This window comes from Diplotaxodon limnothrissa, linkage group LG10, assembly GCF_057381915.1.
Source record: "Diplotaxodon limnothrissa isolate DT_005_m linkage group LG10, D_limnothrissa_male_GT1.1, whole genome shotgun sequence".
Lineage (NCBI taxonomy): Eukaryota > Metazoa > Chordata > Actinopteri > Cichliformes > Cichlidae > Diplotaxodon > Diplotaxodon limnothrissa.
Genome location: NC_140605.1, coordinates 4,301,486 through 4,589,843, shown reverse-complemented (window position 1 = coordinate 4,589,843; position 288,358 = coordinate 4,301,486). Strand labels below are relative to the sequence as shown.

The 288,358-nt window shown below is 40.7% G+C and overlaps 5 protein-coding genes across 6 annotated transcripts in view; all 5 read left to right on the top strand.

The window, feature by feature from the left end:
• The window catches only part of jam3b (junctional adhesion molecule 3b), a 51,781-nt gene extending 28,367 nt beyond the window's left edge, over nucleotides 1–23,414 (top strand). The window contains exons 2-9 of the mRNA XM_085364284.1: nucleotides 14,606–14,674; nucleotides 14,770–14,883; nucleotides 14,968–15,120; nucleotides 15,663–15,865; nucleotides 17,174–17,273; nucleotides 17,398–17,527; nucleotides 17,613–17,667; nucleotides 18,547–23,414. Of these exons, the coding sequence (XP_085220410.1) occupies nucleotides 14,606–14,674; nucleotides 14,770–14,883; nucleotides 14,968–15,120; nucleotides 15,663–15,865; nucleotides 17,174–17,273; nucleotides 17,398–17,527; nucleotides 17,613–17,667; nucleotides 18,547–18,582 (860 nt within the window). The 3' untranslated portion in view covers nucleotides 18,583–23,414. The remainder of the gene's footprint in view (nucleotides 1–14,605; nucleotides 14,675–14,769; nucleotides 14,884–14,967; nucleotides 15,121–15,662; nucleotides 15,866–17,173; nucleotides 17,274–17,397; nucleotides 17,528–17,612; nucleotides 17,668–18,546) is intronic.
• Nucleotides 23,415–28,810: 5,396 nt separating this feature from the next.
• Nucleotides 28,811–39,425, top strand: LOC146623768 (vacuolar protein sorting-associated protein 26B-like). The gene is made up of 6 exons (XM_085363354.1): nucleotides 28,811–29,165; nucleotides 32,404–32,560; nucleotides 33,828–33,992; nucleotides 34,079–34,254; nucleotides 34,351–34,493; nucleotides 37,058–39,425. Exons 1-6 carry the CDS (start codon nucleotides 28,943–28,945, stop codon nucleotides 37,193–37,195), a joined length of 1,002 nt encoding a protein of 333 aa, XP_085219480.1. The 5' UTR covers nucleotides 28,811–28,942; the 3' UTR covers nucleotides 37,196–39,425.
• A 6,386-nt stretch (nucleotides 39,426–45,811) lies between these two features.
• arhgap32b (Rho GTPase activating protein 32b) lies at nucleotides 45,812–173,765 on the top strand. Of its 2 annotated transcripts, XM_085364282.1 has the most exons (25): nucleotides 45,812–46,265; nucleotides 90,046–90,353; nucleotides 111,746–111,851; nucleotides 116,389–116,483; nucleotides 116,714–116,798; nucleotides 136,818–136,904; nucleotides 139,280–139,417; nucleotides 140,363–140,455; nucleotides 140,757–140,879; nucleotides 142,468–142,545; nucleotides 146,547–146,628; nucleotides 149,378–149,428; nucleotides 151,906–151,980; nucleotides 162,568–162,717; nucleotides 164,935–165,037; nucleotides 165,447–165,591; nucleotides 166,070–166,152; nucleotides 166,455–166,562; nucleotides 166,937–167,082; nucleotides 167,164–167,365; nucleotides 167,488–167,633; nucleotides 167,755–167,829; nucleotides 167,922–168,752; nucleotides 169,023–169,681; nucleotides 170,040–173,765. In XM_085364282.1, exons 2-25 carry the CDS (start codon nucleotides 90,259–90,261, stop codon nucleotides 172,206–172,208), a joined length of 5,925 nt encoding a protein of 1,974 aa, XP_085220408.1. In that variant the 5' UTR covers nucleotides 45,812–46,265; nucleotides 90,046–90,258; the 3' UTR covers nucleotides 172,209–173,765. The 2 variants fall into 2 exon arrangements, with proteins under 2 accessions (XP_085220408.1, XP_085220409.1); XM_085364283.1 differs by lacking the exons at nucleotides 45,812–46,265; nucleotides 90,046–90,353; nucleotides 111,746–111,851; ... (8 more) ...; nucleotides 149,378–149,428; nucleotides 151,906–151,980 and adding an exon at nucleotides 155,832–156,090.
• Nucleotides 173,766–175,744: 1,979 nt separating this feature from the next.
• On the top strand, nucleotides 175,745–179,128 carry h3f3c (H3 histone, family 3C). Its single transcript, XM_085363353.1, has 4 exons — nucleotides 175,745–175,868; nucleotides 176,829–176,972; nucleotides 177,167–177,320; nucleotides 177,774–179,128. Exons 2-4 carry the CDS (start codon nucleotides 176,845–176,847, stop codon nucleotides 177,900–177,902), a joined length of 411 nt encoding a protein of 136 aa, XP_085219479.1. The 5' UTR covers nucleotides 175,745–175,868; nucleotides 176,829–176,844; the 3' UTR covers nucleotides 177,903–179,128.
• Nucleotides 179,129–261,481: 82,353 nt separating this feature from the next.
• On the top strand, nucleotides 261,482–266,277 carry LOC146623765 (uncharacterized). The gene is made up of 2 exons (XM_085363352.1): nucleotides 261,482–262,404; nucleotides 266,247–266,277. Exons 1-2 carry the CDS (start codon nucleotides 261,482–261,484, stop codon nucleotides 266,275–266,277), a joined length of 954 nt encoding a protein of 317 aa, XP_085219478.1.
• The last annotated feature ends 22,081 nt before the right edge of the window (nucleotides 266,278–288,358 follow it).

The window sequence follows — 288,358 nt, the reverse complement described above, 5'->3', positions numbered from 1 at the left end:
CATCCTCTGCTGGGCTTTCTTGATGACGGAGGTGATGGTGGGCTCCCACTTCAGGTCCTGGGTGATGGTGGTACCCAGGAAGCGGAATGAGTCCACAGAGGTGATGGGGGTGTCAGTCAGGATGATGGGGGGGAGTGGGGCTGTGTGCTTCCTGAAGTCCACAATAATCTCCACTGTCTTCTGGGCATTCAGCACCAGGTTGTTGTGGCTGCACCAGGACACCAGACGTTCAACCTCCCTCCTGTAGGCAGACTCGTCCCCGTCCGAGATGAGTCCAATAACGGTGGTGTCATCTGCAAACTTGATTAGCTTGACAGACTGGTGGGTGGAGGTGCAGCAGTTGGTGTACAGGGAGAAGAGCAGAGGAGAAAGAACACAGCCCTGAGGGGAGCCGGTGCTGATGGTCCGGGAGTCCGAGACATTCTTTCCCAGCCTCACATGCTGCTTCCTGTCCGTCAGGAAGTCAGTGATCCACCGGCAGATGGGATCAGGCACATTCATCTGGGAAAGCTTGTCTCGGAGATGGTCTGGAAGGATGGTGTTGAAGGCAGAGCTGAAGTCCACAAACAGGATCCTGGCGTAGGTTCCTGGGGAGTCCAGATGCTGCAGGATGAAGTGTAGGGCCATGTTGATGGCGTCGTCTACAGACCTGTTGGCTCTATATGCAAACTGCAGGGGGTCCAGGAGGGGGGCCGTGAGGGTCCTGAGATGGGAGAGAACTAGGCGCTCAAAAGACTTCATGACCACAGATGTCAGAGCCACGGGTCTGTAGTCATTTAGTCCAGTGATCCTAGGTTTCTTGGGGACAGGGATTATGGTGGAGGACTTGAAGCAGGCAGGCACATGACATGCCTGCAGTGAGGAGTTGAAAATGCCAGAAAACACTGGGGCCAGCTCGTTTGCACAGTGTCTGAGGGTGGCAGGAGACACACCGTCTGGGCCGGGAGCTTTCCGAGCATTCAGGTTCTTAAACTGCTTCCTCACATCTGCTTCATGAATATGAAGAGTTGTGGTGGGAGGAGGTGGTGTGAAATCCTCTTTTGTGTGGGGTGAGGAGGGGGGTGTTGTAGGTGAACGGTTTGAAGGTGGTGATGGCTCTATGGAGGGGGGAGAGGTGGGGGAATTAGTGTCCAAAGTGTCTCTATTGTTGGGGCCGTTGGAGGTGTGAAGGCTGCCTGATGGCTCGTCAAAACGGCAGTAGAAGTCGTTAAGGGTGTTGGCTAAGAGCAAGTCATCAGTGGAGTGGGGGGTTTTAGGCTTGTAGTTTGTGATATTCCTAAAACCTTTCCACACAGAGGCCGAGTCATTCTCTGAGATCTGCTGCTGCATCTTCTCAGAGTGCTGATGTTTAGCAAAGATGTTTACATTTTTCATTTATCTCTTATATTGCAAACATTTGCACTGTTATCAGTATTTGCACACTATTTTATATTATTTTTTAAAGTCATTATTCAATACATTGTTATTGTTAACCCTTTAAAGGCGGTCAGAGCGGCACGCTCCAGTTTGTGTAACTATTTTTAAATCCCTGTAGAACCTGAACCATGTAAGCTAGCGCAATATTTTTTTTTGCATATGAAACCAGAGGAGTTGTACTTACATCTTATGCCATCAGCTTGTCCTAGGTCACGGTTTCCTTCCACATATAGCTTTGCAAAAATTGCATAAAAAGCGCTTGCAGGAACAAAAACATAATATTCCAGAAACAGGCTTTGCCGATCCGATCAGCTGTTTGTAACACTTCCCACATTGAAACAGATGTCAGCGCGAACTATCGCATGTCCGCCATTTTCGCGGAAAATGTAGTTTTTTACTTGTAGGCCTTAAAAGCCTATACTAGTGTTTTTATAAGTCATGTTTACTTTTCTGAATAGTTTCTGGGATGCTTAGAACTCAAATTGCACTGCTGGAAATAGTTTATTTTTTTATGCACATGCTGTTTTCTTTGCAAATTTGCATCATAGGATTGTTTTTTTGTTTTTCCTGCAGTATATAAAAATTGCTGTATCTCCAAAATAAAACTATGAAGACACTCAAAATAAATTTCCTGCTGTTGTAAACTATTTTTTGCAACTTTTTTGTATTTAAAGTTTTGAGGGATAAACCTCTTAAATTTCTCCAAGTAGAAATATATGTAAAAAAAACAAAAACGATTTTCAATTTTTTTGTAGTTTATTGCACTTTTTTTGCAATTAATGTAGTTACTATGGACTTAATGCATACATATCATTAAAATATGGGCTATAACAGTTGTATTGATGTATAGCAACTTGAAATGCTCCCACAAATGGCACTACAACATGTAAAAAAATAATATAAGCTCTGGCGGACTTGGTTCTATGGTAGGTCTTAAAGGGTTAAATAAATATCGTCAAATAATCGAGATCTCAATTTCAGTGAAAATAATCGTGATTATCATTTTTGCCATAATCGAGCAGCCCTACAGTGCAGCCTAGGCGGAGTAGTCGAACGCAGATCCACTGAGCGCTCAACACAGACAGCATCGTCAGAAGAAAAGTTGATCAAATAAATAAAACATTTTGTATTGTTCGATACATATGCGTACCGTATATATGAGGTGCAACGCTACACAAAATTCACGGTTCGGTTCGATGCACACACACACACACACACACACACACACACACACACACACACACACACACACACACACACACACACACACACACAAAAACACAATATTATGAGTCATTAGACAGGTTATTCTACAGAATCATGAGTCTGTTATATATCTTGACATTTTCTATACGACTGATTTATATCTTTAAAGGAGAGAAATAAGTACAGTGCTGTTGTCAGTACCTTTGTGTCAGCTTATATTTTCCTGCAATTTATCAGGAAGGTTAAATCATAGACACACTGGCTAAAAATCCTGTTTTTAATGGGAACAAAAGGGCTGCATAGGAAATGGATAAAGTTAAGTTCCCCCAAGCACCAGACGTCCATGGATGTTGTTTTCTCGGCTTAATGTGGTCAGTCAGTCGTGGCCTTTATTTAGTCCAAAAATAGTCACTGAAAATTGGGCCGTGCTTAATCCATGAGATTTGATCCAATGTAGATGGGTCCAGCAAAAAGTTGCTGAGAAGACAATTTGGTAGACTTCTCAGTAGCCTTGAAAAGTGAAAAGGCGTGTTATCAGATTGTTTAGAGGACATGATGTACGAGGCTTCTTTCTAATCCAGCGAACCATTTTGCACTGATTTGACGTCTTTCGCAGTTCTGCTGGAACATAACTGTCTAAGAAGACCATTTCTGAGACGTCCTATTACACCTAGGTGTTTTTTTAAAAGTTGAAAGTTTTAGATTCGGCATTCGCAAGTTCAATCGAAAACTGTTGAGCTCACAAAGAGCTCTAAAATCTGGAGTGCACATCTCATATTTTGGTGGTATAGTCCCACATAAATGTACGTACCGTGTAACATGTGATGAAAAAGGACTAAGTATTAATATTTTACAGTTCTTAAACAAAGAAGAAGTGCAAAAACAGAAAGACATCCATGTACAGTTCAGCAAGATGCAGGAGACTGTCAGCATATTTAAGAGAATAAAAAACAGGCAGCACAAAACGGTGTGTTTTAATCTGATCTAACGTGTCTTAAATAGAGGAAGGGGTCTGGGAGGGGTCTCTGCTTGCTTTTGTGTAAAAGTCACTACATGCCTCTGCTCTTAGGGACTTAGAAATGATGAAAAGAGAATGTAAAATGCTGATTTTACAAGGATGATTTTATAAGACTGGAAAAAAGATGTTTTTTTTACCCTTCACTCAAATGTAAGCATTGCTTGGAAGTTTTAAATACTAATTTTGCCAGGTGGGATTCTCTTATGAGAGACTGAAAGGTGAGACCCGAGTCTTCTAAAAGCTATTAAAAGTTGAAAGAGACTTAAAGGATGGTAATGTGAGGATAATGTGAGTCGTCTTAAATGTGTCCATGTTTCCTAAACTGTTCTTGAATCCCTTAATGCGGCGCATTCATTGCAGTGACTGCCATAGTGGCAAGTGAAAGGCACTGTAAGGTGGAGGAGAAAAAGTTGCTTTTCCTCCACTCTGGCCCAGTCCTGTGAGCCAGTCATACTTAGCTTGAGGTTAAAGTGAGAGCAGGCCAGATGTAGACATTAACACTGACACAAAGTGACAGGTTCCCAGGCATTCAGTGACACCATCGGTTCCTCCCCGTTCCTCACCCCCTCCGTCCTCTCATTGGCTCAGGCCGAGTCTTTGACCCTCCTAGATCAGAGGGCTCACCAACACGAGACCTAGTCGGACTTGTAGACCATGGCTCGCAGCAGCCTCGTATGTAAATGCGGAACAAATTAGTATACAAGTCCTTGTAGGGAAAAGTAAACCATGTTTGTGTGCACCTGGAAAAGATATAATCTCTTTGAACTTTTAGTCAGACAGAATGAGTTTATTCACCAGGGGTCGAATAGTTGGTGGAAATAAAAAGCTTGTCTGAAACATTGCTCTTAGTCCAGGATGAGCAGGCTAGAGGGTGACTTAGTGTAACCGTCAGGATTCCTGGCTTTATTTGATTTAAACGCATCGTTTTAGGAAATAAGGACGACCCTTTTAAGTTAACTTTTTTTTTTTTTTTTAATCTATACCCACAAACGTAGATGGATAAGCATGCATCTCCCTCACCTCCGCTTCCTGCTCTTTGCTTTCATCTGTTTGCTCCTGTGCTTATTAAAACTGATTGTGTCCAGACCGCTTAGCATTCTGTACACACTCTTGGCCTGGACACTTTCATCTCTGAACATTATGATTCTGCAGGCTCAGTGCCACTTGGCCACAGTACAAGCCACTGTAACTGGGCTGATTCAAAATACTGGAAAGTCCTTACCTTAAAGGAACAGTTCAGCCTATTTATGTGCTGTCCTGTAAAGGAACTTAGTTTCTTACTGTTCGGATGTCTATATGATAAACGTGAAAATACATTCTAGCTTAGCACAAATAATGAAGAAGAATGATGAGTTCATATGAATGCAATATTGTATTCAGTGTTATTTACTGAGCAGATTCTATTTTATTGTTTAACAGAGCTAAGTTAGTTGTTGGCTGTAGCTTTCACATTTAAATGTGAAATTAAAACTACTTTGAGCAGCTCTCTTGGGATGAAAACATATTTGATTTGTCAGATTTTTCCTTCCTGTCACATTTGTGTCTCTTTCTGGGATCAAACTAAGGAGCTCCTGTTATTGGGCGGTTGTGTAAACCACTATGCTGTGGCGCATCTTAGCTTACCTGCTAGCAGTCTGTTAAATTGGCTTGTGTTTTTTTCACAGAACCCTACCAGAAGCACATAAAATCACCCAAACAACTAGAGCTGGGCGATATGAGATTTTTTCATATCACGATATGTTTTTTTCATTTCAGGCGATAACGATATATATCACGATATAAGCCAAATAACTATATTTGTAAGATTTAAATGTGCCGTTGCTCACAAGTAAAATGTGAAATAATCAGCAGCTTGTTTTTATTTAAATATTTATTTCCCATAATAAGTTCAACAGGGTAGATGTACTTAAGGAACATGAGACTTTTTCAGATAAATAAAGGCAAATATTGCAAACTACACAAAAGGCAGCCACTAAAGCGTTTAAGTTTCAAAATAGAACAAAGGAAACAGACTAAATCTGAGCTTTTCAAACAGTTTTAACAGTTACTTTAGTCTGACAAAAGCCGAATGACGAATTAGCGCTTCCAGTCAGAGACTGAGGCTACGTCCACGCGTACACGGGTATTTTTGAAAACGGAGATTTTCCGTTTTCGTTTTAAAAAATAATCCCGTCCACACAATAAAGGCAGAAATGAAGGAAAACGCTGCTATGAACATGCCAAAGCAGCAGGTGGCGCTAGATTCCTAACCGTGCAGAAATACTGGCCAATCAGAAGTCTAGAAGCCTCGGTGGGCAAAAGTAAACAAAGCTGGGGCATAGAAGCAGAACCGAGTCGTATGTGTGGACGGACAGTAACTGTGTATATGTAAGCATTTAAACACTGCAGAGAGTAGAATTAACAGTAACAGTATTGTAGAAATTCATTTCACCGAAACAATAACGTGGCGCAGTGTGACGCATGCACCAGTTTATTGTATTTCCAGACTTGCTTTCGGCACAATTTACAGTGCACGCTACTCTGTTTTTTGTCAGACTTGAAATAGCCGAAATACCTTCACACTACGGAACTTCTATGGCTCTTCCGTTCGACAATCTCTCCGGCGTTGGAACCATCATCTGTTTTCTCTTCGGTCACGCTCGGTTGATTTTTCTAGTCGGCACACTCATTTCCTCCATTACGCGCTGGCTCCATTACCCGCTGGCTGCTTCCCAAACAAACACACGTGCGGCTTGGCACTTGTGCTGTACGTAACAAGTCACGCGACGTGACGCTGCGGCCGTGATTGGTTCGGCTCTGCGCTACTTAATTTGGATTGGCTGACCTTTTTTTTTTTTTTTAAGAGGACAAGAGCGGCGAGGTCTATCGCGATAGCTTAATTTCTCTATCGAGTAAAAGTTATATCGCGATACATATCGTTATCGTTCTATCGCCCAGCTCTACAAACAACATTACATAACGTAAAGTTAGTGATCCAGTCTGTCACAGAGTGGATCCACAGAGTGGTCTGAGCTCTGGGGAGGCCAGTCCATGACTGATCACGTTCCACTGTGTGTTCTTCTGTCCATGTATGATTTTACTGGTGGTGTGTTTAGGATCATTTTCAATCAGACACTTCCACATGGTATTATAGATCAAAATCCGATGGTATTTTTTTGTATTCGTAAATCCATTAATTCTCACGAGATCCTCAACACACAGGAGGGAGAGGCTGATGATGGGACATGGGTGCCTCCCAGTCACCATGAACTCGTCTGTATAGCAAAGTATTCTAGAGTGAAACATGAGGCCATCTGTCCAACAGCTAAAGCCTGGCTGAAATTAGGTCACGCAACAGAACAATGGTCCGAACCAAACCAGCTAATCTACAGCAGAATTGCTGTAAATCAGAAGAATCAACATGTTGCAGTGGTCGAATCACAGTCCGAACCGGAACCTGACTGAAATTCTGAGACCATGAGATATAAACATAAACAAATGGTGACAAACCTCAAACAACTGAAGAATGGCGGACCAAAATTCCCACTGAGAGGCTGATAAAGTCATACTGAAAATCCATCCATCCATCCATTCTCTTTCCCTTATGCTTTTCAGGGTCGTGGGGGGGACTGCAGCCTATCCCAGCTGTGCTAGTGCGAGAGGCAGGGTACACCATGGACACGTCATCATAATGAAAATGATTACTTCAAATTATTGCTCCCAAAGGTGTTCAACAAGCTATTGAATTATTGGGTGTACTTAGTTTTACACAGGACTGTATAGCACACATAGACAACTCTGACAGTAATACAGTAGATTAAGTGAATATTGATGTAAATTACAAGCTCGGCAGGAGAAAAACAGGCCGCGTGTCGTATCACATTGTTGTATGTCCTGCTCAGAGGAACAGACATCAGTCAGTGAAAGATTGTTGAAAGAAATAGGTTCTCTCCAGTCGATAGAAACTGGTTTTCCCAAATGATCGAACAATGAGATTACACAGCGATGCAACATTTTAGGAGTTATTCCTCTATAATGTCCACATGTTTTTTCAGAGCTCCCAGCACACATAGACACTGGTGGCTGGGGATAAGGTTCCAGTCGATAGAAACTGGTTTTCCCAAATGATCGAACAATGAGATTACACAGCGATGCAACATTTTAGGAGTTATTCCTCTATAATGTCCACATGTTTTTTCAGAGCTCCCAGCACACATAGACACTGGTGGCTGGGGATAAGGTTTATGTGGCACACCAGCCCCGTTGGATGGCCACAGCTGTGACAATACAACCTGGGGTCATGGTTCGTGCCAGCAGCCCTAAAACCTTTCCCTTGTAAGAAAGTTTCTGAGATCTGTTTAGTCACTTTCACCCACAGCTACCAAAACAGGTGGGATCCTGTCAAGCACTGGTCATCAGTCGGTGGTGGGAGGGAGACGGCGACTAAGAAAGAAACAGAATCCAGTTACTATGGAAATATCAGCAATATTGCTATGGGAACTGGAGCACCAGAGCATGCTTTGTCTAGGATCGAGCTGTAATCGTCTCTGAGAAAGAAGCTTATGGTAATATGCGATGCTCTTATGAATTAATTTGTCAGGCTTTGTGTCCCAGCTGAAATCATAGACTTTTATCAAATGGAAATTAGCATCTCCTCAGGACAGAGTATGCACAACATGAGAGAGATTCAGCAATACACTGTTCAGCTTGGTGCTTACTTCCTGTCAGGGCACCAGTGTCTCAGTCCATAGCTTAAAGAGCTATGGACTGAGAAATATTACTGTTTACAGTTTTATAACTCTCATAGAACTACTGGGTACTATATAGAAGTTGTATAACAAATAACAATGTAAAGGTGCAAAATAACACAAATCTGTGACTACAGACTATAGTATGTATTGTGTTTGTTTTACTTTTAGTAGTAAGTTGTCCCTTATGGTGACATCGGTATAACCCAGTCCTCTAAATGTCATGGTGTGGTTTTATGTTTTATTCCTTTCAACACTTTAAAAATGTCACTCTTCCCTGGTTTGACCTGATCCTGCTCGGAGCTTACGTTGAACTTTTATGCACACTGACCACAAATGTGCCGGTCATGTGCCAAAACCAGTAACCCAGTTTGTATGAGAATATAAACTGGGTTACTGGGCGCTTTCTGCAAAGAAATTCCAACAGAAACTCCTTAAAGCGATGCTTCAGTAAAGCCAGAATCAGAACTGTCTTTGCACGGTGTTGATTGTGAAGGGCATGTCTTTATTTGGCTCTCTAATGCTACAGTCACATTAGGCAAAACTAGACCATGTGCAATAACTTGTTGCCAAGGGAGGAGGTCTGTCACGCTCAGTCAGTTAAAGCAACATTAATGTGTCATAAAACAGAAATAAAACAAGTTGGCAAACATGTACAGCCTGTCTAGAAATAGGAAATCTGCAAAATTCTTCATGTTACAAGTCTGTTGCTCTTTATGCTCACACACAAATTCACATTATACAGAAATTTATGTTAACTACTAAAGTTCAGTCTTCAGCCAGAGCCTCAAAGATGTGAAGCCTCAAAGATGTGAAGCTCTGACTGAGAGAAAAAAAATTGACTAGTTGCAGGACGGCCTTGCTTTTATATTGGAATATAAGTCCTTTACTGCAAAGAGATGCATTGCAGACAACTTAAGCTCATCAGCATAGCCTGACTCAGATTGATTGCAATGTACTGGCAGTCTGTCTTCTTTTAAAAATTAGGAGACTGCAGCTGTTTGCAAAATTTCACCAATCTTCAAGCGTGATCGTTAGGAGGCTTGATACCTCCCACCAGGCGACCTGTGCAGTCACCCTGCAATCAAAGGTGGTCGCCCAGTGGTTGAGTTAATCATTTCAACTACTTGAAATCAGCCACCAAATATGAATAAAAATCAAAACCAGACAACGATCAGTTTTTCTTAGTCAACAGGAGGTTGCGGTCATCTTTTTAATCTAGCGTGACCGAGCCATAAGGAGCATCACTTGGTGCGTGACTTTATTATGATAAAGTAATTTCTGTAATTTTAGAAATTATTTTTAAAAAGTTTATTTGTGCTGATCCAATTCAAGAAAAAAAGTTTCATGACAAAAAAGGGGAAAAAAGGCAAACATGTCTTTGCCGAACATGTAAACAGTGATTTTTAACCAAGATTTGGTTAAAACGTCAAAAGGCCTGCAAATTAAAAGGCAGCGTCGCTGTGAGGGGACACTGTGGGAACAGGAGTTTGGTTCTCGTGTCACTTACATGCTTCATTTCTCCACCACCGCACACTCGTACTCTTCAGTAGTGATGTTGTTGTTTACTTCATTGGTTAGCTTGTTTACCTATGTTTAAATTGGAATCAAGATGCTGAACACCTATTAGCGGTATGTAGGTCATGTTGTTCATGTAACAGTAGCTATGCGACATTTGATGTATGTTCTTTTAACCATTCTGTGCTTCTACACGTGTTTGAATGCACGTGCTCATCCTGCGTCTGTGTGGAAAGGCTGTAAAGCTAGTCTTTGGTGTCTTTAAAGCAGAACAGAAAATGTGTGACACTATAGTAATGTTAGTAATGCTTATCATACAGTCTTGGAGAAGTCAGTGGTTGGTGACAGGCTGTGAAAGGAGGAGGAGGGTCCTTCTTTTCTGTTAAAGATTCCATATAACATATAATATTAAAAGCTTCTTGGGTGTCCCATTTGCTTGTAGACAGTCAGAGTTGGCTGAGAGGATCAGTGCAACTCAAGCAGGTGAAGACTTTCCAAACAGCAACTGTTGATAGTATGCAAAACTGGGTGTGCGTACTTTGATGTTTGAGCTTCCAAAGGGTGTGGGAATATTCTCCAAGGGCACGAGGTAGAGATGTTCCACGGGGAATATCACCGGTTGCCTAATTGAATCTTTCTATTTATGATACCGGCCTCATCTCGCCGGATTTACAGAGCAGCGGTACAGGAAACAAGCGCGGCGTCCCAGGGGAAACCACTGAAAGAATGGAGGGTTTTTTTTTTTTTATCAAGGAATAACCAACTCCTCTGTGCCTATTGTATTATTCAGTGATGTAAAACCTGGGGTGGGGTTTATGAGGGCTTTACACCAAGATTATAGAGAAAACCCTGCACCCATCATGGAGGCAGCAAGGAAGATTAAAAGAAAAAAACTTTGATGCAGATTTGCAGATTCCCTGATCTCTCACAGCTGTGTCCAACCAAGAAGCAAAAAAGAAAATAATTGCATATGTAGGTCACTGAGCACCTGCATGGTTTAAAAGCTAAGAATTGACATTACACCCAGCTTACGCCCGGACCCGGTCACGCACTGCTTAGCTATAACACATAGAGTAAGAGTTGCGTCCCATTTTCATGATGATGACCTGAACCTCTAACTAACTAATTATCACTGGCTTTATTGATGCAGGAGAGCAGAAGAAGACCTGAGAGGCTATTCAGGGATGGCAGAAGACAGACAGGATGAGTTTGGCATGATCAGGGAAGGATGTGTCAGACAGGCTGGAGCAGAGATGGGAAACACCGCTCTCATAACATCCAGTCAGCAGTTCCTGATACTTTGCTAGCCAGTCCAGCTGTGGCTCGCTGTTACAGAGCCGGGAAAGATGCAGTCTTTGCTGAAAGGATAGAAAGCAGTTGTTGGACTGTTCGGCTTTTATTTTATTCTGGGGTCAAAACATGTGACGTTCTTGCTGATAGGAAGCAGTTTGGTTGCTCATAGGGGGTCTATCTGTATTATTGGAGGGTCTCTACCCTACGTTATATTAGAGGCCAGCCTGTTTGAGTGGGGGTTTAATATGCATTCTTGGACAGCTGTTTCCACAGAAGACCTCTCAAGCTTTTTATCTCTACGTCAAGCTCACTTAGGAACCTAATCTGCACTAATACTGTCTGAAATAAGGAGGAGGTCAGGGAATGGAGGGGACTTCATTGCCTCTCTCTAACTGTAGATGAAACTGAATGCTGTGTTTAATGGAAAGTCGTAGAACTAAATAACTTAATTTTAATCATTCACAAAGAACTTCTGGTTTTATTACAACACACCATCGTCAGAGATTTTGGACTCTTGCCATTCTCGCATGCTTGGATTCAGTATTAGGTTATGCAGTTTGCAGTGCCGTTGAAATTTAAAACCAGAATTAAGCAGTGGCATTCCATCACGTGTACAAACTTTTGTCAGTAAATATAGTGCATGCATGAATGAAGAAGCTCTGGATTCAGTCATCGTTGCACTGCACATGTAAAGCAAAGATTACCCTTCAGTGATTCTTCATCAAATGAAATAACAAGAGCCGAGCTCAGGTACGAGGAGCTCTCAGTAACTGTGGAGGCTGGGAAGCATTTCTGCTCTGCGCACAGCCTTTTTATGCGCGCAGCGCGGTGGAGTACAAGTTAAAGAGGCGACATGCTTTCACTGGATTACCACATTTCTGTGAAAAAGTGCATACTCTAATTCTGCTCTTGTGCTGCTCTTTGTTGAAGTTCTCAGTCATACTTTCTGGAGCTGTAGGAAACTTTTTTTTCATTTGGTGTTGTGAAGACAACTCTGTCCCACTTGGGACCAAACTTTGCCTTCTGTGTTGCTGTGTAACACAAGCAAAAAATCAAATATGTCTCTGTATTTATTTAATATTTATTACAGTCCAGAGCGCCGTTGTACTGCTGAACATTTTCCTTCAAATAGCTTTGAATGTGAGTCTGCATGCATTTGACATCTTTTCTGCTTTATTTTTCCCTTCCTTTGCCACCAAGAGTTCAGGGTAAGTTGTAAAGCAGCGCCCTGAAGCTGAATTTAAAGTCTTGCTGTTGACCTTCTTAGCAGTTCAAATATGTGAGTGAAGGAGTATTTGAAACAGTGTTTTCTAATTAAAGAACCGTCTGTTATCATCCTGGTTTTTGTGTAAAATTTCATATGATGAGCGTAGCCTGGCTATGCAAAATTAGTAGCCTATAACGGTACTCGATGCTAAAATAGCCATATTTAGTCTCAGTGTGAGCCTGGTGCACAAAACGTGACTCCTAGAATTAAGCTTATTGTCACACATGGGTGCAACCGTTTCTTTGACAAGGTTTTATAACAGTCAGCAGCTAAAAACAAGCTGTCGTCTTGTTATGATCTCCGGGAAGACTGTGGGCTAATCAGCTTATCCTGTCTGCTTTAGCAGGTGACCCTACACACTGCTGTGCATCCAGATGATAGCTGGTGGAGGTCACGTTATCCCTGTTTGAGCAGGTTTCTTTGATTGAGAGGCCCAACACCCTTTCCACCACTAATTAGTAACTGACTGCACCAACTGTAAATATTTTCTGCAACTTTTAGGTGTGGGTTTAAAAATACTTTAAACAGGGGATTGGGTGGCGAGAATGGGGAAAGGTTTTAAAGAATAGCAGGAGCTGCATTTGGCTTCCTCGCCGTGCTGTAATAGACAAGCAGTAAGTCTAAATATTGTTATCTTGATTTCAAGATAACAGAAGTCGTGCGTGACGGCTCAAATTTGTGTAGAAAAACATGTTAGTGCAGTCATTTTTAGTTTTCCACAAGTTTTTAACAGATTTGTAAAATATTTGTTTTTTGTGAAAAGTGGTCTAATAAAGTTGTAACGTTGCACCTTTCAATGTACGTTTGCACACACTTTCTACTACTACTTAGCCAATCACACACACATTTTTACAGTACTTTGATCTATACCCAAGCACTTTTATATAACGATCAATCCACCGCCCGTCCGACTAGTAGATGACCCACTCTATGAGCTGAGCCACATCCTCCATAAAGATGAGGATTTCAAACCTAGCAACACTGTGCATCATACCTTGGAACTGTTTTGTGCCGGTGAAACTTGGTGACAGCTGGGACTTCCAGCTGTACAGTAATCCCAAAACTGCTTTTGGAATGGATACCATTAAGTTCCCAGAATGCCTGGACTACACTTAAAAGCCAGGTCCGTACCAGAAAACCAACCAATTTAAATGAGTGCTACCAATTCTGCCGAAGAAGAGTGACCAAATATCCAGCTAGAATTAGGCCAGAAAAAAGCTACAACATACTGAGGGACATTTAACAAAATATTACCGGTAGTAGGGATGTAGGCCTATATTTGAGCCTCTGTTTAAGTATACTTTGGCCATTCTGTATATTTGAGAAAATCCAAAATAAATTCAAACCTGTGCAACCAAATCTTATTTTTTAAAGCCATTAAAGCTGTATAATCATTCCATCCTGGAAGAAAACAGAACAATTCAAAGAAATCATTAAAAGCCCAAATTACCAGGATATTCATGCCTATGAGAGTATATAACCACAACTGTATGTCTGGACTCTATGTAGCCTGTTTACTGTGAGCCAGAGTACTAGATATGATTGCAGCATCTCGATAGTGTTTGTTCAATAAACAAATTTAGTAAAAATAGATTATTGGTGACTCTGCATCCATGAGCCAGGCCATCATTTTATCTCCCTGCAAGTGTTGATGAGCAGGCTGGTAAGTTAACTTTGACATGGAAATGACTTTGTGTGAATTAATTTGCTGACCAAAGGCTGTCGAGATGATTCATCCATGGCCCATTGTTTGCACTTTTAGTCCAACACTGGCAGCATCGGGCTCAGAGAGAGAGGAAGGGGAAGGTAGAAGCAAGGATAGAGGGAGAGAGTAGGGCTCAGCAAGCTGTTGACCTACTGGTTTGGTGAGGTTTCCCTGAAAAGGGCACATGCCTCCCCGCACTGTGCATAGAAACAGCACACACACACCCACACACAGTGGTTTAACCAATACAGCTAAAAAGGGAAGATATTAACAGAACGAGGGCAAATAGTGCCTCTATGTTTAGATCATCACAGTTTTGTAGGAATTGACATTTAAGTTCCCTTTTATTGTGTCAGTGAAATTTAAGATGAGTGTTAAAAACAAGCCCAGCATCAGCTGGTATTGTATCATGACAGTCTGGAGAGTTATGTTGCCTTCTTCATCTTGCTTTGCAGGCTACCTGAGCGTGTTGGCAGTCGTGCTGAAGACAAATAATGCCTCACCGTGGACAAATGAGTTTGACAGTAAGAGCTCGAGACTGACGACCCTCAAAAAAAATACAAACCAGTCATTGATCTTGAATTAATGTCCTCGTATCACTTCCCGTTTCTGCTTACAGAAGTTGAGCTATCATGTGTGATTGAGTCTATTTCCACAATCAATCCCAGAATTGAATGGAAGAAGATAACAAGCGGGGGGCCAAGCTATGTCTACTTTGACAAGAAGATCTATGGTAATACATGAAGTAGTCTGTAAATAGTTTCTATATGTTACATATTTTTAAATATTCACCTTTGCTGTGTTTTTATTCTGGCAGGTGACCTTGAGAACAGAGCAGTGATCAGAGAACCTGCCACGTTACTGATAACCAACGCCACGAGATCAGACACAGCCAAGTATCGATGTGAGGTCACTGCTGCAGAAGACCAAAAGGCCTTTGATGAGATTCTGATTGACCTGGTTGTAAGAGGTACTTTAACCTGCCTGCGCCACTGATCACTCTCTCTCTTACTGATAACTGCCAGAAAATGCTTCTAAACACAGAAAGCAAGTCATTATTGCGCCCTCAAAAGGACAGACCTCGCTCAACGATTCGCACGTCGGATGCTGTAAGATGAAACCGTGTTGTAGGTTGCACCAACCCTTTGGCATACATGTGAGGATGCGTTGTGACCAGACCTGCCCAGCTGCAAAGGCGTGTTCTAGGTTATAAAAGGAAACCTCTGAAACTGCATCTCCTCGGAATTGCAGTGCTAAAGAAAGCAAGCGCCGCGTGTTTTGGTGGCGTTTTCTGGCATGGAGCGAAAATCACGTTCCCGTCCACTCCCTGTCAATCCTGGCAGTCCAGTCAAACATCAGGGTCAGGGTGACATTAACCTTCAGAGTCATAAAGCCAGCAGCGTCGTGTCGATTGTGTTGGTTTATTTCTCCCCGTTGTTTACAGAGCAGAAAAGCCCATCTGTGCAAACACTCGCTACAGCGACAGTCATCGTATGTTCTGTTTCCCCACAGTGAAGCCAGTTGTGCCAAAGTGCAGCGTCCCGAAATCGGTGCCTTTGGGGAAGTCGGCTGAGCTGAGCTGTGTGGAGGAGGAGGGCTTCCCAAAGTCTCGGTACCAGTGGTTCAAGAACATGGAGGAGATCCCCGATGACCCAAAGACCAGTGTCAAGTTCTTCAACTCCTCATACACGCTCAGTACAGAAACAGGAACTCTGGTTAGTACTCGTGTGTGCGTGTGCTCGGACAAGGGCAGATATGAGCGCCAAGGGCGGGGCAGCAGGGACGGTGGCCTGACGCCGAGGGGTGGAGGCAGATATTTTGGGGAGACAGTTGATGGCGTGAGAGGGCTTGAGCCATGAGGGGAATCTGCTGTCCTCGTTTGCACATTCCTCTATTCTCTCTTGCTTTACAGCACAGCGAAGATGTGACACACGCTCACCGTTTGTCTTTAAGTGAACGTACTGGACGACAGTGCTGTAAACTAAGGAGGTTTAAGGAATGTTTTTTTCTACTGTTCTTATCTCGTTATTTTTAGAGTGCTCCCTGTAAACACAGTAATCACTCCTTTGCTATTTCCACATGGGAGAGGAATGGCAGCCAACTGATGCAGAGATTGGAACTGGTGAAATAGTTCAGAAGGGGAGTGTCAGCTTTATTCTCTTTAAAAAGCTGGAACTGAAACTCTTTGTAATGCTCTACTAATATTTACAGGTTAAAATACCTTAATCTCTTAAACAGTTGTATTTAAATTCAGTCCAAGTTTGATTTTTAATGTTTGGATCACGTCATCGTGATCATTTCCTGCACTCTCGATGTATTTAGACACCTAATCCACCTGCAATGTTAACACCTGTACTTTGACGTTCAGGCTTTTTTAACACTTGGAAAATGGGTGACGGTAACTGTTTGAAGATGACAATTTGTCTGAGAATTATTCTTAGCGTTATAAGTGTGTGTGAGAGGTGGGCACAAACTCAACAGATGCTTTTATTTTACTTTACGCTTCACTTTGAAATCACTGATATCAGTGTGTTTACATTTATTTGATCATTTTAATGTGTAATGTTTAGAATAACTTGAGGGGCATGAATGTCCGTGCAGTTACCACACACTGATGATCCAAAAGACGCCCAGTCATTTTTAAATGTAAAGTTTCACTTGTATGACCAGGGTGAATATTATATATATATATATGTGTAAGATGTAGCTTTAACTCCGTCCTTCGCTGAATCCAAAGTGCGCAGCAGACAGCAGTCTGTTTAATTTTCCTATCTTGCATCTCTTCACATGCTCATGGCACTGTCTCTGTATTTGCACAATGCAAATCTCTACCTGTCTGTCCCCTCTGCTCACAGTAACGGTCACTACAGTTGTTTCCCTCTGTAACAGCTGCCTGTGCGTAGTTCCACTCACCTATATTTATCTATTATATTAATTAGAATAAAACATCTGCATAAAAAAAGACTATGAGCTTCACTTAGGGAGTTTGCATTAAGCAGAGGTTTGTCTTTTGTCTCACACAGAAGTTCATTTCAGTCAGGAAAGAAGACGCAGGCGAGTACTATTGTCGAGCGAAGAATGATGCAGGGCACACTCAGTGTGCACCCCAGAAGATGGAAGTGTGTAAGTATGCATGTTTCCTTTGGAAATAAATCTGTTGTGTTTATTGAATGCAGATAGTACTAGATTTGTTGAAAGGAATCCAAACGTCAGTGTTTAAGTTTTTACTCTCATTTGAACTCCACAGATGATATTGACATAGTGGGGATCATCCTGGGAGTGCTGGTGGTGGTCGTTGTGCTCTTATGTATAACGGTGGGCATCTGCTGTGCTTACAAACAAGGCTACTTCTCCAGCCAACAGCAGACGGGGAACAAGTAAGATTCCAGACTACTAATGTAACTGTAACCAGCACCACTTCCACATGTCGCCCAAAAACCGGATGTGCTTTGTGTGTTTTAGTTACAAAGTTCCAGCTAAAGGAGATGGCGTGGACTACGTCAGGACGGAGGATGAGGTTAGTAGATAGTCTGGCTGTGTGGCCATTTGTACTTTTAGGCATTTTGTTGCTAAACGTCAATTGCAAATAAAGTGAAAATGCAGTCTGCTATACTGCTCCAGTTAGGTGCTAATATTTATGATTGAATGATTCATGTATCAATAAAAGTGATCAGGTACAAAGACTGGACAGAAAGTGAGTAAAAAAGTGTCCAAAGACAAACTTTGTTTCTGTCACTAATTCATTATGAAAACAGAATTCAATTAAATTCAAAGATTGGAGAAAAGAAATGAAAGTATTACTACTTGGTTGCTTTCTCAAAGCTTTCATTTGAAGGACTCGCCTGTAACTGTAACTACAGTGTGCTGCATGCTGACAGCGGTGATTACGCTGCTGTATTTAGTCTCCAGGTCTGCACAGGTCTGAAAGCAACAGCTACCCAAATACTTAGCATCGTGTTGCTGCCTGTAACAGAGAAAACAGGGCCTCTCTGCCCCTCATCATATTACTTTTTGAAGAACCTTTGAAAAGTTAAATTCAGATTCTGTGTGAGGTATCGGCTCAGCAACACTGAACACGGGAGTCTGCTGGGAACAATGAGAGCCATCATTTCACGGCAGGCAGTGCTGATGTCGTAGTCGACTAAAAGAGTTTGTTTTCCGACACCTGTCTCACTTAAATTCCCCTCAGCTGGCAGAATGTTGTTTTTCTATTATGCAGCACTAGAAAGGTCCAAAAAATCTCAACTGTTAAGCGAACTTGCAGAAAGCCTGGACATTACGATTTGTGCCAAATAGACAAGCAAACACACTGAGAGGAGAAGCGTGGAAAGAATGGCGCTCTGGCGCCGTGTGATAATGTAATAACGATGAGTTGTTTCCTGCGTGTTGTCTGCAGGGGGATTTCCGACACAAGTCATCGTTTGTGATCTGAAAAAGACGACGGGGGCTGTTGTGCTGAGTGAAAGCTGTGACACATGGGTCTGCCCTCCACACTGTCCGACCACGGAGCTGCCGCAGTTCGTGCACCGAGCTCTCAGCATGCCTGAAATCCAATTACACAAGCTTGCCAAATGTGGTGGGATTTCATATGACAATAATGTGTAAAAAAAAAAAAAAAATAGTATGCGCATAGGGACTGAGATTCATTTAACTTTATTATCTTCAACCGAGTTCTTTTGCTAAATTCTGGCGTTCTTCAGTTACAGTGATTGCATGGTTTTAAACTCTAAAGCAGGCGGCGAGCAGGAGTCACGTGTTTGTTGTGTCCAGTAGAACAGTCAGTCTATCATGACAGCTCTGTCTGCTGGCAGCATTCAGTTTCAAACCTTTTGTCATTTCTATAACATTTCTTTTCTACTGTTAAAATTTGTCAGACTATTTTTGATGGAATATATTTTAAAATGCCTATATATAAAGGTTTACTTTTTTAAGTATTTGTAAATGACTAACATGTTTTGGGGTTTTTTTGTTTTTGGGGGTGGGATTAAAAGAGATGATGTAACACAAACCCCTTTGCATAAAGTTGTAAGCATTTACACCTTTGCAGATGAAAGAAACAAGTGAAAATTGGCTCGTAGTAGCATATCGGCGGTCTTACATATTGAATTTGTCGGCTGGGATTGTCCAGCTTGTGTCATGACAGACTTCCATGTTGATGTTTGTAGATAGTCTTAGTAAGATGCTTTGAAGAGTGCCAGTCAAATGCTGTGAAACACTGTACACGATCAGTGCTGCGTTTTCTTGATTTTAAGTGTCCTTCTCTGCTCGCTGTTAATCTTGTATATATTGAAGTTGCTGTCGAGTTTAGCTGTCATACATGTGTAGATTTCTTCACTATATTAATCATAGTAATATTAATACAGGGTTTGTATGTTAACCTTCCAGACCCCGAAAGAAGATAGACAAGAATGATTGTGGACTGTTGACAAAGTAAATGGTATTTAAAATAGTTTCTGCTGATAATCAAGACAAAGCTGTTAGCGGGTTATTTAAACTACTAAATCTTCAGCTGGTACTGAAAGTCCCAACAACATGAGGTAGACCACATGCTGGAACAGCGTTTTTTACAGAGTTAACTTCTACACATGGCACAGCTGCTTTGTGTTCCAGCTGTGTGACACAGCCACCGGAGCCAGTGGCTTACTCACAACTGTGTGTTTGATTTCACCAGATGTGCAAAAGCACATTTTAGAAGAGTCCCAGGAGCAACTCTGCGCTTATCAGTCACTCAGCATGGTGATTTAGTATTCAGAATAAAAGACCCTGTTCAGGCTCAAAGCTCTGCGTCTCAGACCTTTCAGCAAGATTTGAAGCCGGGTGGAGAACAGAGCGAAACACATGACACGACGACAGACCTGCATCTGGTTTATTCCTGGGTTTAGCGACTGGATGTTTTAATTGGAGAGAAAAATAAATCTTTCAGGTTTCAGTTGAAGCCTTTTGGTTTTCTGAGCAAAGCTGATGGTGAACAGAACTGAGCTGACAGCAGTGTTACAGTGAGATTCGGCTGTCGGGGGTCTGGAGGGTTAACGCTTGTACTAATTGTAAATAGCTATTTGGTGTTTTTTGTTTGTTTTGTTTTTTCTCTTTCGCAAGATCATGTAAAGTGAAAAAATGTTTTCAAAACTCCCGTTTGAGGCGATATGAAACTCTTTCCATTTGTAGGACTGAAAGAAGGGTAGCATTTTATCAGATCATTCAGAACACGTGAGCAAGAGCTTCTTGAGGCAGTTTTTTAAAAGCATTGAGAACAAACAGTTCTCTCCCTCAGTGTTCGCTCTCTAACCAGACTTTTAAAGGCTGTAACCTTCATGCAGATAAGAAGAATCTCTTGTTCAGCTGTGCTCGAGGTTTTCAACAGAGGAAATGCGGTCAAATGTTAACCAATTATCAGTCGTGGTAGAGACGATCTGCCGGTCATTTGCACATCAACACTGAATCTAACGTGTTCCACTGTGGAAGTGTACTATTAGCCCAAATAAGGTCACAAATGAGTCCTGCTGCAGTTGCACAGTGTGGTGAGAATCAGACATTTCACCTCGTCATTTGTGCATAGTTCATTCCTCTTAAGTGCCTTCAGGCTTCAGACTAGTGCGGTTTCACGTGCACGGTCCCACCTCTAGCTTCTGCCGTGCAGTCACGGCTTCGTGTTTTTCCTTTTCTTTAACCACAAGCGCGGCGTTTGAGAGGAATGATGACACCAAAAGTCTCCACTCCCCTACATATCTGCAAATTTGTAAATGGCTTTTTACATAGATTTGGAGCTGTAGATGCGTTGAAGTGAAAAATAATAGTGCCTCTATATTGTGGGAATTATTTTTAGTAAAGACATGTAGCACTATTAGAAAAAAACAGATTGAAACCCACAGCAGGGCGGTTTCTGTGAGCTCTGGTTTATAATTAGGGGTGGGTTTTTATAATCGATTCATCGATTAAAATCGATTCTGGCTTGGATAACGTAAAATCGATTCATTAAAATCCTGAATCGATTTTTTAATATAAATTTATTTTGTCCGAAATGCCAGAATCTCTGGTGACATCTCACAAAATTTCAAGAACCACCAAACAGTAAATGAGAGCAGGTACAGGGATTCTGCACATAGACTTAAACACACAGCGCGACCCGCGGATCAGAATCAGTTAGATGTCGCCTTTCTCACAGTCGGGGCTGAAAGCCGACAGCTCGCTGATTCTGATCTGTCGGCGGGTCCGCGCTTTGTGTTCACGCCCTTTATGCGCTGATTCTAAAGCTGTTAGTTTGATCTCTCTCCAAACAATATTGACCGAACCAGCAGCAAAAGAAGATCCAAACGCTTCACATAAACATCGTCATGAATTCACTCTTTTACTGTTTTGCTTCCATTGCGATGCGCAGCTCTCTCCCTCTCTCCCTCCCCCCCCCCCCCCCCTCTCTCAAACAGTTTCGCTTTCTTCATTATTCGCTTGCTTGTTACACAAGTCTACTGTTGTTTACAGCGCTGTCGGCCGCTGTTTTTTTCCCTTTTACATTCTTCCGAAAAGAAAACCTCATTTCTGCTGTTCAATACTGAACAAATTTAAACTTTTTAATATTATTCAAAATGCAAAATGCTTAGCCGTGTGTCTAATAAAACCGCTGTAACGTCAGAGGTAATGTTCATTAATTAATGGTTTTCTTTCGTTTTTGATGTACTGCAGAATATTTTTATAAAATCCCAGGCCAGGAAAACCTTCATGTTTTTCTGTGTTTTATCCTCAGCTACTTTGACACAAAGGCATCTGCTGTGATGCTCACACCTTGGATAAAGTCTTGCGAGTGTCAGCTTCCTTTTTATAGATACAAAAATATGTAAATGTTCTGATCTGAATTATAATATTTCTGACTGTCAAAATTTCCCAGATTTAAATCGAATCGAATCGAATTAAATCGAATCGTGGATCGAATCGATTTGGGACCTTGTGAATCGGAATTGAATCGATTCTAGAAATCAGTGACGATACCCAGCCCTATTTATAATGTCTTTATCCAGGTTTTCTAACACTGATTGGTATTTCAAAATAAAATCCCTAAAGAAAATTTGAAAGACCAATTTAGTCAGTACTGACTTTTTTCTTTTTGTTTTGTGTATGTTATTTATTCTTCTCTGTGCTGGCGGGGAAATGTTTCAGGTCTTCACAACACTGTTTAAACCAGGGGTGTCATACTCAGGGTCATAACACCGGCCCGCTGGACATCTTTCACACGTTTCGGACTTTTAAATGTATTTTCATAAATTTTGCAGCTTGTCCTAAGGGTGAAGACCTCTCCCACAGTCTTTCATACTGCATCAAAGTAATAAATAAATAATGAAATGACAGAAAAGTTACTGCTTTTTTCCCACTATCTAAAGTACAAAAGCCTGTATCCATGGTAAAGTAAGTAAAACTGGACATTTTTTTTGTGAATTAACAAAAACTTGCTCTTCTCCAGGACAGTCTGGTCAATGAGCAACCAGAACTTTTTCTGTCATTTTACACATTTGCTTTTTTACAATTTAAGCCCAAAGAGTCATGCTAGCATGTGTTTTTATTATACAGAGCAGCATTTCTTTATCATGTAGTAAAACTGAGACGTGCTGGTGAAATTGCACTTCTTTTTTGTATACTGAGATATTGCAGGGATTAAATGTGCAGCTACACTTATTTACATTTACAGAAAGGGAATTTTTACTAGTCTGGTCCACTTAAGACCAAAGTGTGACCCCTGATGCAAAATGAGTCCGACATCCCGGGTTTAAACATTTACCCTGTACAAAAACGAGGGGGCACAGTTGGTGTCAGGAAACACCAACCTTGTGTAGCGTTAAGAACGGCACCAATCTACAAGAAAGGAAGATGAAATTAAGAGCTGACCCATTCAATGATAAAGGAGCTGGGACTCTGCAAAATGTAAGTGAAGTTTATAATCCAGAGTTCATGGACAGTTAAGCTCACAAACAGCAAAGAAGTCTTGTATCGCATCTTTACACAGGTCTGCACTGACTCGACAGGGAGTCCTGAGCGAGTGTGTCTGCAGGCTGTTTCCAGGCAGTGATGGTGGAGGTTATACTGGCAGGTTCACTCTGTGCTGTCTTTCAGTTTAAGGATGGCTGCGTTCCAGTGATCCAGCTCTGCTGGAAGACTGATATACAGCGTACCTGATCCTCTGATCCAAATGTACACGCAGCAGAATGTCTTTTTGGGGCCTGCTTGGGTTATTTTTTGTTCATTTTAGAACCACTCTATTTGTGATTAATAAAACTCACTTCTAATATCACAAAGGTGTTTTGTGTCTTTTCTATTTATGGTGTGAGTGTAGTGAGGATTCTAGATCTGCACTGCCAGTCTTGTCATTTCACTGCTTGTTCCAATCCTCCTGGCCTATTCCACAGTCCCCCCACTGTTCACAGAAATCCTATTGGTCCATCCAATATCCCACCGACTGCTCTTTGTTGATCTAAAGCCATAATCTATTAGTGGGAGTTAAGCCATTTCCACTTTCCACACTGCAAAAAGCCTTCTTGTTCCTTTCTGGTGACTGTGCCAACTGGCAGCAGGTTCCTGGATAAAGAGCACTAAAATCAATGAGCCCAGAGAGGATAATATATCGTCCTTTGCATCACAGCTACTGAACACTTTTATTTATTTCACAGTAAAATCAATCAGTGCTGGCTTTATCGTCAGGCAGAAGGATGAAAAAATACCTACTTTTAAGAAGGCAGCAAGCCCTGTGTTCAAATTGTGATTAAATGTAGCACACTCAGTTCATTCACTGAACAAAGCACACAACGCTGCTCTGAAAGTCATGCAGCATGTGAGTCAGTGTTACTCCTCTAACAGTTAATAGGATGAAACACATCTGTGGTTAGTTGTACTGGTAACTCTACTGTAATAGTCAACATCCAGCAAATTATGGTGTTAAGTTAGTCTTTCAAAATTCTTAGCAAACACGCAGAGATCTTACTTGGGTCAAATGATGAACGAGGACCACTGAAGCAAATTACAATTGAAGTATGACAAGAAGTACCATGAACCCACAGTGGAAGAAGTGCACGAGGCCGAGGAAATAATTATGAAGGAAAAATCTTTAGTTTTGTTGTGTGTGTGTGTGTGTGTGTGTGTGTGTGAGTGAGTGAGTGAGTGAGTGAGTGATACATTTTAAATATTTAGATAAACCTGAACTCACTAAAACTTGTGAACCTTAAAGTTTGTTCTTAATGTTCTTTGTTAAGACTAAGAAGAACAGCTATAGGTGGCATTTGCTGTGTGCAGCATCAAACTGATGTAAGTGTGTTACTATTAACTGAGAATGGGTTAAGATATTAAAACACTGTTTGTGTGTCCCACATGGTTCTTCCATTAAAAATACAGCTCACAGATAAATGTAGCCATTCTGGTCAGCACGGTGAAACAAAGACAGGTAACTACTAATCATTTCTGACACTTTCACACTAAAACTAATTTAAAAAAAAAAACAAAAAACCCTGAAGTGTCTGGTTTCCTCTGTTTGCCGTCTGTGTGCAGGACACAGTCCACAAAACTCTACTCAACACGTTCCACAAACATGGCTGCTTACAGTTTTATTGTCAGTGGAACAGCAGTTTGATTACATTTCGGGGGTTCATTTATACCAGCAGGAAGATCTGTTCTCAGAACCAGCAGGCTGACCTTTACAGTGTTAAAGGAAAACAGCAACATTTGCCACGGTGTGATTACAACCCAAACAAGTGAGGAGTTCAGAAACACACACACACAGGTTTATGCCTGTTTCGCTTTCTTGTATAATTTGTTCACTTGCATCTTAAATATTTTACAATATTATTCGAGGCGGGCCTCGCTCTCACAGTTGGACTCGATCGCTGGGCTCGGAATAGAAGTTTACCAGCTTTTTTCAACACAGCGAGGTCACAGGTATTCAGACAATGAGACAAACAAAAGGGAAGTCCGCTGAATCTCTCTCATGGGAATCTTGCCACACTGGTCTCTCGGCCACTCTTCGACACAGGCCTTCTGCACAGAGAAGAGGTTGAGTTGCAGAACAGCAGAAGGCAAACTTGAACACTGGGCCAGTACGAGGAGCTGAACCACACTACCAGAGCTAGTGCAATCTGGTGTCAACTGGAGGATTTCTTCAGCCTTAAATAGCAGAGGTGATGAATGACTGCCAGCAGATGTGAAGACTCAACCACCTCCAGGTGCACAAGCCCAGAGGGCGGGGACCCAGTAGGAGTCTTTGGATTCCTGGGCAACAATGGTGATGCCGTTTAGCGTTCACACATTCACATTCATATGTTACCGCCGTTTCCACGCCACATCTTTCTCACACCTTGACCACATATTCAGTTTGCAATGACCACTTTTATTAGGAAAGAGGACTTCTGGCAACCATTCCACAGTTTGAATACGCTGACAGTCAGAGAGTTCATCATAGATTTGAATGCAAATTTAATGCAAGAGCAAATGATTGAAAGAATTACTGACCACAAAAATCTAACAATTTCCAATGCAAGGGGAAAAATGAATAAATAATGAGAGATCCCTTCCTGTGGCCCTATAGTGTGTGGATCCATAACTGCTGTGGAGGAGCCAACATCAACTTAATTTTTACACCTTTATTTGTTATATGATGTTTTATTAAAATAAATGTCAGCTACAGCACAGGTGTTCCTCTGCCCACAGCAGATGCTTTGCCCCTAAACTGGTTAATCTGCCCAGTCTTCACCTCATTTCTCTCTAATATCTTCAAACATTCTGCATTTTCAGGGACTTTTCAGAGGACAGGGCTGCATTCAGTGTATGCAGAGCAGACACCACAGTGAGGGGAAAAAATGATACTTGACAGAGGGAAGTTGGCCATTTAGAAAATATCACAGTAGGATGTGACAGAAGGACACACTGGCAAGATGTGTCCATGTCCAAGCAGGGTCTACAGCTGCACCTCACACTCCCATCGTCACAGAAATAATTGGTTTGAGTCGCACCATGACAGCTAGGAGGCATCAGCTTGTTAAAAGTTTTTAGTCATTTGTCCAAAAAGGAGTTGCACAATTCATGTGATGCTGTTGCAGGACAATTTTAGAAGAAAAATGCTGTCAAAAATGAGTCATTGTTTTAAAAGAACATTTCTATCTCTCAGCCTTAAGGGGGCTGTTTGACTATTTTCATGTTGGATTCTAAAGCTATTCACAAAAAGAGGATCATTTTAATCTGTCTTTGTAAGCCACCAGAACTAATTAGGCAGTTAGCCTCATAATGAGATAAAGCAACACACACACACACACACACACACACACAAAATTTAATAACTGTTCCCACTCACTTCATATCTGAAACACTGCTGTGACTGATGTGTGTGAAGCATGTGGTTCATGTTACCAAAACTACAGGTTGCATAAAACAGCAACACTATGCTGGCTTTTAAAGGTTTTAGAGGATTTCCCACCAAGAGTTCAAATCTGAGAGTGAAAAAGACATGACGTGCCTGCAATGAGGGTGAGGATTTATTTTTCACATGAATATTTTTTTTAAAATGCTAAATAATAGCACAAAACATCAGGAGCTCAATTGCAAAAACCTGAGAATTTAGGAGGGCTCTCAGGTTTATCTGTCCTGCTGTGGTTAAACCTTGCCCTCTAGCAGTGCCATTAGAGAACCGGGTCCAGGGAAATCCTGGAGCCAGTTTTCCCTTTTCCCCCACTCATTGGAGAGACCGAGTGAACGACAAAATTTAAACAGACTGCAAAAGATTTGTGTTTGTGGATTTATTGTTACTGCAGTCATTCCAGACACCACAATGAGCTTAGTTTGCATAAGGATGTTACAAATTGTGCACTCCTGACCTCTAGTGCTTAAAACTGGTACAACATGCAGTCAATATGAGTCAAAAGCAGAGGGGATTAAAAACGAATGGAAATGCATCATCATTATACTTACACAAGTCGATTTAGTACATTTCTAAACGTAGTTTCTATACAGTAAGTTTTTTCTAAGCTCCAATACTGTTTCATTCAGGCCAGGGCTGTACCAGTCCAACCTCTTCCTATTCTGATATGAGACAGATACCTTGGCAACAGTGAATCTACCAAAATTGAGAAGTGATGCAATTCATTGTTAAATTAATCTTGCTCTTTGGATAAAAATACAAACCATTCTTTTATTTGTAAGAATTAGGCGAGACACATTTCCTCACACTGGAAATAAAATTTAGCAAACAAATCCAAGGAAAAAATATAGACCTACTGAATCGTGGTGCAGTTACATTAGATTCTCCTTCGTCTGCTTTGGTGGTTAGATCCCTGACTCTTCCTTTCAAAGTATCTTTGTGTACTCCCGAGTTGCTCACAATGCAATTTTGTCTCCCAATTTCTCCCAACAGAGTGCTTGGCATAGATAAACTCTGTATGAGAGTGTGTTAATGGGTGAATGTGACTTGCAGTACAAATTTCTCTCAGTGCTAAACTGAGTAGAAAGGTGTTATATGAGTACCAGTATACCCAGTATACCAGTAATACCCCTCCAAACTGTAACCCTTCTATAGCTAACACAGCTACTGCATTGTAGTTGAGGCATGGAGTCATAAACACAGACCATCAGAACTGAACCAAACACTCTCTACCAATTGACTTGGCTGTTTGAGTCATGATCCCTTTCACAGATTGCATCACTAACACAAAAAGTGAGGGACTCAAATGATTCCATATGAAACCAGATCTTAAAAGCAGAGAAAGTTGAGGCTTGCAGGAACACAAACAGGCGTGGGAAATAATTAAAAAAGCAGCGAGAAACTTTAAGACTAACATATTAAAAACACATTTAAAAGATGCATCTCATATTTAGAATGTTTAATGTTAAAGTTCATGACAGTACAATTAGAAAAAGAAAATTTTTTTTGGAAAACAAAGTAAACTTCTGATCAAACTCTTTTCTCACTTTCTCACACTTACTAAAAATGTAAACAAATTTTGTTAAAAAATGTAGATGAATAGTACAAATGTACTATATCCACATAAACAAAAACATAATTATACTCAGAATAATACCAAGTATATTAAGAAGCGGGCAGCACACACAGCCTCACAGCACGAAGTACCCCAGTATCATCATCAAGTACCCCATCATCCAGCCATGGCGTTTCTGTGAGTTGTTTGCTTGTTCTCCTCGTGTCTTCGTGAGTTTCTCCCACAGTCCGGTTAATCTGAATGACATAGGTGTGGCAATGTTAGCCAGCAGATTGGTGACCTGTCCAGAGTGTACCCTGCCTCTTGCCCTACGGTCGCTGGGACAGCCTCAGCCTCCAAAAGAACATCTTGGTCAATCATAATTTGAAGGCCATTAAATTGTGTTTAAATTGGACATTCCAACACCTGTAAGACTTTACTCGGGGCAGTAGCAACTCAAGGAGGCCAGGAGTTGTGGCTTCTTCCGCCTGTTGATACTGCGCCTGAAAGGTGCAGAGGTGGGGTGAAGGGGAGGGTTACCATTGTTTGAAAAGTTGGCATTCAGCGAAATATTGCTCGTTATAATTTTTCATTTTAGCACCGAGAGTACAATTTGTCAAAAAAATTCATGAACAGAGAAACGAAACAAACTACAAAGAATACAATTTCCTTCACGTGACTGTAGACGCATGCGTAGTCAGGCGGTTGTAACTCAAAATATGCAATAATCTGGGAAGCAGCTCGCGCTGGACTCCTCGCGGCAAACCGAGAACAAACTACAGTGTGTTCTTTCATTAGGAAGACAGCGCATTTCCAGCGGGATCCGGCCACAGGGCTTCGCTTGACTAACGAGCAGCAATGAGCTTTTTTGGTTTTGGTCAGAGTGCGGACATAGATATAGTTCTGAATGACGCCGAAACGAGAAAGAAAGCTGAGCACAGAAGCGAAGACGGCAGGAAAGACAAATATTTCCTTTTCTACGACGGGGAAACTGTTTCCGGAAAAGTCAACGTTACACTCAAATACCCGGGAAAGAGGCTGGAGCATAATGGCATCAAAATCGAGTTTATCGGCCAGATAGGTGAGCAGCTGCTAGGCCTGAATTCCACATTCAGCCCCAGACAGAAGTAGCCAAAGTGTGACAGGAAATACTGGGTAGCTAGCTACATGTACTGACGACTATCAGCATGGTGTATTTTACAGCTTTAATGTGTAAAAAGTGACAAGAAACGCATTTAAAGTTCGGCCGTACTGCAGTAACAAGTGTCTATTTGAAGTGTCGGGTCTCGTGACAGATGTGGGCGCGAGCGACGTCAGCTGACTCGTCAGCCATTGGAGAGCCGTTACGTCTCAGTGACCTTTGGCCCTTCTTTTAAACATCTTCTGTAACGTACACTTTTTGTTAAGTCGCACTTTCGGTGCCTAGATTATCACATGTAAGTAAGAACTGAAGTATTAGGTGATTGTCACTTTTACTTTTGTTCAATCAAAGATGGCAGCCTGAGAGCTGAGAGTTTCAAGGAAACTGCTTAAAGGCGTTTCTGACGGTGCGGCGAACTGTGTATTGTTGTGTCTGTGTGTTTAAAACAGTGTTTATCAGATGATACCGTTTAAGTGACCTGGAAGTGTCTCTGTGGCGGCCATGATAAACGCTGTGATCAGTGCCATCCCATAATTCATAGTCGGAGGCCGTCAGACAGGATGGTCTACTAACTAGGCTATATTTATATACAAAAGCCCAGCCAGTTCACTAAAGCAATCACCACATTAATGCTAAGTACCACAAATTAGCAGCTAAAAAACCAGCAGACCCAGCAAAGGAGAGTATGATGTAGGGCTCACCTCTAACCATTCAGCATGTGAAATCAGTGAAGAGTTTAGGACAGCCAAAGTTTGGCTTTGCAGTCACCGCTTTAAGCCCTTCACCCAATGTGCCAATTATGCATTTATTCTTCCTCTCTCTTATTCCAAATAAAACTCATCTAAGAATGCATCACAACCGGAAGAGGCATAATTCTTCAGTGTTAGATTTAATGTTTAAATTACAGGCTGCAAATGTAATATTCGCCTCCTGAAATTATATATGCCATAGGACCAGCTGCAAAAATACCGCTGTCCACAACTTTCAGTTACAAAACTGACACCATGCCTCTTTAGCAAATCCCAGCAGTTGCATTTTAATGTTAAATAAGGGTTTATGCTGCCACAGACTGTTATTAGAATTGGCCCTATATGTACCTTCTTTAAAACATCAGCTTTTGTAATGGTTATTTTACTCAGGTGGTTCCCTTTTACAACCGGTATAAAATAACCGGGTAACGCACAGCAGGGTGAAGTAAGTGTTGTATTCCATGGTTCTGCACATTGTAGTTTCAACCCTGCAGATATCCAGTCTTACACTGGATATTTTTTTTACTCTCTCTCAGACAAACTCAAACAGATTTCTCTGACATTTCTTATATATAGTTACATATTTGTTTGTTTACACTCTATCCAAGCTGGTTGTTGTTTGTTGCACTCTAGAAACATGCAGTGTATATATAGAGGTTTAGGACCAGAATACACTGCTGTATTTTTTCGTTTCTGTAGGTAATGTCTACGTTATTTAAGCAAAACAGAGCCAAATCATATTCCACAGATCACAACTCCTAATTGTGCATTGAAAGAATCTGGGTGCTAAACTGGCCTGCCCACAGTACAAACCTGTCACCTGTTGGAAACTTCAAACACATTCTGAAACATGAACATGACAAACAGTGTCCTGCACTTTTAAGCAGCTGCAATGCTTTAACAAGCAAGAATGAGAAATAGGGCTGCCACGATTTGTCGACTATCAAAATCGTCGACGACTGATTTAATAGTCGACGCGTCGTTTGAAGCTTTGTAAGATCACAAAAGACGCAGGAATAAGTGGCAGGATTTAAGAGTGTAATAACGGACTGAAACAGAAGATGGCAGCACTGCATGTACAAGGATGTCAGCTACCGTTAAACCCCGAAGAAGAAGAAGAAGAAGAAGCAGCTGTGTCCCAGAATTCATAGCGCGGCCCAGCGCAGTTTCCAACAATGGCGGCAGCTAGTTAGTTTTAATGTTACTCTTATTATTCTTTCTGGGTCACAAAATAAACATTTAACATATTTTCAGGCGAGAATGTAGCTGTGTAAACCTCAAATATCTGCTCAGTTTATCAGGACACCACATATTTTCAAAAGCGCTCCAACGTTTTCGGAGACGTCTGTTACCCACTAGCTCGTTAGCGAGCCGGGGGCTAGGCTCACTAGCGCCGTGAGAACACCGGACTCCCCGCAAATCGTTTTCAAACCCACCGCCGTCTTTCGCTACTCAGGTTAAATATATATGAGTCACTTAGATAACTTAAAATGTTATTGTTTGGCTTTTTTTTTTAGTATTTTATTTGTTCCTGAGTAAATCAGTTTGTCTGAGATTAAAGTTCTAGTTTTTACACAGCTGAATAAACGTCAAGCAGACAACTGATTATCAGAAGTGTGAGATGCTCCAGAATATACTCCAGTGTCCTGTTATATTTTAGATAGCAAGGAGTTTATTAAACTTCACCGAAACAATCTGCAAATTTCATTAAAATTTAATAAACTATCTTGTCTTTATTTTTAGTTAGCACAGACCTTAAACACTTAAAGCTGTAAGCTAATGATAGTTATATAAGAGCAGATGCTGCTGGTGCAATAAGCTGTAGTTTTACGTCCAATGGATGATGATCTGATTAGTCGACTAATCGCAAAAATAATCGGTGACTAGTCGACTATCAAAATAATCGTTTGTGGCAGCCCTAATGAGAAAGCATTTTGGCCTACAGCATTCACGCTCCTTAGTTCCCAAACCTCTACAGTTGTTAAAAGAGGAAGTGATGCAACAAACACAGGCCTGCACAAACTGTTTCAAATGTGCTACTCACGCTAAAAACAAACTTAGAATAAATTTTTTCAAATAACAGTGTTGCTTAGTTTAAACATCATACTGTCAGTCTTTTTTTCAGTTGGTTAAAATGATTAGCATTTTTCATTTGCATGTTAAAGTATCTCAGTTGATTTTGAAATAGTTGTGAGCAGATAGGAAATGGAAAGCAAACAGTAATAATTATAAAGTATGTAAATTCATTTCTGACCAGTCATTTCACTGAAATTCAGCTTGCACCATGTAGTCAGTGTGTCAGCACAGTGGGAGAAGTGGTCACTGTGAGGACTGTCAGTACACAATTGTCTTTGCAGTTCCTCAGATAAAAGAGTTTAAAATGACTTCAGCGATGGGCAATGTGTGACACTGTTAATTTGTGTTTCCAGAAATGTACTATGACAGGGGGAATCATCACGAGTTTGTGTCTCTGGTGAAAGACTTGGCTCGACCAGGGGAGCTCACACAGTCACAGACGTTTGACTTTGAGTTCACACATGTGGAGAAACCCTATGAATCATACACTGGTCAGAACGTCAAGTTACGGTAAGTTCTGCTCTGTCCTCTGCAAGTGGAATCGTTAATGGCTTGTTCCATGTTTTTGATGGCGTGCTATAACGCTGGACATTCCTTAACCTTTGTGCAGTTGAGGTGTTACCCTGTATTTCATTCGTATATGCTAAGCTATACATCTTCAATTTCCTGCTTCATATTTAGGAGTGAGAATGCTATAAATTTTCTCATCTTTGTTTTTTGTTTTTTAAAAAATGCTCTCTGTCAAGAGAGCCTAATGTCTTCTGTTCACTACCGAAGAAAATTTAAGCTTTTTGAAATTATGCCAAATTACAAAACGCTTAGATTTATCTCTAATAAAAACCTCTGTAACTTTGCTTTGCTTTACTTCAGCAGCATCAGATATATGTTGATTCATGGTTTTCTTATCTGCTATAAAAAGCCAGGCCAGGAAAATTGCCTTCATGTTTTTCTGTTTTATCTTCAGTTACTTTGACACAAAGGCATCTGCTGTGATGCTCACACCTCTGATGAAGTCTGACAAGTGTCAGTACTGATAAATGATTACAATAATAATATTTCTGACTATCTGAGTCAAAATTGAATTAAATTAAATCAAATCGAGACCTTGTGAATCAGAATTGAATCCGTTATAGAAATCAGTGACTATACCCAGCCCTACTTTCAAGCACCGGGAAGGTCCACTTTTAAGTCTTTAGTTGAGCTTTTTCGTCATCACTATCTTGCTGTTTTGAAACTAGATGTTTTGAGTAAGTGGTGCTCCTGACTAAGAAATTGAGAGACAGTGTGTACTCATGAAGATCTTCAAGTGGCTTCTTTTTCCCATTAAATTTGCATGTGAGGTTTTCAAACTAGTTCAAAGATATCTTTGAAGTTTCTTTGTAAGATTACTTCATGACATGCAAAACCATAACAATACTTGCTGTTACCTCTTCAACAACGTTGGTGGTAAAGAAAAGCATCTTCAGGTGCTCTGGTCCAACCCCAGCTTGCTTTACTAAACGTCAGTTACAAAGAACTACTTAAAATATGATCTGAAATGCAGATAAACTGCTACATTAGTTTGCCTTCACTTGTAAAAGTTGTGTGTTTCTTGTACACTTTGGTGTTCTCTGTTGTAGCAATACCTGCAGCATGCAACAGTGCATCTAAAGAGGGGCATGCTGTGCACACAGAGATGAAAATCTGTGTACTGGTCAGTGCAACCTCACATGCTGCTTACTGGCTGTTAGTGACATGCTCCTCTCTTGTATCCAAATGTTTTTGCATTTGCTTCCAGCTACTTTCTCAGGGCGACAGTAGGCCGGAGACTCAACGACATCAGCAAAGAGTTGGATCTTGTGGTTCACACACTCAGCACCTACCCCGAGCTGAACTCCTCCATCAAGATGGAAGTTGGCATTGAGGACTGTCTACACATAGAGTTTGAGTACAATAAGTCCAAGTATGATTTTCTTTTTTCTTTGCAATCAGAAATTGAAATGATCAAAGCAAGAGAGAATATTAACAGATTCCATCATCTGCTTGCAGGTATCACCTAAAAGATGTTATTGTAGGGAAGATTTACTTCCTCCTAGTGAGGATTAAGATCAGACATATGGAGATTGACATCATCAAGCGGGAGACAACTGGCACAGGCCCTAACGTCTACCATGAGAACGACACCATAGCAAAGTATGAAATAATGGATGGTGCCCCCGTCAGAGGTGAGGTCAGAGGCCTTTTATGGTCTGTGGTTCTGCTGCTTGTTGCAGCAGATCTCATTTGTTGCAAACTAAACCTGATTTTGTCTTGTGCTACAGGAGAGTCCATCCCCATCAGGCTGTTTCTGGCAGGCTATGAGTTGACCCCCACAATGAGGGACATTAACAAGAAGTTTTCTGTGCGGTACTACCTTAATCTGGTCCTCATAGATGAAGAGGAAAGACGCTATTTCAAACAGCAGGTACACAGACAGTGAGATCACACAAGATCTGTAGTTCTTCTGCTCACTCACACAGGTGACTGTTAATGACGTTCCAGCTGCTGTGGTTCAAGCAGTTTCGAGTACTGTGTCGTTCTTGGAGCTCTACTTTGTGTTTAGTCATAGTATCTAGGAATATGACCACTTTAGACATAGTAAAGAAAATGTGTACTCTAGAAATATCGTACTATAGATCTATAATGACTTTGTGTCTCTGGACGAGCTTTCTGCGGTTTGGGAAAAAGAACCCTTGGCGGGTGAGGGTTACAGGCAGGCAGCAAGTTCATGGGCTGAAAACTGAAGCCAGTCCAGAAATGCAGTTTCTGTACAGGGAGTGCAGAATTATTAGGCAAGTTGTATTTTTGAGGAATAATTTTATTATTGAACAACAACCATGTTCTCAATGAACCCAAAAACTCATTAATATCAAAGCTGAATGTTTTTGGAAGTAGTTTTTAGTTTGTTTTTAGTTTTAGCTATTTTAGGGGGATATCTGTGTGTGCAGGTGACTATTACTGTGCATAATTATTAGGAAACTTAACAAAAAACAAATATATACCCATTTCAATTATTTATTTTTACCAGTGAAACCAATATAACATCTCCACATTCACAAATATACATTTCTGACATTCAAAAACAAATCAGCGACCAATATAGCCACCTTTCTTTGCAAGGACACTCAAAAGCCTGCCATCCATGGATTCTGTCAGTGTTTTGATCTGTTCACCATCAACATTGCGTGCAGCAGCAACCACAGCCTCCCAGACACTGTTCAGAGAGGTGTACTGTTTTCCCTCCTTGTAAATCTCACATTTGATGATGGACCACAGGTTCTCAATGGGGTTCAGATCAGGTGAACAAGGAGGCCATGTCATTAGTTTTTCTTCTTTTATACCCTTTCTTGCCAGCCACGCTGTGGAGTACTTGGATGCGTGTGATGGAGCATTGTCCTGCATGAAAATCATGTTTTTCTTGAAGGATGCAGACTTCTTCCTGTACCACTGCTTGAAGAAGGTGTCTTCCAGAAACTGGCAGTAGGACTGGGAGTTGAGCTTGACTCCATCCTCAACCCGAAAAGGCCCTACAAGCTCATCTTTGACGATACCAGCCCAAACCAGTACTCCACCTCCACCTTGCTGGCGTCTGAGTCGGACTGGAGCTCTCTGCCCTTTACCAATCCAGCCACGGGCCCATCCATCTGGCCCATCAAGACTCACTCTCATTTCATCAGTCCATAAAACCTTAGAAAAACCAGTCTTGAGATATTTCTTGGCCCAGTCTTGACGTTTCAGCTTGTGTGTCTTGTTCAGTGGTGGTCGTCTTTCAGCCTTTCTTACCTTGGCCATGTCTCTGAGTATTGCACACCTTGTGCTTTTGGGCACTCCAGTGATGTTGCAGCTCTGAAATATGGCCAAACTGGTGGCAAGTGGCATCTTGGCAGCTGCACGCTTGACTTTTCTCAGTTCATGGGCAGTTATTTTGCGCCTTGGTTTTTCCACACGCTTCTTGCGACCCTGTTGACCATTTTGAATGAAACGCTTGATTGTTCGATGATCACGCTTCAGAAGCTTTGCAATTTTGAGACTGCTGCATCCCTCTGCAAGATATCTCACTATTTTTGACTTTTCTGAGCCTGTCAAGTCCTTCTTTTGACCCATTTTGCCAAAGGAAAGGACGTTGCCTAATAATTATGCACACCTGATATAGGGTGTTGATGTTATTAGACCACACCCCTTCTCATTACACATCACCTAATATGCTTAATTGGTAGTAGGCTTTCGAGCCTATACAGCTTGGAGTAAGACAACATGCATGAAGAGGATGATGTGGACAAAATACTCATTTGCCTAATAATTCTGCACTCCCTGTATTGCCCAGTTGAAGCAGTTCACAGCTGATCCTCTGATTTTCTTAGTTATTTTTCCTTTTTTTGAGACCAGCAAAACTAAGTGAGCTTTTCTGCACTTTTCCAGGGAGACGTGTACTGTTTCTTTGTTGTTGTCTAATAAGTTAAGAAGAAAACAGAGGAAATGTTTGCATCCATTCATGGCTAAAAAAAAAAGTATAATAGCGGCTTGTGCATAAAAGTTCATAATGACCAAGATGAATAAAAGAAGGAAGCATTTGCACAATGAAAAATGTATGTGCGCTGTTCTGCACTTCTGAAAACACAGTCTCAGTTATCAATCAGTACAAGGACTGGGCTTCTGTCCAATCATGGTCCTGGGACTCTAGCTGGAAAACAAAGCTGATTGGGTGTCAGAGTCTTGGCATCAAGGCCACACGCCCCAATCTGTGTACACAGAGGCACTGAGGAGGGTTAAACATGTGAGAGGAAGAAATGTTTATAACTGAGAATGATTCAATTACTGGTAAATATGAGAGCACATGGGGCAAATAAAAAAAGACTATAATTCTTCTGGCAATCTGAGGATATTTTGCAGTTAGTTAATTGTTAATATTTTGAACTTTTATAGATCTGAGAGTTTACCAACAGTACATCCCCCTCACACCACCATGTATGTTGTTTTAATTTTTTCCAGGAGATCACACTGTGGAGGAAAGGCGACATTGTGAGGAAGAGTATGTCTCATCAAGCCGCCATTGCCTCGCAGCGCTTTGAAGGTACCTCCAATCCAGAGAAGTTCCTCGGCCATAACGCCGAGGAAGACACCGGCTAAAACCCAGCATGTGCTGCAGCGAGCGTCCGAACAGAGACAGCGCACGGACGTCAGTCTGAACTCTTAATGTGAAAATCACTCGTTTGCATCGAGACAAAATGCACTGCAGTGTTTGTCACAGCTGGAGTAGTGTGCTGAGCGTGTGTGCGTGTGTGTGCGTGTGTGTGTGTGCGTGTGTGTGTGTGTGTGTGTGTGTGAGGGTGGGGATGGATAAACCAGAGTCGGACTGTATTTGTTAGCAATTTTCAGCGTTTTCATTTGAACAAACAACCTTGGCGTACCAGCTGGTTCGAGTTTACTACGCTAAGACTGATGGTGTCAGCTAACTTCTCTGTCTCTCAAAACTGCACAAAATTGGCTTGTAAGTACTTAATTGATGCCTTGGCATTTATTGTACACCTCAGTGGGGTGAACTTCACCCATTAGATGCACTTAAATGTCATTTGCAGGTGTGTGTGAATGTAGAATACATGGCACAGAGCCATCTGGAGGTGTATTTCTGACACCGCCTTTCCTTTAAACTACTTACTTTGTGGGAAGATTGATACAGCAGCCATTCGACAAGTTAATGATGACTGGCTAAACAATACATGTGACGGCACGTGTGTGTGTGCTCACAAGAATGTGAAATTTGAACATGAACTCATGTAATGTTTTTCTGCCATGCCCTCTGCTGGAAAGAAACGCTTTTATTTCCATTTTGCATCTTAATTTTACATAAGTCAAGGAAACCAAACAGCAGTCTGAAAAAAACTATAATGGAAGAGACTTATTTTCATACATTCCAGAAACAGGCGTGACTACAGAGTATTCATTTGAACCCAAATCAGTTTGTTTCAGCCAGCACTGAAAACGTTTGATGCTTCAGTAGGTTACAGTATAGTGTCCCTTCCATCTTTTGTTACAGCTGCCAGTCACTGATAGTTTGAAACATCTCTGCCATTTGCACTGTGTGCTTTTCTTTTCTGCTCTCAGCACTGTTTATGAACTTGAGTCAAGAGGAGAAAGTTGGCATCACTTCAGATCTAATAAAGATAGTATTACACCTGCGCTTATTTACAAAGATGCCTGTTAACACAGTATAGACTCCTGAGGATGCTTCTTTGTGCCTATAAGGGTTTGGTGCCAAAATGTCTGCAATACTAGAGAACAGTTGCCACGGTGAGTTGCTGCGCCCTGCGCTCCCACGTTTATCTACCAGTAAATAAATGGGTTTAGTACAAAGGCAGGTTTAGATGATGTGGTGAATGTATACTGAAGGCCTCTCTTTTATATTAAGCACTTAATGACATTTTGAAAATTAACAATCCCAGAACATTTTCTAAATAGAATGAGTTCTTTTGCTTTTACTTTTTAACTGCAGGTCAGGCAGAGTTTATTGGAGTTCTTGTGCCATTATTTGCTTTGCTTTTCTAAACTATGAGAGGACACTAATGAGTACAAAATGAGAAGCACTCGAAGCAAGCCCCTGGATCTTCTTGTCCTTCTGTCTTCTGCTTAACATGTATGTTTCATACTCTCCTAGGCAGTAGGGTCGGGTTTTCGCCATGCTGCTGTTTTGCTCTGGTGATTTGATTGCTGTCACCAGATGGCTTTTTAGATACTGTTGAAATATTAAGACTCGCAGCCTGAATTGTGTTGCTTTAAGCCAGCAAGACATGTTCTAATTCACATGTATAGAAGTTGAGCAAGGGGGGAAAAAAACAGTTAATAAAGCTCTGGTAATATCTGATAAATACGACTGTAGGGACGGTGGTTTGTCACCTTCAAAGTGCAGGAGAGAGTTGAGAGGTGGGGAGATTTCAAAGACATTTAAATTGACAGAAACATGCTGGCAAGTTTCTAATGTTTTCAAAAACACACATTTTGTGCTGAAGGAAATGAATAAATAAAAATATCGGAATTGTTCTTAGCTTAAATGAGCACCTCCATGTATCAAGACAAGCAGGAGACCAGCACCTCCTGGTCTCCTGATAGATAAAAGAAAGCAAGCTTTCCCTTCTCTGGCCTCACTCTTCACCCTGATCAGTCTCAAAGAGCTCCTGCAGTATTTCTCGGCCTCACAGGGCACGCAGTTCATGCTCTGCTCTTTTCATGAATGGCCTGTGATTCTACTTTTTATCAGTACTGGTGAACTCTGACAACAGCGAGAATGTAAAACCAGAATAAACGATGAAATGTACAATATAAATGCACAATGTAAATGCAGCCCCCACCTTCTGTTTATATTCCTGTCATATTTTATCTTGTTTATAAATGTTGATTTTAATCATTTTATATTCCAATTATTCTTTGAAATCAAAGGGATTAAATAACTGAGAAACACGCCTAATGTTTTCGATGCACTTTTTTCTTACGTGAGTAGATTATCTCCGCTCTGAGTGAGACACGTCCTGGTGAACACATCTCTTAGTTACTGTGACTCAGTTTTGTTTTTAAACGGTTCTCTTCCTGGGAGTTTAAAAATGATCAACATTGGGCTCTGTGATATTCTGTATTTCAGTGTTGTCACAAGGGGGCAGGATTGAATCAGGTTTGGTTCTGATTTTATGGTACGCACAGGTGGTGATGATGATGATATCAGGAATAGTTGTGCCATGCTTGGTGGGAAATACGAACGACAAGTTAAAGATTCTGTTCTTAATAAACAACACGGGCTTCATGCTGGTTTTGTTTGCAGGTTCACAGATTCTAAACAGGGGCATGAAAGGGGGTTCAACTCCATCTTATATTAAAAAGATCTTATATTCAGCTTGGTGAACAGTATCATTAAAATTACAATTTCTTATCCTCGAGTACTAAAATACAGCAAGTGTTATACTTATCTTCAAAGACATTACCTCTGTAATGTCTTTGAAGATTTGACTGTAGAAAGATTGGAATGCAGTTTTTGCTTTAAAAATAAAGCAGAAACTTTCATGTCTTGAGATTTTCTGCAGTCTTCAGAAAACTCAAAACTTTCAAATGAGTCATTCATTCAAAGTGAAAGTTTAACAGCAGCTGAAGAGCTTCCGAGGAGAATGATCTGTTGGCATGGTATTATATGATGAATGCACCTTCTTCATGTGCAGAAGAACTGAGTCCTATGTAAAAGAAAACCTTGCTGCTAAAAAAATAAATTTTACTAAATGAATGCAGAGCAATGGTCCTGTGACCTGACGGTTCCTGGGTCACAGAAAACTTCATGCAGGATTATTACACTTTTTGAATAATGGAATATTCAATAAGTGTGAACATTATGAGAATTTGAAGCCATGTTCACGAGACAGATGACTGCCAGTTCTGGATATAAGTAGCCTGAGGCTGTGGCTCAGGAGGTAGAGCAGGTTGCTGGTTCAATCCCTGGCTCCCCCTAGTCTGCATGCCAAATGTCCTTGGGCAAGATTCTAACCCCAAGTTGCTCTTAGATGCATCCATCAGAGTATGAATGTGTGTGGATGTTAGTTAGAAAGCACTTAAAGTATAGAAGAAAGTACTGGTGAGAAAATAGTGTCAAAGTTTTTCTCTGGAAAAGGAATATCAGCCGGAAAAACAGTCCAGATCTCACTCTGACTGAAAACTAATTCTGGAAATGAAAAACAAAGCTCTATGACAAGGTTCCTTTTGGCAAAGCTGGAACCAGCTTGATGAAGAATACAATCATTCAATAGTGAATCCATGGCTCACATAACTCAGGCCATTATAAAAACTTGAGGAGGTTACTTTTTTTGTTTCACAAAACCAGAATCTTCAGCTATAAAATAAAACAGTTTTGCATCATATCTGTGATTCGCTACAAAGTGAACGTCCTCCAAGAATCAACATTCCAAACTTGTGTCTATAAACAGCTTTTTGCCAGATAGTTGTAAAAATTGGTGATGTAAAAACTATAACTATAATGATAATAATAATAAAATTATTACTAATAATACAGATAGTTCTGTAGTTTCAGTCACAGTTCTTTTTCAACGTAGTGATTTAAATCATACTATAAACTTTTTTTACATTTCAAATACTCAGCTACATCATTTATACACAGATTCAGATACCTTTACATTGGTAATGGCATTTTTATTTATATAACACATTTTATTATATATAAAGGGCCACTGAGTGTGGGTAGTTTTGGCCTTGAATTCTGAAGCTGTGCAAGTCATTCTTCAGTTTCGCTCTCAGATGTACGGTACACATGTCATGTGCTGAAATGAAAGGTATGACTTCTGTCATTATAACATATGAGTGGCTTAATTTATACGTGTGCATAACCTTCACATGTGTATTGTAACGGTGTCACTGTGCTCCTCGGGAGAGTGGATAGGTTTGCTGTGCACCTAATGGCTGAGTCATTAAAAGCCACAAAATGTGTGAGTCATCTGTGTAATGTATGCAAAGTCAGTACATCTTGTGCTACAGAGACTGGAGTCACGAATGTGGATGCGCTGGAGTCCTTGTCCAGACTGCTGTTTGACTGGTGGCTTCAGGTCATTTGCTTCACTGCTGGACGTTTCTTCGGGCTGACAGAACTGACAGGAAGGTGTTTGGCTTTTATCCTCAGGCTGAGACAGTCTGTCATCGAAGCCTGCCAGGTGAAAAGCGAACTAAAACTGGCCTGGGATCATCTGTCGAGAGCAAGCAGGTGAGACTGGGTGTCCAGGTTTAGGTTCCTTCTTCCTTACTTTGATCCTCTTTTAGTAGCTCTCTGCAGTGACAAGGTTTTTATAATCACCCTCCATCTTTCCATAGGAAATAGGCCTGATTTGTCAGCCTGTCTAACTGTTCTTCACAAGTACAGCTGAAGTTTATTCTTTAAACTATATATCCCATCCCTGTAAATTCAATTCAATTCCGTTTTATTTATACAGCATCAAATCACAACAACAGTTACTTCAAGATGCTTTATATTGTAAGGTAGACCCTACAATAATACATACAGAGAAAAACCCAACAATCATATGACCCCCGATTAGCAAGCACTTTGGCGACAGTGGGAAGGAAAAACTCCCTTTTAACAGGAAGAAACATCCGGCAGAACCATGCTCAGGGAGGGGCGGGGCCATCTGCGACTGGTTGGGGTGGGAGAAGAAAGACAGGATAAAAGACATGCTGTGGAAGAGAGACAGAGATTAATAAAAAGTATGTAAATCTTTCCTACTAGACCCACACATCTGTCGAACCACTGACACCAAATATGACTAATTTGCTTTATGTCAGTGGACGTTCCAAGACAGGCATTTTGATGTGTGAGTGACTGGATGCTTTGGTGAAACACTGGTCAAAAGCAACTTTTGGTGTAGCCTGTTCTGCTCGAGTTTCTGAATTCTCTTCTGCTGGGAAGCAAAGTACTCTCAGAAGATCACACTTCCTTTTCACAATCTATACTGTGTGTGTGTGTGTGTGTGTGTGTGTGTGTGTGTGTGTGTGTGTGTGTGTGTCTGAAATGGCCCATATCCATCTTACTTTGTACATCTATTACACAAGACCTTTCTCTTTCTTTGAGCTCTCTTGAAATAAACTGTTCAATCTGATCATCTGGACTTCCTGCTTTTGCATCATGGCTGAAAAAAAACCACACACTGAGCAACTGTGGAAGAAATCCTGAGCAAAGTTAAAAGCTGCCCACCCATGTGAGTACTCAGTCAAAGTGCTGAATAACCGTTCAAAAAGTGTGATCATTGCATTTCCATTTATTTGTAGTATCAGGCACCTCGCTGTATTCTCTTTATTTTTTTATTCACCAGTCTGGGCCTTTTCTGCAGGTGGCTATGGTAGCAAAGTCTTTATTTGTGTAGAGTAAAATCAGGGCGGTAGCAACCCAACGTATTATGAATATAATGCAGTGAGCTTTTCTGGCGTTGTGTTGTTTTCACACTTCACATTCCTCACAGTCACAGTCCTCTTTGAGAACGAGCTGCTTTTGTGTTTTTAGGTTGGGATAACCTAAGAAAATATGTATGCATCACTTGCTCACATAAACGATCAGTTATTTTAATTGTAATTTATAAATCCTTGGACTTGAATAGAATATGTGTTTCAGGAAGATTCACGAAGGACTCCAAATGTAACACTTTGTGCATTTTACAAAGCGTGCCACTTTTTTCTTTCTAATGCATTCAATTTTATTTCTATAGTGCTGAATCATAACAACAGTCGCCTAAAAGTGCTTCACAGAAAAACCCCACCAATCAGACGACGACCCCCCCCCCCCAGCAAGTACTCAGTAACAGCTGGAAGGAAAACCTCCCCTTCAACAGGAAGAAACCTCCAGCAGGACCTCTGGAAGAAAGGCTCATATTAATAATTTTCAGGACTATTGATCATCCTCTGAAAGTGTTAACTAAGAGCTTCGTAACCGGAGGCAGTGTTTCATCAGCTGAAACGTTTTCAGATGTATGCAGCTCATCTTTAAAACGTAGAATTTTCTCCACCCATATTTCCTCGAGAGGTTTTGTCTTTTCCCCTGCCACCACTGTAATTAAGAACACGTTCTCGAGGATTTGCCTGGTTAAATGGCAGTTACATTGACTCAGTGCATGCAGTCCACCTTGTGGTACAAATTTGCATGTTATGAAATACTTTTATATTCTCTCTCCTATGCGTTTGTGTGTGCCGGAGAAAATTAAATATATCACAGAAGATTCAATAGTAATGTGAAATATAGTTCTCTGTCATGATTTTGGAGTAACAGAAGACAAGAGTAGGGGAGACCGGGGATAGTTGTAACGTGGGTCAGTTGTAACACTTCCAATTTCTCCAATCAGGGCTAAGTTTCAAATGATGTGATTAATCCTGTGCATGCCCAACTCAGTTGTGCTATCACATGTGAAAAATCAACACATTTTGTCAAACACAAACAATTTAACACGAAAAAAAGTAATTTGTATGCCAAAAAGTAAGTTTTTCTACTTTATTTCAATTTCTAATAGCATTATCTGCTTTGCAGTTAAACTCATCAAACTTAAATTATGTTATTTGTATGTCTATGGGGATATATTCTGTGTAAGTCTTTAGTGCTAATGTTTTAGCCGTTGGCTGTAATGTTAGCTAGTTCATGGCTATAGGAGTCTGGGTCAGTTGTAACAGCAACAGTCTGGGTTAGTTGTAACAATAATGCAGATGTTACAACTTACCACACTATTACTTTAACTTATATTAAACAAGTTGGGGCAACGACATCAGCAGAGAGAGGTTCACTGGTCGCATTTGTATATGCGGTTAATGCCATTGGCAACACAATTCCTCCACTGTTTGTTCCCACACATACATTATGCAGACCACTGTGTCAGAGATGGACCAGTAGGAAGTACTGGTAGTGGAAATAAATCAGGATGGGTGCAAGAAACAGATTTCCTCATCTTTCTGAAGCACTTTGCAAACCACACCAAGGTAAGCCAGGATAAAAAGTAATGGAATTGCGATGCTGGTGAACAACTACATTTTTTCAGCTTCATTGTTATGTTCAAAATTGGTGCAAGAGTTGTAGGTTATAATGCCCACTGGACCAATGAGGCCAAACGCAAGGAAGACCAACCAAAATTAATGAAATATTCAGTTGCAGAAAATTCCATAATTTGTCTTTTTTGGGGGGTTGGTATATGTTCAAAAGTTAGATTTCTGCATTCTGTCACACACACACAAAACTACATAAATGGCTCTAAGTGCATTCATGTGTTGAATAAACAAAGATTACATGTTAATGTTTTGTTAGTACCCTTATTTCATTGTGTTACATTTTACCCCAGGATATGTTACAACTAACCCAGACTATGGGGTTAATTGTAACATTTCACTCTTTGTGTTTGAGACCATACCATGCAATGGGTAATTGTGCTGCAGAGAAAATAGCTGCACTATTTAATAGCAGAGACATGTAAATACTTTGCATTACATTTTGAATCCACTACCTTAAAAGAGCTCCAATTTACAGACAGAAATGTCAAAAATGTTACAACTATCCCCGGTCTCCCCTACTGAGGCATTGTTGTATTTGAGAACAACTTTTTTTTTACTGGCAAATATAAAAGACAGACATGTAGATGCTGAATCGGCTTCCTGTAGCTAATAAAAGTCTCCTCTTATGGGCATGTTTCCACATCTATGTGGCCGTCCTCTGTTACTTGGGTATGACTCCTTTTTTAGAGCCTTCTAGGTGCCATAATATGGAATCAGACTGGCACATGGGAACCAAAGGATGTTGACCATTACAGTTGGGAACAATACTATTTATGTGACATGACCCCTGTCTGACTTGTTAGGATGCTTATTCGAGCACAAAGATAATATTCATCTCACTGACAGGCTTTTGTTCAGTTAATTCAGACACAGACACGGAGCATTCTGGATATATTGAATAGACGTATTGGTGTCTGCCTGGTTATGTGGCATTTTAAAAGTCTGAACGAGGTTTATATTGGAATATCGATTCTTTTAATATGGTGCTGCAGGTTTATTCAACCACCGAAACACTTATCAGCTAAGCTATAGTGTCATCCTTACACCATCACGGAGTATGACGGCGAATCCTGTGTCCTATTTTCTCATGCTTTGGGGTTGGACATTTCCGACAGCCGGTGAAGGCAGCACAGAGAAAGCGCCGCTCCTCCGCTCCAGCCAGTATCGCTCCACTCCGAGGTGTGCACGCGGAGGAGAGGGTTTCTTTTTGTACAAGTTTTCTTCTGGAAATACCGTCCTGTGACTGGAGGGAATGGGGAATTGACCATACTCGGGCTTCCAGCGGGAATGAAAACTGTGAGGAAGATAGCGGTGATCGTTTTTTCCCTCCAGAGGAGAAACAGTAAGTGACAGACTGAAAGGGCTCGTGCGCCTTGCTGTCCCGGGGGAGTCTTTTTTTGTTTAGTGTTAACCCAACTAACTGTGATCACGACCACTGGCGCGCTCTCCTCGAGGCCGGGGACTCGCTCAATGATATCCTCCAAATACTTAGTGTCTGACGTGTATGAGTGTGTCCGGTTAAGCTGCGATGAGGAGGGAATTTAACAGCGGTGAAGCTCCAGACGTAGACGGCGAGAGCTAAGCTCCCCTCGCCAGCCAGTCAGCGGTGGTCAGGGACCGCAGACCACAACCACAAAACCAGGTACTTTTAGTACATTCATGCTACATGCTCGCACTACGTGCTTTGCTCGCCTTTTTACCCCTCTAGATAACGTTATTTAGAGCCGCAGTGCTGATGAGACGGTGGCGATGGTGGTGTCTGAAGGGGGGATTCGGGCACAGCGCGAATAATGTCTCGCCAGCTAAGCGAGGCTTGCGTGGAGTTGCTAAGTCCCCCTAGTTGTGCAAATTATATTGAAAATCTAGTTGGAAAAAGGGGCAGATTAACAGCGCTTTGCTTTAATTGTGTGCTCCACGCTCAGGATGTTAAGAACAAGAGAATTTCGGGTGTATTTGTGATATTTTGTTCGGCTCTACAATTTCCGAACTTAAAAAGAGTTAATCACTTTCACCGGTATGAGAGTTGGATTAAACACAGACTGTGTGGCGTTTTCTGAACCAGGTGATGCCACATTCACCTGGACCTGTGTCTGTTTGTGTATGCTAACATTAAACTGCTCTTTTTTTTGTATAGAGATATATCTGATATTTCACGTTTACTACCGTACAGTACTGCAGTTCATTGCAATCTCTTTTTGGATGTTTATTATATATCAGTAAGAAGGAGTTGGCCCTGTTTCTTTGCATTTGGTATTCTCTTTTAAAATGATTTCGTTTCAAATGTTGAATCTTAAATTAGATGTCATCCATATGGGAGTGTCTGAAAGCTTCCTATTCCCTCACATGTTATTTGATCCACAGTTCCCATGGTCTTCTGATGCTTCATGCCTTGTATTAGATTACAGTTTAATCAGACATGTATTGAAGCCTTCGCTCCCTTTTTTTTTTTAAATCAGGCAAACCAACTTAAAACACAGAGGACTGTACACATAACATCATCTCATTCATCACAGCTGTACATCGCTGCCACATTCAGGAACTAAATGCCTTGCTGAAGGGCACTTGGAGTTAAGTTTCTGGGGAAGATTTTGTTTTGTAATTGTCTCCCTTGTGCAACATTTCTCAGTTTGCATGGATGATTATTCTTGTATTTTGCTCGTTTGTGTTGTTGTGTTTGCACATCTCTGTTGCTTGTGGGGCTCGCACACAAGAATTTCACTCGCATGTGCTGTGCCAGTGTGCCTGCACATGTGATGTGACAATAAAAGTGATTTGATTTGATTTGATTTGATTAGTGGGAGCAGCATGCCTGTGAAACCTATCACGTTTGAGCCTGCACCGTGATTGGGCTGAAACAGTTTACAAGCTATGGTTTGTTAAGTATTTTGCTGTCAGGGTCACGGTTCAGTGCAGCGAAAACATGACTGCAGCAGTTCCATTTCCCCCCCCCTCGGTGTGTATTTATGAGAACAAACACTGAGTTCTTAAATACATTTCGGTGACAACTGGCATTTCCAGCATGTCGGTGCTTGATGTCTTTTCTGGTCTAACCCTTTGCTCTAGTTCAGTATCTTTTATATCAAGAAATAACCCCACTTGTCTCACGGTGGCTCCTTACATTTTTGCAACTTTACCCTCAGCTGCAGTCAATTTCCTTTTACTGCAGGAGCAGCTGACCAAATAAACCCATTGTAAGGTTGACTAACCTTTTTCTTTATTATATACATGTTCTGTTCAATTCATTTTTAAAAAATCTAGTAATGTAAAGACCCTGCAATAATACAAAGAAAATGACAACAACCAGGTGACCCTCTATAAGCAAACACTTGGCGACAGTGTTGGGACATGTAGCTGTGATAAAATAATGTAAATTGTTGGGAACAAACTTGTGTTTAACAGAAATATGAGACATAGAATTAGTTCCATCTATGTTATGAAAGAATAGAAAAGGTTCGTGATGATGAGTAGTGCTGCATCTCGACAGTCATTTGGTTAGAACAGAATTAGACATGTTAGTTAGGTTGATGCAGAGTGTAGGAGGAGTAGCTGTAGTTTTTGTTTTTTAAATATAGAATATCATTGGTTATTGATACTTGGGATGTAGCGAACAGGATTTATGAAGGACTTGTATTTTTACATTAAAGAATTGCCCTGTTGTGCAGCTATCCTTATGACTCTGCGTTATTGCACCTGCTCTGTGTTCTACATTGTAATCAGTCCAGTTCTGGCCTCCTAAAATATCCTGTCCTCCTAAAACACATTTGAATTTCAGTGGCCAGTTTTTACCTGGACAATTGAAGGATATATAAAAGTCACTTGGCTGAAAAATGTATGCCGATTCTAACAGAAATATTCTTGCTAGCTCAAAATGAGTTATGCGTGACAGATTATAGGCTAACAAGTAATTTACAACAGTTTAAATGCAAACAATCATTTATTTTTGGTTTGTTTGGCAAATACTGGAAATCAGTTTTTGGCACATCACCTGACAGCAGTACACATCAGAATATTAGGAGTAGGAAATGTTAATGGAAACTTAAGCAACAGTGTTACCAAACACGAACTGGACACAGTTGAAGGCTCAAAAAACACGAGCGCATTGGTGAAACGACGGGTCTGAGAAATTTGTCAGGGTGGAGATATTTTTGGCTATTTAAAGTCCAACAAAGAAGCAGGGAAGCATTCACTGCAAACACTATGAAAAGGATGTTTCCACGACGGCAGTAATACTAAAAATCATTTTTTAAAATCATTTGAAGTGTTGCCATCATCAACAGTGTATATTTAACCGTTCATCTGCAAAACGCAAGACTTTAATGTCCCAGACTCTTTCTCTGTACGACAAAAAAATGAACAGACAGTGACGTCACAAATTGCGTTATTGTAAAAGACACCAGGCCAGAAAGATAAGTTGCCTGATTAAAGTAACCAACTTGTTACGAACTCCCTGGTCATGAACCTTTCCCTCAGCCAACTCTTTTCCAGCAGTACAAAGTGTAGAGAGATGGCTGAATAGCTGTGTCGTACTTCGGTTTTGTGGTCAAGTCGCACATCTGATCCAAATATGACTCTCGCTGCCCTTTCATTGAGACAGCACTGCTCTTCTTGTGGCTTTAAAAAAAAAAAAAGCCAGATCTATTCCTTTATCTTGTGGCATAAGTGGACCATAACTAAAGAAGTTTAGTATAGATTTTTTTTGTACTTCTATTTTATTTATTTACAACTAGGGCTGGGCCATATTATACCGTTCACGGTAATACCGGTATAATGTTAGGCAACGATAGGAAAATGAAATATAGCGATAGAATGGGAGTAAAACGCGCATGCGCAGTGCCTTTGTTTTCATACGCACATGGCCGATTGTTGAGTGAAACAGATGAACCAGAATTGGTTTGTAAAAATGGTGCAACTTCCGTGATGTGGAACTGGTTTGGTGTTTGTCCGTCAGATACACAACAAAGCACATTTTTTGCAGAACATGCAAGCGGCCGTTGTTATTGTCATATTTGTCGGACTAAGATGCTCTTAAATCTGGGAGTAATCTGGGTCCTAAACTCCGTATGCTTCAGGTCAAACAATACTGCAGCATCACTTAGAGTTAAAAACTGTCTAAATTCTTTCATCTTTAATAAAACGATCAGCATTGCTGCTTTACCAGGTGTAACTATAAAGTTTAACTTCCAGGCATCCATGAAAACAAAAGTTATTACATTTAACGGAGTTAGAAGTTAGCTCGCTAGTTTCGCTAGTTACCTAAGCATGATATAGCATGTTCTGACTGAGAGATTTCTGAAAAAAATCAAACGTACAGCTCTGCTATCACTTCCAACATAAATGAAGACAGGAAACTAAACAGCAGTGACGTTTGTAGGGTTACTGAAGTTGGGCTAGCTGGTATATAATGATGTGCTACGTGATCGCTAGCGACACAGCTATGTTAGCATAACATAAACAGTGAAGCTGGAGGACGAACACTAACACTTTTCCACTTATAAAAGTTAACGTGAAGGTTCTTCATGGTTAGAGACAAATGCAATCGCATGGCAGGATGCTGTAAACGGACCAAACTTCAGTCAGGAGAACAACTGAGATAATCCATCCACAATACGAGGTTAGTCATTAATATACTGCAACAACATGGGAATAGAGCAGCTGCCAGAGAATTCAACATTAATGAATCAATGGTACAGAAGTGGAGGAAGCAAGAAGAATGAGTTTAATAAAGTTTGATTTATCTGACTGCTTTGTTTCGCTTAATGTGCCTTATAATCCTGTGCACCTTATGGTCCGAAAAATACGTACTGCACACTGCAGTTTAATGTTGCAAAGCACCTCTTTTTAACTTCAGTGGATATTATACATGGTTATGCTCAGGATATGTCAGCCCATTTCTACTGGAAATGCCTTTTGGTTAAACTTTCAGCAAGGAATTTGCATTTGCACTGTTACATTTTTATAAAGCTTTAATGTACATAAAAACCAGCTTCTTAAGTGAAAATAAATGGAAGGTTGTCTTTTTGCGCTAGTAATGTTGTGGAGTTGTATTTTGTCTCGCATCAATTATATCGTCGGTTATATCGTTATTGCAAATTTTCAAATATATATCGTGATAAATATTTTTGGCCATATCGCCCTGCTCTATTTACAACTGACAACAAAAAAGACAACCCTGCATCACTTTCTTCTTTCATCACGTCACAGGACTGTTGTTAACTGAACCCAGTAGGAAGCGGTGTTGCTTTTGTTTGCTGCACCCTTTAAAAGATAAATGTTATAATTATTGAGCTGTGACTGTGCAAAAACTACTCTAGAAGAGTTAAAGAATAACAATATGGAGCTGGAAATTAACATATTAAGTCTGGTTTTATAGAATAGTTCTGGATCAGTTTAGTGAGCCTGCACAGGTATTCAGCGTTAAGACAACAGTTTTAATATCCAATAGCGATTGGCTGAAATGTACACACAGTGTGGAAACAGAGTGGACAGAGGCTTGCTTGTAACTTAGGCATGCAAATCTCACCATGCAATGAGTCTGGTGTCATTCTTTTGCAATAAAGTGCAGCTGTCAAAAAGCATGGGTGGATGCATAGTTTTCATGTCATAGGGTCTTTATGACACGGCAGAAGTGGGATAGTCATAGTAAATCATGTCATCATTTATGAGTAATTTAGGGTTAAAGATTTGGGTTTTGCTCTATTCAATGAATTGTTTTACTTCACTTTTGGAATGATAGCTGTGATATTGAGATTTGGAACAGGATTCCTGTACAGCAATGTTATCATTGTAGCTTGAATAAGTGTTGTGTTCACAGCTGACAGAATTAAAGCCAGATTCAAGCTCATGAGAAAATCTACAGCCATACCCCCAAAAAAGGAAGAGCTCATATGTTACTCATCAAATGACTCTTAGGTTTTATTCAGACAAAGCTATCTATAGACTCCATGAATATACCACAGTTATTTCTGTGTAACCCTCTTCAAGTGAAGCTCTTCCACTCTGGGATGCGTTTTTCTTGGTTATTACTGCAAACGGTCTCATTTCAGTTTGGTGTCACAGGGAGTTGTTTGTTGATGAATTCCTAAGCTTTTTATCAGGCCGTATTAGGATGAGGAGGGGTTGGATTAGTCCTTTGTGAAATGGTGAAATGTCAGGCTTCAGAACTGTTTCGGCTTTGTGTCATTTTTTTATAACAAGACTGTTCACATGACCAAGATGAAATACTAGATAAGTAATTGCTCTCCAAACCAAACATGACTTGGAACTGTGGTGTTTCAGTTAGTTTCTGTTTTAAATAAGATCTTAATGAAACTGTGTCGTCAGCTTTTTTTATTTACTGCGTGTTTGTTGGTGAAGCACTCTGTTATGTCACACCAGGTATCATGGTGGGTGAGATGGCTGTACCAGCCATTTTACAGGTGGATTGTCAGACTATCCCAAATATCTTCAATCACATTCTTATAGCGCTGTGCAGTATGACGTAGCACTTGTATCATGATTTTTTTAAGGTTCTATTAGGAGTAAATAAAAATAAATTCAGTGTCTTTTATGTACCGTATTTTCTGCACTATAAGGCGCACTTAAAATCCTTTAATTTTCTCAAAAATCGACGGTGCACCTTATAATCTTCCTTATAAGCCTTATGTTTGTATTCTGGTTGTGCTAACTGACCTTGAACCGATTTTATGTGCTACACGGCGCTCAAGAATCTGTCAAAAATGTTTTAGTACGACTTTGGTGAGCTACGAAGCCGCACCGCTTGATGGATTGTTGGAGCATTACGACTACCATAGTCAGGAGCCTCACGGACTCGGAGTAATTTGGGTCCTACACTCCGCCCACTTCAGGTCCCAAAAACAAACAAACACTGCAGCATCACTGAGAGTTAAAAACTGTCTAAATTCTTTCATCTTTAATAAAATGATCAGCTTTGCTGCTTTACCAGGTGTAACAATTAAATTTAACATCCAGGCATCCATGAAAACAGAATTTATGAAATTCAATTGAGTTAGAAGTTAGCAGGAAGTTAGCTCGCTAGCTTCTATCTAAATACAATATAGCATGTCCTGACTGCGGGGTTTTGGAAACAAATTAAAACGTACAGCTCTGCTGTCACTTCCAGCATAAATGAAGACAGAAAACTAAACAGCAGTGACGTTTGTAGGGTTACTGAAGTTGGGCTAGCTGGTATATAATGATGTGCTACGTGACCGCTAGCGACACAGCTATGTTAGCATAATATAAGCAAGCTAACTTTTTTCCCACTCGATAAAAGTTAACGTGAGTGTTCTCGGTGGTCAGGAACAAATGTAATCGCATGGCAGGATGCTGTAAAAGGACCAAATTTCAGCCAGGAGAACAACTGAGATAATCCATCCACAATATGAGGTTAGTCATTCATATACTGCTGCATGGGCTGGGCTGTAGTTACATCGTAAGGTTTTAAAAACTGAGCTTAAATAAATGATTAGCGGTAATAAAAGCCGAGGGAGGTCAACAGTGATCACTGACTGTTTTAGGAGCTTTTTGAGATCAAATAGAAGAAAATACATAACATTAAACATGTTAACAACACAAAAGCCATATTAAACGCAGACTACTTTAGGCCTGGAAGTAGGATTCCTCACGTCATCACTTAATGACCGGATATAATGATGTGCTACATGATCGCTAGCGACACAGCTATGTTAGCATAACATAAACACAGCGAAGCTGGAGGATGAACGCTAACTTCCCGATGGTTAGAGACAAATGCAATCGCATGGCAGGATGCTGTAAATGGACCAAACTTCAGCCAGGAGAACAACTGAGATAATCCATCCACAATATGAGGTTAGTCATTAATATACTGCAACAACATGGGAATAGAGCAGCTGCGAGAGAATTGAACATTAATGAATCAATGGTACGGAAGTGGAGGAAGGAAGAAGAATGAGTTGAGTAGAAGTTTGACTTATCTGACTGCTTGTTTCGCCTAATAATCCAGTGCACCTTATGGTCTGAAAAATACCTTGGCTAAATCTTATTTTGAAAGGTTTTCATCACGTATTGTATACAGAAAGGAAATGGTAAAGCAATGTGAAGTTTATCCAAACAGTAAATGCATGTTAAAACGATCAAGTCTTAAACAAAGTCGACCTGTATGCAGTGCCGTCTGGTTTGAGACACAATAGTTAAAGAAACGAACCAAAACTCAAAGGACACTGACTGTCCTCGTCCTCCTGTTATGCAACCAGCTGCTTTCTTTTGTTGTCTTCCCGAGTACGTGAAACCTCCTTCACCCTGAAAGGTCTCCTTGTTTGTCTCAGTCCTCGACAGCCACGCACAAACACAAAGCCAGACGTGGCCTCTGACCCCAGGCACAGATACTGACGCACTGTGCGGGGCTGTGTCCATTATTATTCCTTTCTGTATGTTCATTAATGATGCAATATGCATACACTGCTGTCCTTGGGCCCTGTCCCACAAATACATGGGGCCGCAGGCTCTCTTGTTCTTAGTGTGGATAAAGCATCTTGCTCCAAGCTCGCTGCACACTCTCAGTCCTCTGAGGATGCTGTGACATTCCCAGAGGAGATTCCATTCCCCCGTAAACAATCCTGGCATTGACACAGGCGCTGATTAGCAAGTTGCCAGGGTGTTTCCACAATGGCCCAGCAGAGGATAATGAGATCGGATCTGGAAACTAAAGTTCTCATTCAGGAGTTTGTTGGCAACCAGTTGTGTGAAGCAACCGTCTTAGGAAAAGTGTAGAAACTCAGCAGATCGTTCTGGGAAGCACTGGAAGCTGTCAGCGATTTGACTCGGATATTTTTCTGTCAGCAGTTGGTGTCAGTTGCTGGGGAAAGGTGTTGGTGAAAGTAGAGTGCCACTGTTCTGTGAGCAGGATAAAAACCTGTACCTTCTATTTCTGAATTACTCTTGAAGGAAAGATTGCAGCAAAAAACTGAGCCCGGAGAACAATGTTTTACAATTTGTATATATAATGATCGTAGTGTATGTATACACGTCTTCTCTGTACCCTGAGTGCCACCCATTGTGTCAGATACATTGTAACTAATAAATGTTATTCTTGACTAGCAGCCCAGAATAACATCCTCTTGAATACTTTCTGTAAGCTTGTGTTTTCGCATATTCAAGGTGAGGAAGATTGTTCCTGCATTAAACTATTTTTTTCTATGTTTTAATCACATTTTATTTAGAGGAATGAACTTTAAATCTAACTGCAGTTTTTCGTGTCACAAAGTTATTCCAGTTTCTTTGTCATAACGTAGCCTCGTGTCTATACGTGCTTGGCTCTTCTTGTTTTGTTCATACTGAAGTGTGGATAATAACCAGAGTTCAGCAGAGTTAACCTCGGCCCTTAAAATCAACCTCCCCCAAACTTTTAAGGTCATGTATCACAGCACTTAGGGTCAGTACTTCATTTGTATAAACAAGGAGCCCTCATAAACACTTAAACTACCAACTTTTGATTGGATGAAAGAAACCAGTTCTCCGTTTTTAGATTTGACATTTGATGAGCTCTATAATAATGATGCAGTATGGTAAAAGCACAAAAACAGCCAGGCAACGATGCAATGGAAACAAACAGCAAGACTTAGTGATATTCAGAGTGTTTGTTTTAATTCCAGGTTGCAAATATCTCTCAAAACTATGAAATGTTGTTGATTGAACATTTTCTGATGCATAAACGGTAAGAAGTTTAATAATAATTTACCAATGTGTTACAAGTGAGTAAAAACTTCTTACTCAACCACAATAAAATTCACTGAAAATATTGTTGGATAAATGAAAAATATCATTTTGCATGTTAATATAAAAGTTTTTAGGAAAAATGAAAATTTGTTTCACGGTCCCTTTCATACGTCACCACAGTAATTTTAGGTCTTCATACTGTCTGTGTGCAGCTGCTGTGCACGGCTCTGCTTTCTATTTTGTCTACTTTACTGGCAGATTGTGCAAAAAGCATGGTGGTGTGAATGTAAAACCTTTGTCACTGTCTGACATCTCATTAACGGGAGCAGAACAAGACTTTTCACAGAAAGTTTCTGACATATCTGGAGTTGTATAACTTCAAATCCACCCTTTGAGTTTTCACAGTACATTATAACTACAAGAACATGTTAAGCCCTAGCTCTATAACTGCTGACAGCTAACAAAAATTAGCTGTCAGTAGTTTGGTGATTTCATTCAGCGTGGAGGGCACGTTTGTTACTTGCCATTCTAACTCTGCCGTGCCGTCAGAGGCGAAGCATTTCAATGAGAGCTCAGCTGTACGCTAACTTTGTAAAACAATTCAACAACCCCGCTCTCTATGCAGCGACTGGTCAGGTGTGCAGTGCTGTGAAACCAGACAGGGTGTGAATTTCATCAGGGCGACGATTCTTTGATGAGACGGTGTCAAGTGTGCACCGTTGTCACTCAGTTCAGTTCGGTCTTATTTACACAGCACCAAATTACAACAGTTTCCTCGAGGTGCTTTGTGTTGTAAAGTGAAGAAACTGTAATAATATAGTAATTGAGATCCCTAAAGTTTATAAGACTGTTGAGCCAATCCCCTAAGATCTTTCAGTGCCATTAGACGTGCTGGAGGAAGTTAAAGGCAGAAAAATAACTTTATATTAGCTGTAAGGTAAGAACTCTAAAAACTGATGAGTATTGCAGGTTGTTCAACTGTGCTGTTTAAAAAGGTTTAGTCTGTTATGATTGTTGGAGTAGAAGAGAAGAAATTAAAGAGACACATTCCTTCCTTGTTGCACTTGTAGGCAACAAGTTGCTAAGCACTTACAGTGACTGCACTCTGAGATCCTGGAATTAAAAATGTCAGTGTTTGTTTTTAATGGAACACTTGTGTCTAGGGCTGGGCGATATGGCCTAAAATTCATATCGCGATATAATTTGAAGCATGTGCGGTAACTATATATATCGCGATATATTCTTTTCTTCTGTATGACGTATTTTCCACACTATAAGGACTTAAAATCCTTTAATTTTCTCAAAAATCGAGAGTGTGCCTTATGTATGAATTCTGGTTGTGCTTACTGACCTCGAACCGATTTTGGCGAGCAGAAATCTGTTAAAAAATGTTTTAGTACAACGTTGGTAAGCCGCACTGCTGGATGGATTGTCAGAGCATTACGGCTGCCGTAGTGAGGGAGCTTCGCGGAGTAATCTGGGTCCAAAACTCCGTCCACTTCAGGTCCCAAAGTCAAACAAACACTAAGAGTTAAAAACGGTCTAAATTCTTTCATCTTTAATTAAATCATCAATGTTGCTGCTTTATCAGGTGTAACAATTAAGTTTTACATCCATGCATCCATGAAAACAGAATTTATTAAATTTAACAGGAAGTTAGCTCGCTAGTTTACACCTAAACATTTCATACCATGTTCTGACTGAGAGATTTTTGAAACTAATTCAAACGTACAGCTCTGCTACCACTTCCAACATAAATGAAGACAGAAAACTAAACAGCAGTGGCGTTTGCAGGGTTACTGAAGTTGGACTACCTGGTATATAATGTTGTGCTACGTGATTGCTAGCGACACAGCTATGTTAGCATAACATTAGCACAGTGAAGCTGGAGGATGAACGCCAACTTTTTTTCCACTCATTAAAAGTTAACGTGAGGGATTCTGGTGGTCAGGGACAAATGCAATCGCATAGCAGGATGCTATACACGGGGCAAACGTCAGTCAGGAGAACAACTGAGATTATTCATCCACAATACGAGGTTAGTTATTAATATACTGCAACAACATGGGAATAGAGCAGCTGCAAGAGAATTCAACATTAATGAATCAATGGTACGGATTTGGAGGAAGCGCAGTTTTTGGCTTTCCTCATATTTCAAAAGTGCTTCATGTCTTTGCTATGACTGTCGCCCGCCATAATTTGCAGATGATAATGGTTTTAGCCGCTGCGATGCTTTCGACCAAAACAGGCGCAGCTTGATGACATCATCAACATGCGCTATCGCGATAGAGCCATATAGTCAAAATCTCTATCGTTGGCCAAATTTATATCATTTCTATCGTATATCGTTTATTTCGCCCACCCCTACTTGTGTCTTGATGGTTGAAATAACAATCACGTGGTTAGGCTAATGGAGGAAAAGAAATAATGATTAACATTGGACTTACTCAGGCTGGAGGTGAAGGTGGCATGTTAATTATCATAATGACTTTTATAATTATTAGTAACATTTGTAGAGGTGGGAATCACCATACATCCCACGATACGATATTATCACAATACTTAACACACGATACGATATTATTGCAATTTTTTAAAAATATTTTGCGATATTCAGATTCTGTACATAAAGGTAAACTTTATCAATATTCATTTTATCTAATATCAAAGTCTCACACTCAGTCTTTCTCTCATTTCAGCCAGTTTTATTGTTGACAAACTGAACGGTTTGTATTACAGTCTAGTCCAACTTAAATGAATGCAACCATCTGGTACAATTATAGCTATTCTGAACTATGCAATTTATGAAAACTATGCAGCCCATTCAGCAACTGAAGAATTTGAAAGTAAATTAAAAATAGATATAATTTTACATTAAATAAAAAAGTTTTAAACTTAATTAAAATAAAACATGTCTTAAATTAAAATAAGTAAACTGTCACGTTTATTCCTGCCAAAAAAAAAAGTTAAACACATTTGGACAGTGAAGGAATGTCAGGATTCTTGCTCAGAAAAAGGAGCTGATCAACATGCTCTGAAGTCAGAGCATGTTCCAGTCCACAAAAACTTATTTTGTAACAAAATATCGATTTGTGCTGTCCCTGTATCGATACATTATTAGCAAACAAAATATCACGATACTACACAGTATCGATTTTTTTTTCCCTCACCCCTAAACATTTGTCAAAATAAGGACTTATGATTAGATTTTAAGGTGTTTTATTAGTGTTACAAAGAATTTGGATTCTTTTCTTACTTCATTATAAAAAGGTAAAATATACTGTATAATCTACCAACAAATCAAGGGTTACACAAATGTTAAGCAAAACTGCCAAATGTAACTCTTGTAATTACAGTTGAAGATCTTTATGCATAAAAATGATTTAGTTACTGTAGCAGTCGTGGTTAACATAAAAGTGACCAGATGATGGGGAAAAAAACAACCACAACAGGCTTTAGTTGTTTTCCAGTCTCTGAATACATTTCCCCTAAAGATACCAAGGTTCAACATCTCAACATGAACATCCCAGCCCCCAAAAACCCTCCTTAAATAGCTACCGATCATACCACCAATAAAATTTAAGAGATCCTCCCTGATGCACTACCAAGAAACGCATACAGTGAAATACTGGACTCATTTTAACACGCCCCACATACATCTGACTACAAAACAAACCCCATTTAAATAATATACAAACAAACGGAATCAAATCAAACTGTAGATTCAGCCCACTCTCATCTAATGGTTAACCCCACTGACGGTGGATAATTAGGGAATTCCTTTCAGATGAAGGAAGCTGACCTCAAAAGGAAACGTGGTTAGTGGACTTCAAAATAAAAGCATAACAAAACCAAAACTTCCTGTCAGACATTGCGTGTGCTTCACTTTAGTGAGGGAGGAGCTTCCCCCGCACCCACACAGTTACTAAAATAAAAACACAGCACTCGGTGTGAAACACATTGAACATTTAGACCTCACAGTTAAGGAGGAATAACAGAATAAGAAACACATTTTTAATAAATTCTTGTAAAAGTAGAACGGTGAAGGTTTTTCACGTTGTCCACCGCTCTCCTTCATCAACTGTCCACACCGCTCCACCTCACCTTGTCACCTCTTTTCTTCAGGCCTGAAACCTTTCCAGTTCAGATTCTCTCCTCAGGATTTCATCCTTGCCTAGCTTAGCTCTCCACACAAGCCCCACGTTGCTCTGCTTTGCCCAGGCTCACTGTCCCATCGGCGACTCATTCAGCACTGCAATAATTATTCATCTTTATCTAACTGCAGTCCCAGTTGCACTGGATCGTGATGTAGCAACCTTCATATTAAATGTGTGTAAACAACATGTGTTAAGTAACAAAGCCTGCAACAATTGTTGTTCTACACTGATTTCTACGGGGTTAAAAAGGACACTCTTGGGGGTTGTTGGCCTGTTTTTTGCTTTTTAGCCCACACACCCCAAAATTCACTATATGATGAATAAATCATTTTCAGGAAAAGTCATAAAATAAGAGAGAATGAGGTTTTATTTGAAGAGTTGCATGACTTCAGAATAAACACTGGCAGATCTCTTTGCCTTTTGTTCACTTAAGCCTGCACAATATTGCCACCTGATAAAATTGAAAAATATATATAGCTGGGATTTTGTGCCTTGGATTGAGGATTTTAACCAGTGTCTTACGGCCCTGCTTTTCCATCATGTGAACACATGAGTAATTTCCATCCATCGTTTTTTCCCCCTTTCGTATGAAGTACATGTAGTGCGTGCTTTAGGGGCACTCGGTGAAGTCGTAGGTTTACTTTGGGTTGCTCGTCACCAACTGCTAGTATCTGCTCCTTCGTAGCCTTGCTGTACTCTGCTGTGTTTGGGGTGAAGTACCGTGCTTCGTTGAAGATTGTTAGTTTTTAGTTACTGAATCGTCATCGCAGGCAGACACCTCTCTTCCTCTCAGAGATGCCCAGGCTTATCTAATTGTTGTGCACAGTAAGGAACGTAAACACCCGCTGCTGCTATAGCAGTAATGTGACAAGGTAGTGGCACATTGTTCCTATTGTAGAATCTCCATCCTAAATTGTATGTGTGTAATGTTCAGAGATTGTGCAGCTGGGACTGAAAGCACTTATTTTCTTTGTGACAGCAGTATCTGGTAGAAGTCAGAGCTATTTACTTGCTTATCATGAGGCAGACGACATTTAATGTCTGGTGAGTGAAGCACATTGTTTCCATCCCCTTGTTTTTTTGCACCCAGTTATCCTATTGAATGAGACGCCTGTTATCTGTTGTGTTACAGGCCCTGAACTTTTTATTTTAAGCTCATTCAAGATGATGTGCAATAAATAGATTGAGTTCATTTCTCAGTGTGCAGATTAGTGACCCCTAGTTTTGCATCTGTGTACGTTTCCTTTTGAATATCACAGTCCCTATATTTTCTTTCATAATGCGTAAGGTTTTACGCGCTATCACACAGTCAGGATGTTTTCTTAAAAAAGTCAAATCATTGTTATATTATGGTTGAATGACTTGGAATAGGTAACAAACATGTTTAAATTGTAAGCTGTTCTGTTGTTGTCTTTTAAATCCATTTGATATTTTTATTTTATGTGTCTCTTCATAACTAAATGCTTTCTTGTTGTTTTCTGTAAAACGAGGTTTGGTTACAGGTTTGGTTGGACTTGATGCTGTTATATTCTAAGCTGCCAAACACACCTTGAAAGACTTGGTGACTCTTTAATCATGTTTGATGTCAGTGGGGAAAGCACACAGCACCAAAAAACAACGTCACCTCACAGAAAACTTGTTCGTGTGATTTTTGCATTTTAACCGTTCTGTTCTTTATGTATATACGACTTTTTGTACCACTTGGCAGCTCAAAATGCTTTATGGAAAACGACATACGCCAAAAAGCCCAAGCATAGTCTCTTGCTCTCAGATACACACAGACTTGCACAGAAGCCTCTGTGTAGATGACTGGACAAAGAGCAGTAGCTTTACTTTAAATAAAGTTGATTCATGGTATAACTCCAGGGAATCATTAAATACATTTGCCTACATCATGCCCAGAGTAGCATTTGGCAATTTGCTAGTTTACAAATCAGTCAAAGAAACTTCAGCTACAAGATAAATGTCTCCACACATTCATACAACACTTTATTCTATGCTCTTTAGCCATGGATGTGAGGTGGACAATCTGGAATCACCAGTATACCAGATATAGATGTTCTTAGACTGTGGGAGGAAACCCCACAGTACCCCTGTGGACACAGGAATTGCACATTTAAAACTAAATGTGGAACATTTAAAAACTACACATAGCTGCATAACATGTTGTGTTATTTTGTGTTTGTAATAACAATACCATAATGCTTTTCAGACCAAAAGAGCAAACTATTTAAATTAAGTGCAGCATTTACAAAACTATTATTGAGATCTGTTCAAAGAGTTAATGCTAACAACATCCAAAGTTTTATTCTCATGTTATCCTGAAATGCACGTTACCATTTTGTTTCAGTCAGCTGCATTGTGGTTGTAGAGTCTGTTATGGTCCAAAATGTTTGTAATGGCTAATGTTGGACGAATGCTTACCTAATGTTACTAATGTTATACCTCACAGTAAAGTTAGCAGGCTATTTAGCAACCATCCTAACATTTTGTTTTTGAGATTCACTGTACAGTTTAGTGCAACTACAAGTGCAGTATTAAATACTGAGTGAACGTGTGTAAATGGATATTTAAATATAATTTTAGCACTTAATCAGTCTAATGTGTGTATTTCCTCTAGATCTCTAGGTTTCCAGTTACATCCTTCATTCTCACTCCTTCAGGTGAATCTGTTGATAATCATTTAGCTAACAGTTACATCCTTGTGTGTTTGACATTCGATTAGGGGTGGCTTTCAGTATGGATGTGATGAATAGCTGTACAAGTTGCCAGCTTGGATATCAGCACATTGTGTTGGAAAAAGTTAACTGCTCCTAGCAACTACAGGGTGGACTGAACATGCTCTCTGTGCTGTCTGCTCATTGGCCAAGGTAACAGTGTCAGGTTGAATGAATCAGCTGAAATGATGTGGCAATTCTGTTAAAATATCAGGTGATTGCAATGGCTCGGGAAAATATATGGGCTCATTTCGACAGTCATGGTGTTTTTGTGCAATATAGTAGACACAACATTTCTGTGTATCCAGTGTGAGCTAATGACCCAGAGTGGCTGAAACTGGTTGGGTGCTGCAAAGAGTTAGAGATCAGTTATATTATAAGCTCTAACATTTTCTTGGTGAAATCAGTGATTCAAGTTTAATTTAAAATGTTTTGAGGAGGACTTCCGGTTTGGCGGGTCGTGTGATGGCTGTGTAGGATAGTTGCTCCCGACATTTTTTCTACCCCAATTTACCTAACTCGAAACATAAAAAGTTTGGATTTATCTTTGTGGGGTACTATACCAAGGAATAGAAATGCCCAGAAAATCCAAGAAAAAGGATGTAGGAGAACGTACTGAAGCGGAAGAAGATGCTTCGTCGCAAGCTAGCAGCAATATGGAAGAAGACCAGCAACCCGATGCTAACGCCACAGCGAAGGACCACCCAGCTACGATGGACATGATATTAAAAGAATTACGTGCTTTTAGAAAAGACACAAATGATCAGTTTAATGCTATAAGGGAGAAGGTCGTCGGCATTGGTATAAGACTCGACGAAGCAGAGGGACGCATAGACGTAATGGAGACTCGAATCCAGGCCTCGGAGGAGCTGCTAATTGAAATGGCAAATTTTCAGTTGCGATGCGAATCTAAGCTACTGGAATTAGAGGGACGGTCACGTCGCAAGAATCTTAGAATATATGGCGTGAGGGAAGGGGAAGAGGACAAATTTCCATCCGTTGTCAATTTTGTAGAGGTTCTATTTGAAAAGACAATGAGTCTCTCCCGCCCCACGGTGTTGGGAATTGAAAGAGCACATCGAGCCGGTGGCAAAAAAACCCCGGAAGGAGCCCCTCCACGCTCAATTGTAGTTAAACTCGCAAGTTATCGTAACAAAGAAGACATTATTAAGAAGGCCTGGCAGGCTAAGGGCTTCAACTTTATGGATTCTAGGATATATGTGGACAATGACTATGCCCCGGAGATACAAAGAAGAAGAAAGGAATATGCGACAGCGAAGAAGGTGCTTAAAGAGAACAATATTCGCTTCCAGACGCCTTTCCCGGCCAAGCTAAGGGTGTTCTACAGAGAGGGAATTGTGACATACAACACGGCGCACGAAGCGACTACCGATATGGTGAAGAGGGGATTATCGGTAGAAGTTGTGAAAGACAGAGACTCATTCTTGGATCAAATAAAACAGCACACTTGGCAAACAAGTACGAAGAAGAAAGGTGGAAACTCGACTCCAAAGCTGGGTTTCAAGGAACGCCTTCAGATATTTAGGCACCAAGATGACAGTGGATAAACAGCAAGTGTGTGACGGAGCACTATACTAGAGGTAAACTCAAGAATATTGAGACCTAAGATGAACTGAGAATATGAATTTTATTTCGATTTACTTGTTTTGTTATATAATTAGTTAATCTTATAAAGAGGGCATATAAAATTACATTAAAGTCGGGTCATTTATTTGCACAATAAGTTGGACCCTACAGACCACTGGGCTTTCGGCCTGTGTGCCGGAGAGGGCACTCTTCCACAAGTGGACAGAAGAGTTTTTCCCTCACCAAATATAGCTAATATAGCGATTATGTTTTTGGAAGTCAACATGATTATATGTTTTCGTTGTATAATGTTTTTTTTTTTTTTGGGGGGGGGGTTTTTTTTTTTCTTCTTTTCTTTTTTCTCTTTTTTTTTCTGTTTTGGGGGAGTACCTTTCGATCTTTGGCTATGTACAGAGATTGGAATTATATAAGGTCGTACATCAATGCCCTGTAAGGTAACTAAAATAGTGTCATTTAATGTAAATGGTCTGGGGAGCCATATTAAAAGAAGTAAAATTATGTCAAAAATAAAAAGAGAACAAATAGAAGTTGCCTTTATACAGGAATCTCACTTATCGAAGCTCGAACATGATAAATTAAAGAAATGGAAATTTAATCAGTATTCCTCTTCCTGCCCTCAGAGTCCTAAAAGGGGTGTGGTAATTCTAATCTCTAGTAGGTTAAATTTTGAATGCATCCAAGAAATCAGTGATAAGGAGGGGAGGTTTGTGTTAGTCAAAGGGTACCTGGAGGGTATACTGATTACTCTTATAAATGTATATGCTCCCCCAGGATCAGAGATAAAATTTTTCAAAAAGGTTTTTGAATTGATTGTTGGAGAGGCACAAGGTACTCTGATTTTGGGAGGAGATTGGAATGTTCGCCTCAACCCGTCCTTGGACTCATCAAACCCACACGCTCCGGGATTGAATAAAACAACCAAAAACATCAAATTAATCTTAAAGGACGTAGGGCTCATAGATGTATGGAGAGAACTAAACCCCAACAAGAAGGATTATACCTTTTTTTTCTCACCCTCATTCATTTTATTCTAGATTGGATTATTTTTTTATGTACCAAAAAGATTTTAGCAGGGTGATCAATTGCAGGATAGGAGTGATGGATTTATCAGACCATGCCCCATTGTACCTGGAAGTAGTGCTTGGATACGAAAGAAGAGTTACATCCTGGAGATTAAATACAAGTATTCTAAGCACGATGAAAGAACAAATTAGTCAAGATATAATAGATTATATAGCGGAAAATAATAATGAAGAAGTTTCCCCAAGTATTCTATGGGACGCCCTAAAAGCAGTGATAAGAGGAAAACTCATAGGTTACAGCGCTAATTTAAAAAAGAAGAGAAATGAGCATTTAAGAAAACTCCAGACACAACTACAATATCTTGAAGATGCCCATAAAATAAGCGCAGTTACAAACTTACAATTAGAAATACAAAAGAAGAAAAACGAAATCGATGAAATTTTTTCAAGTGAAATACAAAAAAATATGGTTTTTTTAAAACAAAGATACTATGAGGTAGGAGGCAAATCTGCTAAATTACTGGCTTATAAATTAAAAAAACAACAATTAGAAAATACAATATATAAAATAAACCCTCAAACAAATAACATTGTGTATAAACTTGAAGATATACAGTCAGCCTTCCTAAAATTCTACAAAGAACTATATACACAACCTAGAGTGGATATTAAAGGTATGATATCTTTTTTAGATTCATTCGACTTACCAAAGTTGAATGAAAAACAGAATATAACCCTAATCAAGGACATATCTGAATTTGAAATTAAAAAAGCTATTACAAAATTGAAACCGAATAAATGCCCAGGCCCAGATGGATTCCCATCAGACTGGTATAAAGAAATGAAAGAGGTACTGATTCCTTTGATGAGAACATCATTCAACTATATTTTAAAGACGGGAGTAATTCCCCCATCTTGGAATGAGGCTTCTATCTCTATAATAGCTAAAGAAGGAAAGGACAGGCTTGACTGTGGAAATTACCGCCCCATTAGTGTTCTTAACCAGGACTTTAAGATATTTACATACATTCTTGCCAAAAGAATTGAAAATATTCTTGTTCAGATAATTAGTTTGGATCAGACTGGTTTTATTAAGCAGAGACAAACGCAAGATAATGTTCGCCGAACACTACAGGTTATTGATTATGTTAGGAAAAATAAAATTCAGATGGTCCTTATGAGCTTAGATGCAGAAAAGGCCTTCGATCGGGTTAATTGGGAATTTTTATACAAAGTCATGGATAAATTCGGATTTCATCAATCGTTTATCAGGATTATACAAGCATTATATAAATCACCAAAGGCAAGAATCAAAGTTAACGGGGCGCTTTCAAATGTTTTTAACCTACAGAGAGGGACACGTCAGGGTTGTCCTCTAAGCCCCTCACTCTTTGCTCTCTTCATAGAGGCCCTGAGTCAAAGTGTAATACAAAGCAATACTATTACTGGAGTCAAGATTAGGGGTCGAGAGCATAAGATTTCCTTGTTTGCTGACGATATTTTGATTTATTTGACAAATCCAAACACTACTTTCCCCAAGCTATTGTCACTTCTGGAGATCTTTAGTTCAATATCAGGTTATAAACTAAATATATCGAAGACTCAGATATTAACTTTTAACTATGAGCCCAATTATGAAATTAAGGCTAAAGCCAATTTGAAATGGGAAACGGAGCAGATGAAGTATCTTGGAGTAAATATTACTAAAGATCTGTCTAAGATATACAATGCAAACTTTAATCCTTTAAGTTATAAAATAAATGAGGATATTAAAAGATGGAATTTATTACCATTTTTAAATTTTGAATCACGTATAGATACAGTTAAAATGAATATCTTGCCCAGGATGCTCTACCTATTCCAAACACTCCCTGTAGAAATAACTGACAAACAATTTCGGGAATGGGACAAAATAATCTCTAGGTTTATATGGCAGGGGAAAAAACCACGGATTAAGTACCAAACTATTCAGTTGGCTAAAGACAAAGGAGGGTTGGGGTTCCCATGTTTGAAAGACTATTATATTTCTGCTCAATTGAGGACATTAGTGTGTTGGTGTAATGTAGATTATCAAGCGAGATGGAAAGAACTAGAAACAGTGACCTTAAAAGATTCTCCAATTCAGGCAATTCTAGGGGATGTGACACTTATTAAAAAACAAATTCATCAAGGAAACCAATGGATTAACCTACCTTTAAAACTCTGGTTACAATTTCTTAATAAGAATGATTGGATTGAAGAGGTTAGGATTTTAAGATGGTGCGCTTTTGACAGTGATTTTTTACCTAATGAATTAGACGTAAGATATAAAAAATGGTCTGGACAAGGTTTAACGGCATATTGTATGTTTTACGATAAGGGAATTCTTAGGGACTTCCAATCAATAAAAGATCAATACCAGTTAAGTAAAACGGACTTTTTTAGGTTCTTACAAATTAGGCATCATCTATATAATTTTATACCTAAGAGAACAGATCTTTTTTCTTTACCTGTTCTGAGTATATTTGTCAAGGCTTATCAGGCTGACACAGGCCTTAAGGTGATTTCAAGATTGTACAAGGGTATACAAGAGGTTAAGAAGTGGAATACTACCTACATAAAAAAAAAATGGGAAAATGAAACAAATATAGCAATATCAGATAACATTTGGTATGAGCAGTGCGCTTTTCAGTGGAGAATTTCTAGTTCTAATACATGGAGATGTTACGGTTGGAAGAGTATCTGTAGGTTTTTTATTACCCCTGCACAAAGTAAACATTATTTTAATCACTCTAATTGCTGGAGAAATTGTGGGGCCCAAGGAGTAAAACATTTTCATCTGTTCTGGTCTTGCCCAAGGATCAACATTTTTTGGGTATTGATCCACTCTGAGTTGCAGATTATTTTTGGTATGCAGCTTCCCTTTAATTGGGACGAACTTTTGTTTGGATATTTATACTCAGTAAATGTAGATAAAATGTCTAAGCAGTTGTATGGTATCCTGAGTTTGGCTGCCCGTAAAATTATTACCAAGAAATGGCTTAGTGTGAAAATTCCATCACTGGGTGATTGGCATGAGACTGTACATGGGATGTTTAAAATGGAAAGAATTACCTTCATTAAAAGACTCCAGTTTGATATATTTAGTGAAATTTGGGGTAAATGGAAACACTACATCCGGTTAAGGAGACCCGATCTTGTTTGAATCTCTGTAACTATATATGCCACATTTCTGAATCGTTATGTGTTTATATGTATATGTTAGTATGTATGAGACTACAAGTGAACACATATGTAAGTAGGTATGTGTATGTATGCTTAAGAATATGGGTGTGTGAGTGAATATGTGTGTGCGAGTACATACACACTAGAGGGTACACCCGTCTGTTTTTCTTATTTTTATTTATTTATTTATTTTATTATTTACGTCTGTTCTTGATTATATGTTTATTTTGGATTATTTGTGTTTATATAGGTTGTTTAATAAAAAGAGAATAACAAAAAAAAAAAAAAAAAAAATGTTTTGAGGAGCTTTAATGACTGAATAAGTTGCAGTGGGGGGGAAAAACCTGCTCATGTTTCACACTCCATCAAAGATGTGTAGAGCAGAAGCGCTCTCTGTAAAGTGCCTGCTTGTGATATTTAACACCGTCCCTTGGCAGACAGACTTTGTATTCATCGTCTAAAGGTGAATTGAATTAACAAGGTCATTCTCTTGACATCCAGTCTCCAGAGGCTGAAGACAGTAGACTTTAAACAAGGCATCAAATATCAAGCATAAGAGGGCAGATAAAAACACATAGTTGCATCACACATCAGATTTCATCTGGAGTTTATTCTGGAATGGCAAACTGTCGGCTAGCGGGCATACGGGCATCATTGTGAGACTGAATTGTAAAGACCACATTTGAAGTCCCATTTTTACAACTTTGGCAGAGGAGTTGACAGAGAAATCCTCTAATAGTGAACAGTGACGTTACCTTTGTCTTTTAAATTCTGCACCTTTTCCGAGAGTGATGTCTTGCAAGGATGTTGAGCAAACCTGCCTTGTCATGCCCTAATTCCTGCAAAGCTTCAAATAACCTCATGAATATGCACTACTGAAGGTCAATGTCATACTGAAATGTGCAAAATAGCAGCAGGAAATGAACCGCGCTGCAGGGTTTCTCTCCATTTTAGGCATGAAGCTTATATTCTCTTGAGATATTTACCATCTTACTTTAAGTTCAGTAAACCTTCATTCATTTTCTACATTACACAAGTTAAAGCATCCAGTAATAAGAGTTGCAATCTTGATTAAGATCCACATTTATGTGTAAAAATCAGATGAATGCACAGAGCGATGTGCTGCGTTTTAGCGTCTTCCAGTTTGTTTTGATTTTGCATCTCACAGCAAGTTCAAGTCCATCCTCAATCCTTTCATGAGCCTCGTTTTCAAAAGTAACAGGCAGCCGGTTTCAGCAGTTTCAGTGCCCCAAAAATCAAATCTCTTAAACAAATGAAACTGCACGCTTGTTTCCATTGCAACATCCCGAAGCTCCTACGTGTTGTTTCCATAAGAACGGTAAATTTCACCGTTCCTTGAATTGTTTAGCCTAATGTGATGGCCTGTTTGTTTTGCCTGTTTCACAGTGCGCTCTAATTTGAAATTGCTGCTCCTCTTGAATGGAAAGTCACAACTCCTGCAGCTTCATGCTTTAGTGTGCTGGCATTTTGTGTGTCTGTAGGGGAAACACTGTTTTGATCAGTGGCTTTTCATACTAATTTCTCAAAGAAGAACTGTATATCTTTATGAAGAGACTTTTTTCATTTTCATAGGTCTGAACTGTAGGTGGTCACATTCAGCAGCACTTTGATAAATAGAGCGTGTCCTTCAACAGGACATGTTTCAGATACGATTATAGAGATATGTGCCTTAATGTTGTAATTGTACTGGGGAAAACGACTTCAGAACATTTATTATTAGGAGTTTTAGAGTCTTAGTGTGGCCTTTTGAAGGACACCATCAGAAACCTGCTATGGTTGAATGCAATTAGACCTGTTTCACGTTTTAGTTTATAACAGAATCTTAAAATGGTAAAACAGCACTTTATCTTTGGAGTGCTGCATCAACCAGCTCTCCACTGGCTGGAGGTTCTGAGTCAGAGTAACCCTGCAGCTCACGGAGTCCATTAGGGGGAAAAACTGCAGAGAATTGAGAATTCCTCTCAAAGTGTTGCATAATTAAGTAGGCGGCTCTTGTGAGTGACAGTTGTTTTCTCTTGTTAATCGTTAGCTTACAATTACAGAATAAGTCAATGTAAAGAGCAGATTACTCAGTGTCTCTAAGTCATTTTTTGATAAACCTGTTCGTGCTCGATAAACAATAAAAACAAAAATCTGCTTTGTTTTTAAATGACTGGCTGGCTAAAAACATCTGTTTCAAACTGGCAGATAAACAATAAAAACAATCTTTTCTGTTCAGTGTCAAAAAAAACGTTCATGTCTAAATTATGGGTACACTATCCTTCTAAAGAGCCCCAACACCTAAGTTTTCAGCGTCGTGCATCTGCCCCACACAATCGGCAAAACCAGCGATGAATGGAAACTGTCCAAAGCTGTTGTGGAGAACTTGTTTCAAAGGAGACGAATGATTAAACGGGTGCGGTACAGAAACAAACAAAGAAAAGCCTCTACGCGCTAGCGTCACAGACTAAGATGGAGCACAAGATGGCTTTCAGTAAACAGAAAGGTTGTCATTTTCACCGGAGACGAGGCTTTACTAAACAGCTGTGCAAGTGCAAGTGAAAGCAGCACCAACCACCAACCAGAGTTCAGACCTCAGAGAAGGATGACCTCTCTGACCTGGCAGATAAGAGGGGAACTGTTAGATTTGTATTGTTGATTGTCATTTATGCTTAGAAATATTTAACCATATATGCTTAGGGAGTGTGATCCATGCCAGGACACTCTGAGTAGAGGAATGTATGCACCCCCCTCTACACAGAGTTAATAGGATGAGACATCCTTTCTATCTACAAATGATTATACACCTCTAAGCATATATGGTTAAATATTTCTAAGCATAAATGACAATCAACAATACAAATCTAACAGCAACCTTTTCAGTCCAAATATCCCCATGCAGACGTGTGCATCTTTTAAAGTATTTCCGTTTTTACTCTAGTTCACTCCAGTTTTGTTTGTTTTTTACAATTGAATTTTCTGGCAATTATTTCAAAGCTTTAAATTATTTAGCCTACTTTGTTTCTCTTCATGAAAAATAAATTCATGATTTTTTTTTTTTTGTGCAGGTCACACTGTGTGAAATATTGATGATGGTTTACTTGATAGCTGGACAATGGAGAGCACTGAGTGCACATATGAGCACTGTCATGCTAGCTGGGTAGAAACCAGCATTTGCCTAATTTTATATTCTGAACTTGTATTCTGTGTATTTGTTTACATTACCACATTCATCTGCAAGCCAAACGTGGGTCTCAGTCCACAAATGTCTGCTTAAATTTCTTTGTGGATTTAAAAACTTTGATTTGGAAAGCCTGTAGGTCTCACACAGTTTCTTAGGATGCACATAAATGTATATATTGTTGTTCGGGTGCTTTTGTTGGCTATTCATTATTTGGTTGAAATACTGTCTGAAGTCATTCACTCGCTTGCTCTGAATTTTCTGGATTATTGGCTGCACTGTTCTCACTTTGATGTAAATTGGTCAAACTGGACATTACACAGACATCATACAGACTTGATATTACAGAGGGGATGGTGTGAAGATGTTTTATTTTATTTCACATTGTTTCTCACCATTAGCCTTAGCTCGTTTGTCAAAGTTAGCAACACAGTCCAAATTTATTTCACCATCTAACACGCTCCTCATAGTTGACCTTTTAAAATCAGTCACACCTTGCTCGCTTGGTCCTTAGTTCTATCACATCTTCCCCTTTGGGGAGGATATTTTCTACAGAATCCAGTCCTGTACTGTTGCAGAAAAGACAGCGCCTGCCTTTTCCAAATTGTTGGGAAGGTTTAGTTTTGTAAACAGGAGGTTTTTGTGTAATTTGTGGGGACTGTGCAACTTGTGTTGTGAGGTTATATGACCGTCCAGCTCTGGAAAGAATCTCTCTTTGATTTTATTTGGTTAATTTCTCTACAAAAAGTCTTGCTTTATTCTTGCCTCAAGCCATAGATCGCTGTCTGCTGTTGATTGATTGAGCTCTTGTGTATATTTTTCGTAATGGAGTTGAGCTGTCCTGGCCTCATTAATCAGTGCGGGAGAGATGGTAATGAAGACGAGACATGCAGGCATGCATCTGGTCAGTGAGCCATGGCTAGCATGCTATTCTGTTGCTGTGAATTCTGTCAGAAATAATTGACAGGAGAGATGCTCGGCTTGGACGGGGGATTAGTTTCGGCAGTATTTTCAGCTTAGCTTTCCGGGAGATTTATGTCCTAGGTTTCCTGATAAATCGCTTATTAGTGTTTGTCACCATGACTCAGCATGTCGTGTTTGGGCCGGGATGCCATCCTGCCACATCCTTCTCCTCTCCTGTCTACGCGACGGTGGCGACACGCCTAAAAGACTTCTCGCTGCTGCAGAATTACTCCAAAGCAGGCCATTAAACAGATTCACTGCAGAATCCATGAAAAATAAAATAAAAAATAAAATAAATATGAAGCCCCAGACTCAGTGGAGTTGGCTCTCATTGTGGTTTCTGCCTTGTCTTTGGACTGTGCCGCTGCTGTTGGGTCTCCTGTAAAGCTGTAGGATAATGGGTCTGTCTGAATAATTAAAAACAGACTCCAAACAAACTGGTGCTTTTACTGCTACTACTTGGAAAACCCATTAAGTGGCATTGTAAAGGATTTGTTCACATGCAGGTGCAATTTCTAAGATGCCTGGTGGGCTCTGTTCCTGTGAAGATGGTTTGTTTAGTTAATTCATGGAGCTTCCCCCTGATGAAACTTCGTACACGCTTTTTTAAAAATAGATGTTGTTCTAACTCTAAATTAGCTGTGTGCTGTTTGGATTTCACTTTAGCGCCGTTTCACTGGGTTCACAGGCTGTTAGGTAAGGAAGGTGCGTGGACTGTGCTCGTTCACAGGGCAGGTGATTCTGCCGCACATTTCAAAGTGACCTTGGGTATGACACTGAAACCTTAATCAGTCCCAGTGGTTAAATCAGCACCTTGAATGGTAGCTTACTGTCATCAGTGTGTGTGTGAGTGGGCGCAAGTTGCATTTAGCACTTTCACTCACATTGTTTTGGATAAAACTGCTACATAAATGCATTTAAGTGGAAAATAAGCCCCGTGTCTCTCACTGTGGAGATGTGTAAAAGTTATGTGCCCCAACTGTTTGGCCTGTTTCGCCATATAATGATCAATCAACATTACAGTAGGTGGTTTGCACTATACCTGGCACCATATGCCCACCCTCCTCAGAGTCGCAGCACAGCACAGGTTTAACACTTGTGTCGGTGCAAAGTTCCCGTGTTTAACTATGACTTATGGCTGAGCTGAGGCTAAACACAAGTGACCCAGGGATCACATGTTTCATATATTTACTGACTATGTGTTTGTGGGCTCATACTTTTAAATAATAATAAGACATGGTCAAGGATTGTCCAGCACAATTAAAAAGTTGATTGAAATCAGTCTGTTTAGGTGAGCCGTTTCAGCAATAGTGTATATTTGCAATACCATACAAAAATATAACCGACTTTCAAGGAGATGATCACGTGGTTTCTGTTTCTGTGTGTGGTGAAATAGTGCTTTCTTCAGTGAGAGGGCACAACACGAAAGCAGTTTACAGTAAACACCATCCTGTGACAGCTGATAAACACAGGCTGAAAGCACATTTTGCCTGAAGTGTTGCTCTTTGCTTTGTCACACTTGAGTTAGCCAAAGCATTTTCATATCAAAGAGGCTGTGTGATGTTGGCTCTTCATACCAACAAAAACTTTAAAGGTCACTCTCTGGTCACCTCAGATAGATTTAGATATAGTTTAGAGCCCAGCTGATGATTGTTTTATTGTCGCAACAAATAGTCGATTACTGCATGAGTCTCTGGGTTAGTGGCAAACACTTGCTATGCCGATTGGTGAATAAACATCATATCAAAATAATAACATGGTTGAAGAAATTCTCCTGTCTCCGCTTTACTTTTTAAATCTTCATTCATTGGCCTTTATAAATGTGGATGCATACATATTGGGGAAAAAAGCTCATATGGACCGATATATCTGCCACATTATAGTACGGCTGAAGCTGGCTGTCAGCTGTATGTAAGCTTTCGCCTTGGTTTGATGTCTTTGTGGGTGGTCAGAATCAGAATACCTTATTAATCCCTAAGGAAATTATGTGGGTTACATTTGCTCCAAGACAGTAACAGCAACACACTAAACTATTTAATAGGGGTGCAACGATACTCATATTGATATTGAACCGTTCGATGCAGTGCTTTCGGTTTGGTACGCATATGTATCGAACAATACAACATTTTTTATTTATTTTATCAACTTTTCTTTTGACGATGCTGTCTGTGTTGAGCGCTCGGTGGATCTGCGCTCGACAGTGCACCCCAGGCGGAGTAGTCGAACGCAGATTCACTGAGCGCAGGGCAAGCTAGCGAGACAGAAGTTAAGCTCTCCTTGCAACATGGCAAATTGAACCTCCTCCACCCTCATTCAGATCTGGCGTTTGGAACTATTTTGGTTTTCATGTGACGTATGACCCTGAAGGTAAGAGCGTCATGGACTAAAGTAAAACAGTATGTTGGATGTGCCATGCAATGCTCAATTACATTGGTGGGAACTAGTGTGTTAGCGCAGTTAGCTCGTTAACGTGTTGGCCGTCCAGCCCCACGCACGGGGCGATCCGCGGTAGCTCGTTAACGGAGATTTGCCGTGTTGTGGCGTTAACGTCATTTCAACGAGATTAACGCTGACAGCACTAGTGGGAACACAACGAATATGACTGCACATTTACTCCGACATCATCCTAGTGCAAAGACAAGTGGAAGCAGACAAAAACAACAAGCATGCATGCTACAAACTTTACCCGAGTCATTTAGACAGCCGTTAGCACATGATTCTCCTCATGGGGAACTGATATGTTTAATATGCTGCTGAGAATATAGCCCAGAAGAAGCCTATAGTATAGCTTTTATTTTGGAAAGAGCCATTTCTCTGTAATAAACTCTCTTTTCCAAAGATGAGTAATTTCTTGATCAGATAGATTTTTTTTATTTTTTATTACTTTGTTGTTTCAGCACCATTAAATTTAAAAACTGTACTTTTGAGTTAAAATATATATTTATAATTTTAATAAATGACAAATTAAAAAGGCATGAACATTTTTTTTTTTGTATCGAAAAAATATCGAACCGTGACACCAAAGTATCGAACCAAACTTTGGTGTCATGAAGAAAAACGCCGGAATAGGATAAGGTAATAAGAATAAGATACTGTATACAATAGAATAAAATACAACGTTGTCAGAAAGAGAGAATTGTACTTGGTGTGTACACGTGTGTGTTTGGTCAGCTGCGAAGTTCTTGTTGTGGAGTTTGACAGCAGAAGGAAGGAAAGCCCTGTGGAATCTCTCTGCCCACCATCGTGGGTGCTGCAGCCACTGAAGGAGCTGCTCAGTTCTGTCAGGGTCTCCTGCGTGGGGTGGGAGGTGTTGTCCAACAGGGAGCATCCTAGAACAGAGCTGGCACTCTCTTCCTCTCCCCGGCAGAGATGCTGCTGCACCAGCAGACCACACCGTAAAAGATGGCTGAGGGCACTATCACTATAGAGTCATAGAAGGTAGACCAGTTTATTGGTCAGATAAACACCAATGTGTCAAGTTTAAGAAATGGCACTATACACATACAAATCACTCAATTATACATATCAAGAATATTACAGAGGTGATTATAAATATCAAGAATATTGACAAAAAATATTACAGGGGTGGAAGATATGATTGAGATTTGACTCTAAATGTGAACTTTATTTGCTATTTTAACGTAGCGTGTGTGCAAAAGGGTGTAACTCTATTGCAATGTTTACAGTGCATTAGATGGAGCAGTTGTAGAGGGAGATGGCCACAGGCAGGAATGATTTCCTGTGTCGTTCAGTGGTGCTTTTTGGTAATCTCAGTGTATCACTGAAGATGCTCCTGTTACTAGCCAGCACGTCATGAAGTGGGAGGGAGGCGTATTATACAGCATTGTCCTCATCCAGGACAACATCCGCCTCTTAGACACCACCCTAAGAGAGTCCGCCTCCATCCCTACAACATTACTGGCCTTGTGCATCATTTTATGGAGTCTGTTGGCATCTGCGACCCTCAACCTGCTGCCCCAGCATGCAACAGTATAGAAGATGGCACTGGCCCCAACAGACTCATAGAAAATCCTAAGCATTGTCTGACAGATGTTGAAGGACCTCAGCCGCCTTAGGAAAAAACAGAGATGACTCTGGCCCTTCCTTTAGAGTGCAGTGGTTTTTTTAACCCAGTCCAGTTTATTGTTTATGTGTACTCCGAGGTATTTATAGTCCTCTACAATGTCCACATTGACCCTCTGGATTGAAACAGGGGTCAAGGTTTTCCTGGTCCTTCTAAAGTCCACAATCAATTCCTTGGTCTTTGACGCGTTGAGCTGCAGACAGGCCTGTGTTACACAAGCCTCGCCACTTGTGGGAAATGTTTGGATATGAAAGAGATTTTTCTCTTGCCACCAACAACATTTTTCATGTTTCTGCTGCCATTTGCCAAGCTGCTCCCTTTTCAGATGCACCACTTTAAATTCACTTTGCTGTGTGAATGTGAAGCAATGAAAGCAGCGAGACCAAGGAGCATACATGGGAGTCACTCGAAAGACTGACAAGTAACCTACTTCTGATAACTGAGTTTTGTTTATTTTAACTAGATGAAGATGTTTAAGTGACAGTTGAAATGAGCACTTTTACCTCACTGTGGTATTTGCATCATTAGAGTACAGATGCATGTTTTTCTTGGTCTTTCTGCTGCCTGCTCATTTTTCAGCTTGGTAATTTAGATCCACATCTCACTTTGTATTGTATTATCTCCTGTGGTAATTCACTAAACGTGTTCACCCCATGGTGTGGTGTTGCGAGTGGGTACCTTATCAGATTTTTACCTCCTAATTATCAGATTTTCTTACCCAGTCCTACACAAGGGCTCCTAAATCAGCTTCAAGGACACTCATGTTTTGCCTGCTCTTAGTCAGTTTGCTGCAATAAGTTCTATTTGTCTGGATACATTTCCTGGTCCAGGTGAATCACATCTTGGCTTTCTTTCTTTGGATTATCCCTCCCTGCTGCAAGGCAGTGATAATGAAGTAGAGCAGTGAAAAGGGTGTTTTCATACACAGTTTTTATTTTTTTGAAAGTACACCAGATTCTGTTTTAATGAGCTCATCCCCTCCCGCGATTCACACTTGGGTGTGTGTCTAACAGGAATCCAACTATTACTCAGATGAGGTCAGGCTCGCTGCAGACCACGCATCACATGAATCTCTTTGGTCATTTAGCACAAACAGGTTTTTGTCTCTTTATAACAGTCAAATAGAGCTGCAGAGGTTAGTCAGTGAATCCATCACTCAGCTAATCGACGTTGCCTGATCCACTGTTTTCCTGTGGAAATCGGCTGCTTATTAACGGTTGCTATGGTTTGGGCAGGCCTCTTTTTCAGGCAAAACTCATGAATAATTGCACACATTGTGCCTTCCTTGTATTATAGGGCTGTTCGATATAACGATATATATCGGATGACGATATAAAAAAATCTATCGTTTCATTTTACGCTATTGTTTGTTTCGTGGTGTTGCAAAATAAACTGTTTACGGCAATATTTTTTTCATCGTTCTGATGGTCACTGTAGTGGCTATATTAATTTCTTAAAGTTCTCTCTTTCTCTTATATTTAAAATAACCACACTACAGACGGACAAGCATTTGTTTTTATGCGTTGTCGTTAGCAACAGCGACGGTAAAACCACCGCGTGTCTGCTTGTTCCACATAAACCTTTCACAATAAAGCTCAAGATCCTGTTGAGACTTTTCAAAATAAACTGAATCACGTGAAAGATGCAGATTATTTACGGATGAGAAGCAAAAAGGAGCCGTCAGGTGCTAAAAAATAAACCTTAGACTCAAACGTTAGAACAGGCTTTTCCCCGCAGCACGCCGTGTAATAAATACTTACAAAGAAAACGGCGTACGTTAAAACGTAGGTCTAAAAATGTATAGTTTCATACATCGTTAAAACACTCGACTCCAGCTACACAACGCCCAGCTGGAAACACTTCACACAACTCGAGCTGCCCGAGATTCACAGAATTTACAGAAAATGTAAAATTTTTGTGATTTTACATCATTATCAGACAATAGATGTCTTATATCGGGACATGAGATTTTGATCATACCGCACAGCCCTACTTCTTCTTAAAACTGATGGGTTTTTTTTTCTTTCTTTCTTTCTTTCTTTCTTTCTTTCTTTCTTTTTTTTTTTTTTTTAAGCTTAACGTGCTACTCTCACATTGTATTTTGCTATTTACCATTATACCATTGCTTTGGGGTTATGTGTGGTCATTCACAATAACTTCACAAGGCCCCAGCCTCATTGTAAATACAGTTCATTCTGCGCTTGGGTGGCAACTCATCAAAATGATTCTCTGTGTAGGGAGATGCTCATTATTTAAAATTCTCCCTCTGTTGTCAGCAGTGGCCTCAGTGCCTGCTCTTTCATAGGAGTCTCATTTTAAAAAGAAGACTGTGCAACAAGTGAAAGAGCAGCTGCTTTGGCCTTACGAGACATGATAATGGTAATTGCTGTAACAATGTAAAACTGTAGCTTCTGAGAGGATGTGAATTAGGTCAACAATGTCAATTCAACAGCACTACCTTTCTAACATCATACAGAAAGTGAACCCAACATCAATACGGACAAAACAACGAGTCAAAATAATCCAAATATAAGGTCCAGCTAGAGCAGGGCAATATGGCCAAAAATATTTATCACGATATATATTTGAAAATTTGCGATAACGATATAACTGACGATATAATTGATGCGAGACAAAATACAACTCCACAACATTACTAGCGCAAAAAGACAACCTTCTATTTATTTTCACTTAAACAAGAAGCTGGTTTTTATGTACATTAAAGCTTTATAAAAATGTAACAGTGCAAATGCAAATTCCTTGCTGAAAGTTTAACCAAAAGGCATTTCCAGTAGAAATGGGCTGACATATCCTGAGCATAACCATGTATAATATCCACTGAAGTTAAAAAGAGGTGCTTTGCAACATTAAACTGCAGTGTGCAGTACGTATTTTTCGGACCATAAGGTGCACGGGATTATAAGGCACATTAAGCGAAACAAAGCAGTCAGATAAATCAAACTTTATTAAACTCATTCTTCTTGCTTCCTCCACTTCTGTACCATTGATTCATTAATGTTGAATTCTCTGGCAGCGGCTCTATTCCCATGTTGTTGCAGTATACTAATGACTAACCTCGTATTGTGGATGGATTATCTCAGTTGTTCTCCTGACTGAAGATTGGTCCTTTTACAGCATCCTGCCATGCGATTGCATTTGTCTCTAACCATGAGGAACCTTAACGTTAACTTTTATAAGTGGAAAAGTGTTAGTGTTCGTCCTCCAGCTTCACTGTTTATGTTATGCTAACATAGCTGTGTCGCTAGTGATCACGTAGCACATCATTATATACCAGCTAGCCCAACTTCAGTAACCCTACAAACGTCACTGCTGTTTAGTTTCCTGTCTTCATTTATGTTGGAAGTGATAGCAGAGCTGTACGTTTGATTTTTTTCAGAAATCTCTCAGTCAGAACATGCAATATCATGCTTAGGTAACTAGCGAGCTAACTTCCGCTAGCTTCCTGCTAGCTTCTAACTCCGTTAAATGTAATACATTTTGTTTTCATGGATGCCTGGAAGTTAAACTTCATAGTTACACCTGGTAAAGCAGCAATGCTGATCGTTTTATTAAAGATGAAAGAATTTAGACAGTTTTTAACTCTTAGTGATGCTGCTGTGTTCGTTTGACCTGAAGTATACGGAGTTTAGGACCCAGATTACTCCCAGATTTAAGGGCATCTTAGTCCGACAAATACGACAATAACGACGGCCGCTTGCATGTTCTGCAAAAAATGTGCTTTGTTGTGTATCTGACGGACAAACACCAAACCAGTTCCACATCACGGAAGTTGCACCATTTTTACAAACCAATTCTGGTTCATCTGTTTCACTCAACAATCGGCCATGTGCGTATGAAAACAAAGGCACTGCGCATGCGCGTTTTACTCATATTCTATCGCGATATTTCATTTTCCTATCGTTGCCTAACATTATACCGGTATTACCGTGAACGGTATAATATGGCCCAGCCCTAGGTCCAGCTTATGAATAGCAGTTACAGAGGTCTTTATATGAGCTCTGAACTCTCTCAAGGAGACACAAGATTTCAGCTTTAAAGTGCACTGAAGGTTATTCAATGACTGAGGTGTAAAGTTGGACAACGTTGTGCTACTGAGTTAAAAAATGATGTAAGAAGCAAACTAGAGGAACACAAATCATAGCAGCTGTTTGATGTTATTCAGGGTTTACCCAACATGGCATTGAACATGAAGCTGCTAGTAAAACTGCCTCCTTAACTAAATGAAGGCCAAGAAACCAGATTATAAAGTGCACAGTGATATCAAGATGTTTGATATGAAACATAAAGAACTGTGACACACAAAGTGCAAAGGAGGCAGCGTGCATATAAATAGTGTCGTCATTATCAAGAACATAAGTGCTTTTAATCAGTAAGGAAGAATACAACATTGTATTAACAATTTTAATAGATTTTTTTTTCAGTAAACTCATACAAAAGAAAGCATTTATAAAATCAACAGACTGAAGGTTGTAGTTGTTACAGTTTTGTATTTTCTAATTAGTTTTAGTTTTTGTCTGAAAGCTTTATTTTAGTAAGTATTCAGGACAACACTTTGTAAAGTCACACGACTCAGTTATGTAGACGTGCCGAGTCAGACCTTTCACCAGAGTAACAAAGATAAAGACATTTCCTGTGTATTTCTATTTTGAGTTAATTTGTAAGTTGTTGTTTTTTTTTTCAAACATCTTTTTAAAATATATTTTTTAATAATTTCAGTTGACCAAAAATATTTTTATCACATCCTAATCAAGCTTAATTGTATCCTTCATGTTGCTCTGTGTGCGTGGATCACACTGCAACACTATTATGAATTATAAATGTGTGTTTTTGAGTTGCCTTAAGGTCTCTAGCTCACTCGTGTTCTGGATTCAGTTTGTCTGTAACATTTCCTGATTATCTTAATCAAACGTTAAATATCTACTCAAATATACACAGAGACTGAGAGAAAGTGCTGTTCTCTTTAGTCTGATGCTAATCTGATAAGAACATCTAGGATATGAACTGCAAGTTGCCCAAAAACGTATTTGGTGATGATAACTAAAGCACTTGTAAAATATACAATTTTAAATTTTTGTTAACCTAATTAACTGAAAAAGAATTAATAAAATAAGAAGAGTCATGGTTTCTCTTTGGTTACACGTTCCTCAGTCAAGTCAGTTCAGCTACCTGCTTTCAAACGGCTCAGTCACACCAAAACTGGGAGAAGATCCACCCGCCAGCATGTTAAACTGGTTTAAATGCCACAGAACTGCATAAAGGATGGCTTTGGTATTACAGGAATGCTTCAAGTCTGAGCTTCTCTTAACGTTTAAACAAGTGACGGCCTTCATTTAATTCAATTCACTGTAATTTCACACAAATGCTGTGTTGTGTTGCATGTGGCTTCAGATCCACGGGTTCCCTTGTTCTAAAACTGAACTGAATCAGGAGTTTTTGTTTTTTAAATTATTATCTTATGTAGTACTATGTGTACATCAGAGATGAGATTTTGAAAAATCAGTACATGTATTACAGTAAAATCAAAAGAAAAGATAAAATAATGAAAATGTCATTGGTCTTTCTTACCCTTCAGTTGAATCAGAATGTCTAATCTGAGGCTTACATCCAAGTATGAATATTGGGGAGTTAAAAATTTCCTGTAAAACTCCATATTTGAGCAAGCACTTATTGTTGGTGACACTATTTGGATGGATGGGTTCCAGGTGGTGCTTTAATTATAACTGAGAAATATTTTCTTAAATATGGACATGACATGTTTCATTCACCGTCACACATGAATATTTGATGCTGCAGAGTTTACTTTGTGTCTTGTAACTGATGTGTGGTGTTATTGGAGACCTTTTTTTAATGCAAGACAGTGCAGTATGTTTTCTTGTGTGTTTTCACTTGTGTTGGGTGTTAGAGAAACTTCACTTTCTTCCTCAAGGACGCTTTGACAGAACAGATGGCTCTCTTGAGGATCCAACCTGTAACCTTTGAGACGTGTCGTGTGACCTTTCAGAGCAGTTTCTCTCTAATCGACAGGCAGCTCTGCTCCTGGCATTACTGCTGCATGAATGGAGAATAAAGGCTGATTGCAGCGATAACACTGCAGGCACATTCATTAGTTGTACACAAAAAGGTTTCCTAAACATCAGAGTGGTTCCTGCCACAAGTGTATCACATTGTACCCTTTAGAATGATTGTGTGAAGGCATTTCTCCACACACTGTTTTGTTGTACATTGCTGCTGGCACTAGCTCAAGGGTTCAATGGTTCTCCCAGTGCTGATGAGGCTCTGCAGAATAGAGTTTAACACAGTGGGAGGAATGTTGGAAATGGGGAAGAACCTCATTAAGCAAAAAACACAAGTCACTGTAAATGTCAGTCTTGTAGTGGCGTGGGAGTAAGATAAGAACCCAGGCACTGTTTAAAAAGGTAGTTTGATTTTAAAATATGTTCCTTAAAATGTTGAATAAACCTGTGAGTGAAATAGTGGATGTGACTTATGCAGTATGTGGCTCCTACAGTAGGAGTGTTGTTAACAACATAGTACTCCATTTTTAATTTATTTTTGATATTTGGGTCTTTGTATAGGTTTAAAATTATCTGTTGGGAGAAAAAAGAGAGACAAATATCAAAAACATAAACGTACCATTTTTAAATTATGTTAGCAAAAGTTCACACCCACATTTCACAGCAGACAGAGGTCCTCTATTGGTTACACATTTTTGGAGCATCTCTGCTTTCATTTTCATCCTCCCTCTCTTTATTGTTCTTAAATGAGGTTACAGAGCCCCTCTCAGCTGTTTACAGACTATTATGCTTCCTGTATGGTTAGCAGGATACAAACACTAGTTATTTGACAAATAAAGACCACGCACACGCATGAATGCTGGTAACGGCATGAGTTTATTTGGTTCTTTTCCACTTAACTCGACCACTTGGTTTTTAGGGGTTTCCATTAGGTGGTAGTACCGATTACCTAATACTTTTTTTTTTTTTAGTACCTACTTGACTGGGGATCAAAGTGATCTCTTCCGGTCCTGCATTTCTTCAATGATCCCACCCACATTAAGGTGGTACTCTACTGTAATGGACAACAAAAACAGTAGAGCCAAGCCGAGTAGGTGCTAGTGCAAAAAGGCTCTGGAAAAAAAAATCAGAGGAAAGGTCTTTGAATTAGAAGTTTGTTTCACACGCTGCCTTCTGTTCATGTAGAATGTGTGTTATGATGTGAGTATGAAGGGTGCAGTTACAGTGCAGGCCCCCTGCCGATGTGCTCTTTAGTGATCCCAGTGGGTATTTTCAAGTAGTTTATTTGAAAATACCCACTGGGCCGTTGTGTCTCTTTACTGGTAAGGCTATATGTGGAATTCCTATTTTGTACACCTCCCAGCACCACTCTTAATCCCTGCTCAGTGTGAATGTACTGGGAAAGAGGCATGAAAAGTCGACAAATCTCTGTTTATACTGTTACAGATAAATGTGGCAGAACTGAGCCGGCCTGCTGCTCACTCTCTAAATGATGTTTGTCGTGGGAAACTTTAATGACCTCTTCATTTTGCGAAACAACTTCTACAAATTGCTGCTTGCCTGTCCGTATCAGAAAGCATGAAATGGTTGCATATTGCTGGTATTCAGTGAGCCTCTCAGAGACACTGGAGTGAAATGCTCCATTCAAAGCTCAATGCTGTTGCTAGGTTGTCAAAAACTGGTCCAGAAGTGTCCAGGTTGCCATTACTGGCTAATTTGCACATCAATGTATTTGAAGTCTTTCAAGTTAGGGAAAGGGCTCCACTGGATGGGCCCCCAGTGGTTTATCATTCTGTGCGTGTTCGAGGTCGAGGAGGTCAGCGGTGTCAGAACAGGAGGCGACTACATGCTGGCGCTCCTTTGGCGTGTTTTAGCCACAGTAGTGAAATGGCTCTATGGAGGTGGCGTGTTTGTATGTACCCAAATCTACTACTTTACTTCAGATATTTTAATGACTGTTGCAGTTCTCCATCAGCCCCTTTAAGCTCCAGTATGCCTGCCGTGTTGGTCGCTTCACGTGGCACCAGTAACATCTATAACAGCCACTTGTATTTATAGAAGGAAGTGAATCTCTGAGGTTCTGTACAACCTGAGACTCCTCTGTCTTCAGCCCAGCCATGGTGGCAGCGGCACCATGTTACAAAAATCAAGAGATGTGCGACAGGTCAAAGCCAGTCGAGGTGACATCAGATCCATCGTGCCACAGGGTGATGGATCAGCGTGAGCACAAAAGCACCCTTCACCTGTCAAACAGTTTCCCTGAACTCGAAAGTTTGAACTACTTAAAACTCTAACTTACCCATCCTATAACTCATTATACAGGACAGTTGAGCTTTTTCAGTGGTTTCCATTCAAGGTTTCGTGGAGGTTTTTACTATTAATGTTGGTGCTTCCTAAAAGTCTGTTTAGATTATTCCTTAAACACAAACATGATGAAACAACTAGAATATTTACGTGGTGTCCACAAAAGGATAAATGGAGACCAAACGAATAATTCAATTCACATTTCTCCAGGATGAGGTGACATCTCATGTCATATTGATTTGTTTTATCTTCTTTTTTTGAAGTGTCACAGTTTGGTGTTTTTTGGAGCCAGAAATTACTATACAAGGATAAAAGAGTAGCATGCTAAATTATATGCTATCGCTAGCTAGTTTAGATGGCAAGTTGCATCAGACGTGTATGCAAGGCTGCAACGATTCGCCGACATAATCGTCGATGCAGAATTTTATTGACGTGTCATATTCTAAATGTGTAAATGTGTTATTTTAATACACTACAGCAAGCGATGGGGGCACTAACGCCTAAATCATCTGCTAAGACTGCTCTCAGTACTAACGAAGAAGAACGTACTGTGAACAGCAAAGTAGGAGGAAGTTTAAAAAAATGGAAACAGATTTAAAAAATAGAGTGAAAGCATTAAACAGAAAACAAAGTTAAATGCAGACTGTTCAAAGTAGAACTTTCCTTCCATGACAGCATTTTTCTTTTCAATGCTGCTATCATTTCAGTAATTAATGTCCAGTACTCAATGCAGCTCTGTTTATAGACATACAATTTCTGCTTTGTTTTAATCTCATAATCTCAGATTTATTTATTTTTTAATGCTGAAGTCATTACTGTACAAATCTGAAGCGCTAGAATTACTGTTGAGCTGTAACAGAGAAAAGGTAAATGAGAGAAGCTCATGTTGCAGACGAGCATCAAGTCTCTGTCTCTTTAAATTGTAGCTGCTGTGGCTTAAAGTGAAGGAGGGATGAGTGAACTTCGCCTTGCTGATATTGATTTAATGTTGAGTGACCTGTTTATATTTATGACTCACTACCGCACTCCGGAGACGCTCTGCTTCGTGACATTGAACCGAAAGTGACAGAGGCAAAAGGTAAAAAGTTAAAATGTGACCTTTATGGGAATTAACATTTTCACACTCGTTTCTTAAACTGAAATGTAATTGAATTCGATTTTTATTTTTAAAGAAAAACTACAAGTAAACTTAAGATCTTAACCGTCACATTGTCTGAATTTTTCCAGTTTTCCATGTTCCAGTTTTTGGACCTGGTGCGTCCCCTAGCTGATACATTTGGGAGCATGGATGGTTGCATTTACATTGAGACAATAATTACATCTTCATATCTATTTTTTTATCTTTGTTTGTTTGATTAAACATGAAAGAATGTACATGTACGTGGACCGGAAAATATTAGAACATTGACTTATTCTAAGTAAAGGAACATGCTCGACTAGTTGACTAATCATCACCATTGTTACTAGTAGGTTCCAGATGTGGTAGCCGTTTAATACGACCTCGGGGTAATAAACTTAGGTTTATCAGTTTTTCTACTGTTAATTTGTCGTGTTTGAGTAATATGTGAACATCTTTTGTAGTATCGTGTTTTTTAATATCATATTCTTTCCATTGGTTTATTTTAAGTGTCTTTCTTTTTCGTCGTCTGGAGTATAATGTGTAATGTTGATAATGCGTGATGCAAGCTGTTAATCGGCATGATTAATGGTGACTAATGGTTTGGAATGCCCTTTTTATTAGTTTTTTTCACTACTTTAACTTGATATATGAGGGTGTTTTTTAGTTTTAGACTAGTCGGTTAGTCTAATTCTTTTTCCTTGTTTAGTCGACTAAGAAATTAGTTGTCCTGATGATCCGTTAATGCATTGTAGGCTCAGGGGGCTAGCTTATCCCAGTGTCAGAATGTAAAAGTTGGGGTACACAGGGCCACCAGAGAGAGACAACCACATACCAGAAGGGTCTGCTACAGAAATAAACGGCTGAGCGAGCCAAGCATAAAGTCTGAATGGCTAAGTCACTGTGGTAACTTGAACTAAACACCTAACCTGTTCTGGAGCATCTTATATTCTGAGTTTTGGTTTAACATCAGCTGGAAGTGCCAACTTTTCACAGAACCTTTAATTTACAGTATGTTTGAGGTACATTGTATATTCTCACTTTAAATGTGCAAGTTGTTAAGCCGTACCTAAGTAAAACCACTGAAACAGCGGGTCACATTTTCACAGCAACGAGCATGTATTCATTTGGTGCAGCGAATGTGTAAATGTTGGTATTCTTTATTATAATCTGCCAAGTCCGGAAATACAGCTTCTAGAACAAAAACCAAGAATACTTCTTCAATCAGTTTAAAATGTCAGAGCTTTAATGTTCAGTCATCACAGTGGAAATAAACAGCAACGCGGAGAGTGAGCCAGCAAAGGCAAACAAAACTATGTTGACCTTCCTTCGTAGAACACCCCCCGGAGGTCTGAACCTAGAGCCTTTTTGCTGTGAGATGAGATTGCTAACCGCTCCCAGTTGGGCTCTAGTAAGCTCAAGATTTCCTGTTTTTGCCATTCAGATTAGAGTGAGGATGTTTATTGTGTAGAGACTATTGAATCTTGATTTTTAATCTCCTGTGAGATGAGCTGAGGCTCTGTCCTCTCTCAAGGTCAGCCATGTTGTGGCTTTTTCTGCTGCATCAGGTGTTCGTGGGAAGCTCACCCTGCTTTGCTGTGCCTGGCTGCCTGCTTGGTATACACAAACTCGCTTTCTGTTAACAAATGCACACACTTCATTCCGTCTGCACACGGTACCTAAAGGGATATGTGTTTCCATACCCACAGCATAAACAGGCGGATGAAGTCACACAAAAAACATCTAGTTAATGTCAAATGGGATGAGCTGCCTTTGTGTGTGAGTTAACAGTAGCTCAGGGCAAGCTGTGTTTCCAACATGAAGCCCATGTCCATGTCAACAACTTGCCCGGGTTGTGCCAGGCCAGTCCGCTTGTGCATAGCAGTCAATACAGCCACGTGCTGCAGGTCAATAATGTGGTGGTTAAAAAAGGTGAACTGCGCTGTGCAGCATACAGAAAAGTTTATCATCTTTCCATTCAGACTTACTGCTTATATCAAAGACGGTCACAGGTCAAAAGAGTTCGTCGCTTTTCGATTGGTTTGGAAGAAGCTTAATCACTCTGGATTCAAGTGCATGCTTGTTATTTTCAGGACAAAGATCTCTGAGTCACTTAACTCATTCACTGCCAGCCATTGGCAGTGAATGAGTTAAACCCATTGACTCATTCACTGCCATTGACGGCTATAGACGTCAATGGCAGTGAATGAGTTAAATGTCTCAAAAGAAGGTGAGGCAAATATTTGGAGTCTCTAATACTGGCATTAAATTACTATCCATGTTAATAGATGACATGTGCCTTTTAAACATGGTGCCTTTTTTGCCTGAGCTACACTCTGTGTGCACCAGAGAGGCCGGAGGATTACGTATGCCCGGCAAGTCTGCCTCGGATGTAGAACCAGCTGCTTCAGTGTGGCTTGTGAAGATCCTCTTCCTCCTACGCTTTCTCCTCTCGCGCCCCACTCTTGGCACCATCCTCTTGGGATTACAGAGCGTAGCCATTGACTGCCACAGAAATCTGGCTCTTTGGCTCCCAGGGGATGTAAAGTTCTTGGTCATTCCTGTTGTGTCACTGTGATCTATTTTGTTGCACTGACATGTTAAGATTTCCCTGGGAGGTTTTGTGGTGGGTGGTATTACAGAGATAATACCAGAGATGCGAAGATGTTCTCTCCTGTGATTATAGTCACGGTGATGATTCAGTGGGTGGGTGATGAGCGCTGTTAATATTCCCTAAAGTCACCTTAATCACTGTACAATGCTCCCACTATGTGTGCTTGGCACTGAACACAGGAAGGAGTGCTAGCTGTTTCTATGACGTGCAGAGACCCCTCAGGTAGTAACTTTATTCCATAGTCACATGATGACAAAATAATTTAAAGCATTTTGCAATTCATTCATTTGAAGGAAAAACATAGTTTTGGTTCAGGTTATAAGTCTGATGTGTAATAACTTCAAAGGACTTTCAGCTCCTACATGTTTCTGCTTGAACACATAATAACCTGCATCCGCTAAATGGAGCAAGATGATATAAGGTGTGATTTTAATAAACAAAGAACAAAGTGAACACACATTTAAAGATTCTCGGTTTAAAAACATTCAAAGGCTGCAGGTGGATCTTAAGAGCAGTAGTGAACGGTAACTATAGCTATACGTACAGGTTGTTTAGTTGTTATAAGTGATGGATGCATCGATGGTGTCAGTTTGTAAGCCTCACATTTCCTTGTTTGCGCCTTTGATATATCAGGGTTTGCATCTTCTCGTGATATGTTACATTACTGTAAATTAAATCTTTGTCGAACTGTTGCCTTTATAGAATAAGCACTTGAAGATATTAGGAAGTAGTCATTTTTCAACACAGAAAATAATTTCTGGTAAGTAGTAAATTACATGATTCTTATATAGCGCTTTTCTACTCTTCGTAGTACTCAAAGCGCTCTATACAACATGCCATATTCACACCCATTCGCACAAGCACAGTCTTCTATAATTTCAGTGCTTACTAACTACCATTCATACACATTCGTACTCCGATGCATCTGAGAGCAGCTTGGGGTTAATATCTTGCCCAAAGATATTTGGCATGCAGACTGGTGAAGCCAGGGATCGAACCACCAACTTCTTTGCATGTGTTTACTTTGTCTCACTCCTTCATTTAACAGATATGTTGTTTACCAAAGAGTAACTGCCACAGGCTGCAGTAGACTGTAAAGCAAACAAACTGTTTTTTACCAGACTAACATGAGAAATCGCTGCGCATGATGGATAAGTTGAAATGCTGCTGCACAACCAACTCGACCAGTCAGAGGCCGGTGTTGAGCTTTTTGGTAAGCGTAGTAACTTTTGGTGTGAGATTTGCATTGCTGAACATCCTATGCTAGCATTCTGCTTGTAGTTTGTGGCTGACGTTGATGAGGGTGGAGAACACATTCGTTTGCTATAACCTTTTAGGACTTTCTGGAATGTTTTTGGAACTTTCCCTTGAAATCAGACCTACTTGTGGAGATGTGAAAAAGAATGGCTGACCAAAAGATGCGAGGACTGTAAAAAGACTGTTTGAGGATGGAGACTTCAGACAGCACAGCTACCGCAGCGGGAAAGCCGATGGAGCTGATGATGTTGTTTGACTTTTGGTTCACATTGGACAGCGTGTGCCATGTGTTGGGACCAAAGAAAAAAATCCTGTCGTGCAAAAGTCATGACTTATCTGGTCTGCTGACTAAAGTTAATTTGTTTTTGTTTTTTTTCTACCACCCCAATCTCACCCACCCCACCACCCCGCCCGTCTTCGCACATCTTTTCCTGTGTACCTTTTACACCACATCATGTTCTCAGTCTTGTCTCTTTTCTTATTCCCCACATTCCTCTCCATCCCTCTGCTTTCCCCCCCCTCTGTCGAGTTCCTACATGTGATTTCTTTTTATCTCGTTCCTCTTTCTCCCTCTTGCTCTACCTCTTCACATCCTCCCCCTTCCCTCCCGCCCCCTCCCTCTCTCCCCCTCCCTCTCTGCTTCTCTGGCAGGCTTCTCATTGCAGTGAGTCAGTATCATGGAGGCAGGCAGCGGGGCTGCCGCAGCGGTGGGGAGTGCAGCACTGGGTTTACTGGGAGCCACAGCCACATCCAGCCATGACATCTTGGACAGGTAAGCGAGCTGCATGAGGCTGGCACACACCCCCAGGAACACACTGCCCCCGACGTTCTCCATCAGAGTGGAGAGTGTGTGGAAGAGAAGGACCACACCTTAGGGCTTTGAATAGCATGTTAGTTTGTTTATACTCAGAAAACAGGTATGGAGAGTTTGTGAGCATCTGTGTGTGTTTTGGGGGTGAGGTCGGAGGATGGGAAGGGGTGTGTGTGTGCTTGCTTACTTACAGTAAGTGAGCCCATCTTCTTCTCTCTGTGCATGCGTGTGTCTCGTCTTCTGTACCATTACTCTCACTTCATGTGAGGCAAATGCACTGGCAGGCAGTTCAGTTTTTCAGCTGATAGTTGGAGAATCTGGTTTGTGCTCGTAAGAGTGTGTGTGTGTTCACGCTATGACACAAGGGGGGAGTTACTTGGCTTCCTCTGTGCCTGAAGGAGAAATGACACCAGGGTATGCGCATGCAGAGGAGGAGGGGAGGCATTGGTAAACGTGCCTGAGCGCTGTAGCTTTGCTGATAGGTTGAGTTTGTACAGCCCCCCCCCCCTCACACTCCAGCACACACACACACAGACACACACACACACAGAAACCGTAAAGCCCCATAGCAACTAGCCATCACTGCTGGAAACTCCTCATTCAGACTCCCAGATCCCAGCTCCAAAAACCAGTGTCCCCATCGATAGGCTGAGTAGATCAGCTTTCAGCTAGTTACGTCATCTCTACAGCTGTGCACCCACACCCACACGGACTGTCGTCACACACACCCTCCCCTCAAGCATGCACATTCACAAAAACGCATATGGACTTTCATCCAGTAAACACGCATGCTTCACAGGGATGTTTTAGGACAAACACTGCTGTAGCTGTTCCAAGGTATGCCTCCCTGTGCATAGCGAGCTCTATCATGAGCCAGCGGGTGCTCCTGGAACATTCCGGTTGTTACGCTCTCTACCACTGAGGTATAAGTAATCTCCGACACGTTCCGGGGATCTCCTTTGACACATTATACAATGTGAGATTGCATAATGAAGGGAATGAAGGCTGTGAGTCATTTAGCTGTTATTTCCTTACTATTTCTGTTAGTCACCACTCGCATTTGATTGACGAAGACAGATTTTCTGCAGCCTTCTCTGAACTACACCTTTATGCTGTTCGTCTGAGCAGGTAGACAGAGGCCTCTGTCTATCTCGCCAACGTTACTGCTAATGTGGGCTATTCTCGCTGCTGGATTAGTGGCGTGTCGTGCGCATCTGTCTGTGTTTTTGCAGATGTGCTGTCTAGCTTAGTTTTTCTATTTTTTGCTCATGGTGTTGGGGATTACAGTTAAGGCCGCTCAGCTCTTCCACCTGCCCCTTTCTCAGTGCCCCTCCAGTCCTGAACTGGGTCTAAATCCTGTACTGAGGTTACCATGGCAGCAGCAGCTTAGCATATATGAGACAGTGGTCCCAGCAAAGGGAAACTATGAATTGGATGATTCCTTTTTTGCTAAATGTTTCCTGATGATGATGATGTATAAAGTATCTATACAGGAGTATGTCTGCTCAACCTGACACTGCAGATTATTTCTTTTTTCTGTGTGGGTAGGAGAAGGTTTTTGGCTTGACCTAGTGCAGTATAAAAGTAGCCGGCTGAATCGTGGTGGACAAAGTTTGATCAGGAGCCGGGACTGACGAGTGACGAGAACCCCAATTGGGGACACGAGGGCCTCAGGAGGTGACGCAGAGCTGAATGCTGTAAAGCTGCATGCTGTTTTGGGATGTCGTAATCAAGTCTGGGATAAGCGGACCACAGAGCAGGATGGAGTGCAGGAGGAGGCCTATGCAAACGAACCAAATGGATCACATTGCTGGTAATTTAAGGCGGGCGCAGGCTGCTGGGGGTATAGCTTTCATGTGTTGATTCAGGGATCTGATAAAACGTTAATGAGTAACTTGATGTTTATCTGAGCTCACAAGATGTGCAGGTTTGAGCTGAGAGTGCAGCATGTTTTTTAACATGTCACCTAAGGGCAAGTATGTCAGTTTTTACTTGTGAATAGAGCTGGGCGATAGAACGATAACGATATGTATCGCGATATAACTTTTACTCGATAGAGAAATTAAGCTATCGCGATAGACCTCGCCGCTCTTGTCCTCTTAAAAAAAAAAAAAAAAAAAAGGTCAGCCAATCCAAATTAAGTAGCGCAGAGCTGAACCAATCACAGCCGCAGCGTCACGTCGCGTGACTTGTTACGTACAGCACAAGTGCCAAGCCGCACGTGTGTTTGTTTGGGAAGCAGCCAGCGGGTAATGGAGGAAATGAGTGTGCCGACTAGAAAAATCAACCGAGTGTGACCGAAGAGAAAACAGATGATGGTTCCAATGCCGGAGAGATTGTCGAACGGAAGAGCCAAAGAAGTTCCGTAGTGTGAAGGTATTTCGGCTATTTCAAGTCTGACAAAAAACAGAGTAGCGTGCACTGTAAATTGTGCCGAAAACAAGTCTGGAAATACAATAAACTGGTGCATGTGTCACACTGTGCACCACGTTATTGTTTCGGTGAAATGAATTTCTACAATACTGTTACTGTTAATTCTACTCTCTGCAGTGTTTAAATGCTTACATATACACACAGTTACTGTCCCTCCACACATACGACTCTGTTCTGCTTCTATGCCCCAGCTTTGTTTACTTTTTCCCACCGAGGCTTCTAGACTTCTGATTGGCCAACATTTCTGCACGGTTAGGAATCTAGCGCCACCTGCTGCTTTGGCATGTTCATAGCAGCGTTTTCCTTCATTTCTGCCTTTATGTGTGGACGGGATTATTTTTTAAAACGAAAACGGAAAATCTCCGTTTTCAAAAATACCCGTGTACGTGTGGACGTAGCCTCAGTCTCTGACTGGAAGCGCTAATTCGTCATTCGGCTTTTGTCAGACTAAAGTAACTGTTAAAACTGTTTGAAAAGCTCAGCTATACAACAAGGAGAGATTGAGAATTTCCTTTTAGTTCTCAGTTTATTTGATATTGACAAAAGTTAGTCAGTTTTGTCTGTTCTTCTGTAAAACAAACTAAGATTTATTTTTAGAATTAATATTTTGTTTCTAAGTGGAATTGACAATTTAGTCTGTTTCGTTTGTTCTATTTTGAAACTTAAACGCTTTAGCGGCTGCCTTTTGTGTAGTTTGCAATATTTGCCTTTATTTATCTGAAAAAGTCTCATGTTCCTTAAGTACATCTACCCTGTTGAACTTATTATGGGAAATAAATATTTAAATAAAAACAAGCTGCTGATTATTTCACATTTTACTTGTGAGCAACAGCACATTTAAATCTTACAAATTCTTACAAGTTATTTGGCTTATATCGTGATATATATCGTTATCGCCTGAAATGAAAAAAACATATCGTGATATGAAAAAATCTCATATCGCCCAGCTCTACTTGTGAATATACATTTACTTTTTGTTGTTAATACTGCTAAACACATTAAAACAACTGAGTCTTTCTGCTTTGACAAGTCTGAGGAAATATCCTTGATTATGTCATAGTGTTGTCATCGTTTGTGATATTGTGTTTTTGGCGATTAGGTTTAGAGACTAGTGTGCAAGATCTGAGGAAATTACCACAGCAAGGGTCTAATGAAAGATCATTTTGAGTTGCATTGTGGGAAATCTCTGCCTTTGCTCCTTTCTGATTGTTTTGATTTTGCAAAATGTTCAGAGACATATTACGTTGCAGCCTTTTAAACAGAGTGGCTGGGGTTTACAAAGCATACACAGCTTATGAGTCTATGGGGAAGAAAATGCCATCTGATTCAGGATAACATCATTTGTCTCGTGACTATGGAAGTTAATCATGAGACAAGTTAAATCTTTGAATAGGAAACATAATGTTTGGATCTTGGGCAATGTGGTGACAAATGTCCTAATAAGAAAAAATAACTTTCCTATATGTAGCACATGTTGTACATACATGTCCAGACTCGAAAACAAGCATCTTAAAACTATATAGCGCAGAAGTCCCACCCACTTGTTTTTCAAACCTGGGTTTGCGAGGGGCAGCCAGTGAGAAGAAAACTGCCTTAAAGGGCACCAAGGCCCAGTATAAGATACATAGGAGTTATGTGTTAATTGGGAATCATGCAAAGCTGCTCCAGCAAATTCTAAAGAAATAAAGGTGCAGTTTGAAATGAGCAGAACACGTCCCCTTTAACAAACTCTTCCAAGTGAATTAATCAGAGAGGCTTCAAATTCAGATTTGGTTCGTGTCCTCTGAAGAGCGTTGCAATGCATCATTATGGAAATTGCGACTTTTCATTGAGCAGTGTTTCATTGAACATTGTTGCCGTGGCAACATCCAGGCATACAATGTGCGGCCGTGAAAAAGAAAGTTGTTTTAACACAATTATACATTGTCCAATGTTCCTATGCTGAGAGAGACATTCTGTGTCGTAGGGTAACAGAAAGCCGACAGTAGATGTATTTCCACATGTGATGTGCAGCTTCGTAACAATTATGTCGATCCATTCACTCTTAATGTCTAAGAGTGAATGGATCTACATCAGCGGTCCCCAACCTTTTTTGCGCCACGGACTGGTTTATGCCCGACATTATTTTCTTTTCTAAATGTACTTGTATATTGTTCACATGTTGAAATAAATTACCAATCAATCAATCAATCAATTATTTTCACGGACCGGCCTTTAAGGTGTCGCGGATAAATACAACAAAATAAAACTAGTACCGGTACCGAAAAAAAGAAGATTTATTCATAACACACGTGAAAAGACCCAGGAAAACAGAGTTAACGATAAAAACGATAACAAAATAACGCTGAAAACCGATAAAAACCCTGAAAACCAGACATTTCACGCTTGAGCCTCAACTCTCGCGGCCCGGTACCAAACGACTCACGGACCGGTACCGGTCCGAGGCCCGGGGGTTGGGGACCGCTGATCTACATGACGCCAAAGCCCCTCAACTCTCTCACACTAATGAGCACAAAGGTACAAGGACCCAATCACTGGTGCTTGGAGATTTAAAATCTTTTAGTCCTTAGTCACTAGTCAGCAATAACCCAGGAAAATGCACTTTTTAAATTATGATTACATTTATTAAGAGAAATAAGCTGTCCAACCTACCTGGCTTTTTCTGGAAAAAGTAGTTACCCCCTCACTTGTCCCAGACCTCTTTTACCTTGTCAACAGTCAGTGTTCATGACTCAACAGCAAGAAAGAGAATGGAAAAAAATGGTATCCAAGGGAGAAAGCCACTGCTGGACTAACAGGATCATCTCACTTTTACCAAAAAACATCTTAATGATCCACAAGACTTTTTAAAGGTTTGCATTTCATTACATCTGTCATAAAACTAACACAGCATTTCATAAACTTGTGGTAGTGTAATATTCTGGGGCCGCTTCAGGACCTGAACAGCATCCCATAATTGATGAAACCATAAATTCTGTTCTCTGAAAGGAGAATGTTTGGACCTTGAAATCAGCATGTCCACCTCTGAATTTAACATAAATAATAATATTGTAATAAAAATTACAAAGTGTGCCACTTATCGCAAAGTTCATATCTGACCCAACAGCATCATTATTCATATATATTCGTATATATCCACATACGTATCTTAGATTTTTAATAATATATGCTGCCCAGCAGCCACGCTACTCTTTAATGGTTGGTTAATGGTTATTACAGTCGAGCATTTATTCCATGCCCAGTTTTTGCTGAGCAACAGATATACTTAATCAATAGCAGAGAAATATTTATGGAGCCATCAAGACATATTTCAGTTGAGCATTGATAGCTGCTGACCCTGTAGTGCTGTTTAAAAGTACAGCTGGAGCACAACAACATGCCGGATCAGAGCTTCCCCTTCATAGGATGAAAACAGTTCATTAGTAACTGGTAGAAATATGTGGATGGAAGTCCCGTCTGTGATGCCATATGTAGGACAGATAAACTGCCTCACTGGGATGGCAGCTAAACTGCTGGCTGACTGGAGAGACTTCCAGCCTGTGGATGAGATCCAAAACATGCATAAGGTTGAAATCCTGTGCGCTGCCTACTGATGGATTCCACCCTGTTTGCTGTCTTTCTATCCATTTATTGCTGCTCTTTGCTTTCCCAGATTTTTTCCTTTTAAATGGGAAATGACATGCATCAGACTTTACTTTTGATCTGCTCAAAAGAACATTTTATTATTATTATTGTTATTATTGATATTTCATAGCCGGTCAGAGAAAAAAGCCCAGTTTTCTATTGAATTTTCACGTATTGATGCCCTGAATAGAACATGCCATTTTTCCAATTGAGGTTTTTTGTCAGGCACGTTAGTTTCCAGTTGATGCTCCACGGATTATCCAACCCAAAATTATAAGTATCAAAACTTTATAAAAAATGGTCTGGTCTTATTAACTTAATATCTAGAATTTTAGTTATTGTACATTATCAGGATGTTCTTTGTGACCAAGACGTGAGGTGATGCAAGAGTTAAAATGAAAAACCAGAGTGCATCAAACTATTTGCAACATGAAATGTATTTAACTTTGCTTTTGGAACCTTGGGAATCCTGTTTAACTTGGAGTTAGATGGGAATCTAAAATAAGGGAGGAAAATGACACCTGTGGAACCTGTTATATGCAGTAGCAGAAGAAATGCAAACTGATACCCCTGAAAACCACGTTGTTAGTTGTTAAACCAAGAGAAAAAAAAAACTAGTGGACTTTTTTTCTTCTTTCTGAGACAGAAAACCTATAAAATGTTTTAAACTGAGCAAATTATAAATGGACGAAGTCAGGAATTGGCCAAACAAATTCACCTCAAAATCCAAATCCATTTTGGAGCTGTGTGAAACCACTAATACATTTCCTCAGTAGTTGCTGATATGTGAGGTGCTTTGCTCCATGTATAACATTGCAAGCACAAAAAGTCAGTTTAGTTTGCTGGCTGATGTTAGCTGTGCTTGCAGGTTTTTTTCCATGTCGGTATCAACATCCCGGTGCAGAATGCGGTTACACCCTGCTTTGGATGCTTGCTTATATTTCAGTTTGATCTGATGAAGCTGATGTCCAGCTGCTTTGTTGTTTAAAAAAACAAAGCAAAACAAAAAGAGATCAAAGTAGTGTAGATGAGTGCTGGTTAACACGGCTATCATCTGTTTTCTAGCCCCCAACACGTTTACAACTGTCATTGTAACATCTACTGACAGAACATTAATAATGTCTCTGAGTTCCCACATTATGAACTGATCACCTGCATGTCTTTGGACTGTGGGAGGAAGCCAGGTTACCTGGAGAAAACACACAGGGAGACTTGCTGACCCCATACGGGAAAGCCCCCGCTCACAGTGAGGTGCCACTGCTAAGCACCACATCACTGTGCTGCCTCTTAGCATTCTTGTCAAATCCAAAATCAACCAAAATGCAGATTTTTGTCCTCTCATGAAGCTGAAAAATCTCCAGAGAGCACCACGAGTACCGAGTTCTGCCATTTTTTCGTAGACACAAAACAAACAAATGTTACTGTGTTGCCTGCATAGTTGTCAGGCTTTGGTGGCGCTACAGCAGTGTCTACATGACTGATTAAAAGTGTGATAATCAAACATGGTTTTAATGATGAAGCTGAATGATAACACTGATTGTTGGGCATTTCGGCACTGAACCCAGCAACGTCTTCACCGGTATTGAAAAAGGTGTAATATGATGTAATCATGGTAGTCGTGAGATGCAAGGGTTCTGTGCTTCAGTTTCACAGCTCCGCACCGGAGTTGTCAGAATCCCAGAGATCTCACTTCAGAGGCTTTATGGTGATCACATTCAGGCAATGATATGATGTGCTTCATGATAGAACTGTGAGATTCTGATAGCTCTGTTCACCTAAGGCGAATGCAGAGTTAGTCATATAAATGTCAGGAGGCCATACCTTCATCTGTCTTGAATAGGACGCAACCCTTTGTTTTTAAAGCATGTGCTTTCAGGTTTCATTCACCAAACAACTGAGTTATATTTACACATCGGCCTACCGGCAAATGCCCAATGGCCAGTCCAGCTGTGTTAACCTGCAACCAAATCTGCAGCTCCACACAGCAATGTTACGACTTGGATTATATCGTATAACTCGTAACTCTTATGCTAGCTCCCCCCTGTAGCCTACTGTCTGAAATACCCGACGGTTGCAATAATTCTTTAAGTGTTATTTTTTTGGTATTCTAATTTCACCGAAGTTTACTAAACTCAACAAACTTAATATTACTTACCGGGACATTTATTCTCTCCTCATTTTCTTTCGCCGAAAAATTGTTTCCTGCGGTGCCTCTTTCGCGCTTGGCTCTCCTACCTTTGCTAACGTGATGCTCATAGTGCAAAAGCCGATGCTGCATTCACTTACACTCGGATATCTGAGCTTCACTGTGAAAACATAACCGTCCATTTGATATTTGATTGAATTTTATTGTTTTAGCTTCGGGGTGGCACCTGGGGTGGCCAGTCTGGTTGGGAGGGTGGTATTTTTTTTTTTAGAGCTCTGGCAGTGCTCATCCTTTTCCACCTTGCACAAAGAAGCAGTCCTGATGATGGGTTAGGGACCTTCTTCAGCCCTGTCCAGCTCTTCTGGAGCTCTTCAGGAGGAATCGGACTACCTGTGCAACCTCTGTAGGGTTAGATATCGCCTCATGCTGTCAGTTGTGACATTGACCCTAGCTTGTAAACAACAGAAAATGTGAGTAGGGAAAAGTGTCAGTGGCCTCCACCTGTAAAGCCACTGCTGTTTCCCGGGGTTGTACCACTGTTGCCTCTGCAGAGCACCTGTTGCTAATTTTGTTAACACCAAAGTAGCTGAAAATGATTAACAACACCCTCTGCTACTCGGCTGCCCAGGACAATATCCTGCAAGTTAACGTGATGCTATACTCAGATTAAAATGCGTTTCTTTTCTTTTTTGGCTGTGTGTGTGTGTGTGTGTGTGTGTGTGTGTGTGCGTGTGTGTGTGTGTGCGTGCGTGCGTGCGTGCGTGCGTGCGGTTTTTAGTGAAATTTCAGCTCGGTTTCGGGATATTCAATCACTGAAAGGAAATGTATTAAAACAACAGTGGGGAACTAAAACTAGTTCCACCTCTGTGAGGGAGAGACTTCCTAAGCCTTTTATACGTCTGAATATCTGAAATGTGAATACTGTTCCAGTACCAAAGATGATATAGACTCATTTATGCCTCTTGCCAGAGAAAACATTCCACTGTATATAAAACATAAAGAAATAGAAATTGCAGAGAGTTAAAACCTTTCGCTTCCTTTTTGATGGTAATTAGCCCAAAGGCTTAGGAAGTCTCTCTGCGTCACGGAGGTGGAACCAGTTTCAGTTCCCCACCGTTGTTTTCATTCATTCCCTTTCAGTGATTGAATGTCCCGAAACCGAGCTCGAATTTCACATAAAAATTTCTGGAGCCAGAGGCAGCTCCTAGAAGCTGGTTATGTTATATTGGATAGCCAGGCCCTGCCCAGCTGCTTCTCACGTTAAAGTACAGTATGTTGATTCACAGACTAATCAGTGTCCTAGCAAGTCTGTCTGTAATAGCGATGAAGTTGGCTGAGTTTTTAAATTGCACACTTTTAAAACACAAAGTCATGGAAGGAACCGAAAGAAACAACTGTCACCGTCAGTGCAATAAACTGCTTTCTTTCAGTTCTGGACGTGCTGATTCACTAGCTTATTCCTTGTGGATAAATTATTGACTTGAAATATCAATTTAAACTAAACAAATTCACTTAATTCTTGTGAGGCCGAACATGAGGCAGTATACTCCCTGCAGCCCCCATTTGCTATTTGCTGGATATCTCTTTCACCAAACCAGTGCCATGATATTCTCTGGAGGGTAATATTGGCAGTTCTAAAAGTGGCATGTATCCATGTGTGTTCAGTTCAGTACAGAAAACATGTTTATGCTCTTAAGAGTTGCTCTCATAAATAGTGATCAGAGCCACCCAAACTGGCATTACTAGTTGTTGTTGTGCTTTGTCTGTATTTATTCATGTCTCATCTCTGACTTTGTGCCGTTTACCTTTAGACTCGCCTTCATTTGCAAATTACTGCTCGTCAAGTGAGTGATTTCCGTCTTGTATGCATGAATATTTTTATTCATGCTTTCAAATGCTGTTCTGGACTCATTCTTTGTGAGTGACTCTCAGATCAATATGGAAATTACTCTCAAAGTTTAGTTGACCCCAAGTCCCAAAGGTACTACAGAACTGTAATGGAAGCATCTCAAATTCATTTCACAGCAGGAGAACAAGCCTAAACATTCAGTCATAAGCATTCACTCCAGCCAAAAGAAGAACAACAGATGGTGTCCCCACAGCGTCCAGTTGTCGTCGTCATAACCAACCATCACAGTCAATCAGTCAGTCTGGGATTACACAGAGAGACGACGCTATGATAGGAAAAAGCCACAATCAGTCTGAGGAAAACTCACTGACACCATGACAGGATTTAAGTGTTTTATTTGTCGTTCCTTACATCAGATCTGGCTTCACAGATTTGTTCTTTTGTCTTCTTTGACGCATGTCACTCATTAATCAATTATATTTATTGGTTATACAATCATAGAATCTAAAACATTACATAGTCTTAGTTTTTCATTAATGAGTATTAGGGGGTATTCTGTTTGTTATGCGATGGTAAACAAAATATCTTCACGTTTTGGTCTCTTCAAATAACTTGAAGATGACACTTATTGCTCTGGTGTTACAGCCACAGCCCTCTAATAACTATTCAGCCAACCCTGTAATGTACATACTGGTGGCTTGTGTCTGCACAGCCTGGCCTGATTAGTTTTGCTAATTGCAAAGTCTGCTTCAGTAATGGCTCAGAGTGTTTATTAGTGGTGTAACCATTTTCTTTTCCACAGTTGTTTTATTGTCCTTTTCAAACCTCTGGGGAAAAAGGAAAAGCATGATGATAGTGGGCTAGACTCTCATTTTATAGCACAATGTTTAAAATACAAACTATAGATGTAGCCACAGTTTAGTGAAGTGCAGGTGTTGGTAAATGTTTTTGGTGTTTCTGTCTTGGCGCTGGACGTGATAAATGAACGGTGTGTCTGACTAACAGAGACGTACTGTAGGCTAATCTCAAGGTAGCACCTCCCCAAAGCAAACCCTGCTTTATCCTCTGTTATTCTAGTGAGACCACTATGCACAACATGATCCTCACGTTATATTCATAAGACTTGAAAATAGCAATTGAGACTCATCAGGAAAGGGTTTACTGAGCTTGTAGTTAATTTGCTGAACAGTAGATCTTTATGCAAATGGACTTTTTGCAGAGCTGCCCCATGCTTCCACGTTGGCTTCACTTTTCAGGCCCAGGAGCCACATCCATCTTTTAAATACAGTTTATGGTATTTGTCCACAGGACTTGGTTAACGAGGGCAGCACAGCATTTCCTGACAGCGAGGTCTGGGTTTGTATCCACCATCTGGCTGGGGTCTTTCTGTGGCGTTTGCGTGTTGTCCCTGTGTTTGCACGGGTTCTCTACGGATTCTCCGGTTTACGCCATTAGTCCAACAACATGCGCCGTTGGGTTAGGTTAAAATGACCACATGTGTGGTTGTGACTGCTATCTCTGTGTCTAGGGAGTAGCCTGCCCTGTGGTAGCTGTCATAGTCTCCAATGGAGCGTCCTCTTTATCTTCAAACTAGTATCTTCATTTGAAGGGTGAGACCTGCACCAGACGGACCTAAAAATGCATGAAAAACCACAGGATTTCTGTTCGTGGCTGAGGACATGTTGAGTCAGACATTCAGTGGCTCCAGTACTGAGGCAGCCTAATAGAGGAGAAATGAGAAAGTTGAGGTTCAGGATAAATGTGGGGAGAGATTCATGGCTTTCATTTTCAGAGCAAAAAACAAGCTGCTGTTGCTTTTCGTGGCGTAAAATTGTGATGCTGATGGAAATGCTGGAAAACTAGTCAAGACTGAAACTTTCACACAGTCTCGTATGTGGAGTTCGTTGCATTTGATCTTACACAATTGGAGAGAGAAAGATTTGACTCAGCAGGCCGGGAGCTTAGCAGAGGGAAGTTTTCTGTCAGTTTCTCCTCTTATCTGTTTTTGTGGCTGGGAAGAAGGTAGGCAGGAAAGCAGAGACGAGCGCTGTTCAAGATGAGCAAGCTTTTCTGGCTGCAGTCTTATAAGAATGTTTGACAGAGAAGCTGTGGAGGGCAGTCTCTTTCTTTTTACATGCAAACTCGGAGGCATTCTGAGAAGTCTGTGATTTCACTTCACTTTTGAACAGAAAAGGTGGCACTGGGCGAATAAAATGCACTAAAACGGTTGGCCTTTATCTGTGGTGTCTCAAAGTGCTTCACACTTTGTCAGTAGTTCCTCAGCCTTCCCTGATAAGTGCTGCTCAAAGCTTGTTATCATGCTCAGGCTGTGCGACAGTAGTCAAAAAATTCTGAAGGCCTTCTCACAAGTTATTTCATATCATTTACCGTGTGGCCAGCGAGCTGACTTTCAGGATAAATAACTGAAGTCAGGGAAGAGCCCAGATAATACTGGCCTGTCAGAGATACTTTGGTATTGGATTGATGTGTCCAGTATACATGGGAATGCTGCTGTAATGTATAAACAGTGTCTCACACTCTATTTTTATTTTTAAATCTAATCCAATATATCCATATTCTCTCATCACCACCCAAGAACATCCAGTATTGGTTGTTTGTGGGATGAAACACTTCATGCAAACTGATTTGTTTGTAATCACATTTTTTTTTAAATAAAATATTTCTTTCCAAGAATGATGTGTGGACACATCTGCTATGTGCACTCACATACTTTCAGACTAAGACACTTTTAACAGCACATGTACGATGAGCTAGCATGATACTTTTCGTTGCCATGACAAATGGATTATACCTTCCCTCCATAACTTTATCAAACACTTTTACACAATCCAACCAAAGCTCTCGATGGCTCTGGTTCAGATTCAGCACTCTTTAGAAGAGAACTGTCACAGCAGTGTGTTTGGGCACAGCGCTCTAGTGTCTCCAGTAGAACAAATGTTAGTTGGATTTGGTTAGTATGGAAGGAAAGAAGCTCCGCTGACTGGGAGGCCCGACCGGAGGATGGAGATTAAAGAGCTGAAGAACATTCAAAGGGATTTCCCTTTATTTTAGAACTTTCCAGAATTACCTCTCACTAAATATTTAATCTTGCATTAAAGGAGGACGTGACATCACTGAGTCATGGAGTAGGTTTATTAGACTCTCCATCAAGGAGAACGTGGCATTTTGCCAATAAATAAAAGCCATAATACTTTCTGCTGGTTCTGTTCCAGTAGCCTCTCTTAAATTTATCAACCTAGTATATTGAATAATGCATAATGAGTCAAATGCAAAACGCCTGAAATAAAATAGAATAGAGTAGAATAGGCCTTTATTGTCATTGTACATGCATAACGAAACTGTGGGTGCTCCACACTATCAATGCTGGAATATACACTCAACAAAAATATAAACGCAACACCTTTGTTACTGCTCCCATTCCCCATGGGATGGACGTAGAGACCTAAAATTCATTCCAGATACACAATATAACCATCCCTCCCAAACAGTGGTCACAAATCAGTCCAAATGTGTGGTAGTGGGCACATCTGCTATATTGAGATAATCCATCCCACCTCACAGGTGTGCCACATCAGGATGCTGATCTGACATCATGAGTAGTGCACAGGTGTACCTCAGACTGCCCACAACAAAAGGCCACCCTGGAATGTGCAGTTTTGTCTCACAGCAAAATGCCACAGATGCCACAAGCAATGAGGGAGCGTGCAATTGGCATGCTGACAGCAGGAATGTCAACCAGATCTGTCGCTCGTGCATTGAATGTTCATTTCTCAACCATAAGCCGTCTCCACAGGCGTTTCAGAGAATATGGCAGCACATCCAACCGGCCTCACAACCGCAGACCTCGTGTAACCACACCAGCCCAGGACCTCCACATCCAGCAGGTTCACCTCCAAGATCGTCTGAGACCAGCCACCCAGACAGCTGCTGGAACAATTGGTTTGCACAACCAAACAATTTCTGCACAAACTGTCAGAAACCGTCTCAGGGACGCTCAACTGCATGCCCGTCGTCCTCATCAGGGTCTTGACCTGACTCCAGCTCGTCGCCGTAACAGACTTGTGTGGGCAAATGCTCACATTCGATGGCGTCTGGCACGTTGGAGAGGTGTGCGCTTCACGGATGAATCATGGTTCACATTGTTCAGGGCAGATGGCAGCTGAGAATGTCCCAGTTCTTGCATGGCCAGCATACTCACCGGACATGTCACCCATTGAGCATGTTCGGGATGTGCTTGACCGGCGTATACGACAGCGTGTACCAGTTCCCACGAATATCCAACAACCTCGCACAGCCATTGAAGTGGAGTGGACCAACATTCCACAGGCCACAATTGACAATCTGATAGACTCCATGCGACGATGTGTTGCACTGCATGAGGCAAATGGTGGTCACACCAGATACTGACCGGTTCTGGGTCCCCAGACCCCCAATAGCGCAAAAAACTGCACATTCCAGGGTGGCCTTTTGTTGTGGGCAGTCTGAGGTACACCTGTGCACTACTCATGATGTCAGATCAGCATCCTGATGTGGCACACCTGTGAGGTGGGATGGATTATCTCAATATGGCAGATGTGCCCACTACCACACATTTGGACTGATTTGTGACCACTGTTTGGGAGGGATGGTTATATTGTGTATCTGGAATGAATTTTAGGTCTCTACGTCCATCCCATGGGGAATGGGAGCAGTAACAAAGGTGTTGCGTTTATATTTTTGTTGAGTGTAATATAAGTAGCAAACAGCAAGAATAATTAGCAAACAGGAGAAATTAATACAATGAAGAGGGATATACAGTGGGGCAAAAAAGTATTTAGTCAGCCACCGATTGTGCAAGTTCCCCCACTTAAAATGATGACAGAGGTCAGTAATTTGCACCAGAGGTACACTTCAACTGTGAGAGACAGAATGTGAAAAAAAAAAATCCATGAATCCACATGGTAGGATTTGTAAAGAATTGATTCGTAAATTAGGGTGGAAAATAAGTATTTGGTCACCTCAAACAAGGAAAATCTCTGGCTCTCACAGACCTGTAACGTCTTCTGTAAGAAGCTTTTCTGTCCCCCACTCGTTACCTGTATGAATGGCACCTGTTTGAACTCATCATCTGTATAAAAGACACCTGCCCACAGCCTCAAACAGTCAGACTCCAAACGCCGCCATGGCCAAGACCAAAGAGCTTTCGAAGGACACCAGGAAAAGTATTGTAGACCTGCACCAGACTGGGAAGAGTGAATCTACAATAGGCAAGCAGCTTGGTGTGAAAAAATCAACTGTGGGAGCAATCATCAGAAAATGGAAGACATACAAGACCACTGATAATCTCCCTCGATCTGGGGCTCCACGCAAGATCTCATCCCGTGGGGTCAAAATGATCATGAGAACGGTGAGCAAAGATCCCAGAACCACACGGGGGGACCTGGTGAATGACCTGCAGAGAGCTGGGACCAAAGTAACAAAGGTCACCATCAGTAACACACTACAACGGCAGGGAATCAAATCCCGCAGTGCCAGACGTGTTCCGCTGCTGAAGCCAGTGCATGTCCAGGCCCGTCTGAAGTTTGCCAGAGAGCACATGGATGATACAGCAGAGGATTGGGAGAATGTCATGTGGTCAGATGAAACCAAAGTAGAACTTTTTGGTATAAACTCAACTCGTCGTGTTTGGAGGAAGAAGAATACTGAGTTGCATCCCAAGAACACCATACCTACTGTGAAGCATGGGGGTGGAAACATCATGCTATGGGGCTGTTTTTCTGCCAAGGGGACAGGACGACTGATCCGTGTTAAGGACAGAATGAATGGGGTAGAGATGGCACGATACCACTTTTTTATGTCCGATACCGATACCGATATCATAAATTTGGATATCTGCCGATACCGATATGAATCCGATATAGTGTTTTTTAATCAACAAAACTGTTTTTTAAAATATCTTGCTGCATTTTGCAAGTCTGCAAGTTCATACTCAAGTTTAAAACAACAACTACACTAAAGCTATTCTGTTATACCTGTATACAAAAAAAATATTTCATAGTTCAGCAATACTGATCAATCTAATAAACTTAGACCTACACCATCCTCCCTATTCTGGTATTTTAAAGAGTACTTAGCGTAAATATTAAGCAACCTAACTAATAGGGTTCCAACTCCCAGCAACAACAAAAATAAATAAATAAAAAATAGGGAACCACCCCTCACGCTCCACCTCATGATGCTTAATCAACGTAATCAACCTTAATTTGATGCAGTGTGAAAAAAAATGCACAGAAATCAATTATTTTTCAAGAAATATTAAATAGATTCAACATCTTTCTTCAACAAAATTGCAGACTGCACAGATGGTACCTTCCCAAAGGAAAATGTACTATAGCTTACTAGGGTATATTAGACTTAATAGTCACTATATACAGTAATTGACTTCTATTCATTTTACATCAAATTAAAACTTTGGGTGTCAGATAATTATTTATTAAAAGCTAGACATTTTAAATGAGAATAAGAAAGAAAAGTATGTCTTTGTGCCCCCTTTTCCCTGTTAATGCCCTATCGGCCCCCCTGGCTAAACTTTGCTAGATCCGCCCCTGCACAGTTACCAGCCGTCAGCTACGTAGAAAAAGATCCTGGTGTAGAAAGTAATATTAAATAAATTGTAACAACAGCTTATCAAGCTTAAACGTGCTGCTGTTGTTCAGCCGCTGGTTTGCTCTTTCTGGCGCAAAGTGGACCAAAAACAAACAAGAGAGACTCACGACAGAAAAGCCGATCAGCTGATCATTAGCAGTTTCACGATTGAAGTAGCAGCCGGAGAGCGAGAGGCAGTCGCTCGTTAAGCTTAACGTGGGAATGCTTTACAAACATTCAGAGATGGACTTACACACTTGCTTTACTTCTCTCGGGATAACTTTGTCGGAGATGAAATGCCAGGTTGCTAGCGAAGCTCCAAATGCTATCCAGACCACCGACAGGTCCCGCATGCCACAGCTGCTCTATCACGTGATGCATACTGCTCCGACGTTCTGAGGCGAGTTACGGCGTGTTGCAAGTTTTGTGAGGTGCTTTCGTGATATTTAATGGATCGGATTACATTTTTTATTTTTCTCCGATATCCGATCCAGTAATTTAGGTCAGTATCGGACCGATACCGATACGTAATATCGGATCGGTCCATCTCTAGAATGGGGCCATGTATCGTGAGATTTTGAGCCAAAACCTCCTTCCATCAGTGAGAACTTTGAAGATGAAACGAGGCTGGGTCTTCCAACATGACAATGATCCAAAACACACCGCCCGGGCAACAAAGGAGTGGCTCCGTAAGAAGCATTTGAAAGTCCTGGAGTGGCCTAGCCAGTCTCCAGACCTCAACCCCATAGAAAATCTGTGGCGGGAGTTGAAAGTCCGTGTTGCTCGGCGACAGCCCCAAAACATCACTGCTCTCGAGAAGATCTGCATGGAGGAATGGGCCAAAATACCAGCTACTGTGTGTGCAAACCTGGTAAAGACCGATAGTAAACGTTTGACCTCTGTTATTGCCAACAAAGGTTATGTTACAAAGTATTGAGTTGTATTTTTGTTATTGACCAAATACTTATTTTCCACCCTGATTTACGAATAAATTCTTTACAAATCCTACCATGTGAATTCATGGATTTTTTTTTCACATTCTGTCTCTCACAGTTGAAGTGTACCTCTGGTGCAAATTATTGACCTCTGTCATCATTTTAGGTGGGGGAACTTGCACAATCGGTAGCTGACTAAATACTTTTTTGCCCCACTGTAGATACAAAACAAAAATATATATACAAAATAAAGCGAGAGGCACATATTAGATGGTGCTTGGAAGTAGTCCAAAGAAAAGACTTCATCTGAATGGAGTCTGTGTGAGTGGCTTGAGTGATGAGTGTTACTAAGACCATGGCTCAGTTTGGTGAGGTGGGTGGGCAGAGTGGGGTGTGGGGGGATATAGTGTTTGTTAACAGTCCCAGGGGAAGAAGCTGTTTGTGAGTCTGGAAATGTGGGACCTGATTGACCTGAGGCGCCAACCAGAGGGTAGCGGGTCAAACAGGTGATAGGTGGGGTGCAAGGGGTCACCTGTGATGACCCTGGTTTTCCTGACACAGGAGGATCTGGAGATGGCCTCCAGGTTATTCTTCCTCAGGACACAGAGGACGTGCAGCCGCTGCTGGGCCTTCTTTACCAGGGTCAAGCATCATAAACCAGAGGACTTTGGTTTATTATGAGTAAAATCAGTTTAAGTCAGTTTCCTCACTTCAGGTCAATCAGCGCAGTGCAGTTACAGACAGCTATATCTCCCTGACCTGTTGTTCAGTCATGTCTAATCAAGGCTTTTTATTTCTCAGGCTTTTCAGCGAGGGTCTTTGCTAGGTTGACTGGCTTTATCGGGCCCACAGGGAATCAGGTCATATCTGTACTGATGAATGTTCAGGACCTTGTTTTGGATTTTGCTGCAGTTGGAATGAATAAAATGCTTTCACACTACTTTTGTTGACTGTTGAATGTGTCAGTTGGTATAGAGTGTGTTTATTGTTCAGTGGGTCTTAGCCCTGGTTTTAAATCTCTGACTCTACATTAAATTGTCAGGCAGAAGAAAAGCATCATACCTTGAGTGAATGATGAAGTAATTTACATGAAAAATTCTGTAAAAAGGTTTGGGAGTAAAGAGATGTAGTCATTGCTAAAGTTGGCTTCCGATATCTCGTCTCAGAGTCTCGAGCCCTTAAGTCCAATTATCTCAATGCAGAGATCTTGTCTCAGAGTTAGTTCGGTCTGTCATCTTGCAGCTGCTGCAGATCTTCCATTCTTCCCAAAACTGCCTTTTTTCCCCCTCTTTCAATTTCCTCTCTTGTCTACAATGGTTAAAACACATCCTTGAGGCAACTGTTTGTATGTGAATGAGTGAGAGTGTGTGTGTGTGTGCGAGAGACGGCTCTATGGAAACAAGGTCAGTTCAGACAGATGTCTCATCAACTTCAACTTGTTCTCTCAGAGTATTGCAAACTCATTTGCCCTCATCAAATTATCCACTGTTCATGTCATGTTTCATTTCCTGACTGTTACATTCGAGATGCCTCGAACTGGACCCTGCAATCCATACATATTAAGTTTATAGTCATGGACAAGTGATAAATCCTCTTTTAAGGATCAGCATTTTATGTTCTGCAGTTTAATAGGTTTAAAATGACACTTCCAGACATTTATTGAAAATAAACCCAAGCTTCACATCCTTTTGATTACTGGATATAAATGATTAAAGCATAATAAGTGATTCGTTTTAGTGTCTAAATACAGTATTTTGCCTTCTGGCATTCCACACAGTTGTGAACAATTCAACTGATACATTTGTTTAGTACCTGAGGCACTGATCTCAAAGTATACGAAACTGAACATGCTTACATATGAACTTACTTCTTCACACACCCAAATAACCCAGAACATAAGGAAATAATAATAATAAAAAAAAAAAAAAGCAAACAAAAAAACTACATCTTATGCAAAAGGTACAGTCTGATGGGAGACTCTAAGGTCGTTGGATGTTGCTAGGATAGTAGTCTGTAGGATAACTTTGAAGTGAAGTTCAGTGAGCTCCTGTCCTGAAGAGCACCACAGATGTGATGTTTGGGAGGATCTATGGTACTGCATGGGGAAGTCAAATAAACAAACTGGTACCCAAAAAGTTGATTCTGTGTACCTGGACGCAGCGCTTTCAGTGGGAGAAACATGTCCACCCCAAGGATCTGCTCTGCCAGCACAGACAGAGTAAAATAGAGTGCCAGAAGGATTACTATGATTTATACGTTGGGGGAACCAAACAACCTCTGGCTAAGCGGATGGCACAACATAGAGCTAACTTTTCATGCCAGGATGAGGATGTACACATCTTGGGCAGGGAGGAACACTGGTTTGATTGGGAAGTCAAGGGGGACATTTCTTTCAGTGTCATGATTGCAGCAATTCCCCAACTCTCTGTGAATGGTACTCAGCCATTGATCCAATGGTCATCAGAATCAGAATCAGAAAGGGTTTTATTGCCAAATGTTGAGCGGGTTTACAACATTAGGAAATTGCTGCGGTGCTTCAGTGCAAACATACTGTTATAAATACTGTTATAAATTAAGCTTAAATAGACATGAAAATAAAAATGAGAATAAGAATTAAAAGTGCTAAGTAGATAGATAGATATATACATGATATATACATGAGTGCATGACAATTTGCATTAATAACCAAGAAATTGAAGTCATGGCCCATTGTTCGTCAGTGGTGCTAGTGCCAGCCCTTGTGCAAATGTACTGTTTATAAAGTTGGGGAAAGTCAGCTGAGACTGAAGAAGACTGAAAACGCTACGTCTAGATGAACAGAATCAACTTTTGGGGATTTCCTTACCTAAGTGATTGAGCATACATGAAGATGTAACAAACCGGTATGCTATGTGGCTAGCTAGCATCACCCAACATGCTGTTCTGCAGTAGAATTTTGTAAACGTAGTAATTGTTGTAGAGCTTGTATTTAAAAAAATAAAAAATAAAAAATAGAAAGAAATGTTATTGTAATTAACCCCATTGAAGAGAGTTGGGTTTTGGTTATTGATAGTTTTCTTTTATTAAAACTTGTGACACGTAAAGAACTGTAAGTGTGAAGAGTGCTCGGTTATTACAGCTCACCTCGGTATGCTCCACAGAGCTGGTAGCACTGTGCAAAAGATTTGAGCCCACCCCGTTTTGTTTTTTTTTTTTGAAAAAAATATTTCTTTATATTTTAATGCAAATATAGTATCTCTGGTTCAACTTGTCTTTAGTATGCATAGAGGTGGTCAGCATACTAGTACAGGAGTCTATAACCATCCGTAAAACCCAGCCTGTGTCGTACCAGTGGTGATGGGAATCTTGTCAAAATTTGATGGAATTATGAAGGTAGAAAGTGGACTTTGAGCCACCATGTAATACCATCTGGAAAGCGTCTGATTGGCAGTGTCTTTGTTTTTCAGTATGACAATAATCCCAAACGTATTATTTTATATTTTCCTAGCAAAATATAAAGGAATAAAGCTATGTATTAGATTTAAATGCATTGAAAAGCAACATTTGGGATTCTATTTATTCACTCGTACTGGATAAATTCATATTTCATGAAGTTGAGATCGTTATACCAGGCATTTGGCATAGCACTTTCACATATATACATACACTAAGAGTGATACTGTGATAGTCCAGTGTGTGCCATTTGAGTTCTAAGCTTCTGTTTGTGTGTGTCTGGCTGCAGGGGTCTGAGACCTGGACGTCATCTGGAGGACGACAACCTTGTGCCTGAACTGGCTCACATCCATCCCAGAGAGAGACCAGACTGGGAGGAAACCATCAGTGCCATGGTGAGAAACACTTGACTTTTTTTAACATGGATTTTTAATTAGAAGCATCATCCATCTTTTCTTTTTCTTCTTTTTTCTTTCTTTCTTTTTTTTTTAAACCTACCCACTTATGCTCAGAGTGAGCTGCTTGAAATATCACCCTGTGGCTGGGTGACTCCCCCTCGCTGGGTGATGGTAACAGGGTGTTAAAGAACGGTTATAAACCAGGTTAATAGTGCTTGCTTGTCAGTGAGTACTACATCTAGAAAGAAATGTGGCCTGTGAAAGTAATCTGATGCAATCTTTTTTCCAAGGAGTATGTACGTGTTCCTCATTCCTTCATTCTGATGGGACTTTAAGTTTTTGTGTGTGTGTGTGTGTGTGTGTGTGTGTGTGTGTGTGTGTGTGTTTTGTTTCCTTTTGTTTTTTAAATGCACTAAGACACAATTTCCTGTATTCCTGTATTCAGACTGTTCCAGATAAGGAGAATATACCTTTAACCAGTAAATGAAAAATGGATTAAGATTCTTATATCAAGCAGGCTTATCACTGTAACGTTCTGCTGATTGTTGATTGTTGATGGTAGAATATTCGGGAGGGAAGAAATGTCATAAACTGGCTTGTTGCAACAGTGGCATCCTGTTATAGTACGACAGTGAAATTCAGCGACAGTGAAATTCAATATATTTGTATACATTTAATGCAGGACTGTCAGTTTCTACCATCAGTTCAGCTCCATCAACAAAATACATCATTAGTATTTGCAAACATTAAAAAAGCTTTGAAGAAAAAGGGAACCAAAATCCAGGTATCTGAGGTCCAGATGACTCCAGCCTGCAGGGGAAATTGTGCACCTTTCACTTTTGCCATGCATTTGTGTCGCCAGCTCATTTTGCTGTGTTTGTCAAATGTGATCTATGTAAAACCTTTAAGTTGAACTTATTGTTTTGTCCTGTGATCACCGCACTTCAGTAAAGTCAGTCATTCCTGACACGTCTGATCCATGATCCAGTGAGAACACCTCCCCACCCTGTCGGCTTGTTTGTTGCCTGTCACTTCCTTATCAGTCTGTTTTTAAGCCACTGGGCCGATGACATGTCTGTCTCTCGTATTGAAAACTGTCTCTCTTTTGCTCCCAAAAGCCTGCTGAACCTTAATGCAGACTGTTGGTGTTCTAAACCTACCACACTCCAAGCTCTTCGCACAGATCGGTCATCAACAGATCGGTCTGATTATTTCATCTCTCCGTGCTCGTCCCATTCACCAGACGCCATTCATTCATTATTTCCTTTCCTCTTATTTAGTTCGGGTCTTGCTTCCTGCATCGGCAGCACCGTGAAAATGAGGCCGTCTCCATGGTAACATGTCGAGCCACCCGTGGTTGGCGCGTGGTTGGAGCGGTATCACGACTGCTCATTTCGATCGGGCAACAGAGAGGAAGAGAAACAGCAAGAGAAATCTGAGCAACCTATTGAATATTATTTAGAGAGGCGGTGCTTTTAATACTGCGTGTGTGCGATTGTTTGCTCAGTTTGCGATACGGCTGTGTCCACTGGGGCACTATGCATCATTTATGTCTCCAGTGGTTGGAAGACATGATGAAAAGAAGTGTGAACAACTTGGTGTAAGCTGTCACACCAACGCCCTGGTGCACTGTGTAGGCTAGATCATATTCTAGTAGAACAAAACCCGCACGCACCCGTGCAACGTGATCATCATCAGCAACTTAAATACCTGCAGTCTACATGACATGCAACATTCCTATTTTAGCAACGATACAAGATAATTCGGTTCGTTTTTTATTTTATTTTATTTAGATTTTATTTTGTCTTACCAACAAGCACTTGTTTATGTTCAGATACAGAGTGTTTGTCTGTAGTGGTAAAAAAGTTACAACTGTAATTGTAGCGAGTGATGTAGCTTTAAAATGAAATCAAAAAACGATGTTAGTAGCTCACAATCTCCCCCCCCCCATTAAATCTTCATGTGATGCAGAAACGCAGCTCTGGCTGTTTGATGTGTCCGGGCTTCTTGTTGTGTATGTAAAACGCAAGGCATGATATCGCCCAATGAGAACACAGTGAGTTTATACATGTCGTCAGAGCTGTGAAAATGAGAACTGTGACAGGCACAATACTGTGTTTTGCATTAGCACTGTGAAACGATGAGATTATCACCACGTTTTGTGTGGCAGATGACTGAAAAACAAAGGTACTAAGTATTTTATCGCTGTTCAATTCATAGTAGGATGCAAGAGGGTAGATGTAAGTGTGTAGTAAGCTTTATTACCAAATAGGACTAATCATTGCAGCCAGCTCACTGATAGTTAAACAAAAACTGTAGTAACCAATATAACCACCTTCTCACTGGCAGCATAACTTGAGAGAGCAAATTTAATCCTGCTGTACAGAAACAGCTACAAGTGCTCCATCTTTCACCTCTACCTGGGCCCTTTTAGCACCTGGAATAGAGGTGGTGCAGAAAGTCTCAGTGGTCTGACCGCATATGCAAAGCACCGTACCTGTCAGCGGCTGTGGTGAGGTTACAAGCTGAATGAATGAAGCTTTCACAGTTCTGTAACCTTGCCTAAGTCATGCTCCTGTTTTCTTACACAGCTTCACAGCGAGTAAATCCACTGATTAAAATCTGCTTGCACTAAAGTAGATTCCCCAGACTCTTACCACATCTGCTTTTGATTTTCAGTCTAATTTAAGCTAAATGATGCGAATGGCTTTATTTTTGAACACGATAACAACCAGAGTGAGTGGCTGTCGGTGAATCTGTGTGGGGAGTGGTCTTTTAGTCAGAGACTGCAGAAATGCTTCTCAACCAACTGTGCCTGATGCTTTTAGATGTTCAACATAGTTTCCAAGTCAAACTGTTGTTGTTATTGTTCATAATGCTCAGATTCTTCCATCTTATGTATAAGAATTAAATGACTAAAAATAACAGTTCCTGACTTGATTCCTGCTACTGAGCATGAGTTAAAAATCAGTCGGTTCTGGAATAATCTTCATACAAAAACAGGACTGACTGTGATATTTTAAGTCTGCACAGTACACACTATGGACTGAACGCTGTTTCATAACATGTGTAAGTGTGCAAAGACCTTGAAACACTCCCTCGGCTTGTCCATTAACCACATGTATGTGAGGCATTCATGACATTACTATACATTTAAATTAGGGATACACAAATGTAGCTTTTTCCAGCACTAATATGCTACAGATGTCTGCCAGGCTGCATTTAAGTGTTGCTTTCGAAAATAAAATGTAATCTATGTAATGTAATAAAATGAATCTAGTAATTATTAGTAAAATAATAATAACAACAATAATAATAATAACAATAGAGTGAAGATCCAATTTTGATTGATCTCCTTTATTTGCAGTCATGTTATTTCAGCTCGGTGTGAGAGGAGGATTTGCGTCATACTGCTGTTATTTACAGTCATCCTTACACACATTGTAAAGCTGACAATAGAAGTGAAATATTTATCAAGGTGGCAGCAGGTTATGTTATAGGAAGTGCAATAAAAGCTTCGGAATCAAACATAACAAGAATGAGAATGAGCAACATATGAGAGAGAAGAAAACAAAAAAGCCTTGTTGTTGATGAAGCTGCTCAGCTGTCAGCTGACCACAGTCTGCAGTTTAGTCAAATATTATTGCAAAGCATATAAAGAAAAGCTGTTGGTGATGGAGGCGTGAAGTATCTTCACGCTGCTGTTGCTTGACTGTTAACTTCCTCCATGCTAAGTTAGCGTTTCCGCTACCAGCTGAGACGCTGCTGCTCACGGCTGGCGTGGTAAACACTGAACAGAACTACAACAATCACCCTCGTAGATGTGCCCATTTTCACCCATCAGGCCCTAGTTGGCATGTGTACAGGTATTCTTCAGACATCTTTAACACTTGTGTTTTCTGCTCTTGGCTCTGTATGATGTGAGTGAGGGGATATCCCTAATAAAACTATTCTGACTGTGAGAATAGAAAAGCCCTCCCACATGCTGTTCAAACCTTCTGCAGCGAATCAGAAGAAAGCTGGCTTAAAGGAAGACGGGCTTGTTTTAGAGGGTGAATTGAGATAAATAAGGATTAATGTGTCCTGTGAATCATGCAGAATTACTCTGCCAGAGTCCGAGAATAAAAAATATGAAGTTTAAAACAGCAAACGGAAAGTGCACATATGAAGCAATTCAAAGACCAGGATGAGCTGGGAGAAAATAATAATTCTCAAAGGAATCATACTGTTGTCCAGTCAACTAACAAGCTGCACACGTGTCAGTCAGCAGGATCAGCAGGGCTCAGCTCATCCAAACACATTAGATGGAGTCAAACAGCATATTGCTGTACAGCACTGGTTACACAAGGCTGTTAGGATTTTTGGAAAGTCATTACCTGATCTGATCTAAGCAAACTGGTGCTACACATAAACCTAATTAACTGAATGATGTGCAGTTGTATGAATTAGCTGGCTCCGCTCATTAAATCGATGCTTTGGATCGGACTGGAAGTGTGAGCTCTCATGTTTGTGTGCTTTGTTTTGGTTTTTTTAGGCAAGGAGTGCTGAGATCCCTGAGCTGAGGACTGAGCCCCTCATGCGCTCATGCAGCAGCAGCACAGCCAGCATGAAGGTCAAGAATGTCAAGAAGTGAGTGGGCACGTGGACACACAAACTCACAGCTCTCACATTTCTCCTCTGTCCATTTCTGATATCGCTCCAAACTGGCTGTTTATCGAGTCTGTTTCTGTGCCTGCCTCGTGCTTTCGCTCCCTCTGTTTGCATTGCCCTCGGCTTTTTCTGCTAATCATACACACTCCAAGCTGTTACCATATGAAGAGAATGAAGTGCTAACCAAACTGTGTGTGTTGCATTTGCAGACTTTGCTTCACCAAGGGCCATTTCCCAAAACTGGCAGAGTGTGCTCATTTCCACTATGAAAATGTGGACTTTGGTACAATTCAGGTACAGTCTTGAAGCTTTTTGATTCCTTCTCTTGAATTTCTTAATGCTTTACAAACACCTGGTGTGAGAAAGGGTTAAAGCTGGTGCGGCATGTGTGCATCAGTAGCATGGCTTTTAAAAACTTTGATTGGGATTATGAGTTTAAAATTACAGCGCCACAAATGTCAGCGATGTTGTGGATGAACCTTTGCACAGCTTATTGAAAAATACTCGCTCTCACTGAGAAGAAATTGGCTGATGATATTTGTAAAGACTGAATGAAGCAGGACTTCTCCACATGATGTCAGGTAGAACTTTTTTGCCATTGATGCATGGAGATTGTTGGTGTTTGCTATGGTTTCCTGGTTCCTTAAATGCCCCATTTTGCTAATATAATATAAATATAAGATCTTTAAAAAGTTTTCTTCTACCACAGTCTCTCCTGGAGATTCCTCCACATAGCTCCCTCGTGTCTTTGCCTTTATTAACCTTAGTGGCTGTTGAGTCCCAAGCTGAGTCACAACTTGCTTTGCCAGCAGTTGTCTTTGCAGTCTGTTTTGATGTTTTTAAAAGTCCCCCCCATGCTTTAAAATATCCAAACTAGGAACTGTGAACCAAGTGTTTTTTAATCCCACCTGCACCCTGGTTAAATATTTGAATTGTTTGTTACACTTTCTGTGTGGAAAAGGATTTTTTTTTTAACTAGTTAAAAACAAAAAAAATCAAATGGGAATGCCTGAGTAACTCAGTGAAAAGCCTGTGCCCCTGTAGTACAGGTATGTCTGATATTTCATTTGATTATTTTATTTTACTGTATTTTTTGGACCATAAAGCGCACCGGATTATAAGGCGCATTAAGCGAAACAAAACAGTCAGATAAGTCAAACTTTACTCAACTCATTCTTCTGGCTTCCTCCACTTCCGTACCATTGATTCATTAATGTTGAATTCTCTGGCAGCTGCTCTATTCCCATGTTGTTGCAGTATATTAATGACTAACCTTGTGTTGTGGATCGATTATCTCAGTTGTTCTCCTGACTGAAGTTTGGCCCGTGTATAGCATCCTGCTATGCAATTGCATTTGTCCCTGACCATCAGGAACCTTCACGTTAACTTTTATCGAGTGGGGAAAAAAGTTAGCGTTCATCCTCCAGCTTCACTGTGTTTATGTTATGCTAACATAGCTGTGTAGCTAGCGATCACGTAGCACATCATTATATACCAGCTAGCCCAACTTCAGTAACCCTGCAAACGTCACTGCTGTTTAGTTTTCTGTCTTCATTTATGTTGGAAGTGATAGCAGAGCTGTACGTTTGAATTTCTTCAGAAATCTCTGTCAGAACATGCTATTTCATGTTTAGGTGGAAGCTAGCAAGCTAACTTCCTGCGAACTTCTAACTCAGTTAAATTTAATAAATTCTGTTTTCATGGATGCCTGGATGTTAAACTTCATTGTTACACCTGGTAAAGCAGCAACACTGATCATTTTATTAAAGATGAAAGAATTTAGACAGTTTTTAACTCTCAGTGATGCTGCAGTGTTCGTTTGTTTTTGGGACCTGAAGTGGGCGGAGTTTCGGACCAAGATTACTCCGTGAGGCTCCTGACTACAGTAGTCATAATGCTCCGACAACCCATCAAGCCGTGTGGCTTTGTAGGTTAGCAAAGTAATACTAAAACATTTTTGACAGATTCTTGTGCGTCATGTACCACATAAAATCGGTTCAAGGTCAGTAAGCACAACCAGAATTTAACATAAGGCGCACTGATGATTTTTGAGAAAATGAAAGGATTTTAAGTGCGCCTTATAGTGCGGAAAGTAGTTTATTTTAGTTTTACCAAACATTTATTCACTGATCTTTTAAATGTTTAATTTTGAAGTTGTGCTTTACGTTTGTGAAAGATGATGATGTTCAGCACCACAGTGCAGTAAATACAGCTGATCTCTGACTCTTACTTTGGTGACTGGTGGGGTTGTGAGGTTAAAATATCTATCTTATGAATCCTTAAACACATTGTCAAGAGGAACTGTGCTGCAGTCAACTGTAGTGAGAGCTTTTTTTTACCCAGCCAGTTTTGTCATTACTACAAGAAGCCAGTAGGGGTCACCAGTCAGCTAAATCGGGTTTGATTTAGCTGACTATTGCTATAGCTGACTATCCCACTGCTATTGCAACGGCAGAGTGAGAGTTTGCTGTGTTGTATTTTACGTGCAGGTCATTTGTTGATCTAACTCCACCCGTCCACTCATTGTATACATCTCAAGCTAATTTAAATTGTCTACAGCCAGTAGATTGGTTGTCCTTTTGTTTGGCCAGCTGATCCTTTCCTGGTTTTCATATGCCTTTAAGTAGCCTTGTGTCTTTGTGTTGCCTCCTGTGTACTTTTAGTATTCAGTGCAGCTCCTGCCTCTTCTTCTGAGCCAGCTGAACCCCAGTGGAAACTCATGTCTTCTGTGTTTGCTTAGGGATTAATTATTTGCTATTTGTTCCCCATGTCACTCAATATATTATGTCTTATCTCGCCTCAACCAAACATGTTTGCTTGTTTAATGAATTGGTCACAACTGCATTCTATTCACTTGCTCCCTAATGATTCTGACACGGCATAAATAGTAAAGCTTTTTATAAATGATAAGTGAGAATGTTGATGCCCAAGAAATCATTCAGGGTGTTTCATAGACACGCTGCTGCACATTTTTACATCTTCTTCACAGATTCTATGAACAGCACAGATTTTCACATTAACTATATTTCATTTTTCCTTATGCATCTCCACCATTGAAGTGAAAAAATCCCAAATAAATAGTAATGTATGTGGAGCAGGTCCAGTGAGGTTTTATGTTTCCTCTGTGCTGGACTGAGGCAGGGTAGGACTTAGGTTCAGCTTTGGAATTGGGCCTTCTGCTGGAATACTTATTCCATTATTCCATTATTATTATTTCACTTCCATAATAAAAATCTTTGCCAGAGGAGAATGTGAGTCACACAAAGTTTTGTTGTGGAAAAATAATAATGGCACAGTCCCACAAGCCCTGAGAGCACCACTTACGTGGCAGTCCTTTTCTTATGATGCTGGTTGTTTATGTTCTTCTGGCAAAGATGGAGACATGGCTTAACCTTTACTTTCAAAGTCTTTTAAATCTTCTCTGTGGCTGCTCACAGAGTGGTCTGTTCATTACATTTTAATGTGTCCGTGTGCTCTGTGTTGATTCACTGTTTGCTCCGTTTTGACACAAAGAAGTGGCATTACTGGTCACATGTTTGGGGTTTTCAGCCAGTCGTGCTGCTGATGAAGTGCTGTTCTGATGTAATCGTAAAAGAGGCCGTTTCAGACATATTATTTTTGGAGATTTGGTTAATGACAAGTGCTGAATAGTGTATGCACACTTGAGTGCAGCCAGCTACACATTTTTGTGTCGATTTGGGTTTTAAAAAGCCAAAATGATGCGATGCAGTCTTACACTTTAATCAATTCAGATTCAGACTATAAAAAATGAAAACAATATCATGCATTGCTTTTGTCCTCAGAGGGTTTCTTTGCAGTGTATTGACAACTGTGACTTGCTGTGAAATTTAGTCCAGACATCGTATTCCTCAGAGGAAGAATCTGGTTTAAATGTTAAATAAATGAAAACAAAAGCATAACCTTACAGTGGTGTTGACAAAGTAAGGTTCTTCCAACCTTCTTCTGTCTGACTGTACCTTAACAAGACTTCCAAATTAATCTAGTGCAGAACTTTTTGCTTATTTAGTTGCTTTGATGTTAGAGAAACTTGTTGCCTTAAAATACTGTTGCTCTAAAAAGATTTGCAGGCCATACAGAAAGGATCTAATGACAGCAGCTTTTCCTTTTTGTACATTCTATGCTGTTACAAATCTGAATAGAGTCACTCCAAAAAGACTATAATTGATTTGATGATGGTGCTGTGACATCAGACACAAATGCATCACAAATGATCTTTGGAAAATATAAAAAAATATCTTTTTATCTTGACAGCTGTTCGAGACTAATTATAATAACCATTATGCCTAATTTTTGCACTTCTGAAAGCATTTAAAAACAATGGCACTAGATAGAAGGTTGTTACTAACTGACAGCTGACACTTCAATGCTACACTATATGAACAAAGAATAGTATATTTAGGTTTTTCTACAAATATCTATGACATTTGTCTGAGCTTATTTTCCAACGAGGTCATTTGTGGCATTTCTCTAAGAAATACGTTTGATTGTGGTTCTTATGTGAAGCCACAGGTGGTTCAGAATAGGTTTTACTTAAAGAAAGGAATCCTGGAACGTATCCCAGCTGTCATAGAGTGAGAGGTGGGGTACATCATGGACAGGTGACTGGCCTGTTGCAGAGTTTTCATCTGGATTATGATAAATGTGAATGTTTTATTTCATCACTTAGGGTGCCAACATTCAAAAACATCTTTTTTTTCCCCCCTCTATGTCTAACACATGTAGTAGTAGTGGTAGTAATAATAAGGACTAAATCTGTGACCTTAGCTACATCCTGGTGCCCTGTGGCTGCACAGTCATGTATGAGTTTGATTTGGCAGACATTGATGTTTTGGAGCAAACAGAAGCAGGAGTGATGGCTCCAAGTAGGACTCTTGTTTGTTTCTCTGCAGCTCTCATTAGGATGAGTAAGCCTTCCTTTCTTTTAATTGAACTAGCTTCAGGCGGATCTAGCGCAGACTTCACATCAAAGTGAGTGGTCTGAAAAAATGCAGTTTAGGTCATCTTGCTATGGGTGGCCATGAAAGTTTGTATTGATTTTGGCACAGTACTGTTGGTGCACTCTTGAGAATCTATTAAATGTCAAAACTTAGAAACCTATTAAGTTGGATGTAGAGAGGGTGGATGAATTGGTATTGATTAACCTTGTCTGACACTTTAAATCCTCTGTGCATTGGCTAAAACCATTCCTAAGAGAATGGATAAGTCCCTGCTGATATTTGTGTCATTCTGTGCTGCTGTGTATGCTGTCCTCCACTCTTTCTGAAGCTAGTGCTTGAGGCTGGAATCTGAAGTATGCAGAAGAGACCTCAGCCAACTGAATTCACTGCTGGTTATTTAATCTACTTGAGACAGATATGGTTTTGCACCAAATGATATACACGCCATCTAAAACAACGTTGATATCAGTGCATGGGATAAATGAAATGACAGGTGAACAGTTGGATGTGAGATGAAAGGGCAGATTTAGATACTCTGGTCAGATTGATTTCGTTCTGTTCTCATTGTATAGGTCACAGCAGTAGTCAAGGAGCTTTAAAAGGTAAAGACCCACAATATTAGATATATTACCCCAATAATTAGGTAATTCTTTATAAGCCAGCACATGGCGACGGTAGTGTGAAGCCTTTAAGGTTCAGGAAGAGGCAGCGCATACAGAGTTGAGGATAACAAATTGAGCAAAGCACAAACTGTAAACTACAGAAGGTGCTCAGTGCATCGTGGATGTTCCTCAGCAGCCCGAGCACCTGATCCAGCTCTAAGCTAAATGAATATTTTAATCCTAATGTTGAAAGTATCGATGTGTGTGTCTCCTGAAGCTAAACTAGAAGCTGATTCCTCTCTAGAAGACTGATAGCTGAAGACTCGACCTTGTATTCTATATTAGTTGTTAATTTTTAATTAATACTGTTTGTCAGAATGGCTCTGGCCTTTCCTCTGTGACCTGGCACACTGTCACAGTGTGTTGGCCCATGCATGCACTGCCCCCCCATAGTCTGTGCCCTCCATGATGTCTCGGTTGAATCGCCCCCAGCTTCTCGCTCTTCCTCTTAGCCCCTCCCAGCCTTGCAGGCCAAGGGCTGCATGACAAAGTCTGGAGCCAGAGACCAGCAAAGTAAATGTATTGACTTCATCACCACTGTCCCACTGTGCCTGCCAACTAGCCAGCCAGCACCACTCACCCTTATTGTTGCTCATTAGCCTAGCATTTTGCCCTGCCTTTTCCACATTGACCACACTGAAGACCACACTGTTACACATTTTACTAATAAAATGTGTGTGAGGGTGAAAGTCACACAAACAGGTCCTTTCCAGAAACAGTGTTAGTGGTGCTGACCGCTGTCATCTGTACGATTATTAACAGTATTTAAGTTATTCACAGGCGTCAGAAATGGCTAAAGGTTGTTGTGTGTGTGTGTGTGTGTGTGTGTGTGTGTGTGTGTGTGTGTGTGTGTGTGAGACAGTAACGGGCTGTTTCATTCTGTCATTTAGTCATTTCTGTTATGCATCTCTGTCTGGGGTGCAGTTATAACACTGTAATGTAAAGTCTCCAGAGATAAGTTGACATGGTCACAAAAAACAGGCAAGCACGTGGACGGCTGCTCGGACTGCCTCACTCACCGTCTGATGATGAAATTTAGGTCATCAGACCCACACTTGGTCTGTGCTCACAATCTGTGCTTCTCTTACACTATTTGAAGCCTTCGGCCTTATTTTCTTCCGTTTTGGCTCATTATCTTGGTGTAGGATGAAGTCTGCATCAGCCAATCTGTTTGCCTCTGCTTCAACACATTTCAACACAGTATAGTACACTACTACTACGAGCAGGACAGTACTCTCCCAGAAATGCATTAGAGGGAGTAGTAGTGCGATTTGTTCCAGCACCGCCTTTGTACACACACAACAGCACTGAAGACACTAATAGGACTGAAACACTGAACCAAGTACAATGCCATAAAGTGCATTATGGCAGACTTATAGTAAGAAACATTGAGTGTGACTTTTAAGGTGGATAATCATGGAAATAAACCAGTTTAACAGCTGTTAAGAGCCTTAACAAATATGGGAGAGACATGGTTTACAAAGTTATTAACCACATAAAACTTTACATTGGCATTTGTTAGTGTGTCAGCAGTTGGATGAGTGATTGAATGTTAGGTGTGTAATGTGAGCCCTAAAGTAACCAGTTCAAAACCAACCAGACAAATAACACGGTGCAGGGTGAATGGAGAGAGAGAGAAAGCTGAGGTATGCTCCGAGGAGAGTGGCCAGGTGCTCCCAGTTACCGCACCTACCAGCAACCTGGAAGACGACACGTACAAGCAAAACACAGCAGGCGCAGGCCAACGCAGAGGGCTGTCAGACACATGTGAAAGAACGCCCCCTCTCTCATGCTGACGGTGGTTCAGGCAGTTATTGAGGGTGTGATTTGTGTGTGGGTGAATAACAGTAGCAGGGTGTGTGTGCAGCCATGTATGTGACGAAGACTGACGTCCCTCTCAGGGCTCCTTTAGACCGCCTTGCTGTGCGTTGCTGTACAGCTGATGTGTCTCAGCTGCTCCTGTGACAGACTAGAGGAAGGGTGATGAGGGCCTGTCTTTATTTGTCTCTTTTCTTACTCCTCCATTCGGCTTTCTAGCCATCTCCTGCTCGAGTCCATCCCCAGCATCGACACAAAATACGCTTCTCCTGCCCAGTCACCCCCTCTGCTCACAAAGCACCGTGAGAGATGCATTCCCTCCCCCCCAGTGGGACCCAATCCATCAGCTGCAATACAACTCCAAAGCATACAGCCAGGCAACCCGTCATTTAGAAACACAGGACACTTAACAATAACCTGCAGGTTTTCTAATGGGTTTCCATCTGTATGATATTTAGGGTCATACTGTGTGGTTGCCTGGAGAAAACAGAATGAGGGCCTTGGCCGACAGAGAGATGATGTCAGACCCTTTGTCACATGTTCATTCAGAGGACCGCTCTCCACTGCCTGTGAGCTGAGGATGATGTAACGCTTGGATGCATTCTGCCCTTGTTGGGGAAACAAAAGACCAGCCAGAGCCCCCATATACACACACACACACACACACACACACACACACACACACACACACACACACACACAATAACCATGAGACACAGAAATAATTTGAGCACCACAATGCTGTATGTCAGTGAAAGGTCTTTAGAGTTGGGTAAGAGTGCGCACACTCAAAGTTAAAGTAGTATAAAGCTGAAGAGTGGAGGTGAACTCAAAGGTTGAAAGGTCCTAAAAGTTTCAATAACAACAAATGTAACAAATGCATTAATAAATACTGCTAGACTTCAGCACTTTCCCTTTAACTAGAGCAGTGCCTGTTCAAGGGCAGTATAATAATGTTTTTATGCCTACATTCTACACATGTTACATGCATGCAAATACATCACCTGCTCCTGTGACAGACTAGAGGAAGGGTGATGAGGGCCGCTCAATTCCATTACCTATGGGGTAATGGAACTGAGGTAAAAAAAAGAAGAAGAAAAGAAAACATAAGGAAATGGCTTAAATTTTCATTACCATCAACACATCATCATCAGACAATCATGTTCTAAATTAATTTGTGCTGAGAATACACAAATACATTATATTCCAGATCAGTCCATTTTGAAAAATTTGAAGAAACATAACATAAATAACCACTTTTTTCATGCTGCAGTGGTTTAATAGGTCCTCTTTAGATGAATCAGGAGTGCTTTTGAGATCTTGGGTCTATTCCACATAGCTATGATGCTTTATGTCTTTATATTTTCTTTCTTTGTTGAGCTCAACTGGACGTATCAGACGCAACATTTCCTGTGAAGCAGAGGGAAAGCTCTCCCCACCAGCGACCATTAAGATCAGTTAATGTGTATCACATGCATGTGCGAAACAGGATTTTGTCATAAGGCAAATAGATCAGGTCTGCAGGCACATGTTCCCACTGTGCTGTTTTATATTTTATGATTTTCCCACAAAGAAGAAACATTACCGGTCCCCTCTGTTCCCTGTACCCTGTCTTCCTATAACATTTGCAGCTCGACTGGGCTGATTGATTTCCCTTTCCGCCTTTACACTTGACAAACCACGCTGTCCTGTCCTGACCTGCGGGGCCTAGAGTGAGGTTAACTCCTAGAAGCGCTGAAAGCACATTCACAAAGCCTCATTACTCATTTCTGCTCTTATAAAAATGAAGTTGGGCTTAAGACAACAAAGCTGCAAGCTTGTCATGGAGATACTTTTTCTTTGGTGTTTTCTGCATTCCAGTGTGAAACAGAATCATTTCAATGACATAAACCCAGGAAGAGAAGTGCTTGCATGTCCTCCTTTGTGTTCGTCAGTTTTTTTCGTCTATTTTGGGTCCTTGACCTGTGAAACATCGTCCAGTTAACTTTCTGCATTTGGACAAATATTAGCGTATTATTTGGAATATTAGCGATGCTGTGCTTTTGTCTTCACTCAGTGCAGGAGAGCCAGTGCCAATAAAGGTTGCTGTAACAGATGTTTCATTACCAAAGATGTTGATTACTGCTGTCATGGTCGTTTGGGTTTCGTGCAGATGTTGAGCTCACTGATGCACTTTTTTTCCCCAGAATGTTGTATTGACAGTCTGAAAATTCCCACCCTGTGTCTGGATTGTTCTTGTTTGATAATCTTACTTAAATTGAGAGTCCATGTTGTAGGTTCACTGCAGCAACATCCATTTTCAAATACCGCACTTCGAATCTTTTCCAGATCTTTTATGGGCTTCATAAAATAAAAAAATACTGAATGAAATGCACGCATCTTACCAGCTTTTGGGTGAATTTCCAAATTGTATTTAAGCTCCCAAAAACAGGAAACTGTTTAGAAATGACCAATTCCTGTCGTATTTTTGTTCAGGCCCTGAAATCAAAGCTGAGAGTTTGCATGTTCATCAAATAACTTGAATATGTTTGCATGTAAGTGTAAACAACGAATTGTTTTCAAGTTCCAAAATGTATAGATTTATAATCTGTGTGCAAATATATGTACGCTAAAGTAAGAAAAGGATTTTTTGTTCCAAACCATCATCTCATCCCCTAACAGCGACCTCTCTCCCCCTGTTTAAATTCCATTGCTCTCCTCAGTACGGTTAGATCCCCATTTTTATTTTTATTTTTTTAGCTTTAATGATTTTAGATCCAGCTCCTTCACACTGCAGCAAAGGCCCACAGGCAGCCGTGCACTCAAAACCCCTTCAGCTCTACATCCGAGTAAAAATACTACAGTGTGAAAATGGTGCCACTGGAGACCCGCCATTTATTTTTAGTCATATTTTATGTTCTGCAAACTTCAGCCTGTAATCATAACACATTAATAAGAAGCTCTGACCTAGTGTACTGACATACACTTTAATAACTAGTAGAGAAATTTGATTTAATAAACTCATTCTGTTTGCGTAGTAGCGCAGGCGAATTTATTGGCCTGACACTTTTGTGTCAGGTTCTTGCAGCCGTTTGGACCGATCAGCTCTGCAGCAGAGAAAACAAAGTAGAGCAATCTGGGCTGCCGAGCACTGCTGCTCTATTTCGATACATCAAAATAATGTTGGTATTTTATTTTGAAGTGTTATACGTATAATTAAAAATATCATAAATGCTTGATACCGATCACACTGTTATTTTTATTCACACATTAGGGTAGCGTTTCTGTCGAGCCATCTGTTTGCCACGTTGGTCTGGACTGAAATATCTCAGTATCTGTGTGATGGATTAGACACAATGTGTAATATGCATAAATATTTTCTAGGCAGTGTGGTTAGTCTTCAAGGCTCACCATGAGGTTAACCTTTGTAGCTCTTGGTGACGTGTCTCCATTGGAAGTGCGTGTTGCAAACAACTTTTGTCCGTCAGCGAGGTGTGTATAGTAGAAACCCCACACACTCAGTGCCTGACTGCAGTTCTTTTCAACCTAACTTGGGTGTCTCTAATAACTAATTTTAGAGTCAGAAACAAAACTTGAGATTTCTCCACTGCTGTATTTTCTCCATAGCCAACACAGGAACGTGGGAAATAGTTGTGTTCAATCAGTGCTTTTAGCTTTTTGTGTCTGCAAGTTGGACTACAGTGATGTTTCCTGGAACAATAATATCCGACCTCTGCGCATGTGGTTTGGATAAATCAGTCCAACCTGTCACTGGCACAGCAGAGCAGAGACAGGATGAACTGGGTCATCATTGGATTATCATTTGATATTCATAAGCAGACTTATAGTAGAAAACGAAGTGAAGCTGTTCTCCAGCAATCGGTCAGAGCAGGCGTCTCAGCTGAGCAGCTCACGGCTTATGTGGAAATCTGTGTTTTTATGAAGGCTTAGAAAGTTTTGGCTCAGTGGTGACTGCTGTCACATTGCCCCATTCCTTTGGTAAAAGATAGTGCAGGTGGTGTTAGAGATATTATTTGTGATCGTCACACCATCTTGAGAAATCTGCGTAGAAGGACCGGACACACACACACACACACACACACACACACACACACACACACAGCAGTGTACTTCTAGGGTTTGGAACACACACTTCCCACTGCTGCTCTCCTTCGGCGTTGTACACGCCTTCTGAAGAACCCTCCCCCTCTCCACTCCAGCGTCACTAAAAACAGTCGAGAGCTCGTCAGTGCCATCACCACCACCTGTCCACTCACCTGCCTGGCACCGCCCCTTGAGCTCACTGCACCACCCCTCCCCTGCAGCTGAGCCAGGGACCACACCTCCGCCACTGTCTGTACCCATAAGTTGAATTGGACTGTGTGGATATTTGAACTGTTTGTTTGCATGTTTTTCACGCAGAACTGGGAGAGACTTGCACCCCCCCATGCGGCTCTGTACCCTCGTGGCTATTACCTTTTTGGTAAGCCAGGCTGTTTGCAGTCTCTTTTTAATCCATCTTATATGTGGATGGCACACGTGAAGTTGCCACAGCTGATTCAACTTCTGCTTCAGTTTTTTTAAGGTAGCTGGCTGGGAGCAGACCCTTTAGCAGAGCGTATTTTTGGTGACTCTATTTCTACTTTGCAAGTGGGGTAGGCTGGGAGCTTATTTAGGTTATTAGGTTATATGAATAGCTTCCCATTATTTACTGCATTTGCAGATCATCACTTATTGAAAAGCTTAATTGGGTGCATTTTGAAGTTTGATAATGGGAAGTCATGGTAATGGTTTTCTTGGAAGAGCTGAATGTCTCCTCAGTAGATCACTTTCAGTCAGATGCCACTTTGCTTGAGGACAGCACAGCGAGGACTGCAGATGTGGAAGGAGGGAAAACAGCTCCCTGGCAAGTGCACACACACCCTCTCCCCTCCCTTTCCTTCTCCTCTGCTCCTCTCTCTCTCCATCCCTGCTCTTTGTCCTGGGAACATACCAACCAGAGAGGGTTAAGAGGAGGCGAGAAGGGGGAGGGGTGATCCAGCATGTCAGACAGGGAAGAGGAGGAAAAAAGAGAATAGCATGTGGTGCAGGACACAGAGAGCAGACGGTGAGGTTGCCAGAACAGGACTGAAGAACACATCTTTCTTTTTGTTTTGTTTTTTGGACATTTAAACCAGGTTGTTTCCATTTATGTTTTGCTGCTGCTAGTCAGATTTTCAAAGTTGTGTTGGGTGCCAGCCTCCAGAGAAAGAAGGTTTAAAATTGGGCATCCCAATGGTGGAATGGAAGAGAAGGCAAAATGGAGGAGATGAAAGCTGTCCCGTTGAGTAATCCACCAAACCGGCTTTCATCCTCTAACACCAGCTGCTGATGATATTGTTGCCCCCTCCTCTCTCTTTCTCTCTCCGGATCCCACACTGGGAGTGCTTACACTGTATGTGAAAGAAAGTGGGGAGCTGACATTTACGTCCCGCCAAGGGGAATTGTGCTCCGTGGCGGAGAAACCCAAGCTTGGATGTACATTCTTAGACTTGAGGAACAGAGACTGGACAGGTGTTGGAGCGTTAAGGAGCTGCATGAAGGGAAGGAACGTAAACCAGAGCTGACCTACTGTAAGTATGAGGGCTTTTTCTGCCCTTTCAGTTCTTTCTGTAACAGTGTTCTGCTGCTGCGGTTACAGAGCTGTGCTTCCCCGTTGTCCTTGTGTGCCTGCAGGACTCGTGAAAAAAAGCTTGTGGCCGAGATATCGGTGTGGCACTGCATGCAGAAACCTTTGTTAGAGCGACAGCTGAGTTTAACACGGATCTCCAAGTAAATGTCTTTGGAAAATGATCAACGTGAAAGGGCTTTTCTCTTTCTTTTAGGAATTCCACAGGCCAGCTTTTACAACACTGTAAACAAGAACAGCTGAGGGACAGACCATCCAGTGATATATATTTTTCCCCAGTATGACCATATATAGCACAGCATGACCACAGTGAGGAAACCAGTGTGGGTTTTTGTTGTTGTTTTGACTTTTTTTTGTGTGTTTTTCTTTTGATTTTCATGACATTGATCCAAATCCTTCATGTCAGCCTTGTTGTTATCTGTGGGTAGGTTTTGAACTTAAACCAGTATATCCAGAATTCTTCAGTATTTCTCATTTCCTGTGAAAGGCAGTCTGTTCCTATGCTATTATTCTGGAGCTGTGGTTTTTGAAACCATAGTTTGCCAAGTACTGGCAAGATTGCAGCTGCCTTTGTGGTCACAGGGACAATGTGTGCTAGTGCAGCACAAGTTGGATTGAAAGCGAATTGCAATGTGGCGAGCTGCAGGAAATGCAGAAAACAGGCCTAGAATGGTAGGTAACGTGTGCGGCATGCTTCCCAGTTTGGGTGCATGGGAGCATTTGCAGGTTCTCTTCAAAAGTTCTTAATAAAAGCAGACGTGCTTGCTGAAATGGCAAAACTGCTGCCTTTGTTTTGAAAACCTTCATCACAGCTGAAAATGTCTCTGGGGTGCTCACTTCAGTTCTGTTGTTTTTCAGCTGGGAGCCAACCTGCAGTTCACTTACCCCCAGCCTCGTTTATTCAGTAGATGCTATCTGTAATTTCTACATGCTGTCAGCAGAGATGATCATCGGGGACTTGGGAATCACAGCCAGGGTCTCTCTAACCGTTATCATCATAGTTTGAGAAAGTGTCTTTCTGGGAAATAAAACAAAAGTCTGTGTTTTGTTCATACACAGTGTGAATCATATTAGGTGTAATGTTCTAGAAACTAGTGTTGAAGTGGTTTTGCCATTATTAGTGTACAAAACTGTAGAGAGAAACAGACATGTAGTCTCACCGCTCACCGTGCCACAGATATTTTACTGGTGTTCCCCTGTGGTAACCAGGAAATCAGCATCTAGCTGAATTACTGCTACCTTCTGATGATAAAGACCTATTACATCATATCATGCACTAGTAAAAAAAAAACAGGGAAAATATATTTAAAAAACATTAACAAACCATAGAAATAAGAAGACTGTTTGAGTATTTAAAAGATTTTGGAGCCATTGTCCTGCTATAGGGAGGCTGCTGCCTTTGTGCTTGGTCTGCAGCTTGGTTTAGGTGTTTGGGAGATATCAAAGTGATATTCACATGAATCACAGGACCCGAGGTTTCCCAGCAGAACAGATCATCAATATATTCAATTAACCAGTCAGATTTTGTTGTTGTGGTTAATGTGACAGCTGCCTGGAAGTTAAGAAATCCTTCGCTTTGTGTTTACTTTGTGTTATTTTCTGAGCATGTTAGTATTCTGGCTTCAAACCCAACAGATCTGACTCTAAGCTTGGAGTTTATTCCTCTTTTTACCGGCCTTGATTTGCTATACAATAGATTTTAGCTACATAAGCCTCTGTGACTTATTGTAACCCTGCTATTGCTGTGCTGGCATTACTTTGCAGTATTGTTTGTTTCTCAGGTAATATTAGCTGCTGTATGTATATCCCTGCCACAATCAAGGTGATCCTGAGATTGCCACTGAGAGGCATGATGTTCTCTTTGTTCACAGTATCATCTTCTTTACATAACATTTTTTTTAACCTTTAAGTGTTTTGTGACCAGAAAGTTCCTCATCATCCCAAATTGAGTCGTAACCGTTCACATGCACATAAATGTATTGCAGAAACAGCACAGAGCCTTTCGTGTGCTGGATGGAGTCCCACAGTTTGCATGACAACACACTCGGATATTGCTAAATCAAAAAGTTCCACAGTGACTGCACCCTGAAGCATTTCCAAAAGAACTTTGGGTGCAAAATATTGATGCTCAGCAACATCATGTGGAACAACTTATAATCACACATACACACCACTTGCTTAAGAGCAGAGCAGAGTAGCACTTTAATGTCCCTGAGAGGCAATTTGGCTTATACACAGCAATCAGTAATAACAAATACATACAAGCACAGCAATAAATTGAAATAAACAGTGAACGCAAAATACACAAAAACTGAAAGAAGCCAGAAACCAGACAAAATGGCTTTTGTTTAAAAAGCCAGTACCTGATGGATTGAATGACCTCATGTCTTTCCTTTTTATTGCTGAGAAACAACTTTACCAAACAAACCCTGACAGTAACAGTCACATAAAAGTCACTAAGACAAAAGACTGCATGGAGCAGTATTATGGGGTTGGATAGGATAAAGAATGACCTCATATGTATAACTGCCACTTCTAAGGAAGTAGAACCTCCATCAAGTAAACTGAACTTATCCAAAAGGCGGCTTTTAAATTTGCAGCAGTGCTTTCACACTTCCTGCATTTTCTGTTTTTTGTCAGATTGTGATCAACAGATCATGAAAAAAACAAATCTTCAAAATAAAGAATACTTTGATAATGACATTGATGAATCATTTATAAACACTAAAAATGTTGTCAGGTTAGACGATACAGTCATACTGGTGACACTAGTGTCCTAGTTCTAAGTTGATAACAGCCTGTTTTATCGATTGGTCCATGTGTGCAGTCCAGACCAAAATACTTTTAAAAAGCCACGTCTCGCCCTGGTCCAGTCACCACTGAGCAGCTGGACTTTAGATGGGTTTTTATGTTGTTTTTGTTGTTGTTTGTGTGTTTTTAAGCAGTGTGAGCAGCCGGTGACACGCCATTCATTTTTACACCATCAGCCCAGTTCGTGATAACTTTGCCAATTTATTACTTAGCAAACTAAGTATTTCCTGATACCTGGAAAACCAAAACTTGCATCAGCCTCAGATGATTTCTGTGAGGCCAGGTGATTAGCCAGATTCTGCATTGTCTGACTCAAAACATATAGGATCATATCTATGCTTTATCATCTAAGGAGGCTTTCCTTAACTAAAGCAGAGAAAACACAAAGGAAAAGGAGAACGTGACCAGTTTTTGGATAAATTGTCATCCTCTTCCTCCTCCTCACCTCAAGCCTGATCTCCTGAACTGAAGTCAGGTTCAAACATACGAAAATGTGCGTAAACGAGCTCATTGATTCCCGTTGTTGTCAGCCAGAGCTGTTGGTCCTACAGCAGCCACTGTAACTAGGATTAACTACTGACATCTATTGGTTTTACTGTAACAGTTGCATGCAGCCTTCTTTGTCTTTGGGTACCCGCAATCTCTCTTTTTGTGCCCATCACCACCTCTTCTCTAGATTTTTGTTGCTGTTTTTCACTTGAGTTGTATTTTTACATGATATTGAATCATGCTAATCAATGCTAACAATCCAAGATCAAAAGTATTGACAGAAATACTCTTCTTTTGTTTAGTTCTGACTCCGATGTTAACAGGTTAATCGAAGGTAGCATTTTACTTTACTATCATGAAAAACATTAAATGCTGATGTTAACATGAACACTTTTAGTAGATTTTTTTTTAAAAAACAGTTGAAAATTTCTCCACGTCCCATCCACGTTTGGGACCTCTTTCTCCTGTGGACTTGTTCCAAAAGTGCATCGCTGTGTTTTTGGGTATTAACTTCCAAGTACAGTTCAATTTGTTTTTGTTTTATTAGCTTTTATCCTTTTCAATGCTTTACTTGTAAACAATTCCCTTGCTTTTATTTTGAAAGTTAAGTGGCGCTAACCAGCTAACCTTGGCTGTTTCCTGTCTTCTGTTTCCCTCTTTCGAGGCTGACCAGTCAATATTCAACAACTGTATTAAATCAAACTTGCTTTAATGGGATCCAGAACACTTCCATGTGTTTTCATCCCCCGCACTGGCACAATGACATTGTTCCGACAGGCTCTGTTTAGTGGACCCACACAGCACATAAATACCCTCGATCTCAGTTTTTATGTCTGCTGTTGTGAAAGCAGAACTTTTGTTTGTGTTAACACAAAATGCAGATCTAACATAATGATGCAGCAAATGGGATAGAAGATAAAAATGTTTCATGAGCGGGTCACTTACTCTTTCACAATTTCACAGTTAATACAAAAGTTAAAAATTTGTTTTTTTAAATTTGTATTTTACAAAATGTAATCACTTTTTTATTCAAAATAAGAGTGTCTGCAAACTTTTTCAGTTTTCTCAGTCGTACAACTAATTCCTATCAATAAATCAGCAACCAAACCTCCCTGCAGTAGACTGGCAACCAAAGACCAGGCATAGATTTGGGGAGAATAGAAGTGCCACATAATGGCATTGACCTGGTATTCATTCACCTTTGCAAGTACAGAACGTAATGAATATATATTCATTCTTTATGTTCTGTATTTATTTTTATTCTGACGTGGAGACAAATGATTCATAGATGGATGGATGGGCTGCCCTGAAAATGCTGTTTTAAGTTCTGAACTTCCTGAATCTCTGCAGTGGAGCCAGTGATTGCAAACATTAGCACAACTATCTGACATGATAGCTTCTCCTATGGGAAATAGAGCAGGTTCAAAAGCACCAGCTCTTATATAATGCAAGATTAAAACACCTGTTCAACTTTTCTTTGTATCACTGGTATAAAAGAGGGATTGGGAAACCACATGAGGCTGTTTCATTAAATGGCTAGTATCAAAGAAGAGACAATAACAGTATGTTGAACACAAAGACGTGCGGTTTTGAACAATTAAATCTGTTCAACCAGTCTTCCCTGCCTCAGAATAGACTGGTGGGATGGCAACCTGTCACCATGGCTACGCAAATTATGTCATAGTGGCAATGTGCACTGGAAGACCCCAATTATGAGGTGTCTCTGCATACAAGACCTAGTGCCAGATGATATGACAACATGTGCTATAAATTTGGTGAATACCGTTTCTAGTGTTAGGCTGTTCTTACACACTTTTCATATGATTTTTGCAAATTTACCTCCTATAAGATATTTGGCTACCTGATAGTACCATATCACCCCAATAGAGTACTTTGCTCTTAGCGAGCACTTACTATATTCCATCAGCATGTTGGCCGTTGCCTCTGTTCACTTGGAGCTCATAACTTTAATTATCATTATATCCTTTTATTTCCAGGATCATAATTTACATCAATTGTTTGAATTTGTCTGACAGATGTTGTATCTCGGGTTCAGCTTGAGATCCTGAGAAGTGCTGGAGCTTAGCTTTAGGACTGCTGACGCAATCCAGGAGTGAGCTACATTCCCATAAAGAAACACTGAAAAAGAACCTCTGGTTCTCTTTGCAACCACACTCAGTATCTCACTATGGGAAGCACCTTGTGGCGTAACCAATAACAGAAGCTCCACTACCACCACATCTTTCTAAAACAGACCAATCACTTCAAGGACATGGAATCCCCCTCCCCCTTTTATAATAGCCCCTGGTTCCACACCAGGTACTCACTTTCTTTCCTGTGAAGATCATTAGAGTGGTCCTGGACCATAGAGCATGACATGCATTGCCAGAGGTTACAGTTTGCAATGAAACCATCCAGGTTCAATAGCACGGCATGTTCATTGGGTGCAGGGGGAGCTGAAAGGGCTTTGGACAGCAAAGTTTCTTCTCTTGTAGGCTGAAGGGCAGGAAGCAATGCACTGGAAAAGATAATGAATGGATACCTAAATGGATTTATGTTCCCTCAATTCTCACTTCAGCAAATACAAATTCATAATTTTGAATGCCCTTTAGGGCATAGTCTAAGAATAGCAGACCCTCTTTTTCAGACTGGCACTCACCCTTGGGGTTTTCTCCAAGTATGTTAAGGCAACTCTGAACCCTTGGCAGGCGGCAGGGCTCAGTGTGTTTGTATATTTGAAAGATTTTCTAGTATGTGTGAAGAGGCACTGGAGAAAAACACCCAGGCACTATTATGCAGCCTGTCTGGCTTGATTTTCATCATCAATTGTATCAAGAGTGTGCCGTCTCCCACTCTGAATATTAAATATCTGGACCTTGAAATGAACAGTTTCTTTTCAGGGTTTTCTATCGAGAGGTTGCATGAAGAAAATTTTCCTGCACATTGCTCTGTTTCCCAAGGGAACCATGGTCTCTATTTCTTGCTGCTCCTGAAAAATTGTCATGTCTCGGTCAGGACAGAATGCAACAGTGGTGGTGTATATAAACTGTCAGGGATGCACTTGTTTCGTGACATTACACAAGCTTTCTTTCTGCCTGATTATGTGGAGCAGCAAGCACCTCCTGCCGACTCATGTTCCTGGTGTGTTGAACACCAGAGCAGATTTGCTCTCCAGAGGGAAACCACTGTACGGGGAGTGGATGCTCAACCACAAAAAAGTCCATCAGCTGTGGGTCACGTTCAGACAGATGTCCATAGATCTGTGTGTTTTCATGCAATGCAAACAATGTCCTTTGTTCTTTAAGAAATGAGGGAGTGTTCTTGAAGTGACTGGTGTGTATATTAAACAGGCATAGTGGTAGTAGAGCGTCCATGACTGGTCATGCAAGTGGAGCTGGGTCTTCAGAGAACTGGGGTTACCCTGGTAACCAAGCATTAATGAATCCCTGTTTTTTTTTTATAAGAGAGTGAAGCATTTCAACAAAACTTCCCTACTTGCTTGGTCACCGAAAAACGTGCTTAGAATAAGTATGGAGGGGCTGGTCGGCCATCCTAATATATGGGGCAGAGCCTTGAGTGTAGCTCAGCAGGTCACTGGTGCTTCTGTAGTTCATCATGCCAAAGCAGTTCTCTGTAGAGAAAGATGTAACGTTAGAAAAAGAAATGAACTGACTTCCGTTAACTGAGGACCGAGGTCTACTATTACAAGTTTGTGTGTGGATGGCACTTTGATATGGCCCAAGCCCACAAAACTACTCCTGAAACCATTCATGAGCCTGCGTTTGTCACATATGTCAGGCAGAGATGCATATGATAAAACAAGGCAAGATAAACCAATACTTTTTAATCATATTTAAAGAACCACAGTTGCTTGAAGTAACCCATGTTATGCTCATCGAATGCCTCAGACCTTCTCTTTGTTTTTCAGCTGTCCCTTGGCGATGAACAAAGCGAAGTGACGCGGAATGGCTATGAATCTAAGGAGCTGGTGTACTTGGTTCATATTTACTGCCAGGTAAGACTGCAAACTCCTGTGCATTGGTGGTGCATTAGTGTGTGTATGTAAAACAAAAAACAAACTTGGCTGTGGGAAGTCTTTATTGTTCAAGCTCGGGTCCTCTACCAGAGGCCCGGGAGCTTGAGGGTGCTGCATAGCATCTTAGCTGTTCCCAGGACTGCAGTGTTCTGGACAGAGATCTCAGATGTTGTCGATGGGATCTGCTGGAACCACTTGCCCAGTTTGGAGGTCACTGCCCTAAGTGCCATCACCAGTTTGTCCATCTCTATCTGGAAGTCCCAAATGATCTTAGCTTGGTCATTCTTAACCACCCTAGGGGGCACATTTCATTTTGACCTTGTGATTTCTAGGCCATACTCAGCACATGCTTTACTGACAGGCTTGTTCCTGAGCTGCTGCTGTTTCTGTGCCGTCTTTCAGTCTCAATATCATCCATCATTCCATCTGCCGGTGGCACATGCTGTGAGAAAGTGTAGTGACTACACTGATATAAAACCAATAAATTATACCTGCTTTAAATTTGACTGTTGTTGTCTCTAACTTTGCACAGTGATGAAGCATTCCTTGTCATTTTGGATCAACTTCTAAAGTTCCCATTCAATTATTTTTTTTTAGATAAACTTCAGTAATGTATGCCAAGTCTTCTCCACTATGTCAAAATGGCAACTTTTCAATCTAATTTTTGAGAATCAGATGATATTTGGCAAGTTGTGTGGGTGCTGAGCAACTATTGTTGGTCTGGTCAGTCCTGTGCTTTGAGGCACTATGTGCTGGCACACAATGGGACTAGCTTGATGGAGATATTAGCTTCATATAAACCTGAACATATTTATTTATTTATTCTTTGTACTGCAGTCACTCAACTTTTTAAGTGTGTCTTATAATTTGTATAACGATGCACAAACCACATAGGCTCCTGTTTAGCCGAACACATACACCTCAAATGTTGAATAGCACCTGTTGAGATATCAGCAGACTTCTCCCTCTCAACAGGTCATTTCTGAAATGCCTAAGCTGTTATCTGAAAGAAATCAAAGTTATGTAGGAAATGAAAAGAGCTGTGGATGAATGCCACAGCTGGGAGAGTGATTTGAAGAATGTGGGAAGGAAGGCTTCACAGTTTAAATCCTTCGACTCATTTTCAGAAAGAACTAGAAACGGGTTGTTGCATTTTTTATGGAGTATTTTTATTTTTTTACTTTGACTGAAAAATCTAAATTTCAAAGCTAATTGGCTAAATTTAAGAAAAGCACTGATTTTATTTAAAATTAATTGAAAATTTACAAATCTTTACACAGCTGGATTCAACCAGAGATATGAAGTACAGCAAACAAACAGACGTGCAAACCAGATGCTCATAAGCTTTGCCTTGTGACACATTTTTATTCCAGTTTCATGCATTCAAATGTACAGATTATCTTCAATTTGCAGCACCATGGCAATGGCACACAAGTATGTGGCGGGGCACTTGGAAATTGTAACTACTTAAAGTCATTGGAATTACTGCTAAATCTACACTAACCCTAACCCCAGTTTCAGTTCCACAAACCCAGATAGGTGGGTTAACTTGGAGAAGCATTTGTAAGTGGGACAGGGAAGCATCGAGTTCCCCAAGCCAACAGAGCTCTCCCAGTGGCATCTCTCCCAGCCAGCTCTTTAAAACAGCGCTGGAATCAGTGGGCTGAGTGTTGCACTGCAGTCCCACTCGTGCAAGTCCTTGCCTCAAAGACAGTTTTTCTAGGCCAGATCAAAGCAGAAGACTTTTTTTGAACACTAGTTTCTCTGAGAGGGTTTTTGAGGTTTCTTGTTGTTTAAAACAGAAATAGCCAATACACGGAGCAACTGTTATTTAAGTTGTTATTTAAGTTAGATTTAATTTAGTGGTTTGGAAACAAAATTATTCTATTATTTATTCTACAAGCGAGGGCTGGATAAGGTGTCGATGATCAGTGAATACTTTTTAATACAAAGTAGACAAATCTGTGGGCGACTTGAGCCCCTTTTTAGATTTTTTAAAACATTTTTTTAAATCTTAGATACTCTTCCATTGATTTAGAGGAACAGATAATTTGTTTCCATGTTTTATCAGTCTGTTTATGAGGAACGTTTGTAAAACGGTGTACAGACTTGGCCTTTTAAACTCTAACAAGACAAACAATGAAGTGCTACATATATAAGAACTCTTTATCATTTGTTGCAAATTGCATGTAAAATGTTTCCTACTCTCAAGCTTATGTTGTATCTGACAGCTAAGCTCTGCTTTTTATCATTTGAATTTAACCTTAGCCCAATTTAATAGAAATATGTATCCCTTCAGTCAACTGTTTGTGTTCTCTCTTCTTTTTGGCGGTTACGCTTGCATTGTTCCGAAGGGTCGAAGTTGGATTGTGAAGCGCAGCTATGAGGATTTTCGTGTCCTGGACAAACACCTGCACCTCTGCATCTACGACCGACGCTTCTCACAGCTGCCTGAGCTGCCTCGATTGGACAGTCTGACTGATCAGTCTGAGGTATTGGAGCATCCAGGGACTGTGAGCAAAATCAGTGCCTTATTTTGATCAACACCCTCAAGGCTTATTATTTTTACATTATGTATGCAGAAACTGTAGATTTGTGGAAACCTGTATGGCTTAAATCCCAAAGTGATTTGTAGTCTTGCTGTTACAGACTTTTATCAGTATTCTGAGCCAGACTCAAGCTTAGATCAGAGAATAATAATAATAATAATGGATTGCATTTATATAGCGCTTTACAATTCCACTATTCATTCACTCTCACATTCACACACTGGTGGAGGCAGCTACAGTTGTAGCCACAGCTGCCCTGGGGCAGACTGACAGAAGCGAGGCTGCCATATCGCACCATCGGCCCCTCTGGCCAACACCAGTAGGCAGCAGGTGAAGTGTCTTGCCCAAGGACACAACGACCGAGACTGTCCGAGCCGGGGCTCGAACCGGCAACCTTCTGGTTACAAGACGAACTGCCAACTCTTTGAGCCACGATCGCCCTTAGAATTCATTGTCATGAGGCATTAATATCGATAGTAGGAAGCCGTGGTTTACATGGTTTTTACATGACAGAACTTTGATCTCAAACATTCTGCTGATCAAAGTTTTACTGTTTTATAATGTCTCAATTTGGGGAATTGTGGTACCAGAAACTATAAAGCTAAATATCCCTTGTAACATTAGGTCAGAGCTAAAGTCATTTCAAGTTGTTTGTGTACTTTTATGCAGACCTCATCATTAGCTGGAAAATGTGCTGCCTTTGTGAACACATAGCAAAAGCAAGCAGACTTTAAACCATTAAAAGGGATCTTTAACTATAATGACTTGTTTTGGCAGCAGACTTTGAAATTTACTGTGTTTGTAATGAATTGTTGCACTAGTAAATGGCACTATTGTGAAGTAAATGTAATGACACTAACTGCTCTCTGTGTTTTTGTCCATGTTTAGTCAGTTTCCCAGATGTTGTTGGCTTACCTCTCCCGGCTCTCAGCAATTGCTGACAACAAGATCAATTGTGGGCCTGCCCTCACGTGGATGGAGGTAAATACACTTCCTGTAAAAGAATAATTTAACTAAAGGACTGCTGAAGTTACACATAACCATCTAGTATTTATTGATATAGATAAAGTAAATATTATCAGGGACTTCAAACATTCATAGGTATTAATTTATTCCTATCAATTGTAACTTAAGCCCTGCAGGTTGTCTTTGTACCCTTACACATTTTCAGTCTGGAAGCACCAATAGAAACATATTTAGTGCACTCTTATATTAGCATTTGTTAGCTGATGGCTGCTTCTGTTAACCTGACATGTAAGTTTTGGGTTTGTGTTTTCATCAGGTGGACAATAAGGGGAATCATCTGCTGGTTCACGAAGAATCGTCCATCAATGTTCCAGCGATTGCTGCTGCTCATGTCATAAAGCGCTACACAGCCCAGGCCTCAGACGAGCTGTCCTTTGAGGTGACGGTCACGCCTTTTTCCTTTTTAATAGAAACAGATCTGTAGCTTCAACCATGTCACATACATGAATGAGAGATGGGGGAACATGATGTACTTTCTGTTTTTGTCCACTGCACCCAGCTCTCACTTGTGACTCCTTGTAGCCGTTGCCATATAAAAGTCTGGGCAATGGCTTCCACAGAACCTGATGGTTGTGAATCATTCTGTTAATATCAGCTCCTTCACTAGCACACACAGAAGAGTGAGCTCCAGGAAGCTTGAGCCATCAAAGTGCTGTGGAGAACAGTTAGGTTACTGATGGGGCGAGGCATCACACACAAGCCTCAGCTTCATTAGCTTGCTGCCAGGAGAAAGTCCCTGATACAGAGATGATCCAAAGGTTGGCGATGAAACGTGTTTAGGCAGGTTAATATGGTTAATACTTGTTTTCCTTATAGCACTGCAACAAGGTGGTTCTTGCATCTGACTAAGATGCCTCCTGGGTGCTTTCTGTGTGAGGTGCCTACCAGGAGGAGGCCACAGATAGACCTAGGAGACATTAGAGAGATTCTATTGCTTGGTGGGAGGTGACGGCTGGGGAGAGGGAGGTCTGGGTTTCCCTGCATAGGCTGCTGCCCCTGCAACACCCCAGTTAAGCAGAAGATGTATGGATGTTGTCTTTAAAGGACAAATATACATATATGTAGAGAGTTGTCTCTGTGTCATTAGCTTCAGTAACTCAGTGTAGTCTATTGTTGCTTTGCTTTCATTTATCTCTGACTAACTGGTGTAAGATAAATCACGGTGGCGGGGTGTGTTCTGCGATGCCGTGCAGGGAAGGCGGACGCACCTGCACGGCATCTGCAATCATGCCCCGCCGACTTAAATATTGCACTGGGTCCTGTGTTTGGTGTTTATGCGTACGGCTGGCAGCAGGAGAGCTGCAGCCATTGAGTGTACTGTTACAGCAACCGTGTGTGCGAGAAATAAAGTATGCTGCAAAGCATGTTTGGGTCTGCCATGGTCATTCACAATCACTTTTATTACAACAGCATGTGACTGCTCCCTCTCCAAAAGCTGTACTGGAGTTTCAAACTTTTTTTTAAAGCTGTATTAAATTGTGGAAATAAAGATTTCTACATGCTGATTCCCTAAACAGTAAAAAGTGACTGTCCAGTGACTTACACCTTAAAATTCTTAGTAGACCCATGCTGTGTTACTGAGGCAAAACCCCGATAGAGCTAACAGCTTATGAATGCTTGTTTTGTCGATGACTAGTATTAGCGCACACTCTCACTTACTCTGTGTCAAAATATGAGAGTGAATTCTTTACACCTATTTTTTAAACTGGCTTTGTAGCAGTTAATGTTACACAGATGGTGATACAAGAGGAAAACAAACTGAAACAGCAATAAAGATGCCTTCGGTCCAGATATTACCAGTAAATAAATATGAAAACTGAGTAGGTGTTTGTTTTTTTGTCTTTCAAGACAAGCTTTTCAGCTCTAAACAATCCTTACTAAATATGCACTTGTAAGAGGAAGTCAGCTTAGATGTATTGTCGTTTCAGTTATAACAATCATTGATGTCAGCTTGTTACTCTCTGCAGGTTGGCGACATCGTGTCTGTGATTGACATGCCCCCTAAAGAGGACACCACATGGTGGAGGGGCAAGCATGGTTTTCAGGTACGCTGCTCACAAAGCACATTGAAACAAACTCGCACGTTCTTTCCCTCTGGCTGTAAACTTTTGATATGACTTGTATTTGAGGTTTTCAAGGACAAGGAGCTTCTTTGTAAAGTAAACTTCAAATATTTAAGAGTCTGCTGAAAGGAAAAGGGAGATACAAATCCACCTTCATGTGAAGCTTTGGGGGAGATTACATGAGTTAATTCATATTCCTACGCTGTGTGCATATATAGTCAGTCATGTGCTGTTCATGGTTTTATCTTTTTTCATGACACTGCATGATTTTCTCTTGGTACTAAAAATATTGCATGTTTCGTGAAGAGAAGATAAAACCATGAACAGCACATGACTGAAGTTAAAGGAGCTGTGTGTAACCTGGCAGTCACAGCTGTTAGAAAACTGCAATGGACATTGTCAGAGTGTTTATATTGAGTCCAAGTTGACTGATGAGACAAAGCAACCAATGCTAGATACATGTTGTGTAGTTGGCTAACCCCGATATGTTGGCTGTTACTGTAAGAAGCAAGTATTAGCATGTATATTTACCTTGTGCAATTGATTTACTGATGCCTGAAATCAAGACTGTTTGATGTTACACAGAAGTTAGTACACAAGTAGGTATAATGCATTAGCTGTTAGCAAGCTAGCTAACTAGCATTAACACTAAGACTTAATTTTGCTAGTGGCAGAATTAGCTAGCTGTCTCTTAGCTGCAATGTAAGAATATATGTGATGCCATTCTTAGCATATATAATGTAAAGAATAACTTAGGCATTCCATTTTCAAATTACGTTGTATGCTAATATTCACATAAAGTAATTTAAAGAATTGATTTGCTAAGTAATCAAATGGAGCATACTATGGTGTTGTTAGCATAGCTGTTATTGGACACATGCTCATACTGTTAAAGGCCTATGTCATTCTACAAATGTCATTAAAACTTCATTAACTAAACAAACTGCTTCCATATTAATAGCATTTGGCTCCAGCTTCATGGATCCACTTAGCTCTTATTGGCTACTGAACTAATTGGCGTTATAAAGAGGGCATTGGCACATTCAAAATTTCTTAGTTTTCACTCACGGAAAGCACAAACCTGTTGGACAATATATACTAAAGAGCAGGCAATATTGTAAGAGGCATAAACACTATAAAAAGCAGTGCGGAGGTCCTGTTCAGTTAATGGAGGTAAGGTACCAATCAGCTGCTGCTGCCCAAGTTAAAATACCTGTCAGTCAAAGTAGTCACAATACTAATGAAGTTAGTCAAAAAGCTTGCTTAATCACTATTTAACATGAATCCTATCAGTCTAAGAAAACACTTAAATCGGCAGTTGTATTTTGAAATGAAGGTCATCAATAACACAGGAGAACAGTATGCCCACTGTGTTTGTGTGTATGAAACTTTTACCCAGACAAGTGTATACAAAACACTCTGGGCAAGATTTGCTAAGTGGGTGTTCAGGTGTAAAGGAGGCCAGCATTCAAGCCAAACAGGGGGCTGCATTGGTGGTGCTTAACTGGTGAAACAGTGAAAATGATCTAGAAATTATTTCATTAATGCGCTTAAAAGAAGACACCAAAGCCCGATGTGGAAGTTTATAATACTAATTTTACAGCAGTTGCTTTTCCAGGTTTTTGATAGGTCACATCATTGGCTGGAAGATGTTGCCTTACGCCGAGCTCGGCCTTCTGCCTGACAAGTCTTTATTTTTGACAGATCCCCCAACATTATCACCCCCGCTGCTTCTCCTGACTGGCTCTGTCCAAATAAATGCAACACCCCAGGCAACAGTGGGTGCAGTGTGATAGTTTATGTCTATGAAAGGATCTGGAACAATCCCCACATACCCACATGTATAGTTTTTGCTTCCTGACCATAACCAGATCCTATTGTGATTACAGCGATGAGGAACTAATTGTTCCTCATTTAGTTTGAGAACCTATATTTTAAAGGTTATGTGATGTTGGTGAACAGTCCAGCCCTAGCAGGATGTTTACTGATCATTTATGTTTAACTAGCTACAAATAACTAGCTTCCTCTGGATTACAGAGTTTCTGAACACTTGAACACATGTAGGCTGGTCTATACTTATAGATGTTTTATATGAATGAGAGGTTCACTCAGTTTGTCACATTTGAACTTTGTTAACAGTAAAAGCAAAGTGAAACTCAAATCTAGGATGTCTTGGTAGAACTGATGGCTGATGACACCACCAGTAGGGGGCAGTTGATGATGCCAGAAGTGGCCTGTTTGTACCACTAATACTCCTGTGTTTTATTGTATAATGTAAACTTTAGGTTAAAATCCATAATGGGTAAAGAGCAGCTCCCCCCCCCCCAAAAAAAAAAAAAAAAAAAAAAAAAAAGATATGCAGAGTAAATGTCGAGTGAACAGTAAAACTCCCTTGGAGGATTTCAAACACCAGGTAGTGATGCAGGAAGGCAGGAGAGTGTGAGGAGAGGGAGGCATGTTAGTTTGCATGTCACAGCATAGGGTGTTGTGTGCTTTAACTAGCTTGCAAGCTTTGTTTCTTACTGTCCGCATTCTTTCAGATTTAAGAGCAACAAAACAGAGCTCATGGTTGTTGGTCTTACTTTTTTATCCTGTCACTGAATTGAAGCCTTCCTTCTCCTTTCCGTCAGGGAATCTTATTTAGAATAGGCTACTGTGCCACTATGCCACATAGGCTACTGCAACATGTCCAAAACTCTGCTATCAGGGTTCTGACGCACATTTAACTGGTTTCCACAGTCTGGTCCACCTGGGCTGGCCCACAGTAAAATCCTCAATGACAGTTTCTCTCGACATGGCATTCAGTCTTTGAAACTTCACTGCTCTGACACTGGGTGGCTTTTAATTCCTCTTTACAGGCTTTGTAGCTCTGTAAACTACAGTCACAATTGGGAACACAGTGACTATGTACAAATGGAGTGTTGATGTGCAATGAACTTGCAATTGTATTGTTTTTCTTTTACCCCCATCCGTAAAAGGCTGATGGGAGGATATTGTCGATAACTTGAACGAGGTGATGTAGGAGTTTCAAATTGATACCTTAGGTGTACGTACGAGGAGGCTGAGGGATAGCACTGTCAGGTTGCTGGTTGGGATTGAATGGGCTCAATACATTTGAAAGTGAAAGTGAAATTCCTGCAAATAAGATAATCCTTTATTAGTCCCACACCTGGGAAATTTTGGGGAAATGGTGACGTGGTTTCTCCAGGATGCTGGTTTAATTGCAAGATACTATAGGTGCTCTGCAACCTCGCTTTTATGTTCAGTAAGAATACAGTGAGAATGCATCCAGCTGGAAACCAGCTGGTTCTAGTTCCTTTTTAACACTGACATGTGTAGATGAGTTTTGCTCAGTCTATCTGCATGTATAAAGTCAGAGTTAGGCCGCCATCGTTTGGAGAGAGTGCCACCCACCAGGTGACGTGTGCAATTGCCTTGTGATTGAAAGGATTCACCCAGAGGCTGAGCATGCAACACCCTTCGTTGTTGAATCCCATAACTGCTTCCAATTGGTCAGCAAATGCAGAAAAAAATCAGTGCAGTCATCAACCAACAAGGCGGTTTGCCATCCTGTTTTTAATCTGAGTGTGTCTGAGTCATAAACAGACCCTTTTGAATCCCACTTTTTCCAGACTGCCATGTAGTCTGACCTGCTAACATTATTTGCACTGTTTTGTTTTTTTTGTATCCTTGGGCAACCTGAATGTCTATTTTTGCTAATTAAAGTTAATGTGATCATATTCAAATGTAAAACCTGCTACAAACCTAAATGACCCACTGTAATGATTTTATCTGAGTTTTGCTTCAGTTTAGAAGGGAAGTGTTTATGTAACGTGATGACAAAATGGTAAAAATCAGCCATAAATCATATAACTGATATGGCAACCACTCCTTAACATCTCTACGCCCTTGGGTGCCATTATTGTCTTCTAAAATGTGATTGTCTTTCCTCCCACCTCTCTCTGTGCTGTAACTCTTTCCAGGTTGGCTTCTTCCCCAGTGAGTGTGTGGAGCTCATAAATGACAAAGTGCCACAGTCCATGACCAACTCAGTGCCAAAACCAGGTACTTATTCTCCTCTTAAACTATTAACAGGAAATGTGTTAGAAGGGCGTTATCACTGATGGCGGTTAATGTCTCACTGATATCGCTGAGGTTTCAGGAAAGAGTTCGATCTGTGGTGAGTGATTTGACTTTGGGTATATATTAGTGTGCATGCAGTGGTCTAACAGACTCTTTGGGTCAGTTTAATGATTTGGGTATTAAAAACAATAGATCCTTAGTGAATATTCTCACATTATTTGATCCTTTTACAATACAGCAGAGGAAAAAATATTTATTGGTAATATTGTAGTTGATACTTTTAATCTAAAATGAAATGGAACAATAAGAACTCTGTTACAGATGTCTAATATATAAGCAGGTTATGATTTTACTGTGAAAGGAAGCCTGTAATTCTGACACATGATCAGCTGAAAGAGGCCTTTACTCATGATTTATTGACTCAGCCATATGCAAATCCTCTGCAAATAACTGCTAATCTATTGCTGTCCAGAGCAAACAGATAAGCTCTTTAGCACACTCCAGAGAGTGTCAAAGACAAGTGTATAACACAAACCCTCTCAGAATCAAAGAGAGCACTCGACAGTGTTTTTAGCGGCTTGAGCTAAACATTGTCATCAGAAATAGCTGCTCAGATCCTATTGCTGTAAGATGTCTTGAATAAATCCACATCACATGCTCCAAATTTAAACATTGATTCAACCACTATGACTCAGCGTCACAGCCAGCCCGCTGGCATTGGGTTGGGCAAGTGGAGCTGCTTTTCCAAACCATACCAAAGCCTCATTCTGGGGTCTCTATTAAGTGAGGACACAAGACAAAAGAAGAAATTGAAGAAAAATAAAGTTAAAGTAGAGAGGGTGGTTATTGCTTGTGGGCTTTCTGGAGCTTTTCGATGCCCATGTTATCTGATGTGCAGCTCAAGTATCAAGCATAATGTTGTTGATCCTTCCAGATTGTGACTAATACCAAATGGATCTTGTTGCAGTGCACACACAGCACTCTGTTCAGTCCGAGGCTAGACTGTGCCTGCTGTCCTACTCCCTTGCTTTTAAGAAATATCTCAATGCTTGTTGCTGTTTTTTGTTGTTTTTGTTTTTTGCATGAGCCCTATTTCTGATATCAGAGTATCTGCACGTGGTCAGGAACTTGATTTTGATATAGACACCAGATTTTCCTCTTATTGTTGATTAATTCTTCAATGATTGGGTTTCTGTTCAGTGTATGAGCTAAAGTAGGGCTGTTCGATATATATCGGATGACGATATGAAAACGTTCATATTACGCTATCGTTTGTTTCATGGTGTCGCAACATAAAGTGTTTACAGCAAAATTTTAAATTGTTTTGATGGTCACTGTAGTGCCTATATTAATTTCTTAAAGTTCTCTCTTTCTCTTAAATTTAAAATAACCACACTACGGACGGACAAGCGACTGTTTTTATGATTTGCTGTTAGCAACAATGACGGGAAACCCAGCGTGTGGCTCCGCAGTCCGCTTGTTTTTCCACATAAACCTTTCACAATAAAGCTGAAGATCCTGTTGAGATTTTTCAAAATAAACTGAAATGATGACAAACAGAAGGACCAGTCAAAACTAATCGAGGACCTAACGGTGCGTTCACACTGAACGCGATAGACGCGACCAGAGCTTCAGGTTTACATGTAAAGTCAATGAAGGAGCACGATGAAGCGCGACTGGGGGTCGCGCGAAACTTCAGAAGTAGATTTGCGTCGCGAAAACGCTTTTCTGCCTGATTCGCACAACCAAGTAGCTCAACTGATGCGTTTGAAGCGCAAAGTAAAATACGCGCTGCAGTTCGTGTGGTGCATTCTGTGCATTCGCGCTTATCGCGTCTACCGCTCGAGTTGGAAAAATCTGAACTCCAGCATCAAGTCGCGCCGCGACAACCAATCAGCCTGGTGACGTGATGCTCTGACCCAGTTCAAAGGGTCCGGCCAAAGCCATTCATTCTAGCAATCAGTAGTTTTCTGATGAGGCAGAAACAATGTTCTTTTTTTTCCTCCTCCTTCTCCCTGAGGCTCTTCCACTTTAAGGGTCCTTTTTATTCCTGTCTCTCTGTAAATAGTTATATTTTATATATTTGCGTTTAATGTTTTTCTGTTTGAGCATCTTAATATTATTTCAAAACCATTTTTGTAATATAAGCAAAAAAGAGCCGTCAGGTGCTCAAAAGAAACCTTAGACTCAGATGTTAGAACAGGCTTTTCCCCGCAGCACGCCGTGTAATAAATACAAAGAAAAAGGCGGTCGTTACAACTTATGTCTAAAAATGTATGGTTTCACGCATCGGTCAAACCACTCGACTCCAGGTACACGACCCCCAGCTGAAAACACGCAAGTCAAGTTGCCTGAGATTCACAGAATTTACAGAAAATGTAACATTTTTGTGATACATATGGTTGTCGGGACGATAAATGTCTTATATCGGAATATGAGATTTTGGTCATATCGCACAGCCCTAAGCTGAAGTCTTTGTTTCCTGAAACCGTGCAGATGGCCAACTAGTATTTACAGGACACTAAACGAGAATATCTTGGCTCAGGAGTATTATTATAAGTCACAGATTAAAAAGTGGAATGTCTTTGTACATGTTTCAAAATGTGCATCGTTTGCTCTCCACTGTCTCAGTACATCATTAATGCTGTTGCTATCTCATTGCACATGGATGTACAGTAGTGTTGGCATGTGTTTTGATTTGTTGCATTTGACTGTGACTCCTCTGCTTCAGCCTCCCCCTGCTCTGGCCTGCCGCCTGCTTCTTGGAGTCTCTTTCCCCCCTGTGCGTGTTGGTATACACACTCCACCTGCCTCTCTGCTCACACCACCCTCTCTTGTTCACACGCACATACATATAGAAGTATTTTCACATTTACACTTTTTTTTTTTTTTTTATGATTTTGTACATCACAAATTTGATGAGCATAAGTAAAGTTATAATCCTTAAGATTTTAGTCCTGTTTGATTTATTGGCACTAACAATGTTTCATAAACTAGCTCCCCAAATTCTGCGGGCAGTAAACAAAAGAAATTGCTGTCATATTTATCTTCCATCACTAGAACCAGTTCAATAAAAACCACCCCATTATTCATCTAATCAAAAGTTGTTTTTGCTGACCTGCAGTCATTTCATTCCTTTTTTTATGTGCCGCCCTAATACCTTTAGTGGCCCACCCCTATCAAAACATTCTGAAGGCACCCCTGGTTGATGGAGCAACAACACGAGCAAGAGTGGCCCACAGACTGGTTGTAATGCATGCTTTATACACTGCCTCCATCTGACAACAGAGCTCACTGCAGGCTGACGGGCAGACCCTGGAATCGGTCTGCCTGTGTTGTTGCTATGTTGTAATTTGTAGACTCTTCTCAAAGTCTACAAATTACACTTCCACTGGCTTACTAAACTCCCATCCACACTTGAATTTCCTTGATTAGATAAAGACCTGGTCCAGAGTTCCGTGACCACATTGGTCCTCCCGAATCCAAAGTTTGGCTAACAGATGGACTGTCCTCTCTAGTACTCTGGCATAGAGCTTCCTAGGGAGGCTGAGGAGTGTTATCCTTGTGTAGTTGGAGCACACACCCCAGTTCCTCTTCTTAAGGATGACGATCACTACTCCAGTCTTCCACAGGCACTGCCCAAGATGTCCACCTGATATTGCAGTGGCGTGTCGGCTAACACGGCCCTGTAACACCCAAGGTCTTAAGGAACAGGGTGACTCTACACTCCAGGGGCTCACCCACCCAGAGGTTATAGGAGGTTATAGAGTGATAGCAGAGTTGCCCCTGTACTACACAGTTTGTGAGTAGAGCACTGCTTTGCCTTTCTTGAGTCAGTTTTGGCAGATGGAAAGTCTTGTTCAGTGGGCTCACCAAACTTTTCCTACAAAAGAGTTTTTAGATCAGCTACTGCAAAAACTGCATTTTGCTCGGCCTGCCTTCAAGTTGATGGCTCCACTGTCTACAGTCTGCTTATAGGACAGCACAACAGTATCCGAACACTTTGCAGCGCCTCCTTCAATAATGAGGGTGTGAAACATGAATGTATTATGGCCTGACTGATTAATGGATTGATTCTTATATAGCTTTTTACAACATGCCACATTCACCCATTCACACAAGCACTTTTTTCTATGCTTTTAAGTGCTTTCTAACTAACACATACTTAGGGTTAGCATCTTGCCCAAGGATATTTGGCATGCAGGGGATCGAACCACCAACCTTCCAGTCAGCCTGCTGAGCCTGATGACCTGCTCTACCTCCTGAGCTACAGCCAGCTCATTGGGATGACGGGGATGATGTCAAAGTTCTACTGGAGGTGGAAATTGAGATAAGAGCCTGGGACACTCCTGGGACACTCCCAGAACACCCTCACAATACGTTTGGGTGCGCCAGACCTAATTAGCATTCTCTCCCACCACCTGTTCCATCACATCACTGGGTAGTGATCAGTTGGCAACATATAACAACAATAACTGAACACCACTTGGGTTCAACTCAATCTGGCCATTCATCCTGCCCTTACAGGTCTCACTGTCGTTGTGTAGGTGAGCATTGATGTCTCTTAGTAGGACAATGACATCAGTTGGAGCACCCTTCAGCACCACACCCAGCAACTCCAAGTAGGCTGGGCACTCTGAACTGTTGTTCAGTCCATAACTGCCGATGACATTCAGGACGTATTGCTCACCGAGGGCAACTCCATTCTGACCAGACTCCCCTCCAGCCCCTCATGGGGGCTGCACTTGGAAAGACTGTTTCCACAGCCCCCCGCCCTTGACCATCACCCAAGCCACATTGTACCTGACCACTTTACTGTGATAAGGTGGTGAGGGGTATGCATGCTTCTCTCAGGCAAATTTGAAAAGAAATTAAAGAAGCCACTTCTTGTTCATAGCTGTTTGTGTGTGCATCTGCAAGCCATTACCTCATGTGTAGGTATGTAATTTAAAAAAAAGATGTGAGTTCATAAAAATCCTAAGGATTATAACTTCAAAGTTAAACTGAACTTCTTTCACTTTTTTAAATTCATGTAGTTTTTTTCATTCAGTATTCATTTTCATTCAGTACTACAACTATAATTATGTGTTCTGTTACCTGCTCTTTTAAAGTGTCATTTCCTCAGTTTTCCAAAGTGCACAGTTGATCTGCTCTCTAACTTGAAGTGCTTCTCTCCCTTTGCTGATTCTCTCATGTCTCCATCATCCATCCATCCATCCAAATGTCTGTTGGCCCATCTGTCCATCGGGATGCATGCAGACTTGGAGATGGAGAGTGTAATACAGGACAGTGCATGGGTGGCCGACCCGCTAAACCACTACAGCATAAGTTCAGGTAGACCAAAAAAAGCAATCAAAAACCCCCTTGGTGTGTTGCACAACCACCACCTGCTAACCAAAAATTAACTCTTCTCCTTTGAGTGATGTGTTTGCACTGTGTCGCCTTGTTAGGACTAGTCCTAGTGTGCCTGTCACAGTACACTTGTTAACACGCGCTGTTATTTCTTGTGCACTTTTTTGGTGTTGCTCTTTTAAACCTTTTCTTTGACCTTTAACACAGTCTTTCCTCCACACTCTGACGGTGGACCATCTGATTGTAAATTATCGGTAAAGCCACAATAGTGTGGAAGTGTGGAGGTTTTTGCAGTGTTTGTTTATAGTTTTCTTCACTTGACTCGGCACATTATTATCTTTGTTTTGAAAACATCTGTCAAATGCAAATAAGTCATGTTTCCATTTAAATTTGTTACACTTCTTTCTTTCGCTCCAAAGTCCTTATTACTATGTGGATATTTTATGGGTGTGTTTAAATATGTCACATTGTATCATCTGTCTGTAAAAGAAAATAGCATTGCTTAATATATTTAAGTTTGGCAAATAGATATGGGGGGTAAGTGAACAGTCTTCCCCCTCCAGCCCCTGTTCTTTTCACTGCCATGGCCTCTTTAGGTGTATGTAAATCAGTCTAGGGGTGAGCCAGGTTACTCATTGTTGCTGAATATCCTGTCTGGATGAGGGCCAGCTGTTTGTGTGCGTCTGTTTGGTCAAAGCTGTAAGGCCATGGCAGGGTACCGTGGTGCTAGGTCCCAGCCAGCCTTGATTTATTTAATCCTTTCACAATGTGAAGGCCTGTAAACCCATCCATTGAGCTTTAAGCTTTGTCCTGCAACAGTAAGAATCTGTCTCCCTCTCCATGGTGACTGAAAGAGCACATTCCTGCAGGGAGCCACACAACATTGGAAAAATATGCCTCCGCTGCCCAGATCAACGCAGTTCACCACTAACCTTTGCCGCTTCCCAGTAAAATGATGGAAATTGTTAACACACTGTGCTGTTCCAGTTAAAATAAAGACCATACAAGCTAGGAGCTATTAATCCCTCATACCGTGTGCTCGCCCTGTGTTGCAGTGGAAACTGGGATCAAACTGTACTAGCTTCATGGTAAAGGGGGAAAAAAAGAGTTGTGAACTTTCAATAAACAAGGAAGGTTCGACTTCTTTTCTCCCCAGACAACCCATAAGACCTACCAGTTACTGACCCAGATGCACCCCCCCATCCCCCTCCTCAGTGCAGGCTTCATCATGTCTGGGGACCAGTGATTTGGGCAGCTGTGAGCATATATGAGCCAAGACAGCTGCTTATGTGAGGGAAATGAGGAGAGAATGTGTGAGACAGAGTTAGATTTGTCTCCTGTTCCAAAGGATCTCAGATCATTTCCTGGTGCTGTGAGACTGTCCAAGGTCTGCGTAATGTGTTTATCTGCAGCGTCAATGAGACGCTGTTGCTGTAAACTGCACCTTTGTATGGGTGGTGCCTTGGATTACGTACTAACAAGTCAGGTTATGCTGTAAACTGACTGTGCGTGTAAGGAAGGTCATTGCATCAGTGACACAGAAAACATTTGCTAATAGAGATCCTTACTTGTTAGACTTCTTTCACACTTCAGTGCACTGCAACATTATTTTGACACACACAAGCCTCATTAAAGAAATACATTTCTCATGATAACTGTGCGACTAAAAAACATAGAGGCATGTATCCAAACTGTAAGAATTAATATTTACTACCGTGTTTATGTTTCAGACAGCATGGTGTTCTTCTCCTGTCCAGTTAACTTGGCATCCTTGTACTTCTGGCATTCCAGAAGTCAAATGGATTATTCATGTCCATGCAAAATACCAGCTGTGTGATGCTTAGTGTAGCACAAAGTTCTCATCCTGTTATATGGTACAAGATAGCAGGGCAGAAATTTACTACTTCCTGTCTGCAAGATCTATGAGGAGACAGATAAGCTAAAGTCTCAGTTGAGTTGTACATATTAAGTGAAAGTTCTTCATGTGTAATGTAAATATTTTTACTTTCTCATCCCATTTTAAGCTGTTTGGTGGTTAAAGTGCCTTTTAAAACACATACATTGGAAGTGGAAGACACAAGCTGAACAGCTCATTTGAGCCAGCTTTTAATAGCCTGGAAGGTTCAGGTGAGCTGCATTAGCTGAAGACCCCCCATGTCATCCAGTTATTACTAAGACTACACCAAGACTTCCTTCCTTCCTTCCTTGTATATTGATTTCAGTGTAAATATTAATAGCACTCAGGAAGGTGGAAGCAGTCTCAAACCACATAAAAGTATTACAAATTTCATTTTTTAAATCTATGAACTGCGTTTTCTGAATCTCACTGCATGTGTGGCTGCTGCTCTGTAGGTGTTCTGTCATGTGTTTTGTCCTAAAGGTCAAAGCGCCATGCTCACTGTGTCTTGTTTATTCAGCCCCATGGCTTCTATTAGAGGTCCTTCTCGTAGGAAGTTCAGAAAGAAAGTGGTAAAGGCCTCTGCTCTGTACGCAAGAGGTTGCAAAACTAAATGTTCTACAGAAAAAAGTTCCTCCAGTAATTTTAAACTGGTAACACTGATGAGTATACAGAATGCCACTGCTAAATTTGAATGATTTAAAGTAGGTAAACAACATAAAATAGTGGTAAATAGTGGTAAATGCCTACCTACTGTAAGGTAGTGTTGGCAGCTTCTGATACTGGGAACTTCAAAGGGGAGGACACTTTGTTGGAGATGCTCAGAAAAACTCAAACATCTGATACACGAAATTAGAAGCTACTGTATCTTTTTAAAGCTCAGCAGATGAGTAACTTCCCTCTGAACTGTTGTGTGCAGGCGTGTTCATAAGGGGAAAAAACAAATGAATGGGAATGCATTGCAAAGAACTAGTGTATACTTCAGTTCAGGGCTTGAGTGAACGTACTGTAATTATCCAAGGAAATGTGTCTGTAATTCATTAAATATGCATCAGCTTAAAGCAGTCACTTGCAGTGAATCGGGCTGCCTGGAGTCTTGTGATCTTGGGTTAGCAACAGTTAGTTAAATAATAGTTTTGTTTTGACTCCGAGTGTTTGTTTGCTGAGGGACTGAGCAAGTTAATGAAATAACAAGATAATGCTTTCAGGGGGTCTTTAGGGGGCAGAGTTGACATAACGTCATGGCTAAGCTAAATACTTACAGGGTTTTTTAACCACACTTAAAGTGTTAGAGTGTCTTTTTGAGGTCAGTCGGCCAGAGGCACTGGGCAAGTTGGTCTTGTGTGTCTGGTTTGATTGTGTCAGGCTGGGAGGTCTCTGAAATGATCCTGGTGGGAGGGGGGGGGTAAGAACGAGAAGTCATTTTGGAATTTGCTTCAGCTCAACCATTTATGTACCAGCATAGTCTCTCAAATGCACCCAATCCCCCCTCAGTAAAAAGAAAACAACAACAAAAACTAATTACCGAGTTATTGGGTTTTTTTAAAATTACCTTTGAAGGTCTTGAATATTACGAAGAATAAAACTAGGGATGCTGCTTGTTAGGAGTGTGTCGTATGAAGTAGCATTTTCCACTGTGCAAGCACCTCTTGCCTGCTTTGACGCCGGTGTTGCCTTCAATGCTGTTACAAGTATCGGGTATTTAGCGCAGTTCAAAGGCCGTATTTAAGGGAAATTGACTTTAAGGCTTTAGTACAGGTGGCTACAATCACCTACATGACATGACGTCTAATCAGTCATCAAAGTAGCTTAAGTCTTTTGTTCCAAGTTAACAAAATTATTAATAATTAATAAAAATTCGTTATTTTTGTCCGAAACAACCGGTGAAAGCTACGAAAGCCCATGTGTCCGGGAGCATTTGAAGGCATCAGCGGCGTGGTCGTAAACCGATAGGCTGCAGCTGTATTCGGACTCTGACAGAGCGAGAAAATAAAGTCTGCGGTGTTTCACTGCTCTCCAGCCTTAAACTTTAAACTTTTAATGTCTTGGTTGACGAGACCTCGGTGCTTTTAGAGGAGTTTTCACCGTCGTTTTGTACAGGTGCGACTTTAGCGAAAGAAAAAGCCAAGTTGTACTTTGGACTTTGGAAAAACTGTCATAACGCTTCTAGGCAGGTCCAGTGATATGGAACAGAGGTAAGGAAATGCGTTTGATTTGTTTCGAGTTCACATTGTGGAGCTAACCTTTATTCGGAAACTTTCGGGGTTTCCTCTCGTTTTTTATATAGATTAAGGGATTTGGATGACGTAAGGCTAATCCTGGGTTTTAAAGAAATTAGGGGAGAAATTTTGTGCTGTATGACTCCGTATTTTTCCAGTTCCTCTCTCTTTAATTGTGTTAAGTGTGTTAGGTTCTAGTAACGTATAATTACATAGTAAATGTTCGTGTAATGTCATCTTACATCTCTGAACTTGCACTTCAGGGAAGCTTTGCGTCAGCGTTTGAAATATGTGGTTTATAGGATGTCGACGTGTTATCTGGTTAAACATTTAGCGGCAGATGATTACTCAGAACCAAAGACAGCTCAGTCCTCTATCGCTGGAATTTGAATATTCACTGAGCGAGCACTTTATTAGCAACACGTGTGCAGTTTACACCAATGCAGCTTTGTCATAAATTCAGTTTTGCAAAGCTCCGACACTTTCAGATATTATGCTGTTGTTGGAAAAGTGCTATTACTTTCATCGTTGACATGTTTAGTGGTGGTGTAGTGAGCTGTATAATGCTGGAAACTGTGCGTATAATTCTAAAGCAGGATTAGAAAAATAAACGTTTGAAATTAGCGTTTTATAAAGGTGTGAAGAAATCGGAGCATTTAATAATTAAATAAAATAACAGTGAAGAAAAGTGGTCTTAGAAAAGATTGGGTACAATACTCGGGCAGCCCTGAGCCCACATATTACAAACTCTGGCTGCATCACCACCTGCAAATATAGAATAAAAACACTTTCTGTCAGTCAGAACATACAGCAGCATGTAAGAATATCAGATGTTTGCCTATATACATTATTATTAAGGACAAACTGCACAGAATGTTAGGAAATAAATACATTGCATTTACTTATTTATTTTATTTATTTTCGGGTTGAAACAATAATTGCTTGGCCAAACAGAACCCAGCTAAATCCACCCCTCTGTTCCCTCTTCCCTCCCCATGAGATGAAACAATGAGGCACTTTGCTCCTGATACCATTGCACACTTGGGCCTTCTGTCCAAAAGGGTCACTATCACTCACCATTGCCTTGTAATAGGCACATATTGCTCTGTTGTGCACAGTGAACAGGCATGCAGAAACACCAACATGTGATTTGTTAATAGCTGGAAGCACAGCATCTTCTCCTGTTATGTTGCATTAGTTTTACAAGTAATGCAGACATTTTCTCTGCAGTAGTTGCCTTTCAGTGGACAAATGTCCCTTTTTCATACAGTTAATGTAATTTTCTGGCGGTTCCTCCTGGTATAATACGAGCTTTTCAAGACACAATGAAAGCAGTGTGTGTGTTTGTATTTTCTGGCGCTGCTTTGATGAGTTGGTGCAGAGTGCTAACTTGGGAATTCGCAGACGTTTACAGATACTTTTGGTGGCCTGTGAAGATTTGACTTTAAGACGAATACACTAATATGTAAACCAATATATTTTTGGCACATCTGTGAAACAAATTTCAGCTGGAAACTTTATTCTCAGAGCACGTAGATGTTTGAATCTGATGATCTACACGGAGTGCTAAAGAGGAGGGGCCAGTGTCTGAATTCCCCACCATTCCACTCTCTCGGGGATCCTAGCTAACGCAATAATAGCATCCTGACGCCCCAGTGAGCTGTATCCACACTTGTCAATGGTTGTGTATCCAGTGAACATTAATACAGAGTTGTTATATTAAATGTCTCAGGCTTGAGTGTGCTGCCGGGCTCTGCTCTGTCTGGAAGCAGTAGCACTCTAGCATTGCTCTGAAGCTGCACTCTTCCCCCAATCTGTGTCCTGTGCAAAGCTCCCTGCTAATTAAAAAGAATGAGGTGGTCTGTTTTGGGTTTGAGAGCGTTAAGGAAGCTTGATGTTTGCTATTATGTTGCTAATTGTTCCTACAATTATGCTTGGCCTCCTTTTTTGCCTAGTCCAGCCTGTCACAGCCTCTTGGGGAAAGAGCTCGTCACAGTTACAGTCTGTTAAGGGCAGTAACTGAAACCTGTCAGTCACCCTGGGACATTATAACCATCCTCTTCTGTGTTTAGCTTTGTCATATCTGTTGTGGAAGCAAGATTCAGTCATGGACTCTCATGATTTCTTCGTGTCTGTCAGTCGTTGCATATGCTCGCTGGATCTCAGGCATGGTTTTGTCAAATCAGAGTGAACAGAGATGTGATCAAAAGAGAGGCATCGCAGCAAAGAAGGTCATAGAAATATAACTTCCAAGGAGGGCAAGGTTGCTTTACGTGCAGTTTTTCATGTTCTCCTGAATTTAAAGTTAATGTAGATCATGCCTTAAAACTTAAATAAGAACCCAGAGGGGCTGGGGGTGGCTGCAACGTTGCAAGGCCTGTAGCAGAATTGTCATCAGATATTGATGTCATCTGAGTTTGAGTTGAGCTGTTTCCTTACTTTGAAATTATTACAATTGCAGCTCACAATTCAAACTTTACTTCATGGGGAGGATCTATTGAAATAATGTCCAGCGGCATCATGGGCAATGTAGGATACAGCATTGGTGCTTTTTTGTTTCATACATAGTAATAACTCATGCTAGAGTCATAACAACTTGGAACGTAATATTTAAAAGCTCTTGTGCACCCCAACTTGTGATTATTTATTTGTCAATTTATATAAATGACCACCCAATTCAGTCTCCACCCCCAGACGTTGGTGTAATAAGCCAAGGCTGCGCAGTCAGAGAAGAGAATGGAAACTAATAACAAAAATAAGAAATCCAGGACATCCACCTATGCCTGGAGCAGTAAAGGAAATGGAAGTGCATACCACTTTCTCAAGAAGCAGATGCTCTGATGTTGTTACTGTGGTGCAACAAAGGTGCTAGGATAAGGTATAAGCTATCTGAAACATGTAATGAAATGTTAATGTCCTTTTTTATGTTGATGGTCTGAAGCATTATTTGAGACAAGCTGTCATGTTCACAGTTGTGAGTGGTGAGAAACTTGTTGTGAGTGCGGCTTCAGTTTTTCTTTGGTTTTAAAAATGTTCCCGTTGGGACACCCAGTCGCTGGTCTACCCCCTTAGGTGCCACGAGCTACAAATCGTGTAATTAATGTCAGAGAGAGTTTTTTTTAAAGCCTACATCAGTCCCACTATCGTTAAACTAAAAGCCTTTTAACCAGCTGGATTTCAGCTCCAGTGCCGAGCACGCTCAGCCCCCGGGCTGTCATCTCCTTTGACAGTGAGCAGATGGGAGTCTCTGTCCGTCCTCCAGAGAATCATGGTTGTTTTTGCACTTCTTTCTCAGGTCTTACAGAACGTTGGAGTTGTTTAAAAAGGAACGTGTCATTGTAAACCTGCACAGTTACAAACAAACAAACAAACAAACAAACCAAAACATACTTGAGGCCCTTTTTGATGTCTCAACAGAAAGTCAACTGTGCTGTCTCAGCGGTTTTGTGTGTGGGCATGGCAGCAGAAGGAATCTCTCCCTGAGGGGTAAACTGTAGCCCTGCTTTCTCCTGAAATGGAGCGATCAGTTCTTAATTCAGAGCTGATTGTGCTCCTTCATTAAAATGCTTCTCTACAGACAGTGTTCAACGTTTTGTTGCACACAGTTTATCTGATTGGAGTAGGAAGCCCTTAGCTGACAACGATTCAGCGTCAGTGAACACAAATTGACAGGATTGGTAGCATGTTGTGGAGTAGTTGGACTGATGGTACTGAGAGTCGGTACCAGTGAAACACTTCCTCTTTGCGCCCCCCCGTGTGCACCATAAAATCCATTAAGCTCAAAAGTAACTTTCCTTTCCCACCAGCTTGTTAGTTTTTACTGTCAGCTGGATGTTTGCGTCTAAATGTACTCAGCGGACCGTCAATTAAGTCAGCGTAGTTTGCAGTTTGCCTCAATAGTGTGTTGTTAATATGCAGAAGAGGCAGCTTCTAATCCGTTTTCACCTAATAGTTTCTTGACAAGTGGCTCTCGCTCGGTGGCTGCTTATTTTTAAATGATGTATACAACAGGACATCTTTGAGTTCATCTCTATCAAGGCAACCTAAAGTCTTCACAACGTCTGTTAATCAAACGGCTGCTCAGATATTGTTACTGTCTTAACATCATCTTCCAAACGCGGCTCTTTCACTCGGGCTGTTTCGTTTCTGGCGATTGAGATCGGTAAGCAGTGGCCTACTTTTAGTTGGACTGCAGCGGTAGCAGAACGCAGTCTGGCAACAGGCAGCAAAGAGAAGCCTCATTTTTAAAAAGATTTGGCATCTATTTAATGGAATTTGCAACTCGTACATTTCTTCCAGTCTGGAGATAACAGAAATCTGATATGAAGGTAAAATAAATATAAATCAGTGAAACACATGAGGAGTGTAAGGGCTGTGATCGTGACTGCATTTAGAACGGGTTGAAGGAATGTGTCCTGGAACACAAGTTTTTTTTTAAAACTGATGCGACACATCAGTTTTTCCACTCAGGCAAGAGTCAGTTGGAAGATATATATAAGTTCCAGATGTTGCTTTCACTTCAAGAAGTCAGTGATCAGTAGATACTATAGGTGTTAGATGATTTCCTCATACTTTCACTGGTTCTTACTGCTTGTTATTCTCAATCAACGCAGTCTGTGTCAGATTTCAGTAGCATGGATGATCAGTTCTCCAAGTTAAAGAGAAAAAAATAACTTTCAGGGTGACAGAAAGTCAAACAAGTAGTTAGTGTGAAGGGTTGGAAGGTATAATGATCAAAAAGAGGCAACTTAAAAAACAAAACAATAATAAGTAAAGAACGTCTTGACTGAAGTGGTTGATACAAGCTGAGAGCAGACCGCTGACGTCTGTGAGGGCAGACACACAAAAGATTAGACATGGTTTCATTCTCTGTGATGACTCAGGCTTAACTCTGAAGCTTTCCAGTGTGGTGGAGGTACACAGAAGGGCAGCTGATAATGCTTTAAGAGTTTTAAAGTGATCCGTGGCTAGACGATATAATGTGAAAATGAAAAACGTTCCCAGTAAGGAAATCACAGCATTACCCATCGTCTTTGTTAGGGTCGACACAGACCCAGTTTTAGGTTTTAAATGCATAAGAGTGCCTCTTAAATGTTATATTAAATAAAAAGCTCTGGCAGATATTATGACCTTTGTGTCGTTGGGGTTGGTTCCGACCCCGTTATAATAGAAGACAATTAGGGCTAAAACTGAAATCATAAACACACTCTGAGCTCACTAACACTGTTAGAGAGAAGTTAGGGGCTTCTCTCCTTCCCTGAACAAACGGCGCCCTTTATCCCTACTGCTTCCCTGGAAAAGTCCAGACGGACAGTTACAGGGCTCCGCGTTCTTCAGGTTGTTTTTACAGACACCATCGCTGTTGTTTCAATATTGTTCACAACAAAACGTTTGAAAAAATAATTTTTTTTGCCCTTTTCTTAGAGTAAATATGTATAAGTCTAAACAGACCCATAACAACACGGATGTTACTATAGTTAATATTTACATAAAAAATAAATAAAACAAATATATTTTAGAGATGTTTTCTAATACTCCTCAGTAATAGTAAGATATTATAACAACCTTTTTTAAAACATTGAAAATGAGAGGGTAAACTGTAACAAAAGCCCCGGGGGCCATAAGAAAAATAAAAAAAACATACTTTTTATGGTTAAGGTAGCTTAACGAGGTAACCAGTAGGTGACAATCAAACTGGATGATGAACCCTGTTTTAAGGGTTTTTTTTTTTTTTTTTGGTGACCCATTAACATAAGAGATGGTAGCAGAAAGCTAACATAAGAGGAAGGTGAAGTTTATTGAATACCCACTCTGCTCTTTGAATGACTGACACAGTGCACCAGTATACCATTATGCTTCTGTGAGCGGTGAATGGAAACATGCTGGAGTTTTTGTGCATTTTGTTTTTTCCATGTTGTTGTGAACTAAATGCACGTTTAAAGGACATTTGAAGCTTTCATGAAGCAAGTCTACACAACTGTGTCAAGTAAAGTGACCAGAGAGTGTAAAACGACTCATCCTAGCAGTCAAGAATTCTGTCCTCCCAAACAGGCAGCTTATCTTATTCACTGGATAGCGTTTCCACGTCTCTTCAAAGTAGCGAAAACAAATGGTGTGTAATTTAAGGAGCTTATGGATTTTCTCAGACTATCTGATTGATATGGGGGGGGTGTATCTTCTCTTGAATAGATGCTCATGGATGTGAGGGACTCCTTTGTAATTGCCAGGAAGGCGGTATTTTAGAATGAAGACGTTGCTTAAGGAAATTACAGATGCATAAAAGAGGAGTTTCCGTTACAATGAAGCTGAAATTCACAATGGGACAACCTGAAGCGATCTTGGGGGTTTAGTTGTAGTGCATGAATGCATCTTGTGGGAAATCTGAGCCTTCACGTATTGCTGTGTGAGGGATCTAAAATGTGTCCTTCCTTTCCTCCCTCCCTGATTCCTCAGTGTCTAAAAAGCACGGGAAGCTGATCACCTTCTTGCGCTCCTTCATGAAGTCCAGGCCCACCAAGCAGAAGCTGAAGCAGAGAGGCATCCTCCGGGAGAGGGTGTTTGGCTGTGACCTGGGAGAACACCTCCTCAACTCGGGACATGATGGTGAGTGACAGAGCATTACAAAACTGCAGCGTTTGAAACCGTTAATGATATCAGTAGTCAATCGCATAATTGTGGCTAAAAAAAAGCTTTTTTGCTCTTCAAATATTGGAATTTTAATGGAAATTACAGTCCAAATGTCTGTGCACAGAGTGGTTACATGTTGAGCGGTTATGTAGCTTACTCTGACAGCCTACGTAAAACCTTTCATTTTCTAGATTAGGATACTGCACTGGTAAGCATTCTTGTCATCTATCTTACTTTTCCAGTTTGCTTGGAGAGTTTAGAGGCTGGGTCGCCTTAGCTGTCGTTGTTGAAGTTGGTCCAGAGCCCTTTTTTTTGCCCGTTGGCCGACACTCTGTCCTGCTGGAGACACTTTGTCCCGCTGTAGCCATGGTAGCCACGCTGTAGCCTTGGCTTTTAGGAGTGGATGCTGTGACATCCACGTGAATGCCAGGTCCCGAGGTTTCCCGGAAGAACACTGCAGCATAACCAGATTATTATTCACTTCACCTGTTATCTTACAGTTGTTTGAATGGCGTCCGCCTCATACGGCATGCAAATATGAGCTTGTAGCTCATCTGGTTGCACTGAAGATGTTTGCTGTATTGAAAGTCCATCTGCAGCCTGGTATCTGGCTATAATGGTCATAATGGTGGCCTGATTACACCCTAACATCAGCTCTGACCGGCTTAATAATACTGCTCTGTTGTTGAGCACTGATCAGTAACTTAATTTTAGTTCAGCTTAAAAGCCCATTTGTTCAGGTTAATGGATGACATTGCATGTGTGGACGTGCAGGATTCTCATTTGGCCAGCACATTTGTTTACAGCGATCACAGTTCAAACCATGTAATAGTATAGTCGCCTATCAGTGGGTGCTCTGTCACACATTTGTGGGTGAAGGAGCTGGACTGACCTCTGGAAATCCTGCCCTACCTTGTAAGGGGAGACGTGAGGTCTCAGTCACATGGTGCTCGGTCAGACAGTTAAGGTGTTTACTTGTGAGGAAGACCCCAGAACAACTGCTTCTGCAGAACGGACACCTTAAAGAACAGCCTGGATAAATTTTGATTCTGCAACTGTTTAGTTTTGATGAAGTCATTTTGTTTCTGAGTCCAAAGAAAAAATATTACGAAGGTTCCAAAATAAAACTGTAATTTTTGGAAAAGCTGTATTAAAAATTCCTTGCTACTGTTAACAGCACTTGGGAAATACTTAAAACAATTTTAAAAAATAAAATTTTCATAGGGGGGCTAATAATTTTGTCGTCATCTGTAAAAGGCACATGAATTCTACTTATCTTGCCTTGGAAGTGCCTTAAACCTGCGTTCTTTCTGTCATCATGTTGTGACTCCTCCGATTCTAAAATACAGTATGATTGTACAGACGTCTGTAGGAAACAGCGCTTGCTCCCAGCACAACATAAAGATTCATTGTAGCCCTTCTTGTAATTTGTATGCCATCTTTCAAAACCCAGCTCATGTGATACATCCGTGAGTAAGGGATAAAGGGTTTTCACTTCTGGTTGAACACAGGCCAGGTTAACAGTTTAAAGTGCTTTTAAAAGATGAGGAAACAGTCTAGTGATTTCCACATTTAAACACATGCTGTGCATCTTTGTGGAAAGAGATACTTGTAACAAGTTCTTCCCACTCGGTCCTCTCCTGTGCGGTAGAATATCCGCTTGTTTGTTCACATTGAATGAATGGCCTTATTTTCTCTCTGGCTACATGTGGAATTTGAACAGCTGCTTCAGCAAGTGTCCCACTCTGTCAATCTAAAATGATGTGTGAGCTGTGGGGAGGCCTCCTCGTACATATACACACTGTCCTTATCTTCCATAGACACGCTCACATAGACGAATAACATGTCTGTATTATGCATAGCTCCTGAAGGAGAATGAGGAGACACTAAGCTTTTTCGTGATTTTAGCGGTCTACCACACAATCACTGGCTCGGTGATTGGTTGCCTCACACGCTGACAGTTTCCTTACAGACTGCCTGCATCAAAACAGAAAATGTTTTAAGGCAACCTAACAGTACCAGGTCAAGAAATGCATGATTCAGTATGCGTATGTGTCCACTCTAGCTCCGAGAGTGTTTTTCCATCAGAAAACACAAAAAAGTTGGTCCACCCTCAGTATCCTGGCATCTTCTTCTGTCCTGCTGCTCAGCAAAGATTGAAAATGATGAATTGCCGTTGTTTTTGTTTGACAGTGCCCCAGGTCCTCAAGAGCTGCACGGAATTCATTGAGAAGCACGGCGTGGTGGACGGCATTTACCGCCTGTCTGGAATTGCTTCAAATATCCAGAAATTGCGGTAAGGAGGCACAAACTGACCGACATCCAATGCTTGGGACTCAACACTCAAAGTACTTTATACAACATGTCTCTCTCACCCATTCACACACACGTTGATGCTTTCTAATGATCACACTTTGATGAATGCATCAGGAGCAGCTCAGGGTTCAGCATCTTGCATGCAGATTGGAACAACCGGGGATCGAACCACCAACGTTCAGATTAGTAGATGACCTGCTCTGCCAATCCTGAGCCCATGTGACACTCTGACATTGTGTAATATTATATGGAGAAAAGATTGATGCATTGCTGGGAAAAGATCTTTGCAAACACTACTGGAAAGTAGAACCGTTTCATGGCCTGTCTCAGCACTCACATGTTAGTTTGTTGACTGCAGTTTGTTGCTTTGTCCTTTTCTCTCCCATCAGGCATGAGTTTGACTCTGAGCAGATCCCTGACTTGACCAAAGATGTTTACATCCAGGACATCCACTGTGTTGGCTCGCTCTGTAAACTCTACTTCAGAGAGCTGCCTAATCCACTGCTCACCTACCAGCTCTACGAGAAGTTCTCTGTAAGTAAAACACTAATGTGGGCTACAGGGCTGCTAACTGTTGCAGATTGGCCGTGACTGACTGCTGACTTTTCAAATTTGATCTTGATAGAAAAGAAATAAAACAGGTTTATCTTATAGGAATTCTTGAAATTCCTCCTCCAGTCATGGGCCATAGACACCCCTAAAATAATAGCACCGCATTCGACACACCCTGTCATTAAAAATGCAGCAAACCACTGTGTGTGACTTGGAATAAAAACTTTCTCCAAGCACACCAGAGGCATCCCTCAGGATGAAGTAAATACTTACTGGTTGCTATGGCAGCTAGACTGAGGAGGGGGGCTTCGCGGTTACAGACCGATGTTCTGTCTGTGCCCTATATATCAGCATGAACTTGGGATATCAATGGATTAAGCTTAATGTGGACATAGCGCCAAATCCCATTACTGTCAGTCTCTCCCTGTCTCCTAATCTCTTGTTTTGCTTTCACTCGAAGGAGGCTGTATCAGCAGCGACAGACGAAGAACGACTCATCAAAATCCATGACGTCATCCAGCAGCTTCCGCCACCGCATTACAGGTTAGTGTAGAGGCACATTGCCCCCCATTGGCAGGCTAAGGAGCTGCAGGGTTACAGACTGGCTGTGCATTCAGTTGTCTGTCTGATGGTGTTAGAATCAGAGCTTTCTGTAATGCTGTTGCACTGAGTGGAATCTTTGTCTGTGTTAGGATTAATTGAATTTCCCAGACTGTGTGAAATTTGCAACTGGCATTCCAATAGGGATTAAAGCAAAACGCTGATGCTCTGAAGACAGTTTTATCATGTCCGTTAGCGTGCACATCACTGATGGAGCAAGTTGAATCTGAATATGTGATTCTTAGGACCTTGGAGTTCCTCATGAGGCACCTTTCCCGCCTGGCAGCATTTAGCTACATAACCAACATGCACAGTAAGAACCTTGCCATCGTGTGGGCGCCCAACCTGCTGAGGTGAGAGCTCATCCTGCTTTCTTTCATTGTGTTGAATGAATTGTAACTCTTCATCTGTACATTTGCTCAACTGGCTGGAGACTTCAAGATGCCTCTAATGAGCTTTTTAATTTCAAGTATAAGAAATAAAAGTTGCTGTTCTTTTTGGTGCCACACACTCTGGGTTCTTAGACTGGCCTGATTTCTAATGTTTGCCACACAAAGTACACTCTGTCTGTTTTTTATAATGAGTCATTCTGCCTGAACTGAAGGGTTTAAGCAGCCATCACATGTTGGAAATTCATCTCAGAATGGTTTTACTCAAATTCCAATTTTCTTTAACTGAGTTAAAGAAAATTTCACTTCTGTTTTCGCGTTTTCTCTTGTTGTCTCAGGTCAAAACAGATTGAATCCGCCTGCTTCAGCGGCACAGCAGCCTTCATGGAAGTTCGAATCCAGTCTGTAGTGGTGGAGTTCATTTTGAACCATGTTGATGTGCTTTTCAGCACTAAACTCAGCTCACTAATAAGAGAGGGAGCAGGTATAGACATCCCGCCAGCGTGCACACATTAAGCTAAATTCAAATAGTTTGCCACTGATCGTTTTTCTGCTACATTGTCAGGTCACAACTCTTTGTCACGGCCAAAGTCCCTGCTGGTTTCATCACCCTCAACAAAGCTTCTAAGTCTAGAGGAGGCCCAGGCCAGGACCCAGGCTCAGATCAACTCTCCAGTCACTGAAGACAGCAAGTACATTGAAGTGGGTGAAGGTCCAGCTGCTCTGCAGGGCAAGTTCCACACCGTCATTGAGTTTCCCACAGAGAGGTCAGCTGTTTTCCTGTTTTATTAATGTCTATTATAATGGAAAAACCTTGCATGGTGCTCCTTCTGCTGGTGTTTTGGTGAGACTGCAAGACTTTCTTGTCCATCATCGTTTTCTATTATAGGAAGAGACCGCCTAACAAGTCGAAGAAGTCTCCTGTAGGTAGTTGGCGTTCTTTCTTTAACCTGGGCAAGTCTTCCTCTATGTCCAAGCGGAAGTTGCACCGCAATCCCAGTGAGCCTAATGAGCTGAAGGCTATGGCTCTCGCTGGTGAGTGCTCACGCCGCATCTGCAGTAAAAACTGTCTGGAGCTAATCAGCGTTGTGCAGCAACAAGAGCTTAACAAAATACACCAAAGTGACAGCAGTGAATGTTGATGGTTGTGTTTCAGGAGGAAGAGGAGACACTGCAACATTAAGGTCAGCCAAAAGTGAAGAGTCACTGAGTTCCCTGCATAATGTTGAAGGTAATTATTTATGACCTCCACTTCACTTAAACTTGGAATAGAAAGCTTAATCGGTCGTTATCTTTATCGTTTGTGTTCTGTTCTTCCGCCAGGCGAGTCCAAGGTGTACCGTCCTCGGCGACCGCGCTCCAGCAGCGATGCTCTGTCAGCCTCTTTTAACGGCGAGCTGCTGGACAGCCGGCAGCACTGCAACTCGTATGATAACCTGGATGGCACAGAAGACAGCGACGGAGACGACGGACCCATCTGTGTGCCTGCTCTTATCTCGCCTCCACGCTCAGCAGGTGAAGACGTGGACCTCAGCCCTCCAGACATCGGGATGGCCTCCCTGGACTTCGACCCCATGTCATTCCAGTGCAGTCTCCCTGACACCTCCTATGCCTTCCCCCTGGATGATTCACCGGTCAGGGCTGAGGGCTCCACTTTAAAGAGGAACCGGGGCAACATCTGTGGCAAGACCAATGGCTCTGATCTCATCTCTGCCTCCTTCATCAGCAGCTTGACTTCCCCGCTATCCACCGATACCAGCGTGAATACAGGGGAAAAGGCAGAGAACAAGAAGCTGACTGCGTCTTACTCGTACACTGATAAACCCACACAGGCCGTGTCACCTATTAAATGTGGAAAGGCCGCCAGTTTGACACCTTTTGTCACTTCAGACACTTTGTCCGCAGAAACACGTGGGAAGATTACAGCTGGACAGGCTGTCTTTCCACAGTCTTTATCTTCTCCTTCGATATGCAAGGACTCTCCTACATTGATGGGCAGTGTATTGCTGAAAGTAGCTGAGCCATCGCTAAGTGAAGTTTTTCAAATGGAGCTGAATTCTAAACTGGCAGCCTTTGACAGTGTGGACAGCCGAGAGGTAAAGGGAGAGGACGGCGTGCAGCAGGGACCAGCTGCTAATAGCCAAGAGCACCAAGGTAGGGCAGCGAATGAGATACATACTTTCGACCTGTTCTTTAGATGAAAATAAAAGTAAAGTGTTTGTGTGTATTTTTTGCCAGGTTTAGCTTTGCAAGAATTTCATCTTAAACCTTTTTCTTCCGATGTCTGAGCACCTTACTTACTCCCCGCCTTTTCCCCACTCTTAAAGCACCTTAAAACCTTCCCGCCTGTTCCACAATCACCTAGAGCTCTTGCTTATTCATGCTTCAACTATAGTTCCCTTGTGTTTTTTGTGTTCCCACTAGGAGTCACAACTCTGGACTCTTCAAAGGACCCAACCCCTTGTTCCCTCAACTCTACAGCACCCTCTTCTGTCCCTCCTCCTCCACCTCCTAAAAATGCTGCCCGCATGTTGGCCCTGGCCCTGGCTGAGTCTGCTCAGCAGGTGTCCACTCAGTCTCAACTGCGGTCTTCTGAGCCCTCAACACCGCTGTCCCCTCTGCAGCCGCATGAGGCCTCCAGCTTCCAGGACTCGCCACATCCTTTTGTCCTACAATTCCAGACTGCCTCAGAAGACGGAGCTGGACGAGGAAGTACTCCCCCACCAAACAGTGCTGCTACAAGTGTGATCACAGTTTCATCTCATCCCTCCACTTCCAGTCCTTCAAACAAACACCAGCCACCAGAGTTAACCAGCATGATCACTAAGCCATCAGACAGTGCCAAGTCCTCTATAACTGCATCGCAGCCAGACGTGGACCCCCCACCAGACACTCCACTTTACAATTGTGCCCCACTCTCCACATCACCCAGCCGGAGTTCTCCAACCAGGAAAAGTCCAGAAAGACAGCAGCCTGTGACAGGACCAGTCCCACTTCATAGTAGCTCATCCAATTCCACTGCAGCCACAACCCCCAGTGGCAACAACAAGGAGAGTGGAATCTTACAGCAGCATGGTCCTGAGGTAAGGATATCACGTTGGCTGGTCCCAAGAGGTCCTAGCAGTGAATCTCAAAACTCACTGTTTTGGGATTGAGTATGTTCTCAGCACCACCTCCTATTTTTGACAGAAGTTATCCTCGGTGTAGGCTGCAAGTCTCTACCTGTATGTATATAGGTATTTTTTAAATAATTGACTGTATACCACTACTACTCTGCATTCAAATACTCTGATACTTTAGATACTTACAGTTCATATTGGAAAAGTCTTGTGTTACTATAAAAAAAAAATGCACAACTCTTATTTTTCTTTTCTTTCTTTGTTTTTTTCCCTAAACCTGATATAAATAATGACTTATCCTGTGTTGGCCTCTTTTTCTCAGGTCAAACCAGAGGAGAAGGCACCACCCCCAGTTCTTCCAAAACCACCAGAACAGCCAGCTCAGAAGCTGAAAAGATCAGTCCCACCACCCCAAACCCAAACTCAGCAGCAGAGCCAAGCCCAAATACAACCTCCAGCTCAGACACAGCCTCACACACATTCCCAGACATTAGTCCAACCCCAGCCTCATCTCTCAAAGGCTAGCGCAAGAGTCGCACCCACCTCTGCTGAGCCTGTGGAGAAACCTTGGGAGGCCATAAAGCCAGTGCAGCCCTGTGCAGAGTCTGGAAAATATCACGACTCCTATGGACCCACTCCTCCTGCCCCTCCTGTTCGCACTATAGAGAGCAAACTGGCCACAGCAGCACTCAGCCACAGTGAAACCTCCTACCATATCCTGGGTGAAGGTCCTCCGTCTGGCCATATGGAGGATGCTCTCCCTCACCATCCTCTTTCTCCTCGTAAATCTTCCACGCACCAGCCAGCCTACCTGTACCACGCTAAAGGAGAACCCGTCCTAATTGATCCTCCAGGAGCTGCATACTACCACCAGAGGTCTGTAACTCTGGGCCCGCAGTCTATACCACACCACTACCAACCAGACAGTGTCCCTCCACACACCTATGTGTCAAAGTCTGAGCCTCAGATACCCTACAGTGCCCGAATAGATAACAGATACAGCACTTTAGGCCCCAGGTCCTACCATCACTCCATCAAGTCCAGAGGAAACCCCAGGAGTGTTTACCTAGCCCCAGGGCCTGGGCACCAGGGCTACAGTCATGACAGAACCCATGGCTATCCCACCATCCGCAGAGTGCACTCGCTCCATGTTCCTTCCAGCATTCGCTCAGTGCCCATCCAGAGGACTGAAGTTCCTCCAGATGACGACATGTTCTTCTACCACCGACCGGTGTACCAGTGCAAAGCCTACCAGCAGCCCCCGCAGCAGTCCTCGCAGGCAGACTACCATGTTACCCAGCTGCAGCCTTACTTTGAGAACGGACGAGTCCAGTACCGCTACAGTCCATATTCTGGTTCAGGCCCATTGGAGGCGCCTTTCTATGACATCGACCCATACGGCACTATCAGAGTCAGGCACCTTCACTCCTACAGCGGCCGAGATGCAGGAACACTTCCTGGGCGTCCTGGTGGGAAGGCGACTGGGTATCACTACCTCACTCGCCACATTCTTCCTCCTGGGAAGGAGCACAGTTTTGTGAGCAGGGACATGCCCCCCGGGCATGGGAGCAAAGAAGTTGCTGCTTACTTATCCTGGGACCCAGAGGAGTCCGAAAGGTTGCGTATGCATTCTATCCGCAGGGAGAGCAGGGCCAGGCTTAAGGTTAAAGGCCCCGTCCTCTCTCAATATGACAACGTGGGCTTGTTCACACCAGCAGATATATCAGGCTATGAAACCCTGCACCTGCGCAGTAAATCTGACCCAGGCAAAGCTGTGCTGATACCGTCTGAGAGCAAAGACGGCCGCTACCTGCCCAGACAAATGGTGTCGGACCCTGAAGCCCTCATGTACATGGAGACTGACAAGCATGTCCAGGGCAGCGGAGTGGGTGACAAGCCTGATGCACTTTCCAAGCAAAGCAGCTCCAAGAAATGCCAGTCCTCTCACTCCCTCCCCTCTGCTCTGAGCCACAGTCTCTCTCACCAGCAGGAGAGCGGTCGGCATGAGGCCAAGTATGAGCCCGGAGACGACGGCAGCAGGTCTAAACACAAGAGGAACTTTCAGGCGCGTTACGAGTGTCCAGATTCTGACCACCACCAGAGCAAAGTGAAAACATCAAGCGGCTTTCACAGCACAGACGATCAGTCATCAGCCCCCAGGGAACAAATCGGCCGCTCCAAACCCGAGCGATCGCACAGCGTCCGAGAGCAGCACTACAGCCAGGCCAAAGCAGACCTAGACAGAGACTACTCGTGTCAGAAACACAGCACGAAAGCAGTGCAGTCCCACTATGACAACTTGGACGATTACCACCCAGTACCTCAGCCTCATGCCCCTGTTCAAAAACATGGAGCGTCCAGCTCCTACCCAGCCCCAGGATTTCCAGTGAGCCACAACAACAGAGCTTACTCCACAGCTCTAGGTCAGGGGGCCTTTATCCAGACTAGCCTGGCCATGCAGAGGCCCGAGACAGAGATTCATACAGAGTGAAGCATTTAGGGGGAGGTGTAAAATAATCTGAAGCTGTGTAGAAGAAAGACTCTGAGCTATGGTTGAGCAGCCTCTGCAGGACAGTGGACTGATGTATCACCAATATTTTTGCTTCTCTGTATTTTTAAAGAATTGTAAAGAATATTGTAAGACTTTTTACAGAAAGTCCTGAATGTATACCTGAAATTATTGTCCATGAGGTCTTGTTGTTGTGATTGATTGAGACAGTAGCCGGTCATAAATGTATAATGATATGAAAGACGTGAGGTACTTTTACTAGGAACCACAAAAATGTAAATTATATATACTATATATACAAATAGAAACACCCATAAAAAGGGATTTTAGTTTGGTTTTTGTTTTTTTTTATATGGTGTGTCGCTGGGTATGAGCATCAACTGGGACTAAGGTTTGCATTTTAGAAATGCATGCACTCTATCTCTTACAGAACAGTTCTGTGTACTTCTCTATCCATTGCGTTCTCTCTGGATTTCACAGCACAAGTCGTTTCAGGAGGAGGATACGTGTAGGTCGACGCAGGGCCACCTGCTAATGTGACAGAAGCAGCGTGTCCATGTTTGTTTTGAAGAATCTGAGCAGGAGGTTGGATGAGGACCTGCAGCCGGGTACTTTGAGTTAATGTAGTGCTTGTCAATGTCTTTATTTTCTCTGACTGTGCCATTTTTACGTAACTTTGTTATAAACTGATTACAATGACTTCTAATGGAATGTGTTGGTACTCGTGTTCTTCATTAGAAGAGGGACCAAATGACTCGGCACAGTTCTTGCACATATGGGATAAAGATGGGAACGTGGATGAATGCCTGTTGTAGCACCAGAACTGTAAGGGGTTATTTTTCTTGTCCCCCCCCCCCGAATCAGATTGATGGTACTTTCTGTGCTAACTGAATAAAGCTGGAAACAATGTCCTTCTGAACAATGTGGGGAAGAACACATTGTTGCTGCTTTGTTGGGGAAAAACTTGGATGAGCCTTAAATTTTGTTCCTGCAATCCATACATTTTATTTTTCCTGTCATAATACATAAATGCATGACGATTCTCGATATGTCAAGGTTGAAGGATTATTTTGATTTTTGTGGGTTATTTAGTTTCGTATCACCTTGATGGTTCTTTTTTTTTCTTTTCTTCTAAGGATATGTGGGACAATTTTCTTTTCGGGCTGGAAATCAGTGTATAGTACATTCATTTGGTATTATACTATAAGCCCTTTCGGGGTAAGCATAATGGATGGATTACAATATGTTTCAACTATGTCCAAATCCAGGTTGTACTCTGTAACTGTTTAACTTCTATATCGCTTGCAGGTTCTGCTCCTCTTGCCTTATGTAAAGCCTCTACCTTTTCAGATGGGGCGTTGATGTAAGGCATTATGTACTTGAATGTGAAAACACTCGTCTCAAAATAGAAGTTATCTACAGTTAGATATGAAATAAATAAAACTGTTCAGGAAGAGATAGAATCCATGGATTTTGTGTGGATCTGAATGTTTCTCGAAAACAGAATCGCAGATATCAGAAGTGTTACGAGTGTATCTTAAATTAGTGACTAGAGTGATGACTGATGCTTTGAGCAAATAAAGAGCTTGAATATAAAGACCGACCGTCGACAGATTTAAAGTGATGAATACAGGTGGTATTTTCAAAGTCCACATGTAGTCGTGTGAGTCAGCCTTTCCCCTGTCTCTCTGAAAAAGATAAATAAAAACGTTCATGACGCACCGCATTCATAGCATCGCAGCCGCATCTTCTAATGTAGTCCAAGTCTAGTGTTAAAAGAGCCTTGCTCAGGATGTTGAACACCAATTCCTGCTGACAGATCATTGCTGCAAGAAACATGACTGTTTTCTCCATGTACCCAACTATTTACTACATGATTGAAATAAGTTATTACAGTAAAAAGTAGGTGTGGCAAAACATCGCAGTTAGCTGAAATGAAAATAAACTATACTTTTGACAAAAATAAACAATATTGTGTTCCCTATAATTAAATGTAATTTAGTCTTTATTGGTTCAGCTACATTTACACACACAGGTTACCTGATGAGGCTTTGATGGACAGGTGAGTCAAATGAAACTTATCTGAACTATAATAACTTTGATGTAAATGCGCTGTGATGGACTTCTTTTCAGAGCAACACATGACTTACTGAATAGCAGAGTGTTGGTGGCTTTATGCAGCTCTGCAGTTGGAGACCCGGCTCAGTAACTTTACATGGTCTGGACTTTGTGGCTGAGTTGCTCTGGTTTCTTAAGTTTGCAAAAACACCAGTTACAACTGATGGTGGAATATATTGGAAGGAACATTTTGGAACAGTAGCATCTTATTGCAGGACCATGCTCAAATTACATTCAGTGCTTTGGAACGACCCATTTGTTCCCAAATGTTTATAAAGCCAGACTGCATGGATATGTCCTTTTGTTTTATACACACGGTGCAACGGGACTGAAAACAACTGAAGATTCACAGGCATTGACCAGTTATTTGGTCCATTTCCCCCTCCTGTGGATGAAGCACAAATCTCTGGGGTAAGCTTTTATTTAAAAAGGAAATGCTTGCTGCAGGAGAATCAAGAGAATGCAACGTAATCCCTGGTTCAGCTGTGATGATGACCAGAATGCCATATGTATTTTAAAATGACAGCTCCACAAACCCCATGGCTTTCTCAATTTGACCAACAGGGGGATCTAAAATGCATAAGAATATTAATTCCTTTCCAGAGAAACATTTATGAAAACATAAAGCATATATAATGAATCAGCTTTTTAAAAAATTAATGTAATTGTCTTACCCCAACTTTGGTATAACGTCTAATGCTTAAAAGTGACCAACATGAAGGAGAATGTGTTGAAATCATTCCACCACCACAAGAACAGAAACGCTCAGGTTTGGCAAGAGAACTGCAGAGTTTGGAGTTGTGCTTGTACTTAGTTTCCCTCCTGTTTCATATACTGATCAGAAACCTCGTGTAAAAAAGACAATTGCAGTAGGACTGATATGATGACACAGCTGTCATGTTTGTCATCTAAATTCAGTTTCTCGTTTGAATTTATAACGGAGATCCATAATTACTAAAACAGACAAGTAATATTTTTTCATTTCGGTTAGCGCACTTACATTATATTTTTAGCATGATAAAGAGAAATGTTTTTCCTTTAGACTTGAATGTATTTTTTTAATTAATCTGGACTAATTTATGTTGCGAATAACAAATATTTGGTTTGTTATTAAAAAAAAAAGTTCAGTGTTATCCATTTCCTTTCCCTACTGTTCGAAGTCAAAGTGTGCCTTATTCCCTGATATTTATCATATTCTCTCATTGGTTTTGCGTTTTACATTTGTTAACACGCGGTTTTGAGGCAAAGCGTTAAAAAAAAAGTCGAAAACGTAATTATTTTATGATTTTCTTGATCTAGTGTTTTCTACATCGTTGGAGTGTGAAGGAGAAAACTTGAGGAAATGAAGTTAGATTGTTTACAAATGTTACCATTGCATTGTGGGAGACAGATGATTGACACGGGCGCCATTTTGCTCCCGCTCGCTCTGCTTCCATTGTGTGAGAGATAGTAAATATCTGACACTGCCAGACAACCAGAACACACTTCTATCCTTGCGAAGAAAAGAGACAAAATTCACCCCCGGTAAGTAAAAAATTCCTTAATTATTTCTTAACTAAGAACAATAGTCACCATTTGGTGAAGAAAATAGAGTAGATAAACTTATTTTTTTGCTTTAATATCGTGTTTTTTCGATGGTGTTGTGAAAAGAGAAAGCAGCTTCCCCAGGCAGAGAAAAACGGCTCAGTACTTCCACTGCCGAAATATCTAGTCCACTTTCAACGGCGATTTCTACCTCGCTTTTTCGCTTTAAAATACCTCTACTTCATCAGTCTTTGACTGTTTTTCGATACGCTTACTTGTCTACTACGATTTGTTAATGCTCTTGTGAGCACACATTTTCTGTTTTGGTGGGAAAATGTCAAAGTTTACATCCCGCTCGTTGCCTGTGTATTGGTAGGTTCGTTTCGGTCTGCGGCCATAATCTTGCGGTATGAGGCGGAGTTAACAATACTTGTCCCGCCCTAAAATACTCCTGGCTGAAACATCATTGGTTTGGGTGTACAGTGGAGCCACAGCTGATTGGTGGGATTCAGAGTGACGGCCTGTTAAAGGTTGTGATTGGCTAAATTGGGATCCCACAGTCTCTAGATTGGCTAAAGTCTTTGTGTTTGTGCAGCGGCCAAACCCGGGGGAAAAGTTTTATCAGGAGGTCCAAAATGACTTAAGAACCAAGTATTTATAACATGTTTAATTATAGATCCGTTAATAATTGATACAAAAATATTAAAAACTCAAAATGCATAATTACTTGATAACAAATAAAACGAAGTGGTAAAAGGGGGCAAGTTGTATGTTTTAATTACTTATATATATTTCAGAGCTGCTGCACTGAATATTGGAAACTTTAAATAATTTAGTTATTTATCTGAGTTCAAGGCCACTAGCTTAGCAGGATCATTTGTCCAGTGTGCAACGATTAATGTCACGATGAAGCGAATAGAAACAGATACATTGTTTGGGGTTTTTTTTGTATTCCGTCAGGTGATACTCTGTCGTAATGGCTCGTACCAAGCAGACTGCTCGTAAGTCCACTGGAGGAAAGGCTCCTCGTAAGCAGCTGGCCACCAAGGCTGCCCGCAAGAGCGCCCCTTCCACAGGTGGTGTCAAAAAGCCCCATCGTTACAGGTAACGTTCATTTTGAGTCACATTAATTGCTCCTTATCATATCAGACGTTTAATGAGCAATCTTTACCCTGCAAATTCTGCTCGGAGCCACAAAAAGTATTTTAATTAGGGAGACTCAGCCTTAACTGTCAACATTACTGACAGGTGTAAAAATAAATAAATGATTGTACTGAGCTTGAGGTCATGCGTTTCAGGCCTGGTACGGTGGCTCTGAGAGAGATCCGTCGATACCAGAAGTCCACTGAGCTTCTGATCCGTAAGCTGCCCTTCCAGCGCCTGGTGAGGGAGATTGCTCAGGACTTCAAGACTGACCTACGTTTCCAGAGCGCTGCCATTGGAGCTCTGCAGGTGAAGCCACACTGCTATGTTGGATGTGGGAAGGAGGTCCATGCTGTTAACAGTTTGTTTTTTTGCTAGTAGAAGCTTTGACATCACTTTCCTTATTCTTCTAAATTTGTTTGATTAGGGGTTTTTTTCCCCCAAACTGTTTTTTAGCACTTAGTACGATTAGCGGCACTAATTTTTGATTCATCAATGTGTCTCTGTAGAGAGGTTTCCAAATGTTTGGTCCATGAGTTTAACTTGTAATGTGAACTCTGAAGGGTTTTATATTATATGCAAGTCTGTCTTGTCCTTTGTTATGACTTTTAAGGGGCTGTTAGAGAATTACGTGCTTTCAGCTGTCGATATTTAAGGACTACACTTAAACCAATGCAGCAGATCAAAGTTTAGGTTCTTTTCTCTTATATTACAACATCATTAATATGTACTGCTAATGTTGTTTGTGTTTATCCCCTGCAGGAGGCTAGTGAGGCGTACCTGGTGGGTCTGTTTGAGGACACTAACCTGTGTGCCATCCATGCCAAGCGTGTCACTATTATGCCCAAAGACATCCAGCTGGCACGCCGCATCCGTGGAGAGCGCGCTTAGATGGCCTCCCTGATGTTTCATCTGTGTCCTATTTTTCTTTACCCATCCCTGCCTTTACTCGTTCATTTTACTCCATCCACCCACCTCCACCCGTCCCTATTCCATTCTCTCCCCAGCCTACCCAGCTTCTCGGTAGACTTTAGAGTAATCTTGATTATGAAGAGATAGAAATATGTTGAAGTCTGATCAATTTGTAATTTTTTTTGTCTTCACCAAATGTTTTAGGGTACCTTCTTCGTGCATGTAAAGGGTTGGCAGATCAGATGCACATGTGCACACATAGGCAAACATGCATTCCTGGGTTTGGGAGCTACTTCAAATCTGGAAGCCCATCAGTAAGCTCACCTGGAGTTGAGCAGGTGCAGTTTTTGTGGCAAACGGAGCCAAAGCAGAGGGACAAGGCCGAGGGGTTAGTCTGCTTAAGGGGAGCCACAACTTCCACAGCAGGGTGCTATTAAAACTAGTCCCGAGGCCTCCGCCCCCTCTGAACATCCTCCTGCTCAGTGCGTCCTTCTGCACCCCGACTCTCCTGTTGCTCTGCAGCTGTAGCTTTTCAGTGCACCTCCGTCACCTGTGAAACCTGCTCGTTTGTTTGTGTGCTCCTGTGAAAACTGATCTTCCAAACCAGCTGTGCTCAAACAAAAATCTCTTGGTTTCTTAAGAATATTATTGTTGTGGATATGGTGTCTATTTTTGTTTTACACATCTAATTCATAGAGGAGCATCTCCTCCTTTACCACTTATACAGTTATCAAAATAGGAGTAAAAAGCAATTAATAGTATCAACATTATCAGTTAGGGTCTTTTTGTTTGCAGTGATTTGTTACAGAAAATCAGGAAGGGCTTCTCCATTTTCCAAGGAAACTTCAATTCTAATGGCAGCCACGAGGGGGCGGGGTCTCACTGTCTCCTCTTCTGTTCACTGTAGATTAGTCGTCACATTCAGCCTCCATCTCTCTGTCACCACAGATTAGCATTATACTTGTCACACCAGTATGAATTGACATAGTGAACCTCTGCATGTTTAGGGTCTGTGTGTCTCCTGCAGCTTCTCTACACCTGAGCATATAATCTGTCCCTTATCAAAATTTGGGATGCACAGTATAACCTCATACTTTTTTCTTTTATATTTTTCTTATTCCTTGAGATTTTCAGACGTATAAATAAGCTGATCTTTGTATTTTCCAAATTTCTCATATTATGGTGGTAATAAATAGATGTTAAAACACGTGGATGAGAGTTTGTGTGTCATGTTTGCGTTACGTATGCTGCAGTTCAATCTGAACAGAAAGCTGTGCTGTTTATCAGTGCAGAGAAGCCAAACTTCCACATGGGGGAGACCTTAAACAAATAAGGATTTAACGGCCAGCAAACTCGTCAGTAAAAGAGTCCATAAACATAAGTGACACATGTTCAAAGAAAAAGTAGAAAAAAACGCTGCCAGAACATCGTACAGAGCCTCTAATGGGGACAGGGTTTTCACAGGCAAAATATTTAGTAACTGAATTTTGTGTAGTAAAAAATGATGTATTTACATAAAAGTATTTTCACCACTGAAATCACTCATGAGTCAAGTAAGGTGAACAAATCCTGGAGAGCTAAGTGGGGGGAAAGCACCACGTGTGGCAAATTAATACAGGTGAGAGGTGAAAGAAATGTTATTATTGGACATACAAAACTATGCAGGTCACAGTTTGGCATTTAGCATGTTAAGGTCTGAATGTGCCTGTGAACTATTTCAATGGAGTCCAGTTTTTTCCCACTGCAAGCATAGAAGGAATCTGAAGTTTACTCGATTAAAAAATGAACTCTTTAAGCTGCTTATTGTCTGCTCCTCAGTTTCAGTGGGAATGCTTGTATAGATGCGCATAAGAGATTCATGTGTCCTGTGTATAAATAAATAAATAATAGGCAAAATACAAACAAAAACTTTGAGAATTACCTCCCACTGGTGTCACCTACTTTGTTAATATTTTTAACTGTTGCATTTTGTTTGTTTGTGCTAGTTTGTTCCACAGAAACCTGCAAAGCTTCTAACGTTAGGGTGAGTCCTTTCTTTATTTCACAAAACACAGACTTTACAATAAAACATGACAATGCTGTGCAGCTCCACATAAAGTAGGACACCTGGTCCCTCTGTTGTCAGCATGAAGCTGTAAACATTCATTCTTTGAATCTCCACTGGAGAAAATCTACATGTATACAGAGGGAATGCAATCCACGCTTCCCGACACATGTTTCTACTGTATATCCTGACCATTTACTATTTCCTTCCCACCCATATCTGGTGTATTTGGAATAAAATATTCTCATCTACTTCATATTTCATTATATTTTTATTCTACTAAGTTTCTTCTCAGAATATGATCATATAAAAAAATTACTGAACATAAAATGATTTGTTTATTATAGTAAATTAATCTATTATAGTAGAATATAGTAAATGATAGTAAATTAAACTAATCTATAGATGCAGAAAAACTAGATCCTCAGTTACTGAAAAGGTTATCTAAGAAATCTAAGGTACTGGAGAAAGAGATTTCAGTTTCATTTTACTTAATGTATTTTATGAGTATCATTATTATGCTTTAACAGAGAAAGCACATTTAAAAGCACTAAAACTGAGCAACTCTGTCGCAAACGTTGAGCAATACACTCTCTGGATCATCTCGAAACCTGGGTTTGAATTAAAAGATCCCTGGGTAAGCTAATGGCTACCTTTTCTGCAGACAGAGATAACACTTGCGTCCGTGTTGTCTATGTTTTTTGTGGCGTTCCTCAGGGCTCGGTTCGCTTTTATTTTCAGTGATATGCTGCTACTCAGCCAGTTCTTTTACCGTATGGGCGTGCTGCCCCTAGTTAAAATATTATACTCATATTTCTAGGAATACAGGACTATTGCAGTTCTTAAAGCATAGACAGACAAAATGAGAGCATTTTGCTTATTTTTTTAAGGGGGATGGACGTTAAAATAGATATTTAGCCATAACACTACAATATATTCCCCACAAATCAAAGTCCAACATTTTCTTTATTTAGTTTTAATCAGGAAACAAAAAACAGGAGTAAAAATAATAATCTATTGCTCCTAAAACAGTAACAGTTATAATATTCATCTAGCATTGCATATAGTATTTTTACAACTGCAAGCACTGCTGGAAATGTTGCCTCACACACTCAGTTAGGTATGCTTATGTCCACATCACTATCCAGCAACATTTGTCACCAACAAATGGACACAGCTGGAATGAAGACAGAAACAGCTGCTAACATTTTTCCATCCTTTTTTCCTAGAATTCTATGATTTCTTCCAAAATCATGCTCACATTCCCACTGCTACCTGTTTTTGTAATTACAGTGGGGCCAGTGAGAGCCAGAGATTTTCCTTGTTTGAGGTGACCAAATACTTATTTTCCACCCTGATTTACGAATAAATTCTTTACAAATCCTACCATGTGGATTCATGGATTTTTTTTTCACATTCTGTCTCTCACAGTTGAAGTGTACCTCTGGTGCAAATTACTGACCTCTGTCATCATTTTAGGTGGGGGAACTTGCACAATCGGTGGCTGACTAAATACTTTTTTGCCCCACTGTATATGCTTTGTTCAATTGTCACCATGTAATGTATTATGATAAAGTCAGGCACAGGCTGTTTGCAGAAGTGGTTAAAGGATAGGTTAACAAATCGTTAGAAGTACCGAACAAAGTGATGGTAATTTATATGAGAATACTTTTACAGATATATGCTGATTAATGATTAATTGATTATCTGCCATTACTACCTCCTGCCATGCAGATGAAAAACAAAACACTTTCTGTGTGATAACTGAAAGTGTTTTGTAATAACTGTCTTTTTTTGTACCTGATTTTCACTTACAGCACAGAGGCATATCTGACTGGAAGAACGCTGTGTACAGTGGTTGTGTGACTGGAGGAGCTATTGGCTTTTGCGGTATGTAACTTACTTTATTAACTTACATTACAGCAAATTTATGCATTTTGTCCACGTGTTTATTTTTCTGTTTTGCAGCTGGTCTGAAGGCTGGTGTTTATTCTCTGCTGCAATTAAACATGACTTGCAGTGAAGCTCTATGGAGTGGCTCGATGGACAAAAACATAAATATTACACATGTGGCCCAGAAAAAGAAGACTCGCGTTGTGAGTTTGCTAACCCTGATGTTTCCCTGCACATCAAGGATTGCTGTTAAAGCAGAATTGAAGTGTACTGTTCAAACACAGGGATTTTAAGTGGCACCATAGTGGGTTAAAACAAACAAACAAACAAACATAAAAAAAAGACATGTCGGTTTTTCCTGTGACTTTCATATTGTGGACAGTTAGAGCAAGGAATGCCAATTTCTCATGGTGAATCTTCAAAGACAGAGCAGAGTGGGTCTGCTTCAGTGGCGCACTGATCAGGTAATGAAAGCTGAACTTGTGTGAATTTCACTCTGGGTCAAAACTCAGATGAGCAATGTTCTGCCTGTAAAACATTGGTTTGATGTGTAAGTAACTAATCCACACCAGGATTATTTATAATAAAAGAATTTTTTTTTAAATTGTGGATTTACTACTTTTCCTTGATTATTAAAGGACTACAACACCCAAACTAGTCATTACCTTTGCTTTAATTTTTCCTTTTTTTATTATAGCGAAAGTAGTCTTCAGGAAAAGTTCTCCAGGCTTCTTGAAGGACATTCAATTCAATTCAATTCAAGTCAATTCAATTCAATTCAATTTTATTTATATTGCACCAAATCACAACAACAGTCGCCTCACAGAGCTTTATATTGTACAGTAGATCGTACAATAATAGATACAGAGAAAAACCCAACAATCAACAATATGACCCCCTATGAGCAAGCACTTTGGCAACAGTGGGAAGGAAAAACTCCCTTTTAACAGGAAGAAACCTCCGGCAGAACCAGGCTCAGGGAGGGGCGGTCATCTGCTGCGACCGGTTGGGGTGAGAAGGAAGACAGGATAAAGACATGCATTCAAAGCTCTTCTTTGGATGTTGGCTGCCTTTCCTTCCCTTCTCTGTCAAGATGATCCCACTATTCACTAATGTTGAGGTCCAGGGTTTGGGGAGGCCAATACACAACTGATAGCATTCCATAATGTGTTTTTCTATTTGAAGATGGTGGTGTTGTAAATGCTATTGTATAATTACGTTAGCACAATGGTGATAGGAAGTAGGGGTGGGTTTTAATAATCGATTCATCGATTAAAATCGATTCTGGATTGGATAACGTGACATTGATTCATTAAAATCCTGAATCGATTTTTTTATATAAATGTATTTTGCCCAAAATTCCAGAATCTCAGGTGAAACGTCACAAAATTTTGACGACCACCAAACATTTAAAACAGTAAATGAGAGCAGGTACACGGCTTCTGCACAAAGACGTAAACACAAAGCGCGACCCGCAGATCAGAATCAGTGAGATGTGGCCTTTCTCACCCGACCGCACGGACACGGTCGGGGCTGAAAGCTGACAGCTCGCTGATTCTGATGTTTCGGCGGGTCCGCGCTTTGTGTTTACGTCTTTTTTGCACTGATTCTAAAGCTGTTAGTTTGATCTCTCTCCAAACAATATTGACCAAACCAGCAGCAGCAACCCTGTTCGAACATAAGAGTGTCCATAAGTGCACGTGGCACCAGGACGCTCTAGGCCGTAGAGTGATGTAGGACACATGTAGCTTTGGAAGATGGGTGCAACATTGACTGTCCAGCTCAGCTCAAAATTCAGTGTTTAGACATTTTCCTAGCTCTCCCATCTTCTTCTTCTTCATCCTCCTCCTCCCTTGGTCTCCTCCTCGAACCGCCTGGTACTGGGTTGGGGGGCAATAGCACAGGAGCATCCTGGCCATTGTCTCCATCGTCATCTGTGTCACTATCAGGAACACTTTCAGTGTCGCTCTCAGATCCCTCATCTTCCCACCACCTGATTTCATCAATAATTGGATCTTCTTCTGCTACATTATTGTACACGGGTTGTTCTATTTCTAGAGGTGGATTTCTTTCTGTGTAATCTCCTGCTCCCATCTCTGCTCTATTAATGACCAATGGTCGTTCTATCTGTTGGGGTGGATTTCTTTCTATGTTATCTCCTACTCCCATCTCTGCTCCATTAATGACCAAGGGTTGTTCTATTTGTTGGGGTAGATTTCTTTCAATGCCATCGCCTACTCCCATCTCTGCTCTAAAATTTTCCCAGGGTCCTGCTATTTCCTGGGGAGGATTTATTTCGATGCCTCCTGCCGGAACATCAACTGCCTCCTCTTGTTGTGGCAGTTGATTATCAACTAAACCACGCAACTGATTGATTTCAATCCAGGGGAACATCCTGTCAACTGCTCTAAGATTTCCCTGTTGCAGCAGTGCCAAAAGCAGCTCATTGACTGCTAGTCCTACACCAACATGGTTTTGTTCACCATCGTCATGGTTTTGTGAGCCGTCTCCTCTATCCATTTTTTGAAAACAGTCTGATTTAATAGACTGGAGGAAACTGGTCGGTACAGCTGTCAAACTTTAGCTGATTGGTACAGAACTTTTAAAATGTCCTTGAAAAAGAGTTTAAATCTCTTTAGGAAACTGTTTAAAAACACGAAGCAAATGTGAACTAATCGCAACTGATTGCTGTGAGGAACACTGCGAACTAACGGCTATTTAAGGATTTTCAGATCAAAGTCAAGATTTTGATTGGTTGTGCTTTGAGCTGACTTTTGTGACGTCATCGAATTTGGTTCATTGTGATGACGGTCAACGTTCTGCTGATGAAAAAATGTCGCCGGTGACTGAAACTTTTACAGGAGAAGCATTTCCCACAAAGCCTTGAATGAATTATAGTGACAGAAAGGGGCCACAAGATGACGCCATTTTTCACGTAGTAATTCGCGCCTCAGAGACGTCGTTATTTTTCAAAAAGAAAAAAGAAAAAGAAAGAAAGAAAGAAACAGCAACAACTACTAAACAGAATTTTTACACGTTCATTGCACATTTGTAGGAATGTTTAAATATTTACTTTTTATTAATTACTTTTCATTTTATCTTTATTTTTAAAATCACTGTGCACTGGCAGACCGGGGAGGTGGTCCCCATCTTTAAGAAGGGGGACCGGAGGGTGTGTTCCAACTAAAGGGGGATCACACTCCTCAGCCTCCCTGGGAAAGTCTATGCCAGGGTGCTGGAAAGGAGAGTTCGTCCGCTAGTAGAAACCCTGAAGACCAAACCGCTGTTGACTTAGCATGATCTGTTCTCGTACCTTGTCTGTAAAGTCAGCGCATACACGGCGCACCAGTTTCGCCGTTATAAATCTCTGGAGGCGCACATCCAATTCACCAAGGACTGGGTGCAATTGTGAGTACGCCGTCATTCAAACCAAGTGAAGTCAGCTTGAGTACTACGAGTAAAATGCGTTTGATTTCCCTCCGAACATTCAGATTAGTGCAGCATAAATTCATTCGTGAGGGGAAATTACAGTGAGAACATGTGGAAGCTCTGTTAGATGGATGCCATAGTGAGTTCAGTGCACTGATGTGACATTGTCCTGAAGGATTTAGTTATTCTCTATGGTTAATGAAATTACACTAATTAATTCATATTTATTATAAATAATCCTAATTACACATCTTGCTTCCGTGTTTGTGTGCTGTGTCACTAAATACATTTTAGTGACACATTTTATTTTAGTTTTATACATTGATTAATGACCTGCAGAATCGCCTGCAGGTCCCTCTGTTGTCAGCATGAAGCTGTAAACATTCATTCTTTGAATCTCCACTGGAGAAAATCTACATGTATACAGAGGGAATGCAATCCACGCTTCCCGACACATGTTTCTACTGTATATCCTGACCATTTACTATTTACTTCCCACCCATATCTGGTGTATCTGGAATAAAATATTCTCATCTACTTCATATTTCATTATATTTTTATTCTACTAAGTTTCTTCTCAGAATATGATCATATAAAAAAATTACTGAACATAAAATGATTTGTTTATTATAGTAAATGAATCTATTATAGTAGAATATAGTAAATGATAGTAAATTAAACTAATCTATAGATGCAGAAAAACTAGATCCTCAGTTACTGAAAAGGTTATCTAAGAAATCTAAGGTACTGGAGAAAGAGATTTCAGTTTCATTTTACTTAATGTATTTTATGAGTATCATTATTATGCTTTAACAGAGAAAGCACATTTAAAAGCACTAAAACTGAGCAACTCTGTCGCAAACGTTGAGCAATACACTCTCTGGATCATCTCGAAACCTGGGTTTGAATTAAAAGATCCCTGGGTAAGCTAATGGCTACCTTTACTGCAGACAGAGATAACACTTGCGTCCGTGTTGTCTATGTTTTTTGTGGCGTTCCTCAGGGCTCGGTTCGCTTTTATTTTCAGTGATATGCTGCTACTCAGCCAGTTCTTTTACCGTATGGGCGTGCTGCCCCTAGTTAAAATATTATACTCATATTTCTAGGAATACAGGACTATTGCAGTTCTTAAAGCATAGACAGACAAAATGAGAGCATTTTGCTTATTTTTTTAAGGGGGATGGACGTTAAAATAGATATTTAGCCATAACACTACAATATATTCCCCACAAATCAAAGTCCAACATTTTCTTTATTTAGTTTTAATCAGGAAACAAAAAACAGGAGTAAAAATAATAATCTATTGCTCCTAAAACAGTAACAGTTATAATATTCATCTAGCATTGCATATAGTATTTTTACAACTGCAAGCACTGCTGGAAATGTTGCCTCACACACTCAGTTAGGTATGCTTATGTCCACATCACTATCCAGCAACATTTGTCACCAACAAATGGACACAGCTGGAATGAAGACAGAAACAGCTGCTAACATTTTTCCATCCTTTTTTCCTAGAATTCTATGATTTCTTCCAAAATCATGCTCACATTCCCACTGCTACCTGTTTTTGTAATTACAGTGGGGCCAGTGAGAGCCAGAGATTTTCCTTGTTTGAGGTGACCAAATACTTATTTTCCACCCTGATTTACGAATAAATTCTTTACAAATCCTACCATGTGGATTCATGGATTTTTTTTTTCACATTCTGTCTCTCACAGTTGAAGTGTACCTCTGGTGCAAATTACTGACCTCTGTCATCATTTTAGGTGGGGGAACTTGCACAATCGGTGGCTGACTAAATACTTTTTTGCCCCACTGTATATGCTTTGTTCAATTGTCACCATGTAATGTATTATGATAAAGTCAGGCACAGGCTGTTTGCAGAAGTGGTTAAAGGATAGGTTAACAAATCGTTAGAAGTACCGAACAAAGTGATGGTAATTTATATGAGAATACTTTTACAGATATATGCTGATTAATGATTAATTGATTATCTGCCATTACTACCTCCTGCCATGCAGATGAAAAACAAAACACTTTCTGTGTGATAACTGAAAGTGTTTTGTAATAACTGTCTTTTTTTGTACCTGATTTTCACTTACAGCACAGAGGCATATCTGACTGGAAGAACGCTGTGTACAGTGGTTGTGTGACTGGAGGAGCTATTGGCTTTTGCGGTATGTAACTTACTTTATTAACTTACATTACAGCAAATTTATGCATTTTGTCCACGTGTTTATTTTTCTGTTTTGCAGCTGGTCTGAAGGCTGGTGTTTATTCTCTGCTGCAATTAAACATGACTTGCAGTGAAGCTCTATGGAGTGGCTCGATGGACAAAAACATAAATATTACACATGTGGCCCAGAGAAAGAAGACTCGCGTTGTGAGTTTGCTAACCCTGATGTTTCCCTGCACATCAAGGATTGCTGTTAAAGCAGAATTGAAGTGTACTGTTCAAACACAGGGATTTTAAGTGGCACCATAGTGGGTTAAAACAAACAAACAAACATAAAAAAAAGACATGTCGGTTTTTCCTGTGACTTTCATATTGTGGACAGTTAGAGCAAGGAATGCCAATTTCTCATGGTGAATCTTCAAAGACAGAGCAGAGTGGGTCTGCTTCAGTGGCGCACTGATCAGGTAATGAAAGCTGAACTTGTGTGAATTTCACTCTGGGTCAAAACTCAGATGAGCAATGTTCTGCCTGTAAAACATTGGTTTGATGTGTAAGTAACTAATCCACACCAGGATTATTTATAATAAAAGAATTTTTTTTTAAATTGTGGATTTACTACTTTTCCTTGATTATTAAAGGACTACAACACCCAAACTAGTCATTACCTTTGCTTTAATTTTTCCTTTTTTTTATTATAGCGAAAGTAGTCTTCAGGAAAAGTTCTCCAGGCTTCTTGAAGGACATTCAATTCAATTCAATTCAATTCAATTCAATTCAATTCAATTCAATTCAATTTTATTTATATTGCACCAAATCACAACAACAGTCGCCTCACAGAGCTTTATATTGTACAGTAGATCGTACAATAATAGATACAGAGAAAAACCCAACAATCAACAATATGACCCCCTATGAGCAAGCACTTTGGCAACAGTGGGAAGGAAAAACTCCCTTTTAACAGGAAGAAACCTCCGGCAGAACCAGGCTCAGGGAGGGGCGGTCATCTGCTGCGACCGGTTGGGGTGAGAAGGAAGACAGGATAAAGACATGCATTCAAAGCTCTTCTTTGGATGTTGGCTGCCTTTCCTTCCCTTCTCTGTCAAGATGATCCCACTATTCACTAATGTTGAGGTCCAGGGTTTGGGGAGGCCAATACACAACTGATAGCATTCCATAATGTGTTTTTCTATTTGAAGATGGTGGTGTTGTAAATGCTATTGTATAATTACGTTAGCACAATGGTGATAGGAAGTAGGGGTGGGTTTTAATAATCGATTCATCGATTAAAATCGATTCTGGATTGGATAACGTGACATTGATTCATTAAAATCCTGAATCGATTTTTTTATATAAATGTATTTTGCCCAAAATTCCAGAATCTCAGGTGAAACGTCACAAAATTTTGACGACCACCAAACATTTAAAACAGTAAATGAGAGCAGGTACACGGCTTCTGCACAAAGACGTAAACACAAAGCGCGACCCGCAGATCAGAATCAGTGAGATGTGGCCTTTCTCACCCGACCGCACGGACACGGTCGGGGCTGAAAGCTGACAGCTCGCTGATTCTGATGTTTCGGCGGGTCCGCGCTTTGTGTTTACGTCTTTTTTGCACTGATTCTAAAGCTGTTAGTTTGATCTCTCTCCAAACAATATTGACCAAACCAGCAGCAGCAACCCTGTTCGAACATAAGAGTGTCCATAAGTGCACGTGGCACCAGGACGCTCTAGGCCGTAGAGTGATGTAGGACACATGTAGCTTTGGAAGATGGGTGCAACATTGACTGTCCAGCTCAGCTCAAAATTCAGTGTTTAGACATTTTCCTAGCTCTCCCATCTTCTTCTTCTTCATCCTCCTCCTCCCTTGGTCTCCTCCTCGAACCGCCTGGTACTGGGTTGGGGGGCAATAGCACAGGAGCATCCTGGCCATTGTCTCCATCGTCATCTGTGTCACTATCAGGAACACTTTCAGTGTCGCTCTCAGATCCCTCATCTTCCCACCACCTGATTTCATCAATAATTGGATCTTCTTCTGCTACATTATTGTACACGGGTTGTTCTATTTCTAGAGGTGGATTTCTTTCTGTGTAATCTCCTGCTCCCATCTCTGCTCTATTAATGACCAATGGTCGTTCTATCTGTTGGGGTGGATTTCTTTCTATGTTATCTCCTACTCCCATCTCTGCTCCATTAATGACCAAGGGTCCTGCTATTTCCTGGGGTGGATTTCTTTCAATGCCATCGCCTACTCCCATCTCTGCTCTAAAATTTTCCCAGGGTCCTGCTATTTCCTGGGGAGGATTTATTTCGATGCCTCCTACCGGAACATCAACTGCCTCCTCTTGTTGTGGCAGTTGATTATCAACTAAACCACGCAACTGATTGATTTCAATCCAGGGGAACATCCTGTCAACTGCTCTAAGATTTCCCTGTTGCAGCAGTGCCAAAAGCAGCTCATTGACTGCTAGTCCTACACCAACATGGTTTTGTTCACCATCGTCATGGTTTTGTGAGCCGTCTCCTCTATCCATTTTTTGAAAACAGTCTGCTTTAATAGACTGGAGGAAACTGGTCGGTACAGCTGTCAAACTTTAGCTGATTGGTACAGAACTTTTAAAATATCCTTGAAAAAGAGTTTAAATCTCTTTAGGAAACTGTTTAAAAACACGAAGCAAATGTGAACTAATCGCAACTGATTGCTGTGAGGAACACTGCGAACTAACGGCTATTTAAGGACTTTCAGATCAAAGTCAAGATTTTGATTGGTTGTGCTTTGAGCTGACTTTTGTGACGTCATCGAATTTGGTTCATTGTGATGACGGTCAACGTTCTGCTGATGAAAAAATGTCGCCGGTGACTGAAACTTTTACAGGAGAAGCATTTCCCACAAAGCCTTGAATGAATTATAGTGACAGAAAGGGGCCACAAGATGACGCCATTTTTCACGTAGTAATTCGCGCCTCAGAGACGTCGTTATTTTTCAAAAAGAAAAAAGAAAAAGAAAGAAAGAAAGAAACAGCAACAACTACTAAACAGAATTTTTACACGTTCATTGCACATTTGTAGGAATGTTTAAATATTTACTTTTTATTAATTACTTTTCATTTTATCTTTATTTTTAAAATCACTGTGCACTGGCAGACCGGGGAGGTGGTCCCCATCTTTAAGAAGGGGGACCGGAGGGTGTGTTCCAACTAAAGGGGGATCACACTCCTCAGCCTCCCTGGGAAAGTCTATGCCAGGGTGCTGGAAAGGAGAGTTCGTCCGCTAGTAGAAACCCTGAAGACCAAACCGCTGTTGACTTAGCATGATCTGTTCTCGTACCTTGTCTGTAAAGTCAGCGCATACACGGCGCACCAGTTTCGCCGTCATAAATCTCTGGAGGCGCACATCCAATTCACCAAGGACTGGGTGCAATTGTGAGTACGCCGTCATTCAAACCAAATGAAGTCAGCTTGAGTACTACGAGTAAAATGCGTTTGATTTCCCTCCGAACATTCAGATTAGTGCAGCATAAATTCATTCATGAGGGGAAATTACAGTGAGAACGTGTGGAAGCTCTGTTAGATGGATGCCATAGTGAGTTCAGTGCACTGATGTGACATTGTCCTGAAGGATTTAGTTATTCTCTATGGTTAATGAAATTACACTAATTAATTCATATTTATTATAAATAATCCTAATTACACATCTTGCTTCCGTGTTTGTGTGCTGTGTCACTAAATACATTTTAGTGACACATTTTATTTTAGTTTTATACATTGATTAATGACCTGCAGAATCGCCTGCAGGTCCCTCTGTTGTCAGCATGAAGCTGTAAACATTCATTCTTTGAATCTCCACTGGAGAAAATCTACATGTATACAGAGGGAATGCAATCCACGCTTCCCGACACATGTTTCTACTGTATATCCTGACCATTTACTATTTCCTTCCCACCCATATCTGGTGTATTTGGAATAAAATATTCTCATCTACTTCATATTTCATTATATTTTTATTCTACTAAGTTTCTTCTCAGAATATGATCATATAAAAAAATTACTGAACATAAAATGATTTGTTTATTATAGTAAATTAATCTATTATAGTAGAATATAGTAAATGATAGTAAATTAAACTAATCTATAGATGCAGAAAAACTAGATCCTCAGTTACTGAAAAGGTTATCTAAGAAATCTAAGGTACTGGAGAAAGAGATTTCAGTTTCATTTTACTTAATGTATTTTATGAGTATCATTATTATGCTTTAACAGAGAAAGCACATTTAAAAGCACTAAAACTGAGCAACTCTGTCGCAAACGTTGAGCAATACACTCTCTGGATCATCTCGAAACCTGGGTTTGAATTAAAAGATCCCTGGGTAAGCTAATGGCTACCTTTTCTGCAGACAGAGATAACACTTGCGTCCGTGTTGTCTATGTTTTTTGTGGCGTTCCTCAGGGCTCGGTTCGCTTTTATTTTCAGTGATATGCTGCTACTCAGCCAGTTCTTTTACCGTATGGGCGTGCTGCCCCTAGTTAAAATATTATACTCATATTTCTAGGAATACAGGACTATTGCAGTTCTTAAAGCATAGACAGACAAAATGAGAGCATTTTGCTTATTTTTTTAAGGGGGATGGACGTTAAAATAGATATTTAGCCATAACACTACAATATATTCCCCACAAATCAAAGTCCAACATTTTCTTTATTTAGTTTTAATCAGGAAACAAAAAACAGGAGTAAAAATAATAATCTATTGCTCCTAAAACAGTAACAGTTATAATATTCATCTAGCATTGCATATAGTATTTTTACAACTGCAAGCACTGCTGGAAATGTTGCCTCACACACTCAGTTAGGTATGCTTATGTCCACATCACTATCCAGCAACATTTGTCACCAACAAATGGACACAGCTGGAATGAAGACAGAAACAGCTGCTAACATTTTTCCATCCTTTTTTCCTAGAATTCTATGATTTCTTCCAAAATCATGCTCACATTCCCACTGCTACCTGTTTTTGTAATTACAGTGGGGCAAAAAAGTATTTAGTCAGCCACCGATTGTGCAAGTTCCCCCACCTAAAATGATGACAGAGGTCAGTAATTTGCACCAGAGGTACACTTCAACTGTGAGAGACAGAATGTGAAAAAAAAATCCATGAATCCACATGGTAGGATTTGTAAAGAATTTATTCGTAAATCAGGGTGGAAAATAATTATTTGGTCACCTCAAACAAGGAAAATCTCTGGCTCTCACAGACCTGTAACGTCTTCTGTAAGAAGCTTTTCTGTCCCCCACTCGTTACCTGTATGAATGGCACCTGTTTGAACTCATCATCTGTATAAAAGACACCTGTCCACAGCCTCAAACAGTCAGACTCCAAACTCCGCCATGGCCAAGACCAAAGAGCTTTCGAAGGACACCAGGAAAAGTATTGTAGACCTGCACCAGACTGGGAAGAGTGAATCTACAATAGGCAAGCAGCTTGGTGTGAAAAAATCAACTGTGGGAGCAATCATCAGAAAATGGAAGACATACAAGACCACTGATAATCTCCCTCGATCTGGGGCTCCACGCAAGATCTCATCCCGTGGGGTCAAAATGATCATGAGAACGGTGAGCAAAGATCCCAGAACCACACGGGGGGACCTGGTGAATGACCTGCAGAGAGCTGGGACCAAAGTAACAAAGGTCACCATCAGTAACACACTACAACGGCAGGGAATCAAATCCCGCAGTGCCAGACGTGTTCCGCTGCTGAAGCCAGTGCATGTCCAGGCCCGTCTGAAGTTTGCCAGAGAGCACATGGATGATACAGCAGAGGATTGGGAGAATGTCATGTGGTCAGATGAAACCAAAGTAGAACTTTTTGGTATAAACTCAACTCGTCGTGTTTGGAGGAAGAAGAATACTGAGTTGCATCCCAAGAACACCATACCTACTGTAAAGCATGGGGGTGGAAACATCATGCTATGGGGCTGTTTTTCTGCCAAGGGGACAGGACGACTGATCCGTGTTAAGGACAGAATGAATGGGGCCATGTATCGTGAGATTTTGAGCCAAAACCTCCTTCCATCAGTGAGAACTTTGAAGATGAAACGAGGCTGGGTCTTCCAACATGACAATGATCCAAAACACACCGCCCGGGCAACAAAGGAGTGGCTCCGTAAGAAGCATTTGAAAGTCCTGGAGTGGCCTAGCCAGTCTCCAGACCTCAACCCCATAGAAAATCTGTGGCGGGAGTTGAAAGTCCGTGTTGCTCGGCGACAGCCCCAAAACATCACTGCTCTCGAGAAGATCTGCATGGAGGAATGGGCCAAAATACCAGCTACTGTGTGTGCAAACCTGGTAAAGACCTATAGTAAACGTTTGACCTCTGTTATTGCCAACAAAGGTTATGTTACAAAGTATTGAGTTGTATTTTTGTTATTGACCAAATACTTATTTTCCACCCTGATTTACGAATCAATTCTTTACAAATCCTACCATGTGGATTCATGGATTTTTTTTTCACATTCTGTCTCTCACAGTTGAAGTGTACCTCTGGTGCAAATTACTAACCTCTGTCATCATTTTAGGTGGGGGAACTTGCACAATCGGTGGCTGACTAAATACTTTTTTGCCCCACTGTATATGCTTTGTTCAATTGTCACCATGTAATGTATTATGATAAAGTCAGGCACAGGCCGTTTGCAGAAGTGGTTAAAGGATAGGTTAACAAATCGTTAGAAGTACCGAACAAAGTGATGGTAATTTATATGAGAATACTTTTACAGATATATGCTGATTAATGATTAATTGATTATCTGCCATTACTACCTCCTGCCATGCAGATGAAAAACAAAACACTTTCTGTGTGATAACTGAAAGTGTTTTGTAATAACTGTCTTTTTTTGTACCTGATTTTCACTTACAGCACAGAGGCATATCTGACTGGAAGAACGCTGTGTACAGTGGTTGTGTGACTGGAGGAGCTATTGGCTTTTGCGGTATGTAACTTACTTTATTAACTTACATTACAGCAAATTTATGCATTTTGTCCACGTGTTTATTTTTCTGTTTTGCAGCTGGTCTGAAGGCTGGTGTTTATTCTCTGCTGCAATTAAACATGACTTGCAGTGAAGCTCTATGGAGTGGCTCGATGGACAAAAACATAAATATTACACATGTGGCCCAGAGAAAGAAGACTCGCGTTGTGAGTTTGCTAACCCTGATGTTTCCCTGCACATCAAGGATTGCTGTTAAAGCAGAATTGAAGTGTACTGTTCAAACACAGGGATTTTAAGTGGCACCATAGTGGGTTAAAACAAACAAACAAACATAAAAAAAAGACATGTCGGTTTTTCCTGTGACTTTCATATTGTGGACAGTTAGAGCAAGGAATGCCAATTTCTCATGGTGAATCTTCAAAGACAGAGCAGAGTGGGTCTGCTTCAGTGGCGCACTGATCAGGTAATGAAAGCTGAACTTGTGTGAATTTCACTCTGGGTCAAAACTCAGATGAGCAATGTTCTGCCTGTAAAACATTGGTTTGATGTGTAAGTAACTAATCCACACCAGGATTATTTATAATAAAAGAATTTTTTTTAAAATTGTGGATTTACTACTTTTCCTTGATTATTAAAGGACTACAACACCCAAACTAGTCATTACCTTTGCTTTAATTTTTCCTTTTTTTTATTATAGCGAAAGTAGTCTTCAGGAAAAGTTCTCCAGGCTTCTTGAAGGACATTCAATTCAATTCAATTCAATTCAATTCAATTCAATTTTATTTATATTGCACCAAATCACAACAACAGTCGCCTCACAGAGCTTTATATTGTACAGTAGATCGTACAATAATAGATACAGAGAAAAACCCAACAATCAACAATATGACCCCCTATGAGCAAGCACTTTGGCGACAGTGGGAAGGAAAAACTCCCTTTTAACAGGAAGAAACCTCCGGCAGAACCAGGCTCAGGGAGGGGCGGTCATCTGCTGCGACCGGTTGGGGTGAGAAGGAAGACAGGATAAAGACATGCATTCAAAGCTCTTCTTTTGGATGTTGGCTGCCTTTCCTTCCCTTCTCTGTCAAGATGATCCCACTATTCACTAATGTTGAGGTCCAGGGTTTGGGGAGGCCAATACACAACTGATAGCATTCCATAATGTGTTTTTCTATTTGAAGATGGTGGTGTTGTAAATGCTATTGTATAATTACGTTAGCACAATGGTGATAGGAAGTAGGGGTGGGTTTTAATAATCGATTCATCGATTAAAATCGATTCTGGATTGGATAACGTGACATTGATTCATTAAAATCCTGAATCGATTTTTTTATATAAATGTATTTTGCCCAAAATTCCAGAATCTCAGGTGAAACGTCACAAAATTTTGACGACCACCAAACATTTAAAACAGTAAATGAGAGCAGGTACACGGCTTCTGCACAAAGACGTAAACACAAAGCGCGACCCGCAGATCAGAATCAGTGAGATGTGGCCTTTCTCACCCGACCGCACGGACACGGTCGGGGCTGAAAGCTGACAGCTCGCTGATTCTGATGTTTCGGCGGGTCCGCGCTTTGTGTTTACGTCTTTTTTGCACTGATTCTAAAGCTGTTAGTTTGATCTCTCTCCAAACAATATTGACCAAACCAGCAGCAGCAACCCTGTTCGAACATAAGAGTGTCCATAAGTGCACGTGGCACCAGGACGCTCTAGGCCGTAGAGTGATGTAGGACACATGTAGCTTTGGAAGATGGGTGCAACATTGACTGTCCAGCTCAGCTCAAAATTCAGTGTTTAGACATTTTCCTAGCTCTCCCATCTTCTTCTTCTTCATCCTCCTCCTCCCTTGGTCTCCTCCTCGAACCGCCTGGTACTGGGTTGGGGGGCAATAGCACAGGAGCATCCTGGCCATTGTCTCCATCGTCATCTGTGTCACTATCAGGAACACTTTCAGTGTCGCTCTCAGATCCCTCATCTTCCCACCACCTGATTTCATCAATAATTGGATCTTCTTCTGCTACATTATTGTACACGGGTTGTTCTATTTCTAGAGGTGGATTTCTTTCTGTGTAATCTCCTGCTCCCATCTCTGCTCTATTAATGACCAATGGTCGTTCTATCTGTTGGGGTGGATTTCTTTCTATGTTATCTCCTACTCCCATCTCTGCTCCATTAATGACCAAGGGTCCTGCTATTTCCTGGGGTGGATTTCTTTCAATGCCATCGCCTACTCCCATCTCTGCTCTAAAATTTTCCCAGGGTCCTGCTATTTCCTGGGGAGGATTTATTTCGATGCCTCCTACCGGAACATCAACTGCCTCCTCTTGTTGTGGCAGTTGATTATCAACTAAACCACGCAACTGATTGATTTCAATCCAGGGGAACATCCTGTCAACTGCTCTAAGATTTCCCTGTTGCAGCAGTGCCAAAAGCAGCTCATTGACTGCTAGTCCTACACCAACATGGTTTTGTTCACCATCGTCATGGTTTTGTGAGCCGTCTCCTCTATCCATTTTTTGAAAACAGTCTGCTTTAATAGACTGGAGGAAACTGGTCGGTACAGCTGTCAAACTTTAGCTGATTGGTACAGAACTTTTAAAATATCCTTGAAAAAGAGTTTAAATCTCTTTAGGAAACTGTTTAAAAACACGAAGCAAATGTGAACTAATCGCAACTGATTGCTGTGAGGAACACTGCGAACTAACGGCTATTTAAGGACTTTCAGATCAAAGTCAAGATTTTGATTGGTTGTGCTTTGAGCTGACTTTTGTGACGTCATCGAATTTGGTTCATTGTGATGACGGTCAACGTTCTGCTGATGAAAAAATGTCGCCGGTGACTGAAACTTTTACAGGAGAAGCATTTCCCACAAAGCCTTGAATGAATTATAGTGACAGAAAGGGGCCACAAGATGACGCCATTTTTCACGTAGTAATTCGCGCCTCAGAGACGTCGTTATTTTTCAAAAAGAAAAAAGAAAAAGAAAGAAAGAAAGAAACAGCAACAACTACTAAACAGAATTTTTACACGTTCATTGCACATTTGTAGGAATGTTTAAATATTTACTTTTTATTAATTACTTTTCATTTTATCTTTATTTTTAAAATCACTGTGCACTGGCAGACCGGGGAGGTGGTCCCCATCTTTAAGAAGGGGGACCGGAGGGTGTGTTCCAACTAAAGGGGGATCACACTCCTCAGCCTCCCTGGGAAAGTCTATGCCAGGGTGCTGGAAAGGAGAGTTCGTCCGCTAGTAGAAACCCTGAAGACCAAACCGCTGTTGACTTAGCATGATCTGTTCTCGTACCTTGTCTGTAAAGTCAGCGCATACACGGCGCACCAGTTTCGCCGTCATAAATCTCTGGAGGCGCACATCCAATTCACCAAGGACTGGGTGCAATTGTGAGTACGCCGTCATTCAAACCAAATGAAGTCAGCTTGAGTACTACGAGTAAAATGCGTTTGATTTCCCTCCGAACATTCAGATTAGTGCAGCATAAATTCATTCATGAGGGGAAATTACAGTGAGAACGTGTGGAAGCTCTGTTAGATGGATGCCATAGTGAGTTCAGTGCACTGATGTGACATTGTCCTGAAGGATTTAGTTATTCTCTATGGTTAATGAAATTACACTAATTAATTCATATTTATTATAAATAATCCTAATTACACATCTTGCTTCCGTGTTTGTGTGCTGTGTCACTAAATACATTTTAGTGACACATTTTATTTTAGTTTTATACATTGATTAATGACCTGCAGAATCGCCTGCAGGTCCCTCTGTTGTCAGCATGAAGCTGTAAACATTCATTCTTTGAATCTCCACTGGAGAAAATCTACATGTATACAGAGGGAATGCAATCCACGCTTCCCGACACATGTTTCTACTGTATATCCTGACCATTTACTATTTACTTCCCACCCATATCTGGTGTATCTGGAATAAAATATTCTCATCTACTTCATATTTCATTATATTTTTATTCTACTAAGTTTCTTCTCAGAATATGATCATATAAAAAAATTACTGAACATAAAATGATTTGTTTATTATAGTAAATGAATCTATTATAGTAGAATATAGTAAATGATAGTAAATTAAACTAATCTATAGATGCAGAAAAACTAGATCCTCAGTTACTGAAAAGGTTATCTAAGAAATCTAAGGTACTGGAGAAAGAGATTTCAGTTTCATTTTACTTAATGTATTTTATGAGTATCATTATTATGCTTTAACAGAGAAAGCACATTTAAAAGCACTAAAACTGAGCAACTCTGTCGCAAACGTTGAGCAATACACTCTCTGGATCATCTCGAAACCTGGGTTTGAATTAAAAGATCCCTGGGTAAGCTAATGGCTACCTTTACTGCAGACAGAGATAACACTTGCGTCCGTGTTGTCTATGTTTTTTGTGGCGTTCCTCAGGGCTCGGTTCGCTTTTATTTTCAGTGATATGCTGCTACTCAGCCAGTTCTTTTACCGTATGGGCGTGCTGCCCCTAGTTAAAATATTATACTCATATTTCTAGGAATACAGGACTATTGCAGTTCTTAAAGCATAGACAGACAAAATGAGAGCATTTTGCTTATTTTTTTAAGGGGGATGGACGTTAAAATAGATATTTAGCCATAACACTACAATATATTCCCCACAAATCAAAGTCCAACATTTTCTTTATTTAGTTTTAATCAGGAAACAAAAAACAGGAGTAAAAATAATAATCTATTGCTCCTAAAACAGTAACAGTTATAATATTCATCTAGCATTGCATATAGTATTTTTACAACTGCAAGCACTGCTGGAAATGTTGCCTCACACACTCAGTTAGGTATGCTTATGTCCACATCACTATCCAGCAACATTTGTCACCAACAAATGGACACAGCTGGAATGAAGACAGAAACAGCTGCTAACATTTTTCCATCCTTTTTTCCTAGAATTCTATGATTTCTTCCAAAATCATGCTCACATTCCCACTGCTACCTGTTTTTGTAATTACAGTGGGGCCAGTGAGAGCCAGAGATTTTCCTTGTTTGAGGTGACCAAATACTTATTTTCCACCCTGATTTACGAATAAATTCTTTACAAATCCTACCATGTGGATTCATGGATTTTTTTTTTCACATTCTGTCTCTCACAGTTGAAGTGTACCTCTGGTGCAAATTACTGACCTCTGTCATCATTTTAGGTGGGGGAACTTGCACAATCGGTGGCTGACTAAATACTTTTTTGCCCCACTGTATATGCTTTGTTCAATTGTCACCATGTAATGTATTATGATAAAGTCAGGCACAGGCTGTTTGCAGAAGTGGTTAAAGGATAGGTTAACAAATCGTTAGAAGTACCGAACAAAGTGATGGTAATTTATATGAGAATACTTTTACAGATATATGCTGATTAATGATTAATTGATTATCTGCCATTACTACCTCCTGCCATGCAGATGAAAAACAAAACACTTTCTGTGTGATAACTGAAAGTGTTTTGTAATAACTGTCTTTTTTTGTACCTGATTTTCACTTACAGCACAGAGGCATATCTGACTGGAAGAACGCTGTGTACAGTGGTTGTGTGACTGGAGGAGCTATTGGCTTTTGCGGTATGTAACTTACTTTATTAACTTACATTACAGCAAATTTATGCATTTTGTCCACGTGTTTATTTTTCTGTTTTGCAGCTGGTCTGAAGGCTGGTGTTTATTCTCTGCTGCAATTAAACATGACTTGCAGTGAAGCTCTATGGAGTGGCTCGATGGACAAAAACATAAATATTACACATGTGGCCCAGAGAAAGAAGACTCGCGTTGCTAACCCTGATGTTTCCCTGCACATCAAGGATTGCTGTTAAAGCAGAATTGAAGTGTACTGTTCAAACACAGGGATTTTAAGTGGCACCATAGTGGGTTAAAACAAACAAACAAACATAAAAAAAAGACATGTCGGTTTTTCCTGTGACTTTCATATTGTGGACAGTTAGAGCAAGGAATGCCAATTTCTCATGGTGAATCTTCAAAGACAGAGCAGAGTGGGTCTGCTTCAGTGGCGCACTGATCAGGTAATGAAAGCTGAACTTGTGTGAATTTCACTCTGGGTCAAAACTCAGATGAGCAATGTTCTGCCTGTAAAACATTGGTTTGATGTGTAAGTAACTAATCCACACCAGGATTATTTATAATAAAAGAATTTTTTTTTAAATTGTGGATTTACTACTTTTCCTTGATTATTAAAGGACTACAACACCCAAACTAGTCATTACCTTTGCTTTAATTTTTCCTTTTTTTTATTATAGCGAAAGTAGTCTTCAGGAAAAGTTCTCCAGGCTTCTTGAAGGACATTCAATTCAATTCAATTCAATTCAATTCAATTCAATTCAATTCAATTCAATTTTATTTATATTGCACCAAATCACAACAACAGTCGCCTCACAGAGCTTTATATTGTACAGTAGATCGTACAATAATAGATACAGAGAAAAACCCAACAATCAACAATATGACCCCCTATGAGCAAGCACTTTGGCAACAGTGGGAAGGAAAAACTCCCTTTTAACAGGAAGAAACCTCCGGCAGAACCAGGCTCAGGGAGGGGCGGTCATCTGCTGCGACCGGTTGGGGTGAGAAGGAAGACAGGATAAAGACATGCATTCAAAGCTCTTCTTTGGATGTTGGCTGCCTTTCCTTCCCTTCTCTGTCAAGATGATCCCACTATTCACTAATGTTGAGGTCCAGGGTTTGGGGAGGCCAATACACAACTGATAGCATTCCATAATGTGTTTTTCTATTTGAAGATGGTGGTGTTGTAAATGCTATTGTATAATTACGTTAGCACAATGGTGATAGGAAGTAGGGGTGGGTTTTAATAATCGATTCATCGATTAAAATCGATTCTGGATTGGATAACGTGACATTGATTCATTAAAATCCTGAATCGATTTTTTTATATAAATGTATTTTGCCCAAAATTCCAGAATCTCAGGTGAAACGTCACAAAATTTTGACGACCACCAAACATTTAAAACAGTAAATGAGAGCAGGTACACGGCTTCTGCACAAAGACGTAAACACAAAGCGCGACCCGCAGATCAGAATCAGTGAGATGTGGCCTTTCTCACCCGACCGCACGGACACGGTCGGGGCTGAAAGCTGACAGCTCGCTGATTCTGATGTTTCGGCGGGTCCGCGCTTTGTGTTTACGTCTTTTTTGCACTGATTCTAAAGCTGTTAGTTTGATCTCTCTCCAAACAATATTGACCAAACCAGCAGCAGCAACCCTGTTCGAACATAAGAGTGTCCATAAGTGCACGTGACTCTAGGCCGTAGAGTGATGTAGGACACATGTAGCTTTGGAAGATGGGTGCAACATTGACTGTCCAGCTCAGCTCAAAATTCAGTGTTTAGACATTTTCCTAGCTCTCCCATCTTCTTCTTCTTCATCCTCCTCCTCCCTTGGTCTCCTCCTCGAACCGCCTGGTACTGGGTTGGGGGGCAATAGCACAGGAGCATCCTGGCCATTGTCTCCATCGTCATCTGTGTCACTATCAGGAACACTTTCAGTGTCGCTCTCAGATCCCTCATCTTCCCACCACCTGATTTCATCAATAATTGGATCTTCTTCTGCTACATTATTGTACACGGGTTGTTCTATTTCTAGAGGTGGATTTCTTTCTGTGTAATCTCCTGCTCCCATCTCTGCTCTATTAATGACCAATGGTCGTTCTATCTGTTGGGGTGGATTTCTTTCTATGTTATCTCCTACTCCCATCTCTGCTCCATTAATGACCAAGGGTCCTTCTATTTCCTGGGGTGGATTTCTTTCAATGCCATCGCCTACTCCCATCTCTGCTCTAAAATTTTCCCAGGGTCCTGCTATTTCCTGGGGAGGATTTATTTCGATGCCTCCTACCGGAACATCAACTGCCTCCTCTTGTTGTGGCAGTTGATTATCAACTAAACCACGCAACTGATTGATTTCAATCCAGGGGAACATCCTGTCAACTGCTCTAAGATTTCCCTGTTGCAGCAGTGCCAAAAGCAGCTCATTGACTGCTAGTCCTACACCAACATGGTTTTGTTCACCATCGTCATGGTTTTGTGAGCCGTCTCCTCTATCCATTTTTTGAAAACAGTCTGCTTTAATAGACTGGAGGAAACTGGTCGGTACAGCTGTCAAACTTTAGCTGATTGGTACAGAACTTTTAAAATGTCCTTGAAAAAGAGTTTAAATCTCTTTAGGAAACTGTTTAAAAACACGAAGCAAATGTGAACTAATCGCAACTGATTGATGTGAGGAACACTGCGAACTAACGGCTATTTAAGGATTTTCAGATCAAAGTCAAGATTTTGATTGGTTGTGCTTTGAGCTGACTTTTGTGACGTCATCGAATTTGGTTCATTGTGATGACGGTCAACGTTCTGCTGATGAAAAAATGTCGCCGGTGACTGAAACTTTTACAGGAGAAGCATTTCCCACAAAGCCTTGAATGAATTATAGTGACAGAAAGGGGCCACAAGATGACGCCATTTTTCACGTAGTAATTCGCGCCTCAGAGACATCGTTATTTTTCAAAAAGAAAAAAGAAAAAGAAAGAAAGAAAGAAACAGCAACAACTACTAAACAGAATTTTTACACGTTCATTGCACATTTGTAGGAATGTTTAAATATTTACTTTTTATTAATTACTTTTCACTTTATCTTTATTTTTAAAATCACTGTGCACTGGCAGACCGGGGAGGTGGTCCCCATCTTTAAGAAGGGGGACCGGAGGGTGTGTTCCAACTAAAGGGGGATCACACTCCTCAGCCTCCCTGGGAAAGTCTATGCCAGGGTGCTGGAAAGGAGAGTTCGTCCGCTAGTAGAAACCCTGAAGACCAAACCGCTGTTGACTTAGCATGATCTGTTCTCGTACCTTGTCTGTAAAGTCAGCGCATACACGGCGCACCAGTTTCGCCGTCATAAATCTCTGGAGGCGCACATCCAATTCACCAAGGACTGGGTGCAATTGTGAGTACGCCGTCATTCAAACCAAGTGAAGTCAGCTTGAGTACTACGAGTAAAATGCGTTTGATTTCCCTCCGAACATTCAGATTAGTGCAGCATAAATTCATTCATGAGGGGAAATTACAGTGAGAACATGTGGAAGCTCTGTTAGATGGATGCCATAGTGAGTTCAGTGCACTGATGTGACATTGTCCTGAAGGATTTAGTTATTCTCTATGGTTAATGAAATTACACTAATTAATTCATATTTATTATAAATAATCCTAATTACACATCTTGCTTCCGTGTTTGTGTGCTGTGTCACTAAATACATTTTAGTGACACATTTTATTTTAGTTTTATACATTGATTAATGACCTGCAGAATCGCCTGCAGGTCCCTCTGTTGTCAGCATGAAGCTGTAAACATTCATTCTTTGAATCTCCACTGGAGAAAATCTACATGTATACAGAGGGAATGCAATCCACGCTTCCCGACACATGTTTCTACTGTATATCCTGACCATTTACTATTTCCTTCCCACCCATATCTGGTGTATCTGGAATAAAATATTCTCATCTACTTCATATTTCATTATATTTTTATTCTACTAAGTTTCTTCTCAGAATATGATCATATAAAAAAATTACTGAACATAAAATGATTTGTTTATTATAGTAAATTAATCTATTATAGTAGAATATAGTAAATGATAGTAAATTAAACTAATCTATAGATGCAGAAAAACTAGATCCTCAGTTACTGAAAAGGTTATCTAAGAAATCTAAGGTACTGGAGAAAGAGATTTCAGTTTCATTTTACTTAATGTATTTTATGAGTATCATTATTATGCTTTAACAGAGAAAGCACATTTAAAAGCACTAAAACTGAGCAACTCTGTCGCAAACGTTGAGCAATACACTCTCTGGATCATCTCGAAACCTGGGTTTGAATTAAAAGATCCCTGGGTAAGCTAATGGCTACCTTTTCTGCAGACAGAGATAACACTTGCGTCCGTGTTGTCTATGTTTTTTGTGGCGTTCCTCAGGGCTCGGTTCGCTTTTATTTTCAGTGATATGCTGCTACTCAGCCAGTTCTTTTACCGTATGGGCGTGCTGCCCCTAGTTAAAATATTATACTCATATTTCTAGGAATACAGGACTATTGCAGTTCTTAAAGCATAGACAGACAAAATGAGAGCATTTTGCTTATTTTTTTAAGGGGGATGGACGTTAAAATAGATATTTAGCCATAACACTACAATATATTCCCCACAAATCAAAGTCCAACATTTTCTTTATTTAGTTTTAATCAGGAAACAAAAAACAGGAGTAAAAATAATAATCTATTGCTCCTAAAACAGTAACAGTTATAATATTCATCTAGCATTGCATATAGTATTTTTACAACTGCAAGCACTGCTGGAAATGTTGCCTCACACACTCAGTTAGGTATGCTTATGTCCACATCACTATCCAGCAACATTTGTCACCAACAAATGGACACAGCTGGAATGAAGACAGAAACAGCTGCTAACATTTTTCCATCCTTTTTTCCTAGAATTCTATGATTTCTTCCAAAATCATGCTCACATTCCCACTGCTACCTGTTTTTGTAATTACAGTGGGGCCAGTGAGAGCCAGAGATTTTCCTTGTTTGAGGTGACCAAATACTTATTTTCCACCCTGATTTACGAATAAATTCTTTACAAATCCTACCATGTGGATTCATGGATTTTTTTTTCACATTCTGTCTCTCACAGTTGAAGTGTACCTCTGGTGCAAATTACTGACCTCTGTCATCATTTTAGGTGGGGGAACTTGCACAATCGGTGGCTGACTAAATACTTTTTTGCCCCACTGTATATGCTTTGTTCAATTGTCACCATGTAATGTATTATGATAAAGTCAGGCACAGGCTGTTTGCAGAAGTGGTTAAAGGATAGGTTAACAAATCGTTAGAAGTACCGAACAAAGTGATGGTAATTTATATGAGAATACTTTTACAGATATATGCTGATTAATGATTAATTGATTATCTGCCATTACTACCTCCTGCCATGCAGATGAAAAACAAAACACTTTCTGTGTGATAACTGAAAGTGTTTTGTAATAACTGTCTTTTTTTGTACCTGATTTTCACTTACAGCACAGAGGCATATCTGACTGGAAGAACGCTGTGTACAGTGGTTGTGTGACTGGAGGAGCTATTGGCTTTTGCGGTATGTAACTTACTTTATTAACTTACATTACAGCAAATTTATGCATTTTGTCCACGTGTTTATTTTTCTGTTTTGCAGCTGGTCTGAAGGCTGGTGTTTATTCTCTGCTGCAATTAAACATGACTTGCAGTGAAGCTCTATGGAGTGGCTCGATGGACAAAAACATAAATATTACACATGTGGCCCAGAAAAAGAAGACTCGCGTTGTGAGTTTGCTAACCCTGATGTTTCCCTGCACATCAAGGATTGCTGTTAAAGCAGAATTGAAGTGTACTGTTCAAACACAGGGATTTTAAGTGGCACCATAGTGGGTTAAAACAAACAAACAAACATAAAAAAAAGACATGTCGGTTTTTCCTGTGACTTTCATATTGTGGACAGTTAGAGCAAGGAATGCCAATTTCTCATGGTGAATCTTCAAAGACAGAGCAGAGTGGGTCTGCTTCAGTGGCGCACTGATCAGGTAATGAAAGCTGAACTTGTGTGAATTTCACTCTGGGTCAAAACTCAGATGAGCAATGTTCTGCCTGTAAAACATTGGTTTGATGTGTAAGTAACTAATCCACACCAGGATTATTTATAATAAAAGAATTTTTTTTAAAATTGTGGATTTACTACTTTTCCTTGATTATTAAAGGACTACAACACCCAAACTAGTCATTACCTTTGCTTTAATTTTTCCTTTTTTTTATTATAGCGAAAGTAGTCTTCAGGAAAAGTTCTCCAGGCTTCTTGAAGGACATTCAATTCAATTCAATTCAATTCAATTTTATTTATATTGCACCAAATCACAACAACAGTCGCCTCACAGAGCTTTATATTGTACAGTAGATCGTACAATAATAGATACAGAGAAAAACCCAACAATCAACAATATGACCCCCTATGAGCAAGCACTTTGGCGACAGTGGGAAGGAAAAACTCCCTTTTAACAGGAAGAAACCTCCGGCAGAACCAGGCTCAGGGAGGGGCGGTCATCTGCTGCGACCGGTTGGGGTGAGAAGGAAGACAGGATAAAGACATGCATTCAAAGCTCTTCTTTTGGATGTTGGCTGCCTTTCCTTCCCTTCTCTGTCAAGATGATCCCACTATTCACTAATGTTGAGGTCCAGGGTTTGGGGAGGCCAATACACAACTGATAGCATTCCATAATGTGTTTTTCTATTTGAAGATGGTGGTGTTGTAAATGCTATTGTATAATTACGTTAGCACAATGGTGATAGGAAGTAGGGGTGGGTTTTAATAATCGATTCATCGATTAAAATCGATTCTGGATTGGATAACGTGACATTGATTCATTAAAATCCTGAATCGATTTTTTTATATAAATGTATTTTGCCCAAAATTCCAGAATCTCAGGTGAAACGTCACAAAATTTTGACGACCACCAAACATTTAAAACAGTAAATGAGAGCAGGTACACGGCTTCTGCACAAAGACGTAAACACAAAGCGCGACCCGCAGATCAGAATCAGTGAGATGTGGCCTTTCTCACCCGACCGCACGGACACGGTCGGGGCTGAAAGCTGACAGCTCGCTGATTCGGCGGGTCCGCGCTTTGTGTTTACGTCTTTTTTGCACTGATTCTAAAGCTGTTAGTTTGATCTCTCTCCAAACAATATTGACCAAACCAGCAGCAGCAACCCTGTTCGAACATAAGAGTGTCCATAAGTGCACGTGGCACCAGGACGCTCTAGGCCGTAGAGTGATGTAGGACATATGTAGCTTTGGAAGATGGGTGCAACATTGACTGTCCAGCTCAGCTCAAAATTCAGTGTTTAGACATTTTCCTAGCTCTCCTATCTTCTTCTTCTTCATCCTCCTCCTCCCTTGGTCTCCTCCTCGAACCGCCTGGTACTGGGTTGGGGGGCAATAGCACAGGAGCATCCTGGCCATTGTCTCCATCGTCATCTGTGTCACTATCAGGAACACTTTCAGTGTCGCTCTCAGATCCCTCATCTTCCCACCACCTGATTTCATCAATAATTGGATCTTCTTCTGCTACATTATTGTACACGGGTTGTTCTATTTCTAGAGGTGGATTTCTTTCTGTGTAATCTCCTGCTCCCATCTCTGCTCTATTAATGACCAATGGTCGTTCTATCTGTTGGGGTGGATTTCTTTCTATGTTATCTCCTACTCCCATCTCTGCTCCATTAATGACCAAGGGTCCTGCTATTTCCTGGGGTGGATTTCTTTCAATGCCATCGCCTACTCCCATCTCTGCTCTAAAATTTTCCCAGGGTCCTGCTATTTCCTGGGGAGGATTTATTTCGATGCCTCCTACCGGAACATCAACTGCCTCCTCTTGTTGTGGCAGTTGATTATCAACTAAACCACGCAACTGATTGATTTCAATCCAGGGGAACATCCTGTCAACTGCTCTAAGATTTCCCTGTTGCAGCAGTGCCAAAAGCAGCTCATTGACTGCTAGTCCTACACCAACATGGTTTTGTTCACCATCGTCATGGTTTTGTGAGCCGTCTCCTCTATCCATTTTTTGAAAACAGTCTGCTTTAATAGACTGGAGGAAACTGGTCGGTACAGCTGTCAAACTTTAGCTGATTGGTACAGAACTTTTAAAATGTCCTTGAAAAAGAGTTTAAATCTCTTTAGGAAACTGTTTAAAAACACGAAGCAAATGTGAACTAATCGCAACTGATTGCTGTGAGGAACACTGCGAACTAACGGCTATTTAAGGACTTTCAGATCAAAGTCAAGATTTTGATTGGTTGTGCTTTGAGCTGACTTTTGTGACGTCATCGAATTTGGTTCATTGTGATGACGGTCAACGTTCTGCTGATGAAAAAATGTCGCCGGTGACTGAAACTTTTACAGGAGAAGCATTTCCCACAAAGCCTTGAATGAATTATAGTGACAGAAAGGGGCCACAAGATGACGCCATTTTTCACGTAGTAATTCGCGCCTCAGAGACGTCGTTATTTTTCAAAAAGAAAAAAGAAAAAGAAAGAAAGAAAGAAACAGCAACAACTACTAAACAGAATTTTTACACGTTCATTGCACATTTGTAGGAATGTTTAAATATTTACTTTTTATTAATTACTTTTCATTTTATCTTTATTTTTAAAATCACTGTGCACTGGCAGACCGGGGAGGTGGTCCCCATCTTTAAGAAGGGGGACCGGAGGGTGTGTTCCAACTAAAGGGGGATCACACTCCTCAGCCTCCCTGGGAAAGTCTATGCCAGGGTGCTGGAAAGGAGAGTTCGTCCGCTAGTAGAAACCCTGAAGACCAAACCGCTGTTGACTTAGCATGATCTGTTCTCGTACCTTGTCTGTAAAGTCAGCGCATACACGGCGCACCAGTTTCGCCGTCATAAATCTCTGGAGGCGCACATCCAATTCACCAAGGACTGGGTGCAATTGTGAGTACGCCGTCATTCAAACCAAGTGAAGTCAGCTTGAGTACTACGAGTAAAATGCGTTTGATTTCCCTCCGAACATTCAGATTAGTGCAGCATAAATTCATTCATGAGGGGAAATTACAGTGAGAACATGTGGAAGCTCTGTTAGAGCAACATTTGTCACCAACAAATGGACACAGCTGGAATGAAGACAGAAACAGCTGCTAACATTTTTCCATCCTTTTTTCCTAGAATTCTATGATTTCTTCCAAAATCATGCTCACATTCCCACTGCTACCTGTTTTTGTAATTACAGTGGGGCAAAAAAGTATTTAGTCAGCCACCGATTGTGCAAGTTCCCCCACCTAAAATGATGACAGAGGTCAGTAATTTGCACCAGAGGTACACTTCAACTGTGAGAGACCGAATGTGAAAAAAAAATCCATGAATTCACATGGTAGGATTTGTAAAGAATTGATTCGTAAATTAGGGTGGAAAATAAGTATTTGGTCACCTCAAACAAGGAAAATCTCTGGCTCTCACAGACCTGTAACGTCTTCTGTAAGAAGCTTTTCTGTCCCCCACTCGTTACCTGTATGAATGGCACCTGTTTGAACTCATCATCTGTATAAAAGACACCTGTCCACAGCCTCAAACAGTCAGACTCCAAACTCCGCCATGGCCAAGACCAAAGAGCTTTGGAAGGACACCAGGAAAAGTATTGTAGACCTGCACCAGACTGGGAAGAGTGAATCTACAATAGGCAAGCAGCTTGGTGTGAAAAAATCAACTGTGGGAGCAATCATCAGAAAATGGAAGACATACAAGACCACTGATAATCTCCCTCGATCTGGGGCTCCACGCAAGATCTCATCCCGTGGGGTCAAAATGATCATGAGAACGGTGAGCAAAGATCCCAGAACCACACGGGGGGACCTGGTGAATGACCTGCAGAGAGCTGGGACCAAAGTAACAAAGGTCACCATCAGTAACACACTACAACGGCAGGGAATCAAATCCCGCAGTGCCATACGTGTTCCGCTGCTGAAGCCAGTGCATGTCCAGGCCCGTCTGAAGTTTGCCAGAGAGCACATGGATGATACAGCAGAGGATTGGGAGAATGTCATGTGGTCAGATGAAACCAAAGTAGAACTTTTTGGTATAAACTCAACTCGTCGTGTTTGGAGGAAGAAGAATACTGAGTTGCATCCCAAGAACACCATACCTACTGTGAAGCATGGGGGTGGAAACATCATGCTATGGGGCTGTTTTTCTGCCAAGGGGACAGGACGACTGATCCGTGTTAAGGACAGAATGAATGGGGCCATGTATCGTGAGATTTTGAGCCAAAACCTCCTTCCATCAGTGAGAACTTTGAAGATGAAACGAGGCTGGGTCTTCCAACATGACAATGATCCAAAACACACCGCCCGGGCAACAAAGGAGTGACCTCTGTTATTGCCAACAAAGGTTATGTTACAAAGTATTGAGTTGTATTTTTGTTATTGACCAAATACTTATTTTCCACCCTGATTTACGAATAAATTCTTTACAAATCCTACCATGTGGATTCATGGATTTTTTTTTTTTCACATTCTGTCTCTCACAGTTGAAGTGTACCTCTGGTGCAAATTACTGACCTCTGTCATCATTTTAGGTGGGGGAACTTGCACAATCGGTGGCTGACTAAATACTTTTTTGCCCCACTGTATATGCTTTGTTCAATTGTCACCATGTAATGTATTATGATAAAGTCAGGCACAGGCTGTTTGCAGAAGTGGTTAAAGGATAGGTTAACAAATCGTTAGAAGTACCGAACAAAGTGATGGTAATTTATATGAGAATACTTTTACAGATATATGCTGATTAATGATTAATTGATTATCTGCCATTACTACCTCCTGCCATGCAGATGAAAAACAAAACACTTTCTGTGTGATAACTGAAAGTGTTTTGTAATAATTGTCTTTTTTTGTACCTGATTTTCACTTACAGCACAGAGGCATATCTGACTGGAAGAACGCTGTGTACAGTGGTTGTGTGACTGGAGGAGCTATTGGCTTTTGCGGTATGTAACTTACTTTATTAACTTACATTACAGCAAATTTATGCATTTTGTCCACGTGTTTATTTTTCTGTTTTGCAGCTGGTCTGAAGGCTGGTGTTTATTCTCTGCTGCAATTAAACATGACTTGCAGTGAAGCTCTATGGAGTGGCTCGATGGACAAAAACATAAATATTACACATGTGGCCCAGAAAAAGAAGACTCGCGTTGTGAGTTTGCTAACCCTGATGTTTCCCTGCACATCAAGGATTGCTGTTAAAGCAGAATTGAAGTGTACTGTTCAAACACAGGGATTTTAAGTGGCACCATAGTGGGTTAAAACAAACAAACAAACATAAAAAAAAGACATGTCGGTTTTTCCTGTGACTTTCATATTGTGGACAGTTAGAGCAAGGAATGCCAATTTCTCATGGTGAATCTTCAAAGACAGAGCAGAGTGGGTCTGCTTCAGTGGTGCACTGATCAGGTAATGAAAGCTGAACTTGTGTGAATTTCACTCTGGGTCTGTAAAAACTCAGATGAGCAATGTTCTGCCTGTAAAACATTGGTTTGATGTGTAAGTAACTAATCCACACCAGGATTATTTATAATAAAAGAATTTTTTTTTAAATTGTGGATTTACTACTTTTCCTTGATTATTAAAGGACTACAACACCCAAACTAGTCATTACCTTTGCTTTAATTTTTCCTTTTTTTATTATAGCGAAAGTAGTCTTCAGGAAAAGTTCTCCAGGCTTCTTGAAGGACATTCAATTCAATTCAATTCAATTCAATTCAATTTTATTTATATTGCACCAAATCACAACAACAGTCGCCTCACAGAGCTTTATATTGTACAGTAGATCGTACAATAATAGATACAGAGAAAAACCCAACAATCAACAATATGACCCCCTATGAGCAAGCACTTTGGCGACAGTGGGAAGGAAAAACTCCCTTTTAACAGGAAGAAACCTCCGGCAGAACCAGGCTCAGGGAGGGGCGGTCATCTGCTGCGACCGGTTGGGGTGAGAAGGAAGACAGGATAAAGACATGCATTCAAAGCTCTTCTTTTGGATGTTGGCTGCCTTTCCTTCCCTTCTCTGTCAAGATGATCCCACTATTCACTAATGTTGAGGTCCAGGGTTTGGGGAGGCCAATACACAACTGATAGCATTCCATAATGTGTTTTTCTATTTGAAGATGGTGGTGTTGTAAATGCTATTGTATAATTACGTTAGCACAATGGTGATAGGAAGTAGGGGTGGGTTTTAATAATCGATTCATCGATTAAAATCGATTCTGGATTGGATAACGTGACATTGATTCATTAAAATCCTGAATCGATTTTTTTATATAAATGTATTTTGCCCAAAATTCCAGAATCTCAGGTGAAACGTCACAAAATTTTGACGACCACCAAACATTTAAAACAGTAAATGAGAGCAGGTACACGGCTTCTGCACAAAGACGTAAACACAAAGCGCGACCCGCAGATCAGAATCAGTGAGATGTGGCCTTTCTCACCCGACCGCACGGACACGGTCGGGGCTGAAAGCTGACAGCTCGCTGATTCTGATGTTTCGGCGGGTCCGCGCTTTGTGTTTACGTCTTTTTTGCACTGATTCTAAAGCTGTTAGTTTGATCTCTCTCCAAACAATATTGACCAAACCAGCAGCAGCAACCCTGTTCGAACATAAGAGTGTCCATAAGTGCACGTGGCACCAGGACGCTCTAGGCCGTAGAGTGATGTAGGACACATGTAGCTTTGGAAGATGGGTGCAACATTGACTGTCCAGCTCAGCTCAAAATTCAGTGTTTAGACATTTTCCTAGCTCTCCCATCTTCTTCTTCTTCATCCTCCTCCTCCCTTGGTCTCCTCCTCGAACCGCCTGGTACTGGGTTGGGGGGCAATAGCACAGGAGCATCCTGGCCATTGTCTCCATCGTCATCTGTGTCACTATCAGGAACACTTTCAGTGTCGCTCTCAGATCCCTCATCTTCCCACCACCTGATTTCATCAATAATTGGATCTTCTTCTGCTACATTATTGTACACGGGTTGTTCTATTTCTAGAGGTGGATTTCTTTCTGTGTAATCTCCTGCTCCCATCTCTGCTCTATTAATGACCAATGGTCGTTCTATCTGTTGGGGTGGATTTCTTTCTATGTTATCTCCTACTCCCATCTCTGCTCCATTAATGACCAAGGGTCCTTCTATTTCCTGGGGTGGATTTCTTTCAATGCCATCGCCTACTCCCATCTCTGCTCTAAAATTTTCCCAGGGTCCTGCTATTTCCTGGGGAGGATTTATTTCGATGCCTCCTACCGGAACATCAACTGCCTCCTCTTGTTGTGGCAGTTGATTATCAACTAAACCACGCAACTGATTGATTTCAATCCAGGGGAACATCCTGTCAACTGCTCTAAGATTTCCCTGTTGCAGCAGTGCCAAAAGCAGCTCATTGACTGCTAGTCCTACACCAACATGGTTTTGTTCACCATCGTCATGGTTTTGTGAGCCGTCTCCTCTATCCATTTTTTGAAAACAGTCTGCTTTAATAGACTGGAGGAAACTGGTCGGTACAGCTGTCAAACTTTAGCTGATTGGTACAGAACTTTTAAAATATCCTTGAAAAAGAGTTTAAATCTCTTTAGGAAACTGTTTAAAAACACGAAGCAAATGTGAACTAATCGCAACTGATTGCTGTGAGGAACACTGCGAACTAACGGCTATTTAAGGATTTTCAGATCAAAGTCAAGATTTTGATTGGTTGTGCTTTGAGCTGACTTTTGTGACGTCATCGAATTTGGTTCATTGTGATGACGGTCAACGTTCTGCTGATGAAAAAATGTCGCCGGTGACTGAAACTTTTACAGGAGAAGCATTTCCCACAAAGCCTTGAATGAATTATAGTGACAGAAAGGGGCCACAAGATGACGCCATTTTTCACGTAGTAATTCGCGCCTCAGAGACGTCGTTATTTTTCAAAAAGAAAAAAGAAAAAGAAAGAAAGAAAGAAACAGCAACAACTACTAAACAGAATTTTTACACGTTCATTGCACATTTGTAGGAATGTTTAAATATTTACTTTTTATTAATTACTTTTCATTTTATCTTTATTTTTAAAATCACTGTGCACTGGCAGACCGGGGAGGTGGTCCCCATCTTTAAGAAGGGGGACCGGAGGGTGTGTTCCAACTAAAGGGGGATCACACTCCTCAGCCTCCCTGGGAAAGTCTATGCCAGGGTGCTGGAAAGGAGAGTTCGTCCGCTAGTAGAAACCCTGAAGACCAAACCGCTGTTGACTTAGCATGATCTGTTCTCGTACCTTGTCTGTAAAGTCAGCGCATACACGGCGCACCAGTTTCGCCGTCATAAATCTCTGGAGGCGCACATCCAATTCACCAAGGACTGGGTGCAATTGTGAGTACGCCGTCATTCAAACCAAGTGAAGTCAGCTTGAGTACTACGAGTAAAATGCGTTTGATTTCCCTCCGAACATTCAGATTAGTGCAGCATAAATTCATTCATGAGGGGAAATTACAGTGAGAACATGTGGAAGCTCTGTTAGATGGATGCCATAGTGAGTTCAGTGCACTGATGTGACATTGTCCTGAAGGATTTAGTTATTCTCTATGGTTAATGAAATTACACTAATTAATTCATATTTATTATAAATAATCCTAATTACACATCTTGCTTCCGTGTTTGTGTGCTGTGTCACTAAATACATTTTAGTGACACATTTTATTTTAGTTTTATACATTGATTAATGACCTGCAGAATCGCCTGCAGGTCCCTCTGTTGTCAGCATGAAGCTGTAAACATTCATTCTTTGAATCTCCACTGGAGAAAATCTACATGTATACAGAGGGAATGCAATCCACGCTTCCCGACACATGTTTCTACTGTATATCCTGACCATTTACTATTTCCTTCCCACCCATATCTGGTGTATTTGGAATAAAATATTCTCATCTACTTCATATTTCATTATATTTTTATTCTACTAAGTTTCTTCTCAGAATATGATAATATAAAAAAATTACTGAACATAAAATGATTTGTTTATTATAGTAAATTAATCTATTATAGTAGAATATAGTAAATGATAGTAAATTAAACTAATCTATAGATGCAGAAAAACTAGATCCTCAGTTACTGAAAAGGTTATCTAAGAAATCTAAGGTACTGGAGAAAGAGATTTCAGTTTCATTTTACTTAATGTATTTTATGAGTATCATTATTATGCTTTAACAGAGAAAGCACATTTAAAAGCACTAAAACTGAGCAACTCTGTCGCAAACGTTGAGCAATACACTCTCTGGATCATCTCGAAACCTGGGTTTGAATTAAAAGATCCCTGGGTAAGCTAATGGCTACCTTTTCTGCAGACAGAGATAACACTTGCGTCCGTGTTGTCTATGTTTTTTGTGGCGTTCCTCAGGGCTCGGTTCGCTTTTATTTTCAGTGATATGCTGCTACTCAGCCAGTTCTTTTACCGTATGGGCGTGCTGCCCCTAGTTAAAATATTATACTCATATTTCTAGGAATACAGGACTATTGCAGTTCTTAAAGCATAGACAGACAAAATGAGAGCATTTTGCTTATTTTTTTAAGGGGGATGGACGTTAAAATAGATATTTAGCCATAACACTACAATATATTCCCCACAAATCAAAGTCCAACATTTTCTTTATTTAGTTTTAATCAGGAAACAAAAAACAGGAGTAAAAATAATAATCTATTGCTCCTAAAACAGTAACAGTTATAATATTCATCTAGCATTGCATATAGTATTTTTACAACTGCAAGCACTGCTGGAAATGTTGCCTCACACACTCAGTTAGGTATGCTTATGTCCACATCACTATCCAGCAACATTTGTCACCAACAAATGGACACAGCTGGAATGAAGACAGAAACAGCTGCTAACATTTTTCCATCCTTTTTTCCTAGAATTCTATGATTTCTTCCAAAATCATGCTCACATTCCCACTGCTACCTGTTTTTGTAATTACAGTGGGGCCAGTGAGAGCCAGAGATTTTCCTTGTTTGAGGTGACCAAATACTTATTTTCCACCCTGATTTACGAATAAATTCTTTACAAATCCTACCATGTGGATTCATGGATTTTTTTTTTCACATTCTGTCTCTCACAGTTGAAGTGTACCTCTGGTGCAAATTACTGACCTCTGTCATCATTTTAGGTGGGGGAACTTGCACAATCGGTGGCTGACTAAATACTTTTTTGCCCCACTGTATATGCTTTGTTCAATTGTCACCATGTAATGTATTATGATAAAGTCAGGCACAGGCTGTTTGCAGAAGTGGTTAAAGGATAGGTTAACAAATCGTTAGAAGTACCGAACAAAGTGATGGTAATTTATATGAGAATACTTTTACAGATATATGCTGATTAATGATTAATTGATTATCTGCCATTACTACCTCCTGCCATGCAGATGAAAAACAAAACACTTTCTGTGTGATAACTGAAAGTGTTTTGTAATAACTGTCTTTTTTTGTACCTGATTTTCACTTACAGCACAGAGGCATATCTGACTGGAAGAACGCTGTGTACAGTGGTTGTGTGACTGGAGGAGCTATTGGCTTTTGCGGTATGTAACTTACTTTATTAACTTACATTACAGCAAATTTATGCATTTTGTCCACGTGTTTATTTTTCTGTTTTGCAGCTGGTCTGAAGGCTGGTGTTTATTCTCTGCTGCAATTAAACATGACTTGCAGTGAAGCTCTATGGAGTGGCTCGATGGACAAAAACATAAATATTACACATGTGGCCCAGAGAAAGAAGACTCGCGTTGTGAGTTTGCTAACCCTGATGTTTCCCTGCACATCAAGGATTGCTGTTAAAGCAGAATTGAAGTGTACTGTTCAAACACAGGGATTTTAAGTGGCACCATAGTGGGTTAAAACAAACAAACAAACATAAAAAAAAGACATGTCGGTTTTTCCTGTGACTTTCATATTGTGGACAGTTAGAGCAAGGAATGCCAATTTCTCATGGTGAATCTTCAAAGACAGAGCAGAGTGGGTCTGCTTCAGTGGCGCACTGATCAGGTAATGAAAGCTGAACTTGTGTGAATTTCACTCTGGGTCAAAACTCAGATGAGCAATGTTCTGCCTGTAAAACATTGGTTTGATGTGTAAGTAACTAATCCACACCAGGATTATTTATAATAAAAGAATTTTTTTTAAAATTGTGGATTTACTACTTTTCCTTGATTATTAAAGGACTACAACACCCAAACTAGTCATTACCTTTGCTTTAATTTTTCCTTTTTTTATTATAGCGAAAGTAGTCTTCAGGAAAAGTTCTCCAGGCTTCTTGAAGGACATTCAATTCAATTCAATTCAATTCAATTCAATTCAATTCAATTCAATTCAATTCAATTCAAGTCAATTCAATTCAATTTTATTTATATTGCACCAAATCACAACAACAGTCGCCTCACAGAGCTTTATATTGTACAGTAGATCGTACAATAATAGATACAGAGAAAAACCCAACAATCAACAATATGACCCCCTATGAGCAAGCACTTTGGCGACAGTGGGAAGGAAAAACTCCCTTTTAACAGGAAGAAACCTCCGGCAGAACCAGGCTCAGGGAGGGGCGGTCATCTGCTGCGACCGGTTGGGGTGAGAAGGAAGACAGGATAAAGACATGCATTCAAAGCTCTTCTTTTGGATGTTGGCTGCCTTTCCTTCCCTTCTCTGTCAAGATGATCCCACTATTCACTAATGTTGAGGTCCAGGGTTTGGGGAGGCCAATACACAACTGATAGCATTCCATAATGTGTTTTTCTATTTGAAGATGGTGGTGTTGTAAATGCTATTGTATAATTACGTTAGCACAATGGTGATAGGAAGTAGGGGTGGGTTTTAATAATCGATTCATCGATTAAAATCGATTCTGGATTGGATAACGTGACATTGATTCATTAAAATCCTGAATCGATTTTTTTATATAAATGTATTTTGCCCAAAATTCCAGAATCTCAGGTGAAACGTCACAAAATTTTGACGACCACCAAACATTTAAAACAGTAAATGAGAGCAGGTACGCGGCTTCTGCACAAAGACGTAAACACAAAGCGCGACCCGCAGATCAGAATCAGTGAGATGTGGCCTTTCTCACCCGACCGCACGGACACGGTCGGGGCTGAAAGCTGACAGCTCGCTGATTCTGATGTTTCGGCGGGTCCGCGCTTTGTGTTTACGTCTTTTTTGCACTGATTCTAAAGCTGTTAGTTTGATCTCTCTCCAAACAATATTGACCAAACCAGCAGCAGCAACCCTGTTCGAACATAAGAGTGTCCATAAGTGCACGTGGCACCAGGACGCTCTAGGCCGTAGAGTGATGTAGGACACATGTAGCTTTGGAAGATGGGTGCAACATTGACTGTCCAGCTCAGCTCAAAATTCAGTGTTTAGACATTTTCCTAGCTCTCCCATCTTCTTCTTCTTCATCCTCCTCCTCCCTTGGTCTCCTCCTCGAACCGCCTGGTACTGGGTTGGGGGGCAATAGCACAGGAGCATCCTGGCCATTGTCTCCATCGTCATCTGTGTCACTATCAGGAACACTTTCAGTGTCGCTCTCAGATCCCTCATCTTCCCACCACCTGATTTCATCAATAATTGGATCTTCTTCTGCTACATTATTGTACACGGGTTGTTCTATTTCTAGAGGTGGATTTCTTTCTGTGTAATCTCCTGCTCCCATCTCTGCTCTATTAATGACCAATGGTCGTTCTATCTGTTGGGGTGGATTTCTTTCTATGTTATCTCCTACTCCCATCTCTGCTCCATTAATGACCAAGGGTCCTTCTATTTCCTGGGGTGGATTTCTTTCAATGCCATCGCCTACTCCCATCTCTGCTCTAAAATTTTCCCAGGGTCCTGCTATTTCCTGGGGAGGATTTATTTCGATGCCTCCTACCGGAACATCAACTGCCTCCTCTTGTTGTGGCAGTTGATTATCAACTAAACCACGCAACTGATTGATTTCAATCCAGGGGAACATCCTGTCAACTGCTCTAAGATTTCCCTGTTGCAGCAGTGCCAAAAGCAGCTCATTGACTGCTAGTCCTACACCAACATGGTTTTGTTCACCATCGTCATGGTTTTGTGAGCCGTCTCCTCTATCCATTTTTTGAAAACAGTCTGCTTTAATAGACTGGAGGAAACTGGTCGGTACAGCTGTCAAACTTTAGCTGATTGGTACAGAACTTTTAAAATATCCTTGAAAAAGAGTTTAAATCTCTTTAGGAAACTGTTTAAAAACACGAAGCAAATGTGAACTAATCGCAACTGATTGCTGTGAGGAACACTGCGAACTAACGGCTATTTAAGGATTTTCAGATCAAAGTCAAGATTTTGATTGGTTGTGCTTTGAGCTGACTTTTGTGACGTCATCGAATTTGGTTCATTGTGATGACGGTCAACGTTCTGCTGATGAAAAAATGTCGCCGGTGACTGAAACTTTTACAGGAGAAGCATTTCCCACAAAGCCTTGAATGAATTATAGTGACAGAAAGGGGCCACAAGATGACGCCATTTTTCACGTAGTAATTCGCGCCTCAGAGACGTCGTTATTTTTCAAAAAGAAAAAAGAAAAAGAAAGAAAGAAAGAAACAGCAACAACTACTAAACAGAATTTTTACACGTTCATTGCACATTTGTAGGAATGTTTAAATATTTACTTTTTATTAATTACTTTTCATTTTATCTTTATTTTTAAAATCACTGTGCACTGGCAGACCGGGGAGGTGGTCCCCATCTTTAAGAAGGGGGACCGGAGGGTGTGTTCCAACTAAAGGGGGATCACACTCCTCAGCCTCCCTGGGAAAGTCTATGCCAGGGTGCTGGAAAGGAGAGTTCGTCCGCTAGTAGAAACCCTGAAGACCAAACCGCTGTTGACTTAGCATGATCTGTTCTCGTACCTTGTCTGTAAAGTCAGCGCATACACGGCGCACCAGTTTCGCCGTCATAAATCTCTGGAGGCGCACATCCAATTCACCAAGGACTGGGTGCAATTGTGAGTACGCCGTCATTCAAACCAAGTGAAGTCAGCTTGAGTACTACGAGTAAAATGCGTTTGATTTCCCTCCGAACATTCAGATTAGTGCAGCATAAATTCATTCATGAGGGGAAATTACAGTGAGAACATGTGGAAGCTCTGTTAGATGGATGCCATAGTGAGTTCAGTGCACTGATGTGACATTGTCCTGAAGGATTTAGTTATTCTCTATGGTTAATGAAATTACACTAATTAATTCATATTTATTATAAATAATCCTAATTACACATCTTGCTTCCGTGTTTGTGTGCTGTGTCACTAAATACATTTTAGTGACACATTTTATTTTAGTTTTATACATTGATTAATGACCTGCAGAATCGCCTGCAGGTCCCTCTGTTGTCAGCATGAAGCTGTAAACATTCATTCTTTGAATCTCCACTGGAGAAAATCTACATGTATACAGAGGGAATGCAATCCACGCTTCCCGACACATGTTTCTACTGTATATCCTGACCATTTACTATTTCCTTCCCACCCATATCTGGTGTATTTGGAATAAAATATTCTCATCTACTTCATATTTCATTATATTTTTATTCTACTAAGTTTCTTCTCAGAATATGATAATATAAAAAAATTACTGAACATAAAATGATTTGTTTATTATAGTAAATTAATCTATTATAGTAGAATATAGTAAATGATAGTAAATTAAACTAATCTATAGATGCAGAAAAACTAGATCCTCAGTTACTGAAAAGGTTATCTAAGAAATCTAAGGTACTGGAGAAAGAGATTTCAGTTTCATTTTACTTAATGTATTTTATGAGTATCATTATTATGCTTTAACAGAGAAAGCACATTTAAAAGCACTAAAACTGAGCAACTCTGTCGCAAACGTTGAGCAATACACTCTCTGGATCATCTCGAAACCTGGGTTTGAATTAAAAGATCCCTGGGTAAGCTAATGGCTACCTTTTCTGCAGACAGAGATAACACTTGCGTCCGTGTTGTCTATGTTTTTTGTGGCGTTCCTCAGGGCTCGGTTCGCTTTTATTTTCAGTGATATGCTGCTACTCAGCCAGTTCTTTTACCGTATGGGCGTGCTGCCCCTAGTTAAAATATTATACTCATATTTCTAGGAATACAGGACTATTGCAGTTCTTAAAGCATAGACAGACAAAATGAGAGCATTTTGCTTATTTTTTTAAGGGGGATGGACGTTAAAATAGATATTTAGCCATAACACTACAATATATTCCCCACAAATCAAAGTCCAACATTTTCTTTATTTAGTTTTAATCAGGAAACAAAAAACAGGAGTAAAAATAATAATCTATTGCTCCTAAAACAGTAACAGTTATAATATTCATCTAGCATTGCATATAGTATTTTTACAACTGCAAGCACTGCTGGAAATGTTGCCTCACACACTCAGTTAGGTATGCTTATGTCCACATCACTATCCAGCAACATTTGTCACCAACAAATGGACACAGCTGGAATGAAGACAGAAACAGCTGCTAACATTTTTCCATCCTTTTTTCCTAGAATTCTATGATTTCTTCCAAAATCATGCTCACATTCCCACTGCTACCTGTTTTTGTAATTACAGTGGGGCCAGTGAGAGCCAGAGATTTTCCTTGTTTGAGGTGACCAAATACTTATTTTCCACCCTGATTTACGAATAAATTCTTTACAAATCCTACCATGTGGATTCATGGATTTTTTTTTTCACATTCTGTCTCTCACAGTTGAAGTGTACCTCTGGTGCAAATTACTGACCTCTGTCATCATTTTAGGTGGGGGAACTTGCACAATCGGTGGCTGACTAAATACTTTTTTGCCCCACTGTATATGCTTTGTTCAATTGTCACCATGTAATGTATTATGATAAAGTCAGGCACAGGCTGTTTGCAGAAGTGGTTAAAGGATAGGTTAACAAATCGTTAGAAGTACCGAACAAAGTGATGGTAATTTATATGAGAATACTTTTACAGATATATGCTGATTAATGATTAATTGATTATCTGCCATTACTACCTCCTGCCATGCAGATGAAAAACAAAACACTTTCTGTGTGATAACTGAAAGTGTTTTGTAATAACTGTCTTTTTTTGTACCTGATTTTCACTTACAGCACAGAGGCATATCTGACTGGAAGAACGCTGTGTACAGTGGTTGTGTGACTGGAGGAGCTATTGGCTTTTGCGGTATGTAACTTACTTTATTAACTTACATTACAGCAAATTTATGCATTTTGTCCACGTGTTTATTTTTCTGTTTTGCAGCTGGTCTGAAGGCTGGTGTTTATTCTCTGCTGCAATTAAACATGACTTGCAGTGAAGCTCTATGGAGTGGCTCGATGGACAAAAACATAAATATTACACATGTGGCCCAGAGAAAGAAGACTCGCGTTGTGAGTTTGCTAACCCTGATGTTTCCCTGCACATCAAGGATTGCTGTTAAAGCAGAATTGAAGTGTACTGTTCAAACACAGGGATTTTAAGTGGCACCATAGTGGGTTAAAACAAACAAACAAACATAAAAAAAAGACATGTCGGTTTTTCCTGTGACTTTCATATTGTGGACAGTTAGAGCAAGGAATGCCAATTTCTCATGGTGAATCTTCAAAGACAGAGCAGAGTGGGTCTGCTTCAGTGGCGCACTGATCAGGTAATGAAAGCTGAACTTGTGTGAATTTCACTCTGGGTCTGTAAAAACTCAGATGAGCAATGTTCTGCCTGTAAAACATTGGTTTGATGTGTAAGTAACTAATCCACACCAGGATTATTTATAATAAAAGAATTTTTTTTTTTTTAAATTGTGGATTTACTACTTTTCCTTGATTATTAAAGGACTACAACACCCAAACTAGTCATTACCTTTGCTTTAATTTTTCCTTTTTTTATTATAGCGATAGTCTTCAGGAAAAGTTCTCCAGGCTTCTTGAAGGACATTCAATTCAATTCAATTCAATTCAATTTTATTTATATTGCACCAAATCACAACAACAGTCGCCTCACAGAGCTTTATATTGTACAGTAGATCGTACAATAATAGATACAGAGAAAAACCCAACAATCAACAATATGACCCCCTATGAGCAAGCACTTTGGCAACAGTGGGAAGGAAAAACTCCCTTTTAACAGGAAGAAACCTCCGGCAGAACCAGGCTCAGGGAGGGGCGGTCATCTGCTGCGACCGGTTGGGGTGAGAAGGAAGACAGGATAAAGACATGCATTCAAAGCTCTTCTTTGGATGTTGGCTGCCTTTCCTTCCCTTCTCTGTCAAGATGATCCCACTATTCACTAATGTTGAGGTCCAGGGTTTGGGGAGGCCAATACACAACTGATAGCATTCCATAATGTGTTTTTCTATTTGAAGATGGTGGTGTTGTAAATGCTATTGTATAATTACGTTAGCACAATGGTGATAGGAAGTAGGGGTGAGTTTTAATAATCGATTCATCGATTAAAATCGATTCTGGATTGGATAACGTGACATTGATTCATTAAAATCCTGAATCGATTTTTTTATATAAATGTATTTTGCCCAAAATTCCAGAATCTCAGGTGAAACGTCACAAAATTTTGACGACCACCAAACATTTAAAACAGTAAATGAGAGCAGGTACACGGCTTCTGCACAAAGACGTAAACACAAAGCGCGACCCGCAGATCAGAATCAGTGAGATGTGACCTTTCTCACCCGACCGCACGGACACGGTCGGGGCTGAAAGCTGACAGCTCGCTGATTCTGATGTTTCGGCGGGTCCGCGCTTTGTGTTTACGTCTTTTTTGCACTGATTCTAAAGCTGTTAGTTTGATCTCTCTCCAAACAATATTGACCAAACCAGCAGCAGCAACCCTGTTCGAACATAAGAGTGTCCATAAGTGCACGTGGCACCAGGACGCTCTAGGCCGTAGAGTGATGTAGGACACATGTAGCTTTGGAAGATGGGTGCAACATTGACTGTCCAGCTCAGCTCAAAATTCAGTGTTTAGACATTTTCCTAGCTCTCCCATCTTCTTCTTCTTCATCCTCCTCCTCCCTTGGTCTCCTCCTCGAACCGCCTGGTACTGGGTTGGGGGGCAATAGCACAGGAGCATCCTGGCCATTGTCTCCATCGTCATCTGTGTCACTATCAGGAACACTTTCAGTGTCGCTCTCAGATCCCTCATCTTCCCACCACCTGATTTCATCAATAATTGGATCTTCTTCTGCTACATTATTGTACACGGGTTGTTCTATTTCTAGAGGTGGATTTCTTTCTGTGTAATCTCCTGCTCCCATCTCTGCTCTATTAATGACCAATGGTCGTTCTATCTGTTGGGGTGGATTTCTTTCTATGTTATCTCCTACTCCCATCTCTGCTCCATTAATGACCAAGGGTTGTTCTATTTGTTGGGGTGGATTTCTTTCTATGTTATCTCCTACTCCCATCTCTGCTCCATTAATGACCAAGGGTCCTGCTATTTCCTGGGGTGGATTTCTTTCAATGCCATCGCCTACTCCCATCTCTGCTCTAAAATTTTCCCAGGGTCCTGCTATTTCCTGGGGAGGATTTATTTCGATGCCTCCTACCGGAACATCAACTGCCTCCTCTTGTTGTGGCAGTTGATTATCAACTAAACCACGCAACTGATTGATTTCAATCCAGGGGAACATCCTGTCAACTGCTCTAAGATTTCCCTGTTGCAGCAGTGCCAAAAGCAGCTCATTGACTGCTAGTCCTACACCAACATGGTTTTGTTCACCATCGTCATGGTTTTGTGAGCCGTCTCCTCTATCCATTTTTTGAAAACAGTCTGCTTTAATAGACTGGAGGAAACTGGTCGGTACAGCTGTCAAACTTTAGCTGATTGGTACAGAACTTTTAAAATATCCTTGAAAAAGAGTTTAAATCTCTTTAGGAAACTGTTTAAAAACACGAAGCAAATGTGAACTAATCGCAACTGATTGCTGTGAGGAACACTGCGAACTAACGGCTATTTAAGGATTTTCAGATCAAAGTCAAGATTTTGATTGGTTGTGCTTTGAGCTGACTTTTGTGACGTCATCGAATTTGGTTCATTGTGATGACGGTCAACGTTCTGCTGATGAAAAAATGTCGCCGGTGACTGAAACTTTTACAGGAGAAGCATTTCCCACAAAGCCTTGAATGAATTATAGTGACAGAAAGGGGCCACAAGATGACGCCATTTTTCACGTAGTAATTCGCGCCTCAGAGACGTCGTTATTTTTCAAAAAGAAAAAAGAAAAAGAAAGAAAGAAAGAAACAGCAACAACTACTAAACAGAATTTTTACACGTTCATTGCACATTTGTAGGAATGTTTAAATATTTACTTTTTATTAATTACTTTTCATTTTATCTTTATTTTTAAAATCACTGTGCACTGGCAGACCGGGGAGGTGGTCCCCATCTTTAAGAAGGGGGACCGGAGGGTGTGTTCCAACTAAAGGGGGATCACACTCCTCAGCCTCCCTGGGAAAGTCTATGCCAGGGTGCTGGAAAGGAGAGTTCGTCCGCTAGTAGAAACCCTGAAGACCAAACCGCTGTTGACTTAGCATGATCTGTTCTCGTACCTTGTCTGTAAAGTCAGCGCATACACGGCGCACCAGTTTCGCCGTCATAAATCTCTGGAGGCGCACATCCAATTCACCAAGGACTGGGTGCAATTGTGAGTACGCCGTCATTCAAACCAAGTGAAGTCAGCTTGAGTACTACGAGTAAAATGCGTTTGATTTCCCTCCGAACATTCAGATTAGTGCAGCATAAATTCATTCATGAGGGGAAATTACAGTGAGAACATGTGGAAGCTCTGTTAGATGGATGCCATAGTGAGTTCAGTGCACTGATGTGACATTGTCCTGAAGGATTTAGTTATTCTCTATGGTTAATGAAATTACACTAATTAATTCATATTTATTATAAATAATCCTAATTACACATCTTGCTTCCGTGTTTGTGTGCTGTGTCACTAAATACATTTTAGTGACACATTTTATTTTAGTTTTATACATTGATTAATGACCTGCAGAATCGCCTGCAGGTCCCTCTGTTGTCAGCATGAAGCTGTAAACATTCATTCTTTGAATCTCCACTGGAGAAAATCTACATGTATACAGAGGGAATGCAATCCACGCTTCCCGACACATGTTTCTACTGTATATCCTGACCATTTACTATTTCCTTCCCACCCATATCTGGTGTATTTGGAATAAAATATTCTCATCTACTTCATATTTCATTATATTTTTATTCTACTAAGTTTCTTCTCAGAATATGATAATATAAAAAAATTACTGAACATAAAATGATTTGTTTATTATAGTAAATTAATCTATTATAGTAGAATATAGTAAATGATAGTAAATTAAACTAATCTATAGATGCAGAAAAACTAGATCCTCAGTTACTGAAAAGGTTATCTAAGAAATCTAAGGTACTGGAGAAAGAGATTTCAGTTTCATTTTACTTAATGTATTTTATGAGTATCATTATTATGCTTTAACAGAGAAAGCACATTTAAAAGCACTAAAACTGAGCAACTCTGTCGCAAACGTTGAGCAATACACTCTCTGGATCATCTCGAAACCTGGGTTTGAATTAAAAGATCCCTGGGTAAGCTAATGGCTACCTTTTCTGCAGACAGAGATAACACTTGCGTCCGTGTTGTCTATGTTTTTTGTGGCGTTCCTCAGGGCTCGGTTCGCTTTTATTTTCAGTGATATGCTGCTACTCAGCCAGTTCTTTTACCGTATGGGCGTGCTGCCCCTAGTTAAAATATTATACTCATATTTCTAGGAATACAGGACTATTGCAGTTCTTAAAGCATAGACAGACAAAATGAGAGCATTTTGCTTATTTTTTTAAGGGGGATGGACGTTAAAATAGATATTTAGCCATAACACTACAATATATTCCCCACAAATCAAAGTCCAACATTTTCTTTATTTAGTTTTAATCAGGAAACAAAAAACAGGAGTAAAAATAATAATCTATTGCTCCTAAAACAGTAACAGTTATAATATTCATCTAGCATTGCATATAGTATTTTTACAACTGCAAGCACTGCTGGAAATGTTGCCTCACACACTCAGTTAGGTATGCTTATGTCCACATCACTATCCAGCAACATTTGTCACCAACAAATGGACACAGCTGGAATGAAGACAGAAACAGCTGCTAACATTTTTCCATCCTTTTTTCCTAGAATTCTATGATTTCTTCCAAAATCATGCTCACATTCCCACTGCTACCTGTTTTTGTAATTACAGTGGGGCCAGTGAGAGCCAGAGATTTTCCTTGTTTGAGGTGACCAAATACTTATTTTCCACCCTGATTTACGAATAAATTCTTTACAAATCCTACCATGTGGATTCATGGATTTTTTTTTCACATTCTGTCTCTCACAGTTGAAGTGTACCTCTGGTGCAAATTACTGACCTCTGTCATCATTTTAGGTGGGGGAACTTGCACAATCGGTGGCTGACTAAATACTTTTTTGCCCCACTGTATATGCTTTGTTCAATTGTCACCATGTAATGTATTATGATAAAGTCAGGCACAGGCTGTTTGCAGAAGTGGTTAAAGGATAGGTTAACAAATCGTTAGAAGTACCGAACAAAGTGATGGTAATTTATATGAGAATACTTTTACAGATATATGCTGATTAATGATTAATTGATTATCTGCCATTACTACCTCCTGCCATGCAGATGAAAAACAAAACACTTTCTGTGTGATAACTGAAAGTGTTTTGTAATAACTGTCTTTTTTTGTACCTGATTTTCACTTACAGCACAGAGGCATATCTGACTGGAAGAACGCTGTGTACAGTGGTTGTGTGACTGGAGGAGCTATTGGCTTTTGCGGTATGTAACTTACTTTATTAACTTACATTACAGCAAATTTATGCATTTTGTCCACGTGTTTATTTTTCTGTTTTGCAGCTGGTCTGAAGGCTGGTGTTTATTCTCTGCTGCAATTAAACATGACTTGCAGTGAAGCTCTATGGAGTGGCTCGATGGACAAAAACATAAATATTACACATGTGGCCCAGAGAAAGAAGACTCGCGTTGTGAGTTTGCTAACCCTGATGTTTCCCTGCACATCAAGGATTGCTGTTAAAGCAGAATTGAAGTGTACTGTTCAAACACAGGGATTTTAAGTGGCACCATAGTGGGTTAAAACAAACAAACAAACAAACATAAAAAAAAGACATGTCGGTTTTTCCTGTGACTTTCATATTGTGGACAGTTAGAGCAAGGAATGCCAATTTCTCATGGTGAATCTTCAAAGACAGAGCAGAGTGGGTCTGCTTCAGTGGCGCACTGATCAGGTAATGAAAGCTGAACTTGTGTGAATTTCACTCTGGGTCAAAACTCAGATGAGCAATGTTCTGCCTGTAAAACATTGGTTTGATGTGTAAGTAACTAATCCACACCAGGATTATTTATAATAAAAGAATTTTTTTTAAAATTGTGGATTTACTACTTTTCCTTGATTATTAAAGGACTACAACACCCAAACTAGTCATTACCTTTGCTTTAATTTTTCCTTTTTTTTATTATAGCGAAAGTAGTCTTCAGGAAAAGTTCTCCAGGCTTCTTGAAGGACATTCAATTCAATTCAATTCAATTCAATTCAATTCAATTCAATTCAATTCAATTCAATTTTATTTATATTGCACCAAATCACAACAACAGTCGCCTCACAGAGCTTTATATTGTACAGTAGATCGTACAATAATAGATACAGAGAAAAACCCAACAATCAACAATATGACCCCCTATGAGCAAGCACTTTGGCAACAGTGGGAAGGAAAAACTCCCTTTTAACAGGAAGAAACCTCCGGCAGAACCAGGCTCAGGGAGGGGCGGTCATCTGCTGCGACCGGTTGGGGTGAGAAGGAAGACAGGATAAAGACATGCATTCAAAGCTCTTCTTTGGATGTTGGCTGCCTTTCCTTCCCTTCTCTGTCAAGATGATCCCACTATTCACTAATGTTGAGGTCCAGGGTTTGGGGAGGCCAATACACAACTGATAGCATTCCATAATGTGTTTTTCTATTTGAAGATGGTGGTGTTGTAAATGCTATTGTATAATTACATTAGCACAATGGTGATAGGAAGTAGGGGTGGGTTTTAATAATCGATTCATCGATTAAAATCGATTCTGGATTGGATAACGTGACATTGATTCATTAAAATCCTGAATCGATTTTTTTATATAAATGTATTTTGCCCAAAATTCCAGAATCTCAGGTGAAACGTCACAAAATTTTGACGACCACCAAACATTTAAAACAGTAAATGAGAGCAGGTACACGGCTTCTGCACAAAGACGTAAACACAAAGCGCGACCCGCAGATCAGAATCAGTGAGATGTGGCCTTTCTCACCCGACCGCACGGACACGGTCGGGGCTGAAAGCTGAGAGCTCGCTGATTCTGATGTTTCGGCGGGTCCGCGCTTTGTGTTTACGTCTTTTTTGCACTGATTCTAAAGCTGTTAGTTTGATCTCTCTCCAAACAATATTGACCAAACCAGCAGCAGCAACCCTGTTCGAACATAAGAGTGTCCATAAGTGCACGTGGCACCAGGACGCTCTAGGCCGTAGAGTGATGTAGGACACATGTAGCTTTGGAAGATGGGTGCAACATTGACTGTCCAGCTCAGCTCAAAATTCAGTGTTTAGACATTTTCCTAGCTCTCCCATCTTCTTCTTCTTCATCCTCCTCCTCCCTTGGTCTCCTCCTCGAACCGTCTGGTACTGGGTTGGGGGGCAATAGCACAGGAGCATCCTGGCCATTGTCTCCATCGTCATCTGTGTCACTATCAGGAACACTTTCAGTGTCGCTCTCAGATCCCTCATCTTCCCACCACCTGATTTCATCAATAATTGGATCTTCTTCTGCTACATTATTGTACACGGGTTGTTCTATTTCTAGAGGTGGATTTCTTTCTGTGTAATCTCCTGCTCCCATCTCTGCTCTATTAATGACCAATGGTCGTTCTATCTGTTGGGGTGGATTTCTTTCTATGTTATCTCCTACTCCCATCTCTGCTCCATTAATGACCAAGGGTCCTTCTATTTCCTGGGGTGGATTTCTTTCAATGCCATCGCCTACTCCCATCTCTGCTCTAAAATTTTCCCAGGGTCCTGCTATTTCCTGGGGAGGATTTATTTCGATGCCTCCTACCGGAACATCAACTGCCTCCTCTTGTTGTGGCAGTTGATTATCAACTAAACCACGCAACTGATTGATTTCAATCCAGGGGAACATCCTGTCAACTGCTCTAAGATTTCCCTGTTGCAGCAGTGCCAAAAGCAGCTCATTGACTGCTAGTCCTACACCAACATGGTTTTGTTCACCATCGTCATGGTTTTGTGAGCCGTCTCCTCTATCCATTTTTTGAAAACAGTCTGCTTTAATAGACTGGAGGAAACTGGTCGGTACAGCTGTCAAACTTTAGCTGATTGGTACAGAACTTTTAAAATATCCTTGAAAAAGAGTTTAAATCTCTTTAGGAAACTGTTTAAAAACACGACGCAAATGTGAACTAATCGCAACTGATTGCTGTGAGGAACACTGCGAACTAACGGCTATTTAAGGATTTTCAGATCAAAGTCAAGATTTTGATTGGTTGTGCTTTGAGCTGACTTTTGTGACGTCATCGAATTTGGTTCATTGTGATGACGGTCAACGTTCTGCTGATGAAAAAATGTCGCCGGTGACTGAAACTTTTACAGGAGAAGCATTTCCCACAAAGCCTTGAATGAATTATAGTGACAGAAAGAAAGAAAGAAAGAAAGAAAGAAAGAAAGAAAGAAAGAAAGAAAGAAAGAAAGAAAGAAACAGCAACAACTACTAAACAGAATTTTTACACGTTCATTGCACATTTGTAGGAATGTTTAAATATTTACTTTTTATTAATTACTTTTCATTTTATCTTTATTTTTAAAATCACTGTGCACTGGCAGACCGGGGAGGTGGTCCCCATCTTTAAGAAGGGGGACCGGAGGGTGTGTTCCAACTAAAGGGGGATCACACTCCTCAGCCTCCCTGGGAAAGTCTATGCCAGGGTGCTGGAAAGGAGAGTTCGTCCGCTAGTAGAAACCCTGAAGACCAAACCGCTGTTGACTTAGCATGATCTGTTCTCGTACCTTGTCTGTAAAGTCAGCGCATACACGGCGCACCAGTTTCGCCGTTATAAATCTCTGGAGGCGCACATCCAATTCACCAAGGACTGGGTGCAATTGTGAGTACGCCGTCATTCAAACCAAGTGAAGTCAGCTTGAGTACTACGAGTAAAATGCGTTTGATTTCCCTCCGAACATTCAGATTAGTGCAGCATAAATTCATTCATGAGGGGAAATTACAGTGAGAACGTGTGGAAGCTCTGTTAGATGGATGCCATAGTGAGTTCAGTGCACTGATGTGACATTGTCCTGAAGGATTTAGTTATTCTCTATGGTTAATGAAATTACACTAATTAATTCATATTTATTATAAATAATCCTAATTACACATCTTGCTTCCGTGTTTGTGTGCTGTGTCACTAAATACATTTTAGTGACACATTTTATTTTAGTTTTATACATTGATTAATGACCTGCAGAATCGCCTGCAGGTCCCTCTGTTGTCAGCATGAAGCTGTAAACATTCATTCTTTGAATCTCCACTGGAGAAAATCTACATGTATACAGAGGGAATGCAATCCACGCTTCCCGACACATGTTTCTACTGTATATCCTGACCATTTACTATTTCCTTCCCACCCATATCTGGTGTATTTGGAATAAAATATTCTCATCTACTTCATATTTCATTATATTTTTATTCTACTAAGTTTCTTCTCAGAATATGATAATATAAAAAAATTACTGAACATAAAATGATTTGTTTATTATAGTAAATTAATCTATTATAGTAGAATATAGTAAATGATAGTAAATTAAACTAATCTATAGATGCAGAAAAACTAGATCCTCAGTTACTGAAAAGGTTATCTAAGAAATCTAAGGTACTGGAGAAAGAGATTTCAGTTTCATTTTACTTAATGTATTTTATGAGTATCATTATTATGCTTTAACAGAGAAAGCACATTTAAAAGCACTAAAACTGAGCAACTCTGTCGCAAACGTTGAGCAATACACTCTCTGGATCATCTCGAAACCTGGGTTTGAATTAAAAGATCCCTGGGTAAGCTAATGGCTACCTTTTCTGCAGACAGAGATAACACTTGCGTCCGTGTTGTCTATGTTTTTTGTGGCGTTCCTCAGGGCTCGGTTCGCTTTTATTTTCAGTGATATGCTGCTACTCAGCCAGTTCTTTTACCGTATGGGCGTGCTGCCCCTAGTTAAAATATTATACTCATATTTCTAGGAATACAGGACTATTGCAGTTCTTAAAGCATAGACAGACAAAATGAGAGCATTTTGCTTATTTTTTTAAGGGGGATGGACGTTAAAATAGATATTTAGCCATAACACTACAATATATTCCCCACAAATCAAAGTCCAACATTTTCTTTATTTAGTTTTAATCAGGAAACAAAAAACAGGAGTAAAAATAATAATCTATTGCTCCTAAAACAGTAACAGTTATAATATTCATCTAGCATTGCATATAGTATTTTTACAACTGCAAGCACTGCTGGAAATGTTGCCTCACACACTCAGTTAGGTATGCTTATGTCCACATCACTATCCAGCAACATTTGTCACCAACAAATGGACACAGCTGGAATGAAGACAGAAACAGCTGCTAACATTTTTCCATCCTTTTTTCCTAGAATTCTATGATTTCTTCCAAAATCATGCTCACATTCCCACTGCTACCTGTTTTTGTAATTACAGTGGGGCCAGTGAGAGCCAGAGATTTTCCTTGTTTGAGGTGACCAAATACTTATTTTCCACCCTGATTTACGAATCAATTCTTTACAAATCCTACCATGTGGATTCATGGATTTTTTTTTCACATTCTGTCTCTCACAGTTGAAGTGTACCTCTGGTGCAAATTACTGACCTCTGTCATCATTTTAGGTGGGGGAACTTGCACAATCGGTGGCTGACTAAATACTTTTTTGCCCCACTGTATATGCTTTGTTCAATTGTCACCATGTAATGTATTATGATAAAGTCAGGCACAGGCTGTTTGCAGAAGTGGTTAAAGGATAGGTTAACAAATCGTTAGAAGTACCGAACAAAGTGATGGTAATTTATATGAGAATACTTTTACAGATATATGCTGATTAATGATTAATTGATTATCTGCCATTACTACCTCCTGCCATGCAGATGAAAAACAAAACACTTTCTGTGTGATAACTGAAAGTGTTTTGTAATAACTGTCTTTTTTTGTACCTGATTTTCACTTACAGCACAGAGGCATATCTGACTGGAAGAACGCTGTGTACAGTGGTTGTGTGACTGGAGGAGCTATTGGCTTTTGCGGTATGTAACTTACTTTATTAACTTACATTACAGCAAATTTATGCATTTTGTCCACGTGTTTATTTTTCTGTTTTGCAGCTGGTCTGAAGGCTGGTGTTTATTCTCTGCTGCAATTAAACATGACTTGCAGTGAAGCTCTATGGAGTGGCTCGATGGACAAAAACATAAATATTACACATGTGGCCCAGAGAAAGAAGACTCGCGTTGTGAGTTTGCTAACCCTGATGTTTCCCTGCACATCAAGGATTGCTGTTAAAGCAGAATTGAAGTGTACTGTTCAAACACAGGGATTTTAAGTGGCACCATAGTGGGTTAAAACAAACAAACAAACAAACATAAAAAAAAGACATGTCGGTTTTTCCTGTGACTTTCATATTGTGGACAGTTAGAGCAAGGAATGCCAATTTCTCATGGTGAATCTTCAAAGACAGAGCAGAGTGGGTCTGCTTCAGTGGCGCACTGATCAGGTAATGAAAGCTGAACTTGTGTGAATTTCACTCTGGGTCAAAACTCAGATGAGCAATGTTCTGCCTGTAAAACATTGGTTTGATGTGTAAGTAACTAATCCACACCAGGATTATTTATAATAAAAGAATTTTTTTTAAAATTGTGGATTTACTACTTTTCCTTGATTATTAAAGGACTACAACACCCAAACTAGTCATTACCTTTGCTTTAATTTTTCCTTTTTTTTATTATAGCGAAAGTAGTCTTCAGGAAAAGTTCTCCAGGCTTCTTGAAGGACATTCAATTCAATTCAATTCAATTCAATTCAATTCAATTCAATTCAATTCAATTCAATTCAATTCAATTTTATTTATATTGCACCAAATCACAACAACAGTCGCCTCACAGAGCTTTATATTGTACAGTAGATCGTACAATAATAGATACAGAGAAAAACCCAACAATCAACAATATGACCCCCTATGAGCAAGCACTTTGGCAACAGTGGGAAGGAAAAACTCCCTTTTAACAGGAAGAAACCTCCGGCAGAACCAGGCTCAGGGAGGGGCGGTCATCTGCTGCGACCGGTTGGGGTGAGAAGGAAGACAGGATAAAGACATGCATTCAAAGCTCTTCTTTGGATGTTGGCTGCCTTTCCTTCCCTTCTCTGTCAAGATGATCCCACTATTCACTAATGTTGAGGTCCAGGGTTTGGGGAGGCCAATACACAACTGATAGCATTCCATAATGTGTTTTTCTATTTGAAGATGGTGGTGTTGTAAATGCTATTGTATAATTACGTTAGCACAATGGTGATAGGAAGTAGGGGTGGGTTTTAATAATCGATTCATCGATTAAAATCGATTCTGGATTGGATAACGTGACATTGATTCATTAAAATCCTGAATCGATTTTTTTATATAAATGTATTTTGCCCAAAATTCCAGAATCTCAGGTGAAACGTCACAAAATTTTGACGACCACCAAACATTTAAAACAGTAAATGAGAGCAGGTACATGGCTTCTGCACAAAGACGTAAACACAAAGCGCGACCCGCAGATCAGAATCAGTGAGATGTGGCCTTTCTCACCCGACCGCACGGACACGGTCGGGGCTGAAAGCTGACAGCTCGCTGATTCTGATGTTTCGGCGGGTCCGCGCTTTGTGTTTACGTCTTTTTTGCACTGATTCTAAAGCTGTTAGTTTGATCTCTCTCCAAACAATATTGACCAAACCAGCAGCAGCAACCCTGTTCGAACATAAGAGTGTCCATAAGTGCACGTGGCACCAGGACGCTCTAGGCCGTAGAGTGATGTAGGACACATGTAGCTTTGGAAGATGGGTGCAACATTGACTGTCCAGCTCAGCTCAAAATTCAGTGTTTAGACATTTTCCTAGCTCTCCCATCTTCTTCTTCTTCATCCTCCTCCTCCCTTGGTCTCCTCCTCGAACCGCCTGGTACTGGGTTGGGGGGCAATAGCACAGGAGCATCCTGGCCATTGTCTCCATCGTCATCTGTGTCACTATCAGGAACACTTTCAGTGTCGCTCTCAGATCCCTCATCTTCCCACCACCTGATTTCATCAATAATTGGATCTTCTTCTGCTACATTATTGTACACGGGTTGTTCTATTTCTAGAGGTGGATTTCTTTCTGTGTAATCTCCTGCTCCCATCTCTGCTCTATTAATGACCAATGGTCGTTCTATCTGTTGGGGTGGATTTCTTTCTATGTTATCTCCTACTCCCATCTCTGCTCCATTAATGACCAAGGGTCCTTCTATTTCCTGGGGTGGATTTCTTTCAATGCCATCGCCTACTCCCATCTCTGCTCTAAAATTTTCCCAGGGTCCTGCTATTTCCTGGGGAGGATTTATTTCGATGCCTCCTACCGGAACATCAACTGCCTCCTCTTGTTGTGGCAGTTGATTATCAACTAAACCACGCAACTGATTGATTTCAATCCAGGGGAACATCCTGTCAACTGCTCTAAGATTTCCCTGTTGCAGCAGTGCCAAAAGCAGCTCATTGACTGCTAGTCCTACACCAACATGGTTTTGTTCACCATCGTCATGGTTTTGTGAGCCGTCTCCTCTATCCATTTTTTGAAAACAGTCTGCTTTAATAGACTGGAGGAAACTGGTCGGTACAGCTGTCAAACTTTAGCTGATTGGTACAGAACTTTTAAAATATCCTTGAAAAAGAGTTTAAATCTCTTTAGGAAACTGTTTAAAAACACGACGCAAATGTGAACTAATCGCAACTGATTGCTGTGAGGAACACTGCGAACTAACGGCTATTTAAGGATTTTCAGATCAAAGTCAAGATTTTGATTGGTTGTGCTTTGAGCTGACTTTTGTGACGTCATCGAATTTGGTTCATTGTGATGACGGTCAACGTTCTGCTGATGAAAAAATGTCGCCGGTGACTGAAACTTTTACAGGAGAAGCATTTCCCACAAAGCCTTGAATGAATTATAGTGACAGAAAGAAAGAAAGAAAGAAAGAAAGAAAGAAAGAAAGAAAGAAACAGCAACAACTACTAAACAGAATTTTTACACGTTCATTGCACATTTGTAGGAATGTTTAAATATTTACTTTTTATTAATTACTTTTCATTTTATCTTTATTTTTAAAATCACTGTGCACTGGCAGACCGGGGAGGTGGTCCCCATCTTTAAGAAGGGGGACCGGAGGGTGTGTTCCAACTAAAGGGGGATCACACTCCTCAGCCTCCCTGAGAAAGTCTATGCCAGGGTGCTGGAAAGGAGAGTTCGTCCGCTAGTAGAAACCCTGAAGACCAAACCGCTGTTGACTTAGCATGATCTGTTCTCGTACCTTGTCTGTAAAGTCAGCGCATACACGGCGCACCAGTTTCGCCGTTATAAATCTCTGGAGGCGCACATCCAATTCACCAAGGACTGGGTGCAATTGTGAGTACGCCGTCATTCAAACCAAGTGAAGTCAGCTTGAGTACTACGAGTAAAATGCGTTTGATTTCCCTCCGAACATTCAGATTAGTGCAGCATAAATTCATTCATGAGGGGAAATTACAGTGAGAACATGTGGAAGCTCTGTTAGATGGATGCCATAGTGAGTTCAGTGCACTGATGTGACATTGTCCTGAAGGATTTAGTTATTCTCTATGGTTAATGAAATTACACTAATTAATTCATATTTATTATAAATAATCCTAATTACACATCTTGCTTCCGTGTTTGTGTGCTGTGTCACTAAATACATTTTAGTGACACATTTTATTTTAGTTTTATACATTGATTAATGACCTGCAGAATCGCCTGCAGGTCCCTCTGTTGTCAGCATGAAGCTGTAAACATTCATTCTTTGAATCTCCACTGGAGAAAATCTACATGTATACAGAGGGAATGCAATCCACGCTTCCCGACACATGTTTCTACTGTATATCCTGACCATTTACTATTTCCTTCCCACCCATATCTGGTGTATTTGGAATAAAATATTCTCATCTACTTCATATTTCATTATATTTTTATTCTACTAAGTTTCTTCTCAGAATATGATAATATAAAAAAATTACTGAACATAAAATGATTTGTTTATTATAGTAAATTAATCTATTATAGTAGAATATAGTAAATGATAGTAAATTAAACTAATCTATAGATGCAGAAAAACTAGATCCTCAGTTACTGAAAAGGTTATCTAAGAAATCTAAGGTACTGGAGAAAGAGATTTCAGTTTCATTTTACTTAATGTATTTTATGAGTATCATTATTATGCTTTAACAGAGAAAGCACATTTAAAAGCACTAAAACTGAGCAACTCTGTCGCAAACGTTGAGCAATACACTCTCTGGATCATCTCGAAACCTGGGTTTGAATTAAAAGATCCCTGGGTAAGCTAATGGCTACCTTTTCTGCAGACAGAGATAACACTTGCGTCCGTGTTGTCTATGTTTTTTGTGGCGTTCCTCAGGGCTCGGTTCGCTTTTATTTTCAGTGATATGCTGCTACTCAGCCAGTTCTTTTACCGTATGGGCGTGCTGCCCCTAGTTAAAATATTATACTCATATTTCTAGGAATACAGGACTATTGCAGTTCTTAAAGCATAGACAGACAAAATGAGAGCATTTTGCTTATTTTTTTAAGGGGGATGGACGTTAAAATAGATATTTAGCCATAACACTACAATATATTCCCCACAAATCAAAGTCCAACATTTTCTTTATTTAGTTTTAATCAGGAAACAAAAAACAGGAGTAAAAATAATAATCTATTGCTCCTAAAACAGTAACAGTTATAATATTCATCTAGCATTGCATATAGTATTTTTACAACTGCAAGCACTGCTGGAAATGTTGCCTCACACACTCAGTTAGGTATGCTTATGTCCACATCACTATCCAGCAACATTTGTCACCAACAAATGGACACAGCTGGAATGAAGACAGAAACAGCTGCTAACATTTTTCCATCCTTTTTTCCTAGAATTCTATGATTTCTTCCAAAATCATGCTCACATTCCCACTGCTACCTGTTTTTGTAATTACAGTGGGGCCAGTGAGAGCCAGAGATTTTCCTTGTTTGAGGTGACCAAATACTTATTTTCCACCCTGATTTACGAATCAATTCTTTACAAATCCTACCATGTGGATTCATGGATTTTTTTTTCACATTCTGTCTCTCACAGTTGAAGTGTACCTCTGGTGCAAATTACTGACCTCTGTCATCATTTTAGGTGGGGGAACTTGCACAATCGGTGGCTGACTAAATACTTTTTTGCCCCACTGTATATGCTTTGTTCAATTGTCACCATGTAATGTATTATGATAAAGTCAGGCACAGGCTGTTTGCAGAAGTGGTTAAAGGATAGGTTAACAAATCGTTAGAAGTACCGAACAAAGTGATGGTAATTTATATGAGAATACTTTTACAGATATATGCTGATTAATGATTAATTGATTATCTGCCATTACTACCTCCTGCCATGCAGATGAAAAACAAAACACTTTCTGTGTGATAACTGAAAGTGTTTTGTAATAACTGTCTTTTTTTGTACCTGATTTTCACTTACAGCACAGAGGCATATCTGACTGGAAGAACGCTGTGTACAGTGGTTGTGTGACTGGAGGAGCTATTGGCTTTTGCGGTATGTAACTTACTTTATTAACTTACATTACAGCAAATTTATGCATTTTGTCCACGTGTTTATTTTTCTGTTTTGCAGCTGGTCTGAAGGCTGGTGTTTATTCTCTGCTGCAATTAAACATGACTTGCAGTGAAGCTCTATGGAGTGGCTCGATGGACAAAAACATAAATATTACACATGTGGCCCAGAGAAAGAAGACTCGCGTTGTGAGTTTGCTAACCCTGATGTTTCCCTGCACATCAAGGATTGCTGTTAAAGCAGAATTGAAGTGTACTGTTCAAACACAGGGATTTTAAGTGGCACCATAGTGGGTTAAAACAAACAAACAAACAAACATAAAAAAAAGACATGTCGGTTTTTCCTGTGACTTTCATATTGTGGACAGTTAGAGCAAGGAATGCCAATTTCTCATGGTGAATCTTCAAAGACAGAGCAGAGTGGGTCTGCTTCAGTGGCGCACTGATCAGGTAATGAAAGCTGAACTTGTGTGAATTTCACTCTGGGTCAAAACTCAGATGAGCAATGTTCTGCCTGTAAAACATTGGTTTGATGTGTAAGTAACTAATCCACACCAGGATTATTTATAATAAAAGAATTTTTTTTAAAATTGTGGATTTACTACTTTTCCTTGATTATTAAAGGACTACAACACCCAAACTAGTCATTACCTTTGCTTTAATTTTTCCTTTTTTTTATTATAGCGAAAGTAGTCTTCAGGAAAAGTTCTCCAGGCTTCTTGAAGGACATTCAATTCAATTCAATTCAATTCAATTCAATTCAATTCAATTCAATTCAATTCAATTTTATTTATATTGCACCAAATCACAACAACAGTCGCCTCACAGAGCTTTATATTGTACAGTAGATCGTACAATAATAGATACAGAGAAAAACCCAACAATCAACAATATGACCCCCTATGAGCAAGCACTTTGGCAACAGTGGGAAGGAAAAACTCCCTTTTAACAGGAAGAAACCTCCGGCAGAACCAGGCTCAGGGAGGGGCGGTCATCTGCTGCGACCGGTTGGGGTGAGAAGGAAGACAGGATAAAGACATGCATTCAAAGCTCTTCTTTGGATGTTGGCTGCCTTTCCTTCCCTTCTCTGTCAAGATGATCCCACTATTCACTAATGTTGAGGTCCAGGGTTTGGGGAGGCCAATACACAACTGATAGCATTCCATAATGTGTTTTTCTATTTGAAGATGGTGGTGTTGTAAATGCTATTGTATAATTACGTTAGCACAATGGTGATAGGAAGTAGGGGTGGGTTTTAATAATCGATTCATCGATTAAAATCGATTCTGGATTGGATAACGTGACATTGATTCATTAAAATCCTGAATCGATTTTTTTATATAAATGTATTTTGCCCAAAATTCCAGAATCTCAGGTGAAACGTCACAAAATTTTGACGACCACCAAACATTTAAAACAGTAAATGAGAGCAGGTACACGGCTTCTGCACAAAGACGTAAACACAAAGCGCGACCCGCAGATCAGAATCAGTGAGATGTGGCCTTTCTCACCCGACCGCACGGACACGGTCGGGGCTGAAAGCTGACAGCTCGCTGATTCTGATGTTTCGGCGGGTCCGCGCTTTGTGTTTACGTCTTTTTTGCACTGATTCTAAAGCTGTTAGTTTGATCTCTCTCCAAACAATATTGACCAAACCAGCAGCAGCAACCCTGTTCGAACATAAGAGTGTCCATAAGTGCACGTGGCACCAGGACGCTCTAGGCCGTAGAGTGATGTAGGACACATGTAGCTTTGGAAGATGGGTGCAACATTGACTGTCCAGCTCAGCTCAAAATTCAGTGTTTAGACATTTTCCTAGCTCTCCCATCTTCTTCTTCTTCATCCTCCTCCTCCCTTGGTCTCCTCCTCGAACCGCCTGGTACTGGGTTGGGGGGCAATAGCACAGGAGCATCCTGGCCATTGTCTCCATCGTCATCTGTGTCACTATCAGGAACACTTTCAGTGTCGCTCTCAGATCCCTCATCTTCCCACCACCTGATTTCATCAATAATTGGATCTTCTTCTGCTACATTATTGTACACGGGTTGTTCTATTTCTAGAGGTGGATTTCTTTCTGTGTAATCTCCTGCTCCCATCTCTGCTCTATTAATGACCAATGGTCGTTCTATCTGTTGGGGTGGATTTCTTTCTATGTTATCTCCTACTCCCATCTCTGCTCCATTAATGACCAAGGGTCCTTCTATTTCCTGGGGTGGATTTCTTTCAATGCCATCGCCTACTCCCATCTCTGCTCTAAAATTTTCCCAGGGTCCTGCTATTTCCTGGGGAGGATTTATTTCGATGCCTCCTACCGGAACATCAACTGCCTCCTCTTGTTGTGGCAGTTGATTATCAACTAAACCACGCAACTGATTGATTTCAATCCAGGGGAACATCCTGTCAACTGCTCTAAGATTTCCCTGTTGCAGCAGTGCCAAAAGCAGCTCATTGACTGCTAGTCCTACACCAACATGGTTTTGTTCACCATCGTCATGGTTTTGTGAGCCGTCTCCTCTATCCATTTTTTGAAAACAGTCTGCTTTAATAGACTGGAGGAAACTGGTCGGTACAGCTGTCAAACTTTAGCTGATTGGTACAGAACTTTTAAAATATCCTTGAAAAAGAGTTTAAATCTCTTTAGGAAACTGTTTAAAAACACGACGCAAATGTGAACTAATCGCAACTGATTGCTGTGAGGAACACTGCGAACTAACGGCTATTTAAGGATTTTCAGATCAAAGTCAAGATTTTGATTGGTTGTGCTTTGAGCTGACTTTTGTGACGTCATCGAATTTGGTTCATTGTGATGACGGTCAACGTTCTGCTGATGAAAAAATGTCGCCGGTGACTGAAACTTTTACAGGAGAAGCATTTCCCACAAAGCCTTGAATGAATTATAGTGACAGAAAGAAAGAAAGAAAGAAAGAAAGAAAGAAAGAAAGAAAGAAAGAAAGAAAGAAACAGCAACAACTACTAAACAGAATTTTTACACGTTCATTGCACATTTGTAGGAATGTTTAAATATTTACTTTTTATTAATTACTTTTCATTTTATCTTTATTTTTAAAATCACTGTGCACTGGCAGACCGGGGAGGTGGTCCCCATCTTTAAGAAGGGGGACCGGAGGGTGTGTTCCAACTAAAGGGGGATCACACTCCTCAGCCTCCCTGGGAAAGTCTATGCCAGGGTGCTGGAAAGGAGAGTTCGTCCGCTAGTAGAAACCCTGAAGACCAAACCGCTGTTGACTTAGCATGATCTGTTCTCGTACCTTGTCTGTAAAGTCAGCGCATACACGGCGCACCAGTTTCGCCGTTATAAATCTCTGGAGGCGCACATCCAATTCACCAAGGACTGGGTGCAATTGTGAGTACGCCGTCATTCAAACCAAGTGAAGTCAGCTTGAGTACTACGAGTAAAATGCGTTTGATTTCCCTCCGAACATTCAGATTAGTGCAGCATAAATTCATTCATGAGGGGAAATTACAGTGAGAACATGTGGAAGCTCTGTTAGATGGATGCCATAGTGAGTTCAGTGCACTGATGTGACATTGTCCTGAAGGATTTAGTTATTCTCTATGGTTAATGAAATTACACTAATTAATTCATATTTATTATAAATAATCCTAATTACACATCTTGCTTCCGTGTTTGTGTGCTGTGTCACTAAATACATTTTAGTGACACATTTTATTTTAGTTTTATACATTGATTAATGACCTGCAGAATCGCCTGCAGGTCCCTCTGTTGTCAGCATGAAGCTGTAAACATTCATTCTTTGAATCTCCACTGGAGAAAATCTACATGTATACAGAGGGAATGCAATCCACGCTTCCCGACACATGTTTCTACTGTATATCCTGACCATTTACTATTTCCTTCCCACCCATATCTGGTGTATTTGGAATAAAATATTCTCATCTACTTCATATTTCATTATATTTTTATTCTACTAAGTTTCTTCTCAGAATATGATAATATAAAAAAATTACTGAACATAAAATGATTTGTTTATTATAGTAAATTAATCTATTATAGTAGAATATAGTAAATGATAGTAAATTAAACTAATCTATAGATGCAGAAAAACTAGATCCTCAGTTACTGAAAAGGTTATCTAAGAAATCTAAGGTACTGGAGAAAGAGATTTCAGTTTCATTTTACTTAATGTATTTTATGAGTATCATTATTATGCTTTAACAGAGAAAGCACATTTAAAAGCACTAAAACTGAGCAACTCTGTCGCAAACGTTGAGCAATACACTCTCTGGATCATCTCGAAACCTGGGTTTGAATTAAAAGATCCCTGGGTAAGCTAATGGCTACCTTTACTGCAGACAGAGATAACACTTGCGTCCGTGTTGTCTATGTTTTTTGTGGCGTTCCTCAGGGCTCGGTTCGCTTTTATTTTCAGTGATATGCTGCTACTCAGCCAGTTCTTTTACCGTATGGGCGTGCTGCCCCTAGTTAAAATATTATACTCATATTTCTAGGAATACAGGACTATTGCAGTTCTTAAAGCATAGACAGACAAAATGAGAGCATTTTGCTTATTTTTTTAAGGGGGATGGACGTTAAAATAGATATTTAGCCATAACACTACAATATATTCCCCACAAATCAAAGTCCAACATTTTCTTTATTTAGTTTTAATCAGGAAACAAAAAACAGGAGTAAAAATAATAATCTATTGCTCCTAAAACAGTAACAGTTATAATATTCATCTAGCATTGCATATAGTATTTTTACAACTGCAAGCACTGCTGGAAATGTTGCCTCACACACTCAGTTAGGTATGCTTATGTCCACATCACTATCCAGCAACATTTGTCACCAACAAATGGACACAGCTGGAATGAAGACAGAAACAGCTGCTAACATTTTTCCATCCTTTTTTCCTAGAATTCTATGATTTCTTCCAAAATCATGCTCACATTCCCACTGCTACCTGTTTTTGTAATTACAGTGGGGCCAGTGAGAGCCAGAGATTTTCCTTGTTTGAGGTGACCAAATACTTATTTTCCACCCTGATTTACGAATCAATTCTTTACAAATCCTACCATGTGGATTCATGGATTTTTTTTTCACATTCTGTCTCTCACAGTTGAAGTGTACCTCTGGTGCAAATTACTGACCTCTGTCATCATTTTAGGTGGGGGAACTTGCACAATCGGTGGCTGACTAAATACTTTTTTGCCCCACTGTATATGCTTTGTTCAATTGTCACCATGTAATGTATTATGATAAAGTCAGGCACAGGCTGTTTGCAGAAGTGGTTAAAGGATAGGTTAACAAATCGTTAGAAGTACCGAACAAAGTGATGGTAATTTATATGAGAATACTTTTACAGATATATGCTGATTAATGATTAATTGATTATCTGCCATTACTACCTCCTGCCATGCAGATGAAAAACAAAACACTTTCTGTGTGATAACTGAAAGTGTTTTGTAATAACTGTCTTTTTTTGTACCTGATTTTCACTTACAGCACAGAGGCATATCTGACTGGAAGAACGCTGTGTACAGTGGTTGTGTGACTGGAGGAGCTATTGGCTTTTGCGGTATGTAACTTACTTTATTAACTTACATTACAGCAAATTTATGCATTTTGTCCACGTGTTTATTTTTCTGTTTTGCAGCTGGTCTGAAGGCTGGTGTTTATTCTCTGCTGCAATTAAACATGACTTGCAGTGAAGCTCTATGGAGTGGCTCGATGGACAAAAACATAAATATTACACATGTGGCCCAGAGAAAGAAGACTCGCGTTGTGAGTTTGCTAACCCTGATGTTTCCCTGCACATCAAGGATTGCTGTTAAAGCAGAATTGAAGTGTACTGTTCAAACACAGGGATTTTAAGTGGCACCATAGTGGGTTAAAACAAACAAACAAACATAAAAAAAAGACATGTCGGTTTTTCCTGTGACTTTCATATTGTGGACAGTTAGAGCAAGGAATGCCAATTTCTCATGGTGAATCTTCAAAGACAGAGCAGAGTGGGTCTGCTTCAGTGGCGCACTGATCAGGTAATGAAAGCTGAACTTGTGTGAATTTCACTCTGGGTCTGTAAAAACTCAGATGAGCAATGTTCTGCCTGTAAAACATTGGTTTGATGTGTAAGTAACTAATCCACACCAGGATTATTTATAATAAAAGAATTTTTTTTAAAATTGTGGATTTACTACTTTTCCTTGATTATTAAAGGACTACAACACCCAAACTAGTCATTACCTTTGCTTTAATTTTTCCTTTTTTTATTATAGCGATAGTCTTCAGGAAAAGTTCTCCAGGCTTCTTGAAGGACATTCAATTCAATTCAATTTTATTTATATTGCACCAAATCACAACAACAGTCGCCTCACAGAGCTTTATATTGTACAGTAGATCGTACAATAATAGATACAGAGAAAAACCCAACAATCAACAATATGACCCCCTATGAGCAAGCACTTTGGCAACAGTGGGAAGGAAAAACTCCCTTTTAACAGGAAGAAACCTCCGGCAGAACCAGGCTCAGGGAGGGGCGGTCATCTGCTGCGACCGGTTGGGGTGAGAAGGAAGACAGGATAAAGACATGCATTCAAAGCTCTTCTTTGGATGTTGGCTGCCTTTCCTTCCCTTCTCTGTCAAGATGATCCCACTATTCACTAATGTTGAGGTCCAGGGTTTGGGGAGGCCAATACACAACTGATAGCATTCCATAATGTGTTTTTCTATTTGAAGATGGTGGTGTTGTAAATGCTATTGTATAATTACGTTAGCACAATGGTGATAGGAAGTAGGGGTGGGTTTTAATAATCGATTCATCGATTAAAATCGATTCTGGATTGGATAACGTGACATTGATTCATTAAAATCCTGAATCGATTTTTTTATATAAATGTATTTTGCCCAAAATTCCAGAATCTCAGGTGAAACGTCACAAAATTTTGACGACCACCAAACATTTAAAACAGTAAATGAGAGCAGGTACACGGCTTCTGCACAAAGACGTAAACACAAAGCGCGACCCGCAGATCAGAATCAGTGAGATGTGGCCTTTCTCACCCGACCGCACGGACACGGTCGGGGCTGAAAGCTGACAGCTCGCTGATTCTGATGTTTCGGCGGGTCCGCGCTTTGTGTTTACGTCTTTTTTGCACTGATTCTAAAGCTGTTAGTTTGATCTCTCTCCAAACAATATTGACCAAACCAGCAGCAGCAACCCTGTTCGAACATAAGAGTGTCCATAAGTGCACGTGGCACCAGGACGCTCTAGGCCGTAGAGTGATGTAGGACACATGTAGCTTTGGAAGATGGGTGCAACACTGACTGTCCAGCTCAGCTCAAAATTCAGTGTTTAGACATTTTCCTAGCTCTCCCATCTTCTTCTTCTTCATCCTCCTCCTCCCTTGGTCGCCTCCTCGAACCGCCTGGTACTGGGTTGGGGGGCAATAGCACAGGAGCATCCTGGCCATTGTCTCCATCGTCATCTGTGTCACTATCAGGAACACTTTCAGTGTCGCTCTCAGATCCCTCATCTTCCCACCACCTGATTTCATCAATAATTGGATCTTCTTCTGCTACATTATTGTACACGGGTTGTTCTATTTCTAGAGGTGGATTTCTTTCTGTGTAATCTCCTGCTCCCATCTCTGCTCTATTAATGACCAATGGTCGTTCTATCTGTTGGGGTGGATTTCTTTCTATGTTATCTCCTACTCCCATCTCTGCTCCATTAATGACCAAGGGTCCTTCTATTTCCTGGGGTGGATTTCTTTCAATGCCACCGCCTACTCCCATCTCTGCTCTAAAAATTTCCCAGGGTCCTGCTATTTCCTGGGGAGGATTTATTTCGATGCCTCCTACCGGAACATCAACTGCCTCCTCTTGTTGTGGCAGTTGATTATCAACTAAACCACGCAACTGATTGATTTCAATCCAGGGGAACATCCTGTCAACTGCTCTAAGATTTCCCTGTTGCAGCAGTGCCAAAAGCAGCTCATTGACTGCTAGTCCTACACCAACATGGTTTTGTTCACCATCGTCATGGTTTTGTGAGCCGTCTCCTCTATCCATTTTTTGAAAACAGTCTGCTTTAATAGACTGGAGGAAACTGGTCGGTACAGCTGTCAAACTTTAGCTGATTGGTACAGAACTTTTAAAATGTCCTTGAAAAAGAGTTTAAATCTCTTTAGGAAACTGTTTAAAAACACGAAGCAAATGTGAACTAATCGCAACTGATTTCTGTGAGGAACACTGCGAACTAACGGCTATTTAAGGATTTTCAGATCAAAGTCAAGATTTTGATTGGTTGTGCTTTGAGCTGACTTTTGTGACGTCATCGAATTTGGTTCATTGTGATGACGGTCAACGTTCTGCTGATGAAAAAATGTCGCCGGTGACTGAAACTTTTACAGGAGAAGCATTTCCCACAAAGCCTTGAATGAATTATAGTGACAGAAAGGGGCCACAAGATGACGCCATTTTTCACGTAGTAATTCGCGCCTCAGAGACGTCGTTATTTTTCAAAAAGAAAAAAGAAAAAGAAAGAAAGAAAGAAACACTAACAACTACTAAACAGAATTTTTACACGTTCATTGCACATTTGTAGGAATGTTTAAATATTTACTTTTTATTAATTACTTTTCATTTTATCTTTATTTTTAAAATCACTGTGCACTGGCAGACCGGGGAGGTGGTCCCCATCTTTAAGAAGGGGGACCGGAGGGTGTGTTCCAACTAAAGGGGGATCACACTCCTCAGCCTCCCTGGGAAAGTCTATGCCAGGGTGCTGGAAAGGAGAGTTCGTCCGCTAGTAGAAACCCTGAAGACCAAACCGCTGTTGACTTAGCATGATCTGTTCTCGTACCTTGTCTGTAAAGTCAGCGCATACACGGCGCACCAGTTTCGCCGTCATAAATCTCTGGAGGCGCACATCCAATTCACCAAGGACTGGGTGCAATTGTGAGTACGCCGTCATTCAAACCAAGTGAAGTCAGCTTGAGTACTACGAGTAAAATGCGTTTGATTTCCCTCCGAACATTCAGATTAGTGCAGCATAAATTCATTCATGAGGGGAAATTACAGTGAGAACATGTGGAAGCTCTGTTAGATGGATGCCATAGTGAGTTCAGTGCACTGATGTGACATTGTCCTGAAGGATTTAGTTACTCTCTATGGTTAATGAAATTACACTAATTAATTCATATTTATTATAAATAATCCTAATTACACATCTTGCTTCCGTGTTTGTGTGCTGTGTCACTAAATACATTTTAGTGACACATTTTATTTTAGTTTTATACATTGATTAATGACCTGCAGAATCGCCTGCAGGTCCCTCTGTTGTCAGCATGAAGCTGTAAACATTCATTCTTTGAATCTCCACTGGAGAAAATCTACATGTATACAGAGGGAATGCAATCCACGCTTCCCGACACATGTTTCTACTGTATATCCTGACCATTTACTATTTCCTTCCCACCCATATCTGGTGTATTTGGAATAAAATATTCTCATCTACTTCATATTTCATTATATTTTTATTCTACTAAGTTTCTTCTCAGAATATGATCATATAAAAAAATTACTGAACATAAAATGATTTGTTTATTATAGTAAATTAATCTATTATAGTAGAATATAGTAAATGATAGTAAATTAAACTAATCTATAGATGCAGAAAAACTAGATCCTCAGTTACTGAAAAGGTTATCTAAGAAATCTAAGGTACTGGAGAAAGAGATTTCAGTTTCATTTTACTTAATGTATTTTATGAGTATCATTATTATGCTTTAACAGAGAAAGCACATTTAAAAGCACTAAAACTGAGCAACTCTGTCGCAAACGTTGAGCAATACACTCTCTGGATCATCTCGAAACCTGGGTTTGAATTAAAAGATCCCTGGGTAAGCTAATGGCTACCTTTTCTGCAGACAGAGATAACACTTGCGTCCGTGTTGTCTATGTTTTTTGTGGCGTTCCTCAGGGCTCGGTTCGCTTTTATTTTCAGTGATATGCTGCTACTCAGCCAGTTCTTTTACCGTATGGGCGTGCTGCCCCTAGTTAAAATATTATACTCATATTTCTAGGAATACAGGACTATTGCAGTTCTTAAAGCATAGACAGACAAAATGAGAGCATTTTGCTTATTTTTTTAAGGGGGATGGACGTTAAAATAGATATTTAGCCATAACACTACAATATATTCCCCACAAATCAAAGTCCAACATTTTCTTTATTTAGTTTTAATCAGGAAACAAAAAACAGGAGTAAAAATAATAATCTATTGCTCCTAAAACAGTAACAGTTATAATATTCATCTAGCATTGCATATAGTATTTTTACAACTGCAAGCACTGCTGGAAATGTTGCCTCACACACTCAGTTAGGTATGCTTATGTCCACATCACTATCCAGCAACATTTGTCACCAACAAATGGACACAGCTGGAATGAAGACAGAAACAGCTGCTAACATTTTTCCATCCTTTTTTCCTAGAATTCTATGATTTCTTCCAAAATCATGCTCACATTCCCACTGCTACCTGTTTTTGTAATTACAGTATAGGCTTTGTTCAATTGTCACCATGTAATGTATTATGATAAAGTCAGGCACAGGCTGTTTGCAGAAGTGGTTAAAGGATAGGTTAACAAATCGTTAGAAGTACCGAACAAAGTGATGGTAATTTATATGAGAATACTTTTACAGATATATGCTGATTAATGATTAATTGATTATCTGCCATTACTACCTCCTGCCATGCAGATGAAAAACAAAACACTTTCTGTGTGATAACTGAAAGTGTTTTGTAATAACTGTCTTTTTTTGTACCTGATTTTCACTTACAGCACAGAGGCATATCTGACTGGAAGAACGCTGTGTACAGTGGTTGTGTGACTGGAGGAGCTATTGGCTTTTGCGGTATGTAACTTACTTTATTAACTTACATTACAGCAAATTTATGCATTTTGTCCACGTGTTTATTTTTCTGTTTTGCAGCTGGTCTGAAGGCTGGTGTTTATTCTCTGCTGCAATTAAACATGACTTGCAGTGAAGCTCTATGGAGTGGCTCGATGGACAAAAACATAAATATTACACATGTGGCCCAGAGAAAGAAGACTCGCGTTGTGAGTTTGCTAACCCTGATGTTTCCCTGCACATCAAGGATTGCTGTTAAAGCAGAATTGAAGTGTACTGTTCAAACACAGGGATTTTAAGTGGCACCATAGTGGGTTAAAACAAACAAACAAACATAAAAAAAAGACATGTCGGTTTTTCCTGTGACTTTCATATTGTGGACAGTTAGAGCAAGGAATGCCAATTTCTCATGGTGAATCTTCAAAGACAGAGCAGAGTGGGTCTGCTTCAGTGGCGCACTGATCAGGTAATGAAAGCTGAACTTGTGTGAATTTCACTCTGGGTCAAAACTCAGATGAGCAATGTTCTGCCTGTAAAACATTGGTTTGATGTGTAAGTAACTAATCCACACCAGGATTATTTATAATAAAATAATTTTTTTTTAAATTGTGGATTTACTACTTTTCCTTGATTATTAAAGGACTACAACACCCAAACTAGTCATTACCTTTGCTTTAATTTTTCCTTTTTTTATTATAGCGAAAGTAGTCTTCAGGAAAAGTTCTCCAGGCTTCTTGAAGGACATTCAATTCAATTCAATTCAATTCAATTCAATTTTATTTATATTGCACCAAATCACAACAACAGTCGCCTCACAGAGCTTTATATTGTACAGTAGATCGTACAATAATAGATACAGAGAAAAACCCAACAATCAACAATATGACCCCCTATGAGCAAGCACTTTGGCAACAGTGGGAAGGAAAAACTCCCTTTTAACAGGAAGAAACCTCCGGCAGAACCAGGCTCAGGGAGGGGCGGTCATCTGCTGCGACCGGTTGGGGTGAGAAGGAAGACAGGATAAAGACATGCATTCAAAGCTCTTCTTTGGATGTTGGCTGCCTTTCCTTCCCTTCTCTGTCAAGATGATCCCACTATTCACTAATGTTGAGGTCCAGGGTTTGGGGAGGCCAATACACAACTGATAGCATTCCATAATGTGTTTTTCTATTTGAAGATGGTGGTGTTGTAAATGCTATTGTATAATTACGTTAGCACAATGGTGATAGGAAGTAGGGGTGGGTTTTAATAATCGATTCATCGATTAAAATCGATTCTGGATTGGATAACGTGACATTGATTCATTAAAATCCTGAATCGATTTTTTTATATAAATGTATTTTGCCCAAAATTCCAGAATCTCAGGTGAAACGTCACAAAATTTTGACGACCACCAAACATTTAAAACAGTAAATGAGAGCAGGAACACGGCTTCTGCACAAAGACGTAAACACAAAGCGGACCGCGGATCAGAATCAGTGAGATGTGGCCTTTCTCACCCGACCGCACGGACACGGTCGGGGCTGAAAGCTGACAGCTCGCTGATTCTGATGTTTCGGCGGGTCCGCGCTTTGTGTTTACGTCTTTTTTGCACTGATTCTAAAGCTGTTAGTTTGATCTCTCTCCAAACAATATTGACCAAACCAGCAGCAGCAACCCTGTTCGAACATAAGAGTGTCCATAAGTGCACGTGGCACCAGGACGCTCTAGGCCGTAGAGTGATGTAGGACACATGTAGCTTTGGAAGATGGGTGCAACACTGACTGTCCAGCTCAGCTCAAAATTCAGTGTTTAGACATTTTCCTAGCTCTCCCATCTTCTTCTTCTTCATCCTCCTCCTCCCTTGGTCTCCTCCTCGAACCGCCTGGTACTGGGTTGGGGGGCAATAGCACAGGAGCATCCTGGCCATTGTCTCCATCGTCATCTGTGTCACTATCAGGAACACTTTCAGTGTCGCTCTCAGATCCCTCATCTTCCCACCACCTGATTTCATCAATAATTGGATCTTCTTCTGCTCCATTATTGTACACGGGTTGTTCTATTTCTAGAGGTGGATTTCTTTCTGTGTAATCTCCTGCTCCCATCTCTGCTCTATTAATGACCAATGGTCGTTCTATCTGTTGGGGTGGATTTCTTTCTATGTTATCTCCTACTCCCATCTCTGCTCCATTAATGACCAAGGGTCCTTCTATTTCCTGGGGTGGATTTCTTTCAATGCCATCGCCTACTCCCATCTCTGCTCTAAAATTTTCCCAGGGTCCTGCTATTTCCTGGGGAGGATTTATTTCGATGCCTCCTACCGGAACATCAACTGCCTCCTCTTGTTGTGGCAGTTGATTATCAACTAAACCACGCAACTGATTGATTTCAATCCAGGGGAACATCCTGTCAACTGCTCTAAGATTTCCCTGTTGCAGCAGTGCCAAAAGCAGCTCATTGACTGCTAGTCCTACACCAACATGGTTTTGTTCACCATCGTCATGGTTTTGTGAGCCGTCTCCTCTATCCATTTTTTGAAAACAGTCTGCTTTAATAGACTGGAGGAAACTGGTCGGTACAGCTGTCAAACTTTAGCTGATTGGTACAGAACTTTTAAAATGTCCTTGAAAAAGAGTTTAAATCTCTTTAGGAAACTGTTTAAAAACACGAAGCAAATGTGAACTAATCGCAACTGATTGCTGTGAGGAACACTGCGAATTAACGGCTATTTAAGGATTTTCAGATCAAAGTCAAGATTTTGATTGGTTGTGCTTTGAGCTGACTTTTGTGACGTCATCGAATTTGGTTCATTGTGATGACGGTCAACGTTCTGCTGATGAAAAAATGTCGCCGGTGACTGAAACTTTTACAGGAGAAGCATTTCCCACAAAGCCTTGAATGAATTATAGTGACAGAAAGGGGCCACAAGATGACGCCATTTTTCACGTAGTAATTCGCGCCTCAGAGACGTCGTTATTTTTCAAAAAGAAAAAAGAAAAAGAAAGAAAGAAAGAAACAGCAACAACTACTAAACAGAATTTTTACACGTTCATTGCACATTTGTAGGAATGTTTAAATATTTACTTTTTATTAATTACTTTTCATTTTATCTTTATTTTTAAAATCACTGTGCACTGGCAGACCGGGGAGGTGGTCCCCATCTTTAAGAAGGGGGACCGGAGGGTGTGTTCCAACTAAAGGGGGATCACACTCCTCAGCCTCCCTGGGAAAGTCTATGCCAGGGTGCTGGAAAGGAGAGTTCGTCCGCTAGTAGAAACCCTGAAGACCAAACCGCTGTTGACTTAGCATGATCTGTTCTCGTACCTTGTCTGTAAAGTCAGCGCATACACGGTGCACCAGTTTCGCCGTCATAAATCTCTGGAGGCGCACATCCAATTCACCAAGGACTGGGTGCAATTGTGAGTGCGCCGTCATTCAAACCAAGTGAAGTCAGCTTGAGTACTACGAGTAAAATGCGTTTGATTTCCCTCCGAACATTCAGATTAGTGCAGCATAAATTCATTCATGAGGGGAAATTACAGTGAGAACGTGTGGAAGCTCTGTTAGATGGATGCCATAGTGAGTTCAGTGCACTGATGTGACATTGTCCTGAAGGATTTAGTTATTCTCTATGGTTAATGAAATTACACTAATTAATTCATATTTATTATAAATAATCCTAATTACACATCTTGCTTCCGTGTTTGTGTGCTGTGTCACTAAATACATTTTAGTGACACATTTTATTTTAGTTTTATACATTGATTAATGACCTGCAGAATCGCCTGCAGGTCCCTCTGTTGTCAGCATGAAGCTGTAAACATTCATTCTTTGAATCTCCACTGGAGAAAATCTACATGTATACAGAGGGAATGCAATCCACGCTTCCCGACACATGTTTCTACTGTATATCCTGACCATTTACTATTTCCTTCCCACCCATATCTGGTGTATTTGGAATAAAATATTCTCATCTACTTCATATTTCATTATATTTTTATTCTACTAAGTTTCTTCTCAGAATATGATCATATAAAAAAATTACTGAACATAAAATGATTTGTTTATTATAGTAAATTAATCTATTATAGTAGAATATAGTAAATGATAGTAAATTAAACTAATCTATAGATGCAGAAAAACTAGATCCTCAGTTACTGAAAAGGTTATCTAAGAAATCTAAGGTACTGGAGAAAGAGATTTCAGTTTCATTTTACTTAATGTATTTTATGAGTATCATTATTATGCTTTAACAGAGAAAGCACATTTAAAAGCACTAAAACTGAGCAACTCTGTCGCAAACGTTGAGCAATACACTCTCTGGATCATCTCGAAACCTGAGTGTTGGAGCTATTTGTTCTTTATTTTTTATTATTTTGAAATTAGTTAAAGTTTGTTGTTAGTTTATTTATATTTTGGGGTTTATTTGTCGGTTAATATTTTGTTTTAAATGATTTGTTTGTTTGTTGTTATTTTCTTAAATTAGTCAGTAAGAGCTGTAGGGCCATTTTGTTTCTATAAATAAAGAGACTGGTATAGGACCAGCATGCATTGGGGTGGGCCTATGGTTTTTTACCAGAGCAGGAGAAGCAGTAGGAAGGATCTTGTTTGCCAAATGGATAAATAAACCAAAATCAAAACTCTCAACTAAAAGGTTTGGACAATGGACTTCTTTTGCCTGCGTACGAAATATTACCTCAGTGCAGCAGTGGCTTGTGGACTTTAAGTTGTGGGACGTTTGATCATGCAAAAGTAAAGGAATTGCCACTACACAAAGTAAAAAACCTTCCCGTGGACAAAGGAATTGTTAGGTATTTTAGTACCATGGTAGCATTTACTGGATATTGTTTTATAGTGACATTATGCAGGAAAACTCTGTCATTCAATAAGGCCCCTTTGTTTTAGTTATTTTTCTCTCTGACCCAAGAATTAATGTGTAGGACTCACAAGCTGGTACCCCAAGGTCGAAAACACCACAGAGATGAGACCACTTCCTTACTCCCATCCTCCCTTTTTCTTTATCTCCTGGAAAAGGCTCGTTAAAGGCTAGGTGGTTTGTTTCAGAATTCACTGCTGAAAGAACTCTGTATTTTATGTCTAGGAGTGTATTTTGCTGGGATGATCATAAATTATAGCTGAACTGATAAACTACACAAGGGATACTTTGCTCAGAAGGCAGGAAGACGTTTCCTTATTTAGTCTGTACCGGTTTGAACTGGGAAAGCTGACACACGAACCTTTTTTCCTCTATATAAACTGCTGTGTATCAAATAAACCTTTGAGTCGATTGGGAAGGCAACCTAAAGCAGTCTCTGTTTTCTTGTTCTCCCAAGCTGCTCCCGAGCTCGTACTAACACGCTGAATGGCATACCTGAGTGTTACTTTAAATAATTAGGAATCTTAGAAGGAAAGGACAGAACTCTGCTTATCGCTCACGCCACGGAGGAAACCCGGGAAGGCAATTTCCTTCAATTTTGGTGTCAGAAGTGGGATCCGCTGACAGAAGGTAAATATGCGTCTTTCATATTTATATAGAGACCATATTATACCTCTCTCAGTGATCGATCCATAAAAAAAACGGGATATGCTGACGAAGTTTCACTTAGTGATCCAGAGAGATACACTGACTGACTTCCTCAGTCCCCGAATAAAGTAAATTAACCCTTGTGTGGTGTTGGTGGACACAGGAAGTTGCCTGTTGTCTTGAATATTTTAATTTTGTTTAAGTTGCTCACTCAAAAGAGTGACACAGGAAGTTGCCTGTTGTCTTAAATACTTCTCGTTAAGTGAGAAGTTGCTCACCAAAGAGTGACACAGGGAGAAGTTGAACGGGTCTCACAGACCCGATTACCATACAAGGGTTAAAAGCAGTAAATTAAAAGCAGAAAGACACAGGAAGTTGCCTGTTGTTTTACGAGAAGTTGCTCGTTAAGCGAGAAGTTGCTCGCTAAGTGAGAGTTGCTCACCCAAACAAAAATTGCTAGCAATAAATTTAAAGTGACCTCAGCTGTGCCGCAGCGAAAATACTAACATAAATCCTCCTAGCGTGTAAACCCCTCTGGAAATCACTGAACATGGGTCAGAATAATTCAAAGACCACAGACAGGTCCGATAAAAAATCTAAAGTACCTGTAAAACCAAAAATTAATAAAATACAAAATAAAGTCTCAAATAACGGCTCAGTATAACTCCCATTTCCGGTTACGTGTAACCTACGTCCGCGAATCGGTGAAGACGTCCATGATCACGTATCCAGAACATGCGGGAGTGCTTATGTGACTGACTTTGTTTACAACTTAAGAAGTTCAATGCATTCTAATTTATTTCCGGAGCCTTATCCCGAACGATTATCGCCAGAAAACAGGTCAGTAGAAATGTTGAATATCATTTGTGATAAGAAAAGTAGTCTGCTTAAAAAGTCCTGTAGAAAATATATGATAGAATGCCGCGACGTGATGCATCAAATGTTACCGCTATGGACAAAAGGAGGGTAAATAATGACAAAGTCGCCGATTTCTTTAAGAATCTAAAGAAATTCCTGCTAACAATGTCCAGAGACAAAATTGACTTAAATGCAGTAACTATGTGTAAACAGAAGCCTGATGAATCTATCCTAGTATTCATAAAACGCTTTATGCACTGTTGGACAAGCTAGAGGTGCAAATTTAGCTCAGTTTTCCAGCAGCCGCAGACACCCAAAGCAAAAATGAATTTGTGTATTTAATTTAACACAAAGGGTGAAATGTTTGCTGACACTGATAACAGCTTATGTTTTCTCTGCCCTATGTACCGACATGATGGAGAAGGAACATCCTCTGTGTCAGCTGGACCCTCAGCAGAGAATGAACTCAACATCCTTTTGTCCGGTACTCTATGTCACACACTGTGCCAAAAAAACGTGTACAGACGCCACTACCAGGTAATCCCATGACTGGGAGCCACACTTTTGTTTCTCTCACACTGTTCAACAACATGATAACTGCTCACACAAGTGAAGGTCAAACAGTGATTTTGTTACATAACTCAGACATAGGTTACGAAAAATGTCGTCACATAGATCTAACCTACCCTATCCACTGTACTATTTCTGCAGTTACATTGCCAGCTGAATACCAGAATATGACATTATGGTCAAAAAGTGAGAATGATATATGATTTATTGACTTTATCACGTACACCTATTAAAACACAACGAGCCAGTATATGTCAAGCAACATCCCATTTCTGCCGAAAAAGCCGCAGCTCTAGATGTCATCATAGGAGATTTATTGACTACAGGAGTAATAAAGCCCACACTCCTGTCAATCCTGTGCCAAAGCCTAACAAACCTGGCGTATGGCGTTTCATACAAGACTTAAGGCAAATTAATGCAGTCAACATTCCTCTGCCACCTCTCGTTTCAGATGTTCACAGCATATTGACATGCATTGCATACACATTTTCCCGTGGTGGATTTATGCTCCGCTCCTTTTTCTCATGAAGACACACAGCCGTTATTTGCATTCACACATAGAAATAAGCAGTACACTTGGACTCGTTTGCCCCAAGGCATGATAGACGGCTCTGCTGCTTTCTCAATGGTGCTTCACTCCTCCAGGGCTGCACACTGATCCACATGTGGATGACCTCCTCCTCTGTGCTGAAAGTGAAAAAACTATGTCAAACTGCTACACACATGCTTTTCCAGCACCTCCAAAAGACTGGCCACAAAGCATCTGCAAAGAAAATGCAGTACTGTCAGACTTCTGTTCAATATTTGGGATTCACACTGTCTCACGGAAAACGTTCCATGACTGCAGACAGGGTCAAAGCTGTGACCTCCGTCCCTCGTCCCACTACACAGAAGGACATGTCGTCCTTCTTAGGCATGGTGAACTATTGCAGACAGTGGATACCAGACTGTTCTTTTCATGACCACATTCTGCGTGACTGTTGTAAAAAAGAGAAGCCTCCTCGAATACTGTGATCCACAGAAATGACTGCCTCTTTCAATGCATTACAGGGAGTGCTGACCTCCGCCACTCAAAGGTGCTGCCTGAATTGTTCAGGAATGCCGGCCTGCCTGAGGGCAGTAGCAGCTTGCTCTATCATGATAAGGGACTGCGAGAAGCTCACACTCTCACATGACACTATTCTATACACCAATCACCAGGTCACGACCATTCTAGCAAACATAACTACACAACATATGCAAATCTCACTATAAAAGCGAGCAGCACACCTGATTCGCCAGCACATTTATTGATCCTATGCTGTGTTCTTCTGACCGACAGGATGGCTCAGACAGGCTTGACGTTCATGACTGCATGACACGTATACAGGAATCCACAGCACCACGTCCAGATTTAGAGCAAACACCTATCCCAGACTCAGCCACGGTTTATGTGGACGGGTCCTGTTCAAGGCCGAATGACAACTCATTTCTTTGTGGCTATTCAGTGGTAACATTGCCTGACATCATACTAGAGGCTCACTCATTACCATTTCACTCAGCACAAAAAGCAGAGCTCATGGCTTTAATACGCGCCTGTGAGCTACATTTGGATAAGCATGTGACAATTTACGCAGACAGCCGCTATGCATTTGGCGTTGTGCATGACTTTGGCACATTGTGGAGACAAAGAGGATTTAGATCTGCTGATGGAAAATAAATTGCTAAATTGTGATTTTGTTCAAAGACTTTTTCAGGCTATACAGCTGCCATCGGCCATTGCAGTTGTAAAAACGAAGGGACACAGTACAGCTGACACAGACGAAGCAACAGGTAATGCTTTAGCAGACGTGACAGCCAAGGCTGCAGCTGCATCACAGCTCCCACCTCCGCAGGAAGTATTATCTGTGCCCATACAGCTGCCACTTGTTACACTCCCAGACTATTTAGACACAAATGTTGATTTAAAATTTATACAAGAGCAAGCCTCTGCATGTGATTACACCTATTGGGAGAATAATGACTGTACCTTAGATGACAGAGATGGCTTATACAAAATCTTAAGGGTTTGATTGCCCTCCCATATTCCCTGATGCCAGTCCTTGTCCGACATTTTCACTGTGTGAGTCATGTCGGACAAAGAGGGGTAATAGGGGCAATAAAATCAAGATTTGTAATTGAAAAAACATCACACGCAGTAAAACGCATATTAGCAACCTGTCTAACATGTGCACGAACTAATGTAGGAAAACCAAAAGCGAAACATCAGCATTTACCACAACCAGATTTTCCATTTCATACATTACAAATTGATTTCACACATATGCCAGCACAAGGAAGCATCAAGTACTTACTGGTAATAGTGGATCAATTTAGTAAATGAGTAGAAGCTTATCCAACCTCAAAAGAAACTGCAGAAGTAGTCTGTCAAAAGTTGAGCAATGAAATAATACCCAGATTCGGAATACCTCACCAGATTAACAGTGATAGAGGATCTTCATTCACATTAGAAGTAATTCAAAAGTGTGCTAAAAACTTTAATGACCTGGGTCAAATTACTTACTCAAGTCCTGTGTGAGATTAGAATGACTCAATCTGCAGTAACCAAATTATTTCCATTTGAAATAAGACTATTTCCAACACCATGGTCAGCTTCCAGAGGGGCACCGCTAGTAGAAGGTGATGTATATTGCATTGTCCACTGATGTTCACAACCTGGTAGAAAAACTGAATAATAACTATCAGAAAGTTTGTCTCTCTCAGCCTTTCCCCTCCACAGTTCCACCAGTGGAGACAAGGAGACGCATGTTGGAGAAGTCACTAAACCCAAGGACACTCTGGGAGGCCGCGCGTGTTCCAGCCCCCAGGCTTTACTGGCAGTGACGAAGAACCAGCATCCTTACGGACGGACAACCTCAGTGGATTCATGCCAGCAGGGTTAAGACCAGCCCAATCGGACCATCTCAGGCGTCGGATCAAGCAGACGACATCTCCGGCGAGCCAGCGCCCGGAACTAGAGCAAATAAACACACACGGGTAGATGACATCTCAGGCGAGCCAGCGCCCGGATCCAGTGCACACACGCAATCACTGATTAACACACAACGTCTGAAAGAGCCACAACAAGGTACTCAAACATCCAGCAGGAACAGAAAGCCAAAAGTACCACATGATGTCTAACCTGATAAAGCCAGACTCACTCCATCCTGATAATGGAGAAAATGAAATGCCCATTGTCATCATACGACGCTTATTCTGTGTCTCTCGAACCTGGGACCAGGCCAGAAGACGACTGAAGAACTGTCTTTTTTATATATTTAGGTTATTAATCATATCTACTGCATTAACCTTAGGATTTTTATTTACTATTTCATATTGTAAAGTGCAACCCTGTTCACATTTCTGCAAGCCACATTTTCAATGATAACCCATATAGCTACCAGTACAGCCACTTCAATGTATTTGCAATTAGCACAAATTGATCCTGAGGATGTGCCAGATGTTACCAATGATGTTCCTGATGTGTATATTGAACATTAGGTTGTGAACTATTACATTTTATGATTTGCTTTTTACCCCAAGGTCGAAAACACCACAGAGATGAGACCACTTCCTTACTCCCATCCTCCCTTTTTCTTTATCTCCTGGAAAAGGCTCGTTAAAGGCTAGGTGGTTTGTTTCAGAATTCACTGATGAAAGAACTCTGTATTTTATGTCTAGGAGTGTATTTTGCTGGGATGATCATAAATTATAGCTGAACTGATAAACTACACAAGGGATACTTTGCTCAGAAGGCAGGAAGACGTTTCCTTATTTAGTCTGTACCGGTTTGAACTGGGAAAGCTGACACACGAACCTTTTTTCCTCTATATAAACTGCTGTGTATCAAATAAACCTTTGAGTCGATTGGGAAGGCAACCTAAAGCAGTCTCTGTTTTCTTGTTCTCCCAAGCTGCTCCCGAGCTCGTACTAACACGCTGAATGGCATACCTGAGTGTTACTTTAAATAATTAGGAATCTTAGAAGGAAAGGACAGAACTCTGCTTATCGCTCACGCCACGGAGGAAACCCGGGAAGGCAATTTCCTTCAGGAATAATTCTTCATTAATGGATATAAGGATTTCAAGGATCACCGTCGAACTCGAATAAAAGTTATTGGATCGTCTGGTGAGTAATCCAGACGGATTTGATGTTGAAGCCTGGATCAACATGTCACTCGTTCGTCAAAGCTGGTGAGTGATAATATTGTTTAAGCCGTAAAGGAAAACGGTGAAGCTATTGGAGTTTAAAGACATTATTTCACTACAAAGACTGATGAACTGAGTTTTGACGTACTAAATTGGTGCAAAATTGGATCGCTAATTGAAACATGCCAACGCCCTCTGTGGAAATGTTTGTTCGCTGCAAAAGGCAGGTAAATGGATGTCATGTTTGTACTTTAGGCTATGGATTCTCAGTGTGCTGTGCATCTTTATAAAGTTTGAAATAATCCAAGAAGACAATAAAAATGTCGGATATTAAGAGTAAACGAGAGGATGACACTGAGATGCAAGCAGAGAAAAGAAGTGTTAAATTTACGCCAAAAGGTTTGGATTTGTATATAAAGACATGCCAAGAAAAGCGCAGTTCAATGTGTAAGCAAGCATCTAAGTACATGGGGAAAATTTCCGCTTTAATGACCTCACATGAAAACGTTAAGGAAGTGTCTTCTGAATTTGGGAAGTTTATTAAATGCTATCAAGATGCAAACGCTTTGCAAGAATCCTTTTTAAGTTTGCCACTGCCAGAAGATGAAGTGAAAAGGCAAGTTGCACATTTTCAGTCGAAGGTGACAGCATTCTCTGTTTTTATGGACAAAGTAAAGGTTTGGTTGCAGGAGGCGGGCGAGCCGTATACTGAACAAAACAATACTGTTCGCAATGATAAAGCTGTTGAAAGTTTGGATGAAATAAAACCTGAAGACAGTGTCTCTAATATCTCAAGTGTAAAACCACCTTCAAAAACCTTGTCACAGCAAAGTCGAATTTCATCAACATCTTCCGCACGCATTAAAGCTGCGGCTGACAAGGCAGCGCTCATGGAGCGACTGGCTGCATTAAAGAAAAAACATTCTATCGAAGCGCAAGAGGAAAAACTGAGAAAAGAAAAGGAGAAACTGAGAAAAGAAAAGGAGACATTATCCTTGGAAACGGAGCTGGCAGCCACTAATGCAAAGCTTCGTGTCTTAAAAATAAATTCAGTTTGTAGCTCTGAGCATTCTGATGGAATGAACTCTTATTTTGAAAGAGGGCACGTACAAGAAGCGCCTAGTTTAAATCCTTGTGCCGATACATTTGTTCCAACATCAAGAGATTACTCTGGTATAAATTCTGCATCTGAATCACAAGTAATCGTACCTAGACAAAGTCAAACCCAACATCAGGTTGATGATTCAGCTCAAGTGACGCAGCAAACACAGCCTCAGTCTCCTACTTTGACTGGGAACTGCACGAAGGAGATTGTAAATATTCTGCAAAAACAAAATGACATCACTACTTTGCTTGTAAAACAAAACTTATCTTCTGTCCTCCCCGCCAGAAACATCCCTGTGTTTGATGGAGACCCTTTACAGTACAGATCATTTATGAATGCCTTTGAAAATGGAGTGGAAGCTAAAACTGATAACTGGAGCGACTGTTTGCATTTTTTAGAGCAGTTCACTAGGGGGCAGCCTAGAGATTTGGTGCATAGTTGTCAGCACTTACCACCTGAGCAGGGCTATTCCACAGCCAAAGATCTTCTTGAAGAACATTTTGGGAACGAAAATAAAATTGCCTCTGCATATATGGAGAGGATTGTGAGTTGGGTACCTATTAAAAGTGAGGATGTGAAAGGTCTACAGTCATTCTCTCTTTTTCTTCAAGGATGTTCGAATCTAATGCAGCAAGTTGTTTATATGAAGGAGTTGGATTTGCCCTCAAATATGAGAATGGTTGTTATGAAACTTCCATACAAATTGAGGGAAAAATGGAGAGTTGTTGCCTATGAACTGCAGGAACAAAATGGTTACAGAGCAGTATTCACTGATCTGGTTGCCTTTATAATAAAACAGGTAAAAGTAGCATCAGATCCAGTGTTTGGCAACATCCAAGACTCACAATCTGGAAGCAGCTTTAAAGCTTCAAGTTCTACCAAGCAAAGGAGAAAAGGAAGTAGTTTTGCCACTAATGTCAGTACAGTGCCAGGAATCAAAGCTCAATCAACTGGAAGCAGAACAACTTCCGTTGTTCTGCGTAGTTGTTTGTTTTGTTCACACAGCAACCATTTACTAGAGAATTGTAAGCAGTTTAAAGCTAAAACGCATCAGGATAAGTTGACTTTTATCAAGGAAAGGGGAATTTGTTTTGGTTGTTTAAAAGTTGGTCACACAAGCAAAGACTGTAGGAGTCGTTTGGATTGCGACGTGTGTCACCAAAGGCACCCAGGGGTTCTTCATATAGAGCGAAAGGATCCAGGTGCGTCTTCGGAACAAACTCAACAGAGGACAAACTCTAATGTCAACTTTTCAACTGCAACCACTCAGACATGTGGGTATAGTGGGGCTGGTCATGAAGTTGATGCAATTTTTTCTATAGTTCCAGTTCAAGTTAAGAGCCAAAAGAGCAATAAAATTGTGCAAACCTATGCGTTTTTGGATCCTGGAAGTTCAGGTACATTCTGTACAGAAACTCTGGCAAAAAGACTGAATGTAAAAGGTAAAAAGACCAATATCTTTTTGAGAACAATGAGTCAAGATAGGATTGTTAGTACACAAGTTCTGTCTGGTTTGGAAGTGTCTGGTTTGGAAGCAAATGATTTCATGCCATTGCCAGATGTTTTGACTCAAAAGACTATGCCAGTTTCTACAGTTAATATTCCCCAGCAAAGCGACATCGATCAGTGGCCTCATCTTAAACCTGTTAAACTGTACAACGTTAATGCAGATGTGGAGCTACTGATAGGCACTGATGCTTCCAATGTTTTGGAGCCATGGAAGGTGATAAACAGTGTGGGAGGTGGACCTTATGCTGTAAAAACAAAAGTTGGCTGGGTCATAAATGGTCCCCTGCGCACTGGAAGTAACAGTGGAAATAAAACCAACTGCACTGCTGTAACAGCCAATAGGATTTCTGTTGAGCGTCTTGAAGACATGTTGATTAAACAGTACAATCATGATTTTAATGAAAGATCATCAGAGGAGCAGACTGAAATGTCTAGAGAGGATCTGTGTTTCATGGATATTGTTAGTAGTTCAATAAAGCTTATTGGAAATCATTATCACATTGATTTGCCTTTCAGGAGAGAAGGTTCCAGTTTGCCAAATAACCTCTGTGTCGCGGAGCAGCGTCTCCAGAGTCTCAGACGGAGATTTGAAAAGGATACTCATTATAAGGATGAATACACTAAATGTGTAAACAACATGCTTGAACGAGGATATGCCGAGTTTGTGCTTGTAGATGAGTTGCACAAAGATGATGGAAAGGTGTGGTACATCCCTCATCATGGAGTGTATCATCCCACAAAGGGCAAATTAAGAGTTGTATTTGACTGTGGAACAACTTATAAAGGAGCATCATTGAACAGTCAGCTTCTACAGGGACCTGATCTCACAAACTCGCTGGTTGGGGTTCTGATCAGATTTAGACAAGAGCCTGTTGCATTAATGGCGGACATTGATTCCATGTTTCACCAAGTTCACGTCTCAGAAAAACATGTCAACTTTCTCCGTTTCCTGTGGTGGCAACATGGCAACACTTCAAGGTCTGCACAGGAATGCAGGATGAAAGTGCATTTGTTTGGAGCTGTATCTTCGCCAAGTTGTGCAAATTATGCTCTACAGAGAACTGCAGATGATAATGCACAACAGTTTCCAGCTGAAGTGGTTGATACAGTCAAAAGAAACTTTTATGTGGATGATTGTTTGAAATCTGTTGCTTCAGAAGAGGAGGCAGTGCACATGGTGAAGAGGCTGACAGATATCTGCGCTAAAGGAGGATTTAAGCTTTCAAAATGGATCCGCAACAGTCGCACAGTGCTCATGTCAATCCCAGAGGAAAGAAGAGCAAAGGAAATTAAGGATCTGGATTTGGACACAGATCAACTTCCAGTTGAGAGAGCACTGGGTTTACAGTGGTGCATAGTAACAGACAAGTTCCAGTTCAGAACCTCCCTGCAGGACCGTCCAACAACCAGAAGGGGAATTTTGTCTGTGGTCAGCTCACTGTATGATCCTTTGGGAATCTTGTCTCCCTTCAGTATGCCAGCTAAACTGTTGCTACAAGAGCTTTGCCGACAAAATTTGAAGTGGGATGAAGTTATTCCCCACTCTCTTTCCCAGCGGTGGCGTGATTGGCTGGAGGATCTCCAGCTGATTTCAAAGTTTAAAGTGGAACGTTGCATTAAACCAAATTGCTTTGGAAGACCAGATAGGGCACAACTTCATCATTTTTCTGATGCAAGTCAAGATGGGTATGGAACGGTGTCATATTTAAAGTTGGAAAAGAATAACGTCACGCATGTTGCTTTTATCCTGGGAAAGGCTAGAGTTGCTCCTCTCAAGCAAACTACAATTCCCAGGTTGGAATTGACGGCTGCAGTTCTTGCAGTTCGGGTGGACAGGCTTCTGCAAAAGGAGCTGCAAGTCAGGTTGGAAAAATCAGTTTTTTGGACTGATAGCACAACAGTACTGAAATACATCTCCAATGAAACCAGAAGATTCAATACTTTTGTTGCAAACAGAATTGCTGTTATTCGGGAAGCAACAGATGTGAATCAGTGGAGATACGTTTCTTCTAAGGAGAATCCTGCAGATGACGCATCCAGAGGTATGAGAGCTGGGGATCTCCTCAAATGTAGGAGATGGATAAAAGGGCCAGAATTTCTCTATGAGTCAGAAAAGGAATGGCCTAAACTGGATGTGGAGTACAGTGTAATTTCTGCAGATGACCCAGAGGTCAAAAGGGACCTGACAATGAATGCCATTGTGAGAGAATTACAAAATCCTACCAGCTATTTTATCCTCTACTTCTCGTCTTGGGCAAAACTTAAAATCTCTGTAGCCTGGCTTTTAAAGATGAAAGAGGTCTTGGTGTTGTTGGCACAGAAGAGGAAAGAGTTGCTTGCTGCAGGTTTGAATAAGAATGATCCGGAAGGTCAGAAAGAAGTGGAGATAAGAATGGAAAGATTTAAGACCACTTTGAAGAAAGGAAATCTCACTCCAGAAGACTTGGCAAAGGCAGAACAAGCTATTCTTCAATATGCACAACAACAGAAATTTACGACTGAAATGGCTTTAATCCGCAATGGCCTCAAAGGAGTCTCTAAGGGAAATTGTCTCTATAAACTTGATCCAGTGTTGGATGCAGGAATCCTCAGAGTGGGTGGCCGATTGAATAAAGCAGCCATGCCTATGGAATTAAAGCATCCTGTAATTTTGACAAAAGATATGCATGTGTCAACACTGATTTTACGCCATATCCATCAAAGGTTGGGACATGCAGGAAGAGCACACATGCTGTCAAAACTAAGACAAAATTACTGGATACTAAATGCAAATTCTGCTGCCAGGAAAATCATCTCTCGTTGTGTCACGTGTAGACGCAACAGAGGAAAGTTTGTTGAACAAAAGATGGCGGATCTGCCTGAAGAGAGAGTCCTGCCAGACATAGCCCCATTCACAAATGTTGGAGTGGACTATTTTGGACCTATAAGTGTTAAAAGAGGACGAAGTCTCCTTAAAAGGTATGGAGTTCTTTTTACTTGTTTCACCAGTCGTGCAGTACATCTGGAGATTGCATGTACACTTGATACAGACTCTTGTATAAATGCTGTGAGGAGGTTCATCTGTAGACGAGGCCCAGTTTCGACCATCAGATCTGATAATGCTACAAATTTTGTTGGGGCGAATCGAGAGTTGAAAGAAAGTTTGACTGAGCTGGACCATGCCAAAATTCAAAAGGCTTTTGTTCAGGATGGCATGAAATGGAACTTCAACATCCCAGCAGCTTCTCACCAAGGCGGTGTGTGGGAGCGTCTCATTCGTTCAGTAAAGAATATTTTAGCCTCAGTTCTTAAGGAGCAAGTTCTGGATGATGAAGGACTCCACACAGTCTTCTGTGAGGTTGAAGCTATAATGAACGACAGACCCATTACTAAAGTTTCAGATGACTCAAATGATCTTGAAGCACTGACACCCAATCACTTGTTGTTGCTGAAAAATAAACCAGTTTTTCCACCAGGACTGTTTCATCCAAGTGATTTGCATGTCAGGAAAAGGTGGAAACAGGTACAGTACATGGCAGAGTTGTTCTGGAAGAGATGGCTTTCTGAGTACCTACCTTTGATGCAAGAAAGACAAAAATGGATGAGGACTAAAAGATGTCTTATACCTGGAGATGTTGTTTTAATTGCAGACGCTACAGCTCCAAGAGGATCATGGATGATGGCGAAAGTCTTAAATGTAAACCAGGATGCAAAAGGCTTGGTGCATTCTGTGAGACTACAAACAAGGACCAGTGTTTTGGAAAGGCCAGTGACAAAACTTATTTTGCTACTGGAAGCCTCATCGTGAAGAAAATCATCAATGAAAATTAAGGATTTGTTTAAGGGAATAGCTCCTCCTTTTGGGACTTTAAAGTAATTGTGATAGTATGCACAATTAGGGGCCGGAGTGTTGGAGCTATTTGTTCTTTATTTTTTATTATTTTGAAATTAGTTAAAGTTTGTTAGTTTATTTATATTTTGGGGTTTATTTGTCGGTTAATATTTTGTTTTAAATGATTTGTTTGTTGTTATTTTGTTAAATTAGTCAGTAAGAGCTGTAGGGCCATTTTGTTTCTATAAATAAAGAGACTGGTATAGGACCAGCATGCATTGGGGTGGGCCTATGGTTTTTTTACCAGAGCAGGAGAAGCAGTAGGAAGGATCTTGTTATTGCTTGCCAAATGGATAAATAAACCAAAATCAAAACTCTCAACTAAAAGGTTTGGACAATGGACTTCTTTTGCCTGCGTACGAAATATTACCTCAGTGCAGCAGTGGCTTGTGGACTTTAAGTTGTGGGACGTTTGATCATACAAAAGTAAAGGAATTGCCACTACACTGGGTTTGAATTAAAAGATCCCTGGGTAAGCTAATGGCTACCTTTTCTGCAGACAGAGATAACACTTGCGTCCGTGTTGTCTATGTTTTTTGTGGCGTTCCTCAGGGCTCGGTTCGCTTTTATTTTCAGTGATATGCTGCTACTCAGCCAGTTCTTTTACCGTATGGGCGTGCTGCCCCTAGTTAAAATATTATACTCATATTTCTAGGAATACAGGACTATTGCAGTTCTTAAAGCATAGACAGACAAAATGAGAGCATTTTGCTTATTTTTTTAAGGGGGATGGACGTTAAAATAGATATTTAGCCATAACACTACAATATATTCCCCACAAATCAAAGTCCAACATTTTCTTTATTTAGTTTTAATCAGGAAACAAAAAACAGGAGTAAAAATAATAATCTATTGCTCCTAAAACAGTAACAGTTATAATATTCATCTAGCATTGCATATAGTATTTTTACAACTGCAAGCACTGCTGGAAATGTTGCCTCACACACTCAGTTAGGTATGCTTATGTCCACATCACTATCCAGCAACATTTGTCACCAACAAATGGACACAGCTGGAATGAAGACAGAAACAGCTGCTAACATTTTTCCATCCTTTTTTCCTAGAATTCTATGATTTCTTCCAAAATCATGCTCACATTCCCACTGCTACCTGTTTTTGTAATTACAGTGGGGCAAAAAAGTATTTAGTCAGCCACCGATTGTGCAAGTTCCCCCACCTAAAATGATGACAGAGGTCAGTAATTTGCACCAGAGGTACACTTCAACTGTGAGAGATAGAATGTGAAAAAAAAAATCCATGAATCCACATGGTAGGATTTGTAAAGAATTGATTCGTAAATTAGGGTGGAAAATAAGTATTTGGTCACCTCAAACAAGGAAAATCTCTGGCTCTCACAGACCTGTAACGTCTTCTGTAAGAAGCTTTTCTGTCCCCCACTCGTTACCTGTATGAATGGCACCTGTTTGAACTCATCATCTGTATAAAAGACACCTGTCCACAGCCTCAAACAGTCAGACTCCAAACTCCGCCATGGCCAAGACCAAAGAGCTTTCGAAGGACACCAGGAAAAGTATTGTAGACCTGCACCAGACTGGGAAGAGTGAATCTACAATAGGCAAGCAGCTTGGTGTGAAAAAATCAACTGTGGGAGCAATCATCAGAAAATGGAAGACATACAAGACCACTGATAATCTCCCTCGATCTGGGGCTCCACGCAAGATCTCATCCCGTGGGGTCAAAATGATCATGAGAACGGTGAGCAAAGATCCCAGAACCACACGGGGGGACCTGGTGAATGACCTGCAGAGAGCTGGGACCAAAGTAACAAAGGTCACCATCAGTAACACACTACAACGGCAGGGAATCAAATCCCGCAGTGCCAGACGTGTTCCGCTGCTGAAGCCAGTGCATGTCCAGGCCCGTCTGAAGTTTGCCAGAGAGCACATGGATGATACAGCAGAGGATTGGGAGAATGTCATGTGGTCAGATGAAACCAAAGTAGAACTTTTTGGTATAAACTCAACTCGTCGTGTTTGGAGGAAGAAGAATACTGAGTTGCATCCCAAGAACACCATACCTACTGTGAAGCATGGGGGTGGAAACATCATGCTATGGGGCTGTTTTTCTGCCAAGGGGACAGAACGACTGATCCGTGTTAAGGACAGAATGAATGGGGCCATGTATCGTGAGATTTTGAGCCAAAACCTCCTTCCATCAGTGAGAACTTTGAAGATGAAACGAGGCTGGGTCTTCCAACATGACAATGATCCAAAACACACCGCCCGGGCAACAAAGGAGTGGCTCCGTAAGAAGCATTTGAAAGTCCTGGAGTGGCCTAGCCAGTCTCCAGACCTCAACCCCATAGAAAATCTGTGGCGGGAGTTGAAAGTCCGTGTTGCTCGGCGACAGCCCCAAAACATCACTGCTCTCGAAAGAAGATCTGCATGGAGGAATGGGCCAAAATACCAGCTACTGTGTGTGCAAACCTGGTAAAGACCTATAGTAAACGTTTGACCTCTGTTATTGCCAACAAAGGTTATGTTACAAAGTATTGAGTTGTATTTTTGTTATTGACCAAATACTTATTTTCCACCCTGATTTACGAATAAATTCTTTACAAATCCTACCATGTGGATTCATGGATTTTTTTTTCACATTCTGTCTCTCACAGTTGAAGTGTACCTCTGGTGCAAATTACTGACCTCTGTCATCATTTTAGGTGGGGGAACTTGCACAATCGGTGGCTGACTAAATACTTTTTTGCCCCACTGTATATGCTTTGTTCAATTGTCACCATGTAATGTATTATGATAAAGTCAGGCACAGGCTGTTTGCAGAAGTGGTTAAAGGATAGGTTAACAAATCGTTAGAAGTACCGAACAAAGTGATGGTAATTTATATGAGAATACTTTTACAGATATATGCTGATTAATGATTAATTGATTATCTGCCATTACTACCTCCTGCCATGCAGATGAAAAACAAAACACTTTCTGTGTGATAACTGAAAGTGTTTTGTAATAACTGTCTTTTTTTGTACCTGATTTTCACTTACAGCACAGAGGCATATCTGACTGGAAGAACGCTGTGTACAGTGGTTGTGTGACTGGAGGAGCTATTGGCTTTTGCGGTATGTAACTTACTTTATTAACTTACATTACAGCAAATTTATGCATTTTGTCCACGTGTTTATTTTTCTGTTTTGCAGCTGGTCTGAAGGCTGGTGTTTATTCTCTGCTGCAATTAAACATGACTTGCAGTGAAGCTCGATGGACAAAAACATAAATATTACACATGTGGCCCAGAGAAAGAAGACTCGCGTTGTGAGTTTGCTAACCCTGATGTTTCCCTGCACATCAAGGATTGCTGTTAAAGCAGAATTGAAGTGTACTGTTCAAACACAGGGATTTTAAGTGGCACCATAGTGGGTTAAAACAAACAAACAAACATAAAAAAAAGACATGTCGGTTTTTCCTGTGACTTTCATATTGTGGACAGTTAGAGCAAGGAATGCCAATTTCTCATGGTGAATCTTCAAGACAGAGCAGAGTGGGTCTGCTTCAGTGGCGCACTGATCAGGTAATGAAAGCTGAACTTGTGTGAATTTCACTCTGGGTCAAAACTCAGATGAGCAATGTTCTGCCTGTAAAACATTGGTTTGATGTGTAAGTAACTAATCCACACCAGGATTATTTATAATAAAAGAATTTTTTTTTAAAATTGTGGATTTACTACTTTTCCTTGACTATTAAAGGACTACAACACCCAAACTAGTCATTACCTTTGCTTTAATTTTTGCTTTTTTTTATTATAGCGAAAGTAGTCTTCAGGAAAAGTTCTCCAGGCTTCTTGAAGGACATTCAATTCAATTCAATTCAATTTTATTTATATTGCACCAAATCACAACAACAGTCGCCTCACAGAGCTTTATATTGTACAGTAGATCGTACAATAATAGATACAGAGAAAAACCCAACAATCAACAATATGACCCCCTATGAGCAAGCACTTTGGCAACAGTGGGAAGGAAAAACTCCCTTTTAACAGGAAGAAACCTCCGGCAGAACCAGGCTCAGGGAGGGGCGGTCATCTGCTGCGACCGGTTGGGGTGAGAAGGAAGACAGGATAAAGACATGCATTCAAAGCTCTTCTTTGGATGTTGGCTGCCTTTCCTTCCCTTCTCTGTCAAGATGATCCCACTATTCACTAATGTTGAGGTCCAGGGTTTGGGGAGGCCAATACACAACTGATAGCATTCCATAATGTGTTTTTCTATTTGAAGATGGTGGTGTTGTAAATGCTATTGTATAATTACGTTAGCACAATGGTGATAGGAAGTAGGGGTGGGTTTTAATAATCGATTCATCGATTAAAATCGATTCTGGATTGGATAACGTGACATTGATTCATTAAAATCCTGAATCGATTTTTTTATATAAATGTATTTTGCCCAAAATTCCAGAATCTCAGGTGAAACGTCACAAAATTTTGACGACCACCAAACATTTAAAACAGTAAATGAGAGCAGGTACACGGCTTCTGCACAAAGACGTAAACACAAAGCGCGACCCGCAGATCAGAATCAGTGAGATGTGGCCTTTCTCACCCGACCGCACGGACACGGTCGGGGCTGAAAGCTGACAGCTCGCTGATTCTGATGTTTCGGCGGGTCCGCGCTTTGTGTTTACGTCTTTTTTGCACTGATTCTAAAGCTGTTAGTTTGATCTCTCTCCAAACAATATTGACCAAACCAGCAGCAGCAACCCTGTTCGAACATAAGAGTGTCCATAAGTGCACGTGGCACCAGGACGCTCTAGGCCGTAGAGTGATGTAGGACACATGTAGCTTTGGAAGATGGGTGCAACATTGACTGTCCAGCTCAGCTCAAAATTCAGTGTTTAGACATTTTCCTAGCTCTCCCATCTTCTTCTTCTTCATCCTCCTCCTCCCTTGGTCTCCTCCTCGAACCGCCTGGTACTGGGTTGGGGGGCAATAGCACAGGAGCATCCTGGCCATTGTCTCCATCGTCATCTGTGTCACTATCAGGAACACTTTCAGTGTCGCTCTCAGATCCCTCATCTTCCCACCACCTGATTTCATCAATAATTGGATCTTCTTCTGCTCCATTATTGTACACGGGTTGTTCTATTTCTAGAGGTGGATTTCTTTCTGTGTAATCTCCTGCTCCCATCTCTGCTCTATTAATGACCAATGGTCGTTCTATCTGTTGGGGTGGATTTCTTTCTATGTTATCTCCTACTCCCATCTCTGCTCCATTAATGACCAAGGGTCCTTCTATTTCCTGGGGTGGATTTCTTTCAATGCCATCGCCTACTCCCATCTCTGCTCTAAAATTTTCCCAGGGTCCTGCTATTTCCTGGGGAGGATTTATTTCGATGCCTCCTACCGGAACATCAACTGCCTCCTCTTGTTGTGGCAGTTGATTATCAACTAAACCACGCAACTGATTGATTTCAATCCAGGGGAACATCCTGTCAACTGCTCTAAGATTTCCCTGTTGCAGCAGTGCCAAAAGCAGCTCATTGACTGCTAGTCCTACACCAACATGGTTTTGTTCACCATCGTCATGGTTTTGTGAGCCGTCTCCTCTATCCATTTTTTGAAAACAGTCTGCTTTAATAGACTGGAGGAAACTGGTCGGTACAGCTGTCAAACTTTAGCTGATTGGTACAGAACTTTTAAAATGTCCTTGAAAAAGAGTTTAAATCTCTTTAGGAAACTGTTTAAAAACACGACGCAAATGTGAACTAATCGCAACTGATTGCTGTGAGGAACACTGCGAACTAACGGCTATTTAAGGATTTTCAGATCAAAGTCAAGATTTTGATTGGTTGTGGTTTGAGCTGACTTTTGTGACGTCATCGAATTTGGTTCATTGTGATGACGGTCAACGTTCTGCTGATGAAAAAATGTCGCCGGTGACTGAAACTTTTACAGGAGAAGCATTTCCCACAAAGCCTTGAATGAATTATAGTGACAGAAAGAAAGAAAGAAAGAAAGAAAGAAAGAAAGAAAGAAAGAAAGAAAGAAAGAAAGAAAGAAACAGCAACAACTATCAATCAATCTTTATTTATAAAGCACTTTTCATACAGAGAAAATGTAGCACAAAGTGCTTTACATAGTTAAAAGCAGCCCACCCCACCCTCCAACTCACTCCCCACACTCTCAATACACATATATCCCCCCACCCACACACACACGCGCACACTTAAAGAGTAAAAATTGGGCTGGGCTCGCATGAGCCAAGTGAGGAAACACTATAACAGGGAGCCGTCTGCACCGGGAGCCGGTCACAGACCGCAGCCTCCAGGCTGGGCACACAGCAGGAGGGAGGCAAAGGAGCCCCCCAGCCAGGCTGAGAGGACCCCAGAGACCCAGCAGCCACGGTCAATAACAGCCCCGGTGCAGAGAGCGCCCTCCGAGGAAACACTGGAGATATGACGCAATACAATATATATAGGGTAAAATGATAAAATAAATAAGAACAGGATACAATATAAATATAAATAGAATAAGAAGATTAAAAAATGAATAAGAATAAAATCAAACAAATATTAGGTAAATCCTAAATTAATAATAGAATAACAGGATAGAATAAATAAGCATAAAATAAATAAACGCTAAGTAAAAGCTAAATTAAAAAGGTGGGTCTTGAGCCTGTTCTTGAAAACATGTACGTTCTCTGCGGCCCTGAGCTCCTCCGGCAGGCTGTTCCACAGACGAGGACCATACCACTGAAACGCTGCCTCTCCGTGAGTATGTGTCCTGACTTTAGGGACAATCAAAAGGCCAGTACCAGAGGACCTCAGGGTCCGCGAGGGTTCGTATGGTAAAAGCAGATCTGAGAGATAAGAAGGCCCAAGACCATTAAGACATTTAAAAACCAATAAAAGAACTTTAAAATCGATCCTGAAACACACGGGGAGCCAGTGCAGCGATTCTAAAACCGGTGTAATGTGGGCCCGCCCTCTGGTCTTCGTCAGCACACGAGCTGCCGAGTTTTGCAAGAGTTGTAAAGTTGAAATATTCTTCTTAGGAAGACCAGAGAGCAGGGCATTACAGTAATCAATGCGACTGGTAATAAAAGCATGCATCAGCATCTCCGTGTTGGCCCGAGAGAGAATAGGGCGGACTCTGGCTATATTTTTTAGATGATAAAATCCAATTTTAGTTACATGTTTAATATGTGGGATAAAACCAAGCTCAGAGTCAAAAATAACACCCAGGTTTTTCACTTGTAGCGAAGGACATAGTGAAAATGCCTCTAATTTAGACAAGAGTTTCTCTCTCTGAGCCTCAGGACCGACGATTAAAACTTCAGTTTTGTCCTGGTTAAGTTGTAAAAAGTTTTCTGCCATCCAAGATCTTATATCCAAGATACAGTTAAAGAGGGCATCCATTTGTCTGGTGTCATCAGGAGACACGGAGATGTACAGCTGCGTGTCATCAGCGTAACTGTGGAAGTTCACTCCATGCCTCCTGATGACACCGCCGAGAGGGAGCATATACAAATTAAAAAGTACAGGGCCTAGAACCGACCCTTGAGGCACACCACATGTCATTTTATGGATCTTAGAGGAGCATGTATCCATACTCACCATAAAAGTTCTGTCAGAGAGATAGGAAGTGAACCAGTTATGTACAGCACCAGAGAGGCCCACCATGTGTTTCAGTCTGTTTAAAAGAATAGCGTGGTCTACTGTATCAAAGGCTGCGCTTAGATCCAGTAGCACCAGGACTGAGAGCTTTTGGGAGTCCCAGTTACATCTAAGATCATTTAAAACCTTTAGGAGAGCCGTCTCTGTGCTGTGGTTCACCCTAAATCCAGACTGGAATATCTCCAGGATCTGTCTATCATTGAGAAAATCAGTAATCTGAGTAAAAACAAGTTTTTCTAAGACTTTACTTAAAAATGGTAAGTTGGATACAGGTCTGTAGTTATTAAAATCATTACAATCCAAATTGCTCTTCTTCAGAAGGGGCCTCACCACCGCCGTTTTAAAGGCAGCAGGGAAGACACCCAACTGAAGAGAGCAATTCATCATGCACAAAAGCTCAGCCTCAAAAAATCCATAAAGTGTTTTAAAGAGTGAAGAAGGAATTGGATCTAAAAGACATGTGGTGGGTCTCACTGTGGAGAAAACCTTCTGAAAGTTCTCAGCATTAACCAGGACAAAGCTGTCCAGTGTCTCCTCAGGTACAATCGAGCCCTCAGATGTATTTAAAATCATATCACGATTAGATAAAATATCAGATCTGATGGCGCTGATCTTTCCCCTGAAGTGGTCTGCAAACTGCTCACAGAGCGAGTCTGTGGGGGTTCTTTGGGAGCTGTTAAAATCAGGGTTAAATAAATGATCTATGGTGGAAAAGAGGACCTTGGGATTATTTTTGTTAATACTGATTATTTTGGCGAAGTATGAATTTCTTGACTTCCTTAATGTATTATTGTACACTTTAAGTTGCTCGCAAAATATTTGATGGTTGATAGTATTTTTATTTTTCCTCCATCTCCTTTCTGCTGCCCTGCAATTTCTTTTGAGTTTTTTGACTTCTTCGTTTCTCCAAGGTGATGCATGTTTTACGTTAATCTTTTTGGTGGTGAGTGGAGCAACGGAGTCAAGGCTTTTCTTCAGTTTGCTGTTGAAATAACTAAAAATCAAATCGCAGGATGCAGGTAAAATCACAGGGGGGCATTCGTCTAAAACCCTGGTAAAATTTGCAGCCACTTCAGAGGTTAGATAGCGCCTCCTCACAGTTCGCACCGAGGTCTCCCGCTGAATAAAACCGGTGATGTTAAAAAACACACAGTAGTGGTCAGAGACAGCCAAGTCAACAACAGAGGACACGCTGGTGGACAGCCCATGGGTGATGACCAGGTCCAGAGTGTGTCCTCTGTTGTGAGTCGGCTGCGTGACGTGCTGGGTAAAATCCAAACAGTGAAGAATGTTTAAGAATTCTTTTGTTGCAGGGTCAGAAGGATTATCTATGTGCAGGTTAAAATCACCGGTTAAAATTATCATGTTATATTTTGAATGTATGTTTGTTAAAAATTCTGAGAATTCCTTGATAAAAGCAGCGCTGTCTTTAGGTGGTCTATAAACTGTGACAGATAAAACTGGAGGGCTGCTGAAAACAATAGCATGGAATTCAAAAGTGGTAAAATGATCAAATAAAATTTGTTTGGAGGTGATTGTGTTGTTGGCTAAAGATGCAGTCCCACCACCTCTCTCACCACTTCTAATAGAAAAAGAGAAATTAAAATTTGGTGGGGAGGCCTCAGTGAGAACAACTGGTGCATCCGAACCCAGCCATGTTTCAGTTAAAAATAAACAGTCAAGTTTATTATCTAAAATTAAATCATTAATAATAAAAGACTTGTTCGACAGAGAGCGTACATTTAAAAGTGCCATACTGATTGAGACTGGTGGATTTTTGACAATAGAGTTGGATGGATGTTGATATTTTTGAAGAGGCCGGAGGTTATTAATATTTTTGGAGTTACTGGATTTATGATAATTCTGTTGCTCTCTGTTTGTGATTATGACGGGTATTGTGTTGACTGTGGGAGAGAAAGGTCCTAGTCCAGAGTTTTGTGTATTACTGTTAAAAGTGGAACAAATATAGGAGCTGGGACCAGGGGAACATCAGTCAGTGGCAGACGGATCAGCAGGTAATGTCAGTTTGGGGTAGTGACAGGGCGATGTGCGGGAGTGCTGTACGCCAAATGCCAAATTGGCGGACAGCAAACGGCGTCCCCAGGCGTTGAGGTGGAGCCCGTCTGCCCCAAAAAGATGCCTCCTCTCCCAGAAGGCATCAAAGTTGTTAATAAAACCCACGCCGTGGGAGACACAGGCGGAGGAAAGCCAGGTGTTAAGGCTGAGCAGCCGGCTGAAACGGCCTATCCCTCTGCCACAGGTGGGGGTGGGCCCAGAGATAAAAGCACTCACCTGCAGCTGACCAAGGAGGCTGAAGAGTTCGAGGAAGTCCAACTTCAGCAGCTCAGATTGCTGTTTGGGGATGTCATTGGTGCCGATGTGGATGATGAGCCGGTTAACCTGTGGGTGGGATGCCAGAATGTTGGGAATTCTGTCCACTATGTCAACAACAGTGGCTCCCGGGAACGACAGCGTGAGCGCCCCCCTCATCCGCACGTTCCTGACGATGGAATCCCCGAGGACCAGCGTGGAGAGAGGAGGTGCCACTGGGGGCTGTTGGCCATCTGAGATGCCCGCGCCGCGACGCCGGGGGTGTTCAGATGGAGATGCGCCAGCCGGACTGAGTGAGTGACTCCCAGGTAGCCGCGCCGTGGGTCCTCTTCTCCGAGGAGCCGGGGTAAAGCACAGCTCTCCGCGGTGAGTTTGCACCACAGCGTCGGGTTGCCCGCCGCGGCTCCGGGGGCGTAGTGGTGGAGATGGCGCAGACCTCTGCGACACAGCGGGATGGCGAGGGCTAGCAGTCAGAGGAGGAAAGTCCACAGGATCCAGGACTACTAAACAGAATTTTTACACGTTCATTGCACATTTGTAGGAATGTTTAAATATTTACTTTTTATTAATTACTTTTCATTTTATCTTTATTTTTAAAATCACTGTGCACTGGCAGACCGGGGAGGTGGTCCCCATCTTTAAGAAGGGGGACCGGAGGGTGTGTTCCAACTAAAGGGGGATCACACTCCTCAGCCTCCCTGGGAAAGTCTATGCCAGGGTGCTGGAAAGGAGAGTTCGTCCGCTAGTAGAAACCCTGAAGACCAAACCGCTGTTGACTTAGCATGATCTGTTCTCGTACCTTGTCTGTAAAGTCAGCGCATACACGGCGCACCAGTTTCGCCGTTATAAATCTCTGGAGGCGCACATCCAATTCACCAAGGACTGGGTGCAATTGTGAGTACGCCGTCATTCAAACCAAGTGAAGTCAGCTTGAGTACTACGAGTAAAATGCGTTTGATTTCCCTCCGAACATTCAGATTAGTGCAGCATAAATTCATTCATGAGGGGAAATTACAGTGAGAACGTGTGGAAGCTCTGTTAGATGGATGCCATAGTGAGTTCAGTGCACTGATGTGACATTGTCCTGAAGGATTTAGTTATTCTCTATGGTTAATGAAATTACACTAATTAATTCATATTTATTATAAATAATCCTAATTACACATCTTGCTTCCGTGTTTGTGTGCTGTGTCACTAAATACATTTTAGTGACACATTTTATTTTAGTTTTATACATTGATTAATGACCTGCAGAATCGCCTGCAGGTCCCTCTGTTGTCAGCATGAAGCTGTAAACATTCATTCTTTGAATCTCCACTGGAGAAAATCTACATGTATACAGAGGGAATGCAATCCACGCTTCCCGACACATGTTTCTACTGTATATCCTGACCATTTACTATTTCCTTCCCACCCATATCTGGTGTATTTGGAATAAAATATTCTCATCTACTTCATATTTCATTATATTTTTATTCTACTAAGTTTCTTCTCAGAATATGATAATATAAAAAAATTACTGAACATAAAATGATTTGTTTATTATAGTAAATTAATCTATTATAGTAGAATATAGTAAATGATAGTAAATTAAACTAATCTATAGATGCAGAAAAACTAGATCCTCAGTTACTGAAAAGGTTATCTAAGAAATCTAAGGTACTGGAGAAAGAGATTTCAGTTTCATTTTACTTAATGTATTTTATGAGTATCATTATTATGCTTTAACAGAGAAAGCACATTTAAAAGCACTAAAACTGAGCAACTCTGTCGCAAACGTTGAGCAATACACTCTCTGGATCATCTCGAAACCTGGGTTTGAATTAAAAGATCCCTGGGTAAGCTAATGGCTACCTTTTCTGCAGACAGAGATAACACTTGCGTCCGTGTTGTCTATGTTTTTTGTGGCGTTCCTCAGGGCTCGGTTCGCTTTTATTTTCAGTGATATGCTGCTACTCAGCCAGTTCTTTTACCGTATGGGCGTGCTGCCCCTAGTTAAAATATTATACTCATATTTCTAGGAATACAGGACTATTGCAGTTCTTAAAGCATAGACAGACAAAATGAGAGCATTTTGCTTATTTTTTTAAGGGGGATGGACGTTAAAATAGATATTTATCCATAACACTACAATATATTCCCCACAAATCAAAGTCCAACATTTTCTTTATTTAGTTTTAATCAGGAAACAAAAAACAGGAGTAAAAATAATAATCTATTGCTCCTAAAACAGTAACAGTTATAATATTCATCTAGCATTGCATATAGTATTTTTACAACTGCAAGCACTGCTGGAAATGTTGCCTCACACACTCAGTTAGGTATGCTTATGTCCACATCACTATCCAGCAACATTTGTCACCAACAAATGGACACAGCTGGAATGAAGACAGAAACAGCTGCTAACATTTTTCCATCCTTTTTTCCTAGAATTCTATGATTTCTTCCAAAATCATGCTCACATTCCCACTGCTACCTGTTTTTGTAATTACAGTGGGGCCAGTGAGAGCCAGAGATTTTCCTTGTTTGAGGTGACCAAATACTTATTTTCCACCCTGATTTACGAATAAATTCTTTACAAATCCTACCATGTGGATTCATGGATTTTTTTTTCACATTCTGTCTCTCACAGTTGAAGTGTACCTCTGGTGCAAATTACTGACCTCTGTCATCATTTTAGGTGGGGGAACTTGCACAATCGGTGGCTGACTAAATACTTTTTTGCCACACTGTATATGCTTTGTTCAATTGTCACCATGTAATGTATTATGATAAAGTCAGGCACAGGCTGTTTGCAGAAGTGGTTAAAGGATAGGTTAACAAATCGTTAGAAGTACCGAACAAAGTGATGGTAATTTATATGAGAATACTTTTACAGATATATGCTGATTAATGATTAATTGATTATCTGCCATTACTACCTCCTGCCATGCAGATGAAAAACAAAACACTTTCTGTGTGATAACTGAAAGTGTTTTGTAATAACTGTCTTTTTTTGTACCTGATTTTCACTTACAGCACAGAGGCATATCTGACTGGAAGAACGCTGTGTACAGTGGTTGTGTGACTGGAGGAGCTATTGGCTTTTGCGGTATGTAACTTACTTTATTAACTTACATTACAGCAAATTTATGCATTTTGTCCACGTGTTTATTTTTCTGTTTTGCAGCTGGTCTGAAGGCTGGTGTTTATTCTCTGCTGCAATTAAACATGACTTGCAGTGAAGCTCTATGGAGTGGCTCGATGGACAAAAACATAAATATTACACATGTGGCCCAGAGAAAGAAGACTCGCGTTGTGAGTTTGCTAACCCTGATGTTTCCCTGCACATCAAGGATTGCTGTTAAAGCAGAATTGAAGTGTACTGTTCAAACACAGGGATTTTAAGTGGCACCATAGTGGGTTAAAACAAACAAACAAACAAACATAAAAAAAAGACATGTCGGTTTTTCCTGTGACTTTCATATTGTGGACAGTTAGAGCAAGGAATGCCAATTTCTCATGGTGAATCTTCAAAGACAGAGCAGAGTGGGTCTGCTTCAGTGGCGCACTGATCAGGTAATGAAAGCTGAACTTGTGTGAATTTCACTCTGGGTCAAAACTCAGATGAGCAATGTTCTGCCTGTAAAACATTGGTTTGATGTGTAAGTAACTAATCCACACCAGGATTATTTATAATAAAAGAATTTTTTTTAAAATTGTGGATTTACTACTTTTCCTTGATTATTAAAGGACTACAACACCCAAACTAGTCATTACCTTTGCTTTAATTTTTCCTTTTTTTTATTATAGCGAAAGTAGTCTTCAGGAAAAGTTCTCCAGGCTTCTTGAAGGACATTCAATTCAATTCAGTTCAATTCAATTCAATTCAATTCAATTTTATTTATATTGCACCAAATCACAACAACAGTCGCCTCACAGAGCTTTATATTGTACAGTAGATCGTACAATAATAGATACAGAGAAAAACCCAACAATCAACAATATGACCCCCTATGAGCAAGCACTTTGGCAACAGTGGGAAGGAAAAACTCCCTTTTAACAGGAAGAAACCTCCGGCAGAACCAGGCTCAGGGAGGGGCGGTCATCTGCTGCGACCGGTTGGGGTGAGAAGGAAGACAGGATAAAGACATGCATTCAAAGCTCTTCTTTGGATGTTGGCTGCCTTTCCTTCCCTTCTCTGTCAAGATGATCCCACTATTCACTAATGTTGAGGTCCAGGGTTTGGGGAGGCCAATACACAACTGATAGCATTCCATAATGTGTTTTTCTATTTGAAGATGGTGGTGTTGTAAATGCTATTGTATAATTACGTTAGCACAATGGTGATAGGAAGTAGGGGTGGGTTTTAATAATCGATTCATCGATTAAAATCGATTCTGGATTGGATAACGTGACATTGATTCATTAAAATCCTGAATCGATTTTTTTATATAAATGTATTTTGCCCAAAATTCCAGAATCTCAGGTGAAACGTCACAAAATTTTGACGACCACCAAACATTTAAAACAGTAAATGAGAGCAGGTACACGGCTTCTGCACAAAGACGTAAACACAAAGCGCGACCCGCAGATCAGAATCAGTGAGATGTGGCCTTTCTCACCCGACCGCACGGACACGGTCGGGGCTGAAAGCTGACAGCTCGCTGATTCTGATGTTTCGGCGGGTCCGCGCTTTGTGTTTACGTCTTTTTTGCACTGATTCTAAAGCTGTTAGTTTGATCTCTCTCCAAACAATATTGACCAAACCAGCAGCAGCAACCCTGTTCGAACATAAGAGTGTCCATAAGTGCACGTGGCACCAGGACGCTCTAGGCCGTAGAGTGATGTAGGACACATGTAGCTTTGGAAGATGGGTGCAACATTGACTGTCCAGCTCAGCTCAAAATTCAGTGTTTAGACATTTTCCTAGCTCTCCCATCTTCTTCTTCTTCATCCTCCTCCTCCCTTGGTCTCCTCCTCGAACCGCCTGGTACTGGGTTGGGGGGCAATAGCACAGGAGCATCCTGGCCATTGTCTCCATCGTCATCTGTGTCACTATCAGGAACACTTTCAGTGTCGCTCTCAGATCCCTCATCTTCCCACCACCTGATTTCATCAATAATTGGATCTTCTTCTGCTACATTATTGTACACGGGTTGTTCTATTTCTAGAGGTGGATTTCTTTCTGTGTAATCTCCTGCTCCCATCTCTGCTCTATTAATGACCAATGGTCGTTCTATCTGTTGGGGTGGATTTCTTTCTATGTTATCTCCTACTCCCATCTCTGCTCCATTAATGACCAAGGGTCCTGCTATTTCCTGGGGTGGATTTCTTTCAATGCCATCGCCTACTCCCATCTCTGCTCTAAAATTTTCCCAGGGTCCTGCTATTTCCTGGGGAGGATTTATTTCGATGCCTCCTACCGGAACATCAACTGCCTCCTCTTGTTGTGGCAGTTGATTATCAACTAAACCACGCAACTGATTGATTTCAATCCAGGGGAACATCCTGTCAACTGCTCTAAGATTTCCCTGTTGCAGCAGTGCCAAAAGCAGCTCATTGACTGCTAGTCCTACACCAACATGGTTTTGTTCACCATCGTCATGGTTTTGTGAGCCGTCTCCTCTATCCATTTTTTGAAAACAGTCTGCTTTAATAGACTGGAGGAAACTGGTCGGTACAGCTGTCAAACTTTAGCTGATTGGTACAGAACTTTTAAAATATCCTTGAAAAAGAGTTTAAATCTCTTTAGGAAACTGTTTAAAAACACGAAGCAAATGTGAACTAATCGCAACTGATTGCTGTGAGGAACACTGCGAACTAACGGCTATTTAAGGATTTTCAGATCAAAGTCAAGATTTTGATTGGTTGTGCTTTGAGCTGACTTTTGTGACGTCATCGAATTTGGTTCATTGTGATGACGGTCAACGTTCTGCTGATGAAAAAATGTCGCCGGTGACTGAAACTTTTACAGGAGAAGCATTTCCCACAAAGCCTTGAATGAATTATAGTGACAGAAAGGGGCCACAAGATGACGCCATTTTTCACGTAGTAATTCGCGCCTCAGAGACGTCGTTATTTTTCAAAAAGAAAAAAGAAAAAGAAAGAAAGAAAGAAACAGCAACAACTACTAAACAGAATTTTTACACGTTCATTGCACATTTGTAGGAATGTTTAAATATTTACTTTTTATTAATTACTTTTCATTTTATCTTTATTTTTAAAATCACTGTGCACTGGCAAACCGGGGAGGTGGTCCCCATCTTTAAGAAGGGGGACCGGAGGGTGTGTTCCAACTAAAGGGGGATCACACTCCTCAGCCTCCCTGGGAAAGTCTATGCCAGGGTGCTGGAAAGGAGAGTTCGTCCGCTAGTAGAAACCCTGAAGACCAAACCGCTGTTGACTTAGCATGATCTGTTCTCGTACCTTGTCTGTAAAGTCAGCGCATACACGGCGCACCAGTTTCGCCGTTATAAATCTCTGGAGGCGCACATCCAATTCACCAAGGACTGGGTGCAATTGTGAGTACGCCGTCATTCAAACCAAGTGAAGTCAGCTTGAGTACTACGAGTAAAATGCGTTTGATTTCCCTCCGAACATTCAGATTAGTGCAGCATAAATTCATTCATGAGGGGAAATTACAGTGAGAACGTGTGGAAGCTCTGTTAGATGGATGCCATAGTGAGTTCAGTGCACTGATGTGACATTGTCCTGAAGGATTTAGTTATTCTCTATGGTTAATGAAATTACACTAATTAATTCATATTTATTATAAATAATCCTAATTACACATCTTGCTTCCGTGTTTGTGTGCTGTGTCACTAAATACATTTTAGTGACACATTTTATTTTAGTTTTATACATTGATTAATGACCTGCAGAATCGCCTGCAGGTCCCTCTGTTGTCAGCATGAAGCTGTAAACATTCATTCTTTGAATCTCCACTGGAGAAAATCTACATGTATACAGAGGGAATGCAATCCACGCTTCCCGACACATGTTTCTACTGTATATCCTGACCATTTACTATTTCCTTCCCACCCATATCTGGTGTATTTGGAATAAAATATTCTCATCTACTTCATATTTCATTATATTTTTATTCTACTAAGTTTCTTCTCAGAATATGATAATATAAAAAAATTACTGAACATAAAATGATTTGTTTATTATAGTAAATTAATCTATTATAGTAGAATATAGTAAATGATAGTAAATTAAACTAATCTATAGATGCAGAAAAACTAGATCCTCAGTTACTGAAAAGGTTATCTAAGAAATCTAAGGTACTGGAGAAAGAGATTTCAGTTTCATTTTACTTAATGTATTTTATGAGTATCATTATTATGCTTTAACAGAGAAAGCACATTTAAAAGCACTAAAACTGAGCAACTCTGTCGCAAACGTTGAGCAATACACTCTCTGGATCATCTCGAAACCTGGGTTTGAATTAAAAGATCCCTGGGTAAGCTAATGGCTACCTTTTCTGCAGACAGAGATAACACTTGCGTCCGTGTTGTCTATGTTTTTTGTGGCGTTCCTCAGGGCTCGGTTCGCTTTTATTTTCAGTGATATGCTGCTACTCAGCCAGTTCTTTTACCGTATGGGCGTGCTGCCCCTAGTTAAAATATTATACTCATATTTCTAGGAATACAGGACTATTGCAGTTCTTAAAGCATAGACAGACAAAATGAGAGCATTTTGCTTATTTTTTTAAGGGGGATGGACGTTAAAATAGATATTTATCCATAACACTACAATATATTCCCCACAAATCAAAGTCCAACATTTTCTTTATTTAGTTTTAATCAGGAAACAAAAAACAGGAGTAAAAATAATAATCTATTGCTCCTAAAACAGTAACAGTTATAATATTCATCTAGCATTGCATATAGTATTTTTACAACTGCAAGCACTGCTGGAAATGTTGCCTCACACACTCAGTTAGGTATGCTTATGTCCACATCACTATCCAGCAACATTTGTCACCAACAAATGGACACAGCTGGAATGAAGACAGAAACAGCTGCTAACATTTTTCCATCCTTTTTTCCTAGAATTCTATGATTTCTTCCAAAATCATGCTCACATTCCCACTGCTACCTGTTTTTGTAATTACAGTGGGGCCAGTGAGAGCCAGAGATTTTCCTTGTTTGAGGTGACCAAATACTTATTTTCCACCCTGATTTACGAATCAATTCTTTACAAATCCTACCATGTGGATTCATGGATTTTTTTTTCACATTCTGTCTCTCACAGTTGAAGTGTACCTCTGGTGCAAATTACTGACCTCTGTCATCATTTTAGGTGGGGGAACTTGCACAATCGGTGGCTGACTAAATACTTTTTTGCCCCACTGTATATGCTTTGTTCAATTGTCACCATGTAATGTATTATGATAAAGTCAGGCACAGGCTGTTTGCAGAAGTGGTTAAAGGATAGGTTAACAAATCGTTAGAAGTACCGAACAAAGTGATGGTAATTTATATGAGAATACTTTTACAGATATATGCTGATTAATGATTAATTGATTATCTGCCATTACTACCTCCTGCCATGCAGATGAAAAACAAAACACTTTCTGTGTGATAACTGAAAGTGTTTTGTAATAACTGTCTTTTTTTGTACCTGATTTTCACTTACAGCACAGAGGCATATCTGACTGGAAGAACGCTGTGTACAGTGGTTGTGTGACTGGAGGAGCTATTGGCTTTTGCGGTATGTAACTTACTTTATTAACTTACATTACAGCAAATTTATGCATTTTGTCCACGTGTTTATTTTTCTGTTTTGCAGCTGGTCTGAAGGCTGGTGTTTATTCTCTGCTGCAATTAAACATGACTTGCAGTGAAGCTCTATGGAGTGGCTCGATGGACAAAAACATAAATATTACACATGTGGCCCAGAGAAAGAAGACTCGCGTTGTGAGTTTGCTAACCCTGATGTTTCCCTGCACATCAAGGATTGCTGTTAAAGCAGAATTGAAGTGTACTGTTCAAACACAGGGATTTTAAGTGGCACCATAGTGGGTTAAAACAAACAAACAAACAAACATAAAAAAAAGACATGTCGGTTTTTCCTGTGACTTTCATATTGTGGACAGTTAGAGCAAGGAATGCCAATTTCTCATGGTGAATCTTCAAAGACAGAGCAGAGTGGGTCTGCTTCAGTGGCGCACTGATCAGGTAATGAAAGCTGAACTTGTGTGAATTTCACTCTGGGTCAAAACTCAGATGAGCAATGTTCTGCCTGTAAAACATTGGTTTGATGTGTAAGTAACTAATCCACACCAGGATTATTTATAATAAAAGAATTTTTTTTAAAATTGTGGATTTACTACTTTTCCTTGATTATTAAAGGACTACAACACCCAAACTAGTCATTACCTTTGCTTTAATTTTTCCTTTTTTTTATTATAGCGAAAGTAGTCTTCAGGAAAAGTTCTCCAGGCTTCTTGAAGGACATTCAATTCAATTCAGTTCAATTCAATTCAATTCAATTCAATTTTATTTATATTGCACCAAATCACAACAACAGTCGCCTCACAGAGCTTTATATTGTACAGTAGATCGTACAATAATAGATACAGAGAAAAACCCAACAATCAACAATATGACCCCCTATGAGCAAGCACTTTGGCAACAGTGGGAAGGAAAAACTCCCTTTTAACAGGAAGAAACCTCCGGCAGAACCAGGCTCAGGGAGGGGCGGTCATCTGCTGCGACCGGTTGGGGTGAGAAGGAAGACAGGATAAAGACATGCATTCAAAGCTCTTCTTTGGATGTTGGCTGCCTTTCCTTCCCTTCTCTGTCAAGATGATCCCACTATTCACTAATGTTGAGGTCCAGGGTTTGGGGAGGCCAATACACAACTGATAGCATTCCATAATGTGTTTTTCTATTTGAAGATGGTGGTGTTGTAAATGCTATTGTATAATTACGTTAGCACAATGGTGATAGGAAGTAGGGGTGGGTTTTAATAATCGATTCATCGATTAAAATCGATTCTGGATTGGATAACGTGACATTGATTCATTAAAATCCTGAATCGATTTTTTTATATAAATGTATTTTGCCCAAAATTCCAGAATCTCAGGTGAAACGTCACAAAATTTTGACGACCACCAAACATTTAAAACAGTAAATGAGAGCAGGTACACGGCTTCTGCACAAAGACGTAAACACAAAGCGCGACCCGCAGATCAGAATCAGTGAGATGTGGCCTTTCTCACCCGACCGCACGGACACGGTCGGGGCTGAAAGCTGACAGCTCGCTGATTCTGATGTTTCGGCGGGTCCGCGCTTTGTGTTTACGTCTTTTTTGCACTGATTCTAAAGCTGTTAGTTTGATCTCTCTCCAAACAATATTGACCAAACCAGCAGCAGCAACCCTGTTCGAACATAAGAGTGTCCATAAGTGCACGTGGCACCAGGACGCTCTAGGCCGTAGAGTGATGTAGGACACATGTAGCTTTGGAAGATGGGTGCAACATTGACTGTCCAGCTCAGCTCAAAATTCAGTGTTTAGACATTTTCCTAGCTCTCCCATCTTCTTCTTCTTCATCCTCCTCCTCCCTTGGTCTCCTCCTCGAACCGCCTGGTACTGGGTTGGGGGGCAATAGCACAGGAGCATCCTGGCCATTGTCTCCATCGTCATCTGTGTCACTATCAGGAACACTTTCAGTGTCGCTCTCAGATCCCTCATCTTCCCACCACCTGATTTCATCAATAATTGGATCTTCTTCTGCTACATTATTGTA

Coding starts and splice junctions, on each gene's coding strand:
- arhgap32b (XM_085364282.1), top strand. CDS start 90,259: ATGGAGGCAGGCAGCGGGGCTGCCGCAGCGGTGGGGAGTGCAGCACTG. Junction 136,905..139,279: donor TGGTTCATATTTACTGCCAG/GTAAGACTGCAA, acceptor ATTGTTCCGAAG/GGTCGAAGTTGGATTGTGAA. Junction 167,366..167,487: donor ATTGAGTTTCCCACAGAGAG/GTCAGCTGTTTT, acceptor TTTCTATTATAG/GAAGAGACCGCCTAACAAGT.
- LOC146623768 (XM_085363354.1), top strand. CDS start 28,943: ATGAGCTTTTTTGGTTTTGGTCAGAGTGCGGACATAGATATAGTTCTG. Junction 32,561..33,827: donor GGTCAGAACGTCAAGTTACG/GTAAGTTCTGCT, acceptor ATTTGCTTCCAG/CTACTTTCTCAGGGCGACAG. Junction 34,255..34,350: donor GGATGGTGCCCCCGTCAGAG/GTGAGGTCAGAG, acceptor CTTGTGCTACAG/GAGAGTCCATCCCCATCAGG.
- LOC146623765 (XM_085363352.1), top strand. CDS start 261,482: ATGTCGGATATTAAGAGTAAACGAGAGGATGACACTGAGATGCAAGCA. Junction 262,405..266,246: donor ACCCAACATCAGGTTGATGA/TTCAGCTCAAGT, acceptor AAGCTATTCTTC/AATATGCACAACAACAGAAA.
- h3f3c (XM_085363353.1), top strand. CDS start 176,845: ATGGCTCGTACCAAGCAGACTGCTCGTAAGTCCACTGGAGGAAAGGCT. Junction 176,973..177,166: donor AAAAAGCCCCATCGTTACAG/GTAACGTTCATT, acceptor CATGCGTTTCAG/GCCTGGTACGGTGGCTCTGA. Junction 177,321..177,773: donor CTGCCATTGGAGCTCTGCAG/GTGAAGCCACAC, acceptor TATCCCCTGCAG/GAGGCTAGTGAGGCGTACCT.